Below are 288,358 nucleotides of genomic sequence, written 5' to 3'. Positions count from 1 at the left end.
CAATTTTAAATCAACCAGCGGTAAATAAACGAGCGTTCTAATACATACATACATGCATACGTATTTACACAGCATATATATATGTGCGTGTCGCCTTTGGCTTTGTTAGCGCTTATGTCACGGCTTTGATTCACTTCACAATTTCAATTGCATTTGCAGCGAATTCCGAGCGTATTTACAGCGTCACGGTGCTTAGCTGCTACTTCTACGCTGCATTAGAGCGCATTGAGCGTCGCATTCAGCTGGAGTGTTGTTCTTGTTGTTGTTGTTGTGCCGCTATTTATTTGTTTTTATCTGTTATTACCGTTAGTCAACACAGCTTTTGCAGGCAGCGCTAACATCAATTTATTGACTTTGCGTAAACATTTACATTTATCACTAATACGCCCCGGCGCGCCGAACACACCGTGCCGCATATACAAAGGCAGCAAGGCAGCGACTCAGCACGAGCATTCGTACGGCACGCCGGCACGTTGTCAACGGCGGGTTGTCTATTCGCGCAAAATAACTAGTCAATTGCTGTGCGACAGACAGACAGGCGCACAACCAATCAGTTTGACATGCGGACAGACGGACGGACAGACGGTGTGTCAATCTGTTGGGCGGTGTATATAAAATTATTGCATCAGTCATTCAGTTTGCCAGCGCATAAAAAATATTAAAAAATGGAGCAAAACTGGCAATGATAAAGAGGAAAATTCTATTGAGCGTACCGCTAGCGTGTGAAAATTAAATAAAAACATCGCATTTTTCCAATTTGCCGTTTTTCCGATTTATTTGATTTTCCAAATGATTTGTTAGTAGCCAACTTCTGTCACCCTCAGTCCCGCGCCAGGGCTGTTTGCTGTGAATTTGTTAGAGTTAGTGCACGCTTATTGCTGTTTGCTTTTATAATGTAAAGGCAGCACTCTCGTAATACGTTAACCTCTCGTAATACGTTAACCTCCACAACCAGTGCATTCGAGTGCCTTGATCTTAAATCAGTCTTTCGCTACCTTGCATAAGTCATAAGTTGTTATGTGAATATGGCAGCGTGAGAGAAGCAGAAAAAATGCAAATGCTGTAATTTAATTTTATTTATCTCCTTTATAGAAATCAATAACCATTTAGCTCTATTCAAAGCCAATTCAGATAAGTTTAACCGCGGTTTAACTTCGTTTCGTTTTGCGAAATGAAAGTTAACTAAATTGTTACCGAAATTGATTCACCAATTAAATTATTCGCTATAAAACTCGTTTGCAATGATTTGTTTTCCTGATTGACTGGCCATTTTGTTAAATTTGTTTGACCTTTATGACAAGTTGACCTAACAGCTTCGTGGAAGAGAACCAATTTTGCAAATTTACTACATAAGCTAAAAACACTTTGACCTAACAATAAAATAACATTTTGTTTTGATAAATCACCTGTATTTATTAAAATAATCTTCACCTAAATTATTATATATTTTGTATGGTTCTCCAACATTTCTACAATTTAATTTTCCAATCGTTACTGGTTGAAGAGTGTAAAGCTATTGGCTCTTTTGAGAGAAATATTTTTACAGCACGATACTTTGGGGTCTGGGATGGAGAAAATAGTCGACTGGGGCCAACAATTTAGTGTACATAATAGCTGAGTGACTACTTATTAGCGGAATTCTTTCAATTTATCGATTGTATCACGAGTTAAATAAACAGCAGCTTACTCCTGGTGGAACGCGACACCTGATTTTCTTTGTCTTTACTGCCTCTTGTGACGGTCCGAATTTAGTGCAGAGCTTAAATCAATCGGATAGTAAGAACTTGAGAACAATTTTATGAAATACGAGTATCATGAAACCTTGAACAGGGTATATTAAGTTTGTCACGAAGTTTTTAACACCCAGAAGGAAGCGTCGGAGACCCTATAAAGTATGTATATAAATGATCAGTATGTTGAGCTGAGTCGATTTAGCCATGTCCGTCTATCTGTATATATACGAACTAGTCCCTCAGTTTTTAAGATATCGTTTTCAAATTTTGCCAACGTTATTTTCTCTTCAAGAAGCTGCTCATTTGTCGGAACTGCCGATATCCGACCACTATAACATATAGCTGCCATACAAACTGAACGATCGGAATCAAGTTTTTGTGAGGAAAACTTTTGAATTTGACAAGATATATTCACGAAATTCGATACAGATTATTTTCTAAAGCAACGATGTAACCTCCGAAAAAATTGTTCAGATCGGTTAACTATAGCATATAGCTTCCATATAAACTGAACACATAGTTACTAAAAGAAATGCACTTCTGAAGGGTATATTAGCTTCGGTGCAGCCGAAGTTAACGTTTTTTCTTGTTTTTAGTTTAAAGAAACGGCCCAGTTCCTATGTTTTCATTGTCATTGTTTTTGCTCAGTCGCTGTTTGCTACATTTTGGGTGCTCTTTGTAGTATAAAAACTACCATCTTGCATACTGACTTTTATGATTATGCATTATTCTTGACATTTCTGCATGAAGCGTAAAATTTGGACGCCTAAAATATGCCATTCCATACGTTTGAGTTTAATGCAAGTACTACCTTTATGCACATTGGTCGTTACTAGTTGTAACTACTGTTTATAGAATTTCTTTAAATAAGCTTATTTACACACTTCAAAGTTGACACTCCACTTTTTATTTTCTTTCTTTGATATTAGTTAATTGATCTATTATTTCCACTTAAGAGTTGTGAGTTCTGAGAGTATATAAGGTATTGTATTTATTATTAAATTATTTAACAAATATAACTTCATAGAAATATTTGTTGGTGCCCCTGATTTATTTCTCATACTTTTTATTACATCGAAAAACTATTAGGTTTGAACCTCGTTCACCAAAAACATTTTTATGGAAAGGAACTCGCAACTTAAAGGCAAAATCTTCTAAAGATGTCAAGTTAGAGGTTGAAAGAGGTCAAACTACAAGTCAAGCGAATTTAAGCTAAGGATCAAAAAGGGTCAACATAAATTGAAATGTCTGATAATATATAATATAATATATATAATATGAAAATATCGGTTCACTATATGACAAAATGACTTGCGGTTCTGATTGACTTTATACTTGACTCTCCACTAAGTAATTTTGTTTTTGGTGCAATTTAAACACGTTTTTATTGTGAACAATATTTTACAAAATTATATATTTCTTCCATTTTTATCCAATACCTTTCGCCATCTTTTGAAGAAGAGATTGACTCCACGCTAATAAAATATTTGATTCTTCCAAACAATTAGTCCAAATAGTTTTTGAGGTCCTGATTTGAGGTGAAGGTAGTAATAGTAATAATTACAAGGTGCCAAATCTGGAGAATATTGTAGTTGTGGTAGAACATCCCATTCCAGCAGCGAGAGCTCTAATATATAGTAGCGAGTCATTAAACTTGTATGAGCTCTCGCATTATCCTGGTGGAACACAGCATCCTTGCTACTGATAAATTCTGGCCTCCTTTGTTTGAGTGCATCACTCAATTTGTCCATATACAAGTATATAACAGTAACAGTTAAGTGTGAAGTAGGCTGCGAAAAAATTTAGTAAGATCAGCTGCTGTAATCAAGCGAGAATATTTAGTGAACCACCCAACATTCTCCACACAGTGACCAACCAGTTTTTTGATTTAATCCAAAATCGAAGATTTTCAGTAAAATGCAACCTTTTTTTAAATACCGGTAAATTAGGTTTCATCTATGGCGAAGACTGCAACAGTTAACTGCCTTTTGTTTAAGCGCCAACAGAGTTCGCGTGTAAGACGAAAAGTACTAAATTTTACCTTAAAAAATTGTACAGCACTTGCTATTTTTACTACAAATTTTTTGAATACGAGTATTTGTTTAATTACTATATTTGAAAACGTGTGTACTTTTTTTAATTTATTAAAAATAAAGTTCACAAATTCTTTAACTTTTCCGAATTTTTTAAAATAATTACAAATTTCAATTTTAAAATTCTTATGGCTTCATGTGACGGAAAAATTTTTATAGAATATTCGTACCATATTTCAAGTAAATTGGTCGAATTGGACTTGGAATATTGTGGTTGTGAAAAAGTAGTTTCGTGAAAAATACGCTTAAAGTTAAAACTAAACCGACAAATTTCAACCTAGTGTCGTCCGACAGGGCTAAAATTTTGAAAATAATTTGATAACTTTAGAATTTTTTTTAAGGAAATATTTTTTAGTATTCGAAATATCAAATTATGAAAACGGTATTTAAATTTTTTAAATTAAAATTTCTAGACTAGAATACCTCTTTAATAAATATAAATTTCTGGGTTCATTTCAAATAAATAGAACGGAAGGATTTCTCATGATAATCAAAGAAGGACTCAATATAAGGTACATGTTATTCGCATATTTATGTATGTCTCAAGCATAAAAAAAAATACTTTTGAATAATTTAATATAAAGAAAGTATAATTTAATCTAAATTTGATTGAAATATTGTTGGTGGCTTAAGCAAATCGCACGTGATATCATGGTATTAAAATCTAATACACTTTCAATTAATTTTTAATTGAGATAATGTAATTAATGTAGATAAAGTAATCGCATAGTTGCTCGTATGTGGCAGTTATTGCAATATAATAAAATCCTGTAATTATCGCAAAAAACGTTAGCTATTTATAGCCATTTCTGATTTTGGGTGGATGCTTTGGCAAGCAGTGAAATGTACCTATATAAACATTGTGTGGTTTGAGAATCAAAATATTTACAGCACCACTTGTAATTTGTCTGTGTGCCACAAAAGCAATAACAAATTAATTGATCGCCAATTAAAATTAATACATTAAAGCATTACTGTTTTGTGCGTTTTAATTAGAAGTGATGTTGATTTTTATGTTGGTGTGATTTTAAACCATTTCCATCCTCCTAGCGTACCATATAATATATGTTAAGAAACCCCAATATATGGAAAGTGGGTAGTATTCTTATTATTTTCTATAGGCGGAGACACCGCCTAAGCAGTTGTAGCCGTGTTCGTAACAGCGTCAGTATACGCAGCTTTATTAGTCTTGTGGGAATACCAAATTCAGACATAGCGGCAGCTCCTTTTCGTGCGGTCAAAGCAGTTTTGAAATCAATGAAGTGGTGGTGCGTGGCAGTTCTCCTTCCACGGGTCTTTTCCAAGACTTGGCGCATGGTGAATATTTGGTCAGTTGTTGATTTGGCAGGTCTAAAGCCACACTGATAAGGTCCAATCAGTATTTTTGACGGTGGACTTTAATCTTCCACACTATAGATCGATAGAACCTTATATGCGATGTTTAGGAGGCTTATCCCACAGTAGTTGGCGCAGATTGTGAGGTCGCTCGTTTTGTGGATTGGACGGAGCTCACTTAAATTCTAATCGTCGGATATGCTTTCGTCCGACGAAATTCTACAAAAAAGCTGATGCATGCTTCTTATCAGTTCTGCGCTGCGTTATTTGAATAGCTCTGGCAGTAATCCATCGGCCCCTGCCGCTTTGTTGTTCTTCAGGCGGGTAATTGCTATTCGAACTTCTTCATGGTCGAGCAATGGAACGTCTTAGGGACTCTGAAAAATAGGTATACAAAGAGCTCTCTGAAGTGAACAGGACTTTTTGAATCTAGCGAATTTCATGATATGTTATCGATTGAAAGTGGAGTTATTCCGTTTTAAGTGTCAGTATGTTGCACTATGTGTAAGTGTATGTTGCAGTATGTGCACGATTGGTTTAAACATTTTCAAAAGACACTTTAGGACATAAATGACGATCAACATGTGGGCATATCAAAATCCGTGAATACCGGAAATTCCATCGAAACTGTGCGTGAATTCATCAAAAATCAGCCGAAATCATCAATGAAATTCATGGGAATGGAATCGAACATCTCCAAAACATCGATTTATCGCATTTTGACCGAACATTTGGGGTTACGAGAGGTGTGTGCACGGTTTATTCCGCACAAATTGACTGAAATTGCTCAGAATCTAATTTTCGAAGGACGATTATTTGACCAAAAATCACATTTTAACCATTAACCTTTTCCCGTATTCATCTGATATGGCACCGTGTGACTTCTTCCTTTTCGGAAAAATACATTTGCCCATGAAAAGAAAGCGTTATGCACCCAGAAGCCATTCAAAAGGCATGCACAGGCATTCTGGCGGCCATACCGGCCTACGAGCTAAAACATTCGTTCGACATGCTTTTGGACCGTGCAAAAACCCGTATTGAAGCAGAACGAGTCTATTTTGAATAAAATAAATTGATTTTGCCGAAAAAACCATTTGTTCTGTTTTTTTTAAGTTCTGTTTATTTTCGAACGCACCTTGTATACGGACGAATCGATTCAGTTCGTCGTGCTCTTGATTTATATTTATGTTTTTCAGTGTCTTCGACGTTTCATTCTACAAATGTCCAAAATGAAGTAAGGAACAGGCGGCTTCGAAAAGGTCGGAATGCAACTAATCTATATTACTTCGCTTGCATTTACCCTTCATAAAAGCGTATGAAATTCGCATATGCAACCAAAACGAGTTGTTATGCCTTCAGAACTAAACTTCAATAAATATCCTTCACATTTGGAAATACCATCAACCGGTGCAAATGTCACATAACTCAGCATTTAAAAATTAAAATTATCTACACCTCTTTGCCATAACAATTATTTTAATATTTTATGCGTGATCATGAAGTCAAAGCTGGCAGCATATTAAATGCTCATTACTTAAATAGCGTGTGAGCACTCACTCACCCCTTTCATGGTCAACTGCATGGCGATAAGGGTAGCAACACGCACACGAATGCGCCATTTGATATGCAAAGCACGTGCTGCCGCCACTAATCAAAAGCTCATTAGGCGTGTCGAAATAAATATTAACACAAAAAGCAAACCACTGCAAATAGTCAAAACGTGTTGTAGTGAAAAAAAACAAAGCTGAAAATAATAAGAATTAGCATGACGGAAAAAATGATCCCTTGAAAGTTAAACTGAAAGCACTTGTTGATCAGCAATAAGTGTAGAGCGCAGAGCATACACTTTGAAGCCATTTCTCTATAGCTTAAAACCCAAAAACCAGCAAAAGTAACTTCGAAACCAAATTGGAACCTCAAAATACGAAATATAACTTCGTAGATGTAGCAAAATGAACGTTTTTCTCTCCAACACTCATATTTACAAACACATTTATTTCCCTTTTACCTTCATTAAAAAATTATTTTTATGACATTGAAAAGTTTATAATAAACCTTTTATATTAAAACAAAGCCAAAATCGATTGCGTTGAAAGCAAAACGAGGTTACAGGTGAAAGCTAAGCTAAGCTTCTCTTTGCAGCTTACCAGCATATATGTGGGAGCATATGAAAAATTACTAAAATTTGAGTTTTGGAGTTCAAATGTCACTCAATATGTGAAAAATTTGTGAAAGAGATTTACAAAGATGAAAGTTTACTAGGTGAAGGTAAACACAAGTGAGTATAGAGCGCATAACATAAATATTATAGATGCTTTATAGAGTTGTTTCCTTTTAAATTTATTTTAAAACAAGTAAGGAAGAGCTAAATTCGGATATAACAGAATATTTTATACTTTGGTAACTTAAAACTATTAAAACCAGAGAAATATCTGCGGGTGTTCGCAAAACTTTACATTGAAAACTGTGAAGTATTTCCCTGATTTCATCGACTTTAGCCAAGAGGACACGCTATTATTAACAAAAAATTATTTTTTAATTTAATTAAGATTTCCTACATATTGACCGGTAGGTGCGGTATAAATTCACACGGACGAACGAACAGAGCATTATATATTTAATATATGATGTAAGTTTTACACCCTGAAGCACATTTAAAAAAATTTGAAATTTTGACTTGAGATTTTTTGATTGAAAATTAAAAATTTTTTTTCGATATTAGGCCAATATAAAGAAAAATAAAAAATATTTAAAATAAAAAATACAGTATCTTTGGAAATTAGAAGGGCAAGTTTCCAATTCTTAAAAGCAAAAAATTGTGTACAGAATAAAAATAAAAAACCAAAAAATTTGGTTATGTTAATTTCTCCCATAAATTTTGAGGTTTAGTGAAAAAGTCGGCACACAGAAGTTTTACATCTTTTTGTTACCTAAAACTTTCCCCCATAGCTTTTTTCATAGGACTCGTAGTTTCGCCAAAAATTGAGATAAACCATTTCTAATCCTTAGCAACGACCCTCCCAGTCTTACCAAACGGAAACATTTCATTCCCAAAATATTAGACAATACGAAGACGGCAAAGTATATTTTGATACTCCTGCATTAAAGTATTAAATTCGGAAAGTGTCACATTCCGAGCTCAACGCCACAGGACACAAGCGCAAAATGTATTCACAAATGCGTTGGGTTCGCTGGATGCATGGCCCTTTCAGAGTCTCAAACTGTGATACCCAGTTCGCAACTCAGCAGCGCAAGAGCGCTATTTCGCTGTAGCAATGCTAGCTGAGTGCTGATTGTTGTTGTTCGCGTTGCTTTTACTTTTCATTGGCTTATTTGCTGCACTCACGTCGCGCTCGTTATTCATATTTATTGCACCTTGTTGGCAGCACCGCGGCACTCACATGAAGACTATAAAAAGCGGAAAAAACGTCATGCTAACGCCCACACAATATTTGTTGCAAAATATAAGAAAGCAGAGGTGTAGTGAGTGTGTGTAAGTAACCTATGAATTAGGCATGTGGGTTTGTGGTTAAAGAAGTCACAGCTGGAATGTCTGAGTCAAAGCCTGTGACAAGCGGAATTTGGTTAAGAATTTATCGTACTCCAATAAATAATTTGTCTTTTAAATAAAATTTTACGTCCAATAATTTTAAACAGAGAAAGATACGGATTAATTGTTTAATTATGAGAGTCAGTACAGCCATTGATACAAATAATAGGAAAACGCTAGGACGGAGGTAAATTTCAGTAAATAGACTAAAAGAGAATCGACAGGTACCTCTTCGTCGATTTCAAAGCTGCGTGCGACTTTTTCATTCTACTCTTGGAGAAAATAATTCGAGCTGCAGAACTAAACAGAGAAAGTACCATCTTCTATGAGAGTGTACAGCTACTGGCATACGCCGGTGATACATATTGATATCATTGGCCTCAACAGCAGCCGGTAGTTCTGATTTTTCACACTAGATAAGGAAGCGAGGCAAATGGATCTGGTTTTGAACGAGGGCAAGACGAAATATCCCCTGTTTTCGAACATACAGTCGTTGCACCTGCGACTTGGCTCCCACGTCACTGTTGACTGTCATAACTTCGCAGTCATAGATAATTTCGTCCATCTTGGAACCAGTATTAACATCAACAACAATGTCAGCCTCGAAATTGAAAGATAAATATCTTTTGCCGACGGGTGCAACTTCGGACTGAGTAGGCTATTCAGAAGTAAAGTTCTCTCTCGACGAACAAAGGTCAAACTTTATAAGTCGCTCATCATCCCCGTTCTGCTATATGGTGCAGAGGCAAGGAGAAAAAGGTTCTGCGGAAGACTTATGGTCCTTTGCGCATTGGCCACAGCAAATATCGCATTCGTTAGAACGACGAGCTGCAAAAAGCAGAGAAAGACCTCCACTATGTTGGAGAAATCAGGTGGAGAAGAACCTGGCTGCACTTATTATCTAGAATCGGCGCCAAATTACGAAAAGGAGAAACGACTGTCTCGCTGTGTTGAACCATTTTTGAACGAAATATTTGTTATTTTTATTCTTTTATACATTTAATTTTCACTTTACTTTTCAACTATAAACACTGCATTCGCTGATATAGTGGCAACAATATTTTCCATCTGCGATAACGTAAATGTCTACTTCAGCGCATCAGTGGCACTTTGCGGCGTGTAATGTCTACCGCAAATATATGCTCATACACAGACACATATCTTTTGTAGAGATGCTCTACAGGAAAATGCAACAACTCGAAACGTAAGACAACAAAGACGTCATCCTCAGCAGTAGAAAACTGTTTCTTAAGAACGCGGCAAGGGAAGCCGCTAACTCTAAGGCACAGGCAAGATATCCAGGAGCATTTTAGGCATCACAAGCTGTTGAGAAATAGACGAAATTTGTCTGCTGTCGAACTAGTTGCACGACTGACTACCTCGGAATTTCCTTCCGGGGCACTATTTGCATTTGTTGTAGCAAAACAGCGTCGAGCCTTTCTGTGCGCTGAGGATGTGCAACGCACTGCGACGCGCCGACATGTCGCGGCTTTTAATGCATTTTTGTGTCATTTTCCGCAACGAAAAACAAACAAATGTAAAATGCCGCACAAATAAACAAACATGAAAGACGCGTTATCCAACAAAAAGTCAACTTTACACAGACGAAGGTAGACCCCACAGGCACACACACCCACACACGCGAATGTGAGTACCGCCACACGAAGGATTGAGTACACAACACGAGGTTGTTTGTTTCATTTCCGCGCGTGTCACATTTCATTTACGCCAACAACAAAAAGGCTGACTAAATAAAGCAAACAGTGCATCCAAAAGTTGTACACATACACACGGCACACACATACGCCCAGCATAAAATGCACTTACGTATGTGGTAGCTTAGAGTTCATTTACTTGTGCCACTTCTGCCTTTGCACGAATTAATATAATCCGTCCGTATGTACCGTCTCAGCCACTGCACGCCTAAAGATATGCAACAGTTTCTCCACTTCAAGTAATTGTCTTTAAAACCTTGAGTAGTTTGAGGCATTCTCCATTGTCATCACAACTGCTTGTTTATTTTGTTTAATGGATTTGGGTATATATTAGTCTTAATTGTACTGCAGGGATACAATTGCATTACAGTGATTATACATGTAATATAAATCAAGTATTGCAGGCAAAAGCTCAAATATGTAGAATGTCGAAAACTTTATTGGATTTTCAAGTACAAATTGCAGAGATTTGGACGAATGACTGACAATTAAAACGATTTTCATTTTTTTACAATGGAGTTTCGAACCAATTCATCCCGAAATTTCAGTGTTGATTCTCCCTCTTGATGGCAAATCAAAATTTGGTTGGTTGGTTTATTGAGAAGGCAGGAGCTAATAAGCCTTATTTAGCCGCCTAGCGGAAATGTTAAAATATTTGTTTCATCCGAGCTGTCCAATGTCTCTTTAGTTCGATCACATTGGGAGCCGTGGAAGATATACTGTCTCAACCGGCTGAAGGCTGGGCATTCCCAAAGGTAATGTTCCATAGTCTTATCAAGTTAGGTTAGGCCGTTGTGGTACCTAAAAATTCCTATAAACTGCAACTTAAGACCCTTATAAATCCATAAAGCGCTTTGAACTTATCACATTTAAAATTTGTTGATATGCCTGATGTCAGTTTTAGCTAAGTCTTCTGCTTCGCCGAAAGTAAGACTACTGAGGTGTCTCAGCTAGCAAAGGTTGGACAATGGAGCAGGAAGTGTATGGATGTTTCCACCGCATCCTCCGCCATACAACTTTGACAACATGCATCTGACAAGATTTTTAGCCTTAAAGCATGAATGCTTATTGAACAGTTCTTAGAGGACACACTCCTAAAATTGCAGCAAATTGACCTTTGCTCAGGGTAAATAGTTCCGTACACCTCCTGCATTCTACTCTAAGCCAAAGAAATCTCGCAGTCGTTGACCAGCGCCTGTTAAGCGTTCGTTGGTTCAGTACTAGAAGTCAATTGAGATTCAACTTGTTCATGTGACGTGAGGGGAGCAAGGGTGCCCCCTCTGGCTAGCTCATCGGACATTCAATCAGCAATCTAGCAATCTGACTCAGCAATCTAGCAAACACTCCTTGACTGTCTACTCACCTCCCTGAAGGCTGGAAGGCTGCACTTCGTAGGATACCTTTACCGCTATCTTAATAGTAAACATTTCTGCCTATAAAACACTACAGTTGGACGGTAGCCTAAAGTCAAGATTGAAGGAGAGCTCTTTGCTTTCTCTCCTATATGCTCCATTTTTCTCTCTCAGCCTCGAACTATCCTTGAAAAAGCTCACTGAACCTCTTCTCTAACGACTTCTCCCCAACCATATATTCGTTTCGTCGAATCCATGCACCTACAATGCTACTAACTTCCCACTTGCCAAAAAGTTGAATCTTGTTGGTCTGGTTCCAATACTGACTATTACCCAAAATTTACTAGGCTACATTCCCTTCCGCTGAATCCATGACCTTACAATGTTACTCAGTCCTCCTTGCCTAAAAGTTGAAGCTTATTCGAATTTTCAAAGTACTAACCCTGACACAAAACTGTTTAGGCTACATTACACATTGAACCGAATAAAGGCAACCCAGAATAACTCCAGCTACTCTACTCTTTGTTCCCTACAATATTTGTATACCCTGAACAGGGCGTATTAAGTTTGCCACCAAGTTTGTACACCCAGAAGAAAACTCGGGAGTATACAAATTATCAGCGTGACAAGCTGTATATACGCGAACTAGTGCCTCAGTGTTTGATCATATGGACAATATCTATCTCTGAACAAATTATTCAGATCAGATCACTGTATTATATAGCTACCAAAAAAAGTCAGCGAACCAAATCAAGGTAAAGATCTTTTTATCCACTTTTATGCTCCATGTGAAGAGTTTTACAGCTTCGGTCCAGCCGAAACTCTCATTTTCTCTTGTTTTAGTTTCAGCCACTCTTCCTTACAATTTACTCTCAGTAGCACTATTTTCTTGTTTAAAAAACGCTTCGAAACTTTCCCTTACCACATTCGATAGTTCAAAATTAAGAAAATATTAACTTTCCAATGGCAAAACACAGCTGTTGCAACATTTAGGTACTATAAGCTTTACGGCAGCAACAACGTCTAACTTTATCGTCCGGCGTTCCTTCGCTTTTTTATGTTTCAATTTACTTATCGTTTATAGTGATTATGCACAAAACGATGACCAAGATGGGAGAAAAGTTAAAATCACAACAGCCAAACTATAAGTAAATACACTTTAATTCACTTAACAGCTGTGAGCGAATGTCCTTGTTGCCTGACTACTTGACAGACAAGCTGATTGAATCGCTTGGGAAAGTGAAAGGCAGTGAATGGAAAAAAAATTAGACCCACATATACATACATATGTATATATATATAGCATATAGTTATACGCAGATGAGTCGGTACTCACAGTTAAAAGCAGGCGTATAAGTAAACGGCTCGGAACTATGTGAGCGATTGCAGGCACATTTGACTCGTAGACAGCGAACGATTGCCGAGTGTCTTTTAACTATGTGCGGCATCGCATTTTTCAACAATTTTCTCTCTTTTCTTTAGCAATTTCGTCAACGTTATTCCACAAACTGCACTTTATTGCGCTGATTTTTGGTTTGTAGATGCTGTCGCTTGCCTTTTGGGCACATTTTTCATTTGCACCGCTTTGAATAATGGCCTCACTCCGTTGAGATTTTGAGATATAGAAATGTGGGTAGTACAAGCAAAAGTTCTATATGCACCAGAAAGCTTAAACATACAAGTATATTTAAAATAGTTGGCATGCTTGTTGTTGTAGTGGGTCATTATTATCGCCATCCGCTCTAAGTTGCCGCCAAAAGTTGAATTAAATGATTTTCCCCAACATTGAGTAACGCTGACAGCGCCTGACAGCGTCCAAAGCCGGCAGCTTATTCAACAGGCCATGACCGTATTTACTTACCTCGGCGTAGTGACGGTGGCGTTGGCGCTGCTCGCCGTGTGTGCGGCTGAGTGTGAGTTGATCTGTCGGTTGGCTTTGGTAATCTAACTTCGCTATGCTGCGCTTTGGTGAATAAATGCAAATGAAGCAGTGGATGGCGTAAATGAAGGCATGACAGTTGTCGCTTTTAAATAGACCACGTCGATGTCTGAGAGCAGTCTCGTGCACACTTCTAGCATTCCGCTACACAGACTCCTGGGAATGTGCTGCTATACAACTAAATATGTACATCATTAGTCAGCATTGGCACGCCCGTCACTCGACTTGGCAGGCAACGAGCAAACGCTTTCATGTACATTGTACATGTGGTATGTAAGTGTTTAAAAATGTACATGCATAGCGGGAAAGCGTATCGAAATTGTTTCCTCTCATTTGACTTCCGTTCAGCTCTTCACTGAGCACTTTCACTTAGGTTGGCCACTTGTGTGCCTTGCTGACTTGCTGCCATGCAGATTAAATCGTTTTAGTTCAGTTAACACATTCCGAGGCGCTGTGTGGAGCAGTTCTCGTAACCTTTATTCGCTTATAAATTTTGCTGCTTCGACTTTTGCATTTTATTTTAGTAACCTCTATCCCTATTCAAATAATTGACGTGGGGTTCATCATCACAAGTCACTTCGTGGTGGCTAAATGCACACAAGGATAAACACAAAATAACAAATGAGTGTTAAAATCTAACGTTATTTGATTGTCGATTTCAGCAACGCAGTGGGGATCTATCTATTTTGGCGTGTATTTATTTACTCTTAAGGAAATATTGGGTCTATAACTATACTCGTGCGGCTCGCTAAGAGAAAGTTCAACTTGATTAAGATTTCACTGTTCCAATATTCCGAACTTGCGGGGGAAAACCACTGCCCTTGGAGTCTACTCATTATTTGTCATTCAAAGGGAGCGTAAGTTAGATTAGGTTAGGGCATACGGCTGAACCAAAATCTTTGTCTTCTTCTTTACAGGCATGAACACCGCTTACGCGGTTATAGCCGAGTTAACAACAACGCGCCAGTCGTTTCTACTTTTCGCAATATGGCGCCAATTGGAGATTTCAACTGAAGTCAGGTTTTTCTTCACCTGGTCTTTCCAACGGAGTGGAGGTCTTCCTCTTCCTCTGAAATGTTTTCGTCCATACGTATGACATGACCTAGCGACATGACCTAGCCAGCGCAGCCGCTGCCTCGCTGAACTATGTTAATGCCATCGTATATCTTATACAGCTCATCGTTCTATCGAATGCGATATTCGCCGTGGCCAACGCGCAAAGGACCATAAATATTTGGCAGAACCTTTCTCTCGAAAACTCGTAACATTGACTCATCATACATATTGCTCAAGCAGCTCGTGAGCTTAAACCAAATATCCTCTGAGTAGCCAAAGAACACCCCTCCACAGGGTTGTGAGTTGGGTTTGGGGCCCGCCACGTATAAAACGCCCCCTTCTCCCATACAGCTTTGACAAAGAGAAGCCTAAAAAAATATTTAGTTGAACGCGTCTGTACCTATTGGACCATGTACAGTCAGAACATTTACAATGGCGGCGAGATTGACTTTGCAGAGTGCAAGTAGTTGGGAGGACCAGAAGGATTTCGCAGTCGCAACACCTGTCATGTTCACTGGAGGTTAGTAGGTCCAGCACTAGAGCGCAAAATGAGTTTGAACAACTGACACGGTTCCAATTTAGTCCTCTGAAATTGAGGGTGCGCTTCATAGTAAGCTCAGCGGCTTTCCAGTAATTCCTGTTCGACTTTCTGAGAAGTCTAATATGGAAAAAACTAGAACCTGGTGCTAATTAGGTCGTGCACTCCTTGCCAAGTTTTAAGCGCACAGTCAGTGAGCTCCAAGCAGTATAACCGCTCGGCTATTGGAGTGAATGCACAAATGTATCTCTGCACTTTGGAGCAGTATATCTACGGCTACCTTGATGGCAGCCACCTCCGCTTAAAAGCCTGTACAGTGGTCTGATAACCTAAAACTAGAGAGTTGATGGAGAGCTCCCGATGGTAGACTCCAATGGCGAAATCTTCTTTGTTGGTTCTTCAAGTTTGAAGATGAGAAACCTAAGAAGAGCTCGCAGAATCTTTGGTAGTTATTCAAGCAGTCTTTTAAAAGCTACCAGTGACATTGAAACACGATTTTGAACGGATTGGGACTTGTGATGAAAAGACAACAAACCGAAAATCAAAAAAACATATATCAGCTAATGAGCCAATCAAACAAAAAATCATATATTAACTAATCAGCCAAATCAATGATAAAGGCGAATATCCATGATGCCAAGGTATTGCTCTGTATTTGTATTTTGTTCTGAAGATTAGAAGGGTAAGCGGCGTACCTATCCATTTCCCTCCTCAAATGTTTATCGTTTGTTGATAACGGACCCACAAACCAAACTTGATGGTTTCGCCTCTTTAACCTTTCTTAACTGATGCCCACTTAAAAACTTCCTGTTTGTTGTTCCTCTCCTTACATTTACCCCAACACTCAACCCTTGCTCACATTCCACACAATCCTTTTCTGCCTTTTGCTTGGCTAGCCATTGGAAATCGAGCTGTTTTCCCGGAGTAACCGATATTGTTTGCTTTGGTAAACAGCGAATGTGCTTCAATCCCGTTTTTGTTTACCTTTTCCGGCAGACATAAATATTTATCAGCGTCGATCTTGGTTGGCAAGTGTACATACTCCGCTCGAGAATATGCGATTGACTGGTTAAAGGAATAAGTATGGTACATATTACACCTATATAAAAAAGGATAGAAATGCACTGAAAGAAAATTTTTAGAGGCATTCCAAAGTGCTTTAGTTTTTCTTAGGCATGTAAAAATCGCTCCATAGTACTACGTCACATGCCCACAGGTATTTTTATATCCTGAATGGGGTATACTAACTTTGCCACTAAGTTTTGAACATCAAGAAAAAACCTCGGATACATTAGAAATCATAAGTAAAAATGACCAGCGTGACGAGTCGAGTCGTTCTGTATCAAATATCACACGATCCCCTAGTTGTTGATATGTTGGTCTGAACGGTCGGTCTTTACACACGCCCTTTTCTCCTCAAAAAGCTGCTGAATTGGCGAAACTGCCTATAGCAGACCACTATAGCATATAGCTGTCATACAAACTGAACGGTCGGAATGAAGTTCTTGTATGAAAAACTTTTTTTATTGTAAAGGTATCGACACGAAATTTGACATGAATTATTATTCGAGTCGAACGACAATAGCATATAGCTGCCATACAAACTGACCGAACAAAGTTAAGACAAAGTAATTTTTATAACCTTTTTTCTGCACAAAATGCACCTGTAAAAGGTATTATATATTCGGCGCAACCGAAGCTAAAGTTTTTACTTTTTTTAGGTTTAATTAAGTTCTAGGGTCTCATTGCTGGTTAATGTTTCTATTTAAATTTCAACTATTTTGTTTTTATAATCAAAATTTATTTAGTTCGAAGTTTTTAATCCGTTCAACTTTTATTTTATTTTCCATGTCCGCCGTTGGCTTTTTAACATTTCGATAAATAAGTTAAGCCCCTAACCGAAAGCCGCAAAAATGGCCACCAACAACCGGCTTAAATATTTCGCATATAAATTTTGCATCATTTGACTTTCAATTTATGGGCTCACAACTAAACACACAAACAGCATCCAGATATTTGAAATATACCGTTATGTACACACTAGGCTTTACATATGGCATCCACTCACTTGAAAATGTCTTGATTTAAGTTGTTTTATTTATACGAACGATTTAGCAAAGTCAATACACACACTGTCATATATAGGTACATATATAATTGCGTAGTCAAAGTAAATACCTAAACACACAAACAAATAACCACAGCCACTTGTACAGCCAACGGCCGACCAACTAACAACGCCTGTGGATGCTTGGCAATGCACAAATATACATATGCAGAGGCATCGAGGCACACACACACACATACATACACGGCTAAGCAGCAGTATCGCTTAGGCGTGCGGTTGTTTTGGAAATTCCAAACTGGTTTTTGAGGTCTTCAGTTCACCCACACGGACAATCCCTATCCCTGGCTCTGTTCTAAATTCCGCTTTCACCTCTTTCAATTTAAAATAAGCATTTCATCATAAATGCAATGAGGCGCACGATGCCGTACAACCGCACACAACCAGCCGCCCCGGCTTGGTTACGTATACGCCGTGTAGGCACCAGGCGCACACTAAACCGCATACACTTGTCTGCCAATGGCTCCACACCAACGTATATGAGTGCGCGTGTGTGTGTGTGTATGCATTGGCGTGTGGTCGTTTCATTGGTTTTGCCATTTGATATGGGTTCATTGAGTAAATATTATGTAGGGATTTTATTATTTTGCCCCGATCAGTTGAAATTTATGCCGAAGCATTTTAAACTCTTCAACTGCCGGCAGGCTATGTGTGTGTGTGTGTGCACAAGTATTGGTTTGGAGATGTCGACCATAGATAAGAATGCAATGCATGTTTATATGGTATTTAGATTTTCACATATTTCTTTTGTTGTTTGTACTGTCTTCCTCTTCAATATTATTGCCCGATTTTCGTTGCTTTTGTTGTGGTAGACAGTGGCGCAGTTTCGAACAGAACTGTTTTATTTATTATGCTCACTTAAGCATTTTAAGCAGAACATTAATCGGCTGTAATAATTTTGCAAGCAATATTTTCACTCCTTCCTCTGCTATGGACTGCTTGTGAGGTTAAACACACCAACCTTTCGAGAGTTTTGAGTAGGGTTACTACTTGTGAAGGTCATGCAGCCTCAACACAGATTATTATGGCTTAAAAGTGTATTTATTTTCTGTTTGCACATTTTCGGTGATTATCAATGATTGACATAATATCATGCAGGCCAGTTTTCTGACTATTAGATCAAAGAGGTCAATGAGTGTATGAAATGAAGTGAAACTGTGATAAAATTGTGCTCAAAATTTGGTAATTTTTACGTTTATACAATTAGCAACATAGTTCGAAGGAATAGCAAAAGGAAGCATGTACAAAGATGTTTTAAAGAGCGAAATTCCACGACATTCCTGTCTATGTAACCGGTACGGATCCAGATTTTCCTCCATCCAGAACTCTCAACCCGGTAGCATTCCTTTAAATAATCAGTGAAACCGAAGAAATTAAATGGAAATATAGCGCTTAGATCCACTCAGACTTAGCCATAAATCAAAAAATTTAAATATCATATAATTGAATAACATAAATGGCTTAAGGTAAGGTAAAAATTTAGAAATAATATCGATTGTATTTAGGTTAGGAGAGGGTCTGGGCTGATTGCGTTAAGATTTCGAAATACTAAAGATTATACGTGAAGATGTTTTAATGCAATTTTACGAAGATCATATACACTGACCGTCACATGTGGTCTTATATAGCCTCTTCGCACAAGAGTTAATTGATCAATTAAACAGCCTTTGCTCTATTAAAGGGCTACAAACGAAATAATACTCTTATTCTACTCCATTAATTCTTAATCGAATCGAAATCGCGTTGAAACTGGAATGCAACTCCGTGGGTTGTTGTCTACATGGCAAATTTGGCTGTGCTTAACTCTGCGGGTTGCTGTCCAGGCTGCCAATGTGGTTGTGTGCATTGATAAAATAGCAATAAACTGTTGAATTTTTATAATTAGAAAAAATAGGAAACGAAGAATGAATGGAAGTATAACAACTGGTCGCTAATCGAGTAGTCGGCTGTGAGAAAGGCAAAAACTGGATTTCCAATTATGATTTTAATGTACTAAATTAATTTGTCTGTGCGAAAAGGCTATAACGTCTGCTAGAATGTACATTATATCTAATATTTGGAAGCTGGAGTACTTTATGGACCCCTTTTACAGATTTTTTGCATTAAACTGAAGTATCCAAAATTATACTTCCACCTAGTATTTTTCCACCTATATTTTACATATTGACCGATATTTACGGTATACGGCAACCGGGACTTCGAAGTCTTATATTGGGTATATGGGGTATCGAGGAATTGTTAACCTAATTTCATTCATTTTTGACGCAAGTGCACATTATTATCTGAAAAAGATAATCTCGTATCAAATTAGCAGCAATCTCTTATGGCAAATGGAAAGACTCGACTCCTAATACTTATGTTTAAGTTACATGCGTAAGCGATCGAATCTTTTCTGCATTACAACAATACGCATACCTTCGATTTGTCAACATCTGCAACAACTCTATCCGTCCACTGCTCCAGCAACAGCTTAAGAGTAAAAGCTTCAGCGTTTTAAGTTATAAAGTTAAAATTTTACCGTCAAAGCTTGTTAAAATAGATAACCGCTACAAAATGCAACCCCGGTCTACTTAGCTGCGTAAGTGCACCGAAAGTGCAAAAATTGCAGTCGTTGATTGCACTTCGCTTATCAACCAGGTTACAGCGCCAGTAAAACCACTAGTATACGCACACTCATAGGTGTTACTTACAAGCCGCATATGAGTATGTGCTAAAAGCGACAGCACACACACACTTCAGTGCCAGCGCACATTATGTCCGCGGGTGTTACTCTTGGCTGTGCTGTTTGTTGCAACACTAGTTGGCCATATGTGGCTTAGAATGCACTCAAAAATTGTTGTAAAGACGCAAGTATCGGCTTTCGTTTCAAAATTGTAACCCCATTTCCTTCCCTGCTTCTTAAAGAGCTAGTAAAAAATAGAGTTTACGATAACACTGACAGAGAAAGCAAAAACTTACGGTATATTACTTTGTCGGGCACTTCTTTCAAAAATTATATTACAAAATTCATGTTTTAAATTCTTCATTCGGATTTAGAAGCAAATGCTCTCAATGTGTGAACATTAAAGATATTCTGCGGGTACAAATATGAGGAATCAATATTTTATATTTTAATTACTTCCTAAGGCTATATTAAGTTTTCCCCGAAATTTTCAACACTCAAAAAAACGTCGGAGAACCTATAAAATACATATGTATATAATTGATTAGCATGGTGAACTGAGTTGATTTAGCCATTTCAATCTATACGTCCCTCTGTATATGCGCGAACTAGTCCCTAAATTTTTGAGATATCGTTTAAAAAATTTGGCACAGGCTCTTTTCTCATAAAGGCGCTTCCAATTTGTCGGAACCGCTGATGTCGTACCACTATAGCATATAGCCACCATATAAACGGAACGCTCGGAATCATGGTCTTATATGGAAAGCTTTTTCGTGTGACCAGATATCTTCACAAAATTTTGCACGGGTTATTCTCCAAGACAATGGTGCAATCTCTGAAGAAATTGTTCAGATCGGACCACTATAGCATATAGCTGTCATATAAAACGAACGACCAATGTAAGTTCTTTTGTATTGGTGAAGGACATTTTAGGTTCGGCGCAACCGAAATTAATATTTTCTTTTTTTTTTTATTAATTTTCAGTATCAAGGAATAAAACTTTCTATAAAATAAAGTGGAACGAAAAAATATAATTTTTTTTTTTAGATACCACGAAAATTACATCCAAAATGACGAAAAAATATCTGGTAAAAATATGAACTATCTTAGGGTCTTCTTTTTTGAATGTCCTGAGAAAGCTTTTGTGTATATTTTTTATATGGTCAGAAAGTTTTTAAAATCTGATAACTTTTTTGATATTTTAACGTGCGAATTTTTTATTGAAAGGGGTTTTTCGATCTTAGAACAATAGAAGTAGAAGAGTCAAATATTTTAAATTAAAGAAATATAATGTGTTTTGGATATAAGGAGGTAAGTTTGCACCAAATTTCATGAAAATAATCAATATATTGGTTACTTGTAATTTATATGTACATACATTTTGGGTATAGGCGAAAAAAGTTTATTAACAAAATTTATAAAACTCTTCATTACACACAAAATTGTCATATAACTTTTTTCTTTAGTAATCGTAGTTTTGCCGGAAATGGAAATAAGCTGTTTTCAGTCCTTAAAAATTCAAACGCCCTCCCTTCTTTTTCCGACGTAAATTATTTTACCATGAATGTTTGCCGTTAGTATAACTTTGAATTGCTTTTTTATCATTTTCAAAGTCTACCGCATTAGTATAGTTAATATAATTTTTCGCTAAGTCGACACGTACAATAGTTATTCGAGATCAAAATGCAAATCTTAAATCGTTAAATATAACTTAAAATTTTTACACTTTTTTACAACGTAATACTCAAAGTCATAAATTTAAGTTTTTGTTCGGCACATTCCAGTATGCAACCTATACTGTCATATACATTTATATAATATATTTCATCATTTACATAATGCCATTTTTCACACAAGTACCTACCGATTCAAATTTAAATTAACGTTTAGTAAAAATGCTGAATTTCAAGTACAAAGGCGCGTCTCCGCTTCATAAGTTCATTACAATATTTAAGCTCACTTGAATGCCACGAAATTTATTAGGAAATTAAGCTCACACAAACAGCCTCGAAGCAACGTTAAATTCAGCATTGGAAATGAGAAGTGGGAAGTTTGAGTGTATCAACAGATTAAACCTAAATTTATGAATTCAGCAATATGTTAGTTAGGGCCAAAGTACTTGAAGTCAGTAAAAAGCTATTCTAGGAAGAGTATTTTAAATGATAATTTATTGGATGAGGACAAATAAAGTGAATGAAAGAAACGTTTGGAATTCGCGAAGCTCAAACTTGGAATTGCTAATTTCAATTAAGAATTATTTGCGCAACTTTTCTTGCATTTGTACATCGCCGTCAGTGCATGTCGCTCATAAATTTGGTTCGCTGCTTTCAGCTTTTACTGCGCGACTACATTTTGCTAATTCCCAATTTGTTTTTCGTTGCTTGGCAATATTAAAATTATCCTTTAACTCCGTTTTATTGCCGGCTGTGCCGCCGAAATTCGCCCGCTCGGTTGCTGGTGCGCCCGCATGTATGCCGCTGCTTGCTAGCCTGTCTCTGTTTATGATAACCTATTGGCAATTTCATTTACATAATACTCCCACAAAGCAAATAATATTTGCAAATTTCGCCTCATTGAATTGATTTCCTAAGTAACGATTTGATTTCCATGCCGTCTTGCTGAATCACTGGCGGATGAGCGTGTGTGTGTTTGTTTTCCATTTAATGTATCCAAGAGAGACTCTCATCTTGAGCTCACATATACCCACATGAATACATACACATACGTAGCATATAATGTGTAGCCGCTTAGAGTGGTTCAGCCACATAGCTGTTTTCAAGGGTGATTTTTTCCTTTCAAAATGCTGCGAACAAGTGTGTCGGTTTATATCTCCATCATAAGTGCAGGAGTCGTTGTGTCAACGCGAATGTCAATTTGGTGTTTCCCCCAGTGCCAACACAGGCAACAAAAACTTCGCCACCACCACCGTTAACGGTAATGTTCAACCATATACAGTCCAGAAAAATGATATGGAGGTATGGCATAGAGCTCGTATGTATTATCTGTAGGTCGTCTATATGTGCGGGAATATATTTTAAGATTGCTTTGTATGCATATATGTACATATATGTCTATGCACGGTAATATAGCTATAAGCTTAAGCTTCAATATATGAAAAAATTGCTTTAATTTTTACTTTCCGCTGAATGTTAGTATAGATACGTATGTTCATGTGTTTACTTTTAACCCACTTTCACTACTACTTCATACTTATTTATTGATTGCTTACTGGAAGCGAATAATTTGGTCACTATCGTTTGACTTTAAGAGTTTGGTTGTCTACGACTTGGCTAAAGATATCGAACATTTTGTTACCACTTCGCATATATTGTCAATATTGTAGAAGAAATCAACTTCTAAGGAAAATAGAAACAGAGAAAATGTGAGAGAAAAGTACCATTTTCAATTAAGCAGTGTGGATGTTGAGATCAAATGCTGTCATAAGTACTGAATCGAAGATGAAAAGTGCGAATTCGAAAAGTCCGTAGACCACACAGAGTTGATACTTGTCTATAACCAAGTGTCTTCGTAGGCTACTTTAGCGGTTCTAACCTCTAAATTTAATAAAAAATTTTGCCAATGTTTATTTTTAACTTCGAATCACCTTATCCTTGGTATTTTTATGGAAAGAATTGGCCGAATCGTTGCATGTGATACAGCAAGCACTATCAAAACGCCTCAAAGCCATGGGGATGGTTCAAAAACAAGGAAACTGGGTTCCTTACGACTTGAAACCAAATGATGTCGAACGCCGCTTCTGTGTGAACAGCTGCTTCAAGGCACAACCAAAAGGGATTTTTACATCGCATTGTAACTGGCGACAAAAAATGGGTACACTACGACAATCCTAAGCGAAGAAAATCATGGGGAAAGCCTGGACATGCCTCCACGTCGACGGCAAAACCGAACATTCACGGCGCCAAGGTCATGCTCTGCATTTGGTAGGACCAGCTGGGGTGATATATTATGAGTTGCTAAAGCCAAGTGAAACCATCACAGGAGATCGATACCGAACGCAATTGATGCGTTTGAGCCGAGCACTAAAAGAAAAACGGCCACAGTACGAGGAAAGACACGATAAAGTCATTCTCCAGCATGACAATGCTCGGCCTCATGTCGCAGAGGTGGTCAAAAATATTTGGAGACGCTGAAATGGGAGATCTTACCCCACCCGCCGTATTCTCCAGACGTTGCTCTATCTGTCTACCACTTGTTCCGATCGATGGCACACGATGAGGAGTTCTTTCGTCACGGAATACGCATGCTGCCAGAAAGATGGTCAAAATAGTAGCTAGCGGCGGCCAATATTTTGAATAACATTTTTGTAACCGTTTTTATACAATAAAGCCTTAAATTTAAAAAAAAAAACGGCGGAAGCAAAGTTGTAGACCAATAAATATAAATTCTTTATTCAATCTTTGAAATCAGTTTCATCCCCTTCAACGTGCTTCTCTTCCGATAAAATGCACTTTTATCAACATTATCTGGTATAACCTTACGGATCTTCCTCGTTTCGGGTTTAAGACGTTTTCGGCCCGCTTTGTTTTTTACGCCATAGTTTGAATATTAAAGGCCTTACGTAAAATGTTCAACGTTATAGTTACTAATAACGGGTTTTTCAATAAGAGCGTTACAAAAACTGTTGGGATATCAATGAAATTCTTTATTCCTGTGAAAGTACATACGATGCCATTATGGACGAAACTCGATTCCTTTTACATGGCCCAGTTTTCAACGGTTTTCAAGCATAAATCGGCTGATACTGCTGGAATTTCGCGTTCGATATTCGTACGAAGTTTATCAATGATCGGTGGCTTATCGGCATAGACCATAGACTTGACGCCGTTCAGCCGGAAATGCGCCTGATCGCTGAAGATGATTTTTCGATGAAAATCAGGATCATTTTCAAGTTGTTGCTCAGCGCAATTCACGAAATACGATTATTCAGGCTCAGTTCTTGCGTCAATTTGACCTTGTAAGAATATAGGACGAAATCTTTTCGCAAAATTCGCCACAACGACATTACAAATATGCCCAACGCTTGAGAACGAGAGGTGATACGAGGGTCTTTCTCAATTGATGCAGTAGCAGCAGCAATATTCTCGACACTACGCGCACTTCTTTCTCCCACTGGCATGGGATTATTTTGTACTGTGCCTGTGGATTCAAATTTTTCCACTGGACGCTCAGTTCTGTCAGGACAATTATGACGACTATAAATTGAACGTAACGCTTTTAAAATAGAGGCGCACTGACTCCGAATTTCGGTAGTAAATTTTTGTAATTTCGACTCGTTGGATGGCATGTCTTTCCACGATGAAATAACAAAATTTTACTGAAGAGAAATGTGAAAAGAGCAGGTCAATTTTTGTAGCGTTCTTATTGAAAAACTTGTTATAATATTCACAAAAAAAAAATCCTTTCCTGTATGCCAGAAATAAACTCATTCTCCAAGCTATAAATATGTTTGTTTACTGGTAGTAGAAAAGAATTCTTAAAATTTCCTAAAATACAGGACGTCATATGGGAGGATTCTCTATACCGTTAAAAATATTTTTACGTTTGAATACTTTAAGACAATTCTTTTTTTAAGAACTTTATAACACAATGAAAAACTATCGTTATGAATCCGAGAATTCATAGTTTTGTGAAAAATGGACTGCTCTACAGAAATGAACTCTTATAGCTTTTTGATTAAGCTAAGCGTTTACGAGATATTCATCGTCAAAAATCAATGGATATCATATACTATATATCGTCAAATAAAATGCAAAACAACGTATCATCAAAAAATCGAAATTGAGGTTTTTATTGCTAATGACTGACTATATCATACATATTACATATTTGTAGTATAAAATTTTCAGCTTCCGCTGTCAGATATAACCAATATATAACCAATATATAATAATTTTTCATTTTTATATTTTTCATAGTCATTTTTCTTTACCCACCCTAACGGGTACGTATGTTTGCATGGCAGCTCTCAGTTTTCCCGGTGCTGAACTTGTGCAAGTAATTTTATTGATTTTCAGTACATTTGATTTCCTTCGACTGCATTGCACTGCGGCTCCGACCACATGTCGACAGCATGTCAAATTGCTTCCAATGAATTTCTAGATTAATGTCAAACATTGCTGCACAGATTTCCACAAATACTACAAAACTATTTTCGTTTCACGGCATTAAATTACAACTCCCGCACATATATGTAAATATTCGTAATATGTGTGGGTGTATGTGTGTACGTTTTAGTTCAATGAATTATTTAAGTAGTGTGTGTTATCCTAAATTTTGGTTGCGTGGCTTGGTGTGTGGCGGGGGATGTGGGCTAACCCTCCCCCGCAGCCTTAAATGACTTTTCAGGCGCATAAATCAAGTGCATTGATGCCCTTGGCCAGGCACTATGGCCTATGGTTTGTTGTTGTTGCTGTTTAATCGTAAGCATAAAATCAAATAAAAATTCACGCATTTCAAAACAATTCGAGCTCAAAGGATAGTGTGTTCCTGCGATTACCCTCCAATCGAGGGTGCACATTAAACCAATGCAAGCACAAAATGTGTGTGCGTGTGTGTATTTGTATATGTATGTAAGTATGCGTCTGCATTGATTTTTCCTTTCAACGCACATTGCCTACTCCCTTATTCGGCTTTTGTTTACTGCATACCAACAGCAAATATTTTATCTTATTGTAATGGCAAAAACAACAATAAATAAGTACATGTGGAGCAGCATCGAGCCCTAAAAGAGCAAGGCGCATTGCTCGCAAACTTTTCCGCCTTTTTGGCGCCATGGAAAGTTTTTCGGTGTTGAAAAACAAATGATGAAAAAGCGTGGCTGCATTGGCAAAAAAAGCGTTGTGCTCGCACTCGGCCTAAGTGATAAATTTAGCCAGCTTTGCAGCGCGTCTCGTCAGTCATGCTGATTCTTTTATCGCTGACTAATGTGACATTAAATGGATTTTGCCACACTTCTGCACAGTTTTGGTGCGCAATTGGTTAGTGCAATTAAATGAAATGTATGCATCTATTAAAGTTTAAATTTTAAAGTAAAAATATGGTAAAATGTTTTGAGTGTGAAGCATGTTAATGCTAGACTCGTACCAAAAGACTTTAGTCTTTAGCAAACAGGACTTTGAATAGAGGTTGAAAACGACTCTAGTGAATGGCATTTTAAATTAAAATTCGCAGAAGGCACTGAATACATCTCAGCCAAGGTTCATAGTAAGTGTGTGGATTCATTAAATTAAGCATGCTTTTATTGGATTCTTATTGACAGGAGTCTATTTTAAAGTTGTTAAAAAGAGTTCCGAACTAAAGTAGGCGGAATTTTTTTTTCTTCAGTTTGAATTTGGTCTGATGATATACATGTAACAATATAAGAAGTGCTCTCTAACGTTTTATTTTGAAAAATCGCAATTAGTCATTTTATTTTGTTGATATTTTTTATGTTATGGTAACAAACAGTATTTTAATTTAATTATTTTCTGTATTTTATTTATGTATATTCTACGATACTGTCTGATCATCTTCATTGAATAAAAAAAACAACGTTGCCCGAAATTTCTAAGGAAACCATAAATCGGAAAAATACAAAGTTTTAAGGAGTTACATGGGTTTACAGGTATAAAAAATCGATTTTTTTGTTGTCTTATTAAATTGTACAACACCTCCAGAATATTGTCCTAAATTTTCAAGTTGATCCGAGTAAAAAATTCGGAGATACAGGTTTGGGAACTTGTGCCCTATATTCTACCTAGGCTAAGTACACCGTCTTTAAACGCGATTTTCTCAAACTATGTTTTTGAAGTCGGTTGGTAAGATTTTTGTTTTCTTTTTTACTTTAGTTAATCCTGTAAGGAGTTATCCTGCCAAAGCGGGCGCATCTTTCTTCCGGAAATAGCGTAGCACTGGCCGAGTTTAAAATATTTTTTTTCCCTGAACATAATTATACCCTGAACAGGGTATATTAAGTTTGTTACGATGTTTGTAACACCCAGAAAGAAGCGTTGGAGACGCTATAAAGTATATATGTATATATAAATGATCAGTATGTTGAGCTGAGTCGATTTAACCAGAGAACATAAAACATAGAGAAGGTGCAGGTTCGATGTCGAACAATTTATAAGATTGGAGTAAGGAATTCACCTCACAACTTCAGAATTCACGATGTGAAATGTTAACATTTTTAACAGTTCTCCACATACTCAAACAGAGAATATGAAGAGAAATAATATACGTACGGCTTATGATGCCATAGCATGTACATACATATGCGCAATCAGGGAATATCGAAGAAAAATAAGTTCTTTGATATTCCATTTTTAACAGCGAAAAATGTGTACAAACACAGCTCTCTCACATACTCAAGAATATGAAGAGACATAAATATGTATGCATGCTCCTTATGATACTCCCAACAACAGCGTTGTGATATTTCCATGCTTCAATTTTTGCTTTCGCAATGTATGCAAATATGTATGTATGCAAATAACAAATCAATTTGTTCAGCACTTGACTCTTTGACAAAACGCAAGTTTCCGCCGTTGGTTGACCATGAAAACGGAGATGCGAAAGAAGCGTGCGACACTTGTTATTATGAATGTATGTACATATGTATGTATGTGGCTCGCATTTGCTTTCGTAAACATACAGACAAATGTGCCAAAGAAATAATATAAAGGAATGAATGGAAGTGTTTATATGAGCACATTTAAGTTCATTTCATAATAGTCGAAATTAATATCATTTTTGAAATAATAATTTATAGAAAATTATTTTTTGTTAAATTTTATAACATAAAATTTTTAACATTTTTCGGAAAACAATGGTTCTTATAACACAAAATAATCACGCATACTTATGTGACAATGGTTCATATAATACAATCTTTGTGTGAGTTTGTATATTTTTCTTCAAAGCATTTTTCTTTACTCATTCTCGCAAGAATTCAGTCGTTTTACATATATTTCTGCCATTGAACGTGCTCATATCTGCTAAATAGCAGCGAGAATGGTGAATTCCTTACTTCAATCTTATAAGCTCTGTTAGCCGTCCAATCGAACATCATACAGAATTCAATTTGCACCTTCTCTATGTTTTATGTTCTCTGATTTAACCATGTCCGTCTGCCTGTCTGTCCGTCCGTCCGTCTGTATTTGTAGGAACTAGTCCCTCAGTGTTTAAAATATCCTTTTGAAATTTTGCAAACGTCATTTTCTCTTCACGAAGCTGTTCATTTGTCGGAACGGCCGACATCGGACTACTATAACATATAGCTGCCATTTAAACTGAACGATCGGAATCAAGTTCTTGAATGGAAAACTTTCACATTCGACAATGTATCTTCACCAAATTTGGTATAGATTACAACAATGTAATCTCCGAAAAAATTGTTCAGACCGGATTACTAAAGCACATAGCTTCCATACAAACTGAACAGATAGTTACTAAAAAAAATGCACCTGTGAAAGGTATATTAGCTTCGGTGCAGCCGAAGTTAACGTTTTTTCTGTTTTTTTTTTCATAATGTATGTATATTTGTAACAATATCTAGTAAAATATTTAATTTTTTAATATGGAAAACAATTTTTGAAAAATGCTGTTTTTTCCCAGAGGAAACCCATGTAAGCCCATGTAAGTTATATAAACCTTGGAGTGTAATATGCCTTTAAAAATACATATGAAGAACAGGACAAGAGGTTCCACTAATACACTAATATATGTTTATATGATAGTCATTTAAAATTGTCAAATTGACCGGTTCAGCTGTTTCCATGAAATTTACTCACCCACTCTGAAAACATAGTTTCGAGAAAAGCGCGTTTGTGAATGTATTGAATGTTACTAAGTATGATGAAAATTCTTAAAAATACGCTCATATATCCGAAAATAATTGCCGGATTAGCTTCAAGTTTTCGGAGAATATTCTCAATTATAACTACATTCGATATACATACATACATGCAAAACAAAAAATATACACATATATATTTTCTTTTTATTCTCAAGTGGAAATGGCTCCTTCAATATAGTTTGTTATGCAGAGTCTCTAATGTATTTAGCAACAACTTTATAAAAAGCCATAGAAGAGTTCACCTTTGAACTTAAATTTAGCTTTATTGAGCATCAAAATAATTCGCTCAAATGAAAAATAATTCACTCACATGAGAAATATTTTACAAATATTTTGGAATTGTCTAATTTGCATCTCTCCGTTCGTAAGCAAATTTGTGAATACACTTTAATAATGCTTAACCCGTAAATAGAAGCGTTTTTCTCTTTCATTATAATCTGTAGTATGTCGCTTATATGTATAAGAAAAACCCAAACTCAGTTGTTTGAAAAATATTAACTGGAAATAGTTGTTAATTCTCGACAATTCTAAAATAGCATTCTTATAATGAACCATTTCTTTGAAAATGAAAACCTTACGTCCGTATAGAAGTAGTATGTAGTTCCAGTTTATTTAGACAAATTAAACCGTAAAATTTATTTATCCCAGCCTATGGCCGACGATTGATATTGAACGTGACTCCCACACCATCACCCTTTTTGCCACTCCACTGAGTTTAACATTTCTTTCGAGTTTTTCTGTTAAATTTCTAAATGTTTCTCATCATTTATGTTTTACTTTGTGCTCTCTACACTCTACTTTTTCGTTTACTTTCATTTTCCATGGTATTATATTCACTTGAAATTTATTATCCTGCATTTACAATGCAACGCAAAATGCAACAAACAACAACAATTGCCACTTATTTGAATCACAGATACTCAAACGCACACAATGGCCCATAGAATTTCCGTTACAGAGATACATTTGCAGGCAGTATTTTATTGGATTTACTTGCATTGAGTCGTGCAACCCCCTCCGCTCACTTTCACTCGACACGCAATCACTGCACAATATTGACTGGCTGTCATTTCTACGGTGACTCGGCAGTGCGGGTTGTTTTGTTTCAAATTGTTGTCATTACACATGCAACGCTTGTTGTTGTTATTGTTGTTGTTATTTGTTAGTGATTTTATTAAGTTGTACTGGCTCAATTCGATATTTCGCAGAAATCCAATGACTTTGATCCAATTTCGTTGAACTGAAATGCTTTTAGCATTTCGCAAAACTAAATTGTGGCTTAAGGTCGAAGTTGTTATGCCCTTACTTGTCACTGTATTAGTGGGATTATTTACGTATAAGTAATTAAGTATTTTGCAATGAAGTGAAATTGCAAACTATGCAGTTAAATTCCAGATTCGATAGGTAGGAAATTCTTCAATTAAAAAAGCCGGAAAATAGCCTTTTAAATAAAGCAAAGATGGTGTTCAACTTTTAGGATGGAATGTGGATTATTTCCAAGGAATATTAACACAAGTAAGGGTTTTGCAATACGAGTGATATGGCTTATTTCCAAACAAAAAAAAAAAAGAAATTCAAACATTTTTTTGTTAATGTGAAGTATAACATCATTCAAATTGCCGTCACGACTTCTTTTTCAGGAACGCATTCGATGAAGTCGCGAAAATCGGATTCAATATTGACTTCTAAGACGTAAGAAGTTTGGTTTATTTCTCAAGACCAATGACTTTAAATATCCCCATAAGAAGTAGTCTAATGGTGTTAATTCACAACTTCTTGAAGGCCATTCAATGTCACAATTTCTTGAAATAATCGAATCTGCAAACTTTTTACGCAATAATTAGGTTGTTGTACGTGCTGTGTGACACGTAGCACCATCTTGTTGGAACCAGATGTTGTCAAGATTAACTTCTTCTGATTGCAGTCATAAAAAGTTGGTTATCATCGATATATACCGTTCATGGACATTAACTGTGTCACCAGCTTTATTTTCGAAAGAAGTACGGACCGATTCCACCTGACCAAAAACCACACTGTCAATTTAGGTGAATGTTAAAATTGTTCGTACACCACCGCACCATTCAGATGAAACTGAGCCTGAGGGAAGATGATGATAAAATCCTAGAATATAAACTTTTATTATTTTCCTAATTTTTAGTACAAACAATCTAATTTTTAGGTCAAAAACATATTTCCCCAAGGGTTTAGCACACAAGCTGCTCCCAAATAGATGCCTCTTGAATAAAGATTTCTTTTAAAAGATGAAAACTAAAGACTCTTTGATTAATTGTCAGAGTATTGGAGTAAATATATGTACATGCTGTCATACTAGATTGTATCGCACTCACTCTTCCGCAGCGATGCTTTCGAGAATTGCAATGTCTGGAAAACGCCTCTTCAGTAAGCAAATATTAAGTATTTTTTGCATGTACGACACTATGTCTGGCTTAATTACACCACAGCTAGAAAATTCTGCGAAACTTTTAATTAGTTAATTTAGAAGAAATCGACACATTGGTCATTAGAGGGAGGAACTGCACATGTGCAAACTAATATGTACGTGTGTGTCTATCGTTAAGTATGTGCCACGCAGAGTTCACCCGCTGAGAACTTGTCCCAACACACTTTCCTATCGTTAATTTACCTTGGTTAGGCATGTTTGCTAGGACAGTTGACGGTGGTTGAGTCTCAGCTTTTCAAATAGTTTTATTAAATTGCCAAAGTGCAAAATACTGTCATGGGTGCCAACGTCACTCGCAAGTTCAATGTATAACGACTTGAATGGATAGGTTTCGGAGGGTAGAAATAACAGAGTACAAGACGGAACATATACATGCCTTTGAATAGGTTGTTAAGGGCTGCCAAGTGTTCAAAGGTCATAAATTACATACATGTATGTACGTGTAGGAACAGCATAACAATTATAGTAAGAAGAAGTAATTGCAAATTGAAACGATATAAAAATGCAATACAATCGATAAAACAACGTTGACTAGTCAAAACCTATTCATTAAAATGCATTAAATCAATTTTAAATGTTTAAATAAAGGAAAAATATTTAATAAAATTATTTAAATTAAAGAAATTCCAACCATGGATTTCTGAGCATTGCTTAAGGGCTTATATACACTTACATATATGTATATTTAAAGAAATCGTTTTTCTTTTTTTAATATTTTGAAATATTTACACGACGGGTATTGAATGAGGAATGCAGTTTTTGAAAATAATATCGGTTGTTTAAGCCACTCTAATTGTAAAAGGTTTCCAAAATAAAGAAATGTTTGCATCTTCAATTTTGGTTCTCTGTCATTCGACAATCGTAACGAATTATGAAAATTTCGAATTTAGTTTTCCCCTTTTGCATTGGCGGCACCCTGCTTTGCGACAGCAACTGCCAAACACACGTTACATTCGTAATTTTTGTGCAACAAGTATAAAGAAGTCGCATCGTTTGCAAATGTAACTTTCAAATCATAACTTATTTCTTTTAATTGCTGCTAAAATATAAAACGGCGTGCATATGATCTATTTTGCATAAATTTACAGGAAAGTACCAAAAACAAAACAACAAAAGTACTTCTAATAATTTATGAAAAAAAAATTGTTTTCAAAATAAACGCAGCCGGGCCACCGCTGCGCGACATTGCGGAGTGAATGTCAATGTCGTCGACAGTTTCACGATTTCTGGAATTTAGGTGGTCCTTTGAGCGGCTTCTAATAGGGGTCTTAAGTTGTCCAAAATATATAAAAGTGCGTGTTTATTGAAAAGGAAATTTTGCATGAAGCTATGTAAAAACACAAAAAAATTACATGTAAAAGAAATTTTTAAAACCACAATTTTTTACTAATTGTTCTCTCAGTTCTTTCCTGAGAATAATAACGATCCCACAATGCCATAATCATTTAATCACAGTTTTAACGCAGAACAAAAAGCAAAGATGAAGAGCATTGTTAGTGATGTATAAGCTATACAGAGTATCAATTGCCTATCTATCCCATTGGACTTTCGAATCGCTTTGCATTTCGCATCGTTTTACAGAGTAAGCCCACTGGTATTTGACATAATTTTAAGCAGAAAAATCGTTCTCACCACCAGACTCCTTTTGTCGGAGGTCCTTCTGAAAACCGGATTCTCTTGATCCAAATATTCCAAAATGAATCCGCAAACAGAAAATCGTTTTTTTAACTGTAATGAAGATCGCACACGGGGTTACAGCTAAAAATCGCAAAAAATGGATTTTTTTACCAAAATTTTGGTCAAAAATCGTTTTTTTGTTTTGAGAAACCGCAATTTGTCAAAAAAAATTTATTTTGCTTATTTTTCCAATTAATTACTAGATTTGACATTATTTTAACGAAATTTATTTGTTTGTTTTTAATTTCAGAAGATTTCAGAAGATGAGTTCAGAGATATACATAGTGATGACCGCAAAACGTCTTTTTTGAGAGGACCTCCGGGAGATGTAGTTCCTTTGCAAATAAATATTTTTACTAATACTAAGTCTTAAATACAGTTAAAAGATAGCATCATATGTGCATAAATTTTTGGATGAATAAATTTAAAAGTTTTTTTTCGGCCTTCTAATTGTATATAACCCCTTAAAAGCGGATTCCCGGCGAAACTACGAGTCCTACAGAAAAAAGTTGTATGGCAAAATTGCAGGTAATGAAAGGATCAACAATTTTCGTTTTCACAACTTATTTACATAACCTCAAATACAAATGTACAATATCCTATTTTCAATGGAAAATACTCTCGTCAAAATATTAAAGTTTTTGAAAAGCTAATAGGCTTTATGTTTCTTGAAATCTTCATTTTCTTATGGAAAAAATATGTACATTAAATTTGCTAAGAAAATTAAAAAAAAGCTACCACGTCTCAAGGTCGCGATAGCTCACCATGAACCAGGACCCACAACAACTGCATGAGCCTAGACAGGATTTTGGAGCTGTTTAATCGCAAAATGTGTGTGAATGTGTGAATTTGGATAAAACTTTAATCCATAATTTTTCGCCGGTCTTCTTTTGACAGCCATCCGAACAGAGTTCGAGGAGTCTCTTAGTAAGAATAGAAAAATATATACAAGTATTTGAATTTAATTTTTTCTTCGAAAATGGAGAAATATCAATATAGCGTGTCATTAGCAGATTTGAAAAGGAAAATTGCTGAAAAATTATTTCACATTATGGAAAAGAATATATTGCTTCATCAAGCCAGTCCTAAAATTTAAGTCAAGTGATTGCATGAAGTCGGCTTGGAATTGCTTCTATATTCATAGCTTACTCCAAATATGGATTGTTCCTAAATGAAAATTTAAAAGAATACTTCTTAGATAAACATTTTGCTACAATACAGAGATAATGGCAAACTGAGGCATATTTTTCTGAACAAGACAAGTTTTGCTACCAAAATGCTATGAAAAAACTACAACATTGCTGTGTATATTAACGGGTATCAGCCGCGATGCTAACGATGTGGTTAAAAAAATTAAATTTTGCAAAAAAAAACTTTTTTCCTACACCACACGAAATCCTGAGTCTAGTATAGTTGATGATAGTTAACTTAATCACTTATCATGACTTTTTTAGCGAAACCGAAATAACTACACTATCAAAATTTAAATTTCTAGGTAACTTAGAAATTTTTACGTCAAAGCAGACATATGCGTTGTTATACAAAAACATATTTAAGAGTAAGTTCGTCTTAATCGTTACACGTGCTTTGGCATGCTACCTAGAATCTATAAAATTCGCAGAAGCGGCATATATATGTCTGGCATTCTGCACTGCAGCACATGAATGACATGACATAATATCTACGTGTGGGTATGTATGTGCATTTACAACAATACAAAAGCACAAAGGGTGTGGAAATAGTAGAAATGCACCTGCCGTGTTAAATCTCTGGCATTCCATTCATTCTTCGCTTTGGCTTATTACTTTTTTCTCTTCTACATACTTTCCCAGTTCCTCTGGCTCTCCTGCAGCAACGTCTGCGGCTTCTGCTTCATTGACCAGTGTGCTCATAGTCCAATACAATCGATGCCAGCGCTGTTCAACCTGTGTTCCAATGTTGTGAGCACCGAGTAAATGAGATTGCCAATCGATTGCACAGTTGGAATAAAATACTCAACGAATGCACAAATAATAAAAGCTCACCAAACACAAAAGGATTACAAGCCCTGTACAATGGCATAAAATTATATGAAAGCGCACGGAATTTTTTTGGTGTTGTTTCGCCTGTGCGCAGACATGCGGAGCAGCTTTTATGTGGGGGAATTCTCAAAATTAAATGAAATCATTATGTGCTGTGAGTGAATCAAAGGTAAGGAGCGGCGCTTTATTGCTGCTGACTGATTGGCCGGATGATTGTGCAAAGTGAATGGAGCTTGCATTCGGAAGCCTTTTATGAAATACTATTTACTTTATTTAATTTGTGTAAATTTCGTACAATAATGAACTGCTCAAGCAGCTTAGACTTAGCTGTCAAGCAATTTCATTTATTTCAATATGCTGATTTTAGCAAAGAAAAACAAACACTGAGCTTAAATTTCTAAATGATCTCAAATGCTGGCAGCAGACAGTTTGCATGCAAATATCGTTCGGAAGAAACAGCGAAGCAAAGCTGTTGGAGAATTATTTAATTTCCGTTCACCGCACACTAAACCTTTAATGCTGTTTAGGTTTTTATTAAATTTTTCGTTTTAAGAAATGATTGCTCATAATGTGTTTATCTTTTGCATAAAGTAAATTTGAATAACTGCTTTAATAAAATGCAAGATTACATGCTGGAATTGTATATGGTTTTGTTTTAATCCTAGGCTGACACTAAAGTAGTCACTGTTATTTTTGTAGTAATAATTTTACCTACTTAGTAGCGAATGCAGATTTAGAATATGTGCGAAAAAGATTTCTCAAGTATTAACCAGCATTAAATTAGCATAATTGAAGAAGAAAATATTTTCCCCTTATTATATTAGGTAGGTATGTATACATCGCTATACTTTAAAAGTATAGCCAATATTAAATATAATTAAAAAAATTTAAAAAAAAAAAACTTAGAAAAGGCTGAGTTCGGCTGGAAACATTTTAAGTTCTTGCAACTTGCGAGGATGACAGCCGTGGACTCACTTCAAAGCATTGGCCTAAGTTATATTAACACTAAGGGTAGTATTGATGCGAATTTATTACATACATATATAGAAAAGATATTTTTGAATATCTAAGCTATCAAACTATGAAAAAAATTTTAAATTTTTTCAAATTTCTGAACTAGTATACGCCCTCAGATAGATAGATAGATGGCTGCACTGCACTGCGACCTATGGTCTATTGTGCCCTCCCCTATATCACATATGGTAACAACGATTTAGCATCCTGAACAATTCCAGGAGCCTACTGGGCGCGACTGAGATGATGTGATCCCTGTCCACGTAGATTAAACCTAGGGCCTAGAGCCTGCTTCTGCAAATTGCTGGGCAATCCAGAGTCAGATGTTCTGGAGTTTCCTGTTCCATGTCGCAGAATCGGCCGTTTGGGCAATGGACTATACCCATGTTGGACAAGTACTTCCTAAGCCTGCAGTGCCCTGTATAGAGCAGGAAAAGGAGGCAAAATTTGACTCGGGGGAGGTTGATCATTTTCTTAAAAAACCCCTTTGAAAAATATTTTCCTATAAAAAGTTCACAATAGGATCTAGTAATTTAACTTTTAATGTTGGCAGTGCCATGACCATTGTCCAATTTTGATATCGGCTCCCATAAAACTTTTTTGTAGTATCTCGGCAGCAAAATTTAATGTCTCTGACGCTTCTATTTATTGAGTGAACGCACTTTTGGGAGTTTTCGTCATAACCGTTGTATGTGAAGAGTGCGTGTTATAACCTGATTTCAAGTAATTTCACAATTTCCAAAGGAATGCTGAAAAGATTTGTTCCTTTTTAACAAGGAACACTTATATAATGTTTCAGGCGATATCTCAAGTTTTACTTAAATTACGGCTTGTATAGGCAGACGTGCGGATGGACGTACAGACAGACCTCCGGAATTTAACTCAAAAATCAAGAAAATTATATAAAAGGAATGTGAAGACTACATACTTAAAATTTTTACAGAGCTGGAGCAAAAGTATGAAAAAAGCTACAAAGTCGATGCTTGCAAAATATACTTTGAAAAGAAGCTCACTGTATTCTCAGATGAGCAACTCTATACCACATTGATTACTTTCTCCACATCTCCTATTTATTAAAAAATAATCTATCACACAAAATAGTTTTATTTATTTTTTTTGTCAGAAGTAAAGATCCAAAGTACTCTCATACATCATGAGTTCCTCTTCATTATTATTCCGGGCGTATACGCTATATCTCATCTTGAGCAAACGGTTCACTTTCAAACATATATGCATGCAAATTTTCACTTATCTGCTATTGACCAAGCGTATCTTGATTATCTACACACACACACACAACATATTTGCACTTGGCTCACTACGTGCCAATAAATAATTCAATTCGCATTGCACAAAACCTAAGAAGTAAGGTGAGAAATTAATAAATTCGCTCACGCATAGCATATTCCTTGGCAAAGGAGAAAAGTCAACAATGCTTTTGTGCGAGCTATTTTGCATTTTCGTACACTCCAAGCAATTTAAATTCAAAGTTAATCAAAAAACACAATGCTGTCGAAAAAGACCAAACTAATAAAAACTACACCCTGTTGGGGAATACAACGGCTAATGTGAGCGCCAGCAAACAAAACCATAAGTACAAGCTCAGCTTTTCGTGTATGTGTGTGTGTGTTCATGTGAGTGTTTGCTTCATTGTGCTTGATTTTATTATTCATTGGTTGGCCAACAAATATTGGGAACCTCATCTGCCATGCAACTTTAAACCTCAATACATGTTTATATATACATATAAATATATATATATTAGTCTGTGTATGTTTGGCATGCAAATATTTATATTATGTTTGTGTAAATTTTCGCTTTTTGCAGCTTAGCGGTGGCAGGCACATCTGTTCAGCTAAAAAGGTTCTTTTCTTCTCATCTCCGAAGCGAGCTTCGAGTTTGTTTATTGAGTTTCTTTAGGTTGTTAAATCATTTCTTCAACTTTTTTACGACACGTGTGTATGTGTGTGTGATTGTGCATGTGTATTTACTTAGGTCCGCCATTGACGCGCTTTTGTTGAGCGCCATTGGAGCACGTTGGCTTACGCTTTTCAATGCTTGCGAAAGGAAGCAGTAGGAAGGGAATAAGCGAGCAGCACGGAGCATACAGCATACCAACTGGAGTGTGTATAATTTTACAATAAGGATTTTGGCTGTCGCTTTGTCCTTGCAAAATGGTCTCAACCACAAACAAAGCACCAAAGTCCTATTAACAAAAGAATTGCCAACATTTATTGTGCATGTCGTGGGTGCATTTCAATGTGTAGGTCTGAGCGCGTGATAGCTTGCGGTTCATTGCTAATAATGCCGATGACAATGGGTGTCGCTGTCGTCGTAGCTGTCGCTCGCTGCGTGTGCACGTCGGTCAATAGTTTAGTGGGTTGACTCAGGCGGGGTGCGCTTCATTGGCTGCTAATAAATGATGAGTAGCGAGAATGCTGGGCGCTTGTAGAAATTCATAATGACTTCGTTTTTACCCCGCTCCGATTATACATATTTCTATGGTATATTCTATCACAAAAAAACCTACTTTATCACTCTACGAACGCAATAATTGTCATTGGCAAGGCAGTGTTTTTAAATAGAATATATTTGAGGCACTAAATTGAGACAATTTCTTTAAAAAATTTAGGATTCTCACTCTAAAATAAATGGTATTTAATATAAATTAAGCAGGCTAGCAAGAGAAGACAAGGCAAGCTCCTTGGAACTAATTTTAGGCAGGAAGCTTGCATGAAAACCAAACTTGGAAGCTAGGGTGAGGAAAGCAGCTACAGCACTTTACAGTTGCAAAAACGTTTGTGACTTAAGGTACTCCCATGTTGGTATGGTGGCCAATAATGGAAAAGAAAAATACGGTAAGATGTATGGAAAGCATACAAAGAGAACTTAGTATCTGTATCAGTGGAGTTTTCAGAACAACGCCAAGCCAATCACGTAAATCTACACTTACCGCCAATAGGCTTGTTTTGTAAGTAACTGGCAACGAAGTCATCCCTTGGACTGAGTTAATCGTCCATATTAGTCGTCAGTAACAAAGAGCATTTTATGATATTAAGTAAGTGCTCGTTTCTTCCCAATATCACGGTTTTACGAAATCCTACAAAATGGAATTTGAATTCGGTCCACAATATTGTCTTTCCTTCATTAGTAAATTTGCATTATTAGATTGACTCTCTATCTACTTAACTAATATAAATGAATGGTCTTTAACTACTACAAGCCATTGTTGCCACTCAATTCTTGGAGAATTCATAGGTACTAGACATGCTGAAGAGTTCATAATATTTCTGTGAGATTGAGTGACCGCATCGAGGCTCAGATAAAAAATTTGCTGATACTGAAAATACAAAACTTGTAAACCGATATCTCGAATAGTTTTTAAGTTTGACACAGTCACCTAAAAGCTTTTTTTTTATCTGACCAATGATAAAAATAATGGGTGTAATCAACTCTTTTTTCGAGAACGCCAAATTTATTGTAAATATTTTAATTTTTGTTTAGACCGTAGGTCTTTGTACGGACAAAATCTTCTTGAAATATTTTTTTTTTGAGTTTCATCTACGGAGAAGGCGGAGCTCACTGCAGCTGTAGAAGACCTTTTTTAGAGGGGAAGTCCAGAAATATAAACCTTTTTTCTATAAAAATTGTTTTTTTTTTGATTTGTTCCTAAAATGTTTATAATTATACTCCTAAAATTAATTTTGTTTTTGTAAATTCCCAAAAATGGCTAATTTTTAAGCTGTCACACTAGGTGTGCCTCTTAAAGATGTCAACGAGACGCTGAAGTAGCATCTATTATTTGGCCTTTTAAAACTTTTCTTTATTTTCAAACCTCACAAATGCACGCTGTAATGAATTGTGCAGTAATAAAGTTCTTTATCGCGTTCGATGGCCACCTTAATACAATATTGAATTTTAATAACAACCAAATCGGTGTTTGCAAATGATAATGTAATGTAATATAATCCACTTCTCAAATCCAGTTTAAATATTGAATTGCATGTGAAAAGTAACTGTTTTCTATGCATATTGCAAGGATCAACTAAAATCCAATATTTAGTAGACTCGTGTTAGTTTGTGGGCTTTAATTTACTCTCCCTTTTTAGCATCGCTCCTCTGCATGTAAACATACCCATTTCCTGCAATCTTCAAATGACTTTGCTTACTTTCTGTTTCGCTTTAATAACTTTGGCTCGAAAATCTTAGCACGTCTTCGTCTTAAGCCGAAAAGTTTCACCTGCGTCGCCAATGAACATGAGTTTTTTCACCACCGACCACTGCCATATGACAGCGTTTGGGTCAACACTTCCTTCCAACGCGTCCATGTGCCCATTGAAATGTAATGATGGAAAAATTAGCAAAAAGGGAATTCCGAAGAAAACGAGCATCCCTCTGTTACGCATGTAATCTCTGTTGCGGTATTTATTTATCTAATGAACGCACACACGTACCAAAATATTGACAATATTGACTGGAAGCTTGCTAGAGAATGCGTGATATTGTGTAAGGATTACCCGCAAAGTCGAAGACTTCTATAAGCCAAGTTTATTAATGCCGCTTTATGCTAGATAATTCGTGCAACACAATAATGTTAGCTGGGTAAATATTTTCATAGAGTCACAAATGCAGCAGAAGGAACTATACAATGTCACTTATATTGTAATAGGTATTCTAACCTCAATTGTGAGTTTGGACTCTTACAAAAAATGATTTTAATAACTTTTGTGTGTGAAAGTCAGATAAAAAAACGTCTATGATTCTTGGAATACAAAAACAATAAGGCAGTATTCTAATCTAGAGGCAAAAGCAAATTAGGTAATTTTTGAAGTATCGTAAAGACAGTAATTAATATTGGGTAGTCGAAAAAGTATTTTCGTATCTTGTCGTATATCTCCAGTGCTACCCATCACATTGTGTCATACCATATAAATAGTGTCCGAAGGTGAGGTCATTTAAACAAAAAATAAATTAAGTTCTGGGAAGTTGAAATAAAGTTACAGCTGTTCAAAAATGAGTGAAAATAATGAAGAAATTCGCTTATTTTGGAATTTTTGTATAAAACAGGGAAGAACGCCACGCAAGCCACCAACGAAATTTGCAAAGTTTACGGAGATGATGCTGTATCAGTTCCTGTAGTACGACAATGGTTCGCTCGCTTCCGTTCTGGAATTTTCGATTTACACTGATGGAATAATGTCTCTAGCGGTAAAGTAGTCGACCAAAATGGTACACATTCGTTTATTTATTTATTAGTATAAATATAAAAAAAATTAATGGAGGTGTGATTAAAAATACGAAAAGACGTTTTCGACTACCCAATATTTTTAATAAAAATTGTTTGTTAGTTATTATTAACATTAGAAGAATACAAAAAAAAAAAACAAAATTATAAAAATAATTTCTGATGAATTGGGGTCTAAGAAACCAACGATTTCAATCCATCTAACAATCTGAAACCGATAAATAAAATATTAATCTAGAATAATGTCGCATTGTCTGGTACTTTGGAAACGTTTAATATCGACAGCCTGAAAAAACCCTTTTTGTATCACTTTTAGAATTTCTTTAAAAAAGTTTAAGCAAATCGATCCAGTAGAACCTTGAAAATGGTGGTTATCATTTGAAAAAGCAAGTCCGGGTTAGCAAAACCCCTGTATCTTCGAAAATAATTTGAATTTTGGAAAATGCTGTTAGAAATGTCTCCTTGAATAGTTAAAAATTAATAATAATTGTATTGACAAGTCTATAAAGAGGACTCTCTAAAAATTATTTAAGTGAATCGGTCTAGTAACACCCGAGAAATCATGGAAATCGTTTGGAAAAAGACAGCAATTCAAAGAAGAGAGACAGCAAACTCCGAAAATAATTTGAATTTTAAGACAGATGCTTGAATAATTAAAGTTTGACAAGTTAAAAAAAAATTAACTGAATCGGTCCAGCAGAACCAGAGAAATCGTGGATATCGTTTAGAAAAAGACAGTAATTTATTTAAAAGAATTAAAAAAAACCTCTTGTAGACATATGCTTGAATATTTAAATCTTTATAATATAAAAAAAGCAATTTTTTTAATTGCTGGACTATAATAACCCATTAATGGGTTACTCTTTCTGTTATAGGTATCCCAAAATAAGTAGAACTATTACCGTTACACTCCATTTATTGATTTGTCTGTCCTTGCAATACCTTTGCACAATTGAATATTTATAGTGGACAAATCTACAACTATATTCTCATATTAATAGAATGGTCACATCAGGTGAGCTTTGTTTCCTGCGGTAAGCCGCAGCTGGCAAATAAATAGGTAATTTCATTATTGAAGGCAGCGTACGGATTGTTTATGAAACAAATTGAAATCTGTACAGGGATATTTATAAATAAGTAATGACAATAAAGATAGAATCTTAGTAGATAGATAGATAGAAAAGAATTGAAGTTTTGCACTGTGACCTCCGCAATTATTTTGGTAGCGTAGGGAACTAATACTAAACACGAGCATTATGTGGCATGAATAACAGATATAACATGAATGCAGGGATAAAGACGTGTTGGAGATGTTCTTTCCGCTTTCGGCATATTGATAACGAATGCTTGCTCTGTGAGCAACAAATTTTTAACAAAGGCAGGTTATTAAAATTCTTCAAGTACTATGCTTATACTGCTTATACTGTTTTAAATAAACAGTTATTCTTGCCATCGGCTGGCTATTTTCGCTTCCTGCTGCGTTGCTGTCACACAATGTATGGGAAATACAAATGGGCTGATGCAATAGTGAAAAAAATCCACGGAAGTTTATTTAAGGACGGTAAGGGCATTTAAGCCAAGGCGTAATATCCGGACTTTATTTTATGTGTGTAACATTGGTAGGAAATGCTGGCAGGTAGTTGGGTCGGTAACAATGTACATAAGTGAAAGTGAGCAAAATGTGCCACACACGCATACACATATGGAAGTTTTATACCTCAGCAAATAGCTAAAGTGTTTGTACGCCGTTGATCAACGCAGCGCTGTTGGTGGGGGCGCTACATAATAAAAATTCGCATCAAGCGCCAAACTACCCTCATATATCCATACACATAAACATATAGGTATTTATGGCTGAATATATGCACATTTATGGATGCCTGCACACACTACATACACAAACACACAAATGCACATGCAAATGTGCGGCTGAACGGGCGCTTGCATTCAGGCTGACGGCAGAATTGTAAGCTTTTTATGCGCTTGTCGTACACGCGCTGTTGATGGAGTAAAAATTGCGTTGATTTAAGCGCTTACAATGCCTCTTACACACACGCACACACACACACAGCGAGCACCTGGCTATGGTTGCGCGGCGGAGAATGGGCGTTTTATGAAAAAGGCACGTTGTGTTGAGGCTAACAATGTCAAGCACAAATATATAAGCAACAGCATGCATAATAACAACGCGCTGGCACTACAACAGCTTCAAGTACATATATTTCATTTTCTGTTATAGCTATGTATGAATATATGTATGTACGATTATGTCTGCCCGCTTCCGCAGTCATCCGGTTGCTTATATGTTTGCACCTTATATGGTTGACACTTGCTCGCCATTGTTTGTTTATGCCATAACCTCAAACACTTTTGACGCATATATGCAACAACAACAACATTACGGCATGCGTTTGCACGAGCTTACGCTTCGACGTTCGTTCATTTCCTGAAGCGCGTTTTAATAAGTTTTTCTCTGGTATGATGCTCATTGACACCGGTGTACTTTTGCCAGCACTGGCAAAATACTTCAGCCACATATTAAATGGCATAAAGAATGGCTTGATTTATTCAGCACTTTTTAAAATATCTGTGTGTCCATGCTGGTTATTAGAGCCATGTCTGCATTTTAGATGCTTTACTTGGGGAGCATCATACACGCTGCTCGAAGTCGAATAGTCAAATTTATTACACATACACATATATAAATATTTGTACATGCATATCTGTGGTTCTAGGTCGGCAAACACCTTTCGGTAGGTACATATGTATAATTGTATATAGGTATTTGGCTCGCCTGCTCTGTTCGGGCGTGCTGCTGCTGTCTGTCCGACATTTATGTGACAGCAATTTCATATGTTGCTTTTGCTATTTTGCTTTGCTGCAAATTAAAGCAAAATGTTGACGATGATTTATTATGGTTCATGCTCTGCTCGTATTATTCATGTGCAGTTAAATTTTTCGGGAAATAACACATATTTACACCTACGAGTACTGTTATTTTTTCCATGTAGTTCGGTCTATGAAAACGGCTTCCCGAAAGTTATGAGGATGTATGACCAGAATTTATTTTAAAAAAATCTGACCTATTTTTTGGCATTCTTCATATCTCCATCGATCTTTCATTTTGGTAAAATCCACATTTCTTAACGCCGGTAGTTTGTCAATTTTTGATTTGACACTTTAAGCAAAATATGGTATGACTTTGTTCACAATTTTAAAATTCTTAATGTATTCCTCAAAATCTATATCGTCCCCTTCGAAGTAATTCCCCGTGGCCCCAAAACAATTGAAGCAGTTATTAAAGCCAATTTCTGTAACAGACTTCAAAGCGCGTAGTGATTCACGGTGGTTTGCGGCACGATATTGCTTGAAAAATTGTTGAAAAACTCACAAAGAATCAATGCATTATGCCACGGAGCATTATCGTGGTGCAAAAACCAAGAGTTATCGGCGCATAATTCCGGTCTATAACTACTCGCAAACGACGCATAACACTCAAGTAGAACTAATTGTTGACAGTTTGGACGATCGGAAGCAATTCAGAGTGCACCACACCTAGATAATCGAATAAAACTGCCAACTAAAACTTTATTCCCTGCTTTGACGTGTTTTTTTCGGCTCCGGCTCATCTTTTCCACGATATTTGGCTGATTGATCGTCTGTAATAACGCGTTTCATGTCATGCTGGTAGTCGAAAAACATTATTTCACAAAACCAATTATACTTCCACCAAATGATTGTTCAAAATGGTTCGCACTGATCCTTTCGATATTCCAACGTTGTCAGTGAGATAGATCTCTGACTGTTAATCGTCGATTCTTAAGAACCAATTTTATCGATGTGTTGATCATCAGTTGCAGTTGACGGCCGTCCTGTACGAATGTGGTTCGTCATCAGAGCGTTCTCGACCCTTTCTGAATAAAGTGTACCGAAAAAAAAATTTGCTCGCGACAAACAATTATCACCGAAAGCTTTTCCAACATTCTGTACGTCCAGAAACTTGATTCTGCGCGCAAACTTTAATGGGACTTCTTTGTTGAAAAATTTAAATAATCGTAAAAATCGACCAATGCACTTTATGTACTTCAGAAAAGTACCGCCAAATTTTTTAAGTTTCAAGAATATTCATCACATGCCGAATATGTGGAACACAATTCCACTAACGAACTGTTTATCGAAAATATCGGCAAATCTGTGAGATATACAAGTATGTATACGTACTTATAAAAAGAAATTAAAAATATGTTCCCGAGTATACCTGAGTAATGCCGAAAATTCGTGCCATCAGCCCACACCTTTTCTATCTCCAATATACCCCATAGAGTTATAAAATTAATAGCAGCAATGGAGGAACTTTTTTGGTGAGAAATTTTAACTTTTTTCTTCAAGAATCTGATTGTATATTAATAACTCTGGACGGGCATCGTAATTTGCTGCTGTTTGCAAAACACTATAATTGTCGGTCCATTTTAAAGTCCCAAAGTCGTCTGTTTTGGCTGTGCCACTAAGTATGCAGCTTAAGAAACGTATTGCAAGTAACAAAGTTTGGAAAGTAGCACAATCAACGACCTTAAATTATGCGTTTCCACAAAGCCTTTGCACCACTTTCGCTGCGCCAAAATTAACCAGCGATAAATAAAAATCACGCAATGCAGAGCAGCAAACGAAAAAGCGATGGTTGTGGTCAACGTTTTGTATTTCTCTTACGCGGTTTTTACTGTCATTGCTGTTTCTTAATACGCAAGAATGAAGTTCCATACTTTAAAGTGTTTCATGACTCCTTTTTTTCATTTCTATGTCAAATTTATTCGCAACCAAGGCGAGAAACACATGAATATGTAAATAGTTCGGCTAAGTTCACGAAAATCGAATTTTCCGTTATAGTCGAAAGATATATTTTAGTATGCATATATTTCATACAACAGCTCATTTAAGCGTTCAAAGCAATACTAATCAATTAATTTTTAGTTAATAACTATAAAATTTCAATATAGCCAACAACAATAACAATAAACAAAGAGGTCAATATTTTTCGACAATTGAAGGGACCATTGATGTGTTCGTAGTGCATGTTTTACTGACACTTCCAACACAGTGGCATTAATTCCCTCAAAAATAAAAGCGCAATTTACTTAAGTTTTCTTTTTTACTTGTTGTCACAAGCAGTTGCTATTTCTGAAACTGTAATTAAAACGAATGCTTAAAACAGCGAGCTAATGTGCTAGTAGCTTCATAAGTGTCGTTTCACACAGGAGGACTTTTGTTGACGACGAGAAAGTACAAAGTTAACGAAACGCACTTTGCCTTTTTGTCCGTAAGAGTTCGCTGCTACGCATTCGGCATTTATTTTCATTTTGAAATTTGTTCGGAAATTTTACTTGTAGTCCAGAGCCATGAATTTCGGGTAATTTAGAAGTGTTTTAAAAGACGCTGAAAATAATTTTACTATAAACTTTTTATTTTTAAATTATAAACATTACATGAAAAAAATTTTAATTTTCAAAACTTAGCAGCTGATGAAGTGGAAGGTTTTAAGAAGTTGGTACGTGACCATCCCCCCCGTTCAAACCTCTTATCAATCTGAGCGCAAAAAAAGTAAAGAAAGCTAAATTCGGGCATAACCGAACACCCTATATTCTTGCAACTTGTAAGGATTAAGGCCAGCGCAGTACCTTTAAGTACCTAAGGCTTGTTAGTTATATTGGGGTTAGGACCATTTTTATCGATTTTAGGCACAAAGATACAATGTTATAGGAAAAAGCGCTCTCTCAATTTAATTAAGGTAACCAACATATTGGCCGATATATTCGGTATAAAGTCTGGTGGAATTTTGAAAATCTTTATATTAGGTATATGGGGATTGAGAAGTATTACCCGATTCAACCCATTTGTAACACACAGACATACTATCAGGTAGGGATTTTCTATGAATTTCAATTAAATATCTCGCATATTGACCGATATTTGCGGTAAAAAATCAACTATAAGCACTGGGTTCACATATTGAGTACTTAGGGGCTTGAACACTGCTGCTTCGATTAATGCAATTTTTGGTCATAAAGTGGCACATCTTTATTGCAAGAGAGGATTTGAGAATGTGATATAAAATTGAATGAAAACAACTAATACACAGATTCGTGTGGCTCATGTGAAAGTAATTGGCAACGCCAAAAGAGAATTTCCCGATAATGCGAGACAAAGGCTTTGTGTGTAAACCCAATCTAAGGGTGATAGGAGGGCGTTGAAATACGTTTTCATTTTGGCAGCGAAATGACCCCTGTTTATGTTTAGAAACGTGTCATATTTTCCCACTTTTCCACATTTTAGAATTTCAAAGGTTCCTGTTGCTTCTTAAAGCAGGAATTTCAATCACAGCGAAAACGTAAAACACAAAACCATAACAAAGCCACAGGTGGTGTTTAATGCCAAAATAAACAGCACTTAGTCTGACCTTCGTCGCCAGCAATTAGAGTCTGCGTGCCTGCAGCGAAGCATTATTCGCTCGCCAGACCACTTCGCTTCGTAGCTTAATTATTTCGCTTCGTTCTTCTTGCGCGCTTTATGTTTGCTTTTAATTAAATTGTTAAATGAAAGAAACGTATCCGGAAAAAGTGTATTCTTAAATCAGACAAAGAATAAGTAAATTTTATATTGAAGTAAAAAACTTAAATATAAACAAGTGTCTTTGTTCTCTGTTCTTCCTTCTTTATTAATTTCGGTTTCTTTGTTATAGCGTCGTTTTGGCTTCACTTTCATTTCTGTTTTCTTTATCGCCTTTTACTTTAAAGCGCTGCATTTTTTATTACATTTTTCGTATGTCTTTTTGGAATATGTGTTAGACGCCTCATAAAAATAAATATCACAGGCGGTGGTTTGCCGCACAACGCTTTTAAGTTCGTAGCCAAAATTAAATGGCATAGCAGACAATTCTGCGACTATAAAAACAAACACGAGGATCTTTCCCACGATAAGTTTTGTTCTCTTTAATTTTTTGATGCAAAGCTTCATAAAGAAAAAATTCTTGATTTTTGACATAAATGAGATTTTTGACACATTTGAGATAAATGATTTCGATTTGTTGGATAAATGAAAAATGTACGGGTTAGAAAAGCTAAAATCAACAGTTTTATTACTTAACATAAGATATCACTCGTATGGTTTTAAAACTTTTTTAAAAAGAAAAAGGGTTTTTCGAAGCCAACTTTATTCACGAGGGTTGACTTCTATATTACGAAGACGATGCCGTATCAGTTCATGTAGCACAACAATGATCCGCTCGCTTCCGTTCTAGAAATTTCGATTTACATTGATGAAAGCTTTATACTGATGGAATACTGTCTCGGAAAAATAGCAAAAAGTGGTCCACCAGAATGGTACATATTTGTTTATTTATTTATTATTATAAATACAAAAAATAAGTTAAAATTTTAATAGCAATACGAAAAGACTTCTTTGACTACTTTATATGTGTGTATACGTACATAATATTTCAGTAATTTCTATTACTCTAGTGGGATCAAGTGTTTTTTTTTAAGGATGCTAAGCATCGAAAACCGGAGCGTAGCTCTTTAATCCGCTATAACTAACCTACTCCGAACTCAAAACTCTCCCACGGAACCAACGGTTAAGTATTGCTTGATGGTAGTGACAGACCTTCTTAGTTCTTTATTGTGTAGACTAATGCCAAATCTGTTGAAAAAGTCTCGGTTTTGTAATTTGAAAGCTCAACGTTGTCAAATCTGCTACCCCCGAGAATGTTCGGAGTCTTCTTTAAACTCTGTACACGTCGGACAGTTCGAACTAATATCATTGTTGAATCCAGGTCCCCATATCGCCTATATACCCACGATTAGGATAAACCACAATTGGATGTCCGATATCAGTCTCCGGAACCAGTTTGGTTTGGTTCCGGCGCTCTTGCTCCTCTACTCTGTCTCTGTCGATACTTTTTTAGGCGCTGATCGCTGATATAATCGCTCGAGTTCTTCTCCCTAATTCTCAATAGGTGACATACTGACTAATACTTCAGCAGCGTTGGTTGATATGGTTCGAAAAAAACTATTCAGCTTATTGCAGGAACACTATATGGTATGACAAAATGTGATTGGTAGCACTGGAGATATACGACTACAACGAAATATATGTATTTAGAAAATACGAAAATACTTTTTCGACTACCCAATATATCCACAAATAGTAACATCTAGTCAAATCGATTCACATTTTGTGAGTAGCGGGATGAAATTTGGCATATATAACTACATTTAATTTTGAAATGATGTATTTTTGTTCAACCAAAATGCCTAAGCGAGTGTAAAGTTTTGCGAAAAGTTTGGCAGTCGCTTAATCCCACAAACACTCACGGTACAAAAGCTTGCAGCTTCACACGAGTGTCAACTTAAAATTGTAGTTTCTTCAGAGGGCGGCGACACTGTAGCATGTTGGTGGTTACGCTGCCACACGCTCAAGTCACCAGTGTTAGCTGCTGAAATTGAAGAGTGCGAATGCAAATTTGTGCATCTAAACTGCCAACCATACACTCAACACTTTCGCTTTCTCGTGTTGGCGAAAAGTTTCGTTGCAAAATTGTGACACACTTGCAACACCTTACATGTTGCACAAACTTTATGCCAGTCGACAAGCTGCGCGCAGTTATAATTAATTTGAAACTACTTTTAATTGTTTAAATAATGAAAAGGTAATTTACTGCGCGATGACACGGCCACCGACACGTGCAACTGCCGAGCGGGTCAGCGGGTGCACACCTTTAGGGTGCAATGAAAAGCTCGTAAATTGAAATTTAATCTGAGCGAGTGAATAAATTTGTGTCCGCAGCGTTTCGCTTGGATTACGCGCTGAACAAAAAGCACCAGCGGAGCAAAGGCGCGCATGTAAATATGATTAATGTGGAAATTTTAAAATTTTGTTTCCGATATCGCGATGCATAAATATTGCCAGTCAAATTGAATATGTAAAATTGATGGTTACGCCTGCACAACCACACACACATACGCATAAGCGTGTTTGTGTGTTGATTTTACAGTTGCTCTGTTTATTTATTTCCATATACAATCAATACATATGTAAATCATATTTTTTGCATGTCTGCCATTGTTTACACAAAAGCATGTCGCTGTCGTCACAATAAACCGCAATTACTGTCGGTATGTATCGCCGCCGCCATAATCGCATTTGAGCCGAGGCATTGCGGTCACATTGCATCAGTCGAAATGCCACGACACTCTATCAACTCAGCCACTGCGCGCCCACACCCACGCCACCACCGCCCGGCCACCGCCGCCACTGATCAACAGCAACATTATGCTATTTTCAATTATTTTGGCGCGTGCGTTAATATGTTTGCAGTAAAAATTAATAGCAGCGACAAGCTATGAGCGCACAAATGTCATTCACATCGCTCTTCTGCTTCTTTTTGCCGCTTTCAAGGCAATGACAGTTTCATGCACTTCGACCCAATCATCGGCAGCGCAAGCTCATTACCACAAACGTACACGCTTGTTTATTTACCTGTAGGTGTGTGTGTCGGTATACAAAAACACAGTTAATTTCATATAATTAAATTCGCTCGAAAATAAAGTACTTAACCAGCAAATGCGACATACATACATACATACATACGAACATGGATGCTGGCGCGTAGTTGGAGGTGTGAGCGCCTACTCTTATAATTACACTTTTCCACAATGTTAATTAAATTTTTAAAGTTCGCATTCCATGAACTTCGACAGGGCCAAAAGACACAATTTGCATGCAACAGAGAGTAGGCGCTGTTCATTTTTATGTAATCATTATTTATGATATTGGAAATTCATTCCAATTAAAAAACGTGACCCACTTCATTTACTAACCGTAATTCATACATATAGTACATATACGAGTGCATACGAATGTGCACTCGTATTTTCTATCGGCTTTGCTTCGGTTGGTAGTGAATTTGCAGCTTTGGCGATTGCCAGGCTTTTGATTAAGAAAAAATATTTTTACAGACAGGAAACCCTTACTCAACTTAATTAGTAAAAATGTCAAGTGTGACCTCCAGGTGAGAATATCCTCCAGCTGTGAATGGAGAGGAGGTTTAGTAAAAGAGAAGAATTCTATCCCAATCTGTACTGACGAGTTCAACATCGAGTCCGGCGTAGGACGACGGTTGTCGCGATAACCTAGAGTGACTCTTGCGCAACTTCGTTCTGCATACAGTAGCAGGTTAAATTCCCAATTATTCAGAATCGATCTCGACATTCCAAATATATGTCCAGCATGCAATGAGTGCCCTTACGCGGTTAGAGAACAGTCATCTAATCTCTTCCGGGCTGTTTGTTCCTTTTCGCCTTCTCAATTCAGCTCGCCTTCAAAAGAATGTTCTTTGGCTACCCAGAGGATACTTGATCTAAAACCGGAAAAGGTGAGCTGCTTGAGCCATATGTAAAATAATCGTTTTTGGTCACTCCCAAGTAAATGCTAATCAGAGAACTTTCCGCACTTGCGTGAACTTCTACACATGACTCTATCCTCATCATCGGAACAATTCGTTTCCTGGACCTACCGTTAAATGACTTTGAAGACAACCAATCCGTACGTAAGCACCAAGCGAGGAATAGATCATCGCTACAACAACAACAACCATGAAATATACTCCAAATATCTTAATATCTCTCTTTCCATCCGTCTACTAAGCTCAGCTAGCATCTTCAGAGCGGAAGCACTAGGAATAGAGAAAGTCTGTGTAGTCCTAGTGAATAACTATGAGAGGATACATAGAGCTACCATATACACAGATAGCCAGATGGCATTGCTAGCCTTGTTAACGCCGAAAATTTACTCCAGAGTTTCTAACAATTTAGAGAGCTTTAAACTCACTACCATGTCAACTCCACTTGTCCATAATTTGGGTTCCAAGGTATAGAACCATTTTCAACAATGAAACAGCAGACCAGTTGACCAAATCAGAAGCAACTTTAGAGTCTGAGGGTAGACAATATCGCGTCCGTTAGGAACGATCAGTTCCATAACAGATGTAAATCGAAAACCAAATACAATTTATCAAAAAAGAAAAGGTCAAAATATGAGAAGAAAAAAACTAAGGTCGTACTAAAGACGTCCGGGAAAAGTTTATATGGTCTAACAGCCACCACTGCGAGCCACTGACCAATTTGGAGAATTAAAAATGTGAATGCCCCAAAACAATAATTGTCGCAGCTGGAGACACAAAGGAAGTAGGGAAGCGGTTGCACACTTCCTTTGCGAGTGCCCCGCTATATCAAACCCCAATTTGAACTCTTGGAATGAATGTCTATCTACAAAAAGCATAACAGAGGCGATAGCAATATTTAAAAACGTTACGAATGTGTATATGTATAACTAAATCTAAAAGCTTAACCAACCAACGATTTGAATGACATAAAACGTTTTTCTAGTTCTTTTGAGCCATGTTGCCTTTGAAAATAATCTATGCCATAGTTGTCTGATATCGGTGACAAATGAGCAGCTTCTTGGGGAGGAAAGGACGCACGCAAAATTTGGAATCGATGTCTTAAAAGCTTAGGGAGTAGTACACGGACATGTCTAAGTCGCCTCAGTTGTCACACTGATCATTTATGTATATACCTTATACAGGGTTTTCGACATTTCCTACCCGTTGTTCCAAAATTCTTTACAAACTTAACTTAATGTGTCAGTGAAAGGTATATACAAGGTGCGTTTCAAAATAAACAGGACTTAAAAAAAAACAGAACAAATGTTTTTTCGGCAAAATCAATTTTTTTCATTCAAAATAGTCTCCTTCTGCTTCAAAACCCGTATGGTCGCCAGAATGCCGGTGCATGCCTTTTGAATGGCCTCTACGTCTGCATAACGCTTTCCTTTCATGGACAATTGCATTTTTCCGAATAGGAAGAAGTCACACGTGCCATATCAGGTGAATACGGGAAGTGGTTAATGCTTAAAATGTGGTTTTGGTTAAATAATTTTAAAACAAAATTTAAAGTTGGCTCTTTGTACGAAGCTCATTCGTACCGTTAACACAAACATACTGACACTTAAAACGCAATAACTTCACTTCCAATCGATGAAATTTTCACAGGACAATCGATAAAGATAGCAGATTCTAACGCACCAGTTGACATATGCATGGCGCCGCCAGGGGGTACTTTAGAACGCACCTTGTAAATCTACTTTATAAATAATATATAAACTTTTCTAACATAGGCAGTAACCTCGTATCGCATATCGGCCAGAAGTGTCTTGGGAAGCAGGGCAGCAGTGGAAAGTGTTGCCAGAAGAAAGCAACTTCACTTTTAGTGGATGCCATAGACTACAAAATGAATCGAGGGCTATGAAATACTGGGCGAGAATGGTGTACGGCGAACATCCGAAAACGTGGTCAACATTGGAAAAGCCCATGCATTGTCTATGCGACGATCTCGACAGAAGCATGGTGAATGTAATGAAGACCTGATGGAACGAGCTACCAAGGTGCGAAACTGCAAAAGTCATGTGTCAACCGTTTTGACCGGAAGTACACAAAATAGATCGGAATACTAACTGGTCACTGACTGCAGAAAAAGCCTACAGCAGGGCACCAGGGAAACAATGTAGCATCTCTCCCGCATTGGCGAGACTATGCTGTAAGCATCGGGGGTCCCCACAGTATGATACACTAAGGAGGTATCGACAGTGAGGCCGCAGAGTACGTTAAAATTTGGGTCAAGCGCAGGCATTTTATACGATGACTACTCCTGTTGGACTTAGCAAGTGAGCTCCATCTGGTATCGCAAAGGACCAAACTGGTCTATGCGTGGGTTATTGCTCTACCAAATTAACCCAACCTAACCTAACTTATATTAGTAAATTGATAATTTAACCTATTAATGAGTCAATATCAAAATAGTTTAAAAGACGCTCATTTTTCAAAGAGAGCAAACTCATAGACACCCCACTTGTGCCACAAATTAACTTTTTCTTCCACAATACCATAAAATATTCGCTAATTTGATCCCTTTTATGCAATATTTGCAACAACATGTACGAAGATCGAAGTAAAGAAATTAAGAAAAAAGAATTAAGCAAATAATTTTTGAAAAACTTACCAATAAAATGCAGAATTATGAAATCACTTGACTTGCTCAGTTGCAGAGCTTTCTGCGTTCTCAGCGGGAAAATAAGCGACTCAAAGACAACACAACAACAAAGCAGCATGCAGAATGCAAATAGCAAAATGCACAGTAAAAATTTTAAAATGCAAATATGAAATCGCTCTGTGGCGAATGACACAAAAATGACAGGCGACAGCAGCAGTGTTGGTTGCAGTGTCAGTTGAGTTAAAAGTGTCAGAGCAACAGTTTGTTTTCCTTACACGCGCACACACACACATGCATACATACGTGTGCTGCGAACGGTCGCGTGCTGCATTCACAGCGGTGTTATTAAGTCACTGTTGCTGCAGCTCCGGCAACTGTTGTTGGCAATTGGGAATTTCGCAGCTTTGCGCGCCGAAAGTGTTCATGGCGCTCTTGGGTGCATGTGTGCTTGCCAGTGAGTATGTGGCACTGCTGGCATGCAAATGGCTTTTGACATAGCAACTGAATCAGATGTTTCAGATTGTTGCTGCACAGTTGTTATTGTTATTCCTGTGACTATCAATTGTTGTCGCCAAGGCGTTGCCACTTTTCTGTTTGCCCATTGCAACTGTATTTGCGAATTTGTATTTTTGACAATTTTTCTATTTCGCTCCCATTTCACTCAGTTCAATGACTCGCACCGATGGTGGTGGCAGTGCTGAAAGAAAGAGAAAAACTTATAAGAAAAAATTAAAATTTATTTTCGAAAAATTTTTTAAATAAAAAATTTATTTCATAATTTATATGTGACTTGTTGACTTTCTATATATTGTGTAGTCGAAAAAGTCTTTTCGTATTTCTAATCAAACTTCAACTTATTTTTTATATTTATAGAGAACTTAAATGCACCATTTTTTCCGCTAGAGACATTATTCCATCAGTGTAAAACTTTTCTGGTTTCTCGACGAAAAACTGCGAAAAGTAAGTAAAAGTTTCACAGGCTTCTCTTGATGCAACTTTACTCCATTAAGAGAATTCTGCAAACGAAGGAAATGGTACTCCGATGGTGCAAGGACAGGACTATTTGGTGGATGTATCAAAATTTCTCAGCCAAGCTCTCCCAGTTTTTGTCGAGTCATCAAAGATGTGTGTGGTCTGGAGTTGTCCTGATGGAAGACGAAACTCTTTCTGTTGATATGTTCTGGCCGTTTTTGTTCGATTGCTTGCTTCAATCTCATCAGTTGTTGACAGTAAAATGTAGAATCAATCGTTCGACCAGGCTGGAGCAGCTCATAGTGGATGCTAAATTTCCAATCCCACCAAACACTCAGCATATCCTTTTGAGGCGTCAATTCTGGATTTGCGACCATTTGTTGAGCTTTACCACGCTTGGACCATGATCTTTCGCACCTTGCTGTCGTATTTGATCCGCCTTTCGTCTCTTGTTATAATTCGTTTCATTGGAGAATTTAGCGAATTTCTTCATTATTTTTCACTCATTTTTAAACAGCTGTAAGTTTTTTTCAACTTTCCCGAATTTAATTTTGTTTTTTTTTTTTGGTTAAATGAAGGTTAAAATCTCACCTTTCCAACACTATATGGTATGATACAATGTGATTGGTAGAACCGGAGAAATACAACTGCAACATCTATTGACAAAATGCGAAAAGACTTTTTCGACTACCCAATATAATACTATATCAAATAGGTAAATAACACAAAAACCATTTTTAGAAGACACGTCGTTCAACAATTAATACATACATGTACATAAAAAGAGCATTTACCTTTTCAACAAATTCACAATTTTAAGAGCATAAATATTTAAGATGAATTATATAATGTATATTCCACCATTTATCTATTTTCAGTTGCCCTCAGGACAATGTGTGAATGCATTTTTCAACAAAAGAATAATTATCTGGTAACATGTAAGTGCTTAAACCGCCATTAACAAGTACTTAGCCTACCCATACTAATTCCCATACAAGCAAAACTAGCACTTAAGTGCATCTAACAGTCGTCTTTTATAATTTCTCAAGTCCTATAATACAAATATTTTGTGTAAATGTATATTCATTGTTCAATTTGGTTGACTTTAAGTGCGGAGTCCATTCAAAATTATTCAATTTTCTGCATACACATGTAATGTAGTAAACTCTTTACTGCCATTACCGTTATTATGCAAGCTTAAAAGCTTCACCTTCTAACGTTTCTAGTCTGAGACACAATGTGGCTTTTATGTACAAGTATATGGCTACTAGCAGGTGTCTTTAGCCGTAAAAAACTCATGCATGCAACGCTCTAACCTTTAACTTGTATTCGAAACAAAAACAATAGTTATTTAGTAATAGTTTAGTGAGGGGAAGGGCAATGCATACCTTTCAATCAGGTTTTGAGCTTAATACAGTCTTAGAAAATCCCTTAATATATATATATGTATATATATATATATATGTATATAAATGTGTAGGTTATATATAAATATATAAATCACAACGGAGATTCAACTTGTTCTCACTTCGTTGTAAATGAGACAAGGGTGCCTCTCTGGCTAGCTCATCGCCTTCTCAATAGCTTGACCAGCTTTGAACGCTCAGTTAGCAGTATTAGCATTTTCGCTCTTCTGTCGGTGATCTCACTATCAGCACACTTCTGCCTGAAAAAAACTACAACTACTCACTTTCAGCCCATTTCTGCCCGAAAAAATCTACAGTGGTCCCGTTGCCTAAAACTAAGATTGACATAGACCTCTTTACAGAAAACTCTCCTTCCATCCTGTCCTCCTAGCTTCGACTCATCTATCAAAAAGCTCACTGTGCCTCTTCTTCAACGATTCTTCCCTATACACATCTCCCTTGTCGGTGTGTGAGAAGAAAAAAATCCGTCACGTGTGGTCTCTGCGACACAACCGGCTATGACGACAGGTTTTCTCGGATCCCACGTCAGTCGGGTCAACGTAACCGGAACGGATCCGGATTTTTATCCGGCCAAGTATTGTCTACTCGGCAGAATTCTGCACCTACAACAACAACAACAAGAGGTGTTATGCTTACAGTGGCATTAAGTGCTATTGTTGGTGTAGTCCGTAGTACACCCGTAATGCCGATGAGAACCGCCTCTTGGTTAAGTTCTACATTTTTAGAGAGTGAATTTATCGAGCACCCGCCAGCAGACAAACGCTAGAACAATATTGGCTTAACTATGGTTTTTTTTAAGCCAAAGCACAGGTTTTGGAGAGAGCCCTCATCTTTTGCTTATATGAAGCTCCTTTAGAGCAATATAGGACAACCAGTGACTTCATTGCTCTTTTCTCAATGTTTTGTCTCCATGAAAGCTTTTTATCAAGGATAAGCCATTTTGTCATATAGAAAATGGAACATTTCTTTAAGGTAGAATGGAGTATTTATTCTGGCAGCATTTTGATCGAGAAAAGAACGCCTTAACCGAGTGTCTTGAAATTTGCATATAACCTTCTTAGATATATTTAGATAATGATGAAAGGAAAAAGATTATTGAAGTAATTTTTTCGATTTCTTAAGACTCTTGGATGTGTAGATTTTTTCACAACACAAAATGCTAACATTTTCCAAAAATCCAAATTTTGCGTAGTCTCTTGATCTTTACATATCGTCGCATAAATGTAAAACGACGTGTCAAATATAATAACCAATATATACTCATTTAAAGAACCAAAACTCATATTTTGTTTCAATATGTGTGGTTTCTATTATAACGTTTTTCCTTCTCCTTAGAAGAATAAATTTGGTTTTTGGATTTTAGAAAATTTTTAATAGAAATCTTGCTCACCACCAGAAACTTTTTTTCGTAGGTTCTCCTGAAGATCGGCTACGATATCAAGGGAAACTAATATTTCTCATAATTTTTATTAATTTATTAAATAGAATGAATTTGAGAAAAATAACAAAAATCCCTTCTCTCTGACTTCCAAGTCAATATAACCACTTAAACGAAGACGACACTACCTAAAATTAGAAATATAAAATATAAACTTTATTTTTTCCTACATAATGAAAAAAGGAAATTTTCTTTTCTAGAATTCTTCGCACTCTTAGCAACAATACTGCAATGAGTTTCAAGAGATGTCCATTTAGCGAACAAGACGCTGGTTTTAATTACCTATTGAATTTTATATATATAAATACAACACTTAATATTTTTGTTAACCGCAAACATTTTGCCCAACCCTCATTGAGGCTCACAGGCATCTGCTTCTGCCACCACCCCCTAACTGTGTAAGCAACGTAAAAATTAACGTTTTGTTTGTGCTCGTGGCCAGAAGTAGTTTGGCAAAGCACTTACGCTAGTTACCGCAATTCAAACGCACAAACATACTTGTGTGCTTGCTTAAATACATACGTACAAGCACGGCGGCAGCTCCATCTGCATACTCCCCCTCTCCTTCCCTACATATCACCTACTGCATGTGGTGGTGCGGCCAGCCAGCCAACCAACTTACAAAAACAGTTCGCATTGCCGCTTTTGTGCAAACATTTCTATACCCCAACAACGTTCCTCTTTGGTGCTTTGAGCGTGACGTACTTGAAATATAAAACAGTGAAGCAGTTGCACAAATACGTGCAACAGTGGGGCACATACACAGCAGCATGCATAACCAACTGTGTTTCACCAGAAGTGTGTGCCGTGATGCATTCCTGCCTAGTCCTAGTCTCACACATATAATCTTACTATTTGATAACCAACACACACACACTCACACATGCACATACATGTGTGTAGGATAAATGAAAGTGCATACTTAAAGTTATGCACTCTTCCCTCTGGCACTTCAACGCATTGAGCATTAGCAAAGCATACACTCCAGCGCACGATCTTATACACACACATACGCATGCACACAATGTGCTAAACGCATGCCTTTTCGCACAAACACTTCAACTAACAATTTTCTACAAGCAAAACTTCATTTAAAAGCCAGTTGTGAAGCACCATCGAGACTTTTTTGCTGCCAACCGCAATAATCATTATGATACTTACTAATTATCATTTCAATAAATGCAAAGTGCAAAGTTAAACTATCCTTCACCCACATAATGTGAATGAGTATGGTTTTATAATGATGCCAAGTGTACTTAGAATCTTCTAACCACTGATGCCAACATATTTATACCGTATTCGTACATTTTATTTATTGTAAATTTCGTATATATTTTATTAGTGGCTCGGCTGATTGGGCTTGTATGAAATTATTGACTGGGCATGACTATTCAGGAAGATTGTTATATTCGAGTATAAGGCGAAATCAAGGCCAAATATTGTCTATCAGATCTTAAAGATAAAAAATAAAATATACTGGCGTTATAATACATCTTATCACTTTGAATTCAAAAATGGTTTGGACGATGATTTGTCTTTAGAGAGCACTCCTAGGGTGACAGCCTAAAACTTTTGGGAATTAAAAAAAAATTACTTTATCAGTTAGTTTACAATATTAGGAATAGTTTCAACCTAAAGAAAGAATTAAACAAGAGGTCTTACCCTGCTGCGCTGATTCCGGCCTTCTCCGTGGATGAAAAGTAAAAGAACAAAATCTTTACTAGAAGACATTGTACAAGATCGGTTTTGGTCTGCCAAATTTAACATTTTATCAGATCAAAACACTTAAGAAATCATTCTGTGGAGAACTATAAATAGAGCTTGTAAAAGAATATGATAATGGTCGAATCATTTATTTCCTAGTAATCACTGTAACAATAACTCAAATTGTAAAAAGCTTACAAGAAGCTTGAACATGTCCCAACAAAAGCTCTGATAGGCGTCATATGCATAATACCATTTTTCACAAAGCTTCCGTTGACTTTGCCCTTTGGTGTATTGAAAGAGTCTGGACAAGCACACGCTGAAATTATCTCATTCTTCAACTGGCCACTAGTGACGGCTTTTTCTCTTCCTACCTACCGACGAGTAGTATGTGGATGCGGATGATTCGCTGGAGAAGAGGCCTCGTGATTTTTTGACGGATGAATAGAAGCTCGGAGGAGATATTTTCTGTGAGAAGCTCTCTGAGAATCTTAGCTTTCGGCTAGCGTACCACTGTATGTAGAGTAGTTCAAGCAGGAATGGCTGGGGTAAACGTACTACTACGAAGTGCAACCTCTTTCGTTGAGGTGAGCATTCACTCTGAGAGCAGAGCGGAAATCCTAGCGCTGTGTTCGCTAACTGTGCGCTCAAAGCTAGTCAAGGAGTATTTGTTTTCACTAGAAATAGCACCAATCTACTTCATAATTATACTGCTTTGGTAGCGAAATCTCTGGCAACTACAAGACCGACGAGCTAGCCAAAGGCATTGGAATGGTATCGAATTGGATCTCCATTGGCATTTTGCGAACCAGTGGCACTGGCTTGAGCATAGCAGACGCTGGTGGAGGACCAGCGTGCTTTAATAATAGGGGTTTTTAATGAACATTATACAATAGGCAATCATGCGCTAAGCCTAAAATTCTTGGTGGACACACACACAGTTGTATGGAGGAGGGTGAGCTGGCAGGAGGAGAATACCATTGTTCAACATTTGCAAGACTGGAAATTAGTCTTACGTCCGACGAATCAGCACTTAAAGCGCTTTGTCAATTGGTAAGGGTATTATGATATATTTTATATGAGTTTTAAGGAACAAAACGGATCGGCGTTCTAAGCTGTAGAAATATGATCTCTGTTACGATCGACTCCCTAACCTATCCTAACATAATCAATACAATATTTTCAAGGCATGCTGTTTCGAGAAAAACCCAAGTTTAAACACAAACTCATGGAACTGATTGCAATAAGCGGTTTAAAATGCTATGACTCAAAAATTCTTTGCGATATTCGTTTAAAATTTTAGTATTTTACTTCTAAAAGAATAACTTGTCGAAACATGAAATGTTATTTTTAAGGACTAATTTTAACCAACCAAGCAAAGCTTTTTCAATGAATGAAAGCTATGTATTAATCTGCGAAGAACTTTGCACAAAACACGGTTTTACATATCCAGTACATATTCTGATAGGATCCGCCGTAAGTTTTAACCAATTTTTCACGCTAAAAACAAAAAACCCTGTCGATAATATTAGGAACCCACAGTTATTAGTACCTATCAGAATTTTCGTAGAGTACACCAAACAAATCCAACAACAGCACAACAACAATCGGTTAATTTTTACAAAGTACGTGTTCCGCAAAACGCCACAGAAGCAAAATGTTTTCGCTAACAAAATTGCAAACTAAATCATGCCATAAGCAAATTTGCCAGCACAAGTGCACCAACACTGCCGTCAACTGTCATTTAGACAGACAGCGTTGTCAGTCGAACTTTAGCTGCCATCACCCACCCAACGACGCACCGAAATAGCTTTACTTAGCTGCAATCACCGCTTGACTTGTTGTCCATCACATCGATGTAGCCGACTCCCGTCGCTGTTTGCACCAAATAAAGCCACATATCAACACGGATGTGTAGATAGATAAGGTTCGCGGATTTGTGGCAGAACTATGCAAACAAGCGCACAACCGCTCGCACATAGGTGGACGACGGTGTTTGCTCAACTTTTGCATACACACACACACACACACACACAGCCACTTTCGCCCGCACAAAGTTAACGGCTGTGGACGAATTGTTGCAGCCAATGCCGGTGCGGTCCGGTCATGTCCTGGCGGATTCCGCTCATTCATTGCATGGCTCACCTTTGTTAGCTTGCCAAGCTTAGCTGTCTGCGCAGCGATGTTGCAACTTTAACACACGCGTTGCGCAGGACACCGTGAGTGGCTCCGCATTTCCGCAGCAGCCATGCCAAGCACAAATAGAGCAAACTATTTGTGCGCTTGGTTGGATTTATTTGCTGAGACCGCAGAAACGATTACAATAAAAATAACAACTATCAGTGATTAGAGGAAAAATAAAAACCACATTCAAGTCAGATTGCCAGGCAAGGTAATGGCGGACGGTGCTGCCGCGGCTGACAGCGTCGGTGAATATGACAATCAAATCTGCGGTGACGTTAGCAAACTATGACGCGAACATAACAAAATCCCTTCGACGTAATGACTCGTGCACAGGTGGTGATCGTATGTGCCATACATGCAGACACGAGCTTTGGTCACAGGGACACTGCGAATGCAATAAATGTGCCTTTAATAAAAATGGTAATGGAATGGTCACACGAGCTCGTGTGCATTCATTGTTGGCCGTTGTGGGACAGTCTCATTTGTTTATTCAACAATAAAACTGAGTGCTTGCAAAACATAATGAGGAAATTACGACTGCTGACTATAGACTTGGTACCTTGACATAAATCTATTGACTCTTCTCATGCAAAGCGGACAGCAAATATGATTGAATTCTTTCTAAAGGAATCTGAAGTGGTAATTGCGATATTTACTGACCCCTCTTATCTTTTTTATATATGCATATTAATGTGGTGTGTCAAAATGAAACTGAAGTCTTTCAAATGCTAATTGCACTCTGCAAAAAGTACTAGAAATGTCCACAGATGGGCTTAGAAGAATTTTTCGAAAATACATACATACATACGTATTTCGTATTTTACGCTTGTTTTGGGTGTCATCAAGATCATGTAAGGGGAGATCCGGGAAACTTGTTTTGACGGAGTAGGAACATAGGGAGGATAGAGTAGTTGGTTTCATGGCAATACGAATGGGTGGTTCGAGTCCTGTGAGGACTAGGTTAGGTTAGGTTATGAGGTCGATCCTAACATGGATTTCATTTGGATAGCCGTAGTGTTACTTAAAACTTATATATATATATACATATATATATATCTTAACATCCTTAAAAATCTACAAAGCGTTTTAAGCTTATCATAAATTCATTGAGACAGCTAAAGTCATGTCTTCTGTTTTATCTAAGTTCCACCTCACCCTTCCCTGTGCAATTATGACTACTGGTGTCCCTCAAAATATTAATATTTCGGAATAAGGCAGCACTTTGTGGTACTTAGTACATGTACCGCCAACTTAATGGAAGCCACTTCTGCTTGAGAAACACTATATAACATTTGTGGATTGTCAGGGACGATTATAAATAGGTAAGGTTTAACTTGCTATAGTATCCAAAACGAAGTTGCGAAAGGGTTACTTTAGATACGCTAGAAAACTCGAACTCTTCTTCTGCAATAGGTGGTTATTCGACTCCAAAGACTTCACTGGGAGGGAGTCAGTGAAGGTTTCATGGTCACTACGGTCAGCAAAGTCATACCGGAATTCCGCTTTTCTATGTTCTCAGCTACGTTGTCTCACAACTTCTCAGTTTACTTATATTGATACAGCTCGACTTGGTGTATATCCGCTTTTCTCCACTTTGCTTGCTGACTACATTTCATTATACCCCACACCCCTATTAGGTAGACACTTTGGAATATACATATATAAGTCTAGCGTAAATCTAATCCTGTATACTTACTATCATGTACCTTATTACGTGCTATGCATAAGCATAAGACAAAAGTGGCTTCGCGGTTTAAATGAGAGTCCAAAGCTAGGAGAAAATATTAAACGACCAGCCACGCAAACTACCAATGAAAATTTCAACCGTCTGCACACTTTCAGAAGCTGCATATTCCAAATTGTTTTTGGCCCACTTGACGGCTCAGCGTACGCGGCATACCTATTAACCGAAGCAGCTGGCTGATCCTTTGTATCTGCTAATCGGAAATTAAGTTAGTAACTGTTTTTTCTGTCGCTGATTGTTTGTGAATTATCTGCGAAACGTTTTACGACTCGTCGTCGCGTCCTGCTATCACAGCCTCCTACTCACCAGCGCACAGCAACAATGTGACTTTTGTCCACAAGTTTATACCTGCCAATGCGCCAAGAAATATGCTACTACGCCTCGCTGAGCAACGTTGCGCTCGGCTGCAGATTTAGTCTTTGCATTCCGTGTTTGTCGTCGCCACTAACCGTGAGCGTTGTTATCTCAGCTGCCAAATTTGCGGCGGACATTACTTGTTAGCTCAAATAATAGACATGCAGTGCTGCAGCTCCATACAAACCGACTTAGGTGCATATCCTCATACATACAGACATTCATACATATGTAGATATATGGTGGCGGTGTGTAAGTTGTCGCAAGCCGTGGAAAGCATTTAGCGGAACACTTTGTGGAAGCAACAATTTGTAAGGCAAACAACTTTTTTCAACAGTTTAGCGAATTTACGCTCTCTTCATTGTCCGTCGCCAGTTTGTCGTTGTAGGCGTGAGCACGTACGCTTGTTGGCTCGTTAGGCGGCGCTTGTCGTCAGCGAAAGTGTACGTTGTTTTAACAGCACAAGAGCCAGCAAGAAGCATCAAAACTTTGGTCGCCTCCTCCACGGCGTAGTTCCTGAAGTTTTAAACCGATTTCGCAAATATAATAAAAGCACAATATGCAGCGGCGGCAAGGAGTGCCTTACGGACATCCTTAAACATGCAAACACACATTTCTCCACGCGGAACCCGAACAAAGTTTGAATTAAATTTTTGAAGCCACTGAAAATCTTTATTAAATTTCATGTTTGGTTGGAATAACTCTTAGGACAAATATTATTAAGGTTTACGTGGCAAGCTGTGCTGAGAAAGCAAATTGACTGGACAGCACTGAAACGGCGTCTTATATCCATTGTTTCTCCTTTGCACATTGCTTAGTAAAACCTTTGCGGGAAAAAGTTATATTTATATAAACTGATGAGGATATATCATGTTTGCCATGGAGATTGGAACACCCAGAAGACGTCGTATACGGATTGAATTAAATATATAAAAAACAGCATGACAAGCTGGGTCGCTTTAGACATTTTCGTCTGTCTATAACATATGTATGCGGTCAAGGCTCCTAGTTTTTGAGATATGGAAATTACACTTGGCACACGTCGTTTCATCATGAAGAAACTACTCATTTGTCCGAGCCACCTACATTACAGAACTGTCATATCTGAGCGATCGAAATCAAGCGCTTGTATGGAAAACGTTTTCAGTTGACGAGATATCTTGAAAAAATTTGGGATAGGATATTGTCTAAAGCAATGGTATGATCTCTGAAGAAATTCTTTGGATCGGATAACTGCCATACAAACTGTTTGATTAAAATTTAGCCATTGTATTATATGGGAACTTGTTTGATTTGAAAATATATCTTCAAGAAAAATGGCACAGTACATATATTGCCTGATACAACGCTACAATCTGCGAAAAATTGTTTGAGATCGGACAACTATAACATATAGCTGCCATACAAAGTAAGCCACAAAAAGCAAGAAAAACTTATTTTATACACTATTTGGCTATCAGAAATGCACCTGTGGAGGGTATTATAGCTTCAATAACGACGAAGTTAACTGTTTTTTTTTTGTTTTAATTTTTCTGATTACCTACTCAGGCGAATATTGAATCACGGATGTATTTAAGGAGTAATTAGAATACCGAAATGTCATTGCAGGAAGTTTAATCTTCTATGTTGAATATTATTTGTGAAATAGAGAAAATAAAATAAATATTTATTAAACAATTATTATAAAATATTAAAAAATATATATCATAGATACTTTTTTCTTTCTTGCAGTTACTTTGTTGGAGATATGGTAGCGATTACTAGACTCTGGGTCCAGAGTTCGAGACGGGCTGACACATTCCTTTTTATATTAAGAGCCATATCTGAAGGAGTCCATTTTTGAAAATTCTAACTGTATACGTATAACCCCTTAAAATAAATTATTTGCACTAAATTAAGCAATACATATACTAACATACATATACACACTAATAGTCTAAAATAAAAGCTAATACTTGTATGCTAAATAAAACTTAAACTCTTGACCATTAAATGTTGTAATTGATAAACTTTTGTAGCAGAACTAGCAAAGAATTGTTTTCGAGCATGAGATACCATGCCGGAAACATGAACAAGCATTAGCTTTCCGCTGACAAATTTATTTCCAGCTCCGATATTCAACGCACTAATACAAACATATCTAACAGCTCACTCAACTCGCTGCGCCGCGGCACGCTTTGTAAGCTTCAGCAGCTGTTCATCCGGAGTTTTGGCCACTTCACCGCCGCAGTGGCAAGTGCTAACTGCTCGTTGCAAAGTCTACTTCATAAAGTTTTATTGCTTATTCTGGCCAACCGAAATTTTTGTGAGTCGTTTTCGCACTTTTACTTTTACTCTTACTTTTGCTTGTGATCTTTCCTCATTTTCGGGCTTAAGCCTGCTTCTGCTTTCAACTCTTCGTTTCATTTTGTTTCTTTTTCTTTTTTCGTTTTTTGGTTTCATCTTTGCGCATTGTTGGCAAAACTACTTTAAAATTTGTGCTTTCTGCCGCCGCAGCGAAAATGGATTTGAGTGCAGTTAATGGAAATGCTGAATGCAAATGGCAGTTGAAAAATCGTTGGCCAACTTTTCGCTTGCTCATTTTTGTACAATAAATTTGCGGGGGATTCCCGAAAGTGCTGCATGCACATTCTTTTGTTTTAAGCCTCTCTATCGCTGTGACGACGAAAACTGTGAAGACAAGGCAAATTTCAATTTATGTTTAGGCAATTTTGCAGCAAGGATAGTGCGCCGAAAGTTACGACTGCAAGTGTGCAGAAGCAATATGAGGCAACAACGTGCGCCAAACACAAGCAATATAATGGGAAACCTAATTAAATTTAAGCAGACAAAATAAAGGCTTCAACTATTAAGCGAAAAATTTTACAAGAAAACATAGAACGACGCTTATAAGCATAAAACCGAATTTTATTAGTCATCTCACTTGAGATTTTGCTTAAAGCCTTTTGCTATCATTTTCAATAATCTTTAAGGGGCTATACCAGTGTGACGCATAAAAAATTAGGCGATTTTCGTGAATTTTTTTAAAAGAAAGTACTGGAATGAATGTTTTGACGAAAAAAATGGTGGTTTTTTTAATTCCAAATTGACAATTTTCAACCAATCAAAAAGATCGTAGTCTATTGTATAGCAAATGTATTCAACTATATCCAGTTTTAATTTGATCGGTCTGAGCGGTCGCTATTTACAACGCTGCCATTCAAAAACTATTGAAGATACAACCTCGCCGATTTCACAGGATATTTTTGAATATATAAACTATCGAAAAAGCAAAAAATTAAATAAAATTGTTTTTGAAAGTGTCACACTGGTATAGCCCCTTAAGTCTTCATTAAGTTTCCATTTCCTTCTCACATTTTGGTATTTAATTTTTCCGATTCCGTCTGCCAGTACTCATTAAGTACAAGCATTTAAGCATTGCAATAAATCTTCGCAAGAGCATACGCAATGGGCAGCAAGCACCGTTACACGGCTATGTTTGAGAATAAAGGACAAGACTTAAGAAACTGTCTCCAACTACAAAGTCAATTTGAGTGATATCGTGTGGTATAAAATATTTACTTATCTCATACATATGTATTATATATGATATATGATATATTCATGAAATAAAATGAGCTGAAATAAGCTAAATACTGTGCATGAAAACATGCTGTATTCCCTGAAAGAAAATATAAAAAATTAAGTTAAGTAGGGACACATTGACTGAATAAAATTCTTCACAAACAATTAGCTGGCTTAGGCCATATAACGGATGATCCAAGTAGAGGTCCTTTTTCATAGCTTTTTTCTGACAGATCAAGCGTGAGTCGTGTGAAGCTATCTTTTTTTTTTGTTCATTATTGTTTGGTTTTTCATCATGGAACGAATTACGTTTGAACTACGTTTATTACGAAAATTCACGTTCTGTATAGAATGTTTTTCAGATAATCGGCCTACTGGGCGTAGTATTCGCAACACCCATCGTTTTGCGATTCTTTGTTTGAGCACACATCCAAGATGAAGACCATCAAAGATATTTCTTCTTCGAAAATTGCGAAAACGTAAGGCGACCGAAAATGTGAATAGTGTTTATGGTTCTGATACTGTAACAGCCAATCACGTGCAATTTTGTTTTTGCCGATTCTGTTTCGGTAATTTTGATATGAAAGATGCTCTGGAAAACCAATTGTTGAAAGTATCGATAGAATAATTGGAAATGCAAAAACAGATCGTACTGGAAGCACTGTCTCCGCTTCCCAAAAATTTATGTATAGCTGCCAAAGGCCTAACGCAAGAAAATATGGAAATTAATTCTCAAAACACTGCTGAATCACAAAACAACGATCGATTTCTGAAGCGAATGTTACAGGAGATGAAAAGTTGGACAGTGGAAAGTTATGATAACACTAAGCGAAATCGGTTGTGGCCGAAACATGGTGCCAGAATTGACATCAAAAAAGGTTTTTCTAAGTTTTTGGTAGTCCAGACCCTTGATTCGGTCCATACTGTTAACAATTGGATAGTTTGAAGGATGCAATCGTCAAGAAACGATCAGGTTTGGCTAATAGGAAAGAAATTATCTTAAGCTTACAACTTATAGTTCGGATTTTATATCGAGTTGATTCTATAGTTCAGATCTTATATCGAGTGGGTCTTATAGTTTGGATCTTGCATCAAGTGAATACTACTTGTTCGAGCCAACACGATTTGAATTAAGCCGTCGGACCACATGTTTTAGTTCCGATACCAAACAATGGCCTAATAAGCGTTATTCGGGTCCAAAGGTTCTTTGTTGCTGTTCCTGCCGAGCTGATTTCGTTAACTCACCGCGGATTCATGTCAAAGTCAAACCGGCGAAAATCGAAACCTTTGCTTTGTATATTAATAGTTATGTAGGGTCGATAAAGAAAGTATTGCCAGTGCAAACCAAAATCGAATACCGTTATGCATTTTGGTTATTTCAAATGCATGCACCAGCCCGCAGTTCGCCGCGTAGTAGCGCTGAATAGCAGTATTCTAGTTGTATGTATGTATGTAAGTATGTAAGTATGTGATTTGAGATTTTTTCTAATATTTTGCATTTGCTTGCTTGCGAGTGACCAAACACCATAAATAGTAGAAACTCGCGCGCGTTCCAAAAAGTTGTATTGTTGTTTCCACAAAAGTGGATTTCAATGTATTTTTCTTGTGCTTGTTGTTTTTCTATGTTTACTTTGTGCGTTCTGTTAAATATTTCATTTTATTAGTTTTGTTGATGTTTTATTAGGCATTCGTTAGTATTGCCTCACTTTGTGAAAAAGCTGTTGTTGCACTGCTGTATTGCCATTTTTTAGCGCGCCCGCTGTTGTGCTTGTTTTTGTGTTACGTTTTGGCCATTTTTACAATGCTTTACGCAGAGTCACAGTTGCGGTACTATTGGTTTTTGCTGTTGTTGCCCGGTTGTTGACGCTTGAATTTTGCCACGAATTGCATTCAAATTCGCATTCTATTTTGTGGCACGTCTGCTTTTTGACCTCCTATTTTTTGCCCGCTTTTAGCAACGACCTTGCTTGCAAATGTTCGGGCCATGAATATGTACATATATATGTATGTGTTATATGCATATATATGAATATATAAATGTTAATGTATGTATGTATGTGTGTTTAGGGCAAGCAAAAATGGCATCTTGCAGTTCCAAATGCATCAACGCATCCACAGCGGGTGCTGGGCATATTTCCCTCCATCCCTCCATCGGTTTAGCCACTCACACCGCTAATGAGTTTTTTAATATCGTTCTTTTTTCTATTTTCCCTTTTGCTTTTGTTATTTTTTTGGCGTCCGCACATTGCTGGCAGCTATGCACTGCAGTTCAATTGCATTTATTATACCGTGAATTCAACTCGTTGCAGGCAATTTGCTTTTTAGAATTCGTTTGTATTTTCGCCGACAAAAAAACGTTGCGAAAGGAATTGCAAATAATTTTTTATGCGAAATTTTGATTGTTGCGGAAGTGGAAATTTGTTATTCTAACAAATGGCTGCTCAAAGCTTTCACGCTTTTTTGTTTTCGTCCTTTGTTGCAGGCGCGCGAACCCGTTCGCTATGAGCATTCCGATCAACATACGTGTGTACATATATATATATATATATGCATATATTTATGTGTGTATGGCATATGTAATGTGAATATGTGCGTACCGGCATTTGCATTTGCAGTGCAAATGAAAAGAACTATAAATTCATTTTTAAGCGGATGTGTCGCATGGAGCGGAAGCGTATATTCTATAAAGTTTCAGTGAAGCGGCGACCAGCAGCGTATATACAGTAAGTTTGGGGATTTTCTGGTAACGGAAATGAATGCATTAACAATATCTATTAAAAAGATTTTACAATTTTTAATTTTTTTTTAAATAAAAATCGAAAATGGAATTACTGCAAAGCCGTGGGCGCAGAGGGTTGGAGTTTTATTGCCTTTGCAAAATACTTTGAACATACGAAAAACAAAAGAATTCAGTATTGCATGATAAACACAGGGTATCATTTGCTGCAATGTCTGCAAAATTGTATACCCAGACCAGAGTATATTAAGTTTGCCACAAAATTTGTAACATCCAAAAGGAAATGTGAGAGACCCTATAAAATGTATAGAGGGTTTGTCCGGAAAGTAATAAAACTGAGTCGGTTTAATAAAATTTATTGAACCAATCGTTACAATTCTTTGAAAACTGTCAAAATAGGTTCCTCCTGTGTCAATGCAGCGCTGCCAGCGGCATTTCCAAGCATTGAAGGCCACACAAAAAACATTCTCCGGAATAGCCTTGAGAGCCGAGGGGCATGCTGCTTGGATCCCCTCTGTCGGCTCAAAATGCTTGCCTTTCGTCAGCCTTTTCAGGTAAGGGAACAAAAAAGGTACGTGGGCCACATCTGGGCCGTAGGACGGCTGGGGAAGCGTTGGGATGCCGACCTTGTTTAGGTAGCTGTTCACAAGAAAGGCGGGGTGAGCTAAAGCGTTCGTTTGAGCCTATTGACGACTTCTACGTAAAACTTGGCGTTGGCGGTTTTTCCAGGAGGAACAAATTCATGGTGGGTGATGCCTTTGATGTCAAAAAAGACAATGGGCATCGTTTTCACTTAGGATTTGCTCATTCTTCCGATCAGCGACCTTTTCCGACGCTCCGAAGTACAGTCGCAGCAGAAAGTCCTATTATTTTCCGGACAAACCCTGTATATGTACATGATCAGTCTTAGATATAGCAATCTGAAGTTATGCACATGTCCTTTTCTTCTCAAGAAACTACTCGTTTGTCATAACCGCCAATATCGGAATACTTTAGCATATACATAGCTGCCATCCTCGTTGCGAGGTTTGGAGAGAAAGCTTTTGCAGGAAATTTATGGTACTTTGCGTATTGGCAACGGTGAATATCGCATTCGATCGAACGGTGAGCTGTACGAGATATACGACGACATTGACATAGTTCAGCGAATTAAGAGACTGCGGCTGTTTTGGCTAAGTCATGTCGTCCGAATGGACGAAAGCATTCCAGTTCTCAAAGTATTCGACGCAGTACCCGCCGAGGGAAGCAGAGAAAGTGGAGAATGAGCAGGCTTCGCTTGGAATCTGCAATTGACGCCACCTTTCGTAAAAAAAAGTAACGACTGGCGCGCCGTTGTTAACTCGGCTATAACCGTTTCTTGTTTTTTTATCAAAGGTTCCGCAAATAATGAATAACACTAAATCAATAGTTGTAAAGTGCCTGTCTGGCAAGTCATTGCTCAAAGTTTCTGTCTTAATCAAGTACAATACTTTCAGCATCGACCAAAATACGCCGGACATATATACATATGTATGTATAAGAGTATACACACATATTAACATATGGGCATGGTAGCTTAAAGCATCATCCAAGCTGTATCTGGTACAATTTCCGTCTGGACAAAAAGCGTGAATAGTTCTCAAACGCAATCATACATATGTACGTACACACTCATAAGATTTTTGCTACATAACTTCCGAAATCTTAATGCACTCACATGCTTAGGTATTTATACAGAGAATGTGTAAATGCCAACCACGGCGCCGTTATGTTCACTGTGTTGGCAACACCAAGCATAGCCATCAAATAAAGTCATAAAATTAATGTACTGTCTGTCCAACAACTTCCCAAAATGGAGCAAATGGCAGCAGATAAGGGAAGAAAAGTGGGTAATGTGCAGAGCAGCAACAACAAGCCGCAGATCAGAACAAAAACTTAAATAGTGCAGTCACTTTAACATTGGCCGCTTTGCAAGAGAACAATGCTGAGAAGAAGTGCAAATAAAATTGCCAACGTGCAGGTGAATTCTCCGATTAGATGCTTAACACTGAAATCGGCAAACAAACGATGCCATTGGCGTTGGCAATAAAAATAATTTGCTGGACATTTGGAAGGGAAATTAGTACACGAGGTTAATGTGCCCATTTGATTGTTTTATTTTATCCATTGGTATCTATGTATATAAATTGGCAGCGTATATTATATACATTCTGCTGGATATTTGCGTTTATTATAGTAGATAACAAGTTGGCTTCTGTCTACATAAAAGTCGATAAGTACATTCATATGTGTGAGAGAAAAGAGCGATTTCTAACTCGCAATAAAGCTTTAAAACTTCATATAATATGTACCCATATAGACTGATATATATATATTAATTTTATATCGGTTGGTTGGTTGATTATTCGAAAAGAAAGACCCATGAGCATTTTGTTCATTCTTCTCTAGTGGATAATGAAAATGTTGTGTTAAATTCCTCATTTATTTCCTTTTCTCGGTCGCAAGAACAACTTAGCTTGAGTTCATTAACCAGGTCGAGTATGATACCATGCCGATAGCCTGGGCGCAATCCTCACAAGCAGGTCCACTTTACCTGGCTTTCTTGAAGTTCTCAAAATCTGATCATATATACTTACTTATATACATTTTATAGGGTGTCGAGTACTAATAGTCTTTTTCTCCTCAAGAATGCCTTCACTTCTTCGATAGTGCCTTCCACTATATCATCACACCATATATGTATGTTAGTATGGGGCGGATGACACTTGTTTAGAGGTATGAGTAGTCGTAAACCCCCATTTGGGGTAATGACTTCTCTACAGAAGTTCCAGAAGCGTTGCTTTCAATGTGTACTCTCTAACTTAGTTTTTTATCTAGGATAATTCTGATACATTTAACAAAGCTCGAGACTGTAACAGTTCTTCCTTTAAGAGGAGAGATTGAATGGCGCAATTCTTTCTTTACTTTGTGAAAAGTCTTTCTGAATTTTTCGGATTAACAGTTAGGTCGTGACCCTCCGAAGACTCGACTTCTGTGAGGCGGGCTAAGTGATCCCTAAACAGAGGACAAGGTGACTCAAATCAATAGGGTTATTCCTTGCATAGTCGTACAAGTGATCTATTGAGAGATTTTTATACCTTCCTCTGGTGTATAGCCTACATATTGCTTAACATATGACTTAATTAGTTGTTCGTGGAAGAAGCACTTCGAAGCAAATGGTCGCCTGTTTCTTCGGCAAAACTGGTCATGTGGCGACTGTTCCGCTTGAGCAACGTAGGACGGTCAATTCTGAGTGGTACACCACCATTTGTTTGCCTGAAGTCTTCGGAGAAATTCGAAAAACGAACAAGAGAAGACGAATCATTGTGCACCATGACAGTGCGAGCTCTCACACATCGGCTCAAACCAGCGCCTTTTTGACCGGCCAAAACGTCGAATTGATGGGTCATCCGCCGTACAGCCCTGACTTGACACCCAATGACTTCTTTTTATTCCCAAACATCAAGAAAATAATGCGTGGTCAACGATTTTCGTCGCCAGAAGATGCTGTTGAAGCATTCAAAAACCATGTTTTGGAGGTGTCTCAATCGGAGTGGAAAAAGTGCTTCGAAAATTGGTTTGAGCGCATGCAAAAGTGTATAAATCTTAATGGAGAATATTTTGAAAAACAATAAAACCATTTTCGTTGATAAATATTCCGATTTTTATTATTAGGCCAGAAATATTTATAGCAACCCTCGTATGCAGGAATGCATATGTTGTATAGATATAGCCAAAGTAATCGACCCAAATATTTTTCTTTAATATACTATTCATTATCGTTAAAGTATCTGGTATTTGTGTAAATACAAGAGCACTTAATAATCTCATACTGTATAATTACTAAGCGAGCCAACTATGCCAATTTCCACTTCAATGTTATCAGTTTTTTAGATGAGCATGGTAAAAGCAGAAACAGACGTACTTTTTGTACTTGAATACTTAACATTACCTTAAAAAATGCAAAACGGTCAAAAAGCGAATGTTGTAATTCACAAGTGCATATGTATGCATGTGTCGAAATTCCAGCAGCACTTACCCTCCACAGTTTGGGTGTTTACCAACTACAACTACTGGTAGTAGAAATGAATAAAAAGGAAAGAAATCAATATTGGCAATCATGAATCTAAAGCATATAGGATTCTTGTGAAAAACATATCCGATGTGTGAAATGATTTGGCAATAAATATTATCTAAGTTTCTCAATATTATCTCTGCAATGTCGGCAAGCGATTTAAAGCTTAAATGGACTCTAATCTAAGTATCTTCTCAAAGTATCCTGTAACCAGCACAAGCCGCTCAATCTACATTCTTTACCGACTCTATCGATCTTTAAAAGTCATCGCTGAGTTCACAAATACGCCAATTTCTCGCATCAGCTATTGCTCATAACTCTGCTTACGAACTCATATTAGAAGTCCTAGCATCATTTAAATTATTTTCATCTCTTCTGAGTTTTCAACTGACAGCAGAATGAAAAAATAGAAACATTCAGCAGTGATAGTCGAGCAGTTTTCGATTTCCCATACATTATTTATAAACAAATTTCAATACTGGCAGGAGAATTCTAAAGTAGACTATTATTTTGACCGAGGACGCTCACTACAATGACAGATTGGCTGGAGATTCTCGGTGCCTCCGACTGGAACCTGGATTTTGTGCGTGCGTTGTTTGCTGAATTCCTCGGCACTTTCTTTTTCGTCTTACTCGGCATTTTGTGCACTCTCTTCAAGCCGAGCGAAACGGAGTGGCCATATGCCTCGCCTGTGCAAGTGGCGTTCACCTTGGGCTGCACTACATTTTCGGTGTCGCACTCGCTTGGTAATATAAGCGGTGCACATCTCAGTCCATCTGTGAGTCTTGCGATATTCTTAGTTTGTGGCATGAGTCTGCTTTGTTTTATTGGATATGTAATTGCGCAAATACTCGGCGGCTTGGCGGCAACTGCGATTATTTTATCGGTACTTGATAAGGAAATGTACCAGGATCAACGTCCTTTAAGGCCCTCGATGAGTACGGAGCTGTTCGAACTCTGCATCGTCGAAGCTCTGGCAGCATTTATTTGGGTAATCATGGCAATTGTAAATACCGAGCGGCGAAATGAAGATGCATTCGGTAATGGCTCATTTGCTATTGGCTTTGTTGTCCTGGGCTCCTATTTAATCGCGATTCTACTATCTGGTGGCGGCGTTAATCCAGTACGGTCCTTGAGTGCATCAATTATTGTTAATGAGTGGGATTTTCACTACTGCTATTGGATAGGGCCGATGGCGGGTGGTTGTCTGGCAGCACTGATTTATTATTGTTGTTCGGGAGTGCTCCGACACAGACATATTTACAGAATTTCTTAAACCGAATATGTGAGATATGCTTAGTTGGAAAATAAACTTAACTCAACATATTGGTCTTTAATCTCGTCTTAGTTTTAGGTTAGATGGCTGATCCCCCAACATGGCGAAGTGCACACACTTAGTTTAGACTGTTATATTCAGTCTTTCTTGAAGTTAGACTACAGAAAAACTCCTGTAGTTGGATATGTATTAGTTATCGGCTAAACATCCTGAACATTTCACAAATCTGATAAGATATTTTTTTCCCACCATATTTGCGGTATTTCAGGTGGATGTCCAAATACTCGTATATGACAACCTGTTTTAGCCTTGATGTGGCAAAAGCGGGGCATTCGAGGAGGAAATCTTGATATGATTGTATATCACTTCCAAATAGCTGATGTAACTGGCATCCGGTAAGATGACTTACCTTACTGCATGAATTCCAAAGGGACAGTTAGAACTCCTACAAACATTGAAAGGTGGACCTTGCCGAAAGTGAAGAGATCCCTAGAACTCTTACGATTTATGATGGGCCAGAAGGACATTGTATTTCGATGCAATCGAAGTTTGTGAGGATTTCACAGCGCCCATGGTCGCCATCATTTAAGTACCCAGAATCTCTGAGTCTGTGGGCAGCTTCCTCGACTATATATCTGGCGACTAAAAATCCTGATGAGCCGTTGAACACTCACCAGTTTTTTAGCGTCTTCTACCATAGAAAAATTCCGTAGAACAATATGTTTTTAACTATTTACTTTCATAGAACCAATGAACCACTTTTGGTGTGAGGACCCACCATTTTCCAGTAGCAGTACAGGCTACCGATATTTACTCTGTTAGCAGGCCGAAGACGCGTTTCTCCATTAGTGGTAAACTAAACCGTGTGGTCTTCCATGGAATAGAGATGAAATTTTCACCAACCCAGTGCCCGAAATTAAGGTACCCCAGTTAGCTCATACACGGTATTCAGATAATTTCCCTCAACCTTGACCCCTCTATCCCGCGGCATCCATCATAGTTCTACCGCAGAGAAATTGGAAGATTAAAAGCTTAAGATTGGATTCAACACTAAGCCAATTCAAAGCTCTAAAGACCGCTTCCGGCAATACATTGATCAATTGAATGACACCTTTTCTTTTTCATAGTCTTCTCGAGCGATGTATGCAAAGTATTATCCAAATCAAAAACAAAATGAAATCGATCAAACCTCGATTTATTAAAGATTAATAATGAATGCATGTCCAATCTACAAACGAGATTGATTTGATTTGCTTTCGGCTGATGGAGTACCGCGTAGCCATTCGAAAAGGCTCGAGGTACGCGGTTCTCGTTTATACGGCATGTATAAGGCCTCATAGGTCAGCGCTCCAAAAATGCCACCCATAGTTGATCCAATGGCCGGTGTAAAATTGCCAGCAAATATATTCGGTCCAGAAGCGAAATGCAGTAACGGGTTCAGGGCCACCTCCGATATAGAGGTGCCACTCAAAAGACATGCGGTGTAAGCGAACCCTATGGCCATAGAAGCGGAACTCCGTTGACTGCGGTGTTGTGCGTCTGCCATTGTACGAAACAGCATTACGAACATGGTTGTGAGTATGAGTTCCAGTAATATTATTTGCCAGTCTTCCAATGCACTGGGCTCTTGAATTGCATTCGAATTGGCGAAAGCATACAATGTGTACGTAAATACTGCCGAAATTGAGCCCAGAAATTGCATGATAATATAGAAGAATAGACGTAACGTGCTCATTTCACCGACTACGAAAAAAGCGATCGAAACCGCAGGGTTGATATGGCAGCCGCTTATGCGACCGAATAGTTTGGTCAAGGCAGCAACAGTCAGGCCGTGAGCGAATGAAATTTTCGTTACGGCCCATTGTGTATCCTCCACCGTACTAACCGTCTTCCGTACCAGCATCAGCACAAATGTGCCGAAGAATTCACAAAGAAGTTGACGCCGAAATAAATAGCTTTTCAATTCGTTCGTACCTAAAGCTGGAAACATGCTTACGTAGTTTGAGAATAGGCGGAACTGACACTATATTGTATTTTTTCTTTGTTTAGAAAATATTTCCGATACTTTGACATGATGTGAAATAATTTTCATAGGCAAATGGCCGTCTACCCACAAAGTATATTCAATAGATTCGTGGCAAATATTTATTGCTCAGTTCAAGTTTTGGATTTTCAGCACTGCTAATATCCTAGCCACTCATATCTAACTGTAGTTATGACACATCATCACCTGGAGGACACTTGGGGTTTTCAGGAAAACCATCAACTTCCCGTCTACCCCCACCAGGTTCGTGGCAATCGTCATGAGAGTAAAATGGCCGTTTTGCCGAAAAATAGGTATTCTGCAACCTTCTGGGACATCTAGCGGCCAAAGTATACATATAAGCAATCCTATACCTTCAGAGAAGTCATCGAAAGTACATATTTACAAAAACACTTAAAATCTGTATTTTAGTAAAGAATAAGAAGACTTTCCAAGTACAAAAGATAAGCAGTGGACTCTTCCAGCAAGAGAGAACACGGTTTAATTTGATTTTAACAAGTTGAAGTATAAAAAATGCTTGAATTTACAGCCCAATAACTGTATAAGTGCATGGTTATTTTCTTCAATTCAATCCAATAAGCGAATCAACTTTTCTCTCTAAGCAAAAATTATTCCGCGATTTCTTCCGCATCTTCATGTTCCTTATGCGGTGTAGTCTTAAATAAGAATTCATAAGTCAAAGCTCCCAGTACACCACCGGCAAATGGAGCCAACCAATAAATCCAATGATCTTTCCAATCCATGTACACCAGAGCTGGCCCAAAAGAGCGCGCTGGATTCATGCTGCCGCCGGTCAACCGATAAGCAGCTAAATAAGCCGCTATTATTGTGGCACCAACGGCTAGTGGTGCCGTATCTCGTAAGCCCATCATTTTGTGACTTTCTGCACTGCGTGCCAGAAAGACCCATATAAAGGTCAACAGCATTTCAATAACAATCGTGCCCAACACCGATACATGCGGATGCTTTGGTACACCTAGGTGTTTATTTGCCAATTTTTCCGGTAGTAGAACTTGCGCCATACAGACTCCAAGAGCAGAAGCTAGGCATTGCACAACCATGAACAATAAGCTCATAATTAAGCTCAGTTCGCCGACAACGCAGTATCCCAAAGTTACAGCGGGATTGAAGTGACAAACACTGCGACGGCCCAACGCCTGGGCCACAGCGGCAAACACCAAGCCTAATCCGAGAGAAATTTGTTCCATTGAAGCGCCACTGGAAGTGGTATCTACTGCTCGCTTGAGTTCTTCCTCGTCAACATATTGTTGTGCCATTGTAAGAATGCTGGTAAAGACGATAGCAAGCGTACCAAAGAATTCAGTTGCCAAGAGTATCACACTACCTCTATTGAAGTCTTTAGTACCAACAATCTTTTGCCACCCCATTTGAATTGTACCTTGGAATCCCTCCTAAGTGCTCTGTTTTAATGAAAATGTCGGCGACTAGTTATTTATATTATTTGTTTATAATTTTTTATTTTTTATCAAATTGAATTGTTTTTCAAGGCTGCGCTGCTTCTTTTCAAGAGCTAACAAGAGTATGTTATTGCTTTCGAAACTCAGCTTTTTTGTGCTGCTAACGGAAATTATGTTCTTGTGAAAACTCTAGGAAAACTTGAGGTAAACACGTTTGCAAAAAGTCCTCCGACAAGACTTTAAGCATTAATTAAACTCTAGAGAAGCATGATTCGTCTTCAAAAAGTTCGCTATATAATGTTGATCTGTTCATAAGTAAAAGATTTTGTACTCATGCCGGCAACCTAACCTATGACATAACTCGATCATCTCTTACGAGAATGACTTAATATTTTCCTTATGGTTTTAGTAAAAATTTTATGTGTAGAAGTTCTTGCAAGGGAGGAAAGTTCTCTGATTTCCAATCCATTGGGAGTGGCCAGAAATGATTAATTTACATATGGCTCATGCAGCTCACAACTTGCGGTCAAGTATCTTCTTGAAAGTCAATGAACATCCATTTGAAAGCGAACCATCCCTATCCAGGGTTGTGCGCTGGGCTTGGGAACCGCCACTTAAAAAACAACACCAATGAAAAAAAACAACAACCTCGGACGAGAGACTTCGGCTATTACCGCGTAAGCGGTGTCTACCCAATAATGAAGAAGATTCAACAAAAATTATATATCTGACTAGAAATATACAACTGTATTGCAAGTCGACATAAATTTATTGAATTTCGTAATTTTGAACGCTATTTTTAAATATTCAAAGAACTCTTTCGTCTGGCACTATTTCTTCTAGAGCGTCTCCGCTTAAGCGCTTCACGATCCTGCACACCAAAATGATAAGAAACTGAAGCCATGACACCACCCAAAATCGGTCCGACCCAATAGATCCAGTGATCGTTGAAGTTGAGATTTACAAGTGCCGGCCCGAAAGAACGTGCTGGATTCATGCTTGCCGATGAACACAAGTAGCCCACAAGATGCCCCGCTGTGATTGAAAGTCCCACAACTAATGGTCCAGATAAATGTAAATCATCACGCGTAGGATCAGCCATGGATTTGTACACCATAACCATAATAAATGTAATGAACATTTCAAGAAGCAACGCTTCCCAAACACCCATGTACAGTGGTCTGGTTACACCGTCCTGCCGTGCGAGCGAAGGTCCCGGACAAATACTTTCCACCAAAAATGCCGCTAAACACGAACCGACGCATTGCACTAGTATGTAGCATAAACATTTGAGAAATTTCATTTGTCCAACGACCAGGCGAGCTATGCTAACAGCAGGATTCAGGTGCGCACCGCTAGCCCTATTCACCACATGCGATATACTTGATAATGCCAATCCAAATGCGAAGGCAACCGGCACTACGGAGGTCATCAGATTATGCGATAATGAGACTGTGCTAATGACCCCAACGAACACGTAGAAAAATGTACCGAGGAACTCAGCAATTAACATGCGCCAAATCTCAATATCGAAATCCTTAAGACCAATAAATTCTTCAAAGTTGCTCATTTTCCCTATTTATATTTTTTTGTTATAAACTTCTTTATTTAATGAAAGTATTTTTCTGCCTAAATTGACAACGTTTTCTCCCAAATATTTAATGAAATGAAGAAAATTTGTTCGAAATAAAACAAATAAAAATTGACAAAGTGTTTTTGTTTCACCTCGACTTCGAATTGAACTCACTCAGCGTTACTTATTAGAATTTGGACAACCACCTGTTGGAAATCAGCCTGCAAATTCCAAATTCTCACTCCAAATACTTCAACAAAAGCAGGACAATAATAACTGAAGAGAAAACCGGCACAGAAGCACAAACGCGCTCAGCCGTGCTCTTTACTCAATGCCACTACGCACTCAAATATCGTCGAGTTGTTTAAAAGACGCGCTCGGTTACTCAGCTAATTTTCTGAGTTTGGTTTATGCTCCTGCTCACTTACTCACTCACTCACACACAATCGTCAGATGAGATACATCGCTCCTAACTCCTTAACAATCCTTAGCTTAGTGTTTCTACACCACCCTTTTTTAGCTCAAGCCTTCGCGCTCACGACCGAGGGTGGCTGGCTTAGCAATCGTGTGACATCGTTTCGCCATACTCACCACAGTCAAATGTTGCAGTGAGATATGCACTAATCGTGCAAAGCATACTCGGCATGTTGACATCCTGTCGTGCGTCCAATTCCTGTACTCGTATTTTCTTGCCGATTGGGTGCTTTTGCTTCGAGGATTCAGTTGTATTTTTGCTCTCTATGTAAGCGAACGTGTATGCCGTGCGTGGACGCGTAATAACGGTTTTGGGTTTTTGCTGGTCGTTCACTTTTTACGGCTAACTAATTAGTACTTGAATAAACGCACGGGATTTTTGCGAACCGATCGGAAATGTTTTCGAAATCATATAGTCTCTGTGAGTGCGACTTGAAGTAATTCATTTAAAGTATATGCCTTGCTATATATGTATGTACATATGTACATATATACTTTGTTAATAAGAAATTAAGGAAAATCCGTTTGAAGAATCCACTTGCGGCTTTGTGGCACCAGTGTGTTGCACAATTCGCTCGCTCGCAAGCAATGTTGTAGCGTGCGTGACTTGCAGCTGAAATTTAGTTGTGCAATGCCGTGTGCTGTTCGAAATTCAAAAGCTAGTTTGTCATAGAACGAAAAAAACGAACAGCATGTAGTGGCAGCGCCAAGGCAATCTAGCAGTGAAACCGAAAATCTGTAGCGGCGAAGTGAAGCAAAATGCGCACATTCAAGAAATTAACAAACTAAAAAATAAAAAAGTTTAAAAATAAAAGAAAAATTAAAAAAGAAAAATTTAAAATAAAAATATTATGAAAAAGCATGAGCCACAGCAGCAAATGCCAACAATAAGCCATACGTCATGAGGATTTTGCGCACACAATCACACACGCGAATTACTGACTGAGTGCCGATTGCATTCGTGCGCTGCGGTTGATTGCTGCCACCGCTGCTGCGCAACTTATCGCCAGTGTAATTGATGCATGGCTGCTTACGCTGATGTTACAGTGCCTCAAAGTTGTTGTTTTTTTTCATTTTGCGTGTTTAAAGCACAAGCAGCGCAGTGTTGCATTTTAACGCCACGTGAGCTTAAATTACATTGAATAACTACGGACAATTAACCGTTGCTAAGGAATTAATTTAACGACTTTTCATGCTTGAAATTAAGGCAGCCAAGTTGTTTGTTTGAATAACAGTAAAAATACGAAAAACGCGGAAATCACTCACTACAAAAACATGCTCGTTTTAAAGCAGCAGTGGCAGCAACATCATTGACACAGCATCGGGTCAACAGCCCGTTGGACAAATACGTAGCACAGCGCAAGGAGCAGTAGAGTTGTGTTGCAAGTGCAACAGTGCATGTGCTGCTGCAGTTGCATGCGCCCCGTCACTTCGTGGTGTCGTTAGTGACCGCTGCACTTGCTGCGAATCGCGCGGCTGTTGGTGGCTACGCGCTGCTCGCCTCGCAGGATGTGATTGTGTCAATTTGCATTTGAGCAAATTACTTGACTGCAAGTGCCGCATGTGCATTGCGCTTACGTGCGCATGTGTGTGTGTGTGTGTGTGGGCGCGTGCTTTCGGTTTGCTGTGCGTGTTTGAGCATTCATTAAAATACATTCAATTAAAACGGAATACAAAATTTTTAATTAAAAGCAGTCAACATATGCGAGAAATCGATTCCGCGGCACTATGAAAAGTACTTATTCGGTGCTTGTGGCATAGCGCGAGAATTACATGGTCATCAAAAAAAAAAATTTATTTAATAACTTTTTTTTTCAGTGTACTGAAACATGAGATTTTTAAGTGATTTGGGATTGTGAAATGGTTAAAAAACGGTTTAATTGTCGAAAATAAAAATATATATATCACAATATAGTTCTTCTGCATTTATGTAAGGACATATCAGCATATAGGCGTTCTAATTGTGGAATAATTTTAAGCGGTAAGTGTCTTGACATTTGAGTACCTGCCACTTGCAGTTCACTTTATCAAGGGCGTGATATAATTGGTTGATAAGATTAATTGAAAATTATAGCGCGCATTGAAACCCTGTGAGACCCAGCAGGAAATTAGTAATGTTTTCGTGATATAGTGCAACAGGTTCTACAAGTAGAGTCATTTTTTTGAGGAACTCTTTGAGACCACACATTTTTAATTATTTTAACTTAATTATTTTTAATTAATTTCTAAAGATTCTTATGCTACTCAAATATTATTTAGACACATTTTCTACAGTTAAGAGTTTTGCATTTTGTTTTAGTAGATTTGTAGATTTTGTCGCATATATTTTTTAGCAAAACATCTGCTGAAAGGATTACCAAGGTTGGCAGTAAATTTTCCTTTCGCAAAAAACAAGATATACACACACAGACCTGAGTTTCCCTGCAGAACTACTTAGGCTTACCCTCGCAGGGCAGTTTTATACATATGTACATATATATAAGAGTTCTTTAATATGTAAGTCCTACTGATGTCATACATTTATCTTGATACAGAACTTTCCGCTTTGGTGAGGCTATTAGGTGTCGCTTGAATGAAAGTCTGTGATCCAGAATTACTTCCCGATATTTGAGATGTGAGCTCGCTTTTATGGTATGCCCATCAATATGCTATAGATCTCTATTGTTTCCACTCTCCTTAAGACTACTCATTAATACCACTTCCGTTTTGTGAGCACCTAGTTAAAAGCCAGCAACAGGGCTTAGATTTACATGTTAGTATGAGGTTGCACGATTCTCTTACGTTAAAGATATCAGCTAATGAAATTGATGATTCTTAAATAGATCTATGTATAACAGCTGGGTCACGATAAAAGTCAATAAAAAAATGCATCGCTGAAATATGTCAATTTCTTAGAAGTCTTCTAGTTGGTCAGCTGTAATATTTCTAGCCAAAGGAAACTGACATATGGTGAAGAATTATCGAATTTTCGAAGGGTCAGGAATTTTATAGAAAAATAATGAGCAGATATTTTCTTTGTTAAGAGTAGATCTGAGATATTTTTCACCGAAAGAATTGTTCCAAAAGCCGTAAGCAGTATCCAAACTACTGGTTGGCTATTTTCACTATGGCTATTTGCCTAAACACTCGCAGGGATGATAGTACGATTTTTGAGAATTTTTTCTTTACTAGCCTTATACAATGAATTAAAGTACGTATTACTATCCATATCTTAACACTTCAAAGCATATTTCCGAAGGTTCCATTTTGAAAAAGTAATTTTCATAATAAGAATTTTGGAAATATATGGACTAAGAGGTAAAAACAACAGCGAGGTTACCTTTAGAAGAGAGTCCATACATTACCTATGTATCTAAAATTATTATTTTTTTTCAAAGCGACGGCACACAAGTTCGCACGCTCATAGATTTGATTATTTACGTATACTAATTCATTAAATTCCCCGGCTGTGAACTAAATAATAGAAGAAATGATGGAGAGCTTATTTCAAAAGTAAATCTAGAACTGCTCTAAATTAGATAAATTAAATGGTCGAATGTCTACGTAATCTAAACTTCAAGTAAGTTCATTGAAATGCTTTCTGAAACCTAACAGCAAAGCAAAAATTTTCAAGGTAGATCACAACTGACATGAAGTCGTGTAATAAAGTCCATCATTCATTTGGAGACATCTTAAAAATTGGAGGAATAATTAAGTCTAGATACTTATCTTCATCAAAGAACTATCTTCTTTAAAGATGTCTGCAAATAAATTAGAGTTAAGTAGTAACTTATATGTTAGTTACTTAGCTTTATCAATATTTTCGCTTAATTTACATAATTTCAATCTCATTTTTGAAATATCGATCTGAAAATTTTTTCACGTTCCATTCTCAGCAAGAAACTATTCATTTGTCTGAATCGCTGATATCAGATCATGCAATGACACAAACTAGTCGTTTAAAATTAAGTTCTTTTGCCGAAAGCTTTTATCTGACAAGATATCTCCAGAAAATTTCGTATAGATACATTATAGCCCAAAGAAGCGACTTTCGAAAAAAATGATCAGTTAGGATCACTATAGCATTTAGACTTAGCTTCCATACACAAACATAGTGAAAAAAAAATATATTCAGCTAATTTCTATCCCACTTTTCATACCCAGAACAGGGTAAACGAAATTTGTAATACCCAGAAGGAAACGCCGAAACCTCATAATATTTATATATAAATGATCAGCAGTCGATTTAGCTATGTCCCTCTGTCTCTCTGTACATAAGCGAACTAGAATCTGAGTTTTTTACATACCCATCTGAAATTTTGCTCACATTCAATTCTCCTTAAGAAGCTGCTCCTTTGTCGGACTCAAGGATATCGGATCCTTATGGGATTTAGCTGTCATACAGGTTGGTCGTTTAAAATCAAATACTTGTACTTTTTTATGTGTCATGATATCTTCGCGAAATTTTACTTGAACTATTACCCAAAGCAGTGCTACAACATCTGAAATTTTTTTTCAGATCGATATACTAGAGCATATATGTATATGGCAGTCGCAAAAGTCGTTTTGTATTTCTAACCAAACTTCAACTTATTTTTTTTTATATTTATATTTTTATATATTTGAGTGGTCGATCACTTTTTGCCATTTTCTGCTGGAGACATTATTCCATCAGTCGAAATTTCGAAATTTCCAGATCCGAAGTGAGTGAACTATTATTATTTTTCTACACGAACTCATACAGCATCGTCTCCGTCAACTTCACAAATTTCATTGGTAGCTTGCGTGGAATTCTCCCGTTTTTTATACAAACATTTCAAAATATAAAAATTCTTCATTATTTTCACTAATTTTTGAACAGCTGTAACTTTTTTTCAACTTCCCCGAATTTAACTTTTTTTAGTTAAATTAATAATTTTTAGATGAAAATAATCTCCGTGCTCAGAAATTTGCAGTTGCCCACGCGAGCTAAGAAAACGCTAATTATTTGACTAGATAGCATTTTAAGTGATTCAGACTGCATTTATACATTACGAAAGCTTAATTCCAAAGAAATTGCATTATGAGTCTCCCTATCCACCCACCAACAATAAGACAACATTGCTAGCAGCTCAAATAGTTGCATTTGTTTTGTCTGTCTTCCATTTGCATTAAATCTATGCGCAGAATAAAGAAGCAATCGCTTGGTTATCAAATGAATATATTTCTGAAAAGTTGCCTTAGCAACAGAACTCCGAGTTTTAACGAACTTCATGAATGTACTAAGCAGACTTTTCTGGGTATTAAGAGAAAACTGGACAGCATCTTTCTAAGTTGGTCAAAATGCACAGAAACCAAGTGCAAAATGCTGTATGCTGTTGTTTCTGGCGCAGTCACTCTGCTGCCGATTAAACTCTTAGCGGAACAACTTCCACGAAGCGCCTTCAATGGACGGACAGACATACACATGACACACACACAAACTCATATATGCATACAAATACGCAGCAATGAAATTTATAAACACATTCATAGTTCACAGCGGAGCCGCCATTGCTAGAGCAAAGTAGCCAGCAACTGGCACTTAGGCGCCTTGCCTCCCTTTGCCGTGCACAATGTGCGGCATTTATCCGTGTAACTACTTCAATTATCCTTCCGACTTACGTTCTATCTCGTGTAGTTATTCATTTTGTTGCTACAACTGTTGTTGTTGCACCTGCTGCTGCTGCTGGCGCCAAAGTTGCCCCAACTCGTAGCGTAGCACAGGAAATATGAGTTGAGCACACCGTTACATGGCGTCCTCTAGTTGCATTGCAATTCAACTCCTCGAAAACTTTAATCCTTCAATAATATTATTTTTAGCGCAAAGCTTCTCGGCGCAACTAACTACGGGCTTAGAATTCGAAGAGTCGATCTGTTGGCCGGGACGGCAAGCGAGGCAAAGCACATAAGTATTGCGGGATTGGACGACGATAACGTGGGCAAAAGCGCACTTGTACCTGGCTACCCCAGGGCACTGTCAGGCACTTCATTTACTTTTCTCATTTAAACTGTGTTATCGCTCTTGCCTTTTATCTACTTTATTTCACTGTTCACTTCATTCTTTACCTGCGAAACTAAATTTTAATTCCAAAGCTAAATTTATAATTACAAAATGAGGTTTAGGAGAAATAAAAAAAAGTATATGTGTGATATTTCATAGAAAAAGTCATTCAGAAGTTAGTGAGCACAAACATTCTAGGAATGAAGAGCAAATGCCAGCTCTGTGAAAACTTATTAGGTAGACCACTTCATTCTATCAGTACCCTAAGCTAGGACTTAGAAATGATGCCGAAGGCGGAAAGAAATTCGTTTTCATGTCCTACAATAGAAGTCGTTATCGATTTGGGTGAAAAGTATATTGTTGCAATAATTTTTCATTTAGTCTCGGCTAGAATTTAACCTTTATACCGAAAGTAATAGTGCGTTCTAAAATACTTTTCTGAATAAAGATAATCTATTTTAAGAGGTTGGAACTAGCTTATTAGTGGCGCAAACGGCAGCACTTAGGCCGTTATTAGGCCCATTGTACTGCCGGGTGTTAACCGGATTAAGCCTTATTCTGCAGCTCAGAAGATTTGGTAGAAAACCTGACTTTTTTTCCATTCCTTCTGCCCAATATGTCTTAAGTTGGAGCATTGGCATCGGTGGAATATATGCTTTTTCATCCGTCTGAAGGCTGAGCAATCGCAGCAAAGATAAAGTTCCAGCGTCTCATCATCCTCCGCGCAGGCTCTTCATTCCGCCGCAACCACTTTTTCATTTTTCTGAAGGCGAGATCTTGAGGTTGGTGCCCTATGATGTCCCCTACAATATTATAGGTCGTTTTTGTCTAGAAATATACATTTTTTGGTCTATTCACCATCAACACTACCACAAGGATATTTCTCACGTATCCCTTGCTTCAAACAACCTTTGAAGGACCTGAAAGGTGCGTGCTGGCCAACTCATCAGCCTTTTCGTTTCCTTCTATTCTTATCTGCCGGGGTACCCAGGTAATATTAACCGAGTTACCTACTGAGAGTCTATTTATTGCACGCTTGCATAACCTAACGCAGTGAGACTTAGTATTCGCGATCAACTACCCACTATAATTTTAAGGACTTGCTGGTTAAATCAAAAGCCAATATGGCATTTTCTGTTGTGGTAAAGATTTCGGCCTGAAAGCCTGAAGAGTAAACAATTAACTTGAAGCCACCTTTTGCGTATCAACAGATAATATATCACCAATAACATATCTTATATTAATTTGTTCACTTGTTACTTATAACATAGATGACTCATTCTCTCATCTAACTTAGTCACCGAAAGATCTTCTGCTGCTTTCTTAATGCCAGGTTACCAGTCTTTCTGTCCAGTTATTTCTGTCTTCCAAGTAGGTTCAAACTGGACACAGTGTGCTAAATTTTGCTAAAATCGGTCCATCGCGGACAAACAACGTGACACGTAATTTTTATATATAAAGATAATGTCGTCAAATGGCACTCAGTAGTTCATGACCCAGCCATGTCTACACACATGGAATTTCTTCATATCAAAAGTGTGAATATATCAACCAAAAATTCGAAGTAATGCTGAACTGTGAGATATTGACTAATTTTTGAAGCCACATGAGTAACTATAATTTAAGCATAAAGAAATAGTATATGTATGCATATTTTAAAAATTCTTATTTTATTCTTCAAAATCTAGGTCGCCCCTCTCAAAGTAATCCACATAACATTCAAATAGTACGGCTTGTTAACAGTTTGGCCGGTTGGAAGGAATTGGAGCAGCACCACAACACGATAATCAAAGAAAACTCTCAACACAACTTTGATTTTTGACCTTTCTTGCTGTTTTTTCGCCTTCGGCTCACCTATGCCATGACATTCGGCTGATTGATCTTCTGTTTCCGGGTCGTCGGTAGTAACAATAAGTTTCGTCACATCCTGGTAGTTGGAAAGCATTGTTCCACAGACGTTAATGTTAGAAATTAATTACCGATTTTGGCACCAATCATGCTTTTACCTTTCTTTGGTTCAAATGATCTTTCAGTACGGCTTTCACCGATCCTTTCGATATTACTACGATGCCAGTAAGATCTCTGACTGGTAAACATCGATTATCAAGCATAATTACTTTACTTTTATTGACGTGTTGATCATCACTTGATGTTGATGGAACATTCTGAACGTTTCGTCGCTAGAAATTTGATTCCGCATACAAAATTTAATGGACCTTCTTTGTTGAATAATTTCACTCATTGTGAAAATCGCCGAATGCTCTTTATATACTTCAGAATGCGTATACTAAACACTAATGATTATTTTGATATGATGACATTTGACACAGATATCACTGATAGTCTTACCAACCCAGGAAAAAAATTTCGCTCTTGGTCTCTAAAAATTCTTACAATTTTTTGTCCACAGTATGTATGATTTAATCAAAAGAAATCTATTATTTTTGCATTAAAGTGAAGGTTTTTTTACCGTCATTACAAAATTCCGATTTAATATACACCATTTTGTTCGATAGGTTCGATAGAAGACAGTAACAGTTGGTAGTCACTTGGTGCCAGGCACAAGCTAAAAGGTGAATACATAAGGACCATGTGTTAACTCGCGTGGTCCAATACATCAAGCTTAATTTGTATCCTGCTTTATTTAAATGGTTTCAAAAGGTTTTTTTGTGCAATGTTTAGGTCTTTGGCACTCGAAACTGTGTTTACGTGACGGTTGAACGAAACCAAAATTAGACAACTCATTCAGTTTTAGAATTTGAAAATTAGGCGTGTTTTCACTTTCTTGGTATCCAATTTCAACGCATGCTCAAACAATACCAAGCCAACCAATCACAACACTGTCTGAGAGGATTTTTGGGACAACAACTTGCCTTTCCGTATGATGTATAGGTATCGATAGTATTTGTACAATGTGAAATATAGAGGACTAAATGAATTTATTTGAAAAGCACTAGATTTCTTTCAATCAGACCTTATACGTATAAGAAAACACAGAAAGGTTGTTACATTTTCGAATTATAATATAGAAAAAGTACCATAAAAATCTGCGGAATTACAGATAAGATTTCATGAATTTTCTTGTCATTTCAAATAAGATTCGCAGCACTAAAAATTTAGACGCGACTGCGTTAAGCTTAAGTATGGTAGTTACCAATCAATGACAAATATTGGAAAGGAAATAATTGCAAAAATTGAATGACTTATTTTTGATTTACTCCATTCTAAAAAATTGTCTCTGCTCTATAGAGCAAGTGGGTACTTTCCTCCACTAAGCACCTGCTAAAAATCAAAATATTTTTGCTATGTTCTGAAATTTTAAGGTTTTGCATACCAAAAAAATTTAAATTTTTTTTTCATGCTTTTTTCACAATGACTACCGTCAACTGAAAAAACAACAGCAACTGCAAATGCCAAACTGGAACTATTCGCTCAACGCATACAATTTTATGATAATCACCTAACAAACGCTGCTGTCAACATTTGCGATTGTTCTAGAAGAGCGCCAACAAACATTCTGCAGCAACTATGTAGTTCGAGGCAACAGACACACAGACACACACGCACACCCACACACATGCAAATGCACGCCATCTGTATGTAAACTGCAATATAACGGTCGAAGTTAAACCAATGCCATGCAATATTAATTCCATTAGTATATTACATGGCCAAAATCACTGCCATCAATGCAATCAAAATCATAATCAACCACTAATCTAACCATTACCACTGGTTTTGCTATTGTCAACAATTCGTATTTGCACTTCATTGTTATTGTTACGCGATTCTCTTTCGCTTTCATTTTCAGTTTCATGTTCATTTACTGGCGATTGCAGTTAGAAAATAGAAAAGTGTTAGGAAAAATGCCAAGTCAATACAATTCAAAAAAAACTGCACACAACTCAATGTTGGCTTTTCTCTAAACAGTTGAGTGCTAATATGCGCTTTCTGATAGCTATTGACATTATACGTGGCGTATACGTAACATTATATTTGAGAAAAGATCTTCATTAATTGCATAGTATTTTGGAATATTTTGAATAAAATACAAGATTAGGCTAGGTTAAGTTAAACGTTTTTGATCGAAAAGCGTATCCCACTTAAGCAAGTAAGAACGCTGATCCATTGTGATGCCTAAAGACTCCTGAGTATAGACCAAAAATACTCTTAAATATAGACAAAGCCCGTCACAAATTGTTGAGGCGGCTGATATTAGCTAGTTCCAACTATTTGCGCGAAAGACATGACTCTTGCGATATTTCAATCTTTGCTTAGGTTAAGTCCCTCAGCAAAGCGGAGACCATGCTGAGACTGTTATGTATAGTCCTCTGTGACACAATTCGATAAACTCCTGTTGTTGGATTGCAGCTATTGCTGAGAAGGAAAAGTTCCCAAGACCTTTTACGATTGACCCTGAAAAGTTGCTGGTAGTTGACTTTCTAAGCTGGTCTGAGGCCCAACAGTCCAGTAGTGAGCCAACTGAGCTTCTACCCGCCCGCAGTTATTGAGACTGAAGTAACTGTCCTAGCAAGCTCAATCGTCTTACAATTTTTTGCAATACCACTGTCGCCAGACAGCCTCCTGCTTAAAGACATGTGGGCAGAGAATCGACAGCCAGACTGGGCCCGGGGACCTGTTAGTTCAAGTATTTTAGAACTAAATCAAAGTGTGCGAGGATTCCAGAGTGTAGAGGCTCAGTACCTAGATTTTCTGAGTCTGAGGCTGAGGCTCAGTGCCATAGTTGGAGTGGTACGTAGTGCAGCACAAGTTCTGATGAGAGCATTCCGTAGAACACTCGTCAGTTTTTTCGCGGACATTTCAAGCACCTTGTAGCAAAAAAAAATCCATAGAACATTATAGGCATTACTACGATTTCAAAGCCAAAGAACTACCTTTGATGAAGGACTCCACCTTTTTTCAATGGCTCTGTTGCAGGAACACATGGCAACCAATACCTTTCTGACTTCATTCCGAATTTGACTTTCCGTAAGAACTTCCCATCTGGAACGAGCCAGTGTTACTTAACTCTGTCAGCAGGTCGAAGGCGCGATCCTTCCATTGATAATATATTAAAGATGATCTACTAAAGAATAGAGCCAATTCGGTTTCAGTAGCCCAGTTCCCTACGATGCTAGGTACCCCTGAGCTAGCTCATATACTGTATTCAGACATTTTTCTTCAACGAGGGAGCTATGTACGTAGTCCAACCAATCATCCGGCAGCCGACTTCCTTAAGCTTTTCCAAAAGATCATTGACAGTCATGATCCAGAGTACTAGCGAGAGCTTCCCCTCAAGTGGGTCCCTACTCATATTACGTTGTGCACGATTTGAAAGTTTGCTTAAGATTCAATTCAACACCAAACCTATAATACCATATATAGTATAATAGCTCTAACAACCGCTTCCGGCAAGACGTTATTAAATTCCTCGATATCGAGCAAGGTCCCTACTGCAAACTCCTTGTTCTTTAAGGGCTATCACCCAACAATTTTGACCAATGACCGGTAAGAGCTTTTACCCAGGCGAATGAACATTACTGAGAGCAATTAGTTCAGTAGATCTTCTGCCTTCTGTACTTAGCCAGAAAGATTTCGCAGTCGAAGAGGAGCTAGTTGTTGATCAGAGCATGCGCTATATGGCAAGGAGTTAACGGAGACTACACTCGCTTTAAAAAGTTCAACTTCGAATTAATCAAAGAGACTTCAGTAATTGAATCTGTAATTGGGTAAAACTAAAAATTATTATTCAAGATACAGCTGCTGAATTCTAAGTGAGTTGTTCGTTCGTTTCACCACTTTTTGCATAAATTTCCAATTGCATTTTTCTACCAGCACGCTGTTTTTATTTACAATTCTTTTACCACCATTAATTCTCCGCACCCGTTTGCCTCCCAGCGAGTTGTAGGCAAACTGAAATGAAACTTTTAATTGCTTTTGCAACCATTTCTGCATTTACCGCTAAATCCAAGTCAACGCATTTTGTTGCATGTCATTTTTTCTCGGCGACAGTTACAACTACAAACACACGAATTCGTTGAAAAGTGTGCGTTGTTGCACATCCACACACACACACAGGCCAGTGCATGTGCATGTGTGCGCCGGCATTGTTTATTCGTTAAAGTTGTGTGCACATTAATCTAGCTGGAATTGTTCCCGGAATAGTAGACACAATATAGCCAATTAAGAAATAAATCTTGTTTATGGTTGCTGCAAAGTGTATATATAATATACTTGTATGTAGTATGTGCCCTTGCGTAGCATACAACTAATTTAAACAAAATTTTGAATTTACTTATTTAGTTAAGTCTATGAACATTTGAGAGTAATCTGATCTTGATGTTTGAAAAATGCATTTTTGTAATGTTCTGATAATTTCGAGGTACAAAAAAAGTAGTCGCTGGGTAATTTCTAATCAAACTTCAACTAATTTTTTCTTATATTTACTATATACTAATAAATAAATATGTACCTTTTTGTTCGATCACTTTTTGCCATTTTTTCGCTAGTGATATTATTCCATCAGTATAAATCGAAATATCGAAATTTTCAGAACGGAAGAGAGCGAACCATTGTTGTGCCACACGAGCTGATACAGCAACGTCTCCGTAAACTTCACAAATTTCATTGGTGGCTTGCGTGGCATTTTTCCCTTTTTTATACAAAAATTTCAAAATATAGCGAATTTCTTCATTATATCATCAACGAGATCTATTGACGAAATACGAAAAGACTTTTTCGACTACCCAATAGTTTTGTTCACCTAACATTTCTTCACATTTCTCCAAAATTCAAAATATTGCAATTTGGCACGAATATTCTTTAAATATCTCGCTATCGCATGAACCAAAAAAACTGTAAACATCTGTTTCATAAAATTTTTTAAAAATTCGAAAAAAAGCAATTTTTTATCAATTCCCAAAAAACGCAAATTAAGGACCTCTGGCAATAAGTTTAACTGCAGAGTATCTCCAATTTTTAACGATTTACTTCTCAGCGATTTTTTCTTCCACAGAGAATCTTTTATTTTCCACAATTTCACTTCTTCCATGTTCCGCTAGTTTTTAAGCCATATATGCCAGAACAATTTGCATTTCGCCCCGACTTTGCACAACTCGTGTTTTCCAACCTGATTTGGCTGCCAGTAAGCTGTAAATATTTATTAACGGATTATGTCAAGCATGTGTGCATTAACAATAAAAACCTCTCATGTACCGCTAGTGTCATATGCATTCATTTTCCGTACATTTGTTGGTGTCTTCTTGCTTCTAGTTGTTGTCTGGTGAGTAGCTGGTGAGGGTGTGAAAATTGCGAACGGATCTAGGGATTAACAATGCGGTTGTGGTGGTGGTGTGGCCATCAAAAGTTTATATGCAAATATTTCCTCAGATTAGCAAATTGCGCCATAAAGCCGGATAAGTGGCGAAGAATATGAAAAGAATGAATTGTCAGGGACGTGAACTTGTTCACATCTTGAGCATGTATAGGAATACCATTTACGCTAATTTATGTGCATAATTGTATACAAGGAAGGGCTATGAAATCGACATTCGTTATTCAATGAAATTTCGAAGCGATTCCACTTATCAGCTTCTCCTTCAGGGCACATATCCACGTAGTTACAGGCAATTAGTCAGCCCGATGAACAACAAGTAAGGAAGGACTAAGTTCGGGTGTCACCGAACATTTTATACTCTCGCATGATAAAGTGATAATCGAGATTTCATTATCCGTCATTTACATATTTGTCAAATACCTTATTATGTGTAAAATTTTATTCCGCTATCATCATTGGTTCCTAATGTATATATTATACAGAGAAGGCATCAGATGGAATTCAAAATAGCGTTATACTGGAAGAAGGCGTGGTTGTGAACCGATTTCACTGTTAAGAAAATATTACATACCGAATTTCATTAAAATCGGTTGAGTAGTTCCTGAGATATGGTTTTTGGTCCATAAGTGGGCGATGCCAAGCCCATTTTCAATTTTTAAAAAAAGCCTGGGTGCACTTTTAGTGATTTTGAACATAACCTTTGTATGGAAGGTGGGCGTGGTTATTATCCGATTTCTTCCATTTTTGAACTGTATATGGAAATGCCTGAAGGAAATGACTCTATAGAGTTTGGTTGACATAGCTATAGTAGTTTCCGAGAAATTTAGAAAAAACTTAGTAGGGGGCGGGGCCACGCCCACTTTTCCAAAAAAATTACGTCCAAATATGCCCCTCCCTAATGCGATCCTTTGTGCCAAATTTCACTTTAATATCTTCATTTATGGATTAGTTATGACACTTTATAGGTTTTCGGTTTTCGCCATTTTGTGGGCGTGGCAGTTGGCCGATTTTGCCCATCTTCGAACTTAACCTTCTTATGGAGCCAAGAAATACGTGTACCAAGTTTCATCATGATATCTCAATTTTTACTCAAGTTACAGCTTGCACGGACGGACAGACAGACATCCGGATTTCAACTCTACTCGTCACCCTGATCACTTTAGTATAAATAACCCTATATCTAACTCTTTTAGTTTTAGGACTTACAAACAACCGTTATGTGAACAAAACTATTATACTCTCCTTAGCAACTTTGTTGCGAGAGTATATAAATCAACCATTTGTTACATATGGATATGTTGGGGAAGGTATGTACTACAAATAACACTCATTGTGGGAACCTCACCAAATTATGCTACGCGAAATTTCTGAGCATTTTTATTGAGATACATTCCTAGTGGTGAACAATCTTTTGAAGGAACTTGATAAACGAGGCTCTCGGGTGATGACTTACAAGGACAATGTAGTTCTGTTGGAAAAATTAAAATTCTTAAGTACAATTTAAGATCTCATCATCATTAGGCATACATCCAAATAAGACTGAGTTAGTTTTATTTACTAGGAGATGCAAAGTCCCTGATGTTACCCTCCCCCACATTGGCAGGCTCTGTTCTTCACCCAGTGGACAGGTTGAAGTACTTGGAACTTTTCCTGGATAGGAATCTCTTATGGAAGCCAAATATTGAGGAGAGAGTGTGGCAGGTATCTGTCGACATATATGTACGTCTATTGTTGTAGAGGGGTGATTGATAAGAGGTGGGGTATCTCACCAATAGTAGTGTTCTTACTCTATAAAACCGTAGTTACCCTAATATTGTAAGCCCATGTCGTTGTCTGCTGGAAGATGCTCAGAAAAATTACACTACCTAACCAGCTGAAGCGTGATGAAAGAACGGCCATCTTCGTCATCTTTGCTGCACTAAAGACAACACCAGCAATGTTACCCAATGTCATTCTAAACGTTACACCTGTAGACATAGCTCCACTACTTGAAATCCATTCCTTACAATCTACTCATATACCGCTGTTTCGCAGAACCTTCACCTCGTGGTTCCTTCTCTGCTCGCACAATTGCGAGGAACTTGTGGGCGAGCCGAAGCCGTTGTTGAAGAAGTACAGTGATTTTCTTCACGAAAGGTTCGAAGTTAAGAAGGAAAGCAGGAGGTGGAGTCTTCTGACGGGAGCTCTCCATCAACTCCAACTTCAGACATTGACTGGACACTGTCCAATAGTTACACACGCGGGACTTCCAAATGTTTTGACGGACGGTCTTTGCCAAAGCTGTGTGGGAGAAGGTGAGGTGGAATCAGCTTGCCCCCTTCTCTTTTATTGCACGGCTTTTGGCAGACTGGGGTTAAAAAATTTCGGTATACACACCTTTGTAGAACCCAGCAAAATGACTGGTTCGATACTGAATCAGTTTGTGGTAAGCTTAAAACACTTCGTCGACCTGGGAGGTGATGCACTTAATGGGGTTTTTGGGTACCACAATTGACAAATGCTTGTCCAGGTGACATCCATCGAGTTTGGAACAACCCTACAATCTATCCTAACCCAACCTTGTTGAGATAACTCTTACGTTTTCCAATATATGTGCATATACAGTGAGTTGGGAATGAAAAAGGTGGAAATCAGTATATACATACATATGTAAGTATATATTAGAACTTTTTTTTAAAACAAATTACACACGGCTCAAGAAAAAATGTCTACAATGAAAATCGGAAGCATTTTCGACATGTATTCGAAGTCTGAAGATGCAATTTTAAAATTGTGACAAGTTTTGTTCGACATCTTTCATTGACGACTGACTTATCTATAGCAAAGTGAAAAAAATTGTGGAAATTCCAATGATTTTATATGAAAAATAGGCATAGCTGTGATCCAAGTTGAGGCATTTACATTCACAAACAAAAATTTAATTGCGTGTTGCTTTTAAAAGAGCATATTTAAAAAAAAAATTATTAAGACCTTTTTTGTGGAGCGAAAAATTTTAGAATATTTATTTTTAAAGTTGTAATGATAATTTTTTTTAGAAAAAAACCAAACACCTCAGAGAAAAATGAACGTAAATGACACTTCAATATATATATATACATATACATATTTCATATGTCTATATCTACTTTTCGACACGACAGTTTGTAGAAAAAACTATTACAGTCAGCACTTATGTTTGTAGAAAGAGATTATATTTTATTAACTTTTTTGAAAATAGAACAATATTTACTTAATAGCCCATAAATCATCAATTCTAATAATACAAAATTATATTTCTTGCAGAAATATTCAAACAGTCCACAACAACAAGCAGCAAGCTGTATCAACAAAGTCCAGCTGCCCTAAAAATATGCCATCAAATTCATTAAATCCACCGGCGTTATAGCAATCCACAGAAGCTGCCACAGTATTTGAAACATAAAGACTATTTGAGATAACCAAGCCGCGTTTGAGAAAATGCAGCTTAATCATTTACTAAATTGGGCAATAAGCTGCGCTTTTATTTGCCTGCTAACAGTGGGTAAGTAATGACAAAAATTAAAAAAAAAAATGTAAATAAAAAAAAAATATTATCAAAAAAAAATCAATGGGTCAAAAATTTATTTCCAAAAATTCTTCCAAATTACAAATTATAATACATAAAAGGACTTAATTACATGCAAATATTATATATAACAACTGTGTATTACATAATCTCACTGAGTTTTGTACACATCTTGTTATCCAATTTATTTTTTTTTTTTTGTTATTAACTGATTGTTATACATATGAACATGGATATACTTTTAACAAAGCTGCTTACATATTATTTTAACTATCCCTAAGGCCTGTTTTGAGTAAGCTTGCACAATAGAAGTAAGCTGTATTTACATAAAAATATGCTCAGATTCTATATTTCTACTTATGTACACCATATCTTTTAAAGCAACCAAAACTTGCATTTATTGATACATATCGTTACCCAAAATTCAAAACAACGTACCATAAAAAAAAATTGAAATTGAGTTTTTATTGATTACGATTCAATACATAATATTACTTATATGTATGTAGCATAAAATTTTCAGCTTCCGCTACCAGACATAACCAATATATAACCATTTTATAACCAAATCTCAAATTTTGTTTCAATTTGAGTAGGTTCCATTATATCGTCTTCCTTCATCTGAAAACTTATGAAAAGTGATGTTACGTTATTTTTATTTTAGATTTTATTGTGCATATATTCAGTTAATCATATATCCGAAAAGACAACGTTTATGTGGAAAAGCTGAGCAGAGAAACAGTTTGTGGAGAAAAACTTATAAACGAGGTTGCAGCTCCTTTTTTTATTACAACACAAAAAGTGTAGTAACAATTTTACAAATTTAAATGAACTTGACTGTAAGTCATCCTTAAAAACCTTTTTTGCGTAGTTAGTAAATTAGCATGTACAAACACACACATATACATCAAACATCAACTGAGATAAATTTCGAATCCCTGAGCTGTTGCAATGATATTGATGAATCAATTATGCCAGCCCTTAACAACAACAAACGCGCAGCTACCCTGCAGTGAATCATGCAACTACGTATTCTGAGAAAGCAACGGTTGGCAACTAGAGCTTTCTGATTTGAAACAACAACTCATTGGGAACTTTTTAGTTTAAAAAAAAATTAATTCAAAATTTAAAATAAAATGTTTGGCATATAAGAATTTAATTTTTAATAGCAAAATCAGAATTAAACAGTAAGGAAGCGCTAAGCTGTTAACGAATACTATATAGTCACGCAACTTGCAAATTCAAGCAATTTTATGTATACATATACTCTACACTGACCGACATATTTGGCATAAGGTTTGTTAGAAAAAAAGAGTTGGAATAGGATCGAACCGATTTTAACAATTTTTCCCAAAACCATGGACACAAATCGAAAAGTTTGTCTTTAAATCAGCGATAACGAAAAATTTTAATCAGTAGCGAATATTTGCTTGTGAATCATACTCATATTTGTATGATTGAAATGTTCGACAGTGAACATTTTACCATTTACGGGCGAAACCATGCCCACTTCTAAACATGTTTAGTCCAAAAGCCTATATTGCTACTGCGATACCAAAAGTGCAAGAACCGAAAATTTATAACGAAATTTCTCAAGATCATATCAACTGAACTATGCTAGTATGCGACTGGTATACTTCATGACAAAACCTGAAAAGCAGTATTTTTAATAGTAAATAATGATTTTCAGGTTATGTCTAGTACTATAATAGTCTCATACTAGTCATCTCGTAGGTTGGCAAACGTAAAAGTATCATTTATTTATATAGAAGAGGAATTTCGACTGATTATTTTGGTATGCAGATGTTGACTAGTTATAATATGTTAATTCTATTTGACATTATTGTGGGGTAAATTGTATGTGCATGTTTAAACACATCACTCCATAACACCTGCAGCAGCACAACTTGATTTGAACACACGCTTGCAATTATGCCGCGTACGTCAAACAATAATTTGCTTTTAACTAATCAACACTTAGTTATAATTTAATCACTGCTAATGAGTCCATAGAGGTGTGAACAATTGGCTAAGCGGAAAAATTGCAAATCACCAAAAAATAGAATATAAAAAAAAATAAAAAATGTAAATCAACAAAAATAATTTTAAAAAAATTAGAATATTAAAAAATATTAGAATATTAATTTTTTAAGTACTTTCTGTTATGTGTTAATTTATATAGTAGTAATTGCAACGCAGCAAAAAATTTCACAAAAGACCAACAATTTACGTAAGACCGTTAATTTATATTGGTTATCAGTCCTGTTACGGCTACTCTATATGTAAATTGCACAATAACTGTTCCAAAAAGTAGATATTCTTTGCTTTGTCATTCTAATGCTAAAGAGGGTCATATCGCTAACATCCTGCTTAGCTCTTAATTTTCATTCAATGTCAATTTATTAATTGTTATTTTCCACTAACGAAAACTCCAAAAATGAAAACATACTTATTTAATCAGAGCAATAAACTTTTAATTTTTAGCTAGTTTCTGCGTGCACAAAAATTAGCTTTTGAAAGCAATTTAAGCAAAAATTTCATCAATTTACGCTACGTTCGTATATAGCACGATGTGGCCTAGGGGCATTGCCAGCAGTAGCCCTAATTGGTGGGCGCACTTGAACTCTGAATTTGGGGCTGATAAATGAACTCAATTCAAAAGTGCGCGCCAATAAATTTGTGTTTCTGTTATTGATTCCGTTACGAGTATGCCCACTACTCACACACATACATTAGGGTGGCTAAAAAGTTCCTTGTTACTCTGAAAAATAGGTTCTTATACACTTCTACGAAAATCGAGCGGGATGGTAGTCTTCCGCCTTATAAAGGATAATCCATTTCGAGGTTCCTCACTTTTTAAAGAAAAAAATAATAACTTTCAAAATTAAAGTGGAAAGTTTATTACCATCTGAAAGAGCATTCTTTGGCATTTATTTTTTAAAGATTATCTCTTTCAAATGTTGGCAGCGTCTACTTCTCAGATGGTCTATCTGTAGAGTCCAATTTCCGACTTTAGACTTTACATATCCTTACAGGAAAAAGTCTAAGGGCATCAATTTTGAAGCCATAGGAACCGATGACTCCATCGGCCCACAAATCACACCAAACCTTTGTCTTTTCTGGATAAAATTGCAGCTCTGAATCTCTTCAGGTTGCCCTTTATCCCAAATAAGGCAATTCTGCTTGTTTACATATTCATTAATCCAGAAATAGACATCGTCTATTGACAAAATAGACTACCCAATATATTGGTTATTAATCCTATTACCGCTATACAGTTTAACGGCATCATTTTTGAAGATATACGAACCAATGATTCCACGATTTTTTTGGAAAACTAACATTTAATGAATATCAACGGTTGAAGTTCGATTACTTTAAGGCAAGTTTTATTTTTTATGAATTTAATTACTCAAAATCATTCATTAACTCGTTTTAAATTGCAAAGTTCTCAGTTTATTCATACAAAATTTTTATTTCAAAAAAAATTATTTTTTTTTACCCTCCCTAACATATAAATACATAAGAATATATAGCCAGTTGAGTGCGCATCCTTTGTAATGCTAATTGCACATCAGAGGAGGGCGAGGGCGATTGCAGCCAATGATTACTTTTAATTCCTGCATAGCAAAGGAGCAGCTTGATTTAATGATTAGATGATTGATTTGCTTTTTCATGCTTCATGCAGTTGTTGTGGTTTGTAGTTAAGTAATTGTAGGGACATGGGAATATATGCAATTGTATTGCTAATTGAAAAATAGGACTTTGGTTAGACAAGAACCAAACCGAAGATTATTCAGGGTTATTTTTGAGTTCATACAATTACACTTTACTATTTATAGTTCCACTTAAGAGCTAAGAATTTAGTTTCAAGTGCAATTAGCAAGTCACTTGAGCCAAATATAGAGAATAATATGGGTAAACTATAAATAAGCCATGAAAGAAGTCAATTTTAACATAGAGAGAGAAGTTATATGACAAGAAAAACCAAAGGCAGTTCATATACAAAACTGACATTTGTACATATTTGCTACAGTTTTGTAATTCTCCGCGTACCACTAAATTCCCAAAAAGCCTGTATCTGCAACCGTACACAGTTCCATTTTAAGACTCATTGCCGTTTTTCTACAGAACTGCAAGTGAGTTGCTCAGATTTGTTTTCCTCTTTCACTTCTGCTATTTTGGTATTAAATTGGGAAATTGTTTCAGCTTCGTTTCTACTAGAAACGGCTCACTACTATCCCCCGGGCGTACAGAGTTTAGCTAGCCACTTTGTGAAAGTGAGTGAAGTGCGAGTGCGGATTAGAATAAACAAGTGATGAAATGAGTGGATGGATGAATAAATAAATGATGAATCCTTCACTTATACATTCAAGCCGAATTTCGGACGATCCTTAGGGAGCGGGTGGGAGTATGCCACAAGCTTACCGCAAACAGGCAACAACAACAAACACTACAAACAATTCAATTATGCTCTTACTACGTGGATTTGCCTCAAACACTGCCCTGGTGCCCTCTCCACTAGTGTGCTTGGAGTTTTCCTCACTTGATGTGCTTATCATTTTTCTACAACGCTGCTCAGCTATTACCCCAGAGCCGTGCGCAGCAAGCGCTTTAATTCTAAACTGCCGTAGAATGACGTCGTTTTACATTTTACTCAAAGGTATTTTGTTAAGTGAAAGTTTATTTTTCATTTCGTACACCTTGCATGTGTTTTTTGTGTTGTGGCAGGGATGTGGGGTAAACTGAGCAGTGCTATGTTGAGGAGCTAAATTTACAAACGGATATTTCTGAGTTTTTAGCTGGAACTGAAATGGACACAACGGTTGTTTTGCGCGCGGTCATCAATTTCACTTCTGGGTATTGAGGAGGAATGACTATTTGTTTTGTGTATTTCAGCACCGTTTGAACGACAAATATTGTTGAAAGAGAGCAGTGGAAGATAAATGCAGCAGAGAGCTTTAATTTGGCATATACCAATTTTAAAATTCATTTACTGTTTTCAAAAAACCACACAAAAACCCCAGTGTGTCTCACAATGTATCATATTTCCCTCACTGGGATTTGGTTGTTTGTCCGCTTTTGAAGATGATATATACTGTGCCCAAAAAATAAAGTGACATTGTATTTATTTTGAAAATTCTTTATTTATTCTTCCAAATCAATTTCATTCCCATCAAAGTAATCCCCTCCCGATGCAATGCACTTATGCCAACGGATTTTCCAATCTTCGAAACACTGGTTGTAGTCACTTTCCGGGATGGCCTTTAGTTCCGTCTTCGCTGCGGCTTGAATCTCCTCTATCGTATAAAAACGGTATCCCCGGAGCGGTCTTTTGAGCGTGGTGAACAGCCAGAAGTCGCACGGCGCCAGATCAGGTAAATACAGTGGTTGCGGAACGATATGGGTTGAGTTTTTGGCGAAATGATCACGAATTACGAGGGCAGTATGGGATGGTGCATTATCGTGGTGTAAAAACCAAGAATTTTCTTTCCGCAATTCCGGCCTTTTTAGGCAGATAGCGTTACGCAAACGACGCATAACGTTCAAATAATATTCCTTGTTGACTGTTTGACCGGTTGGAAGGAATTCATAATGCACAACACCACGATAATCTAAGAAAACAGTCAGACAGGCGATTTTTTTGGTCTCGACTCTCTTTTGGCACGATATTCGCTCGATTGATCGGTTGTTTCGGGGTCGTAAGCATAGATCCAAGTCTCATCGCCAGTTATAATGCGTTTCATGACACCCTGGTAGGCGGAAAGCATCATTTCACACACTTCAACACGACGCCTTTTTTCCAAAAAATTCAATGTTTTCGGTACCAGTCGAGATTTGACGCCCAAAACATCCTTCAAAATGGTATTGACTGAGCCTTTCGATATGCCAACTTCATCTGGAATATAGCAGGCACAAAGGAAAACTTTTTTACTTTACCTGATGTCGTTACTAAATTTGTCAAATATTAATGTCAAAGGCAATGCTATAAGCTTGGAATAAATTGTTCAGATCGGATTACTATAGCATGTAGCTGTAATATAAACGGACCGATCCGAATGAAATTATTTTAGAGAAAAAAATTTTATTTGCAAGAAAACCCTTAATATTTGCTTGAAGATTGTTTAAATCAAACAACGAGAAAGAACAATAACAAGAAAACGTTACCGTTGGGTTCCAACCCATAGCCAGACAAGTATTTGTGAAAGGCAACCGAAATTAACGTTTTTCATTTTTTTACTTGTAAAAGAGAAAACAGTGAAGGTTCTTGTTGAATTACTTGAATACTAGTGCAATACAATCAACAAAATATTATGCAAGCACTAATATAATATTAGCTGCACATCAGAGTGCATCACTGCGTATACCCAACTTCCATTAAACAAATATCGTTTAATTCTCCGTTTTTGTTTTTTCTTTTTGTTTTTGGTTTTATGACTAAGGCAGCATAGTTTTTGATTAACTCTCCACCTTCTATTGCCAACTAGACTCCTCGACCAGTTTACATAAAACCTACACAAAGGCTGACTGAGCCGGCTGTCTAAAATGGTTCCAAAAAATATTAGCGTACGCGTCATTGGCAATGTTCGGTTTCGACAATACGCCATGCGCCATCCTGGCTGATGACATGACCACACTGGCATATCCTAACAAACAACCGCAAATTTCCGCCGCGAACGTGCTCTGTTGATCACGGCTACAGCATGTATTTTTGTTGTTGTTGTTGTTTTATATAAACAGACGTGCATTTCGAGTTGTGGGCGCATCCCATTGCAAACACAAAAACAAAGGCTAAAAAGTCGTATTTGCTGTCCGCTCGCCTGTAATTTCGTCGCAGAGTTTTTGAAACCAAAATTTTAGGTATCCAGTTTCATCAAACTTTCAAAGAACTATGCAACCACTTCAGTTCTTTTGTACGTTTAGCATGCACAGCTGGCATTTTATGTACATACATACATATATATCGTCACATAAAATGCAAAATAAAGTAACATCCCTTTTTATAAATTTAAAGGAGATGTCACCATATAAAATAGAAACAACTGCCATTGGAATAAAATTTTAGTTACGGTTATAACTTGGTTGGTAGAACCAAGCGGTAGAAGAGAAATTTGCAGTCGATCAAATTCGGAACGAGCGATTGCGCCATGTTTTCCAAGAAGCCTTTTAAGCTATTAAAAATCTCTCGTTTATTGAAACGTCCGTGAGATCGCAGGAGCTTGCCATTCAATTATTTCCATAAATCCTCAGTAGGGTTTAAGTAAGAGCTTTTGGCAGGTCGATTTGAATGTTTGGGATCATTTTCTTGCTGCTGTATAAAGTTATCTTGTAAAGGATGTAAATTAGTACTCAGCTTCCCTATATATGAGACTCTCCTTTTCAATTCCCACAACAACCGGTTCTACGCACCGGTACTTGACCCGGATTTTATCCGGCCAAGAGCAGTTATTTCGGAGATCTACAACCGTTTAGATCGGTAAGTCTTAGTATAACCTTGTTGTCACTGAAGCAACGCCTTGTAGCACGGTTGCTCCGTGTCCGCCGGACTCGTGCTAGCAGTGAGTCCAACCCGGGCACGGAAGAATTTTTCACCTGCGTTTGTGCCAAAAGGCTCCATCCAAACTTTACCTCGATCAGGTTTAATAAATGCAATGTATGGAGCCATCTTTAGACACAGAGGAACTGGACCACGAGTTACGTGGCCTCATGCTGCCAACGCACTGCTGCGACCTTAACCTCTACGGCTGTGCAATCTGCACCTGGTTCACGCACTCCGCCGACACTTCTCCAGAGAGACCAATAGAGAACATCCACGGTCCATAAGAGCTCATACAGGCAGCTAACTCGCATTCTAATCAGTCCCTCTCCCTAATTAGCGGCATTTGTTACTATTTTTTGGCAAATTCCAATCGTTAATTCAAATTTTTCTTGCTAATGAAAGGCTTTTTGGTCTCGTGGGGGCTAGAATAACCACAGTTTCTGACTCCATGCTGTATTCGCTCAGAAACATTGATCTCAAGGCTATCTCTGCCCACATCATTGAAGAGCCTTGTTGTTGTTGTTGTACTGTTCTACTCTGCACCTTGTTCCAGGTTTTTTGGACATGGTTCCCGTACCTTCATTCTATCAGCGATTCCTTTTCTGAAAACCTGTGCTTTATGGTATGTCCCCTTCGTCAACTGAGGTGCAGCAGCCTAACACTTGACAATCTTACCGAGTATAAAGACTGCTCTCTGGCAGCAGCTTTTTCTCACTTGATTCTAGGATTGCGTCCTTTTTTAAGCTAAACCCACATCGGATTAGGCAAACACGTCTTTGACTAATAAGACACAAAAACGTCTTGGGCTCTAACCCACACCAAGCTTTTGGCAGGCCGCACAATGCAACAATGATGCATTGAAATAAAACGAAAAAATAAGGAAACGAATATTTTCAATAATTGAGTTTTGTGAACGAAATGAAAGAAATAAAAGAGAATGGTGGGTGCACTTGTACATTGAGTTTTGTGAACGAAATGAAAGAAATAAAAGAGAATGGTGGGTGCACTTGTACAACCAGAAAACCGATTCAGAAAATATTATTACACATTTGACGAACCAAAGTCGGGTTTCTCAAATATTCAAATAATAGCGTTTTAAGAATTCAGCTGAAATTATGCACCCGTTATACTCGATATTAAACAACTGTTATTGCATACTTTTTGGCGAATCTCGGAAAAAATATTGTTATAAGAGAAAAATGTGCGAAAAGTATTTGTATTGCCGATTTTACATGTAAAACGCAAATATTTAGCGTTTATGTATATTTTCAAGCTACTCGCCGCTATAAAATATGCTGCCGCTTGACTGCGCCGGCAACACGATGCAATAATCCATCATGTAGACTAGCGCTTGCTCAAACATTCCTCAGCTACCTTACTTTTGCCGTTGCTCGCTTACTTTTATTCTTATTCTCTCTTCACTTGCTGAATTCCTGCACGCAAAGCAGGCGAGCTGCGACTGTGGATGCGCGTGCGGCGCGTTGTAACGACGACCACAAATCGCGACACAAAGCCGAACCACTCGAGCAAGCGACGGATACAATTACGCGCGCACATACACACAGCACACCACCTTGCCATATGTACGAATTTTATGCATGTAATGCAATAATAAAAATTGTGTGCATGATTATGGCTGCATTGTGTGGGCATAGCTTTGTTTGTGAGCACGAGTGCAGTGATGGAAATTATTGAATTTCAGCTAGAAAACGCGCTGCCAGCGGTACATACACACTACACATATGGGCACACAAGAAAGAGTGCACGTATCTGCATATAAATACATATGTACTATATATACCATATATATACTATATATATGGGTATGTGTTTAGATCCGTTGCTGGTGACGTAGCAAATTCAAAAGACATCGGCGTTGCTGATAAAACGCCGAAAAAGAACGATAATAATGGGGATGACAGCATACAGATTATGATGATAGCAGAATGATGACAAGAGCGTCTCGCACACTGTCAGCATGCAAATAAATGCGAGCTGCTGGTAGGGCTTGGGTCGTAATGTATACACTCATATGCATAACAAACAATTACAACAACAAATTTCAGTTGGAAACCCCAACTTGGAGCAGCGTCGATATTTGAAGTAGAAGTTTATCGATTTCAAAGATTTTTTGGTAGCTGTGAAGGGGGACGCTGAGCAGGAATACGTAAAAAAATACGTACCGGCAGACTATGCTCGATGTTTATATGTATGGTATATGGTAAGATATATAGTCAAGTTGTACAGTAGCTATTAACATCAACTATACTTCCATACTAAACTTGGCTGCATGCTTGATCACAGCAGAAACGTCGGAAACTGTAAAGCCCATGAGCTTGTGAGAAAACGTATCTATACCCAAATTCCAAAGGATGGAAACGAGCGCGGGTTCCTCAGTCTTCGAAAGTCCTTTCGATCTATAGAATTTTGGGACAAGGCCTAAAGCTAACGAGAAACCATCCTATTTACCTCACCTTTGAAATGAGACAGGCTATGTCCGGAAAGTAATAGAACAGAGTCGACTTAAAAAATTATTGAACCAGTCGTTACAAATCTTTAAAAAGTTTTGGTTAGGTAGCTGTCCACAAGAAAGGCGGTATAACCCGGGGCGTTGTCCTGCTGCAACTTCCAATAGGTTCCGATCCTTGTCGGACCCGATTGGCCCTTCGTTTGAGTCCCTTGAAGACTTTCACGTAAAACTTGGAGTGCCCGGTTCCTCTGTCTTTGTGCAGTCGTCGCCCGATCTCTGACCTTCGCACGAGCTCAGCAAGCACTAGTCAGTAACCAGTACTTGTGGTGTTCTGAGACTCCTCTGGTCCAGAGTGGAACGCAGAAGGTCCTAGAGAGGCATACAACCCATCAATGATAAGCGTCCTGATAGGATATCGTTCTATAGGCACTCACGCGGTGAGGCTTAAGAGTTTGGAGGTTGTCAAAGTTGCAATAAAGAGGATAAGGTGAAACATCTCCACTCTCGGGTTTTCGCCAGACAAAGATTGAAGCATCTCGATTGTCATGCTCTTAAAAAACTTGGTGAATAACCTGCAATTGATACTAGGGGTCTCAATAAACTTCAGGCGTGCTCTAGGCGTTTTGTCGATATGCGAAGGACCTTTTGAACTATAACTAGGAGTTTTGGCCACCACACGAGACAAGCGTCTATAACGGATTATTCGTGGACTCTGAGAAACCTGCAATTTACTTAACCTAACCTTATCTATGAAATTATATACCCATGACACAAAATATTAAGCAACTGAAGTTAAATCTAATTCCTCCACATTTTGTGGCAACACATACTAGAATAGCGAAAGTTTATTCCAAAGCAAATGTGTGCACTTATTTGTACTATTACACTCATAGCTCAGTACATACAAACTATTAAATTTGTGCATACAAGCTAAGAAATTGTATTTCATTAAATCCACCACCCATACACCAACAACACCAGCACCGCAGACGCCATCATTACAAAAGACATTGTAATGCGTCGCGTCTAACTTGTCGCATGCAACATGCCACGCGCTCGAAAGGAACCCATAAGAACTCGACTGCATCAAGGCTAACGCCGAAATCAACTCGCCCGTCAACACACCGCCACAGCAACGCAGCAACGGTTTCTCACAGGTATAATGCAATTTAGTGCTTACGGTAACGTTATCTGCCATCCCCTAACTACTTCCTCTGTCTCGGCGCTGCACATGTAGCACTATTTCCTGCGTCATGTGCCCTGCTCATCTGCCAATAAACCACTTTAAGCGCTTCGATGCCGCAGAGCTTTTTCCATATGCACCGTACGAAAAGCTTCGCTTTCAAGTAGACACATACACGTGCAGTGTATGGGTGTGTGTGTGTGCTGAGTGGATTTTGTTATTCTATATGTGGTATGCAAATGTGGCCGTGTGTGTGTGTGTCGGAAAGAGGATTTTCATATTAATTTGCCAGCTGCTGCTGCTCAACGCCGTCATTCGGTTGCGAAATTGCAAAATTTTTGTTCAATACAACAAAGGCAACAACAAGAAAATGTCGGAAAAAGTAAAGCAGCAAGCCGCTGCAACACCAAAAGGTGCAAAAGCGGCGACTGCCGCTGGCAGTTGTGCTGAGTAATTTCTTTCGCCCGCAGGCGAACGGCATTTAAGGCGCAAAAATGTTTACGAACCTCGCTGCGTTGCTGCCCGCTTGCAAGGCATTACTTTACGCATTTTTAAGTTCAATCAAAATTTTTGCTTCCAAAAAAAAAAAATTAAAATACGGCCAAATCTTCACTGTTTACTTTGCAGCATAAGAAATGTTTTAGGAAAGAATGCAGCTTTAGAGTCTTTAAATGCAACAAGGCTCGTCAGAGAGGGACGTGTCGAAGACTCTTCTAAGGCGAGATAGAAAGTAGCAGCGTGACACCCGGAGTTGATTTAGCCATATCCCTTACGGATAGGGAGCAGAAGGCTTCTAGATCATAGGTCAGGTGTATGTGCCAAGACCTTTGGGACAATAGTCCTATCGGTCGAGTGACTTATGAGTCCATTCGGAACGTTGGATTTGTTTAGGGTAACAGAGACTTCAGATTTTGTCTGAATCTAGGCTTTCTTCTCACGGGACATGGACCTCTGAATGCATTTTTGCATCAAAGGCACCTATCTGATAGATCGGGTTGCTTTTGTGGGGCCGGGGTAGAGGACTGGGTGCATGTAATTGCAGAATTCCCGATGTACTCCGACATTAGGGATCTGGTAAGGACTGATGGACGTTTAGATGTTAGCGATATGATCTCCACTAGTCGGAATGCCGAACAGTTCGGGTCGTTTGCGCGTGAATTGTTTAGGCGACGAAGTCGTTTCACTGAGAAATGAGGTTAGCTTTCCCTCGGAGAGTAACGTGGTGGTTGTGGTTAAAACTCGAATGCGGGAAGAACTAACACTTTGTCAGTTAAATGTAGAGCCGCATTGCAACCGGGTGCCGGACCCAAAGTACGTCAGAAGTTTCAGATGGGCCTCGAACCGTACCAAAATGATTAGTGTGTCTATTTCACTCTGCTTTGATTTGATCCGCCGCGCTTTCGAGCGCCATTTTCCTCTTTTTTCGAGAGCCTGTCGTCAGTAGGTACCCACGTTAGACACACATATGTCCATAGCTGCAATACAAACTGATCGATAAAAATCAAGTTCTTGTGTGGAAAACTTTTTTAATTGACCAGATATCTTCACCAAATTTGGTACGTGTTATTCTTCGAGACAACGGTACAATCTCCGAATAAATTGTCTAGATCGGACCACTATACCATATAACTACCATATAAACTTACCGATCAAAATTAAGTGCTTGTATGGAAAACTCTTTTATTTGACAAGTTACATATTTTTATGAAATTTGGAATGGATTATTTTTCAAAGCAACGCCGAAGATATTTTTCAGATCGACCTGCTATAGCTTATAGCTGTCATACAAAGTAATCGACCAAACTCAGTGTTAAGATGCTTTCATACCTTCTTCTTTCTTACAGCGTAAAGAAAGGCTCCTGTGAAAAGTATTATAGCTTCGGTGTTGCCGAAGTGAATATTTGTTTGATTTTTCTATGTGGCTTTTGCACTTCCTTAATAAGAGTAATTAAATTTTTTCGTCTGCAAAAAGAAGCGGATATCTGCAAACCAAAAATAAGCTCATCAGAAGCATAAATCAAGTAATAAGCAACGGCAAAACACACAAAAATATCACACACACACTTACGTATGAGAACAAATAAATAAATTACGCAACAGCTGTTAGAAAAAAGTCGCGATAAAAGAAACACGATTCAACAAAAACATGTGTCACTTGCAATTAATTAAAATGTTGACATTTTGTAAGACTTTCTGCAGTAATTATGTGCAGGACAGATGAGCACAAGCGGAATAGCTGGCAGCAGGCAAGGGGACGACATCACACACGGCACAATGCTCGTGCAAAGCCAATAGGTTCCACACCAGTTCAACCGTAAAACAAAACAAGAACACGAAAAACACACACACATGTCCCTTAATAAGCTCGGTGAAGCAAACAGCTGTCCTTCACTTGCCGCGGCGAGTGATTAGAGCGGAAATGTTGCCATTTACCACATGCTCTCAGCCACACACATCCCTGTACACACATATGTGTGTGTGTATGTGCCTGTGCAGCAACAAAAGCACTTGCTGCACAAAAGGAAAATGAAAACAAAAACAATTTCCAGCAAACAACCGACATGACACATTCCAGTGGACACTGCATTAATCCCGTAATTAATTAGCAAATTCACCTAACAACAAGACACAATAGAACAAAAGCACCAGCAATACACACACACACATTCACTCATCAGAAGAATACATATGTGTAGGCATGTGTGCTGGAGTGTGGCTTAGGTGGCATCTGTTACAGGAATTGTTAGTGCAAACAAAGGCAAGTGAATCTTCACTTTCTAACAGTTATCACACACCATTTGCTGGTATGTGTGCATACACACATACACATGCGTAAACATAATCTTGCACACATTTGCGAGCAAAGTCGAAACATCAGTTGGCTCGACGGACGACCACTTGCGACCAATTACATTCAATTAGTCGCAATGTTTGTGCGGATGCGTGGAAAAAATAAGATTTATCTCTTAGTAATGAAGAGATTAGCAGGTCTTATCGTAAAAATTTAGTGCGCAGTAGGCTCTTATGTTAAAATAAAAACATTTTTAGCTTAATTTCTCTCCAAGCATTTAAAGTTATCAAATCAGTTTAATTCAGGTGGTAATATGAAGTTCACAAACCTTTTTTGTTTTCGAAATCTTCCTTCGCAACATTATTGGAATTGAAATGCAACATCAATCCAAAAAAACTGGGTCTACTTATATAAGTGCGTTTCGCCAAGAGATCGCATAACTTCTTTATCATTCCAATATTCCGAACATATGTAGATACTTGTATGTTGGAAGAGCTCACAGAATCTTTGAAGAGACTTTCGAAGATAATTTTGCAACAACTCTAAACGCATAAAATCATATGGCTGAATGCAGCACATCGCAGAAGGAGAAGTTACAGCCCTGTCGGAATACCGTTTGCCGGACTATAACAGGATATCTACCATCGATCATTTACACAGTGAAGCCCGCATTTCTTTCTGAAAAGGAGCTCTTGCAAACCTCTTGAACCTGAACCTCTCTCTAAGCAGTTTTTGCTCGACTACTACCTGCTAGGAGCGGAGCAGCCTCCTAGTAACAGGAAATTTCTTCCACACATCGACGAACGCATAAAGTACAACGACCACAATTCGAACGCGACCAATGTTCGACAGGCACAGAACGCCATTCACAGTGTAGCTATTAGCACCTTCATTGACTCCCTTTTAGTGAATGGCGATCTAGTAGTTCAAACACCACCCACCGCAGAACAGGAACTCGAGGTGACGCGTGAAATAGTAGTGACCCTAGCGCAACTTCGTTCTGGGTATTGTAGCAGGTTAAACTACTATCTATCTATATGCTGCATCTAACGAGTCTCCGCATGACACTAATCACCTCTTTGCATGCCCAATGAAACCAACTCACTTAACACCCCTCTCCTTATGGACCAAAAATGTCGAAACAGCGCGTTTCCTGGGGCTACCGTAAAGTGAGTTCGATAATAGTTAACATATTACTCTCCCCCAAGTAGGGTCTAGATAATCGATGAAACAACATCAACATCAATATGGAACGCTGCATGCAACAACTAATCGAACTGAAGCGATCATTTGTCCAAAAATGTGTAGAATTTGTGTCTAGACACGGGGCAATAATTTTCTAGAAAGACAACGCTCGGTCCATTCTTCTTCTTAATTGGCGTAGACACCGCTTACGCGGTTATAGCCGAGTTTACAACAGCGCGATTTTTCTTTTAGATACCAAGTGCAGCCAGGTTCATTTCCACCTGATCTATCCAACGGAATCGAGGTCTTCCTCTGCTTCCCCCGGCGGATACTGCGTCGAATACTTTCAGAACTGGAGCGTTTTCATCCATTCGGACAACATGACCTCGCTCAGCCTCACGTCCACCTTATAGTCCAAATCTTACCCCTTCTGCTTACCATGTTTTTATCAATGGAATACCGTTCATATCACGACAGGGTATCCACAATTGGTTTGATTCATTTTTGGCTGTCAAGCTGGCGTCCTTCTTTTGGGATGGTGCCCACAAATTTGCCAGAAAGCTCGAATAATGTTACTGCTTTAGAAGGGCAATATTCTGTATTTATTGTATATATTGAATTATAGACACAAAATAACTTTTTACTGTATAAGACAATTCAAAAACAGAAGAAATTTGTTCCTGCTCTTACACAGTAAAAAGCTTTGGTAAGTCCATTACTAAACTTTTTTCGTACTGAGTATTATCCGGCACCAAAGACCTCTCCACTGAAAACCTTAGGCCAATATTGCAGTAACCTAATCAATTCTAGTATAATATTAAATAAACCACAATTGCTTTTTAAAGAAAATAAGCAACACTTCGCAAATGTTTGCTTTAAAATCCACATTTATAAACTTTTTGAAGCAATCCTAGCATTTCGAAATACTTTTGCTAAGTTGCCCACACAATTAGCTAATTAGCTATCAAAATAAAGCCTTTAAAGTCCATAAAGATAAATTGAAAACCAAATGAAATATTTCAAAAGTTTGCAGCGACCCACAAAGCAACTTTAATGAGTTCATTTCCGGACTTGCAAGTCACTTTATTTGCTTGCGGTCATGTGATCACTAGCATACAAGACTCATCGCTATGAATTATTGAGATTGGCCTTCACCTAACGCGGGTTTGGAATCAAAAGGCGTGCGAGTATTTGCAAAACTTCGTTGTTTGATGTCTTAAAATAGACTTCAGTCATGACCTTACCTAACTAGCAAGATGAGGAAATTGATGTCAGTCGGGCGGTTCAGCGGTGCAGCGGTGGCTCAACTGATTTATGCAAACCTGCTATTTAGCTCATTAACGAGAACGCAAGCAACCAAAGTGGTTTGTCATCTTCGCTAACATTTTAGCATTTTTGGTATTGAGAAACTTTGGAAATGTCAATCATTAGAAGAGAAAGTTTTCAAATATACTTCTGCAAACAAGCGCTCACAGACACACAAACAATATCCGTAAATTACAAATAAAGCGAAAACAATTTCAACAACTTTGTGCTGCTGCACAGCAGCGCTCTGAATACCTGTGGCATGGCGCACGAGGCGGTGTGGGTTGCTGCTGAAAGGTGAGTAATTTTCTTCTCAACTTGCTACAAATTTGCTGATTATTCACACCGCAACAAGCCTTTATATGTATGTTTAAGAATGTGCGCAGATTGTGGGGTATCAGCCGAAAATCGTTAAAGCGGTCAGGTGCAAGGCTGATTAGATGCAAAGCGCACGAAAAAAGGTAAACATGAAATAAACGACAACAGCAACAGCAACATTTTAAATCTGGCTTAGCTAAACTTAATCAAAAGTATGAATATCGGTTAGCCTTTTTGATGATGACGGGACCTTTTTCGCTCACATTTCGGCATTGTTAGGCCTTTTTATGCCTCAAATTTCTTCGTCTGGTATCAGATAACTTTTTAACTTTGATTACGGCGAAACAAGTGCGCATAATGGCCAATAACAGCAAAGATTTGGAGGAAACTAAAAACCACAACAACAATAACAGTTACAAAAGTATACAATTTCATTTTATATGCGTGCTTGAAACAGCAGTAAACAAAGAACTGCGGAGGAACCACATAGTCGTACTAAAAATATGGGTAAGGCATTGAAAATGTGGATATTGCGTCTAAGAGTAATTGTAACTACTTCTCTAGATCTAAAAAAGTTTTAAATTTTTCAGCTAACCAGTCTTGCATTATTTATATACCCCGTACAGAGTATATTAAGTTTGCCACGGAGTTTTTAACACCCAGAAGGAAGTGCTGGTATGGAGAACTTTTTCATTTAACGAGATATCTTAAGAAATTTGGCACGACTTATTTCCTAAGACAACGGCGCACTCTCTGAAGAAACGGTTCAGATTGGCTAATTATAGCATATAGCTGCCGTATAAACTGAACAATCGCAATCAATTCTTATAAGGAAAGCTTCTGTATTTGCCAAGATATCTTTATGAAATTTGGTATAGATTAGTCTCTAAAACAACGCTATAATTTCTGAAGAAATATCTCTGATTAGACCACTATATCATACAGCTGTCATACAAACTGAACGATAAAAATCAAGCGCTTGTAAGGAAACTTCGTTACTTGTGAAGGGTACTCCAGCCTCGATGCAACCGAAGTTGACGTTTTTTCTTATTTTTTTGACACTTCAATAAAAAAAAATTAAATTAAACGCGGAAATATTTGAACAAACGATGGGCAAATTTATTATTCCTTCAGCAGCAAAAACACTGCGCTGGCATATGAGCTATGCCACACTGCCCCAAAAAATGGCAAATCGTGCACCTGCGGGCAGTGTGCCACTTCGGTTGTGAGCAACGATTTATAAAAATGTAATACCACTCAAAAGTGACAGCGGCACGCTGCAACATGTCATGGACACGCAGCTTAATTTAATTCGCCGCTTTTTGCCGAGGCGCCACACTTACGGCGCTATCTGCGTCGAATAGAGCCATTAAAGTGTTAACACCTTTTCAATGCCGCAAACACGTACAATGCCACATTGTGGGCGGGCAATTGACTGCAGAAACACATACTACAACAACGATAGCAAATGAAAAAAATAGGAGAAAAAGGAGGAAAACGGAGGAAGCAGAAGCAAAATGTCAAGTGCGCGATGACATGAAATCAAAGTAAAATAAGGAGGTGATAAGCCATAAGACAAAAAGCGAAAGAGTGTAAGAATAACGCGGCAATTTAAAAGTGTTGCACACAAACAGTCGCTTGTGAGAAATGCTGACTACAAGTTTCACACGCGGCGTTGGCAGCGCCAACCTGCCTTCCTGGCTGACTGCCTGCCTGCTTGAATTGTCGTGTCATTTTTCAACTTAACATAAGACTTTGCAAAATGCCATGAATTGCTCTCTCACTGTGCGCTATGCTCTGTATTCGCCGCCATTGTGCTTCACTCTTGGCAACGGCTGTCTTACTTTTATAATACAAATTTTATGAGCTTAACTACCGGCATTTTCTTCGCTTTATCTGCACCGTTATGTCTTTGTTTTTGCGGTGAAGCGGCGCTAAAGTTTTACTCTTTTTTATTTTTTCATTTATTCTTTATAATACACAGTTATTATCTTACATTTTTACTCTCGTTAAAGTTGCCACTAACGAGTTGCTCACGCGTGTATTCGAGTCGCTTTAAGCAGGAATGAAATTACGTTCAATTAATTATATAAGGCGTACGGTAGTCCGTCAAATTTACACACACACACACATATTGTATGAGCATAAAATTGAATAAGTATGTGTTTAAATGGCGACAAACAGCCCTTATTCAGTCCGCAAAATTATGCTTTCGAAGAATTCGCATTCAATAAATTTAAAATTAATTACGAAAATATCCCACCGACCCATCAACACACATACATACATGTGGCTATTGGCCGGCGATTCACTGATAAAGCAGCAGGTAATAACCAAATGTAAAGCCAGTGAAGCGAATGAATGGTTGCGCGCACAGTAATTATTTCTAGTGGGGAAATCATGTGGTGTGCAAAACAGTAAAAGTGAAATGAACTCGCACAAATAAATCATCGGTTACACCACAATGCACTGGCTCCCCTTTTCTGCTGGGTACAAAGGTAGGCTCAGCCAAATATTTTAAAGCCGTGTGAGTAGTTGAAAATTAAAAAGTTCAAATAAAAGTAAGCAAGGAAATGAATTTTCGAAAATTAAATAGTGCCAAAATATATACTGGAACATCATAAAAATCAGTATTCTTTTTCTACCGCATGTATAAAAGACAGGCCGAAAAATTGAAAAAAAAAATAACCGCGCCTGCCTCGATCTCAGATCTCCCTTCCAGCGCTGAACGTAACTTAACCGAATCATCAATGTGCAAGCGCAGGTAAATGAATAGACTCCACCTCATAGCTAGCATAAAGGAGAGCACACGTGGTACACTCGCCAAAGCAAGCATGAGCCCATCCTCAAGGAAAACGTCAGTTGCTCGGCTGAGAAAAAGATGGCCGGCTTAATACTATAACTTCAGGGTTGATATCATAAATATGTATAAATATGCAATATGCGTGGATTCTTTTGACCGAGCGCATCCAGTTGAGCAGAATAATAATCAATTTTAATGACTATCTACGCCATGAACAACATGCTTCAAGGCAATTCAATGAAATTTATATTTAATTGAAAGTGCATAAATATCTGCTCGTTGATACATGGGCAGTGCATGGATATTTTAATATTTTCAATAGATCTACATATGTACATATAGTAAATTCAAGGAATTCAAGGAAGTGTGGATATATATATGTATATATGGAAGACTTTCTACCAGCTGAGCCTACTGCAGCTTCGGGGCATAACTCAAAGTACTTTTAATAAAGTGCCGCTTGCATAATTAATTTAAAGCGGAGGAACAGTTGAAATATACTATATACAAACTATATGTAGTTGACATAAGGAAAGGCAGGCTGAACCTCCCGAGAATCAACAAGCACCCTACTTAAGAGGTTGTTCCACACGTGAATTTCTAAAATCGATTTTTTCGCATGTGCTTATACATATATGTTCTTCGAAAATTTTAAGTTGATCCGGAGAATAGTTTGTAAATTTTTTTCATTCAGTGTAATCGGCTCTCAGAACTTAAAAGGCTGTATTCAGAGTCGGAAAGAAAAAAATTTTCTAAACGACTGGACCGATTGACTCTTCACACAACCTTTTTAAATATATTTCTCAGCTGATGAACGGAACATTAAGAACTACATTTCTAATAGTATGGGGTTGTTCACCAAGTAATTTCGTTTGATGACAATTAAACAAATTTCTTAAATTTTTTGGAATAGTTTTTGCTTGATTTTTAAGAGATTAAATTTGTCTATCGCGACCGTTCATAAGCAAATGAAACGTATAGAATCATTTTCGAAGCTTGACATGTGGGTTATTCATGTTCTTACATAACGAAATTTGCTCGTCGCATTAGTGATCGTGATTTGCTTATCAAGCGTCAAAGAAGTTACCCATTTCCTTAACATACTGTTACTGACGACGAAGAGAGAGCTGCTTACAGGAATGTAAAGCGCAAGAGATTGAATGTCGATAGTCACTCAAAAAAATTGTGTGGTCTGTTTAGGAGGAGGAAGGAGTCATGTGTAGGTCACGCAAGTGAGGAAAGTTCTCTGTTTGTCATTTATAAAGGATTACTATTTAAGGAATGTCCGGTCCCTTAATTGGGAGGGTGCCGCTGCCCAGCTGGTTGATGTCCTCGTGAAAATAAAGGCTAACATCACCGTCGTCCAAGAAATGCGATGGACTGAACAAAGACTGAATCGAGTAGATTATGGTGACTTTTACTACAGAGGTCATATAGAAGAGCGTAAATTCGTAGTGGGATTCGTGGGGGAAGAGAGACTCCACCGACGAGTCCTGGCATTCACCCTGATGGATAAACGTCTAGATACAATCCGTATCAAAGCGAAGTTCTTCAACATATCTCTGATTAGCGCCCACACCTATCGCTTAGAGCGCACCTATGAAAGTTGACCCGCCACGAAGTCAAAATCGTGCTTGGCGACTTTAACGCCAGGGTCAGCAAAGAAGTTATCTTTGGCACAACGGTCGCTAAATTTAGCCTTCATGACGAAAAATCCACAAAATGTGGTTATCTGTAGCACTAGATTCCAGCATAAGAAAATACATCAAGCTACCTGGCAGTGTATGGATCGAAAAGCCACCCACCAGATCGATCATGTTGTGATAGACGGAAGACATATTTCAAGTGTTTAGACGGTACGCTCCGAGGTGCTAACATCGACTCGGACCACTATGTATATTGTTGCAGCCAAGATACGTACCCCCCCTCTGTGCAGCAAAAACGCACGTCGGGAAGCCGCAATCACAACAGACAGCCGAATGATTTTCTACTCCATTTGCACTTCTGCTCTCTGAGAGCATTTGTTTGCAACCCGGCATAAGGGAACTGTGGGAAGGGATTTCAAGCTTCTGACTGCCTACCTCGCAACGTTACGATCGACCACAACACGTACAGGATTGGATAGATACCGAGAGTTGAGGCCGAAATGAGTGAGTATGAAGAGCTTGAAAAATTGGCCGGCAGGGGTAATTCTCGAAAATTCTACGAAAAAATGCGGTGGCTAACAGAAAGTTTCAAAACCGGAGCATACTCTTGTAGAACTCCAGAGATCTAGTGGCTGATGGCCAGAATCTAAAATTATGAAGGACACACTTCTCCAGTCTGCTGAGTGCTAGTGAGAGCATTACGCGAACCGGATTCCCCAATCGATTAGGCTGGAGCAGACGTTCCATAATATTGTTCTTTTCGATTTTGGTTTGAGATCATTTAAAACTGAAAAATCACCTACATCGCCAGACATCTTTTTTCAAACTTCGTATTGGAGATCGCCTAAGGATACAGGGTAATTGAAATTTTTTTAAAATTTGTCGAAAATAGATTATATTTTGTAAGAATACGTTATTTTTCTTTCAATCATTAAATAAAACGTCTCCCTTGAAACACTTTCATTAGTGTTTGAGTGCTATAACATCTTCTAAGCAACAGCATGTGTTTTAAAAATCGGTGCTACAGGCTTAAATTAATATTTTAAAACAACAAAAACAGCTTATACCTTCAATTTCAATTCAGTAAATTATTATTAAAATATAAGAACTTCGAATTCCACCCAGAGAACGAATTATTAAGCCACTTACGAAATTGCGCTTAAACAAATACCAACTTAAAGCATGTCTTTTTCGAGCACAGTTTTTCCGGCTACTCATGCTTAACGGCCGAGGCGCACAGTTAAATTTTAAGTAAGAACAAAGAAAGCATTTCTGAAATTCTAGAATGGCATAAATGTTCGCAACAGCAGCGCACCAAATCGCATGCCACATGCCATCAAAGTAAGAAGGTCCGGCCGCAATAAGACGAAAATCAGGGAAACAAATCGAAAAGCAAAAAACCGACAAAGCATCGCTGCTCGGTGGTGTCTATCCCATCGAGCCGTCCAAAGAGTAAGGGAAACAAGGATAAACGGCCTTACTAGCACACCAGCAGCGGCAGCTCAGCCACTCACACAAGCCAAAGGCATAAGAAGCGAGTGTGCAGCGTTGCCGAAACATGTAGGAAAGAACTATAAAACAAACATACGTACATGCACAACTGTATGTTTATATATTATAAGTGCGCACAGTAGACATCCGTAACTTAATTTTCGTGATAGCAGGAATTCGCCATGGCAGGCAGCAAACCTATAAAGTAGGTCGCAGTTTCTTCGTCATGTTTCATAGCCTGCGCCTTCCCTGTATATGTACGTATGTTGCGGCATACAGCACGGCGTAAACGCTTTCGCTCAATCATAACAATAAAGCGTGTAATTTTTAAGCGGTTTCCCTTGCTGCCTCTCGAAGGAATTTTAAAGAAAAGGAAAACCGTGGCAGCCACTTTCACTTGGCATAATTTGATTTACGGCAACTCGCATATCCTGCGAAAAGTACTAGAATCTTGAAGATTTTCCTTTTCTTGCTTAAATGACCAGACTCGTGCAATTGGTGTGATACTTCCGTTTGTTGGCTTCGTGGTTTGCGGTTTATTAGTTGAGTGGTTGGTATGTTGATGTCTTGTGGGTGGCGCCGTTATATTATTTTTGATTAAACATACCGTTTTCTTGCTTCGAAATGTTGTCAATTCATTATGATTAATATGATTCGGCGAAGTTTAATAGAATTTCATAAAGAAGAATTAAGTAAATATGGAATAGTAGTAAATCAGATTGACTGAATTATCTTTTCAATCACCAGAAAAGGTTTGCTCGGTGGTATCATATCTAAACTAAAATTCACTTTTTCAGAAAAGAAACAAGTAGCAAGTGTACTTCTAATAGGTGAGGATTTGCTCACCAAAGCTAACAGGTTACCACCAGTTAAAAAATGAAATTGTATAACTTAAACTACTATAATATAACTACTCAGTCCTGCCAAAAGTTCTGATACAACTTCTAAACCTTACAAAACTGAAACTATAATACAATTTTTTGTCAATTTAATTTTATTTAAAAATGCATATACTAAACGAACGATGCACTAAATCCTATTCAAAATTATAACCTTTTCTTTTGCGCAAGCCCTCAAACCGTTAGGCCATTGATCGATTGATATTGATTTCGTTACTCGAGGCAACGAGCGACCCTACAAATTCCTGTGGGGTGTTCGACAGGCCGTGTTCTCCAACTTTGAGCACAAATTGTATTCCAATGGATTTAAATCAGGATTTCCAGACAGCCAATGAGCTGTAGCTATCAAACCAGGAATATTGTTTTTATGCCGCTGCTCGGTGGATTTTGTCATGTGAGCTGGAGCATAATTTCGCTGAAAGATCCAATAATCTCCATTGAAGAGGGTAAGGCTTAACTTCTATGGTTAATGTCAGAGTGAAAGCGGCAAAGCGAGGGAACCGTTGCATGGCTTTTTTTGTTGTTTTGCTTATTAAGGGATTACATTGATTTACGGGTTTCAAAAAATTTATTTTTTATTGTCATATTAAGTTCTATAACACCTCTAGAATGTTGTCCTAAATTTTCAAGTTGATCCGAGTAATACTTTCGGAGACACATCATTGAGAACTTGTGCGCTCGAAGCTAGCTAGGCTAGCTGCGCAGTCCTTAAACGCGTTTTTCTCGAAACGGTGTTTTTGAAATCGGTTGGCAAGATTTCTCGAGAACCACTCAACTGATCTTCATGAAATTTTACACAGGTCCTTGAGATACAATTCTTATAGACTTGGACGAAGAAGTTTTTTCGATTACAATTTTCACCGAAGTTCTTGAGCACGAAAAGCGTATGTTCTTTTGAAAACATTGAAATACTCTCACGATTAAGAGAATGCATGTACTTCAGTTGTCCCAACCTAATTATATGTATCACTCTTTGAATAATATTGTCAGTACGATTATCGACCCTTCATCAAGTATTTTCAAATACGTAAAAGAAATTTGTTGTCATTTTTAGTTTAAAGAAGTTGTTGAGAGCTTATCTAAGTATAAATATAGCAATTAGTGTGATAGAGCTTAAAGACATAGTGACAAAACCTTATTTTTAAAGAATCAAATGTTTAACTGCAAAATATTTCGATACTTATCACTACACTCATTGAAATCAATGTCACACCCAAGTATATTTCACCGCTGGCACAAAAAGTTCAAGGCACAAATATTCTTTTCTTTTTGATCATTTCTGTTTTCCGCACGTTTCCTTTGTCCATCAATTTCTTACATTACTTCCTTCTTAACTTACTAAATGCTTTCAAGTTAATTAATTAGATGTGAGAAGGAATGATAAGAAAATAAAAATAGTAAACTAAAAATTAGTGCAGCAACAAAAGCATATAAGGAAGAGTGGCTTATGGCAAATGGAGAAAGAAGCCATAACGAATGAAAAAATTGAACAATGCGGAATGTGTCAAAATTGAAATGAAATGCCAATTGCAGGTGAATCACACGATTGCATGTACACACATGTTGGCCAGGTATGCTATATGAAAATAGGAAAAATTTCGTTCGTTATTTTTAAAACACACGCTTAGGTTGCTTAGGCCACCCAGCAAACAACCAGTCAAGAAAATGCTAAAGTAAAGTAAAGTGCGAAATTTGCGAAAGTCGAAAAAACTTTTTCAGCTCTATACTATTAAAGAGGCAATATCAGAAAAGTATTTGAGAGTTACCTTAGTCATACCAGGCACTTTATACTCCATTGTACAGCCTTTGAAGACTGAGGTTGAAACATCTCAGCAGACGTTCGTCGAACCAAGGGACATAGGCGAAACTGACATTAGCCGTCTCAAAAAATGTGTGATAGGCTCAAAGCGCGCTTGGTCGGACCGGCGTTCTAAGCTGCATAAGTGAGATCTTTGCTAGTATCGATCTCATAACCTAACCCAACCTAACCTTAGTAATCCGAAGAGTGTCAAAATATTATCGAATAATCGAAGCTTGTCACTTTCGTCGAGACGCAAAAACGTCACCCAGATCCTCTCGAAACTAGTTAGCTATCCATGAGCAATCACTATTCAGTGGCATGAACCGCTCTATATTTTTTCGCGTTCAACTAACGAACTCTCTATTTATATTTTTATGTCAAAAAAGTCGCCCGCAACTCGCAATTCTTGTGAAAACATTTGTCGCTCTTATGTTTGCATTTGGTCCTTCCGCACACATGTGGAAATACCTACAAATGTGCATTTATTTGTGTGCGACGATCCGTGCCAGCGACATTCAAAGCGTCAAAGCTTTGACATTTCAGCGCGAGCGAACGCACAAGTGTGCGCGCGAATGAACAGTTTTTTTTTTGCAGCAGGTTCTTGAAAAGATGAAATGCTAAAAGAAAATTGAAAAAAAAACTGGAAATTGAAAAATTGCGAAATTGCAAAACTGAAGCTGAAAATGGGGAAAACATGAAATGAATTTATAAATTTATAGAAAAAGAAAGCACCTTTCAATAGAGTGAGCGCATAAACCATTGAAATAAAAAACCAATCAACGAAATGTATTTTTTTTAGTAAATAATTTGACAAAGTTGCGAGATAAAAGTGCAGCGCGATTGTTTTGAAATTAAATTATATATTAGAAAGTGTTTTAATTAGCATTGGGCACTTAAGAATACCGTACCCAGGCCTTGAGCTCGCTGACAGTAAGCTCATGATATCACTCACACTAAACATGTCTGGGTGCGTGGACACCGCACAATTGTCGGAAATCATAAAGTTTGCAACAAAAGGCAGCCATACTCAGATACTATCAGGAAAGAAACGAGCAGGGGTTGCTCCGTGTTGGTGCACTTGGGCACTGGATCTATGGGCTTTGAGCGAGCTTAGCAAACACTTGTCGCGTTGCGAAAGACTTCTGGGCCAGAATAGAATGCAAAAGGGCCAATAAACTGCTAGCTCCGAGCAAGGCTCTCATCGTCGCAATGATAGGCGTCCTAATTAAACCCTGTCCCACTGGCACTCACGCGGTGAGGCTCAAGAATTTAAAGAACGCAGCTTTTTAAAAATGCAATAAGGAAGATGAGGTGAAATTTTCTCCTTCTAATTCCAGCTTTTACCAAATTAAGGTTGAAGCGTCTCGATTCTTTTTAGAAGCTCGGCGAAACCAAGACTGTGAGAACGTAACCGTCAATTGCGACCGTTATTGTGCCATAATAACCGTCTATTTGATACCAGAAATTGAAGCTTGTGATCTCGGTGGCTTTTGGTTTTAACAAGACGCAACAATCAATGGATTTATTGCGAGAACGGTTTGGTGAGCAGGTAATTTCACGTTCTGGACCGATCGACTGGCCACCAGGATTGCGTGATATCCCACTGTCAGGCTTAATTCTGTGGGGATATGTAAAATCAATCTATGCCGAAAAACCCGTTTCGATTCAGGGCTTGCAGCAAAATATCACGCGAGTTACCATACGAAATACTCGAATGAGTCATCGAAAATTAGACTGAACGGATGGACTATCTGAGACGTAGCCGCGGCCTACATTTGAAAGACATAATCTTCAAAAAATAAATGCCAAAGAACGTTCTTTCAGATAGAAATAAACATTCCCCATTAAATTTGAAGTTTCTGTATTTTTTTTTTGTTTAAACATATTTTTTTGTTAAGGGAACGTCGAAATGGATCACCCTTAATAATTCATGTAAATATAATTTGTTATGTGTTTGATCGTCAGAAATAAATGAGAAATTTGAGCGCGAAGGTGTACTACACCCATAATCAAATAATTACTGCTTTATGGCGACCTACACCATAAATCGTGTTGCAGGCGTCGCAAATAACAGCAATATAGCTACAGGCAATCAACAATGTAATTACTTATGTAATCATTACAACTGATAAGCAGTACTAGCTCATGCTTTAACACTGAATGAGCGTGGTTAAACACTTTAGTCCTGCAGATTAATCCGATACTTGCAACTAAGCTACTACAACAGTAGTTAGGAAAATATTTGAGCACAAAATAATATTGGTTTTCTGGAAATCTTATAAATTTTGAGTTTTGTTAAAGTTAAGCGTATGCTTAGTTGCTTTTAGTTGTCCAACTTACGCAAGTAATCAATTTAGTTTATAATAATATCCTGAACTGGTTTTGTGTTTGAGATTTTTCTGTGTTTAAAGCATTCAATCTAAAGAAAAACGGTCAAAATTGTAAATTTGCTGCCACTAACAAGTATTCAAAATGGCTTTAAACTTAATACAGCTGACTCTGTCTGACTTACATGGCTTACAGATAAGCGAAACATTGAACAACAGTTATGTACATGTTTACAAATGCAGCGCTGCATACAAATGTATTATCCATTCATCAAATATGCACGATTTATCTTAGCCGGTAAATCTGTGTACTTAATTGCATGTCAGGAGTTGTTGTACAACCACAACAAGCTTTTGTCTGTATGTAAATGCAATGAGAATACTGTGATTATAAACGACTTAATAATCAATATAAGCAATCATATATACATATATACATACATACATATAAGTACTCTAAATTATTCAGTTTGTACAGAAGTTCCGATTACCGCAATGGCAATCATTGCAACACCTGAAGCCGTTGCAAGTTCTGTAAGATTCCTAGCAATATTCTCTAATGAATAAGAAAATGAAATTGTTATGATGTGAGGTTAGAAAGAGCATGGTTTTAGTAGGCACTTAATGATCAAATAAGGTATAATATTGGGTAGTCAAAAAAAAAGTCTTTTCGTATTTCTAATCAAACTTTAACTTATTTTTTTTTTTTTATATTAATGAACTTTAATGAACCAGATATGTGCCATTTTGGTTGACCACTTTTTGCCATTTTTCCGCTAGAGACACTATACCATCAGTGAAAAACTTTTCTGGTTTCTCGGCGAAAAATTGCGACAAATAATTCTCATAGTCTTCTGGGTCAAATGGTAATCGGATGGTGCAAGATCAGGGCTATATGGTGGATCATATAAACTTCCCAGCCAAGCACTCCCAGTTTTTGCCGAGTCATCAAAGATGTTTGCGGAACAGGGTGGTTCTGATGGAAGACGAAGCCTTTTCTTTTGATCATTCTGGTAATTTTTTCGCGATTGGTTGCTTCAATCTCAACAGTTGTTGACGGTAAAATGTGGAATCAATCGATCAACCAGGCTGGAGCAGCTCATAGTGGATGATTCCTTTCCAATCTCTCCAAACATTTAGCATAACCTTTCGAGGCGTCAATCCTGGATTTGCGATCATTTGTTGAGCTTCACCACACTTAGACCATGATCTTTTTCGCACATTATTGCTGTATTTGATCCACCTTTAGTCTCCTGTTACCATTCGCTTCAGAAATGATTCGATTTCATTTCGTTTCAGCAAAGAATCGCAGTTGTTAATTCGGTCCATTAAATATTTCACACACAAATCATGTGGTATCCAAACATCGTGCTTCTTTTTGTAGCCAGCCTTTTTTAAATGGTTCAAACCCGTTTGATGATAAATGCTAAGTTCCTTAGCGATGTCATGGGTGCTTATGTGACGATCCTGGTCTATATACGATAGGTCGACCAGAGCGAGGTGCATCTTTGATTGGTAGCTTGCGTGACATTCTTCTCTTTTTTGTACAAAAATTTCAAATATTTCTTCATTATTCTCACTCCTTTTTGAACGGCTGTAACTTTATTTAGCTTTCCCGAATTTAATTTTTTTCTGGGTGAATGAAGCTTGAAATCTCACCTTTCCAACACTATATGGTATGACACAATGTGATGGGTAGCACTGGAGAAACGACTTCTATTGACAAAATACGAAAAGACTTTTTCGACTACTCAGTATTAGAATTTTTAGCTATATAGCCTGCCTGCGATTCAGTTTTACGCCTTATCTGAACAAATAAAAGATAATGAAATCTATCGATTTATGATCTAATTTAAGAATAATGTTTAAATTGGTTCGTGGTCTGAATTGCTCCAGCGCTCACCTTAAATACTCAAGTAATTATTGTACTAACCAATCAATTACTATTGTATATTGTAATTAAATGCGTTAATCAGTCGCATATAATTACATCTATGTTATTTTTGTTTGATTTTTTGTACATTGTTTGCGAAATTATTTGCACATCTAACACGTCTATTTACATATTCACATATACTTGCATATTTATTTATATATTTTTATCTAATTACGAAATTCGATATTTAAACGTAAGTGTGTTTTAGCAAGGAATGCATTTGATATGTTTCGGTTAGGCTTTCCATTTCTATTAACATTTGTCACTAATCAGCTCGTCAAATTATTTGCACTTATGTGCTTAATAAATGCGTACGTATGTATATACTTATGTATGACAGGTGAAATTAATAATGGAAATTTATTGTCGCACCTAAGTGCGCCCGAACAAACACACACACATGCATTATTTTACAAATTATTTGCATTACTGGAATATAACACCACTTAATGGCAAATGTGAAATTCTAATTCCGTGCTAAATTATAATAAATAAGATGAATGGTGTGAGATTACACACCCGCTTGTTATATGAAAAGCAACATAAATTCAAATTTAACACCATTGAAGATGAGCCTATCAGCTCAAAAGTGCGTTAGCTAATTTAAATAGATATAATTTAGTTACTTTAATCGCTAATCGGTTAACCATGAGTTTCTGTTAGACTGCTGAGTGTTATTGAACATAAAAATTAGCTTCCAGCACGCTAATTAGATTATAAGTGAATATTGTGTAGTTTGTCATGTACTATTTCGATTTTAAAGGAGGCACACAATGCACAAAAAAACCTTTTCATCCATTTAGTTGAGGCTGAGTACAAACTGAAGCTCGATACTCGAGTTAACGCAAGAATCCCGTAGGCCAAATTTCTAACTGCGAATCGCTGTTAATTCGCAAAAAATCGTTCGAACTCTAAAGCGGATGGTTATTGGATATGACGAATATCAAATTAAGATAGGTGAGGTCGAAACGGCGCAAACGCTAGTCAAGCCAATATTTAAGGTCAGAAGGGTATTGTTGTTTGTTGGGTACATTGGCAAGAATCAAATACTGTGAGCTGCTCTTCTAAGGTAAACTCTTAATTCGGAACTGACTGTACTGTCACCAATTGAACCATCTGTAGGAAAAAATCACCCATAAACGGTCAGCTGTGATGATTAGGAGAGGAATTGTGATCCATTAAAACAACGCCGAGGCACACACATCGCTCTTCAGAAGTTCGGGGAGCTTGGTTGGCAGGTACTTGTGCATCCACCTTGTAGCTAAAACCTGTCTGTAATAATTACTATCTGTTCCAGTATGTGGCCAATGATTTTTCCAATGCGAAATTCAACTCAGAGAAGCTTGTCGATTATCCCACTTTTTCCCAATAGGGACGGGACGAGGCTTCTATGTGGATAACACAACATTACAAATTTATCCTCAAAATGCCAACAAGTTCTTAAACAAAACGGCATATTTGACCTAAATGAGATTACTCTAACTGTGCTTAATAAAGCCTTCACTGCAAAAATAAATAAATTCATTTTTACCTGACCATATATATATAAATTTCCACAGTATTTTGGCAAGTACATTGAAATAAAATGTACTTACGTTAGTTGTTTCGTATATGCATGTGCAGGTGTGTAATAGAAAAATGTGGAATTGCTTAACTTATAAATGCATTTGTCAGCAGATTAAGCAATATTTTATAATTTCAGTTAGACTAAAATATGTGATTCAAATTAATCACAAGCATACACATTTTTTATATAAATATGCAGCATATACATACATACAGTATGTGCACTTGCATACATACATATGCACATTAGGGTGGATGTATATACAAAGTTCATATTTTTGTTGGAAATAGCCTGAAATATCACTTTATGTTCTAAACAACATTATTCAAGAAGTACTTTATTATACCCTGTTTGCTACGATGTTTGTAACACTTTCACATGGCATTTTTGATATTTTTTTATTAGGCAATCTTAGAACTTTGAAAAGATAGCATTCTAACACAAACTTAAGCGTTCTTCAAAAAAGGTCTTATTAGCTTTTATTCCATAACAAAAATACTTTAAAAGTTATGCGCAGTTATGTATGGAACATTCATACCAGTGCCTTATAAATTCTGTTGCTCATACGCCATGGCGTACTGAAGGCATGCTCAATGCAACTGATGCATAATTTTGAAGCATATGATTTTAAAATAAAAAAAATTATTGAGGCCTTTTTTGTAGAATAGAAAACTTTGCAGTAGAAACGCACACCCTAATAGTATGCATTTACATAAGCACAAATATGCCCAAACCAATGTCAATTGTGCTGCGGTTTTATGCAAGAAGTGCAAAGCGTTCAAACTGTCATTGCAAACGTATTTTCCATAATTGAATTTATTTTATTTATTTAAATAGAAGCAAATACCTGCCGTGCCCCCTAGAATGAATTCCGTCATGCGTGCATAAATACATATAAACGCTTTTTGAACACATACAGAATCATATACATAGAATATAGTTGTAGATATGTGCACACTTGCATTTATAGGTAGCACCGAACATGTGCAACAGTTATTAGGGAAATTTCTATTTATGCATAAATTACTAATGCAAATAATTAATATAAATATTTCATTATTATTTGCGCTTATCACTGATAATGAATAATTTGCGGTGGCATAGATAATTCATCGTTATTTCTAAATGAATGTTGACGGTGTCAGTAAAGGTTATGAGTAAAAAATATTACTGGCATGCAGTGCTGACTCATTATGTACAAAAACAATAGCGTTTTGGTATTATAGGCAATAATGCATTGAAATTTGTAAACATTACTTCTTTAGGCAAATTTGTAACGTGGTTTTTTTAGAAATTACTTATTTGACTGGCAAGCATATTTTTAATATTCTATATATCGTCGCCTAAAACGCAAAATAACGTAACATTGCTTTTCAAAAGTTTACAGGTGAAGGATAAACGATGAGTTTTGGTTATAAAATGGTTATATATTGGTTATCATACACTCATAAATATCAAAGTTTTGTTTATAAAATGGTTGTATATTGGTTATTATATCTGAAAACGATTTTAAATTTTTTTTGATGAAACGTTGTTTTGCACTTTAGGTGATGATATTTGTTATTTTCTGTATATTTTTTCTATTTTCATATACTGATTGACTTTTTTAACTCACTTGTGAATGCTTTTCTTTTATGAATTTTTCCAATAAAGTCAAAAAATGTCATTCGAACTTCAAAAACGTATTCTTAAATACTCAAAATTTACATTTTATTCACAAATGAAGTTCTTACTTGTTCATTAAGAATGATTTCAGCACTGCATCGAGCTGCGTTAGCAAGACAAAATTGCAAAAAAAATTTAAATAATTTATTATTGTTTGGTATTGCACTACATAGTATGTTCGCAAGTCTTCGGCTAAAACTTTCAAAAAAAAATTTCGAGTTACAATTAATTTTATTTACTATTATTTTTTGTTGTTTACATATGTTAAAACAAATGCACACACCAATAATTCACATACATACATATGTAAAAAGGCATGTACGACGCATGCCACAGACCTTTGTGGCACTCACAATGTCTCTATATAAAATATTTATTGTTTAAAACTATGAATTTTTTACATTTATACAAGCAAATAAATAAAATTGGATAAAAACCATATTTTCTAGATATTTTCGAAATTTACAGTTGCTAAATAATGGCCAGCTAAGCAAAAATTTATGATGCTGGTATGCACAAAGCAAAACAAAACAAAACAAAAATGTGAAAAACAATTCATTTTTGTAATTTTTGATTGCCGTTACTGTTCTGCTTTATTTAGTATGCAACTTTCTGGGCAGCAAATAGAGAAACAATTTTCACACGCAGCTGCAGGCAAAGCTCAGTATTTACAAATTAATTGAAAATAATAATAAATAAAAATCTATTAAAATTTTCTCTAATGGACCAAGTAGTTTCTTCCCTGTTCGCAAACAAGCACATAAGCATAATATTCAAATACTGAATGAATTTCTAAAATTTTCTCACACAAACACACGTCGATATTGTAATAGTATTTTATTTTATGTTAACGTCTTGAAAGTATTTCAATATATGTATATTGTACTGTTAATGAAAGCTGCAATTATTTACAGTTACGTATCAAAAGTTTGATATATTTGATGTTATACATACTTACAACGTTTCGCCATACGAGCCCTACTTGTGTGTGTACAGTAACTTAAAATATTCTTCTCGGCCCAAAAACGGCCCCCTTCAACATTCGAGTGGTATTTCTGATGTTTACAGTAACAGCTCTATTTGTGTTGTTTGCAGTACTCAGTAACTTAAAATATTCATCTCGGTCAAAAAATGGAACAAAAACGCAAATATTTTCGCGTGATTATTTTCTACAACTTTCGACGTAGATTAACTCTCTAACAGTACATCGGTGAACTTGACGGAGTTTTGCCGATTAAGTCCCATTATTGTTATGGTGCATTCAATCGGTGTCGTAGATCACTCCAAGAGGATTTTCATGAAGGTGGTATAAAACCAGTTCTTGTTCCCGAAACTATTGAAGCTATCTGCAATCTGATATTAAAGATCGTCATACGACCTTTCGTGAGATTGAGTCAACTCTAGATATTAGTAGAACCAGCATACATTACATATTGTATGAACATTTGACTGTAAAAATCCAAAATAGTTCAGTTTGGATGCCACACAATATGTCAATGGCTCACAAAAAAAGGTGTTGTTGATTGGTCGAGAGAAATGTTAAAACAGATGCTTCGAAACACGTCTACGACATCCTGACAAGTGATGAATCATAAATTTAGACACATAAACCCAGAAGTTCACAGCAGTCGACTGTATGTGTGTTTCCAGATAAGACGAATTCAACAAATTCTGTGCACGATTTGACGCCGTAAGACTTATTTTTATGCTTGAAAACCGCTGAGAATCGGGTTCAGTGTCTGGACCGCAAGCGCGCCCGGGTAGCCATGCAAAATGGCATCGAATTTATGAAAACAAGTGGTCTAAATGGAACAACTCAATATCATTTTTCATAACAGGGTATACAAATATTTTTATATTGAGCTTGATAGGTTAGCTTGTCTATGTATGTAGGTGATATAGTGGTCCGATCTGAACAATTTTTTCGTATGAAACTTCTATAATAATGCGATTGTAATAAATGTGCAACTTCTTGGAGAAAATCCGGCTATAAGCCTAATCATTTTTATGTATCCGTACAAATATCTCCGGTCTTTCCGTCTGGGTGTTACAAACTTCGTGCCGTATACTTTGTTCGGGGTATAAAAAGTGAAAGAAAGTAAAATATTATTTGACTTGAGCCAGCTTCTTGGCTTTGTAGATAGCTCATTTCACTAAGTTCCTAGTCCAAAGTCGATAATGTGTGGACACATATACATCTATAAATGTTTCACGATTGAACTTTGCTTATTTTCCTTAAACTGTCAATTTCAATTGCTAGCCAAACGATGCTCACGAAAAGCTTTCAAACTCAATAAAGTTTTCTCGGTGATTGCAGCCAAATCAGTCCTCAGGGCAATTATAATTCCCTCGTTCGAACTTTAACTTGATATCCACCCCAGCGTGTGAGCGTTAAGCAAGCATATGAACATTTTAAAAAATAATTTCGCACAATTTCATTACTAAAAAAGAGTCTTTATGGAATTAAGACATTCGGTAAAAAATCGCTCACCCCTCGAATGTAAGACGACAGCAGCACAAGTAAATTGCTGGCAGCAACACAAGAGCGACACAAAGTGCGGCCGATGTTTGTGACAGTTAAAAGCCAAAGTAATTGCTACAAAGCACGTTATAATAACAACACGCACACATAAAAATCACAAAGCTTGTAAAAAAACAAACACGAAATTGAAACAAAAAATTCCATAAACTACACAAAAACAACGAAAACTAAGTGCTACAGTAAACATACTGATAGACAGCACATGTGGCGAGGGGGGAAGGCAAAAAAAAATTGCAGCGCGCCATGTTGCAACATAAAAAGTTTTAATTTTTGAGTGGACGACGGGCGGCGCAGCGGACAAACAACTAAACGACGCAGCAACCAACTTTTTCCTCCAAAGTCCCGTTTAGTCGGAAAAAGTGAGCTGCCAAAAATGCGCTAGGCGTGGCTGGTGCGTGCCCTCCGCCCACAAAGTGCTTGGCGGCCAAATGCCAAAACAAAGCAAACAACTTTATTTTGATGGGTTAGTCAAACGGCTGTTTAGGGCGGCTGTGAGGAGGGGGCGGTGCCGTTGTGTTTTGTGTTGTGCTGCGAAACTTTAAAAAGCAATTGACAGCGAGAATAATGGCAGGCAGTGAGCTTGTTAGCCAGCGTACGCTACCACTGAAAGCGCAGCACTTTTTCCCAATGCTGCCTTTATTGAGCTTTCCACTTTTTATCAGCGACCACTTATACACACAGCGCTCGTACGAGGCATTGTACATAGAGAATTTTTTGAAAATTCGCTTTAATTTGGCATATTTGCGTGCTAATTTGTTTTTTATTTAAATGTTGGCATTTTACTTGGAAACTTTATTTCATTGCTTAACGGATTTTGCGGGATTTTTCCCAAGCGCTCTTCCGTTGCACAACAATTGTGGTGCTTCGCAGAATTTTCACAGTTTTCAGAGTCGTCAGAGTTAAGTGTTCGATTCAATAGAACTCGTTATTGTTAAAATGCAGTAGAGACTTAATAAGTGCGCTTAAGTTTCGCTAAAATATGCGATATGCTCACGAGAGCGGATAAATGCGCTGAGTAGCGTTAATTGTTCTTTCAAAAGAATTATTTTTTGCGCATCAAACCGTTAAGTTGGGTTAACCTAAATTTCCTTTTAGCGCAGGAGGGCTTCATACCGCTACTTGTGCACTCGCATACGCCGCTCTTTATAGCACTCAAGTCAAAACTACTTTCTTTCTCACTTTAGGAAATATCATCTTTGATGGTGATTTCATCCAGGTTCCGAATTTCTATCACGTCTTCGTGTGTAAGCGCTTTGATGGGAATGTCCAGGTCCCAAATTCGTGTGTAAGTGCTTAAATGTGGTCTCTTTGTACTTGTCTGGCTTTTAAGTCTACTCGTACTTTCCGTTTAGGTTTTTTTCAGTTTCACAGTATTTCAACTTTGTCCGTCTTCCTAATGCGCGATACGTTTGCTCAGGGCTTATGTAGGTTTTGTACTTTTCTGATTCTAGTTAGGACGCTCCAGAGCGTTTTATGACCATAACATCGGTCCGTGGTTGGGGCTTACCAGCAGTCATCGTTTGTGGCTTTCGCTTGACGCTAACCCAACTTGCATCCTTTTACAATCCCTCGCCGCATTTCTCCGAGCCATTTCCTGCTGTCTTTTCACTCACGTTCTCTGTGTCATTTTTCGGTGCCTGCACATGCGTCGTTTTATATCCTGAGCTGAGGACATCCTAATTGGTAAATAAGCGCTGCGGAGGATCTATTTCGGCACTTGGAGTCCTCATAGTCAGGAATACCTCTGGGTATACCCTCAGTGGAGAGGTCCTTACCATAGTTTCCTTCATTTTTCCAGTCGCGGAAAACATGAAAGGGGTCGGCGCTGAGTCTAGACTACTACTACTTCTTTGTCCATTGTCACATTTCCCGACCAAGGACCGAAGTGGCTGTTTTCTAATACACGCCGCAACTGGCGCCTTGGTAGAGCCAAGCTCACATCACTCTCTCCATGTTGGCGGCGAAAATTCAAGGCACTCCCGGTATGCTGTGTCGAGTCCCGGTCTGCAGTTTTAATCAGTTGCACTTATCTTGGTGAACAGACACTGACCAGGAGACCGCCCATTATGGTCCGTCTGAATTTTTATATTACACAACATGCCCTTGCATATTGCGGCGGACAATACTTTAGATGGGCGGTGCCGATTCCTCCGCTGTCGCAGGAGTTTCAACATTTATGCGCTGGCTTTTATACCGCAACTTTAAATCCCGTCGCTTATCGTCGTAGTCGAGGGTTGCTTGTTGTTGATGTCTTTGACCGGATAAAAAATCCGGGTATGTTCCAGTTACGCATACCCGACTGTCTTGGAAACGGACCCGTTCACTTAAAGTTCGGCAACGATGATTATTCCACCTCATTAATCACCTCGGGCCAAAAGCTGTTGAGGGTATAAACATAATCCAGCCAAGTTTCTAATAATTTTGAAGATTTGCCAAAATTCATATAATTCCGGATTCATCGCAATTCATTTGACTTTAGTCATTTCGAATTCAAAATAGTTAAACCAAATTTCACGAGATTGACAAATTTACATTTACTTGCGGTTTCATTCAATTTGATATTTGGAATTCAAGCAAATTTTCAGGTTACGCTGTCAAACGAATCAGATCGTAATATAAACGTAATTTGTGGCCGCACGTGGGGACACTTACTTCCGTGCAACAAGCAAATACCGTTAGGGTTGTGCTAGCAAGAGAAGGCGAACGCAAGTGATAATGGAAAAGAAGCGGCAAATATAAAAGGTAGAAGAAGAGAAATTTAAATTTTTATAAAAAACAATAAGCAGTAAAAGTGGTGAAAGCGCTGGGTTGCAAGGGATAATGAAATGTGACCATAACAGCCAACGTGCCGCGACTAAGCAAAATCGAAGTACACACAGGATACACACACTAGTGCACTCAAACTGTTCCGTAGTACACTGTGATCTAGTTTCGACGGCCTGTCAGGGCGAAGCGCTCGTAACTGTTGCTGGCGCTGAAGCTGCTTGCTGGTCACGTCGGTCGTATACTTGTCGCTCAGTAGTTGGCGTGCAACACCGCCATGACCTTCATACAATGGATTCACTCAAGTTCCGCCGAGATACAGCGCGTGTATGTGTAAGTGTATGTGTGTGTTTGCTTTACATTCTTGCGTGCGTCACGTGGGTAGGGCAATTACGTTGCTGTTCGGTGTATAATATGTTAGGGGCATTCCTATTGTGCTCACCTTGAATGTTACGAGAATCATTTGCATAAATTGTCATTTGGTGTGAATTTGCAAAAGTTTCATTTTCAATTCAGCGCGAAGGAAACAGTTACACAAAGTGAATTTGCTGCTGCAAGAAGTATGTTGCAATATAAATTTCAATAAAAATAAACCAATAATCTCTTTCACTTTCCACACTTTTTGATAAAATAAATATTATATATTCCTCACATCCACATAAACATTGAGGTGCTTAACTCAGTCCATATTCACTCTCTTGGTTTCGGTTTAACATTTTAATGCAAATTTATCTCATTTCATAAGCAAGTTTACACTCCATCATAATGTTATATACTCACACAAGCATACATATATGCTAATATAAAGCTTTATGATTCTTTTGATCGAAACACGCCGATGCAACTTCGTTTTATATTACCCTCCTTTGCATAAAAATAAAATCCTTCCAAAAATTTTGCAAAAATGTGAGTAGCACAGCAAACCAAAAGGCGAGTCCTCTGAAATCAAGTCTTCCAAGAAGTTTGTAACACCGAGAAGTCAAGTCCTTACATGGAACTCCATTTTATTTGACTAGGTGTCTAAACGAAATTTGGCATGGCTAAGCCTTTAAAGCATAGCTAGAATCTCCGAAGTAATTGTTTACATCGGACAACTATAACATATATGTATATGCCATACAAGCCGACCAAAAAAAAAAATATTTCCTCTATAAATATTTTCTATTTCATAAAGATATTATAGCTGCGTTGCTGCCAGAGCTAGAGTATTTTTCTTTTATTTGTCATTTTTAAAGTTTATTTGAAATTACAGACAGATTTTTGTTTAAGCTCTCACAAACTTTAATATTAACTTCAACAGCTTGCGCTTTAAGCTGCGCTATCACAACATAAACATATTCTGATAAATTTATTATTTTCTAGTTATTGCTGTTGTTCGGACCTCGTTGGGTTGGAGCCAGACACACAGGGGTTAAACGCAACAGCATGTTTCTGCTTCTGTTGCTATTAAAACTCCAACCACCAATTTAGCGCAAATCTTTATTGCAATTGACAGCTGTTGATGGATACTTTGTGCAACTGCTTTTAAAGCTGTTTATTGGCGCTTATGGCCAAACATCATTTACATGCATTATAGCCAGTCCCAACAGCAGAAGGACTCAATTCCAACCGAGCAGTGCCGGCAGGTCGCTCACTTTGTGATGCTTTAACTTATGTGCATACATTAAAATAAGCAATGAAAAATGGAATAAGCAGAGAACCCTTTTTTTCGTGACCTTAACGCGTTTTGCTTTTCAGTTACTGTAAATGCTGTATAAAACACACACACACCCATAAACATTCATTTGGGTAAATATCGGATTGTTTAGTGCTCATAAACGCTGGTCATACAACCCGCATGAAAGCCAACAATCAAAATATTACTCACACTTGCTTAAGTGCCTGCAACACACACACACACACATATAATAAAATGTATACTGTTGCGTGTGTGTGGGTGTGCCAGTGCGGAGTATGAAAAGTGAAACTGGCCAGCGCGCCTTTGTGCGCCTGTCAACCTGCGAAAAGGTTCGCTTGACCTGTTGGCCACAGTTGACCCACTGGCGCTTCATCAAGCGCCCCCCACAAGCGCACCGACTGCGCTGCTGCTCGCCCAGCTCTTCACCCATTTTGCTAAATTTCTATGCTCAAAGTGGCCTGCATATGACGGCAGTGTATTCCTGTGTGTGTATGTCGAGTATACGTGTTCATGCACTTGTTTGCCCAGGGTTCAAATGTCAAAAGCGACATTTATGCTTGTCCGGCATGCATGTTGTGGTTTAAAGGATTTATCGTCGGGCCGCCGGGGGCGCTATTATGTATGTAAATTTGCTCGTGTGTGCTTATGAGTTTATGCCATGCCTGTGTGTTGGTATTTTACTATCTAATAGCCTTTAAGCCCGATTGCTGAATCAAAAGCACATCAAAACATTTAAAGCTCAACCTCCATCAGCGCAGAGCTTTTTCCTTTCGCCACCAATGTCATACATCTGCTTGTTCATTTGTATGCGTGTCGCTTTTTCACCTTTAGAATTTTATATTTCGCTTTTGTGTCCATATTTAAAATCCTTTTACTGTACTGATCCGAACGTGCACTGAAAACTCATATTTTCATTATGAAATGGAAATTTTATTTTTTCTAATTTTTGTGTTCGATTTTTTATGTTTACGATATTTTTCCACAAATTAATTTTAATTTATGCATAATACAGATGACGGATTACGTAGGCATTTTTATGCGCTGAACCTTGGTGTATTACACTTGCCAGAAAGTTTGTAGCCTCAGAAGGAAACGTCGGAGACCCTGTAAAATATAAAGTATATAAATGACCAGCAAACCCTGAGTCGAATTAGCAATGCTCGATAGTCCGTTCGTCTTTTTGTCTGTATGTACGCACACCAGACCCTCAGTTTTCGAGACATATCGATCTGAAAGGTTGCACACGCCTTTTTTCACACGAAGCTGATAATTTTTTAGAACTGTCGATAGTTAACTACATGGCATATAGCCGCCATACAAACTGACCCATCAAAATCAAGATCTTGATAGAAAACCCTTTTTATGACAAGATATATTCACGAAATTTGGCTTGAATTGGATAGGAGATGAGAATACCCTCTGCGTTATCGTATGAATCATGCCCGTCAAAGGGATGGTACAGTACGGTTGGATTGAACGTCAACCCGTCGAAAACGACCATTGTCTCGTTAATCAATGGATGATCCTTGCCAACCTTTAGGGGCTTAAACCGTGGCGGCAGAGAGTTAGATATGACTAATGAAGTCAAATATCTGGGTGTTACCGTGGATCAGACTCTTCATTAGAAGCAGCATTTGGATCAGACCATGGTCAAAGCCACAAAGGCACTCATAGTTGCAAACGCCTGGCTGGTAAATTCCGGGCTACAAGCCAAGGATCATCAGGTGGATTTACACGATTATAGTGGGACCGATTTTTATATATGGGGAGGTGGGGGTCGGGTGCAATATGTACCGCAGCACCAGAGATCTTGCCGAATTCACACCGCTCCATTTAGTAATCGGTCAAACAGCTAAACATACAATACTTTGAATGACAGCACAAGGGTATGGCAGAGGGAAGGTAGTCTCGTTCCAGCAAATGAAGGTCTTATATGATGAACACGACTGGCTCTTCTCCCGAGGGGCAGCATTACCAAAACGGTAAACTCCATAAGGCAATTTAAAGTTATCTCCGCAATTCGGCTGAATGGAGTAAATCTACGCTTGATCAACTCCTAAGGGGTAGCTCTAGAGTAAGCAGTAAACTGACGGCTCGAAAAAGGCGGACAAATTTCCAAGCAGAAGTTTTTACTATAATTCACTTCAAAGAAGCAACTAACGCAATGAAAGTATCGCTATACAAAGAGATAGTCAAGCGACACTTAAGGCGATCTCAGCTTACAAGATCAAATCGCTATTGATGCAGGAGTGCAAAGGACGGCTGAATAGTTTATCAGTTCGCAAACGAGTGGACCTCAGCTGGGTGCCTTGTCATAAGAGTCTAGCCGGGAATGAACTGGCTGACAAGTATGCTGCCCGCACTAACGCTGCCTCCAGAATGATAGAATCGGAACCCTGCGTTGCAGTTGCTACCCATAACATAAAAGAGCTCCTCCATATTGAGGAAAGAGTGGACGGGAAAAAGTAGTAGTAGTCGAAACAACTCACAGGCATGCTCCATTCAAAGATGCTAATGAGTGATTACAAACTCACTAGGTTTATGAGCGTAATCCACCTCCGGGAGAACAAATTCCAGCTACTTGTGGCATGTAAGCTAAATAACCAACCATTTAACCTGTGTACAGTCGCTTGCGCAAACTGTTCTGCGACATGAAGCCGGAACCTGACTATTATTTACGACACTCCTGTCAAAAGGTCTATATTTCCAATCAATTCGCCAGCACAGAAAGGGTTTCATGTAAAGAAGGAGGCATAAATTTAACTGTTATATAAAATAAGATCTATGAACAGTTATATCGCTCAACAACAATACACAAGTTTATCATCCCACACTGTCCGCCATTTTTGGGCAAATGCTCATAAAAAGCCCACGAAAGCGCGATGGCTTCACAACAATCGCGAATATGAAGCAGGTGTTTTTATTAAGGCTTTTACTTGCTAAACAAGTTGTGAGGAAGGCAACGCCTTGGCCGTAAATTTGGGACACGCCGATAAAAGTCAGGAAATACATAAGTAGCAAGCAGAGCCACAACAACCCACCATCAACGAAGAATTGAGTGCTACAATAAAACTAGTTGTATACAGCGAAGCTTCTGTACATTTGATTAAAAGACATTTTCGCGGGAAGACATTTGTTTCGCGCACACCCAAAAGAGGGAGAGAGGGTGTGTCGTATAACCAGGATGTAGCGCATTTTTTTTAAAGACGAAGACAATGAAAAATTCGGCATATTTGGTGGCGCCCACGCTGCGGTGGCACATAGCCGGAACGCTCCGCTTAAAAAGAAGATGAAAAAATTCGCAACGCATATGAATTTCATATATTTGCGCATTTTCCGTTATATGGAATAAAGTAAATAAAGTAATAAAAACAATTGTCAGGAAAGTGCGGAAGCATTTCGAAATCAAGAAAATGAAAATAAATGCAATCAAAAGAATACGCGCTGAGAAACATCATAAATGGCATCCGAACGTGTAGACTACGAGGTAAGTGAGCCAAATGCATGCTCAGCGAGGCATCCGCATTTTCCATTTTCCACAGCCACCCGCCGTGATTTAAATGGAATGAAACATTTCAACGTCAAACATGGCAAGCCAAAGCTCTTACGGCGTTTGCATTTGCGTATTGAAATAAAGAGCTCTTGCTGCGCATTTCTTCCACTTTGAATAAAGGTAGACAGCACGAAGGTACGAGCAAAATCTTCCTGAGCTATGGATTCATATTTTTTTTATCACCTGATGGTGTAATATAACTGTCCTTAAATATGCTACTTAAAGTTTACACATAATTCTTGTTTATATGATTTTTACAATAAACTCTAGAGAAGAAATTATAATTCGTAATACGTAGTTATGTTTACTCCATCTATATCTGTAAGTCCGAATCCATTTTTAACAGCAGCAACAACAACGTCAGTCTCTAAATCCAACGCAGAATATATCTAGCCAACTGTAGAAACCACTCATCATCCGTCGTACTAACTGTCAAACAAACTGAAAGATCGGAATAATGTGTTTGTATTGACAGCTTTTCATTTCACGAGGTATCTTCAAGAGATTTGGCATGTATTATTGTCTAAAGCCACCACGATATTTCCGAGAAAATTGTTCAGATCGGGTCTCTATAGCATATAGCTGCCAAACAAACTGAACGTCTGAAATCAAGTAGTTGTATGGAATTTTTTTAGTTAACGATATATTTGTACCGAATTTGGCATGGAATTGACATTAATTTGTGTTTGTGATGAGTATTATAGCTTCGATGCGATCTCCCATTTTAAATGAGTCAGCTCGTTCTGTTAACACTTTGCCACAAATCGTATAACAGCACAATGCGATGATGTCATCGAATCAATTTGCTTTGATTATTTCCATTGTTGATTTGCCACAGCTGTCAGAATATTTGCCACCAACCCTGGAACTTGAATTACTTTTTAAGGAATCAACTTCATCTTTTCAACACCCCCTCACACATGCTGCATAATGGTAATGCGAAACATATTTATGGTATTTATGTCGTTGATTTATGGCTTTGTTATGCCTCGAGGCGAAATGTCCACTTCACAAAGCAATACTAGTTCACAAAGGAAAATAATGCGCAAAGACAAATACGTACTCTTCAAATAAAATTAGGAACAGAGAGATGAGACAGCGCTCACATCAAGTGATGAAGGTGATGTGCACATACATACATATAAGAATGTAATCATAAGTTGACCAACAGTTCTTTGTATGTACATATTTAAAAGTTTCTTAAAGGAGAGAAAGAGAGAGGGAGAGAGAGAATATTATTTGCATTTGGTTTTGATAGCTACACATTTCTACAAAATATTGAAAAAATAGCTCTTTGCTTTCCATATTTTTCTGATATGCTTCATTGCACACATTTTACCCGATGACAAGTGAAAAGTTACAGATGCAGAAAGAGAGGGCGAACAAAAAAAGTTTGAATGTAGAAATCAAAAATCAAATTTCTTTATAATTTTACTTTAAAGAGTTGTATTTACGACTTTCAATATTCTATTAAAATAACATTGCGGAACGGCCGGAAAATAAACAGCCTCCCATTTATGTTACCAAATTAGCATCCAAACAGCAATTGAGAGGCAACAATTAGTCATAGAGTACCTAAAATAAGTTCATTCAGCTTAATTGGGTAACTAAGTAAGTGAAAGTTACACGACAAACTTATGCAACAACATTATCCCATGTTCCGGTCTTGCCCTCGAACTGTTTGTCAAGCCACGCGACTGACCGTCTTCCTCTTAACAAATAACTGACACATGACCGCAATAAAATTAGCACAAAACTACAAACATACACATCCTGAAATGACATAAAAGCTCACTGCCAATGTTGACCAATGCACTTCGAAATCAATGAAATACAGTTCCAATCCTTGAAGCATGAAATGTCTGACGTCTAATGTACTGGAAGAAACGCACAAAGGCCACTTTTTCGCCGCCTACTACTTACATGACAGTGATTTGGTGGTGGCTAGCATGTAGCGGAGGACATAAAAATAAACAGACACAAACACTGAAGCATAACTACATCGACGGCAGTTAGCAAACGCATATTTAAGCAATCTATATGTGTACAACAACACAAAAACATTTCTATTTCAATCCCCGTTTCTACGCCCCACTCTCTCTTACATGATAGGCGGAATGCCTGAGTGCGTCATCTTATTGATCTCATTGAACTGGAGTGGGTAGTGGCAGTGAAAAGAATGTGCGAGAGTGCCTGTGTATACTGAAATAATCCGAGTAGAAAAAAGTGACTCTTGATTTGTCAATTTACTGATTTATGGTTTCCATGCTACGTCATCAGTTAATTTACAGCATCAGCTTGCAGAGGGTAACATCTTCACAAGCTTCTTCCATACAGAAAATGGCATGTAACACCAAGGCGAGGGTGTCTGACCTCAAACTGGTACAAAGCGGAAGGGTAGTGGTTTCGGTTATATAGCGTCAATAAATGCAGGTTAAGTAGAATGATTCGGATTAAGGCAAAAAGTCTGCTTATTTTCGCTTCATTTCAGAATTAAACAAGTAAGGAAGGGCTAAGTTCGGGTGTCACCGAACATTTTATACTCTCGCATGATAAAGTGATAATCGAGATTTCATTATACGTCATTTACATATTTTTCAAATACCGTATTTTTGTAAAGTTTTATGCCGCTATCATCATTGGTTCTTAATGTATATACTCGTATTATACAGAAAAGGCATCAGATGGAATTCAAAATAGCGTTATATTGGAAGAAGGCGTGGTTGTGAACCGATTTCACCCATATTTCGTTCATGTCATCAGGGTGTTAAGAAAATATTATATACCGAATTTCATTGAAATCGGTCCAGTAGTTCCTGAGATATGGTTTTTGGTCCATAAGTGGGCGAGGCCACGCCCATTTTCAATTTTTAAAAAAAGCCTGGGTGCAGCTTCCTTCTGCAATTTCTTCCGAAAAATTTAGTGTTTCTGAGATTTTTTTGTTAGTCGGTTAACGTACTTTTAGTGATTTTCAACATAACCTTAGTATGGGAGGTGGGCGTGGTTATTATCCGATTTCCTCCATTTTTGAACTGTTTCCACTTTTCCAAAAAAATTGCGTCGAAATATGCCGCTCCCTAATTCGATCCTTTGTGCCAAATTTCACTTTAATATCTTTATTTATGGCTTAGTTATGACACTTTATAGGTTTTCGGTTTTCGCCATTTTGTGGGCGTGGCAGTGGGCCGATTTTGCCCATCTTCGAACTTAACCTTCTTACGGGGCATGTCGACAGAATAAAATCTATGTCTTGCTAACCGTATTGCCGTGCCTATTGCCTGTGGAGACTCCACATTGCTTATAGCTTACAATATATCGCAAACTAATTCGTATGCCATATATCGTAAGCTATAAGCTGTCACTTCAGCAGTTTGACAAATTTCGAAGAGGCAACATATCCCATTTGCACATATGCCGACGGCATTTTCATTTCGGTAACATGAAAATTAGAAGAGCGAGTATTAAGACGGTTGTGTTATATTATAAAAACACAGTACATTTTCAAAATAACATTTTTGCAAAAAATTAATATTTAGTTTAATATTGTTAATTTACAGAAAAATTATGCAAATTGGATTGGGAATAAGCGAAATCTTAAATTTAATAAACTTATACTAGCAAAAATCAAAATATCATTGCTCATTTTAAATTTATTATTTTAATTGGTATATGAAATGTATGTCACAATTGATACATAGTAGTCCAGAAATATGAATTCTTATTTTTCCCAGAAATACATTTGTAAAAAAAGGATTTTTTTTTCTTATTATCTTATTTTTCCCAGAAATATACATTTGTGAACAAAATGATCTTTATCTTTTTTTATTTTCCACATAAAAGATTTAAACAGTTCAAGGGCTCAAAACATGCGCTACATCAGCTACCTACCCAAATGCTACATTCGCAAATGATAAAATAAATTTTTCAAGAGCTCAAAGCATGCGCTACATCAGCTCGAACCTACCTACCCTACGCTTTTGCGCAAATGATTATCTTATGATAACAAATGCCCGCATACAGATTTGGCAATGGCAATAGCAATTGATTTGACAGTTAGCAAGACATAGATTTTATCCTGTCGAGATGCCCCGTTATGGAGCCAAGGAATACGTGTACCAAGTTTCATCATGATATCTGAATTTTTACTCAAGTTACAGCTTGCACGGACGGACGGACAGACAGACATCCGGATTTCGACTCTACTCGTCACCCTGATCACTTTGATATATATAACCCTATATCTGACTCTTTTAGGTTGAGGACTTACAAACAACCGTTATGTGAACAAAACTATAATACTCTCCTTAGCAACATTGTTGCGAGAGTATAAAAATCCAAAATATTGTCATTAATCTTACTTTCCATTTACTCTATTCCATCTTCAAATTGGTAACTGAAATGTTCAGAAATTGGAATAAAGTTATAAAATTTACCATTGGGTCTAAAAATTTTTCATCTTTTTTACTACTTTTTCCTATTTATCACAGTATTGTGGTAGCTCCGAATGCATAATATCTCAATCCGCTTTGATATTTTCATTGAATTCGGGCATTGAAAATGGAGTCTGTGTAGGCATTGGTAGCTTTTTCCAGTTCGTGTTTTTAATTCCTTGACACCCTGATATACCATGCATTCGGAAAGGAAGGAAACATCAGAGATCTATTAAGCATACATACTTGATGTTGTAAGCGTATGTAGCCAGGCCCGTCTGTTTGTCTGTATACATATGTATATCGGGTAGTCGAAAAAGTCTTTTCGTATTTCTAATCCAATTCAAACTTATTTTTGTTTTACTTATAATGAATTTTAATGAACCAATCTTGTACCATTTTGGCCAACCACTTTTTGCCATTTGTTCGCTAGAGACATTTTTCTATCAGTTTAAAACTTTCTGTTTTCTCGGCGAAAAACTGCGACAAGTAATTTTCACAGGCTTCTCTTGCAGCCAACTTTACTGCCTTTAAGGGAGTTCTGCATTGATCGAAACAAACGGTAGTCCGATGGTGCAAGGCCAGGGCTATATGTATGCTATATACTTACTCTCCCGGAGTCATCAAAGATGTGTGTGGTCTAGCGTTGCCTTGATGGAAGACGAAGCGCTTTCTGTTGATCGGTTCTCGCCGTTTTTTTTCGCAGCTCATAGTAGATGATTTCTTTCTAATCCCACCAAACATTCAGCATAACCTTTCACCGTGCATGAACCATGATCTTTTTTGTACATTATTGTCGTATTTGATGCACTTTTCGTCTCCTGTTACCGTTTGCTTCAGAAATGGTTCGATTTTATTTAGATTAGGTTAGATGGCTGATCATAGATCGCACGTGGACTAGATGTAGTCCTTTGTGAAGCGATTGAAAAAAGAACTCCTGTGTTGGGACTTAAAGATCGGCGAAACGCTTCGTAGCCAATACAAATTTGCAAAGGCGCTTATTTCGTTTCAGCAAATTTTTCACAGACATTTCATGTGGTAACGAAACATCGAGGTCCTTTTTGTAGCCAGGCGTTTTTAATTTTGTAAATGGTTCAAAACCGTTTGCTTGTGTGACGGTTCTAATCAACATTTTCAATAATTGCATCGACTTTTTCAACGATAGGGCGACCAGAGTGAGAAGCATCTTTCACATCGAAATTTCCAGAACGGAAGCGAGAAATACGAAAAGACTTTTTCGACTACCCAATATTTATTTGACACTTTTTGGACTCTTACCATGACCAGTTTTCTCAGCAAGCCCCGTCATGCTATAAAATGTACGCCTTTAATACTCTATACTCAGTAGCAGTATATCTCTTGCTTGGCGTGCTGTTTCTTCAAAATCCCAATAGTACGCATGTTGTGTGTGTGTTTTTTTGTAAATCATCCAACATCTGCATACAGATTTACATATTTTCAAAGCAACATCATCAAAGTAACACCGAAGAAGTGAAATCTTACAACAGTGCTCGAATAATGTTGCAACATTTTTTACGGCACAGAAGAATTTCTATAATACCGTAATTGTTGCAGCCGAAGTTGAAGCTTTACTGCCAAGCACATTCTCTAGTATTTTCTTTGATTTGAATTTTATTTGCTGAATAGAAATATACACACTGCAATATATACATTTTAATATTATACAGGTATAAGTAAGTAACAGCATGCTTGTGCGTATTTTGTGCTCCAACAAAGTGTGGCACTACAAAAGTTTAGTTCAAGTGGACACTTGAGTCAGCATCTAAGTGAGCCATTTCGGGCCATAAGTTCAAATAAATACATACCAGCGCATGCTAGGGGAAGAAACAAAGGAAGCAAAAGCTAGAGGTGGCTGCTAAAGAAACAAAGCTGGCGCAGTGAGTTTAAGCTTTCACATAAATACAATATCTTAAGCGTTTGCTCTCTCACATCTTGTAGCTAAACTATAACTAAAGTGAAGCTGCTTATATCGATTTTCAACAATCACTTTACTCACCTGCTTGCAAATACTTTCACAAATGGTGCATGCAACCAGCTCTTGCAAGTTGATTTGCTTGGAATATGAAGATAGGTGTGTGTGTGTGTTTATTAAATTGTAAGTCCTTTGCGCGAAAATCAATTCGATGGGGGTTTCATCTCTCATGTTGCATACATATAGTAATACAAAAAGGCACAGGCGGAAGGTAGTTACAAAGGTAGTAATTTACATTTCTCATATCATTATTACCAGCAGCAGACTTAGCGGAAAGAGCCTTAGCGTTCTGCGTGACTTTGGCAATGAGCACTTTGTTACAAGGCACACCTTTAAGTAAAAGGTCAATTGGAAGGTCTCCGACCTGACACTTAGATGCCGCTGCTAGAATTAAATCCGTATGATTTTTAGTTAACCCTAGCTTTCAAAGGCCTGTATATAAATTTGACAGCTGACCGACATTAGTTTGCGAATTTTATCATTTTGAGTGAAGCAACTTTTATGACTCTAAAGTAAAGTTGTTAGAGATTGCAGGCACTCTAAAGATATCAACTGAACTTATACGTCATATCCTTCCCGAGTATTTGGATATGAGAAAGCTCTGTGCAAAGAGTGTGCCGCGCGAGCTCGCTTTAGACCCAAAACATAGGCGATTGAATGGTTCGAAGCAATGTTTGGAGATGTTGAAGCGTAATAAACCCGAATGAGCTTGGATTAATTTTATTAACTAACTTGAAAAGAAAAGGACCATTAAGATCAAGGGAAATCGCCGAAAAACGTCCGCATTTAAAGAAAAAAAAGGGCTGTTACTCAAAGACAAGTGGCTTGGGCTTCGAAAGCCAAACACACTCTGGTTCAAATGAACTCAGGCTACTTGTCGCCTTCTACAGTTGTAAGCTCAAGAAGCACTTATTTAACGAGGGTCTAACATCCTGTGCAAATTGTCGGTTCTGCGACTTAAAGTCTGAAACACCACAATACTGCTATTAGTCTATAGGCGCAGGATTAAGGTCATTGGATCCATGTTTCCAATTAGCACCTAGCAGTATATTGGACCTTATCAATTTGTTGGGGCTAGTTGAGAATAATTAATTAATATTATTTCCCGTTCTCAGATCTCAATAGAATGATTGCTGTAAAGAATTATTCTTCGTATGAAGTGATGCTCACCGAAACTGAGGGCTATTGTGAAGCAAAGGACAAGGCGAGCTACTAAAATGGTATCGAAAGGTTGGGAGATGCTTATAATCAGTGCACCACCCTTGAAGGAATATGTTGAATACTTTGATTGGCTGGGAAATTTTCAATTGACCTCTTATTTAGAAGCAATTCATTCGTATAAATTGCACACAAGCGCTCACTAAGCAGTCTTCATTTATGAAAATTATTTATTTTGATTTTAATGATTCGTAAATATTTTCCAGAACTACATTTATAGTTTCTCATTGAGTTCGTTAAATTTGCATAAAATCGTTAAGGATATTTTTTTTAATTGTTGTCAGCAAAAACTGTCAGTTATTTTACTCTATTCGAAACGGAAACAAATTCGAAATTGTTTGTGCATTTTTCCATGAAATTTGTTCCATTCAAGCCTGAATGAAACCGCCGCTGGTTCACTGGTTGGCACCGCACGCTGACTCAATTAAATTCGAATATTCGCTGTGATTGTGGCTATTGTTCGGTCGGTTTGTTTATTATTTCTTTAATATTCCTATTGGACATTATTTCCAGCACTTCATGCCGCTCACCACTTTAATTTTATTTTAATTTGAATATTAAATTACAATCAGAACATATTTGCAAATAAATAAAAAGGAATTTAGTACAAAGAACAAAAAAATTAGCTTAAACTTTAGAAAAAGAGATATTTTTTGCTGCTCATTGGCGGTCTACTACAATATATAGTATATCAATACATATTAACAGACTTGCAAACAGCAAAGTTACATTGCTTTGCCTATAATGATTCCGCAAATATACAAGCCAAATGTTAAGATTTTGCTGACTCCGTTACACACTTGCCTCACTGAGAAAGAATGGCTTCAGGAAGTATTCACTGGCACGCGACTTGACGAACTGCACTGCTGCGTGTGTGCACAAATTAATCAAAAACGGATTTAGTGGCATGCAATGAAACTTTGGTATCGCATTTTCAAAACAAACACGCATCATGTTGGTCGATCACAAGAGGCGACTGTGCTTTTAAATTTATTAAGAAAGAACATGACCGAAGTGTCGGAAAAATTAAAAAGTTGAGTGATAATTTTGGATTTAGAATTTGTTAGTAAAGTTCTTCAGTGTTTTGATGAAGGCAGAAAGTTGCTCCAAAGAAAATATTATGCACGTAAAAAACAGGGAAAGCCAAAACTGCGGAATAAAATGTACATTATTTCTACAATAATGTAAAAAAATAAATTTGTTCCTATATAATCGTATATATATATATACATATATGTATATGTAGATGTGGATTACAAATACCGAACAACTATGCTAGACAAGCTTTTACCAGAAACAAGTGGTATTTATCGTCGAGAAGGCAAGGTACTTTAAATCCAATGTCATACTATTGGCAAAAAAAGAAGAGAGTAAACTTTCGTACATTTATTATAGCATTAAAGGGTGTATAAAGATCTTTATCTAGATTTTGAACAGTTACTTTAAATATCAGCTATATTATACGGGCTGACACTTACAAAGATACTTTTGGCAACGTCTCCCACTTCAGTGTTAATCGGGGACTGGAAAGGAGGCAAGTAAATATGCCCATCAAAAGGTGCCCATCACTTGGAACTATGTACAAAGCGAGGCCGCTGGGGAGAGTCTTGTCACATTTGCTGTGAAGTTGTAGAAGAGCTTCTGGATCTGCTAACCTCAAATAGCACGCTCTGCCAAGGCTATGTTGACGTCATTGTCAAGAGGAAAGTTTGAGATCACTTTGGGTGAAAGCAGTCAAAGAGAAGTCACCCTAGCAAAAAGATGATGATTAAGATTGGGCTAACCAACTCATCAAAAACGTCCATCATTCCTTTCACAAGAAGGGAAACTCTTCCATTCCCTACCAAACGCTCAATGAGGGCCATTGGAGTGAGTCTACCGTTGGTGATCCTTCCTAAAAGCTGCATTACTAAAAGGCTTTACTTTAAAAATAGATTCAAAGTCTCACTAGGCAGCAAAAAAAAAGTGGTAGGACTCCAACAATGAGAAGTACTTTAAAGTGGCGCATTGCAATGGCTCGAATGCGGCAGTTGGAATTGGGGCAGGTATAGTAAGACCACTTAGCAAACTGTTGGTGCCTATTGGCAGGTTTCCAAGCATTTTTCAAGCGGAGGTCTCAGTCGTTAGCAAGTGCGTAGAGATTATTCTAGAGAAGAAGTATCAACGAATAGTCACTCACAGTGATAGTCAAGTGACACTTCAGGCAATTTCGCCTATTGAAATTAAATCAACAATGGTACTGGAGTGCATAAAAATGATTATAGAAGTTCCCACTGTTAACCATATTCTACTAGCATGGATCCTTAAGCACAAAAAAATGATTGGGAATGAGCTAACCGATCCCCTGGCAAAAGAAGGTGCGGTGACATGTCCGATACATACTGCTCAATTGCGCCTGGCAAGAAGAAGGAGTTAGGCAATCGGGCATTTAAATCCGATGAATAAACATATCACAGCTATTAGCCCTAAATCTTTACTCTCCTCGCCACAACTGGGATAAACGAAGTCATCAAATAACAGGAAAGGTCATAATAGACCACGGGTTACATTCCTCAAATTTCAATCTAATCTAATCAATATGCTATGGTGGTCCGATCTGAAGAATGGCAGGAAGATATCTTGTAAAATAAACAATATGTCCAAACAAGAATCTGATTTGGATCAACCGGTTTGTTCGCCAACTATATGCTATAGGAGTTGGATATATATCTTATGGACAAAAAGACAGAGTTTATTTGAAAACCAATTTCGTGTTAGCGAAGACTTGACTAATGATTAATAACTGCAATAAACATGAACTTTATTTAGACTTCTCTCTTCAACAGACTAAGAAGCTTTGCGTTTGCTAGAACTCACAACAAAAAAGTTTGCTATGCTTCCTTACAGGACACATATGGGCCTCCTGTTGTGTTTGCGTGAATATTACCCTTTAAAACAGTTACTTGCGCGTAAACGGCTATCCGACAAACATCGCCTATACTTATCTTAATGATTGCCTTTCCGTGGGGCAAGAAAATAAGTGCAGTGTAGCCGATTATTAATATTTTGTTGGTTTAGGGCCAAATAACAGTGATAATAAAAGCGTTACAGTCTAATTAGGGCTCAATGATGGAACTATTAACAAACAAATTTGCTACAAATTACCATAACTCGCTACATATTCGCTGTATGCGAAGCGTTACAAACGGTTAAGCCAAGTGTATGTGTATCGAATGCATACGTGTACACACACATACGTATACACACATACAAATACACTTGTCCTTCTACTGCCATCGTTCGATTGTACGTCGCATTCACTGCTTGTTAAGCCCACTGGCTCTCGGCGTTGCTCCACTGACCTTTCTCCAAAGCAAATTTGCACCAGCGTGTGCACCACACTACCAGCGGGCATACAGGGGAAAGCTTTGTCGTCGGCATGACAAGTTTGACTGCAGATGCCAAGTGTGTGGTCATTGTCACTATTGAAGATGGACACCGAATTGAATTGACAAATGTCACAATCACCAACACATATGCGCATGCAAATAAGTGCCTGGTGACGGGTGTACATGGCTTCACCTTTACGTACTTAATTGCGCAACAATCACGTTGGCAGGGCTGCGTACAAAACGTCCAAAAAACCTCCAGATTGCTCATTTCCTCTTTGCCTCTGACTTGGTTGCATTGATATGGTTTGCGGCATTTGATGCTATTAGCCCATCAGCTTGAGTAATTGTGAATCGTGTTGACAATGGAAAACGATGGCTGTTCGAACAGAGGCATGCAGCAAGTCGACCAAGTGTGAATGGTGAGCGCCAAGTCCGTGCGCATGTAGGGCTTCGGAGCGTTGACGCACGAGGCGCGTTCAAATGAAATGTTACTGCAATGCAGCAAAGCTGATTATGCGGCGCATATGTTCTCAGTCACACTCATATATCTATCTATGTATATAAAATAGATAGGTGGGCAGCGCAGCTTGTTGCTTAGCAACCGCAAATGGAATTACTAAAATTCGCCACAGCACCGCATCGGAGAGTCAAGACGGCACATGCTGCTCATTATTAGCGACACAGCGGTTGTCCCAGAAATACAATTTAGACATATTAGAAACCTTTAATGAAATTGAAAGCAGAGCAAATGTACAAACGCATTGTAAATATACCGAGGGGCTCAAGAAGGCAAGATTTACGAGTACAACCTTTCTTAGTCGCATAATATAGAACTAACAGTGAAATGGAACTGGTCGTCTTTACTGGGAAGTCAAAATTAATGAGACGCATATACCATCATTGGAAGGAAAGTGTCTCCGGCCTGCAGATAGAATTGAGAATCATCGACCCATCTTAACCAGGAAGCTCTCGTGGAGAAGAGCCCCCATGGACATAGCCATAATAGACTGAGTACATAGATACATATATGTGAGCTTAGGCACCATGAAATTCTCATAAGTTTTGGTTCCATTTCAAAAAACTTGGGCTAGCGGGTCACCGAACCTCACCCTGATAGTCTTTTCTTTGTTCTCTAGATACTGCCCCATCAGGATTTATGCATTCAAATGAGTATAAGATCGGATCAATCCTTTTTTCCTAAATATCCCGCCTTTGCCAAAATAAGGCTAAAATCGGATTTCACAAATCAGTTTAGACATTCCTGTGATATATGGAAAATATTAATAAAGTAACTAAGCAGACTTATGATATGTTCCAGATTCTTCGTCAAGAATTAATATCCAAACACTGAAGTTTTAATCGAGCTTCAAAAAAGACTGTCCTTAGCAGTCTGAGTGTGACCTCCCCGCCATCTTGGAAATTCAGCCACCTAATCAAAGCTGCCCAAATAATTAGAGAATAACCCAACATGATTATAGTGTCATTACAAGTTAAATACCCATAAAATGTCCCGTGAACTTAGATTAAAAGGTTGTTCATAAAAAGGATTTCACGTGAACAACTTAGAACGCCAGTCCATGAGGGTACTTAAAACTTCTTTATAACTGATCACAACGAACCCTTTATGCTTCCAAGTTCACCGAAGGTATGACAATAGAGCTCTTTCAAACTCAGTTTTGCAAAAGCTGGACAATGGAGGAGAATGTACCTGGATGTTTCCACCTCACTTTATTTTACAAAACTTTGACAAATTGCTTAAGAACTCCAATGATTGCGACAAGATGAACTTTGATAAGAGCAAGTAGTTCAGTAGATTTAGCATTCTAGTCTAGGCCAGATAGATTTCGCAGTCACAAAGAAGCCGATTGCCGACTATGGTCTGCTAAGCGCACGTGAGTTCCAAAGGTTCAGTGCTAAAGACATAAACTAAGAGCGATACTAAAAATATTGAACTCTTTAAGTACTCCTCAGTGAATCTCACAATAACTACCACAAAATCAAAGCATTTCCGCAAATATCCACAGGTGTTCCACATTAAAAAGACCTCAACTATTCTATACCAACTCCTAGAAACGCATCGCGTGAATGCATTTCGTGATTTGCGCGTTCCTCGGAATGCACGAACTGCTGTCACTGCTGCCGCAAGCTAAACCGCAGGCACACTGTTGCATGCTGCGTGCATTCAGTTGTGCTTTAAGTCTGAGTATACGTATGTATGTATGTGTATGGTTTGCATACTACAAGTATATGTATGCTGCACGCTTAACAAAACCACCGCTTAAACGAGCCACTTACCAACCGAGTGGTGAACTATGAGAACTTGCAACCTGCTGCATTGCTGAAGAAAGCCACAAGTAAAGAAGAAACGCAAACAAGCGGAAAATTATGGAACGATATCAATGGAATAGAAAAATGGAGAGACTTGACATCCTCCCTTCTAGGGCCTCACTGTATTTATAAACATCGTACCGTTATTATTGAATTGGAACACTTTAAGCCACTACTAACCAGAATATGAAGAGCCAATTTTGATATTTTAAGCTTGCTTGGGTCTAGAGGCAAGCTAAAAATAAAAATTAAACTTATTCTCACACAAATAATTTTAATAATAAAATATGAAATAAAAAAATAAAATAAAATAAAATTCCTTCCTTTCCATTGTGCGTGGATAAATGCATAGACAAATCTGGAACTGCTCTGTCGCCGCCAGCCCTCTTGTTAACTTAAGTTGGCAAAGCTTTCAGTGATTCTCTCTCTCATCTTTCATTAGCCTGAGGAATTTGCTCTAGTTCTCTTATTTTTATTTGTATAAATAATAAACATATTTATAACGACGGCACTGTTACTCTACGCCGTTACACTTGCTGTAAGGTGTTGCTAGAACGACTGCTTTGTTGACGGGCTGTCAGCATTTGTGACGTCTATGTCTGCCAACGCCGCGCAGACACATTTTCTCTCGCCATTTCATAAACTGGACGACTTGTTAGCATACCTCTCGTCCACCTGCTCATGGTGATTCACCTTTCGATGCTACTGCTATATACCAGAAAATTTGTTTGCTACGGATACGTTGAGGTCGTCCAGCAATTTTCTGTGCGTGCAACATTGTGGTCACATTGTTTTCAACACCTCTCTTATTTGCACACTTCATGGTGTTCTCACGTGTTTTATATTCATATAAGTTTATGGGGAAATGTTAAAAGTATTTACAGAGATAACGAAGAGTGGAGCTCAAGTAAACATAGAATATGAAAAACCAGCACATGCTACCAGAGAAGTAAACGACGGAGCAGGCAGTAAGTAGTTTTGGTAAGCGAAAAGCAATACTTGTAGAAAACTATAATCAACTAATATTTTCATGAAGATAAGAGCATTTCAGCTCTGAAAAATATGTCTCATTTTGAGAGCTTTTAGATCCGATCATCCCAAATATTTCGCTCAAAGTACATATTGCTAATTAGCGAGTGTTCTATTGGTGTCCCCCCGCGGGCAGGGGGAAGAATTTGCCTGCGGTAAAGGAGGCCACATATGGGCTGTAGGGCGGTCTTGGTAAAGTAGCTGTCCACAAGAAAGGCGGTGTCAGCCGGGGCGTTGTCGTGGTGCAACTTTCAATCGGCTGCGATGTCTTGTCGGATCCGATTGACCTTCGTTTGAGTCTCTTGAGGATTTCAACATTTGGGTAAGCCTGCTTGATCGTATCAAACCTCTCTGTCGCATATTTAACGAATTTCACACAGAATTTAATCTGGTATCTCTGCTCTAACGAACGCTGCATTTTCGGCTTTCACCACTCACAAAAACACGTCGGGCGAAAATGTTTGTCTTGACTCTCCAGGTGCTCAGAAACAACTGACCAGCCTCTCGTTCGTTAGCTAGGAACGCCCTCTACCGAATCCAGTTGATGCGCGCACGCTCTGAAGTACAGTCGAGGAAGAAAATCAGTCCTGTTACTTTCCGAACAAATCCTGTATGTCTTTCTTTTTGACTTGCCCAGAAATTTCAGCATAGTCTTTGTCAGAAATAGTCTTATAATACTCCGCCTGAAATGATATTATAGACTTTGAATGAGTTTTCTTCTAATTAAAAGACATTTGAAGTTCAAGCGACAAATGTCACCAGACATTGTGTTGTGCGGTGCTGAACTGGCAATAGCAAACGCTACAAGGTCTGGCCTGAGACTTAAGTCTGGTACGACGGGTAGCAGTTAGCCCTTGGGTCCTTTGAGGAAATTCGTGGTTTAAACTCAAAGGCAGGTAGGATTGCAAAATCAAACCAGTGTGGAGTCGTACTGCGGCCGGGTGCCGGACCCACTGCACGGCAGAGGTTTTAGATCGACATCGAACCCGACCAAAGTGGAACAATTGGAACCAAAAAAAAGTAAGGAGGGTCTAAGTTCAGATGCAACCGAACATTTCATACTCTTGCGTCTTACAAGAATCAAGACCACGGAAATACTTTAAGATGTCAATCATATAGAGAGAAGTCAGCCGGATGTTCGAATATCCTGATATTAGTTATAAAGGAGATAGGCCAAGTTTTCGCTCAAATGTATATATTTTAGGCAGAAAGATGCACTGTTACGCATAAAACACGCTTTCATATTTTCATTGGGATAACTCACATTTTGGCCGATATATGCGGGACAAAGTTTCTAACACCATATGGTATGACACAATGTGATTGGTAGCACTGGAGATATACGATTGCACGACATCTATTGACAAAAAACGAAAAGACTTTTTCGACTACCCAATAATAAGTCAAAGTTAGAAAAGTCAGGAAAATATCGAAAAAAAAGAATCCCAAAAAGCACGAAATATGAATATACCAAGCAATTTTAATACAAAACCTCCACCATTCATAATTAATTCCTTTAAAATTCCTCTCTTTTAAATTCATCGCCACTTTTATGCCACTGCCAGCGTTGACCAGCAATAAGCATGCATAACTGTGCTTTCGAAAATTTGTAAAGCATAAATCAAATTATTACCTGCACTTCCTTCCTCCAACACACAAACAACAGCAGCTGTTGCTGTTTTGTTTAAACAGGAAATTAACATATTTTCCGGCGCTTCCGCTGCGTAGCATTTCGCAGTTCCGCTGAGCAGCGCCTTTGCTAAAAACTGATGGAAGCTAATTTATATTTTGTTTCGGCACAAAACACAAACACCTTCGCCATTTAAAACACATAAATTGGTATTAATGACACAATTACTAGTGCCCCCCCGAACCGTGAACTCATCTCGTACGAATAAGACGCAGAAATTTAACAAATCATTCTGATATTATTGCATCACTTAAGTGTATAATCTTAAATGTAAATATTAGTAAAGTAGTAGCTGGCTTTCAATGTATCTACCAACTACAGTACTATTTCCCTCTCCCTCATAGTGACTAAATACATACATGTAGATAAGAAATATTTCCACCTACGCCAACACCAGCGCTACAAAATGCCTTCGGCTGATAATCGAAGCAGTGTTTTTGACCTAGAAATTATTTACGTACATGTTAATGCAAGTTCTCAGCAGCCGCCTGCTGCTCACGGCCGCTTCAACCTTCACCTTCATAGCCGCGCTTTCACTTGCCACGTTTTCACCTGTGTATTAACGGCACAAACCCTTGGCGGCTCTGCAGCTGCGTCACTCTTTCTTTGCTGCATTCCCGTCGGCAAACTTTTTAATATGTGCCGCGCATAAAAATCGCCGTGATTTTTCACCCAATTCTAATTTCAGCACCTTTCTTGAGTTTTTCCTTTGTCCGCTACAAATTTTATTTTCCATAAAAATGCCACCACAAAAGATAGCAAACAGCAGCAAGGATTATATTTTTCATTTTAAATGCGCAGAAAAAACATGAAATAATAAAAATTAAGTGGAGCGAAAAGCCTCCTGCTCCCGCCACCAATGCTTGCTTATGCGTTGTCTTCGGTCCACTTTGTCTAGTCGTGTATAGTATGCCTATATGTGCTCCGTCTACACCCTATACGTGTGGCATGTGCCGTCGCCATTCGTACTTTCTTCTCCTCCATTGCTGCCCTTTTGTTCACACATTTCGCAGCGGTGGGTGGCGTTTTATTTTTGCTCTCCTCATTTACATTTCCATTCGTACCGCCACGTACGGCATTTCCTGTCTATTTGTTTGCCTTTTGATTTTTCACTTTTTCCACACCATTTTTTTAATGCGTTTATTTATTACATTTTAATTTCCGCCGTACACAGCGCAATTAAAATGAAATCAAGCCGCTGATTTCCGTTACAAGCACGGCAACCCTAGCCGGCTGCAGTGCATTTATTTTCGCGCACACAAGGGAATCAGTGTCATATTGTTAATAAAATCAGTTTTTTTCTTTGCCAGTACATGGGTACTTGGAAAAAATATTGCGGGAATTGCATACTGGCTTTTGGTGCTTTACAAAATGTGGCTTGACTTAAAGTCGCGGAAAAAGTGCAAAGTCGATAATATAAGTCCACAGTTCATTAAGCGATAAGAATTTGTGAGTTTGCTCGAATCCGGAGTCATTGGAAGGGATTAATAGGACAAGTTACGTGTTTGAGGAATTTTAGGCAAAGGCGAGACACGGCTAGGTTAAACTGGATTTTCCGGGTTCAATATCTCCAAAAATCTAAATAAAACCTTAAAAATCTAGTCGGTTTCTATGAAGGTCCATAAAACTCTGTTTACTGGGTTCAATCAATGGTTTAGAGTACTTTTGGAACGAATAAAGTACATTCTAGAGTATGAAGGCCTTAGAAAAGGCGTAGAGATTGTTTATGTTTTATTCCGCACCAAAATACAGGTTACATGGTTTTCATCGAACAAAAACGGTCTATTTTCAATATTTTTTTATATAAAAATTATTTATTTTATTAAAACTTTTAATTATTCCGAAGGTACATACTTTAGAAAACTCCTCAAAACAAAAACTCGACCTTTACAATTCTATTTCTGCCAGATCCTCGGAAAAAAGGCCTACGCGCTGACAGCAGAATGGTATTGACATCGTTGGTCTTAACAATAGAGCCGTCAGCGCAGGCTTTTCCAGCCTAGCAAATGAATGGAGGCAAAATAAAGTACCTGAAGGCCACACACAAGAATTACTCGCATTTTGAGAACTATGTCACTGTTGGCAGCTATACATAAGGCCTTTGTATAACTCGGAACTAGCATAAATTCCATCACGATCTACCTAAAGATCAAGCGCAGAATAATTCTTGCTTACAGGTGCTACTTTGAAATCAGTTGGCAATTAAAGAACAGATCCCACTCTCTCTAGATGAATAAATAAATACATTTTATAAATTTTCCATTATTCCCATCCTATTAAACGGCGAAGAAACATAGACAACTTCAGATGACAAAGCACTTGGAATATTTGAGAGAACTGTTTTCGCAAGATTTTTGGAGCTATCCATGTGAGCGTTGAATATTGAAGATCTAACGAATGTGCTGGTTAGGCTATGTTGTTCGCATGGTCGATGAAGTTCAAGCAATATGCTCCCTAGACTTGAAAGCCATAAGTGGACAACAGAAGCAATGGCGCCAACGCGACCAATGGAAGGTCTGAACTTGGTTTATAAAACTGGCATACTCTTGCGAAGGAAAGATTCAACTGGCGAAGTTTCGTGTTATCGACCCTAACCAACGGTTGCACTGCCAAAGAAGAAGAAGTAATATTCTTCGTTCAAGACTTGTAAATCCCGAATCCCCAGACCGACGATTATATCACCAAAGAAGAATAGGAAACAATTAATCGAAAAAAAAATTCTTCGTTCAAATATTGTAAACTATGTCCCGACAACCTGTGTTAGATTCCATAAGATCAGTTGAGTAATTCACGAGAAATCTTCGCAACCAACTTAGAAACACACAATTTTGAGAAAAACGCGATCAAAGTTTTAGGTGACTACTTTTAAAGGTTGTATCACCAAAACTAATATTCGGATCAAATTGCAAATTTCGGACAATATGTTGGAGTTGTTATAGAATAAATTTTTTTTTTTTTTTTTCATTTTTTTTATCTTTTATTGAAGCCGTAAAACTTATGTAACTGCTTAAGGCATACACAAAATGAAGAAATCTGTTATGTTCCAGGACAGGACAACCATAACCAAATGATTACAAATAATTGTGTTTTCAAGTCAATATCGGTTTTTTATTGTGCTTTTCTCCGTTCCGAGAAGGTGAAGTCGTGCTATTATCCCGGATTGGCGCCACCTTTTCAACAATGTTCCCCTTTTGCTCTCGCTTATCGCTAATATACTTTCAGATATACAATTTTTGCTTGTGATTTGTGGCGGCTCTCACATTTATATTGATCAATTTATTGCTAATTGCCCTATATACAAATAGTTCTTTTTATATTTTTTTGAAAGTAATAATTATTTGTGTTCTCTCAGTGCACGCGCGCTTCGCATGAAACGGACCATATTTTTTCGTTCATTTTCATTTACCTCCACTTTTTTGCAACTATTTTCACACCGTGCGCCTGGCGTCTGTTTCCGCCGGAAATTTTGAAAAATTAGTAGCAATTTTTATAAATGAACTTAATCGCCGTTGCAGGCCAGCCACAGCAGTGCACGGGCTTTTAGCGGCCGGCCAGTGAAACAAATAGATACAACCGTTGGATATGTAGGTGGGGCAGGGGATGGAGTGGATTTGGGCAGCGCGCAAAGGCGCACACACCAAACGCCCAACAATTTGTTTCTATTAATGTTAGCCATATAAAAAGGCACACACACACACGCAGGGAAATATATAAGCACTGAGAAATCGGTGGCAGCTGGCTGACAAGCACACACGCATACACGCACACATAGCGGCATAAGAGCGCAGATAGAGTGAGACACATTTTATGGGCAAAATAAAAAATGAATAAGTTCGGTTGATAGTGCAATAGGCGTGTATGTGTGTGAATATTTGTGCATGTGTGTGAGTGTGCGTGCGGGCTTTAGTTGGGGCATTTGTTGTAATGTTGGATATTTGTTAGCATGTGATTGATACGTGTATTAGTAAGCGTGCAATTTACCTAAATTCCGTGGCCGTTTAATTTCAATTAATGAATAACGAACAAAGCAACCAAAACATAAACAAAAAACATTAGCAACTATACGCGAGCAAAAACGAGCGAAGAAAAAATGTGTATATGCGAGCGTAAATGCTTCCGCTAGCTCCCGCGCCGCGCTGGACGAAACAGCAGAAAAATTATATAAAACTGCAGAGTAAATAGAGAAAAATGTGTGAATGGAGCCAAGTGTCCGGAGATAATGTTGGCTGGGCGAAGGAAATACCGCAGAGCGCACAAGTTAATGCGGCCGAGTAATGCAGGTAATCAGCCGAGGGTTATGTAATGAATGAGCGCAAATAAATTAGATAAGGAAAAAGTGCCAAACAATAAACGCCTGCTGACGGCTTAAGATAGGAATTGTCGGAGCGCGCGCTCGGCGCTAAAACGAATTGATGTAAGTCAGCAAGACGGAAAAATAAACTAAGACCGCAAGCCAGCACTAAAGGTATTAACACCGATAAGCGCCCTAAAGTATACATGCAGCCAGCCCTTCATTTGCCACACGCACACCTGCATACCATGCCACATGACGTAGTGAGACACTCATCACTCAACATCAACACAATCAATGATGAAGCCACTGATAGGCCAACAAAAAACAAACGACAACAACAATGTGCTAGCAATGCGAGTTGTTAAAACAGAGATATCAAGCAATTTCCGCACTTCGCAGGAAGTGTTTGGCGCCCCATGGCAAGGAGACAAGCACACCTATGGTAGTATGTGGCACGCAGTAGAGTACAGTGTCGCCTTTTGATGAAAAATCAAACTTTTAACTAGCGCTTCGATCATTACTCTATTCATTTATTCCATTTCGTAAAGCCAAATTAAAATCGTACATTAGGATTACTTATAATCGAAAAAGCAGTTTTAGTCTGTCGCACAGCTGCTGAGTTAAAGATGGGCCCGATAAACGATCGGCTGTTATATTTGCTTGTGTTCACCATTTATTTTTTCTAATGATAAAACTTCATCACTTCATTGTTATTTTATCAATGCACACAACCAAACTTACAGCCTTGACAAGAACCCACAGAGCGCAGACAACAACCATCAGAGTTAAACACAGCTAAATTTCTAGTGTGGACAAAACCCGAGAAGTTTCATTCCAATTTCAACTCCATTTGAATTCCATTAAAATTTAATTCAGTAAAATATCGTTTTTATTTTGTGTGGTATATCACTCTAAATTAGCGCTTTATTCGACCAAAGATCTATTAATTAATTAACTCTGGTGCGTAAAGGTTATTACTTTTTCAGTTTTGGGTTTGAGATAATTTTAAGCGGAAAAATGTTCCATCGAAAGACAACTTCATTTGGAGGTGCTCATGAAGCTTAGCTAAGGGAACATGGGAATAAAAATGTTTCAAAATATGAAATATTGTATTACCTAGGTTTATAACGAATTTTTTAAAACTTCAAAATATATGGAAATTGTTACCACCTTTGAGTTTTTTAATGATTTTCGAATAAAGACCTATATGATTTCTTTCACTGTTTTGAGTGCAATCACTCAATAAATACACGGGCAGCCGACACTTTAAACGTGGACACTATGCCAAAACCATTGACTTGTGGCACATCAATTATGTGGCAACAAAACACCTCAAATGACTTTTTATTAATGGCGGTTTAGCTGTCAAGCAGACTAACAACAACAATTACAAGGGTATAATACATATGAAACAAAAAACATAAGGCACTACTTAGAAGAACAACGGATACAACAATCGACAGTGTGTGTGTGAGTATCAATACCACCGCATTGCATACCTGAAGGCGTCAACACACATTTGCTTGTGCTTGAGTTAAGTTTTTAGCGTGAATAAATGCTTCTGTTTGTTTTCTAAATTACATTTAGCGTCAAGTGCCGCCAACGAGAGACTTGGCCATTTGACTTGGTTCGGAGGCACGCAGCGTTTAACACCGCGCCTGTCCGCAGCTGTCCGTCGCTTAGTCAGTCAATTGTGCGAGTGGTTAGCGCAGCTGTCACTTGCCGTTAAGCCAATGCGAAGCGGTTTGGATGCCATGGCTACTGGAACGGACAAACACACACTCACGATGTATTCAGGCAGATATAGACGTTGCTTAGGTGTCGTACGCAATAGGAGACCGCCTGAGACAGCAAGCGACAGGCAAGTGACAGTGCGCAACCGAGTGATAAGTTGATTTATATCCTCGGCTGATTGATTGAATTGTCTAACAGTTTTTGTGCGTGAACACGCTTACATTTATAGTTTTGTAAATGACAAGCAACTTGCACAGGAAGACGAAGCAGAAGGGCATACACAGATTCGAAAATAAAAACCCATCAACTGTCAGCAGTAATGGTACCAAATGATTGGCCGATAATCAAATTATAAAAAAAAACTACTGAGGGGAGCTTCACTGACAAGTTCAAGTGAACATATAGACGTCTAGCAGACAAGTGGCATATCATTTAGCTGAGAAATAAAGGGTGATCTCTTTCGAGGTTCCCTAATTCGTTAAAGAAAAAATACAGAAATTACAAATTTTCTGGAAATGTTTATTAGCATTCGAAAGAACATTCTTTAGCATTTATTTTTTGGTTATTATGTCGCGATAACGGTAGCCATTGACGGTTACGTTCTCACCGGCATCATTTTTAAAGATAAATGGACCGATGATTCCACTTGCCCACAACCACACCAAACTCTGACTCTCTTCAGGTTGCTTTTCGTTCCAAATGCGTCAATTTTGCTTGTTGACATACTCATTGAGTCGGAAATGAGCCGCATCACTGAAAAAAATTTGGCTCGAAAACGTCGGAACTTCTCGATGTCGCTTCGGAACGATGAGCAGCTTCAGTTCCTGCACAAGCTGTATTTAGTACGCTTTCAATTCAAAGATCTCGAAGTAAAATGCGCCTAGTCGTTCCATACGTCAGTCCGAATTGTTGCCAACAGCACCGAGTGGACTCTCCACGGTGTTCGTGCACACTCTCAACTACGGCTGCTATATTTTCTTCACTGCGTTCTTTACAGAACGTGAACTCTCGTTGTAAATTTGAAAGATTTGTAGACGTTGTTCAGACGTAAGTCTTTCCGTGATGAAATGCCAAACAATACGATATAAAATTAACAGGACAGCTTGACACGACTCACGCATGATCTCTCAGGAAAAGAAAAAAGTATCTCTGCTTGGATCACCCATGAGGCAAAAGTAAAAAGAAAAACGTTAACTTCGGATGCAGCGAAGCTATAATATCCACAAAATACACCAATATTTATCTTTTTTTTGGCAGTTATATGTTATAATGGTTCTTCAGATCGAATCTTCGGATAATAATCTACCAAGTTTCCTGAGGTTAATTTCTCAAATAAAAAAATGTTCCATAAAATAATTTGATTTAGTTCGTTGTGGTTTTATCGAAGCTAAATACCTTAGTGGACGACATTGGCGGTTCAAAAGCTGCTTAGAGATAAAAAGTCGTGTGCGAAATTGCAGATGGATGTCTTAAAAACTGAATGACTAGTGCGCGTATTTACAGAGGGATAGACATGGCTAAATCGACATAGCTCCCTAATGGAGAATACATACTGAATAGGGTATCCGAAGTTTCCATCTAGGTATTATAAAATGCATAGCAAACTTAATATACCATGTTCGGGCCATAAATATAATATTAGCAAAATTAGTGTATTTAAGTTCATTAAGAATGATTTATTACACCTTTTCTAGTTTTCATTTAAGCATTGTAACAACTAACCACTCTAAGGCGTCCACTAAACTCTTTCTACTTTTGTGCATTTTTATTTGCATTTTTTGTCGCCTTGCTATTCTACCTAACCACAAACTTTTTACAGACTTTCCCGCACCCATTTCCTGCTTCCGCTCTTACAACCGGTGTTACTATTATTTACTTCTTCGTTTTTTTCGATTTAATGTGCATTTAACTGGCGCTCTTTCCCTCTTTGTTCTCTGAGTTATTTGGCACATTAAATTTAATTATGCTGCACCCCAACTTACAATTAAAACTTTTCTCACTATTTGATACAACTGTTTGTGCTTCACACCTCTGCGCCAGCTTTTCGCGAAGTTTCAGAGAATAAAAACTGGCGCGGAATATAAAAAAAAAACAAATAGTGCGAACACTAAAAGAGACTGAAACAATTTGCCAGATAATTAAGCAGACTGCGGCAAGGTTGGGTGCGGAAATTTAAATTGACAAAAAAAAATATAAGAAAACTTCTTTACGAAATTTTAGTCGAAACTCTTTTCCTCAGCGTCGAATGTCTTTTCCTCAAGTCCGCCTTACAATAACACACTTCATTATAACTGACAGGTCAATATAACTTCAAGTCTTAAGTTGAGTCTGGTTTCAAAAACTCAATCACAACGGTCATTATGAGTCCGAGTTTAAGATTGAGTCTGGTTCCACAAAACCAATCAGAACAGTTAATATAGCGCAGATTTTAATTGGAGTCTGTTTCAAGAAACCTAATCTCAATATGATAGATTCCAATCGAATTATGGTCGTGAGATCACAAAAATTCCAAACAGATAAATGAATAGAAGTGTGAGTTAAAGGATTACATGGGTTTCCTAGGGTAAAAAAATAAAATATTTTATTGTTACAAACATACTCTATTAACAAAGAAACTCTGAAATTTTTGGAAAAAAATATTTTAAACTCGGCGATTGCGACGTCGTTTCCGATGGCCCCGCGGAAAAAAATACGCCCGCGTTGGCAGGATAACTCCTTACAGGATCATTTAGAGTGAAAAAATACGTGTTTTCGTTAAAACCTTTACTTAGAACTTGGACGAAAAAAAAGCTGAAAATTTGATTTTTGGCAGACTTTTTGTAAAATTTCATGAAGATCGGTTAAGTAGTTCTCGAGAAAACTCTCCAACCGATTCCAAAAACACAGTTTCGAGAAAAACGCGTTTAAAGACGGCGCACTTAGCCTAGCTAGCCTCGAGAGCACAAATTCTCAAGGCTGTATCTCCGGAACTACTGCTCGAATCAATTTGAAAATTTAGGTTAATATTCTCGAGATGTTACAGAATTTAACAAAATAATAAAAAGACTCGATTTTTTGAAACCCGCAAACCCATGCTGCCCCTTAAGAGCTATCTGATAACAAACTATCCCGCACTATTTTGCTCGTAGTAGACTTCTCTGTAAAAACGCAAAAAAACATCAAGATTCTGTTGCAACTGTAAAAAGTGAAAAGCCCAAAAACCCTTTGTATGTTACCTAATAGCAAAAAAAAAAAATTGTTGAAAAAAAAAAACCTAAAGCAAAAAGGCAAAAGAAAAATTTAATTAAGGTTCGTATCCACCTTTATGGCGTTTTCATAAAATGTCCGTACGGCAGTGTACTTCAGGAATTCAAAGGTATATTTACACTTGTTTCTTACTCCACTTTATTATTGCCCTTTTTATGCGCAGTTTGCGCTTTGCAACACTGTACTTATAGACACCCTTTTCGGTAACCTTTGTTCTTCTACACTGATTTGCCACAATTCTCATACTTTTATTTGTGTGTTGCATAACTCTATCGCTGGTAGTAGCATTTACAAACCGATTTGTCTAACCGATTCAATTTTTCATTGCATATTCAACACTCATTCGCCGCTACGTAACGGCAAACCCACCCTGCCAATGACCAAAACCGGATGAATTCACTTCTTATACTTTTACACCTTTTTCTGAGCAATCACAGCGGCGACCTACAGAAATTGCTTCATATTTCTTTTGTTTTCACCTTACCTTACCTTGCGTTTGCTGCTTTGATTATAACTATAACTTTTTCTTATCTTTGCATGCATTCCTTACCTTCTCCGTTTAAATTATTTTTTTTGTAATTTTACTTTTTTCGTAATTTTTTTATTCAATCATGCAAATCACTGTTACATACCTCCTCCTACCGCCCGTTTGTTTTTGCACCCAACTTCGATCTATAACTAGTTCATTCTTATAGCTCTTTCTTAACCACAAAACCTGCCTCATGGCTCCTAGAGGTATGCATCGTTTTGCGCTTCGCCTGAACCATCCTCATGGCTCCTAGAGGTATGCATCGTTTTTCGTTCCGCCTCTACAACAAACTCCTCACCTTCATTTCTTCCGGTTGCAATACAGCACAAGCGTTGTTTTTCTATTTTTTCTAATGTAGTCAGCCTTTCGCTCCTTTATTTATACACTTCTCAGTTGCCATTGTTTTTGACTCATTCCCCGTCATGTCAGTTGGGTGTCGTTGAAATGAATGGCCATCATTGCTGTGCTGATGATGGCCCTTTAACATTGCTTATATATCTTCCGAACTACGAGTACGTACCGTTATTTTCACAATAGTTTTGTTATTGCGCTTGTCAGACAACGTGTAGTTGTTATTGCACGCCCTCGTGTTGTAGTTGCACGACCACAAAAAAGGCAAGCACTGGCTTGAAGAGTGCTGTCCTCATGCAAACGACCCTTTTTTTGGGTCTTTCGAGATGCGGCAGCGGTTTGTGTGTATGTGTGAGTGTGCTCAGAATCCCTCTATTACATAGTATTTACAATCGTTTGTCACATGTGTTGTCAAATCCAAGCAACATTTTAAAATAGATGGTCATATTAAGTTTATTTGAAGTGCATTGATTTCTGCCGTCCGCCCGAAATTCCTCGCTCTGCACAAGCACTTTCGCAATAACGCCCGTTTTCCTCAAGCATCTTGGCGTTGCTTTGTTTGTGTGTATTTTCGTGTTTGTATTATTTATCCTTTGCCAATATTTGCTCAAGTCGGAGAAAATAAATGATTTGTTATTTGCAACAAATGACTTTGTTCAATTGAAATTTAATGGCTACATCTATTGACTCAACGGATATTTCAACTCTTCACTTGGGCCCAGCAGACATGCACGCCACTCGAATGCTGCACACACACATACACACAGTTATTTGTAGTAGTTGTGTGTTGGGTGCTCTGTGTGAATTAGTCTGTGTGCTCCACTTGGGCGTGACATAGTTCTGCCTGAATGCTTTGCAAATAATTTCATGCCTGCTGATTTTGTGTTGCTGCAGGTCCTAAAGCTTTCACTTTTTTCGCAAACGTCGAGCAGCTGTACATATACATATCTATTATGGAGCTCACACACACACCTACACAGACACATGCATATTTATTACCTTCAACCCCTTTATTTTATATTTATTTATTTAATTCATTTGCGTAATGCCTTTGTCTTTTGTTTCGCTTCTATTGAGATTCTTAGATAAATGGTTGACAGTTATTCGCAGCAGGTGTCTCGACAAATGGCTGTATTTTATTGAAGGAATTGAAATACAAATATATGCACACATACACGCGCAATGATGTGTAGAAATGTATTCTCGTCTCTCTCGTTTCTCTCGTCCTTGGTAAATGTACTGTAGCGGCAAATGCAGGCGGAATTATTTCTTTTGGTTTGAAAGCAGTTTAATACGAAATTATTTAATATGCATTACTCAATTAATTTGGATTCAAAAGATAGTTTACAATGAACTATTTATTTAATAAATATTTATAGAAAGTTCTGTGATTTCGCTTTGCAGTGAAATAAATACAAATACGACATTTTTTTTTAAATTTATAACATAATTTCTATAAAATTTCGTAGAAACATACAAATGTTAAAAACGTCACAAAGTCAAAAATTGGACTCAACGGATGGGCCATCGAAATTGTAGCCGCGGCCAATATTTGGAAAAGATAATCATAAAAAAAGCTAAAGAATATTCCTTCGAATGATAATAAGTCCCCAATAAATTAGAAATTTCTATGTTTTGCTTTAAAAAAGTAACGTCATTCTGTTGGGTCTCTCTAGCAATTGCATAATTAGAAATGGACAGTTGACATAAATAATCTGTATACCAAAAAAATGTATGACAACAAAAAAAATGTTACCCAGTTTGACCAAATTTGAGTGTTTTATTTCAGTTTTCATTTCCAACTATTCGGTTATAGTTTATAGACAGAGCAACTATTCGAGGCGTAATAGAACGAGGACTATTCGAATGGAAGAACAACTATTCGAATAGTAACAATGTTCCGACTATTCGAACAGCATTAATTGGTTAATATTCACACGAACTGTTTCAGACCGGATATTCGAATAGTCTGTTTTCAAGTTATTCGAATAATTTTAAGAGCCCTACTTGATTCCAATAGTTTCTGAAAACACAATTGGACTTAGTTATTTTTGCCAATATCGGACAAGTTATGAAGCAAAGGTTTTGGAATGTTTCTAAGCAAGGTTTTAGTTCTACTCGTAAGCAGCGCAGGAGTTTCTTCGGTGCACTAGCATGCCTATAAGTTTCTTTGAATCGTTAGAAGATCGTCTTTAAATACTTACAATAAGTCTGGTGAACTCAAACATTCATGAAATCTTTGAAAATGATAAAAAGAAAAGAAAAAAATCGTAGTAAGATCCAAGCCATCGAAAACGAAAGATAAAATGACAAGCATTGAAGGAAAAATACTTTATAGGCGATCGGAGGTTAATTTGTAAGAGTTAAAACCGATTTAAAGCGACTTCCGGTCTAACGGACTACGAGTCTATATACATATATGTATATAGTCGTATAATACTATGTCGTGCTAAAAAAAAATGATGTGGTAATGTTAAAGGCAATTCAAAGATTTATAACATTATTTATACATTTATTATATAAAAAATTCAAAATCCACTTTTTGGGTCCTTTCTTTTTATCTCGTCGAAATCTTGTTTTTCACGAAAATTACATCATTATGTTCCCAAAAGTGCTGCATTATGTTTAATTTGAAATATTTCAAATTTTTTTAAAAAGTATAAGTTTTTTCTCTTAAATTTTTACTTTATAAAAAGTAGGTGTACCCTTTTAATGCCACCGTCATAGCTAAGCAACATTAAAAAAAATATAAAACGTACACCATTTTCTATGCAAATCTCTACTCTCTTCGACTTCCCACTCTCGTAATTGATGCTTTCGCAATGCCTCTACGGATTTCATATACAATAATACTTAACACTCAAATATTGCTTTATTTGTCTCCTTAATAAATGTACAAACACAAGTGAACCTTACGAATGTGCGTGTATGAGAACGCACCTATACATCCTCTACATAAATATTCATCCATATATGAGTAAATAAAAACAGTGTGTGAATTAAATAAACATTCTGTTATTCCCTAGCGATATTTCTTCAAACAAAACCCAGCATGCTGTTTCATAAAATATTAAAAGTCACTCGCTCGCGAAAAAAGAGGACGAGCTTGCCAACCGCACACTGAATTATTGGATTGCTCGCTAAGTTGCTGTCAAGCAGTGCGTTTGACTGTCGCTTTGGTTGCTGCATACATCAGTAAACTGGTTGGTTATACGGAATGGACGTACCGACCGGCTGGCAGCCAAATGGCGCAAAGTAAAGCAAAAAAAAAAATCAAAGTAAAATAAAGCGCAAACAAACTAAGTGAAATGAGAAAACGCAATCAAAGCAAATTTAACTGTACGTGGGCAAACATGTCAACAAACAGACAGTCCGCCACGTGCGTACACTGGAGTATGCCGCATATGTGTATGTATGTGTATGTATGTGTGAGTATATATATGTGATTGAGTGTGTTTATATGCAAAATGAGCAAATGAGTGCCTTTTATGTGTCTGTCTGTCTTTGGCATGTGTGCACATGTGATGAGCAAAAAATTTATTGCGGATAAAAATAAGTGCACGAATATCTCCTCCAAGCCCGCACACGCACACAAACGCAAATGTGTTAATGTTGATGGCTCGCATACAGTCACAACGAATGGGGTATATAAGCAATTGAATTGCAAAAAATGCCTGATAGATCGGCTTTAATTTTATGAAAAATTATAAAAGCTAGCAGAGGCTAACACAGAATAATGCCAGAAAAAAGAGAACTAAAACTCAAAGAATGAATTGAAGAAAATAGATAAAGAGAAGCGAAAAAGCAACTCTGATATGCGGATAAATCATGAATGTGTTCAAAGAAACTTTCAAACACTGCCTAATAAAGTTACGTATGGCTGGTAATAACCATGCAAATCTATTGTAAAGAAGACCTATCAGTACCTTTATGTAAGGACCTTCTATATTCTCTCCCATATTCCTTTAACCAAAATTGCACTTCATCAAAATCCTGTTTTTCATGGCCTGACGAGTATGGTAAAAAATGTTTTGCTGAGTCTATTATATAATAAAATATTTTCGATAACGTTTGATAATTTTCGATAAATTTCGATAACTTCCAATAATTTTCTCTTTTTCATTTTCTCACCCAAAAATACGCACTTCGTCCTTTTCTGCCCTTCTCAAAAATAGTAAAATTTCCTGCTGTGTCTTTAATATGTATGTGAATTTTGCGCATGAAGCTAATTTTTATTATTCGCCTGCTCGTCTTTCAGAGATTTAACAAAGCGCTTGCATTCGTGCTTACACATACACGATATCCTCCGCCGAATATTATATTCTCTTCACGCAACGTTGCTTAGTAGCCAAATTAAAAGTGACGGCAAAAGCATTTCAACGCAAGCAGCCGTAAACTTCCTGCCACAAATCTGAGCGAAGATTATTTTTAACCACGAAGTATCATCGCAATATTCTGATCTTATTTTTATACACCCACCCAGGCAGAACCTTCACGCGCTAAATCAAGTTTTTATTCAATATTGGAGATATGCATTGGAGAGCAGCGAATCGAATACACTATATCTGCTGTTCAAAGAAACGGGCAGAGTTTGCGATGTAAGCCTTGCAATTGCTTCATAATTCTAGTTTTAGTGGATAAATTTTTCATTATTTAGAATAATTTGCCACTAGAACCATTTAGAATGGTAAAAATGGCCTAAAGTATAGCGGTGATACCAATTTCGGGTAGTTTTCTTAAGTGCTTAACCAGAACTTTATCGGCAACAAGTTCAAAAATTATGTTCCCAACATCTGGTTAGCAACCATCTGTCAGTTAAGTTCTGGGAAATTTTACGGAACGGAGTCTTGGCTGGGTTCTAATCAAAACATTAAATGAAAGCTGTCAGCTGTGAAGTTTATAGGAAAAATAAGCTGTATAAAGGACGTTCAGACGGGGACTCTTTTGTCGCTTATTATCATTTTATAATATATATATTAGGGTGGTTTTTTTTCTTTGAACTATTAATTTTATTCAGTCCCGTCACGAAATTTCCTTGGAAATACCCCAAAAAAAATTCTCTGAAAATTCTAGCCCTTAATATTAACATTAAGAACTGGATCAAGGCCTGTAAAAATTTTCCTTAGAAAATACACTACAATCGTGAGTTTTTATCTTTAAATTCCTACAGATCAGAGGTATTTTATGGCATCGCTATGACTTTAGGCATATTTCTCAGAATTGTTCACTATACAAAAGTGCTAAGTGCATCAAAGTCGTAACTCACACCGGCGAGGTAGTACGGGGCTCTAAACCCGATTTTTCCCGGAATTTCGCATTTTTTTGTTATAAATCGCGTAAATGACAGGAGTTAAAAAAATATGCACGACAAATTTGTAGGAAATTTTATTTGCTATAAAAAAAATTCGAGGTTAAAATCGCTATCATTAATACTTCTCCTAAAAGATAATTACTTCTCTTGAACTTAGCAAGTGAACTCCATCTGGTAACTCAAAGGACCAAACTGGTCTATGCGTGGCTTATTGGTCTACCAGATTAACTTAAGGGGCTATACCAGTGTGACACTTTCAAAAAAATTTTTTTTTTTTGCTTTTTCGATAGTTTATACATATATTCAAAAATATTCTGTGAAATCGGCAAGGTCATATCTTGAATAGTTTTTGAATGGCAGCGTTCGCTCAGGATGCAAACATATATAAGTGAAACTTTAAACGCGTTTTTCTCGAAACGAAATTTTTCAAAATTGCTGACTCATAACTCAACTAGAAATTGACCGATCGAGTTCAAATTAAAACTGGGTATAGTTGAATACATTTGTTATATAATGGACTACGATCTTTTTGATTGGTTGAAAATTGACAATTTGGTATTAAAAAAACACCAAATTACGCCATTTTCTTAATTTTTGATATTTTTCAAAGATCGCAGTTCATTGTATAGAAAATATATTTAAGTTTAATAGACATTTTGAATTTTTTTGTTTTAGCTACTCATTCGACCGGAATCATGCCAGCAGTTGAGGCACTTTTTTTCGTCACTTCCGCAGACAGAACATAACTCCGTTATTTTTCAATATTTTTGTAAAAAAAAATTTTAATATAGCTAAAAATATACTTTATTACGTCCATAAAACGTCGAAACATTCAATCTAGTACTTTCTTTTAAAAAAATTCACGAAAAGCGCCTAAATTCACACTGGTATAGCCCCTTAATCTACAAAAAAATAGTGAATCGAAGTTAACTGTTTTTTTATATTTAGAAAAGTCTGGTGCAGTGCACAATGAAAACCTATTTTTTCACAAATTTTTCAAAGCACTACCTTACTATTTATGTGCAACTATTGATCTCCGACTACAAGCCACACTCCAGTTCACACAAATTGCCTACAAACCGTGCACTCGTTTGCTTTCGTTTTCGCTGTGATTTGTTATTGTTGGAATGTTGCACACTAGCGCTCGTTGGATAAACACTATATTTTTATTTCCACCTCAGCACCAGTAACCCAATTTGTTGAAGTGACTTAGTGGCGCTGCAACTCGAAACACCAGTAATTGACGAAATGTTACGAAACAAGCGTACAAATACAAGCAAAACAAACACGCAGGCGAAACATTTGTCATACATGTAAGTTCCGTGTTCGACTTCTTACGACACTTTGCATGTGGAGTACACAAGTTTAGTACAAATGTTCCGGCAACACCTCCACCTAAGCACTTGTGCGCATGTGTGGCTGAGCAAGTTGGCTTGGCACTTGCCTTTTTCGCACCCAGCAAAGCCGCGGCGCAACAGCAACAACAACAGCAGCTGCAGATTTTTCTGTAACTATGTCAGATATGCACTCGTATTTCGCTGGCAACTTTCATTGAAGTTGCCAACTTTTGTTGACACAAAGTCAAATGAAGTGGATGCGCTTGCTCTCAATGGAATTCAGCTTCGCGCGTAAGCATGTAAGCGCTTGAAAAGTTTCTAACGACACCGGGATGTACGATGACGAAACTTGCTTGACAGTGAGTGAAAGCATGAGCGTCAAGTCGTTAAAGTTTAGCAGTGAAATATTGATAAATTTATAAAGGTATTCAGGGAGGCATATTAACATTAAACACGGTGAACGAAGGTGAGATAAGGAACTTTTCACAAAACAGGTGTTTGACCTTCCAAGTATTTAATGAGTGTCAATTTCTTGTAAAACAGTTTTGCTACTCAAAAATATATCTTTGAAGGCGCACTTAAAGTTAACAGAAGAACCTTTACGAAACTTAAACCAAAATATTGAAGTGAGGTGGGTCGAGATTGTCTTATAAAACCAAGTGCGCGGAATATTTAAAATATTTGGAGCCATTCGTAACTTTCACAATAAATCAAATGTCATAATGGTTAAAAAGAGATAAATTAATCATACAATTGCATCCGAGGGTTGCTTTTTCTTTCGCGGAACTTAACAAATCTAGACACTTCAGCAATATTTGTCGTAAAGTTTGATTTTTTGATGCTATACCTACTAAAAACGTTTTAACATAAGATTGCTATTTGTGTTGCTTGCAGTAACTTAAAATATTCATCTCGCCTAAAAGTTGAATGAAGTCGCGAAAACTTACTCGCGATTATTTTTACAACACCAAAGATATTTATGAAGTTTACGGAGACGATGCTTCATCAGTTCGTGTAGCACAACAATGCTTCGCTCGCTTCCGCTCTGGAAATTTCGATAAATTTCGAAGATTCACCTTGCTCTGATCAACCTATCGTTGAAAAAGTCGATGAAATTATGGAAAAGATTGACCAAGACCGTCACATAAGCAGCCATGACATCGGAACTTAACATTCATCATCAAACGGTTTTAAACTGTTTAAAAAAGGCTGGATACAAAAAGAAGCTCGATGTTTGGGTACCACATGAATTGTCTGTAAAAAATTTAATGGACCGAATTAACATCTGCAATTCTTTGCTGAAACGAAATGAAATCGAACCATTTCTTAAGCGAATGATAACAGGAGAGGAAAAGTGGATCAAATACGGCAATAATGTGCGAAAAAGATCATGGTCCAAGCATGCTGAAGCTCAACAAATGGTCACAAAGCCAGAATTTACGCCTCGAATGGTTATGCTAACTGTTGGTGGGATTGGAAAGCAATCGAACGATTGATTCCACATTTTACTGTCAACAACTGTTGAGATTGAAGCAGGCAATCGAAAAAAACAGCCAGAACTGATCAACAGAAATGGCTTCGTCTTCCATTAGGACAACGCTAGACCACACACATTTTTGATGACTCGGCAAAAACTGGGAGAGCTTGGCTGGGAAGTTTAGATGAATCCGCCATATAGCCCTAACCTTGCACAACAAACTACCTAATGGAGTAAAGTTGGTTTCAAGAGAAGCCGGTGAAAATTACTAGTCGCAGCTTTTTACCGAGAAACCAGAAAACTCTGACACTGATGGAATAATGTTTCTAGCGGAAAAATGGCAAAAAGTGGTCGACGAAAGTGGTACATATTTGATTCATTAAAGTTCATTATAAATATAAAAAAGTTGAAGTTAGATAAGACAACCCTTGTTTTAGGAGCTCTAAAAAGGAATCAAATGAAAACGTTCGCATGGTTCGCGGGCCGACTTGTTTCTTAAGGTGTTTTTTTCGATATGTCTGCCACCTCTCCGTAATAGTATCGCAGAAAGTCTACACACAACTAATTTAGTAGAATAAGTTTTATCAACTGTTTTGCCAAATTATTGTAATAAGAGGCAACTTACAAGTCTTATTGAGTGCCATAAAGTAGCGACTACATTTAGCGGCATGTTTGCATTAGAGCCGCAGTCGTATATTATATTTACGGCATAATAAGCCAGGCAATAGCAAGCAATAAATTCGATATTTCCATAGCCTAAAAGCATGGAAGGCACTGCTTTTACTTTTACATAAATTAAAAGAACCCACAAGTGATTGCAGTAAATTGAAAATGAATTGTATTAACCGATAAAATGAAGTGCAGACAAGCACAAACATCCCGACAAACACATACGTGCAGACAAATCAACAAAAAACACACATACATATGTACGTGCTCAAACAAAGTAGTTGAGATAGCAGTGCCTTTTCGAAGGGAACGCTGATCAACCATAAAGCAATGCAACCAACCGAATCAAAAACAGTGGAGCATATCGAACATTGCATGTCTCGCCGTAATTACTGGCCAACGAAAAGGCAAAAAATATGAAGGCAGCAGCAAAAAACAAAACAAAATTGTAATAAACCAACTGAGAGCAGTAAACACGAAGCAGCGAAAAGGTATTCAGTCCAAGTAAAAAAAGCTGCAATGCCGATACGAAAAGGTTGAGGCCAAACAGAAATAAATTTCAAGCAGACATTGGCTGTCATAAAAACTGCGTAAACATACTTAGTGTAATGAGTACAACAGTAGTAGCGAAAATAATATGCGGCGACACTAATACGACGGCAAACTGTATTGGAATGCAGGGCGTGCGCCTAAATGTAGGCCATAAATATTGTATTACGCTGCGCCAGCCCGCTCATGCCCACCACCGCTGTGTATTGAGTATTGAAAGTTAATCAGCGCAGCGGCGCCGTGTTCGAAGGAATACACCACCGACAAGAATTTGCACTTTACTCCGCAAGCCGCATGACAATTTTCCATATCACAAGTTGAGCACGATTCACCATTAAAATAAATAATACAAATGTATATTAACCTTGACGTTCCGTTTGAGTTAAGCCAGCAAATGAACAAGGCTGCAAAGTAGCAGGTAATAGCTGAAAATAGAAAGCCTAGTCTGAAAGGTTGTCAATGGGCCAGGCGACCCCAGCGAACCAACCGCATCTGTCATTGCAACATCAACTAAATCAGACAAATAAATTATGTGCTTGCGGTTGCAAATATAGTTTGTGAGTTTTTCTTTAATTGATGGCTCAACAAGAATATGTTTACCATCTATCGGTGAATATTCTACGAGCTCTGCAAAAGACCAGGCATATATTATTGCCTAAACCTTTGTGTGATTTATCGATGCTGCTTATTTGTGATTATGCACCTTCGAGTGGGAATTAATTAGCCAAGGTTTGATGCGCCAAAATGTAGGCCACAATGCGCGTGCAAGCCGATTTTAATGTTATTCGAAATCAAAACAAGAGGACACTAATTAATTGCGCGCCATAGAACATATTCTTCACCGTTGTATACTTTTGAGCGCAGAATTCAATAGTTCATTCTATATTCAGTATTGTACTGAATTTGATAAGTGAGAGTCATTATTAGTATTATATATAACAAAGAGTTCGTTACTGAAGAAAACTCAAACTTCCAACAATAATAAAATGAAATTATAGTTGACTTAAACAAAAATATCTATACCGAAATAAATCTACATATATTACCATTTTCAAAACTTCAACTAATTTTTAAAAATATCTCCTTTCAGATTTCGTTACTTCACTGCGAGATGTGCGCGTCAAAATCCCACATGCCGCGCGACGCGGTGAAAAGGTGACACTGAAGTGTCTCTACGATCTGGAGGGCGACAGTCTGTACTCAGTGAAATGGTATAAAGGACGGCGCGAGTTCTACAGTTTCACGCCGAAAGAAACGCCAGCAATTAAAGTCTACCAGATAACAGGCGTGAGAGTGGAGGTAAGTGGCAATGTTGTGAAACTTAAATCATATTCGAATTTGCGATCTATGAAAAATTATTTGTATACAAATTCTAAAATTTATAAATACGAGGTGTGTTTAGAAAGTAACTGCAATTTTAGAATTTGAAGTTGCGAGAGTTTGGCGACTCCAATTTTCAAATATCTTTAGAACGTTGACATATGCACACCTAAAGTACAATTTACAGTTGTATCCAATGCTTGCTTTGTCTGTCTTAGCGATTTTCGTTTATTAAAATCTCAGACTTCAGTGCTTGTTCGTAATTCCTTGACCAAAAACAATGTTGATGTCCAAGCCTTCATATTTGCTCCGTGTGACTATTTCTAAAAATAAAAAGAACTTTAAAGAGTCGTCCTTTTAAAAGATAACTGAAAACCACTAAAAGAGCTAAAGGTTATTCAAAATATTAGACGAAGCGCTGGCATAAGTGCATAATATCAAATAGAGACTATTGGGTAGGCGATAACATTAATGTAGACAAATGAAGAAATATTTCTTAAAAAAAAATATCAAAATCCCTTTCATTTTTTATACACACCTCACATATGGCAGTCAAAAAAATATTTTCGTATTTCTAATCAAACTTCAAAACTATATCAATCAAACCAAACTAATTTTTTTATATGTATTTATAATGAACCAAACTTGTACCATTTTGGTCGACAACTTTTGCCATTTTCCCGCTAGAGGCAATATCCCATCAGGGTAAAACTTTTCTGGTTTCTCGGCGAAAAACTGCGACATGTAGTTTTCACATCTTATCTTGAAGCTAAATTGCTTGCTTCAATCTCATCAGTTGTTGACAGTAAAATATATAATTTCGACCAGGCTGGAGCGGCTCTAGTAGACGATTCCTTTCCAATCCCATCAAACACTCAGCATAACCTTTCGAGGCGTCAATCCTGGCATTGTGACCATTTGTTGAGTTTGATCCACTTTTCGTCTCCTGTTAGCACTCGCTTCAGAAATGGTTCGATTTCATTTCATTTCAGCAAAAATATTAATTCGGTTCATTAAATTTTTCACAAACAATTCATGTGCTACCCAAAGATCGAGCTTCTTTTTGTAGCCAGCTTCTTTTAAATAATTCAAAACCGTTTGATGATGAATGTTAAGTTCCTTAGCGATGTCATGGCTGCTTATGTGATGGTCTTGGTCAATCTTTTCCATAATTTCGTCGACTTTTTCAACGATAAACCGACCACTGCGAGGTGCATTTTTCATATCGAAATTTCCAGAACAGAAGCGTGCGACTCATTGTTGTGCTACACGAATTGATACAGCATCGTCTCCGTAAACTTTACAAATTTCATTGGTGGCTTGCCGGACATTCTTTCCTTTTTTATACAAAAATTCCAAAATAAGCGAATTTCTTCATTATTTTCACACATTTCTGAACAGATGTAACTTTTTTTCAACTTCTCCGAATTTAAATGAAGCTTAAAATCTCGCCTTTCCAACACTACCACTGCAACGACACCGATTGGCAAAATACGAAAATGCTTTTTCGACTACCCAATACTTTTTCAAAGAAACTAAAATCCGAGTTATCTTATGAAAACGCCTCATATATGTATATAATATATATACCCATAACACGCTTTAAACAAACAAATTCCGGCCAGACATTACCTAAACTTTGCAACAACGTTGCTTATTACCACTTGCTGCAGCCATTAACAAATATTCGCCAAGTGCTAAAGACGGCTTCAATGTACCATTTCAAAAGCTGAATTACTTGAATAGTTGAGCGCAGAAACCGTCCATGTCGACAAATAAACACGTGAACCTTGTAACCGCAATTTCGCGCACGTTGCTTATTTACATTGTATACATTCCTAGAGTGGTGGCCTCTATCCGACAGCAGCAAGCAGTAGAACGCAAAAATGTCGGCAAAATTCAAATTTCGAAATTATACAAGTTTCTGTGTGCGTGAAACTTTCGTGTTTATATTCAATGCTGACAACAACTTGGCGCACGGAGTGTGGTTTCATTACTGTCACTCTATTTGGCGGCGTCACCGCAGAGCGCGCTGCGTGTTTTCAAAGTGTTGCTGCTGGAAGACGCTCAAATGTAGAGCGAATGAAGTTAGATTGGCTGCTTGTTGAATTAAAACTTTGCGCTTTGACTTGAATATTCATTACTTTTTATTACCGTTACACTTTTTTCCACTGCCAATTGCTTTCGGTGCGCAGCAGTGAGGCTCAAAATTCAGCCATGGAATTTCAAAATTAATTGCTTTTGATTGTTGGAGTGCTGCGCTGGCGATAATTGCTTGTTTACACGCCTTTGATTCTAAAGCAGCAATATTTGCAATTGCTGATACTTTGGAAAAAGTTCGAATAGCTTTTTGAATTCTTCCAGTGGTGAAAGACAATTAAATTAATTTAATTGTGCATGCAAATGAATTTAAGTTGAACTTTATTTACAAATTTTAAACGCCAGCGAAAGCATTAGTCTGATAAAATGGCAAAAAACATATTTATTTGATTTGAACTACTTCTCTCTCAAGTCTCGTAAGTCGAAAAGTAGCGTCATAGGAGCACAGTAAATCGAGTAAGAGATTTTGGGCTATAGTATCAATAAGCTTATAATAGTAAGCTAATCTAGCGGAAATAACACTTCAACTGAAATTGCCTCTCAAAATAGCACCAAACGGCAACATTTTCCACCAACCAAACAAAAACTTTAATCTTTAAAACAACAACACACTCGGCGGACATCACATACGCAAAACTAAAATTAAAGATAAAAGCAAGTATTAACAGCACGAATATGCACGTTAGTGTTGCATACACATATGTATGTACTCGTGCATATCATAAGCTAAGTATATGCACAGAGCAATAACATGTCACTCATACGCCATGTACCACCAAACACGCAACTAAAGCGAGCGTATCAAAGTTAAGCACAAGTTTGTGCGCGTATATGTGTGACAATTCTTGAAGAAAAGTAGAAGGCGGATATCAAACGATATTAAAAAGTTTAAAATAAGTTAAAAGAGAAAACTCGACGGGTGCGTGCCCCTTTGTTGCCGAAAACAAAGCCAGTTGCACTTTCAACTTGAGCATACTTTACTGCTGGTGTTGTTAATGTTGGCGATTGTTCGCTTTTATTTGTTTTATCGTTTTATGTACGCTGACACACATCCCTGCTTGCAATTTCTGGCTGCGAACATATGCGTAAGCCAGGAAATTATTGGTGCTACTACGCGCTTGAAGTTGTTCATGCTTTAAGGCGCAACTTGTATTCAGACTTGTCTAAGATTAAACTAAGCTTAAAATTTAAGTCACATGAATAAAATTTTACTTTGAGTGCACCAAAGCTGGAATATGGAAATAAATAGAAAAAGTTTTCTATCCAAGGACTGGAGTTTGTTCGGATAGTTTGTATGGCAGCTATATGATATAGTTGTCTGATTGAAACAATTTCTTCGGAGATTACGCCACTGGCTTGGGTAATAACCCATACCAAATTCTGTGAAGAATTTTGAATCCGATCGTTCAGTTTGTATAACAGCTATATGACATAGTACTCCGATATGGGCGGTTCTGACAAATGAGCACCTTCTTGGTGAGAAAAGGACGGGTGCAAAATTTCAGCTCGATAGCTCTAAATCTTAGTAAGTATTTCGTGTATATACAGGCAGACAGCCGAACTTTGCCAAATTGACTCAGCTAAGTCACGCTGAGCATTTATGTATTCACGCTATAGGATTTCCAAAGAGTGCTTCTGGATATAACGAACCTCATGCATAGTTCAGGATATAATAAGCTTAAAATATAACCCAAAACCCTAAATTGCTCTGTTGACATAATCACTGAATATTGCATATATGTAAATACTTACAGCAGTCACTGCTCATTAACCTAGACCAATATCGTTATTCATAACATAATTCGAAGTTTTTAATTAAGTGAAAATTTTACCATTCACGGATTTTTCATAAAGCTAATTTGCCTTTAGTTAGCACATGTTTAAAGCCAGCTCACTTTACTTGCCACACACACATACACACGCTATGAATCTCAAAGGCTTTGTTTTCAATTTTTGCTGTCAGCTGTCGACTGTCGACTTAGTTTCGAAACTCTTTTCACAAAAACTTCACTTTCACGTGCTCACTCCCTGCGCCATTGTGTTTATTACACCTGTGCAACATGTTGCAACGTAAATATGAGCACACACATGTAAGTAAGTAGACAGGTTGTTTTTAATTTTCTGGCACCATGATTCAGCAGCAGCACCAAAACACATCACACACATACACACACAGGGTTGCTATACTGCTTGTTAATTTTGAAAGTGTCAAAGGCTTCGTTGGAGGCAGTTTGTTTTTATTTCGTCTCTTCGAGCGCCCAATTGTTTTTCGTTTTATTTGCCTTCACTTGCTGTGTGTGAAATTCTCACATTTTGCCACCTTCTATGACGGCAGCATATATGTGCTTGCCGCTGCTATGCCAAATCCACGAAGCAGGTGCCAATTATATTTTTTTCCTCGTTTGCTGGTACAATTTCTCCAGTTGGCATCTCGTTTTCGTCCTTCACTTCACTTGCGCATAGACTCTTCAACTATGTAACTGTTTTTTTAAAACACGGCTTACATTTTTCCGCATATCTTGCATGTGTATTCCATGGTTGTTGCATGTTGCATGTTGGACATGTGCAGGTGTGTACTTTTAAGCAGCTAGTCACATGACAGCCTTATGGTCACGAGTTACGAATGTGAACGCTCCTTGAAAAGGCGAATGTGCTTTCTTGCTCAAGCTGTGATATTGGCCTCACATTACGAACAGAGATTTTTTGTACCAAGAGCCATACAATTTCGTTTAAATTATGATTACTTGCTATCAGTAGAGAACCATTTCAAAAGTATTAATTCCCCGTATCACAGCGTATCGAAAAAATTCCACAAATCGGTAAATGCGCAAAGCTTTTAATTAAGGTTTCTGTTTTTTTGTATTGAAATCCTAGCTGATTGTAATTAAGTAATCGATAGCCATGCTCCTGCAATATTACTAAAATAACGGTATATGCATAAAAGTTGAGTTAATATAGACACATAATAAAGGTTAATGCATTGGCCACTTTGACAAGTGAATGACCACACAACATGGCACGAGGAAAAATATTGTTAAATCACAGTGGACACTGTTCCAGGGTCGCTGTTGGGTTGTTGTATATGAGCGCCACAGTACATGCGCGGCATAAGCCGGCATATGTTTACCCAGCCGGTGTGAATATGTATAAATTTGTGGAGCTCGATTTGTTTATTATGTAATTAGCAGGTATAAATGTGTACCCAACAATGACAGCCAAATAAAAGTAAGCAAATATAAACACGGAATAAAGCTCGACAACAAAATCATTGGTATTCATGACGCTCTACCATGTACTTACACATAAGCAGGTCTGCTTGGTAACAACTGTGTAATTTACCGCAGTATAAATATTTTCTCAAGAGCTTGAGAAAACCACCCTTGATATGGCATGACCTTTAAACATTTTGAATTGACAAGGAATGACCAGTGACAGACTAGTGCTTAGTGGGGAAAGTGTCGAAGTTACAGTTGAGTTGAAATTAATAATTCCACGCATTATTGGCATAACAACAATTAAATATGATAGAGTAGATAAGTAAAATGTGTGATTTCAGAGCGACAGCTTTTACTTTTGAAAAAGGATTATATATGTGGGGTGGCAACTCTATCCTGAGCGAGCTGTTGCATCATCTCACTGAATGGAGGACGACGAGTAGGAGACGAAACGGCGAGCGCGACTGATCGAGCATTAAAAAGAAGCCTTGTTACTTTTGAATTTTTCGTTCACTTTTAATTAAAATACATTTTCTTGTTCAAATAAACTTAATGCTACATTTAAATAAACTAAAATCTACATATATTCTTCTAAAAATATCTTTGATTTAATGTCATACTACAAAGAAAAATATGATGCTGACATTATTCACGGCATACCATAAGGTCAAACATTATATGATGTTCCATTAAGATCATATGACCAAATATCACATGATTATCTATTAAGATCATATGATCAAACATTACATGATGTTCCATTAGAATCATACTAAAAATATACTACTATAAATGGTATAAACCAAAATTCAAAATGGCATTAAAAAGTTTATATTACAGCAACAACAATGGAGACTGATTTGAAAAATTACCAGGAACGGACCGTTTTTTATAAGCAGTCAAGGATTAGCAAGGTCATCCAAAGTTAGTTGTAGTTTCGGAAACTATTGATGCCGTTGGAAAATTGATATCGCAAGATCATCATGTGACCTCCCGAAATTTGGCATTATTGGGGCCAGTGAAAATAATATAGAAATTCTCTATATTTTGAAATTTTTGTATAAAAAGGGAAGAATGAAAGGGAGGCCACTAATGAAATTCGTGAAGTTTACGGCGACAATGTTGTATCAGTTCGTATAGCCAACAATGATTCGCTCGCTTCCGTTCTGGAAATTTCGATGTGAAAGATGCGCCTCGCTCTGGTCGAGCTATCGTTGAAAAAGTCGATGAAATTATGGAAAAGATTGGCCAGGACCGTCACATAAGCACGACATCGCTGAGGAACTTTTTTTTAATATATTTTTATTTATTGTATCTGCTTTTTCTTAAAGCCTAACAATAAGTAATAAAATCTTAAATCTATTTAAAACACAAAAAGAAGCTCGATGTTTGGGTAGCACATGAATTGCTTGTAAAAAATTTAATGAACCGAATTAACATTTTTGCTGAAAACAAATGAAAGCGACCCATTTCTGAAGCGAATGGTAACAGGAGACGAAAAGTGGATCAAATACGACAATAATGTGCGAAAAAGATCATGGTCCAAGAGTGGTGAAGCTCAACAAATGGTCGCCAAGTCAGGATTGACGCCTCGAAAGGTTATGCTGAGTGTTTGGTGGGATTGGAAAGGAGTCATCCTCTGTTGGCTGCTCCACAGTTTACTGTCAACAGCTGAATAGACTGAAGCAATCGAAAAAAAACTGCCAGAACTGATCAACAGAAATGGCTTCGTCTTCCATCAGGACAACGCTAGACCACACACATCTTTGATGACTCGACAAAAACTGGGAGAGCTTGGCTGGGAAGTTTTATGCATCCACCATATAGCCCTGACCCATCGAACTACTATTTGTTTCGGTCAATGCAGAACTCCCTTAATAGAGTAAAGTTGGCTTCAAGAGAAGTCTGTGGAAATTACTTGTCGCAGTTTTTCGCCTGAAATTTATACACTGATGAAATAATGTCTCTAGAAGAAAAATGGCACAAAGTGGCCTTTCATTATAAATATAAAAAAATAAGCTGAAGTTTGATTAGAAATACGAAAAGATCTTTTCGACTACCCAATATTTAGGAGAGGGTGTACTACCCATCACTCATTTTTTATACCATTCAACGTGCAAATAAAACTATCCACACATGTTCACATATTAAATCAATTGAGTTCAGTATAATATACAAATGAAAACAAATATTTTCAATAATATAATAAATAGACGAAGGCGTAGGATTATCGGTGATTAGATACTTTATATATAGTATACTGTATAATATATTGGGTTCCCATGGCTAAGTCAATAGATGTGTTTGTGACGGTCATAGACTACTCGTATGACCTATTTATACAGCGCCTTTCTTAAATTAGCCACAAACAGGGTTGCTCGCTTATTAGCGACACAAGTTAATAGGAAATAATAAGTTTCATTAACCACTTTTGTGGGTTATCCAAAAACAACAAACACCGTTGCGCTTAAACAGCACGCATAAACGAATATCACGCTACTAAAATAGCTTGAGAAAATTAAATAAAGCTTTTTTATTGAACCAGTGCACATATACGTGCGTTTTATTTGCTTTAGTCGTTTGTTCACCACATAGTGTCTCACGCCACTTCCCAACATGATACACCGACTGCCGACTGTTGGAAGTGTTCATTTAAACTTCATCTTTTCGAACTTAGAAATGAAAGTTTTGGCCAAATCTTCATAACTGTTTGCATGCTCATTTGCTGGTCAACTTTAGCGCTGAGCTCTATGTTTGCCTGAGTATATTTGCTTAGCTAAATTCAAGCCAACACCACACCGCTCAACTGCCTTCGCCTCACCACAGCATGAACGCTGGCATACGAAAGTGTTGAAAGTACTAATTTGCTTTGCATTTAAGAGCGCAAATGCGAAACTTCAAATGTAACAACAGCAATAACACTGAACGGCCCGGCCCCTATAAGTCCTGCCTGGTGGTTCGCAACCAACGCTCCGGTTTAGTTGGTTGGTGAAAAAACTTCAACGAAATTATGCTGGCTTGAAGTTTCAGCGCTCGCAGTTAGAAAGGGCTGGCCGAGGGTGCAACAAAGATTCAGTTGCCTCCCGGAAACAAAAGACACCACTACTTGAATAGTTTATGGCGCGTCCATACATGTGTTGTAATGTGAGCGTGTGTGTGTGTGAGTAGTTTCCGAGCATGCTGTTGAATGGAAATCGTGCGGAAGTCCAAAGAGAAAGCTTGACTAAAAACTGTTGTTGAGCAAGTGGCAGATAAAATGTGAAAATTACCTCTTACCAACACTGCAACATTTTTGAAAATGTGTAGAAATTTCGTTAACCCAATTTGGAGCGAAATATGGACAACCGGGCAGCGTCTGAGGACCAGCTACTACACGCTCGAGCGACAAACGATATGCACACCACACATTTGTTGGGGGCAAGTGTTAAGTAAACAAGCACTTATTTTGTTGTCGTGTGGGTACAACAACTTTCTGGTGGCAACACATTTTGAACTTAGCTCGGTTCGGTTAGTCAGTTATAAAGTTTTCAAATGTAAATATTAACAAAATTAAAACGAAAACTTGCAAATATGCTTAATAATCATAACGGAAATGCGCTTAATTAAACTTGACAAAAAACAAAAACAACAATGTTCGACAAAAACCAAAAACAACAGTGTTCGACAAAAACAAAACCAACAATGTTCGCATGTGGTGGTCATTTCATTTATACGGAGATTCAAAGTGGCAGATTCAACAAATAATAGAGTCATTTTTGGCACTGGGGGCATCTAACTTGGATGTGACTTGTAGGAAAAGGGATCTATTTTCACTTTAATTGAATATTGTATATTTAAGACTTTATTTTCATTCAATTGCCCATGAAATATTCAAAAATATTAATTGATTTCAATTCAAAACTTTTCTCAACATTCAAATGGTAGCCAGTGTCATGGGAACTCTTTAGAACAATAGTGAATCTAACCTTAAAAAAGAAGTTAAGTACACTAGTTTACGTTTTGGGTAGCTATAACTGAAAATGATAGTAAAAATTTCCTAACATGTATGATTTTTTTTTTGTTGCAATCAAGAGGTATAAGTCAAACCACTACCATTTATTAAAATGACAAAAATAGCGGACTAATCAGTACAAACTAACTATGATATTACAGAATGAAAAAAATAAATAAAAAATTGAAAATTATCTTTTAGGGTGTAATGTTAGAGAAATCCACTACTCCTCTCAAATACCGAAACAGCACTCACGAACTAGATACAGAGATCGATAGAATCTTTCAATGAATACACACTTTTAAGTGTTTTGAGGAAGAGAAATCTCCCTCCTTTGTGTGACTGTGACCTAAAGGACATAAGAACGCTACCGCGGAAAGCCTTCAATGAAAGTTATATGACCGAAATTTGACAACCCTTTAAAAATATCATGAAGCAATATGAAAAAGTAGTCAAGAACGCTAAGTCAGACTCAGCCTTCTACACATCTCTAAAAAACTGCAAAGAATGTACCAGGTTGAGCCAAATACTGTTCAAACACACTATTGTTGAATATTTAAGGACGGAGGTAGGAGCATGGACCACCTATGCTGAGGAGTCGCTTAAGGTTCCTATGAACATGTATTTACCGGGAGGTTTGGCAATCTATGATACTACATGTACAAATAGAATAAGCCGCAAATACACAGAGCAATCCATGGACCTCCTGATGGGTCGCTTGAGTTCTTATCTCCCGGGAGGTCAGCAATCTCTGGTATAAAGTATTCAACCAATATAAGCCACAAGTACAACAAACCAATCTGGTCCCATACTAAGCAAAGAAAAATCACATATGCCATTAACAGCTTCTTACTATATACTTACATAAAGCGGGGAGCCTAGATGGGTGGTCCAGATTTCTTTACCGCTACAGAAGCTAAAGAAACCAATGGTTCCAAGATTCGAAATGATCTATAAGGCAAGTGTCCGATTATCGTATACCCCAAGAACCAAAATCAGACAGAATAACACAAAAAAATGTTAAAAATTTAGGCCGATATGCCTCACCTTAAGCAGTAGCCTACACAGACCATTTAGTGGGCCAATTGAGAAGTCCTCGGACATCAAGAATTTGTATGCTAAGTTTAGTCGTGGGGAAAAGCGACGAAAGCATCCAGAAAGTGTTCAAAATAAAAAATGAGAATAAAGTGAAGTTGTTCGAGATCGCAGGCACTTTAAGGAATAAGAATAAATAAGAGAAAGCTCTATGCAAAGTGGGTGCAGAGCGAGCTCACTTTGGACCAAAACAACGACGAGTTGATGATTTGGAGATGTTTTTAGAGATGTTCAAGCGTAATAAAGCCGACTTTTAGCGTTGATGTGAGACAGTGGTTGAAAAAGGGCTCCATGGATCTGAATGGACTGCACACGATAAACCACTCCATGGAAAAATGCAACGGTCGGCTTGCAAGTTTATGGTGTCTGTATTTTGGGATGCGCAGGAATAATTTGTATTGACTACCTTGAAAAAGAAAGAACCATTAACAGCGACTATTATATAGCGTTATTGGACTGCTTGAAAAAAGAAATCGCCGAAAAAGGCCACATATGAACAAAAATAAGTGCTGTATCACAAAGGCAGTGCACCTTGTTACAAGTCAGGGAAAGCGATGGCAAAAATCCATGTATTGGGCTTCGCCTCTACCGTACTGTAAGAATCTAGCTCCAGTGACTATTTCATTTTCTCAGATCTCCAAAGAGCGCTCACTGGAAAAAAAATTTCCATTCACAATCAGTAAAATTATGGATATAGCATTGCGAACTTGCATCTATGAGCCGCAAACAAAGGACTAGGGGTTAACCATAATTAGACGGAACTGATGCTATTCACTTATAAAACCAAAATACTTCAATTTCATTTTCCCTCCCTAGATAGTACTACAAAAGAATAGTTTTAGTAGGAGAGGAGAATGCTATAACAATCTATACCGAGGGATCAGATGGGACGGGGTTATGCCAACATCCGAGGATCTTGATATCTCTATATCCTTCCGTCTATCAAAGTCAGAAGTACAAGGCAAAGAGCAGCCCGTGGATTTCACCGAATAACTATTGCTAGCGCTGTCATCGCCAATGATAAACGCCAGTGTGGTTAAAAAAATATGTAAGGCTTTACGCGCTCAGGCAGGTCAACTCCACTTGTTCATAATTTAAGTTCCTCGCAATAGAACCATTTTCTGTAACGAAAAAGCAAACTAGTCGGCCAATCCAGGAGCATCTCTAACTCGCTAGGTACGATTAAGAGGACGTTAAATAACCAGTTTGAAGCAATAGCTCAGAACAGCTGAAATTATACAACCAAATGCAGAATAGCGAAACAGATATGTACAAAATATGACAAGACAAAAACTAAGGACTTACTAAATATGTTCAGGAAAAGTATATTTGGCAGTCGAAAAAGTCTTTTCGTATTTCTAATCAAACTTCAACTTATTTTTTTATATTTATACTAATACGTATAAATAAATAAACAAATATGAGTCATTTTGGTCGACCACTTTTCGTCATTTTTCCGCTAGAGACATTATTCCATCGGTGTAAGACTTTCATCAGTATAAATCGAAATTTCGAAATTTTCAGAACGGAAACGAGCGAACCATTGTTGTGCTGAACTGATACAGAATCTTCTCCGTAAATTTCACAAATTTCATTGGTGGCTTACGCAGCATTTTTTCCTTTTTTATACACAAGTTTCAAAATGTAGCGAATTTCTTCATTATTTTCACTCATTTTTGAACATATGTAACTTTTTTCAACGTCCTCTTTCCTCCTTAAATTTTTTTTTTTTTATTGAATGAAGCTTAAAATCTCACTTTTCCAACACACAATGTGATTGGTAGCATCTATTGACAAAATACGAAAATACTTTTTCGACTACCCAATATATGGTTCTTTCTTATTGACAAAAGCTGAATGTAATCGCTTCTGATTGAAATATCATTAAATAGCTGAATGTAGAAACAAAAATCTTTGCAAAAATAAGAAAGAGATTTTACCTAGCAAAACAAAAACAGCGCGCGATTAAGCATCGCAATTTTTGGCCTTGACCTTATACTAACTATGCTGAGCAAATTAGCTACCACATACACTCCACTCTCCCTCTCACTAACTTCATAAGCACAAAGTAAGCAGTGTCATTCATATGTGCAAGTAAACACTTATTTGTTGGCAAATCCCTTGTGGCTCAAAGCCAAACTTAATGCCTTTTATGGCCGTGTTTTATCAAACCAACGACTCAGCACTTCAACACCCACGCGGATACGTAGGCGGAGACATAAAACCACAAAGTCATCTCTAATCGCCGTTATTAACTGATTGCATTCCACAAACCCACACAAATGCAAATCCATGGCGAATAGAACAAAGTAGGCGACACAAGGAGGCTCCGTAATTGCTGAAAGCCATTTGCAAGCGAGCACTAAATCTACATGCACACCTATTTATGTAGGAAAAAGTGTCTGCAGCTGGCATTTATAGTGCAGTCGTATGTTATCTGCTCTTTAAGAGTCTTTGTCGGCTACGCTCGTGAGCTAAGAATGAACACATGTGTATGTGCATGTGTTTGTGTGCACAAAACCGCAAGCAAACAAATTTGCTCACCAGCAAACAGCGCACAAATCTACTCGTACTCAAATAGGTGCACAGTAGTGGAGCACATAACGTCACACCCTGTATGCACATGCACTGGCGCACATGTTAATAGCATTGTTAGCACACATGTAGCACTGCTCATACACACACACACACATTACACGGTGCACATGAAGGGCGGCCGAATGCGCAAGCATAACTCATTTTTGCAATCTTCGCAAATTTGCCAAAGCACCAGGACTTACATACTGAGACCTGCCCCTGCATATACATATGTAAGTGGATGCCAGTCAGGATATGTAAGTTATGTAGGCGGGGAAGCAAACGTGCTTGCATTGGCGTATATAAAGTAGAGTTGAGCGCATATATCAAAGCAGCTAGCGTTTAAAGGCGCCCACCCCCTGCAGCCAACCTTGCATTTCAGCCACTAGTAGTCCCCCCTTAACTAGCCGTTAATGGTTTAAGGCACATGCAATGCTATACTCTCGTAGCGTTGTGCATGCATTTATCTTTCTCTGCTTGCCGCCTTCATTCGCAAGTTTTATGGGTTGCCATTTCCGCTTAACAACACTAAAGAAACTTGCATGCTTTTAGGCGCTGACGCATGCGCCATTTATATTGACATTCTCGAATAGCTGCGACTTTATAGCGGACTTTCTATTCTCTTTTCTGGTCGGATCTTAGGACCTCTACGCCTTTATGAGCAGAATGTGGACTTTGGTTTAAGAGAGAAACTTGAACGCTTTCCAAACAAAAAAAATATTAAAAAATGTCGTTTCTAAATAAAACTTCAGAACTTTTCTTGTACATAATTTAAGTAGAGTACGATTGACATTATTTTTCTAAAATTTTGAATTAAGATTTATTTCTACAACCATCACTATCATATTCGTCATTATTAATGAGGATTTAAATGAAGTTTTGACGTTTCATGCCAAATCACATCATCATAACTGTTTTTTCGAAATATTACTTATGACTTTGGTTCATAGTGGGAAATTAAAATGTATTCGAAATTCATTGAACCTTTCATCACCTTAAGGGGTCAGTAGGGTAATCCGGAATGTTTTTTGACATTTTTTTTATAGAAATTTTTATTCTACAATAGAACTTGTTTCACATATCATGAGGTATATCGTGAAGTGTATAAACATTTTTTTCGGAATTTTTTGATGACAGCTGTCGGAGAAATGGCTGGGTGAATGAGATGCGTGTTTTCACGATTTCTCATATTCAGATCATTTGAAACACAAAAACCCAATTTATTCTTAAAAAGTACGTGAATGGTTATCGTCCCTACTAGAATCATGAAAAAATGTTGATAAATGAAAAAGTAATTAACGTTTTTTTTTTGTAATTTTTCCCCATATTTTTTTACATAAATTTTGTCATAACATTGTCAATAAATTATAAAAAAAATATGAATCTAGTAGGAACGATAGCCAGGCGTTTTGTGAACATTAAACAAAAAATTAAGCAAATCGGTTGAGTAGTTCGACCGGAATCATGTCCGCCAGTTTAAAAAAGTGTGTTTTGAGAAAAAAGCGTTTAAAGTTTGAGGTGTGCACTCCGAGCGCTCCGAACGTCGAGCGGTATTATTATTTTTGGGCCTTTTTCGAAATTTTTCAATGATAAAGTGGGTTAATTGTAAGGGTTAATTGTAAGGGTATAAGTGAACAGGAAATGCAAAAATAAAAATAAAATTTTGAAAAAAGATGACCCTACTGACACCTTAATGTTGCAATGAGTTTTCTCATAAAAAGTTATTTTCCATACCGTACACAAACTCTATATCGGAACCCTCAAGCCTCTGAGGCTTCGTTCTGGATACTGTAGCAAGTTGAACTCCTACTTATCTAGAATTGGCCCTGACATATCAAACATATGACCAGCGTGCAACGAGTCCCCGCATGACAATAGTCACCTCTTTGCATTCCCTGCTAACCCCACATATCTGACACCCCTCTCCCTATGGTCCGACTTCGTCGAAACAGCACGTTTCCTAGGACTACCGTTGGTGAACCTCGATTATATAATCCTTACCATATTAACGGGGATTAGGTACCCGTTACAACAACAGACCACCATATTTGTCAAACAAACTGAACGATCAAAACCAAGTTCTATGAAAAACTTTTTTATCTGACAAGATATTGTCACGATATCGGCTTCTGGGCGCAGTATAAAACAGAAAGGGCTATATATAAGTCGCAAATAAATAATGTCAAAGAGATCCTTCTGCGAAAGTGTAGAAGGGTGTCACGAAACCTCGATGTTGTGGCCCATTATTGCAAAAAACCCTACTTCTATGGGTTATCTTAGAAATGAGGATGGTGATTCGACTTCGGGCAGTGAGGAGTCACTATAACTACTCCCTAGCTTGCTAAGGAACTGATCCACTGAGGATGTGCCCCTCGGAGGGCTTCAGGAGGGCGGTACAGCCTTCTTAGATCTTCTGGACGAGCGCCACCTCACATGAGCGTTAAATTCATTTTAATATTTAAAGTTCACCCGACCTGATGGCATCATACCTGCACAACTTCAGCGCACGCTAAAGTTCAAGCAGCTGGTTGGTCCCCATCTAACCAAACTACGTTAGATTACGCCACATTCCCCAGACTTAGAAACCGGTAAGAGTGGCATTCAACCCAAAGGCCACAAAATACTTTAAGTTAATGCCAATTTCAGGACATTAGTCTCTCTTCTTTCTCGTTAAAAACGCTGGACGCGGACGCTGGATCTATGGAGCTCATGCAAGCGCAGTAAGCGTTGGTCACCAAACATCAGTTGTGTCCTTCTGGACACATAAAATGGAACATAGAATATAAATGTAACTACTAACTTTTAGCAAGGTTCACGAGCCCGTAATGAGAGGTGTCCTAAGTTGCACTGTTCCATTGGACCTCACACAGTGATGCTCAAATATTTGAGAACAACTTGTCAAAATTACAGGGAGGAAGATGAGGTAGAAACATTTAGCCACATCCTCCTCCATTATCCAGCTTTTCTCAGACTAAGTCAAAATTCAAAAAAATTTGCGAAAAAAAGTTTTCAATAAAGAATTTTTGCTTGTGTTCACAAATGCAAATTTTTGCAGCTTAAAGCTTCAACCACCGCAATTACTCAATTATAATTCGCGCATAAATATGTATGTCTCTTATTCACATTTAATTCCCCTGGAACTGCGCACTGCAATCATAATCACGCCGTTTGTTTGCACACACTTGCTTTACTTTGTTTTTATTGTGCAATATTGACGTCCATTAATTTTTCATTTTCTCTACTTATTTTTTAATCTTTTCTTTGGGTTTTTTGCTGCATTTTCTTTACATGAAGTTTTATAATTGGTGTACGCAATTTTCACTGACTTCACTTCCATTCATAAGATTAATTCACATTCTCATTTTTTCTTCAGTTCTTAAATATTATTGGATGGCCCAATCATTGCGCTCTTGTTTCACTTCTCATTTCACTTATTGATATTTCGCTTCTTCGCTTTCTTTTATTGCAGCGTTCAGCATCCAATGAGAGCCAATTAGTACTGGACTCGGTTACTGTCTCCACGACTGGCAAATATAGTTGTGAAGTGTCAGCAGATGCGCCATCTTTTCACACGGAGATCTCGGCCGGTGAACTGGAAGTGGTTGGTAAGTGTCGGCACATATACGAGCGTAATTAACACGAAGCGCGCGGTATAATTTTATTGCATGTCAAGACAAGGAACGAACGGCGTTAATGACCGTTGAAATATTACTCAGAAGATATAAGAAGACTTAATTAAAGGTGGCAAAATATGACTAAGGTAGTCAGGTGATGAAATAATATATGTTCGATTTTCGAGAGATTTAGACAGAATTCCAAAATAAACATCGCTACAAGAGGTAAACTTTATCACATTTGGAGGAAGAGGGTCAATCAGACTAATAATGCGAGGCATCTGTATGTCTTTACATAGCTCCTGAAAAATAAGTAATAATGAAAAAAAACACTAATGCAGTCTCCAGCAGCGTAATTTGGGGTATCAGAATATATGTATTAGGGCTGCTCCAAAAAAAAATATTATTTTTGCTTGGTTCTCTTAAAATTATGTTCTTAAAGCACTCAATCTCTTACAAAATCTATCAAAAGAGCTACTTTTTTCAAATAATTAGAATCAAGATTGCAATTTTTACTTGAAAATAAAAATATTCAATATACATACGTATAATATAAAATTGTAAGGCGGAGCACCTTCACGTTACAATTAAGAGCTCATACTTAGAGAGTCTCTTAGAAGTGCCTAAGAAACTGTAAAAAAAAATTATTTAAAAAAATGTACCCACCCTAACATACTATTTAACCGTGATCTCAGGAATAATTTGTACTTAGATACCTAATTATATCCATCAATCTATATTATTTTTGATATTAAAATATATGACTAAACGAAAAGTTTTTGTTTTACCCACCCTAATGTACCATAAAACGATGATCTCAGGAATAATTTTTACTACATAACCAATTCTATCAATCAATCTACATTATTTTGAATATTAAAATTTATGACTTATACAAATAGTACGCAGAAATTAAAGTAACTCACCTCAATTCACCGCATTTTTGACACTTCCTGCAAAATAAAACAAATGAACTCTTAAATTTTGAATAAATTGATATATATACACATGAAAGCATTCATTTATTTTGCAACAATTAATAATAGTATTCAACTTTAATTAAAATTGGCATAGTAAATATGTGGTCACGTACCTATGACACGTTATGACACATACATAAATACATACATAGACAGTGGTATCTTTCTTCTTCGAGTGCAAGTATGAATCACTTTATGAATAATCAGAAAGTCCAGCAGACTCCGTTTACCCCATCCAGCGCAGCACGCGCATATTTTGCTAAAGTATTTTTCGGCAACGTGCTGAGCATCTCGACACTTATTGCATACTGCAAGGGGCAGAAGGCAGCGCACAAGGAAAAAATTAGAAATAAACAAATTCAACGTCAACGCCCGCACTCACACACACACACACTGTCTCTGTGCGCATACAAATAACTGTGGACTCAAGAACGATCGACGCCAACTGTCGCTCCATCATTTTGTCATGGCAACATCCGTTTCAAATTGACCATTTGCGACGGTAAAAGCCAACAAAAAATCGACTAAAAGTGGAAAATGGTACAAAAATGTGAAAAATTTTCTAAGAAAAAATTGCAGAACACTATTGGGAAGCAACGGTTAGCGCCGAAAATAGATTGCATGAAAATAAACTCTAGACACTCGACAACATAGATTGACTTTTGAGAGGGTGCGAGGGGGCGCTGACGTTTGGACGGCGGTCAATGGCGTCAGACAAGCATTGATGCAAACTTGGGGCGCCACGTCTGCACATTCGTCTGGCCAACGTGCGGCATACATGCATACACATGACAATGTGTGCACTTTAACGAGTAACGGTAAATAAATGAACACGAAACAACATGTGAAACAAAAACTGACGAAAAAACTGCGAATCATAAGGCGAGTAAACAAACAGCTCGCAGATAAAGGTGAAGGTACGTTAAGCGAAAAATAGAAACTTTGACGGCGGAAAAAATACAGCGATATGGAAGCTTTATAAGAGTTGCCTGAAAAAGATGCATAAAAATCGCAGTTAAATTTTTTTGCAATTGTAGATGGAAACAACTGTTACTGAGCAGATCGTGGGTTCGCTAAACTAAAATTGAGTGAGCGCCAACGCAACGTTCAAACCGCCTAACAGTATGGAATATTAAATTAAACTTCTTTATATTATGTGAATAGTAGAATTTTGGACTGACACATAGTTCCTTCCCAAAAGCTTTAGCGAATTAATTTGTAGCTGCAAGCTTCCCTCCTAACTTGGCCCCATCCATGATAAAGCTCATTACATCTTTTCTCCAGCGACTTTTCGTCATACATACATATTCTCCATGTTGGCATGTGAGCACAGAAAAAAACCGCCGCTAGTGATCTCTTCGACGCCAGTTAAAAGGAATGCAGTTGAAGGAGGATGTAATTTATGTGTTTATTTTTTCGCTGGATATATGAGTTTCCTTGAGCCTTAGAGCACAATTCGCAGCAATGCACCTGCCCGTAAGACCCACAGATGCTATTTTTAAAATGATATTAAGAGCTATTGCTATTGAGCTCCATTCAATCTTCTTAGCAAGGGTAGCCTTTTCCAGCGACCTCCACCATAAAATATTACCACTATTGATGAGAGATTCCACCTTTTCTCTAAAGCTCATCTAAAGCAATTTGAGGCAACCGATGCCTTCCTCACACCCTCCTCAATATTTGGCCCCCATGAAAGCTATATGTCAAAGATAAACCTCAGATATTTCCCTTTATCAACAGGTTTAAGACGTGAACCTCCGAAAGAGGGAAGAGACACGTTTAGGATCTTATACCTTCTAACAAATAAAACCAGTTTTACTTGGGTTGATGCCTTCGCCCTGTGGGATATCGCATTCAGCTAACCGTCCGTTAGTTCTTAGACGGTATTTATACATGTTCCTTTTACCATAAAAACAACTATCTGCGTAGGCTATCATCCGGCTGCCTCGTTCCTTAAATACTTTAAGTACTATAGTTCACGATCAGGATCGAAATCAGTGGGAAGAGTACCGCACATTGCCCCTATTATCCTATCGTTTCGTCTTTGCACTATCCCACTCTGTTACGGCGGTTCTGTCGCAAAGCAGACTATATATGAGGCGCTTGGCTTCGATTCCACCTCATACCTTTCGAGGACTGTAAATGCCGCCAACGGCCTCAGATTATTGAAGGCCCCTCGATAATGACACAAAATTGTGCAAGCCAGTTTCGATGGACTTGTGTTTGATATAGTCATGCTGGTATTCTGCTCCTAATTTACAGTCTCTTCAACATATTCAATAGAAATGAGTATGGGCTAACGGGCCTGAAATCGTAGTATCGTCGTGAGAGCTCTTTACGTCCCTCGGTATAAACGCAACTTTAACCAGTCCCCTGGACACAGGAAGATGACTTTAGTTCGCGTAGCTGGATTATGTAGCTCCTTCAAAACTAGACTCTCAAATGAACTTAACACTATATAATATTAATTAGGCTAACTTATGTTCTGCAAGATCCGTGACTTTCTCATGAAATAGTTTTACTGATTTTATATTATCTGCTGTTTATTTCAATCCATTTATTTATATTTAAATATTTTTCACGAGTTTATTTGCGCTGTCATCGTCATGTTACGGTACTTGATGACGAGGGAAACTTTGTAAGCAATTTTCCTTCCGTTGCTATTACAAACCGTGATTTTCGCTATGAGCGTCGAAACGTAAATTTATGGCAAATAAAACTCATTAATTCAGAAATTCACGAAATTGTTCGGAATGAAATTTACCACAGAAACTCTGCCAAAAGCAATAAAAATATGCAGCGGGAATGGCAATAAACCAAATTGCGAAGAAAATCAATGAAACGAAAAAGCTCGCGAACTGTATATGGTTAAAAACAATATTATAAGCTGGAAAATTTAAGAGGGAGAGAGAGAGAGAGAGTGATACCCGTTTCAGATAGATATTTAAGCTATTATCAATACATTTGTTAGACTTTACCAAAATAAACGGATGAGAAAGCTCAAGGGTTCAAAAAAACCAACTGCTAAAAGTGCCGCTTCCGCTATAAAAAGAGATGATTCATAAACAAACTAGACTCATCATATTTGCACAGAACCAACAAACAGCTATCGTAAACCCCGTTCATATTCCAAATTCCACAGCAAATGGATGAGCACGTAACAAAAAATTCGAAAAGTATTAAATTCGCATTACTCATTTCAACTATTCAACTTTCAAAATGTGCTTCACTGGCGCCACCGAAATAAGTACCTGCCGAGAGTTTACGACTGCCGCTTTTATTCACAGCTTTTAATTGATTTTTAATGCAAGTTCTGGACTTTTGCGGCTCCAACGAAAATAAAAGCAGCAAATCATTAAGTGGGCAGATAACCAGTTGAAAGCAAAGAGGCAGGTTGTTACACTCAACCATTCAGGCAGTCATCACAGCGCAGAGAAAGAGTGAAATCAAGGCGAGACGAAGATACTTCACTTGCACAAAACATGAATTGTCGAAAAGTTTATTAAAACACTATAAGAAGGACATCTCATCTCTGGCGGAGAGCAAAGATATGCTATTGCACAACTTTATTTACATACGCAAGAAACGCAGCCGAGCACCTGCAGTGCGGCAGTCGCTGGTTTATTGTCAACTTCTGGCTATTCGCCCCATTTTTAACTTTGTTTGTTGTAAATTGTCGCCTCGTCGCCTTTTAAGTGCAAATTTTATTAATGATTTCGTTGCACATTTTGCAGAACAACTTTTTGTTATTCAAACTTTTATTAATTTAATGCACTTTGCCGCTCACCAGCCAGCTCTTTACCGCTCTCCAACGCCAGCTTCAGTTTTCGTCATGCCCCATCTCATATTCGCCTTTGTCGCGCATTACCGATTCAACACTCAGCAAACGCTGCTTACTTTTTTCTCGCTGCCATATTACAGCGCAGAAAGTTTTAAATAATACTCTGCATACATATTTTTAGGCGTTGAAAGTTTCACCTTTGACCTGATTTCGGCAACGGTAATGACTTCGTCGGCACAATTGAGCTTAATTACCCGATGACATAGAGATGTCTACAAAACTAAACTTTTATCTCCTAAACACACACAAACAATTAAATAATTTTACATACAATTAGGCGTACTGGCCCGGAAAACTGTTTTCAAAGTATTAGGTCAACTGGTGTTAGGTAAAGTTTTCGAAAAATGGTTAGGTGGAGTAAAAGTATACTGCAGTAAAAATATGTAGAAATATATGTAGTTCTAAATTTTGACCAGAAGATTTTGATTGAAGGTAATTCTATAAATATTTTGTCCAAAGTTGTATTTTTATACTTTCGCAACATGCTTGAACAGAGAGTACAATAGTTTCACCTTTGTTGTGGTTATCACCTAAAAGTAATCAAGTTAGATGTATGGTTATATACATATATATGTACAATGTAACAAAAGGGTCTCAGAAATTGTAAATAAAACACTAAATATTTAATTATTCATGAATATTTATTTTTTTAATCCCCACCATATGTTATACACTTATGCCAACGATCTTTTCAGTCCTCGGAACACTTTTAAAAAGCACTTTTTGGGATGGCTTTCAGCTGCTTCAGCGAATTTTGTTTTATCTCTTCGACTCTTCAATCGACTGAAATTAGGTTCCACGGAGCGGCAATTTCAGCTTGCGAAACAAGAAGCCAAATCTGATGAATACGATGGTTGATCGGCCGTATTCATTGTTTTTTTGGCTTTAAATTTCAGCCACTATTATTGCTCGATGCGATGGTCCATTATCACAGAGTAAAATCTATGAATTGTTCTTCCACAATTCTGGCCGCTTCCGACGGGTGTTCTTATACAAACGCCTCAGGGCAGCCGAATATCCAAAAAAAAAACAATCAAAAAAAAAAAACAATGATCATCATCTTGATTTTTGGCATGGATTTTTTTGTTTCTGCTCATTTTTTCTCTCCATTCCGATGATTGTTGACTTGTTTGCATGCCAAACTCATAAACTAATGTCTCATTGGCAGCGGTAATGCTCTCCTTGAATGTGGGATCGGAATTCACACATTCAAGCTTGTCCAAAGAGACATGAAAAAATTCAGCTTTATCACGGCGAGTCGCACAAAAATGCGTTTCATACCCAATAAATGCACCAAAATTATTCGAACGGCCTCGCGAGAGATTTCGAGCTCTCTTGCCATCTCTCTAACACTTGCCACACGATTTTCAAGCACGATATCCGTCACTTATTTAGTATTTTCATCAGTAATGGCCGAAAATTATTTTAATCGGCCCAAAACTATTCAAGCCCCCAAATACCGAATAAGTGGACCACAGTTTTTATTGCCAACTTTTTATCAAAAATATCGGTCAATGTGTGAGTTATATGTTTCAAATTAGGAAAGAATTATTTCCTTTTAAAAAGTGGATTAAATCAGATCAATAAATCTCTTAGCCCCCATATATCTAATAGAAAGATTTCCGAACCTCCGACTGACTTTATATCACAAATATCGACGAATACGTAAGTTTGAGTTGTGGTACTCCTTTAGTTTGAGAGGTGATACCCGAACTAAGCTCTTCCTTACTCAAATAGTTAGCTTTCCATTCAATAATTTCCTTGTAACATGTTATATGAATTTATTACAGAACCATCTCATAAATTCCAAAATTAATGCAATTTCTCTTGTTTCAGAAGTACCGGGAAAGGATCCAGCTATTTCCGGCATAAAATCACGTTATCGTGTTGGTGACATAGTTCGTGGCAATTGCACGTCGCGACATTCCAAGCCTGCAGCAAATCTAACCTGGACCATAAATGGACGAGAGGTGAGTGTATGTTTAGTCTCAAATTTAAAAAAATTTACACAAAAATCTTAAAATGACACATAATAAATACCCGTTATAATTAGCCACAAATAAAATGATACCTAGAAGACTACCTTAGCAATTTCCTACAAATATAATAACCGGTATAATTTGCCATAAATTATCGGTTATCCCACTGATATACCCAATAGTTAATAGGAAATAATATCGGTTACTATATTTGCTCTTACTTTGGTACCACATAACTCCACGACCTTCGATCTGTCTGTTCAATTTTCAGAGTATCTTAGCACTTAATCCAAAAACACAGTTTTACGGAGAGCATGGCTAGAAGCACTTCATATATCCTTTAAAAGGGCATCATTTCAGCATATTTCGGTGTTGAAAATAGTTTTCAGTACTTTCATCAAAATATTTAAACAAATTTCGGAAAGAGATATACTATTTCATATAAGCTTGAAATAGAAAATACTATTTCATAAATCTTTCTAATTTGGCAACAAATCTGTGCTCAATTAAATTTTGTTTACCTACCGCCTTTTGGGGGCTGTTTACTCATATTTAAATACTTGAACACACAAATTTTAATTACATGCATTTCGAAAGTCCCAAAATATGTTAACTTTACTAAAAATTAAATACAAAATGCGCATAATTAATGGCGTGTGCGATTGTCGGGGTGCAAAGTGGCAGGCAATCAACGTTTCGAACTTAATACGAACGCTTTGTTGAACAGTTATAAATAACTAAATATTCGAATTGGTTTGTAGTGGCACATTTACACACTCAAATTGCAGCAAACTATGTGGAAAATTCTGGAAAATTTAAATTAAATACTACACACGTGCACACACACACAGATGCTCATGCTCCTTAATGTACAAGGACGCTGCCGCATAATTGTTTAATGGTGATTTGTGGTAGTTAAAAGCAAAAGTTTCGGAGAATATTATGTACACCTAGTATGTAGTGATTTTTTTTGTTTGTGTTGCATGAAAATTTCGGTGCGCAAAAGTTTCCGCCGGTGCAAGTAGCAGCTGCATGTAGTGACTTCTTTCGGCTAATTTGCGAAATCTGGCTCCACTGCCTAAATGGAAATATATGCAAAATGCCGCAGCTCAGCAGAACACACGTAACCGACTCCGTGTGCAGCAGCGTAGAGGCATGGGCATGATGGTTACACCGCTGACACGCCTTAATGTTCCGGCCGGACATTAAGCATAATTACAGGCACATGATGTATGTAATAGTGGCGATGGCAGCAACAATAAAAACAACAATGTGCCAGCAACGCAAACTGCAGCCGACTGTAGCGAGCAGTTTAGACGCCACCACTGTTGCATACAACACGTAGTGCGACCGCAGCAAACATGTCACAACAATTTTAACATACGCCACATAAGCACACGCTCACTTGCGCGCAGCAGCAGCCATGTGTGTGGCGCAAAACTCTTCACATGTAAAACACATTACCGCAAGCCCGCATGGTGGCAGGCAACAGTTGCCGTGTGCCTGACAAAACTTTGGCTGCAACCAACTGCGCTGCCCATCACACGCACCCACACACACACACCCACACAATCACAAACGAATGCATCCCCTTGCATTAGCAGCATTATTTTCGTAGCGCAGCTGCACATAATTTTTCCCTCGGCCACTACTTGCGCCGCGCCGCACACTGCTTTCGCATCTGCCGGTCCATAAAGCACACCTTCGCTTCGTCGCAAGACCGCAAATTTTCACTGAAGCTCACATGACTGTCAGCTGCCGGCCTTTTGCTTGTGCGTGGGTGTTTCACGTATGGCGTGTCCTCGAGTGGGAAGGACTCAGTAGTAGCTGTCCCTGAAAACTCAGAGCTGTGCTTGCGCTAACTTGTCGTAATTGGAGCCTACAGAGAATTAAAAGGATTTGCAAAGCAAAGGTGGTCAGAGCGCAAGTTCAGCAGGCTTTATTGTTTTTCACATGTTGGCAGTTTCAGAACTCTAAAGTTGCGTTTTTCAAAACTGTTTCTGGTAATAATTGATTAATAAGGGAATATGCGTAGAGAGGAATCAATGTTTAGTCAAGGTATAAAATTTGAACAGGTCCATTGATACAATTTGTTCCCTATATTAACTTATTCGATAACTGAAGACAAGTGCTGAACCACGAAGGCCGCTTTAGGACTCACAAAATCTGGGTACGTACTTATATAAGAAAGAGTAGGCAGTTAGAAGAACTGGCATGCCAACTTCCTAATAGGGGGTATAATCTCCACAGGTTTAAATATGCAATCAACCGTCTTAGAGATAAACTCAGACTACTGGCACTTATACAACATGGGCCTTGACTTTATCGATATGCTGGGTCAAGGTGGGTCATTGTGATTTAGAAGAGGGCACAATAGACCTAAGGTCACGGTGCATTCCTCGTTTATCAATCAAAGAAGGAGTCCAAATAGGGTAACGCTGAATTTATTTTCTCCTGTAATTGCAGTCCGAAAACTGCGTTACAGAGTCTACTCCTGGCAGATGTTTCTTCGCCCACATACTTACGGAGGATACAAGGACTGGGAGAAGTCGTTGAGAAGTGACTCATTAAGCTTTTTAACGAATGGCTCGTAACCAGGATGGGAAAATTGGAGAGGGAATCTTCTGTAAAGAACTCTCCCTTAAGCTTAGCTTTAGGCTACCGTATTACTTAAGTGTTTAACTGGCATTAAGATATAAAGATAGCAGAAGATTTACTGCTCTGCAGTACGGAGCGCAGATATAAGCATTGAGCTCACGAACTGTGCGCTCAAAGTTAGTCAAGAAACTTCTGTTCTCACTAGAAATAGCATCATACTACTTCATCATTAGACTCGTTTGGGTTCCTGGTCATAGCGAAATCAATGGTAAATGCAAAGTTGATGACCTAGCAAAACGGGGTACCCTTACCCTGCTCACTTCGAAGAGGAAACGAGTTGGATATTCGTTGTTATAGCACGCTCTAGCACTGGATTTATGAACTAATGTGCAATGACCAGCTCCTGTACGAGCTACGAGGCCTTCTAAGCTAGAGCAGGACACAGGAGATCTACGGAACTGCTTGCCCTTAGCAAAGTTCTTCTTGTTGCTTTCGTAGGAGTTCTTACTGGACATTGACCAATGAGCATTTATGCTGCAAGTCTAAAAATTCATTCGGACGCACATTGTCTAAGTTGTATCGAAAAAGGTTACAGGCTCTTTCTCCTTTAGTATACAGCATTAGCAAGAATGAGACTGAAACATTTCGGCTGTCATACCTAAGGAGAAACGAGCCGAAACTGACATTAGCTGCCTCTACAAATTTGTGATCGGCTTAAAACGATTTATCGATTTATGAGGGACTTTATGACAAAGTTTTATTGGAGTTCTAGGAATCACAACAGACCGGTTTTGGAAGCTGCCCTTTGATTTGAGATCCCGTTTTTATAATAGGCCATTTAACCTAACCTAAACTAGTACAACCTTTTTTATTGTTCTTGTGAAATTTGACAAGTTTTGTAGAACGCGACAAGTTTTTCTGGCGGTTTTTACCATAAAAAACTGAAAATCTTTGCCGAAATTGACTCATCCGGCTCGTCCGTCCACCTCTGATCTCTCTGTTCTTCTCTGTTTTTAAAGATCGATTCAACCCATTTTAGTTAATATTGTGGGTAAGAAGACCGAAGCTTGAAACATGTGTTTGAAAAATCGGATTAAGTATTGGTAATCTTGTATTGGCTCAAGATTTGTAATGAAATACATGAAAATGTATTTTTGTTTTCTTTTTTGTAATTTCAGATCAAATTTGAATAGATTTACTACACAGATTTACATTATTATTTGCACATAAAGAAACCCGATATTTCAGTAACATATTTGATAAGCCTAATACACTCGAAATTCAGATGTGACCTGGCTTCCTGTGTGGCACAGTCAACTTCGGAAATAAACCCACTTTTTCACATTGTGTCTTGGTGGTTATTTCAACATACACCGTCTGGTAGACACACAATGAAATGTTTTTTTTTAGAAAAAAGAATCATACAGCTTGATTGAAAAAATCTGTTACAATCGATGACGATATGTAGCCAACAAAATTTTTAATACCAGCACTTGTATTTAGCAATAAATAGGAGAAAAGAACTTAACAATTCAGTTATAAACTCTCCGCCCTTTTTCCGCTTTTTACAAAACGCGCACGGAACAGCTTCCCACAGGAAAATAAATTTCCTCAACTAGTAGCCATATTTTATATTTGTTTGGCACTAAAAACTTCCGCTAAATCCCATTGGACACCCACAGTTGCACAGCCACGCACTCCACTTAAGTATATTTAAAAGGCCAAACTTTGCATCCATAGATGCGCTCGTGAGTACTGTTTACCTTCGCTCGCAAACTTCTATCCACGACACAAGCGACACACACATCCACATGTGCACGAATCGCATAAAGCCAAACTTGGAAGTGCATTGAATTTGGTCACCACATTTCGCCTTGCCACACCGCAAGTGCGGGCATTGTAAGCACGCCCTGAGCGCGCGGCCCACACCTGCACGCTTATCTTGCTTGCTAATAATTTAGTTTTACTGTCGCCCCGGTGTGGTCTGTTTATTTAAAGTTTTTCGGTGATTGTTATTCTTGGTGAATGTCTCGAAAAAACCGCAAACGTAATAAGCCATTGCCGAAAATGTTGGTCGTTGATATGTTTATTCTTTTAAATATTCGAAAATAGTGCAGGACCAACTTTCAGGCGCTATTTCATTTTGCTTCGGCGTTACTTGTAGCCGAAGCCGCATTGTTTCTCGTTGCACGTGCGTTCTCTATTTTACTATTCCCTACGTAAGTATGTATGTGGCATATAGTAGATTCATTACATACAAATACATTACATAACGACTATTGCATGCGCCTTTGCCATTACCGTTATAGTACAAATTGTCATAAATCTGCAGTTATGTGCTTGAATTTTCATTTCATTCTGCCGAAGCAAAATTGTAAAAGTTCTGCAAATTATGGAGACGATTTTCGGCAATAACAGTTACTTTTTTGTACTGTTAACATACAAACGAACTAGCAAACTGACAATTTAATGACAGTTGAAAAGTAATTTACGAGAATTATTTAATTTTCCTTGAGTCATGCCAGAATTGGCACGATAAGGGAAGAGCGGAAATATTTTTAATTTCTGCTGGAATTTGAGGTTATGGCACAATTAATAGCAACAAACTCCTGCTTTATGATCTCAACCTCAAATGACTTTCCGGTAAATTCTTGAAGAAGCATAAACAAGTATGCAAAGTGCTGACAAGCCTTGAACTCGGCATGCGATTTTTTATGGATTGAAGAAAAGCTTTTTGTTTTTTCTACACTTGAACATTTACAAAGATTCTAAAAACAGACAAAAAATTAATTTCTATTTATTGAAGCTCTTCACAAATAAAAAGATTTTCGTACAAAAACTTGTTTTTGATCGAACTGTTTGTATGACAGCTATAAGCTATAGTGGACAGATTTAAATAATTCGTTCGGAGATTGCTGTCAATAGATCCACTTTGAATGGCGTTTAGTATCTGATGGAAATGGTTGCGTCCGAAATGTGGTCGGTATATTGTTCAAGTTCAAGTTCGACGTCTTGGAGAAAGGTTTAACTGATGTTCCTAGGAGGCGGCTCCGCTTCAAACAGTTGACAGTAGATATAGTATCTGTGAAAACACCCAAGCAGAAATTTCTTGGAGAAGAATGTTATGCCCTTTTACGGTAACTATGTTACATGATATTCTGTTATAGTGCACAACATGGCATTCTGGCAGGTCTTTTGTAGGAGGAAGCAGCGAAAGCCGGAGTGCGGAACTTTAATCCGCTAAACCTAACCTACCCCCAACTCAAGTCTGTCCCACGGAACCACCAGATAAGGTATTACTTCATGGGAGTGACAATACATTTTACGTCTCCTCTATAGCACGGAGGGTCTGACGCCTGTTCTGCTGTAACTGTCTTCATTTAGTTTTGATGGGAGTTTCCGCTTAGCGAACAGCTTTCCACTTGTCAGAGGACTGACACATAAATGCTGTCATATGCAAGTCTGTAACTTCTCATCTGCGTTCTGTTGCATCTAGGCGATATAATTGATGACAGGCCGTCCGATTGCCCTGTATGTTGCCAACAATGTCTTTTTGTCTTTGCCCCATGTTGTGGTCGAGTCTGTACTCCTTCATCCAGTTCGTAAACAAGATGGCCGTAAATTTGGCGGAGGAGAGTGTTAGGCTCCTTGCAGTGAAGAAAAAGTTTTAGAAGATATGTCTCCTTAGTTTAGATTGTTAACGTCAAAATAGTACAGATAATTGACGACCGCTCAGATTGTTCATGGTCCACCACTTTAGACCTGGAGGGAGAGTAGTTTGTTCGGTGACCTCACATAGAGTTTTGTGGTGAGCTTTCGATAAGTCCAACGCTACGGGGATGGTCCTCTCTCAGGGCTGTTTCTGTTTAAGGCTACAAGCTATCTGGGTGCTAAAAGCTGTGGTGGTGTTCGGCTAGGCCCAGATGAGGTGAGAAGGTCGAGAGTAGCAAGGTCTCAACAGTTTTCACTACTGGGAAAATGGGAGTTTTCATTGATAAGTCTTCCTTAGCTGGTCAGTAATTAATTGGGAACCTTACCCCCATCGAGTAAAAGTGTTTCAGCATTAGCATATTTATTTCGTCTGAGCCGATGGATTTTGATGACAAGTACACGGATATGGCTAAATCGACTTACCTCGTTACACTGATCATTTATATATTTACTCTATAAGGTCCATGAAAGTTTTCTTTCAGTGTTACAAACTTCGTGGCAAACTTAATATACTCTGTTCAAGATAAAATCGTGCTTTCAATGACGTGCCTAACCAAACCCTGAATTCTTTCATTTTCAGTTCTGTTATGAGCCGTAAATACAGAAAAATGTAGAAGGCTTCGCTAAGTGAACTTAAAAGTATGCACATACTTGTTGAACTAAGAAACACAGCACGAAGCATAGTTTGCATTTATATAAATCAATATTTTTTTTTTACTTTCAGACCAACCCCTCTCATATACGCCATCACAAACCCATGCGAGAGGCGCGCGAACTGGAAACAGCCGTTTCGGGCATACACTTCGTGATCACACCGCAGCATTTTAGCGCAGGAAAATTGAAGGTAAGGAGAGAAATGATGAAACATCTCAAAAACGTCAAAGCACCCAACCAAAGTGGAATTTCCCGTTCGCTGTCTCGGGCGAGTGCGCACACATACATACAAGTATTTTATAGCAATAATGTCGGCAAATGACTCACAAGTCATTCAAGTCACAGCAGCCACGAACTCGTGGAATGTCCGTTAGCCGAGAACAAGCGCCGCTAATTAAGCTATTAAGCGATAAACAAAAACTTCAAACGGCAGTTGAGCAACAGCAGCACGGCGTATAATTGAAATGCCCACAAACAGATAGTGGCAGCTGAAATTGCGTTGCGCCTGCAACAAAAAAAGCCTCGACGAACTAATCTAAACGTAGGAAGACGAGCAGCGCGTTGCAAGAAAAACAGTCCGACGCGTAGTCACGGTCAATTTTTATGAGGTCACGTTGCTGTTTAACCGCCCAACAACAATAATAGCATACTTTAAGTGGCAACAAAGTACCGTTGGCCTTATTGCGGAGGCGTTGAAAGGGTGTGCACGAGCGCGAAACAAACGACCATAAAAGCATATAAACAATTTAATGTTCCTTCTACTTAATTGGCCGCAATGAATATGCGTCCGTTATGTTGCAGAAGCACATATTTTGCTCGGACGACTGCTACATAGTTGTTGCGAGGCGCCACGCGCACACACGAGCCATTTAAGCCACTTGATGCGATTTAATTGTTTCTTTTCCGCAGTTGCGTGTTCTGTCGCTTTCCAAAAAAAAAAAAAATGCAGCGAGCAAAGAGCGGTTGTGCGTGTGTCTGTTGTCATGCTCCGCTTTGGATTGCCTTCGCCGCATGGCAAGTCACCCGCTGTTCATAATGCTCGAATGGTTTATTGCTTGCGTGCGCCATTCGTATTCGCCCGGCCAACCAAGGAGTCAAAAACGCAGCAAACTGTGTGCTTAGGCTTTGAAAAAAGCGAACAAATAGCGTTGCAACAGCTGCGTGGCAAGTGCAGCGCTGGCCGAGCGTTAAGCTCCTTTGTAGTCGTATAATAAAGCACACATTCGGCACAAATGTGTAATTGCTTTTTATGGCACAACGGAGTCAAACAAAGTACTTGTGGTGGAAAGAAAGTAGAAGAGAGAGAAAAAATAGCACTGTTTTCACTTTAAACCAACGCTGGATGAAGTCATGTGTAGAAGTTCACGCAAGTGAGAATTCTTTTACATACTAAAGCAACTCACGACTTCCGGTTTTAGACGTATCACCCAGTTTCCTCTGGTAGCCGTTTGAAGGCGAGCTAAAGTGAGAAGGCGAAACATCCCTCTCCAGAATTACGCGCTCTGTAAAAAACATACCCAATGAAAGGATCACAACAACCTCAGATGGCGGCCCGTGCAAACGTGTTAAGGATTACGATTTAGGAGCATGCACCTTGAATGTCCGGGCTTCTGGTTGATGTCCTAGTAAGGATCTATCGTTCCTGAATATTTTCATATGAAAAGCTCTGTCGTGATCGAAAGAACTCACAATCAACATTGTCACAAGCCTTTGAAAATGATCATAAAAATCATTCATTGAGGTATAAATAACTTTAGTATCTATACACTCTCGGATCTTGTTCTGTCCACATACCAGAAAACAATAAAATGTTAATCGCTGACATTCAGTCGGGTTTCGAATCAACTAAATTTAATAAATTCGAACAAAGGCTCTCAGCGCATGTTAGAAAGTAGGAGGTTAGAAACAACATGGAGCATTACCTGTCCATACGTATAGGTGTTACACAGCGGTAGTCCAGTCAATCTTCCCTAGCGCCGCCAATCTTCAGACATGGGTCGGCAGGCAAAGGGACAGTGGATAAAATAGATCACCTACACTCACGCTTTATCTGAAATAAAAGGTAACAAGTCACGCTAAAAGACTGTGGATGGCGTAGGGGCAAGCGACTCACTAGCAGAACTCTTAACATACAAAGGTGCCACCCGCTTCACTACCGAAGCAGTTCATAAAATACGCAAATTTTTAAAAACGATACCAAAATTTCCGAAAGTGCTATCACACGGTTCAGGGTGAGATGGAATGCCTTAGTAGCAAGCACGATCGTCACGATCATGTGCAAGGAGCTGAAGGAAAACCAGCAGTCTTTCTACTCACACGGTCTCAAAAAGACTGCAAGACGGATGTTGGCGTAGTCACAGGTCAGAACTTACAGGCAACACATGTGAACCCTATGGTCATTATCAACAATGATATATGTATGTAGAAAGTGCAGTGAAGTAGGCATGAGATCGACGCTACAACACTTCCTCAGCTTATGTGTGGCCTATCCAGAACTCGGCTTAGATATCTAGGAGCTTAGCAGTTCAAGGCATGAGATGAAGCATCAGAATTAGATATGAAGTCTCTATTAAACTTCGCAAAAAGCGTTGACGACCTGCAAGACGTTTACTTCAGCTCGTACTAATGAACCTCCAGCTTTTATTACAAAGAAACTGGAGGTTTATGTGTAGCCTAACAGACAGCCAGCCTCTTATATCAAAAAGTCCATGCTTAGATTTTATATTTTTATTACCATCCGTTTTATCTAATTAATTAAAAAAAAACTCTACACTTTCCAGATACGCTGCACTGCACACATACACGATGTCTACTGGAAATCGACAGAGAAATCGATTGAAGAGGAACGCCACAAACACAACATCAACTCGGTTAATACATTTTCAGATGATTACTTTGATTCGGAGGACGAGCAACTGATCGATCGATCAGACACATATACGACGCATATAAAAGGTAAGTGCGAACGGAAGGCAAGAGATGTTGCGAGACACGATTACAGGCTGTCAATAAGAGATCATTCCCACACTATAAAATAACAGTTATAAAAGCTGTATGCTAAGATTTGAGCAGAAACAAACAATATTTGTATAATAATAGTCAAGCTAAAAAGCCAAGCCACTGGCCAGCTGCATATAGTCACTTTATTTGATAATAGTTATGTCAGTTTAAAATGTTAGAAAAGGACGGCAATATTCATATACACACACATTTACTGCTCAACATTTAAGTAAAATTATGTCCACATGTGGATAAAAATGGCATTAACTTTAAGCGCAAACCAAGATTTCCTAGAAAATGAACAGCAAGCTAAGAAGCAAAACTTCAAGGGGGGTACCACATATTAAAATCAGGTATATACATATTAAATTATATGTATATGCAAGAGAAGTGCAATTTCGGCGCTTTCCTCCAATACAATGTTGGCCAAAAAAGAACAACAAAATGGAAGTAGGTTGACTCACTCATACAGGTATAGAAGTGTAGTACATAGGTAAGCAATGTGTGTACACTTGCTCATAAAGGAGATGAAATTTGTTAGGAATAAGTATGAATAAGTAGGGAAAAATATTACCGAACTCAAAAAGCCAGCAGTGACATGTGCAACAAGGTAAGTAAAGCTGAAACACAAAAAAGGGGAGAGAAAGTCCAAAAAGCGAGTTGCGAAATGTAGAACAAGTGCAATGGAAACTGTTGCAAGTTTGCAGCCCTCCTTGCAACTCACCTGCTGCTTATGAATTTACACAAATACACATGTATGTATGTATATTTCATACCAATTGATTCACTAAAAGTTTTTCATATGCACACACAAGCGTGCATTTATCAAATTGTTAAGTATGTCATGAAATATTTTATGTCAACTAACTGGCGCTGTTTAGAATTATGATGATTTGAATATGGCTTGCAATGGCAAAAAGAAATGATGGAGCATATATAGCACACAAACTCATCATACATAAAGCACATTTTTGGATGTGTCTAACGGGAAAGTGTCAACTAAGCGCATTCACAAACAGATGGCCACATACGACAGCTTGGAATTTATAAATACTTACGGAAGAGTAGAGTTTTGGTCCTACTTTAATGGCTTCGGAAGAATTAGATGGGCAGGTTTCACTCAATTTGAAAAGTTAAAGAACTGCAGTAGATTTAATAATTCTCAATGGAATTACATATTTTTTGGGAAATCAAATGCAAAATGTTTTTCAATTTTAGGGCGTTATACATTCAAAGCAAGAACTTTATTTTCGCAAACGCAAATTACTCTCGCCTCGTTGCGTATTCTCGTTCAAAATGAATAGCTTGTAACGTAAGCCTACAACAAAGCGATGAAACTAGTTGTTGAGGAAAATAATATTCTTATTTTATATAGCAGATGAATGTCACACTATACAACAGCAATTTTTAGCTCAAACTCAGGCTTGTTCAGGCTATACAACGAGTTTTATTCCATGTAATGCAGCCGTAACTTTGTTTCTGTTTGAATAGAACAAGACTATAACCTAGGTAAGGTTAGGTTAGATGCCTGAACGAATATCACACATGTACTATTACTTGTAGCCCTTTGTGAGGCCAAAGAAAAGGAGAACTTTTGAGTTCGAACTTATAAATTAGCAAAACCCTTAGTAGCTTAGGTCCCGCCAGCTCGGTGGGATGCCAGACGGTATGCGTTACCAAGTATTTAAATCATGACCTCTCAAACTCGGGGCAGTCAAGAAGAGTTGAGTTGTTTCCACCTCATCGTCTTCCACACAGCTTTTGCAGATGGCATATGGTAGGATTCCCAGCCTTACTGCGTGGACGCCAACAGGATAATAGCCTGTTAAAAGACCCAAAACTGGGGACGGGCTAGCCTTACTGAGGGCAAAGAAATCACTGGATCTATTGTGATCAATCTTGGTCCAAAAGGCTTTCGCAACAACGAGCGATGGTGGCCCAGCACTGGCCAAGCTTTCGCAAAGCCCAGCTATATAGTATAGAACACAATACGGGATACGGGAGCACCCATAGTAATTCCTTTTTTTGCTAGCTCATCAGCTTTACAGTTTCTCGCGATTCCGCTGAGACCTGGCCCCCATACCAGTCTTATCACAAAGATACTTGATGGTATTGATAGCGAGGTTAAGCACTCTTTGACCAGCCTTGAACACACTGTTAATTAGTTCAATGCTAGTATCGCCGCTCTGCTATCAGAGGGAAAGGTCACTTTGTTGAAGGAGACTGCACTCCGGAGCACTAAATCTACTGCTACCTTAATGGCTGCAACCTCGGCCTGGAAGACATTGCAATAGTCCGGAATGAATTCTACCTGCTTTTATAACTTTTGTGCAGGCCAAACTAAACATGTTAGATCAAATTTAGACCAAGTGCCATCTGATCAATTTTGACCCGGACCGACAAAAAAAACATTTCCACTTACTTTAAGAAAAACTTAATAATCAGCTTAAAATAAGCACCTGAGAAATACAAGAATATCAGCTTTTAATCCAATTATCGGTACACTTGTCATAAGCCTCGACTGGGATGGCCTCCAGTACGCGACAGCGAATTTTGGTTTTTAAGTTTCGGCGCCAAATTTTTGTCACCAGTAATGACGTGTGATATATGTACATATATAGGATCCTCATCTACGAGTACCTTGTCAAGCATCTCTTTTGCTACCTCTACTCTGTTAGCTCGATTTCGCAAAAGATTCTGATTAGTTCGCGTCCAGTACTAAAACATTTCATACCCAAAACATTAACCAAAACTTGTCGATTCTAAACATATGTTGAGATCCTCTGCAATCTCTCCGATGGCTTCACGAAAATTGTTAAGCACTGTTTCTTTAACTTTTTCGATGTCATCGTCGTTAACAGAGGCGGATGGAGGCTAGCATGCGGTAAGTTTTCGGCGACTTAAAGACCTTCACTAAATGCTTTGGAAACAAAAAATTTTAAACAAACTTATTGTTCAATCGCCAAACAAACTTTTCGGGTCGTAAAAAAAACAGATGTCAAACATACACTAACTGACATATAGAGATCAAACTTCACACGAGTATAAAAAAAGAGCAAATTTGTTAAGCTGGTAAGAAAGATTGTATCAATCTAGAACCCAGTATGGGTCAAATTTGCCTGTAAAATGTGTGTTAAAAAGTCTTCCCTCAGCGAGAGAAGAAAATTCTTTCTAAGCTTTAAATTCCCCACCCAAGGTTTGAGATTCTCACAAGCTCACGGTAAAAAAGTTGTGGTCACGTTACAAAGACCGTCGGTATAGTATAGTATGTAGGTAGTAGTTCATCAGGTTTTGTGTACTTTGTGATTAAATTCGAAAGCAGCATATTTTCTTTTGTCTCTTCAGTTGCAAGTACATACTTCGGATCTTGTTGCATCCTTCACTGGAATACCAATTAAATTGCACTCTTCATTGTTTGCAGCAAGCAAACACTTCAAGAGCACTCACACCCACACACACACTGACACTTTACAATTTTACTTATCTGCAATTGGTTATATACTCTTTTGCAGGTGCCGTCTCATCCTTGAATGCCAATGGCGCAACACAACAACATTGTCATTGCCTGTCATTGCTGGTGCGCTGGACGACAGTGGCGCTGGCGGCCTGGCATGCTACGCGATATTTTCACCAATTATGCCGGCAATTGTTTGTTTGGCGTGAAACAATGGCGTCAAAAGGAACAACAATGCAAGCAATCAGAACAACAACAACAGCAGCTACAACAACCATAGCGCATAATAGGACCCAAGCGCGAGCCAAAGGGCAACTATTAAGTGGGACAAGTGCTGACGAGGCAACTTCGAAAGCTGCCGTAATGACAACACAAGCGCGAAAAGCAACAACAACAAGAACAGCAACAGCAGCAGCAGTTGTAGCAATGACAGCTTGCCGCAGCAACTGGGCAGCCGCCGTCGCGCAAACAAAATATCGAACGCGAAATGAAACGACGAGTTCACAATTAATAGAGAGCATAAACGCGCAGCAACAGTTACAGCGCCGGCCACAACAACACTGGCAGCAGCAACATATAGTTGGCTTTGAAAAAGGGCCAACAACACAAAAGCTGGCACAACAACTACAAAAGCACTCGAGGAAAGGGGCGGCAACACTGCCAACAATGCGAATAGCAATTAAAGCGAAAACAGCAAAAACAACAGTGAAAACAGCAACAACAAATGATGCTGTTGCAGCAAAACTGTTGCTTGCGCATGCAACGCCAACGGCAACATGATTCCATCGTCTTTAGAATACGAGTATATATAGTAGATAAAAACAAAACAAAAAAAAAATCAAGAAAAAGTGGTGTAGAGTGGACGAGCGAAGCACGACGAACTTCTTTGACACACAAAATTATTCTCTTCGGCATTAGTGATGAGTTCTGCTCGCATTCTCCTAGACTTACTTAAACTACTCTTAAAACCCAACTGAATTTGTGTCGGATGTGTAGTTTAGACATTCATTTACCGAAAATTCCGAAAAACTGACGCCTAAAGCGATTTAAAATTTGAGTTTTTCAGACGAAAACTAAAAAGGCCATAAGCCATTTGATGTTAGCCGCCAGCAGTTTGTGAGCAAGCAATTAATGCACAGGCAACTACCAGCTATAGAACACTAATAACACTAGGCGTGTGCCACACAAAGTTACAAAAGCACACATATATATACAAAAGTTGTAATGAAAAACTATTACACAGGTATATTTACTTAAACACTCATATTACACATGTAAACAGTTACCAACGTACATATGTTGTACTTCCAATTATGTAGGCGATCAAACTGCTAATTTTCCCATGCAATAAACCAATAATTTGATTTTGTTTTCAAAATTCAATACAAATATCAATTATAAACGCTTAATTTGCCGACTGGAGTACTTAGGCGTTTACATTTTTTTTGCCCACCACTTAATAGGCCACTAAATAGGCGTTGTTATTGCATGTTTATTGATTACTAAAATTATTTTGTTATGATTTTCAATAATGAATATTAAGGTAAGTACTTAAACTCGTGCAAATATGTACATAAAGAATCAAAAAAAAATAATAATAATAAAAGAAAAGAAAAAACAGAAAAGTGTATTATCAGCAAACAAAGCCACTCAAAACTCCATAAAACAGCTATAAATTACTTTACCGTTATTTATACAAATATACGCCCAATAATATAAAATTAATTTATGTACTTGTAACCAGTGTGTAGATGTGTGCAGATGTAAGTACTTTGAACAGAAAATAAGGAAGAAGGTCTTTTACTTCTATATTTTCTTTAATTTTCTTTTATATATTTGTTACATTTTCTTTACGAACTAAATAATTTATATCGTCATCTATAATACAAAATAACGTAACATCACTTTTCATATGTTATGAGGCGAGGAAAACCGATGTAAAGGAAACCACTCATATTCAAAGAAAAATTTAGTTTTGGTTATAAAATGGTAATATATTGGTTAAATGTTGGTTATATATTGGTTATTTATTGGTTATATCTGACAGCAAAAGCTGTAAATTTTTGGCTACATATATATATACATATAGTATAACATCATGTAATGAATCGTAAGCAGTAGAAAACTTAATTTCGGTTTTACTGATGATGCTTTGTTTCGCATTTTAGGTGACGATATAAATATTCATTTATTAAAGCCTAACTTTACAACGTTTTGTGTATGCAGTGTGACAAAAAATTACACGGAAATTGTAAATAAAACACAAAATATTGAATTATTTATCATTTTTATTTTGCCGCCTTCAAAGTAATCCCCAACGGATGTAATACACTTATGCCAACGATTTTTCCAGTTCTCGAAACACTTTTCATAAGCACTTTTTGGGATGGCCTTCAGCTCCTTCAGAGATTTTTGTTTTACCTCTTCGATCGACTCAAAACGGGTTTCACGGAGCAATTTCAGTTTGAGGAACAACAAAAATCACACGAAAAATCAGGTGGTTGATCGCTGGTACTCATTGCGTTTATAGCTTTAAATTCCATCACAGTCGTGGCTCAATGCGATAGTGCATTATCATAGTGTAAAATCCATGAATTGTTCTACCACAATTTTGACCGTTTTCGACGGACGTTCTCACACAAACACCTCAAAACGCCCAAAGAGATCTCGTTATTGGCAGTATGTTGCTCCGGAAGAAATTCATGATGCACCAAACCACGAATATCGAAAAAAAACACTAGCCATTAGTTTTTATGCGGCTTAATTTTTGAGCGGCTTTGGCGTGTTTGTTTTTTGGTTTCGGGTCGGTTTTTCCCCCCATTCCGATGACTGTTGTCTTGCTTGCATGCTAAACTCATGAACCATATCTCATCGGTAGTTAATGCTCTCCTTGAATGTGGGATCGGAATTCGCACGATCAAGCATGTCCAAAGAGACTTTTTTACGGAGCCGTCCGCGCCGGATGATATGTCAAGGTGAACTGGAGAATTCGCGGAAGTCTTATGATTTGTTCTGGACAACTAGTCTTTTTTTCATGTGTGGAAAATAATGGGCTTACGATGTGATCCATTTTGGCTGTGGTTAAATCAAGAGCCTTTGTTCCACCTCCGAGTTTTTTCATCACTATTGTATATCCGAATCCCTAGGGTTTTGCTCTGAGCGTTAGCAGGCTTAAGCTTTTTTTCGCCGCTTAATACTGTTCGGCTTTCTGAAATGCGGCTTCTCTGCGCCTGGATCTCTTAAGCGATTTGCGAAGGCTAAGACATGTGCGGATAAGTTGGGTCATATTTTCTGTCCACAAGGAAGCTACTGCTTCATGTTTGCTTTGGGAAGTTTTACTGCTGCAAATTTTTAATAGCTGACAGGAACACACTTTGTAGAGTTCTACAAAACAAATTAAAATGTCTATCGCGGTTCTTCATATATTGTATTGATATATCTTAAAACCTTTTTTAACAATTCCTTGAAAGTTATCCAAAACGCATTTCGCATTATTTCTTTTCGAAGCCTTGTTTATTTATTTTACTTCACCTAAAAATAATCCAAAGTCCTAATAACTTTCCTTAAACGATTTCGTGGCAAAACCAAGAGAATGAAAATTAAAAAATTAAAAATAAAAACAAAAACAAAAAATATTAAAAATATAAATAAAAAATTAATATTTGTATATGTATAGGCAAGTAAAGATATGTACTTTGTTAAACAACCCTAAGCAGGTTTCCCTTATAAAAAGACGAATAGAGTTCTAGACAACCGAAACAAAAAGAAATTAACGCATAAGCCAAAGAGGAAATCAAAATAAAAACTGAAACAAAAAACATAAACTTAACTAAATAGCAAATATTTTTTTGTAAGTACTGAAGGCTGCAGTTCAATGTAAAAAGCATTATTAAAAATATTTATTATAAAATATTACTATAATTAAATATAATAATTACTTAAAACAGTAGCGCTAATTGTAGATCATTTCGAGATACAAATGTTGTGAAAATAACTTATGCATTTAAAGGCATGATTGTGCGGATGTTAAAGCAAAATCTCGCATTATGATGAATTATAGTATAACTTAGAATATTGGGTAATCGAAAAAGTCTTTTCGTATTTTTTCAATAAATGTCGTTGCAGGCGGATATCTCCAGTGCTACCAATCATATTGTGTCATACTATACAGTGTTGGAAAGATATGATTTAAGCTTCATTTAACAAACAAATAAATAAATTCGGGGAAATTAAAAAAAACTTACAGCTGTTCAAAAATGAGTGAAAATAATGAAGAAATTCGTTATATTAGTTAAGTTTACGGAGCTATATCAGTTCGTGTAGCACAATAATGGTTCGCTCCCTTTAGTTCTGGAAATTTTGAAATTTCGATTTACACTAATAAAAGTTTTACGCTGTTGGAATAATGTCTCCAGCGAAACAATGGCAAAAAGCGGTCGACCAAAATGGTACATGTATTTATTTATTTATTAGTATATATTTAAAAGAGATAAGTTGAAGTTTGATTAGAAATACGAAAAGACTTTTTCGACTACCCATTTGTATAAATTAATATGTAGACACTGTAAACAAATTATACAAAATATATTAAAAATCCGAAAAAAAAACAAAAATAAACAAATAGATATAATATATAAAATATTAACAAAAGTAAGCTCATCTCGAAAAATATTATAAGGTCGTGCATAGGAAGCAGAAAGCTACTTGCAACCAAACTTTAAATTTAAGCTTTTTGCCTTTCCAATGATAACACGGTTATTTTCACGATTTATTTTTTTAGAGGCTAAAAATTTATTTTTGAGAGGTTAAAAATGTACTTTAGCTAAAACAAATCGCTGTAAATTAACAAAGCAAACTCGCACATTTCTAGATTTTAAGACGCGCACTCAACTTTCAGTTATTTACCAGGTAGTTAGTAGTAAAAAATTAGAGTTTCCTTTATAGAGCGCACTTAGTTATGCCGAACAGAAAAAGACTCAACTATAAAGTATATAGGAAAAAAAAAAATATATAAACTTGTAAAGTAAAGTAATATTTAAATAAATATTTGAGATTAAATAAATAACACTTTATTTTGTAAAAAGCCGAAAAAGTTTGAAAAGCGCATACAGTCATCAAAAAAGTATGGGCTGACAAGCACAAGAGCATTGTGTATAAAACAAGCTTAAATAATGAACTGTATTTAAAAGAAGACCTATATATATATACATACATACATATATTATATAACTGTATAAATATAGCATTAGCATTAATGTATTACTACAAATAAACTGCAAATATGTATTTATGGGAATAATATTTATGTATGGTATATGAAAGCAAATGTTAATCCATTAGCCTCCCGCAGCAAAACACTTAATAAAATTATGAAAAGCGTTAAACCAAAGAGTAAACTGTGTGTTTTCCATTAAAACATTTTTTCGCGCATTTGTGCAACACAAATGTATAATGATATTTTCCTCGAATAAATGCATACAAATGCTGCCGCAACAACATAAACACAAAAAAAAAAAAACAAAAAATTCAACTACATACATACATAAACTTTTTGTGAAAACATGTCTATATTATTATGCCAAACATAATTACAATGTATTATATACCCACACACACACATACAAACATATACGATTACTATACAAATACACACACACGCAAACACACAGTTATTGTGAAAACACTAAAGCAACTGCCAGCGTATGCAGAAAAGTACCGTTAAAAACGCATAATTATTTGCTGCGTATGTGTGCGTTTCACGCGCCGTACACGAGTGAATACGTTATTTTATTAAATGCAAATATTTCAGTTATAATTAAATTAAGTGCTCAAAAAACTGACAAATATTTACAAAAAGCTCCCCGGACGCAAAAATTTACACCGCATAATTATGATTTATCCATAAATAATTAACCCGTTTTCGCCGACATACGTACCCCCCCCCAGAAAAAAGCATTTAACAATTTGCGTTGAAGTTGAAAAAGTAAAAAAAGTATATATAATAAGAATGAAAAAATTTAAATGAGATTTTAGTAGCAGCGTTTTCGCGCTAAATATTTAGTTTTAAACAATATTAGTTGCTAAGTTGTATAAACAAGAATGTCTATGGAATACAGCCAAAATGAAAGCAAATAAATGCATGAATAAAGAACTTATAAAAACACTAACAAAACTAAAACGAAATTTTAATGACCATATTTTATTTTAATTGGAATAGACGAAGAAATATTGCGAGCGCATCTGAATAAATAAATGTGGAGTCTAAGCTCGCAGAACTTATTTAGAAAAAACGATTAAAAAGCGTTCATACGAAGACATCGTTGCGTTATTAAAAACACCAGAAAATATTACTGTAGCCAAAAAATAGTAAGACATTTTTCAATTTAAATTTTGCGCTAAAACCCATTCGTCGCAATATTTTTTTTCTGGTATGTCAGTGACGTCTGTGCCAAATGTCACATCATAGTTATCATTAGTGCTTAATATAAAAAAAGTCGAAAAAGCACGATTGGCTCCAAATCATCCAATTTTTTTCAAAAACAGCGTCGCATGAACGTCTGAGAAAAAATGCTTTTCAACTACTACTATGTCATGAAACGTATTATTAGTAGGGCTGAGTCGTGGATATATACTTACGACCCGGGAACAAACGATCGATCGGCCGAATATAGTGGCAAAGGTGAGTCGTAGCCAAAAAACCCACGTCAAAACAGGCCAAAAATCTAGGTTATGTTGACAGTTTTCTTCGATGATCGAGATGTGGTGCACTCCGAATTCCAAACTGTCAATCAGAAAAACTAGTTGAGTGTTAATTGTCTTTTACGCGAAGCTATTCGTAAAGTGAGGCTGGAATTACAAGGCGGCAACTCTTAGTGTTCGTGCCGAAAACCAGTATTCGCCAGATTTATTTCCGTGTTACTTCTGGCTAATCTACAAACTCAAACGACCGCTGCGGAGAAACCGTTTTGAGTCAATTCACGACATTCACGACAAACCTGAATCGCTACTTGCCTTGACAGTTATTTCGTAAATTGACTTAAAAACTGTTCCTAAAATTCCAAAGAACGTTGACATACGTGTATTGGGACCAAATGGAGTTCCTTTGAAAGAGCCGATAAAGTTTTTGAAAAATAATTTAAGAACTTTAAGATTATGAACAAAACCTTACTATTTGTTGCTCATAATAGTACTTTAACTTCGGCTGCATTGAAGCTATAAAAGCTTCACAGAAGTAAGTTCGCTTGATAACAAAAGCTGATCTTTTTTGACGCAGTCAATTTCACAAATAACCGCTTTACCGTTTTTATGTGTTGACTGAACGCCAATGCAACGATTGCTTTGCAAAATTTTGGTCCGGCAATTTCGATCCTGAAGATGCACCACGTCTTGGAAGGCCTCTTGAAGGTAATGTGGATCAACGAAACGATATCTCAAAAAGGAGGACTAGTTTGCGTATATATGTATAGAATAATAGCCATACAGACGGACATACAGACGGACATGACTAAGCCGATATCTCGGGATTTGTCAAGCACAGTGTTGCAATCTGGCAACTCACAACTTTATCGCAAATTTTGTTATTTTTGATGGTATGCATACTCAGAACGTTTTGACATTCGAGCGCTTTTCGCAATGTTTACAGTAACTTAAAATATTCATCTCGTCCAAAAAATTGAACTTAATCGGAAACAGTTTTGAGCTATTATTTTTTACAACTTTCTAGCAGGCAACTGTAAAGATGTTTCAAGACGATCCGAATCCCACAAAAGTTTTTCGCGCACGAAGCATCTTGTATTTAATATGATGAAATAATCATTCTCGAAATGGCGTCGGGTAAATAGGATCTAGCTTGAGTAGTGCATTTTTTGAGCTCTTGAACCGTTTAAAAATTTTATAAGGAATTGATGTTTTCTGCCTATCCAAAGGTACTTGGTGTAAGACCGGAAGTCGTGAGCTGCTTAAGCCATAAGTTAAAAGATCGTTTCTGGCCACTCCCACTCACTTGCGTGAACTTCTACGCAAGACTGCATTGTCCATCGAAATCCAACGCAGAATAACTCTTGCTAACAGATGCTACTTCGGACTGAGTGGGCAATTAAGAAGTAAAGTCCTCTCTCGACGAGCAAAGACCAAACTCTACAAGTCACTCATCATCCCCGTCCTGCTATATAATGCACAGGCATGGAAGATGTCAAAATCTGAGTCAGCACCACGAGTTTTCGCGAGAAATGTTATGCGGAGGAATTATAGTCCTTTACGCATTGGCCACGGCAAATACCACAGTCGATGAATCGATGAGCTCCACGAGATATGCGACGACATAAACATAGTTCAACGAATTAAAAGACAGCGCCTGCGCTGGCGAGGACATGTCGTCCGAATGAATGAAAACACGCCAGCTCTGAGAGTACTCAACGCAATACCCGACGGTGGAAGCAAAGGAAGAGGAAGACCCTCGTTAATAGATGTGTCCTCTTCCCCCAGTGGGATGGCAAATGGAGTGTGCTGCTGGTCACTCATAAAGAAAAAGAAGCGACGCCATTTCTTACCACTGCTGCCAAATGTTTTCACTTCCTAAAACTGCTCTAACAATTACTCTCACATTCTTTCAATAATATAATATTCCAATCCTTATATAATATTTTTGTCTTTACAGCCTAAAGCATATGCTTTTCATACCACATAAGCTCCCCCAAACCTCTTAGGCATAATATACTAAACAGCGTCAAATTTTTCTATGCCAATACAAATCCAAAGAGTAAACATTTAATGCTTGCAACATGAAAATTTCAGATTAAAATCTGAAGAAAAAGGTTTCCACCAGTTAAAACAACCAGCAGCATTTGCATAAATTGCAAATAATTTTCGTCATATCATGCCTTACATATGTCGAAACCAATGTACGCTTGTGCAACATAATTGTCAGAACCCCGTGCCGCATACAAACACTCATTAAAACTCGTTTAGGCATGCCTTCTATGCCTTCTGTTTTACTAGTTCTCGCGCAACCGACTCGCGCCGTGATTGCTTGTAATTACGCAGAAGTAAGTTGACATTAGAGACGTCAGTGGTGGCGGCCTCATGGCAGGCAGGATACATCAAGTCAAGCGTGTGTGCCGGCTTTTTTCGCACAAAACATTTAAATATTCGCAAATTAAATGCAGTTGCATTTTGACGGCTTCATTATTTGCCGCGCACACATGAACACTGTGTTGGGGTAACATGTGGCACAGCGCTCGCGCGCTTTTTGTTTGTCGCTTATCCCGCCATGTAGCGAAATTGAAAATTATGCAGCAACAACAAAATGCAGCAAATCAGTGGCGCTACCCATATAACAGCCACAAAATTAATAACTCCCATGCGAACACACACATCTACATATGTGACGCGCATGTGCCGGTGTTGGAACGCGCGCGCTATACTGCCACAGACGGTGACATTTGCAACAGCACTCGCAACATCGACAGCAGCAACACTTCGGCACATAGTTTCACTCATTTCGGTCATTATGCAAATGCAATCAGTTAGCGGCATTAAAATTGGCTTGAATGTGGCTTTAGGCATCGCAGTTGCGCTTAGCTGGGCGCCACCAGAGATGCAGTTGCTGCACGTTACTGCCGCTGATAACGGAGGGTGCCAAATGGATAAAAATAGAAAATACAGCCACGTAATGTGTGCTAATGTGTGCGCGCGCTTTATTTTAAACTCGCAAAACTCGCTGGAAAATGTTAATTTCAAGCTGCGATCATGTGCCACACAACTTTGCAGCAAAGGAAGTAATTATTTACTGCATAAACATTTTACATCAATTCTACGAGAAAATGCGGCGACTAATGGAAGGTTTCAAGACTGGAGCACAATCTTGTAGAGCCCCAAGAGGTGACTGATGCCCAGAGCATATAACGCTAGAAGGAGGCGAACCAGATTCCCCAATCGAGTCGATTATTCCCGTCCTGCAGTACAGGGCAACCGATGCCTTCCTTGTGCTTTCCTTGACGAGCTTTCTGTCTAGGTCAGTCCTAGATACTTAACTCTGTGAGTGGGCCGAAGACTTTACTTTCATTGATAGAAGATGCACCTCTGATATTTTGTACTTCCTGGTGAATAAAAACAGTTCGATCTTGCTAGAATTTATTTAGAGACCGTTTTCAGCGGCCCAGTTGCTGACTATACTAGGGTAACCGTGAGTAAGCTCTTACACGATATTCAGAAATTTGTCCTGAACTATGAAAGCTACATCGTTCGCGTTGGCAAAGACCCGGCAGGCGACTTCCTCCAGATTTTCCAAACGGAGTGCTCTGCTTGCATTCTGTTGTGTCCGCGCACTTACCCCTTCCACTACGATCCTTCTATCGCAGAGAAGTTTAAAGATTAGATGCCACCTTCTACCGAAGCGAAGCTTGAAGAAAAGATACTTATGGTTCGATTCAACCTCAAATCTACTAAAAGATCTAATGACCGCTTTCGACAGGACTTTGTTGCATACTCCCTCGATATCGAGGAATGTCCGTACTGCAAACTCGTTGTTTCTTATGGTCTTCTCGTTCCAGGAGATAAGAGCATCCAAGGCGGTGTCTACTGACTTACTTCTTCAATAGGTATGCTGTGTCCTGCAGATCAATCAATATCTCAGCCCACATCAGTGTTGATAGTCATAACTTCGAAGTCGTAAATAATTTCGTCTATCATGCGACAAGTGTTAACACCAGCAATAAAGTCGAAATCTAACGCAGAATAACTTGCCAACAGGTGCTACTTCAGGCTTTCAGCAGACCGAGACACTGCATTGATAGAGGATGCACCTCCGGTATTTTGTAATTCCTGATGAATAAAACCAGTTTGGACTCACTAGAATTTAAGGAGTTACCATCTTCAGCGGCCCAGTAGCTGACTATACTAAGGTACCCATGAATTAGCACGTTCACGGTATTCAGAAATTTGTCCTCCACTATTATAGCTACTTCGTCCGCATTGGCAATCACCTGCCAACTACCTCCAGGTTCCCAAAGGAGTGCGCTACTTACATTTCCTTGTGACCACGCACTGCTCCCTCGATATCGAGAAACTCCGTTCTGCAAACTCCTTGGTCCTTATGATTCTGTCAGACCAGGAGCTAAGAGTGTGCAAGGCAGTGTTCTCTTACTTAACTGTGCAATGCGTATGCTGTCCCCTGGAAAGTCGATTTTTTGGGATACTAACCCTCAAGTGCAGATCAATCAATAACTCTAACGTTTTCTATAAAGTAGAGGAGAGACAAATGGGTCTGAAATTCTTGGACAACACATGTGTCCGGCATTCGAGACGAACGCAACCCTAACCTTTCTCAAAGACCATATCACAATCAAGTGAATCACATGCATCCCATCGCAACTAGTTATGGGAAAGCATAGCAGCTCACTGGAGCTTTATGATGCTTTTCGACCCAGAGGCGAGCAATAAATGGAATTTCCATTAAGCAAATAAACGAACTTATACGCAAATAAGCTTGAAATCAGTTAACATTTGTTCTCCTGCATAAAACCGAATTCCAAGCTAAAATAGTCCTTATGACAAACAGAACAGATTCAGAAGCAACTCACACATGCTCGTGGAGCAAATATCAAAAAATTGCCCCTAGATTAACACAAATCGGTGTCATACAGTGCAAAGCACACATGCTGCCACACCTAAATCACATGCTACCTTACGCCGCTTAATGTGTAGCCATTTGGTTTCAAACACTTTGCGATATCGAAGCAGCAACCAACAACAAACACTAACGGTTTCGCATACAAGCATGCAAAGCATAGTGAATCTAACTAATCACTTTTGCCTCAGTCCCCGTCTTCTTAACTACTTGCCTCATGCAACTTTCACTGGACTGTTGCAAAATAGTGATTATGATTTGGGCGCACAAATTGCGAGAGCCTTTGAATATTGCCTTGGCAAGTTCAATGAGTGTTTCCCGGTTGCTGTTATTGCAGTTTCCTAAGCTTTTCACATTACCGTTATTTGCTACTGCCACTGATAATCCACTGTCATCGCTCAAGCTAACTGCTGTGCCACAGCAAGTTGTAAAGTTCGGCATAAGCAACGAACAGTTCAACAGGCGAGCAGATAAATAAAGAGAAGCTTCGCATGGTAAGTTCTCTCTTTTTTTGCTTGAAGCTAACCAACTCGTTCGGAATAAATGAACTCAAACTTGAAATACGCTTTTCTTTACGGCAACTTCCCGTCCATTGTATTTGTATTGCTTTTGTTACGTTTTCTGGTGTGGCAATCGTCTTTATTGATGTTGTTTTTGCATGGAATATATGCGCCCATTTAAAATCACTCACAAGCCGGCAAGCAGACACTTAAGCCTATCAGCGGCAGTCCCAAGCATCCTTTCCCCTCTCCACCTCACCACACCGCCGTCACCAACAAGCCAAAAGACAGACAGAAAGACAGGCAGGCAGGCAGGGGCCAGCAAAGCCTCAATGAATGCCAAGCAGCCTGAGTAGGCAGCTATGTTTACTTGCATATGATGGCTGCATTTCATGCACAACGCAATCACATCAAATCCAAACACACATGCGCGGGCACACAGCGACGAACACATCAATGTTACTTATACGCAGAGCCGCGCTAATCATCCACATCCATACGAGGAGTGCTGGCACAAAATCCATTAATACACTTCAGTCTGCCAAGCAGACTGACTCAACTCATCCAAACGACACCAAACAACATACATGTACAACTACAGTTAAAACAACAACCATCCGCCGCTATGATAGCACAAGCTTAGCATTCACAGCGCCGGCATCAGCTCTCCCACGCCCACACACAGGCGCCTGCCGAAGGTATTGTTGGAAGAAATAGAGCTGAAGAATTGTGGCAACATCATGTAGCATTGTGTTCGTCTGATTGCTGCGGTTTAAAATTGGGTGGCTGTGGCTTAAACTAGGTTGAATTGCATATGTAGAGTTTGTTGTTGTCAATATATTTGATTGCCACTTGCGCAATTGTTGTTGCAGCAATGAAAACAACAACGAAACTGCAAACCGGAGTCAATGACGCGTTGAGGAAAATTAAATATATGCGGTTAATTAAGCGGAAATATGCACAGTCGGTGTGAGTAGCAAGCGCGAGAGATTTGGAACGAATATGTCGAAAAAGTCGGTTACTAACGTTAATTTGTGATATGTAATACATGTGCGCGAAAGTGAGCTCAGTCACATTTAAATTTCTGTGAAATAGTATGTAACGGCAGCTAGAAAGCAGAAGTCAGACCTCGCTTGGTAACCAAGATTTTGGAGATTTCACGGTGGCAAGCAGGCCAAGCAGACATATCCCATTGATTAGAAGCCACGAATTGGTGCGTCATCATTGTTTAGTGAAAAGGCAGCAGACGAGACGGAGCCATCTCCCATGAGGAATGGAAGCGAATAACGACTGCTATTTCCGCCGATTATATGAAGGTTGTGAGGTAAAATCCCGGGCCAATGCCTAAGTTTCACACACATCTTGCCCAAAATAATAAGCTTTGCCAAAGAACAAGTGGCTTCCCTAACGAAGCAATAGCCCGAATGAGGAAAGTATGGAAGGGAGCAAAGCTCGAGGCTGCGGTCAAACCGGATCTCTCGATACGGCCTTATGCGAGTATTTGACTTCCAGCCGAACTGTCCAGCCCTGTAGAAATCGAGGAGATGTTGCGTTATTGCAATCCTTCCCTACCCACCGAAGATTGGTGGGTGATTAGGCTGGAGAGCGCTAAAGAGCAATATCGGATAGCGCAAATATTTCCAAACATTGAGTCCTCACCCCTTTCAGTGTCGCAAAGAGGGCCATTAACTATGTCTTCGAGAGTACGGTACTAAGTTTACTTCCGACAGAAGCCAGGTCAGAAGACCCGCTGCCTTCAGTGGGGTCGAAAGAGAAGGAAGAGGCAACAAAAATGGAAAGCTCTATTTTCTTGAGAACGGTGAGCACGGGACCCGGATCGTCAATTGATGAATCTGTCTTTAAACTCGAGCGCTTGTTCGTGGCGGATGGCATCGGTAAAGACATTGAAAAGAATTCGCACTTTTGAAGAATAGTTTGGATGATGAAAATCTTTCAAATTAATCTCTTGGACGAAAAGGCGACCACCGCCAATATCTTGCTTCGTCTATGAAGGGACGAAGCCAACGTTTACCTCATCCAAGTGACTTAAAAGGACGAAACCATGTGTTACTTATCCAAGTGCTGTGGCTAGGCAGCAACGGCATAGCTGAAAAACAAAGAGCCACAAGCTCTTAGCGGACAGTCATACAGGGAGGACCAGAGCTCGCTCATTGGCAAGAAAAAAACCCAATGTTTTTATTTTACTCAATTTCAGTAGCCAGGATGTCGTCACCGCTAGGCCAGAACACAAAGCTGATGAACTCTGCCTTGTCTCGACCTCCATATGTATATGCCGCATGGTTAAATGGTTGCAAACGGGTTTTTGTGCAATATTTAGCTCAAAAGTCGAAACAATGGTTATGTGACGGTCGGACTCGATGATTTCCTTCACTTTGTCAAAACGTTAGGCATTTTTCCAGTAGTGTATATTTGACATCAAAATGACCGTCAAAACTTCGCACTATTGGCTGTTGTAGTATCAGGACTGTAAGTATTATCCATATTTTCAATTAATTTTTTTTTTATGATAGCGATCAACTGCGTATAAGAAATACTGAATATTGCATATCTAAAGAGCTTAGTTTCGGAAAAAATAGTCATGAAACTAGAATTCCATTGCAAAAAGTATATTTGTATATAAAGGAGAATAGTCTCTCTTTCCATTCTACAGATAAGAAAGCTCGGCAGCAGATTTTAAAGAAAGAAAGTTGAAAGAATCCTTGCCCTCAGCATACTGAAAAACATTGAAGTGTTACACTCAATACAAAATGTAATTTCCAATCTAAAAAGGAGCATTTACACTATGCAACAACTAAAATATAATAGTTCCAAGATCAACACACACATATGCGTAACCAACAACAGTATTCATAACTGTCAAACGACCACAATTTTGTAAATCAGAAGTATTGTTGTAGCTGTTGCCATATAGCAACAGAAAAAAATATCTAAATGAACGCAGTTAAAAACAATGCCAGGACTTTTATATGGTATCTTCGCATAAGCGCACACAAGCATGAATGCGGGCGATGATTATGAGGGCTATGCCACAATAGGAAGGCAAAAAGGTTGGGAAACAATATAAATAGCACGACAATATGGCATTAAAGCTGCTGGTTTGGTCTGAAGACCACGTATGTGTGAACACAATAAATAACCAAAAGCCATTGTTTGTTTAGAAAAAGGTGAAAGTGAGAAGTGGAGGTGTAAGTGCAAATTATGCACTTCAGCTCACTTGCGACAACAATTCCAGTGCAGGGTGCAGAGTGAGCACAGTGGCTGCGATTGAATGGATTGTATGAAAAGTCGGTGCTGTCAAGGAAAGTTCATTTGATGCACGGTATTAGACGAGTTTTAAATAATTATCGACTCATCTCCCGATTTTTGACTGTTGAGTTGCTTCAACTATTTCAATCTATCTTGCTCAAGAACCGGGATAAAAACCTCGCCGTAAACTCTCATAGCGCATTTTTTCTCAATCTTTCCGATATAAGATTCGTTAGATAGATAATTCCTTGGCTATCAAAGAGAAGCTGAAAAAGCAAGAACAAAGACATTCTTGTTCTCTTATTCTTTTTCTTCTTCTTTGATGGCGTAGACACCGCTTGCACGGTTATAGACGAGTTAACAACAGCGCGCTAGTGAATTCTTCGCGCTATTTGGCGGCAATTCGAGACACCAAGTGCAGCCAGGTCCTTCCCCAGCTGATTTCTTCAACGGAGTGTAGGTCTTCCTCTTACATTGCTTCCACTGATAGTTACTGAATCGAAAACCCTTAAGACTGGAGTGTTCTCCACCAATCGCCGACTCATCAAATTTTGTCGCTGTCCATGCCTCCGCACCATAAAACAGGACGGAAATGATGAGGGACTTGTAGAAACAGGTTTTTGTTCGTTGAGAGAGGACTTTACTTCTTAATTGCACTCAGTCCGATTTAGCAGCTGTTGGCAAGAGTGATTCTGCGTTAATTTTAAAAGCTGATATTGTTGTTAGTGTTGAAATTGGTCCTAAAATACACGAAATTTTTTACGACTTCAAAGTTATGACTAAGAACAGTGACGTGTGAGCCAAGTCGCATATGCGATGACTGTTTGTGTAATGACAGGAGATATTTCTTCTTATTCTCGTTCACAACCAGACCCATACACTTCGCTTCCTTATCCCGTCTGGAGTAGGCACACCCACCGGCGCAGATTGTACCTTCTTTGTTTAGCTCTTCAGATCGTATTATTTTCTCCAGCAATAGGTTGAAGAAGTCACACGTTAGAGAGTCTTCATGTCTGAAACCTCGCTTGATATCAAACGGCTTGGAGAGGTCCTTTCCAATCCGGGTCCTCCTTCTTATTATCGAAATAAGTTATAAATACTTTGAAAAGTTCTCTTTCGAAAAGTCCTATCTGCACGCCATTGTCTGTCGGCCATTAATTGCATATATGCATAACGCCTGCTGCCACCTGTCTATCATACCATGTGCACAAATCTCAAATGCCTGTCTCTGATTGCATTTCTGCTAGTCAAACTCGCACACATCATCCTTCCCGATAACTTTACCGGCCCCGCCAGCTCTCATTCATATGAACGCACCTGCATGTCCTTCACTAATAAAATAAGGAGAATAAAAAAAATCTCAAAACAAAATCACATTGATGTTCATTTGTGTGCAAAATGCGCCGCTGTTGGACTGCATTGAAAGCGAAATGAAAAAGGTGCCAACACGGAAACAAAAGAAAACGCACTCATTGAAAATGGAAAATGGCAAAATGGCAAAATGGAAAGCAAAAAATATAATAAAAATGAGCAATCCAAACAATGAGTGTAGGCGAATTGATAAAGTAGACGCCAAGCGACACCGGGGAGGCTGCAGCGCTGATGCAACAGGGTGTACACTGAATGCCGCAGTCGACGCCGGCACCACCTCGCCCATTTTATTTGGCACTCAATGGTTTTATGTGTGTTACTCTTATTATGAGCACTCCACGCTCTCTGTCCACACACATTCCACATTCTTCGTGGGTTTCTATGTGCTGTGGCGCGCAACGGTCGCACGTAATGTCAAGTGCAGCATTTTAGGCGCGCGGCGTGCGCCCTCACGCCACAGGCCAAAGCCCATCAACGAGGCAGCCAAGCAAAGTAGGCTGGTTGGTTGACATTAGGCAGCGCCACCAGCCACCAGCCAGTCAACCAACCATCCAACCATACATTCCGCTCATTCATTCAAACACTCAACGCAGCTACCTGCTTATTATGTGAGAATGTCGCTAGTAGCTATGTCGGCTTGTGACAATGTGAGTGGAGGTGTGTGTATGTGTGCGTTCTTTCATATTTGGTTGCTGTTGCAGCAAAAGCTCAAGCAATGAATGTTCCGTGCATTCGAAGTGATTGCTCAGCCGTGCGTGTGCACAAAACAATCAAGAAATGATGTGACTTTGCCGCTTCCGCGCCGATTGAGGAAGCCTTGCACAAGCATACATATGTATATGTATAAATATTTGTGGGTGCTATTCACATGAATGCAAGATTTTTATGAGTTAATGTTGAATCCCTGTGGGAAAACAGGAACTGATCACAACCAATAGCAGCCGTACGTGCTGATCCACAAAAATTGGAAAAATACCTCTTATTATAAGAAATGCGCTTGTGAAGGCTTAAGATTGTTTCTTATTCTTCTTTGGCACTACAACCGAGGGCCGATCTGAGCTGAGAACTCGAAACTTCGCCAGTTGCCTCTATCCTTTACGAGGTCACGCCAGTTGGACATCTCAAGTGCAGACAGGTCGCTATGCACTTGGTCCTTTCATGGGATGCGTTGACGCCCTTGCTTCCGCTGTCCACCCATAGATCTCGAGTCGAAGGAGTTTTTCGCTTTTCAAATTTTTATGTGCTTAACTACATCCATGCCGCCATATAGCTCATACGTTTCGTGGTTCCAGCACCAAAGATCTTGCGAAGAATAATTATCTTGATTGCTTCAAGTGTTTTCTCATCTCGGGTTCTCAACGTCCATGTTTCTTCGCCATATAATTGAACGGGAATAATGAGAGACTTATCTCTATAATTAATAGCAAGAGTTATTCTGCGGTTTATCTTCAGGCTTAGATAATTGGTGGATGAGGTATGTGCCCAAGAACTCGTTCACCACAAGACCAACTTTCGCTTCTTTTCCTAGGCTTGAGAAAGCTGCGCTGACGGCTCTGTTGTTAAGGCATATGATGTCAATATCATCTCCGTACCCCAGCAGTATTGTATTTTTAAAGTAGGGAGTACGAGTTTCCAACATAATATTAATAAAAACGCACGAGAGAGAATCAGTTTGCCTAAAACCCCGTTTTATATCGAACGAGTTTCGCAGGAAAATCAAGTTTCGACATGACGTCGAATAGGCAGCACCTCTCAGTCCTGTGGAAAGCGTATTTCTTATCGAGAAAAAGGTGATGGGTGTCGATCTATTTGTCAAGACTCTTTCCAAGGATTTGACGTATTGTGAAAATCTGGTACATGGTAGATTTACCAGCTCTAAGGCCGCACTAATAAGGTCCAATCAATATAATAATAATACTGATTCCACGATAGTTAGCGCAGAGAGATCTCTTTTATTGTGGATAATGCAGACTACACCCTTATTGCAATCATTGAGCATGTATTAATCCGACCAAATATATGTAATACTATTATTTTTTCCTACAGCGCACATTCGTGTGTATATGTTTACGCATGTTTGAACAAATGCATAAGTGAAGGCGCCGATGTAAATTTAGCTGTTCACATTGACGCGTCGCGCACAGAAAATTTGATAAATTGTTGTTGAATATAAGAGAAATCCTAGAAATTTGAAGACTTAAACCATATACTTTGTAAGCCATATGAAGGAAAATTGTAATGAACTTAACACAATTTAATTCTTGCTTATAGTAAATATTTTAAATTTTTATCAAAGAATTTTAATAGCAAAAGAAATGAATGACTTTTACCTGCAATTCTACAATTATTTATATAATTTAAATAATTTACCAGAATCAACACATAAAATAAACACACACATCGTAAATGAGCAACTATCTACTCCCTGCGCGTATCGAACACACCACATGTTCCAGCAGCCTGTTACACGTTGCTCATACGCCGAGGTGCCTTCACTTTGATTGACGGCAATTTCGAATGGCTTTAAAGGAAATAGTTGAGCAAATACTGCAATTGATACTCGGTATTGATTCTTACTACTCAAAAGCACCACGTCTCACATGCCTTTTCATTTTGGCATTTCAATTAAGGTAATTGCTTTTCGCTTGCAACATATTGGAATATTTACTTTCGCAGGCAAATATACTATACATGCATTTAGTTATGAAATGTCACTCATTCTGTGACCACTCACTACAATTATTTTTGTTTAAATACAATAAATTTCGATAAAGCCAAATGTGGCAAGAATATTTGACACTCAAAAATATTTAAAATTATACTTAAAAGAAAATATTTTTGAATATTTTTCTTTCAAACGCAGTCTTTAATATTTCTATACTTGAATAGCCGCTTTCAGCGACACGGCATTATCATTATAATCGCTTATCAAAAGCAACGAACTAACTCAATTTCGTATTAATTGCATCAATTTTCCACGCTGTCAATTGAATTTCGGGCGAACAGCAAACCGCCGTCAAAGTGTCGTGCTAATTCGTCACCGCCTCTTCATAGACGCCCATCTACTCAAATGTCTCCACACGGTTATTGTGCTGAGTGTAGTTGGCTGGTACATTAGCGACAGCTTCTCTAGTGACTGCCGTCTATTGAAGCGCTTTCGTTGCAGTACGCTTACTGCCGCAACTTTGAGTAGCTAAATTTTCTTATGTTTAATTTATATCCTTTAATTGCCTTAGTTTGGTCGTCCTTCCTCAGGAGACGTAAAGCCAACTAAGCCACCCACTTAATATTTCAGTAAGCAGTCAATTCACAAACAATACGCTTACGCTAGCAGCGCCAAATTTGTATGCTAAAGTATAAACTTTGACTTTACTTTTGGCTATACTTTTGTAGTTTCTTAAATATAAGAGTATGATTTGAACTTGAGTTTAAAGAAATACCTATTCAGATCATTAATTTTCTTTATATTTATTTCACTTAACCCACCACTTTTTGAGTATGTTTTTGGAGAAAGTGAATCATTAACGAAAGGAAATTGCTTCATTAATTCGTCCGGCAGCTATATGCTATAGTGACTCGATTTGATCAATTTCTTTAGAGATTGCATTATTGCCTTAGACAGTAAGCCATGACAAATATTGTGAAGATATCTCGTCACTTGATATTGTTGTCGGATATCGACGGTCCGAGAGATGAGCAACCAGGAGGATAAGTCATGTATAGAAGTTCACCCAAGTGAGGAAAGTTCTCTGATTCGCATTCACTTGGGAGTGGCCAGAAACGATTCTTTTACATTTGGTTCAAGCAGCTCACGACTTCCGGTCCTAGACCAAGTATCCTCTAGGTAGCCAAAGAATATCCGTTTGAAGGGGAGGTAAAATGAGAAGGCGAAACATCCCTCCCCAGGATTGTGCGCTGGGTTTGGGACCCGCCACGTAAAAACGCTCTCAATGAAAATGAAACAACAGCACTCCTACTTGCCTAAGTAACATTCCCTTTTCAGGGTATAACTACTAATTTCAACCAGCTCAAATTGTCTCAGAGTTCAAATCTCAACTTCATTAATGCCCGCTTTTTTTATATCTCCATTCCAAGGTCAAAGTTTTAAAGAACTAGAGTGGAGATGTTACACAAAGAAACTGTCAAATTATAATTTATAATAATTATTATGTAATTTTGTGTAACTGCTAATGCTGGGATTTACGTCTGTATATAATCTCAATAAATAATATACTACAATATGTAACCGTTTCGTGCACAACTCGTATGTGCTCATTTCTGGTTGAGTAATGCTTGTACAAAGAGACGCTTCTGTTAACACAAAAGCTCAACGCAAAGCAATTTACAAAAGTAAACTCGTCAGATTTTGACGGTCTACTGAGCCGCCAAACTGCACACCCAGTCCGCAGGTGCCGCACTTGATTAAGTCACCTTTGTCGACGGCATTCCATCATTCGGAATCAATCGGTTGATTGCTGATTTTTGTGGCTACATGTACGTACGTTTCGGAGAACACACCGTCTAACCCAAGTCCACTCGTGGCTGCGTTCTTTTGTCAAGCAAACGATTTATGCCGCTGCTGCTCGTGTGTATCGTCGCACACTGACCTCTGCCATCGCTGATGTCTGATGAAAAGGAATTGCGCTGAAGCGTGTGCAATTTTCACCCACGTGCCTGGCATTTTAATTCGTTGCAAACTGTTGTTGCTTTAAGCACACCAAACTCGTTTAAATTTTTAATTTTCTTAAACTATTTTACTTCAAGCTTTATTTAAGCGAGAATATCGATATCAAGAAATATCAGCGACTCACATTTCTCAATAACTTTTAACTTTTTAAACAAATTAGCAGCTTTCTTAAATTCATGACCCTTCGAAGCAGCATCCACAACTGCAATTTTAAAGAGAAAATAATATTTTGCACACATTTGTCTCAGTACTTTTCCACCGTCAACACTTCATTACAATGTTATTTATTTTATTTGTATTTCTTGCCTCTTATCGGGAAAATTACCTTGCCGCCACTTTATTTTTCATGCTTTTCGATTTCTCATTTCACTCATTTCGGCTTTTCAGTTGTGTCGCGCAAATTAATTGTTTTTCGAATGCGGGTTCCTCTGCCGTTCGATTCATAATTAAAATTGCAAAAGCTGCTCCTTGCCCGCGGTCCTTACTGCAGAGCAGCGCTGTCCTTTCGATCTGTCTTCCTTGCGTCAGTTTTGTCTGTATGCGCACTTATCTTTCCGGCTGCCAGCTATCATCGAAATTGGTTTCGTTTTCCTTTACACCTGCCTGTTTGCTTGTGAAATAATTTTCCGCTTTTTCTATTTCGCATCTAAAATTTAAATGCTCAGCGCCGAAATTCTCCTTGCAATTTTCGACAAAATTTCCGCATATTTTTATTTTCCTTTTCGTTTCATGCTTTCCCATTTTTATGACGGCCACACTTCCCGCTATTTGGAGTTTTAATTCGCACAGCTTTCATTTTCCGCGCTCTTCTACACCTTCTTTATCTCTGCCGATCAAACTGCCCTTCAACCGTATTCATTAAATTCACAAATTATTATTGTTTTTTGCTTCTTAATGCATTCCAATTATAACCTCGTCAGGTTTCAGAATATTGATATCGAAAGCCAATTGTCGGTCAGTCATTCAGCGAATTCATTAATGACGCTTACAAAACGAAGTTCAACGAACGCCAGAAAACTGCAAGCGCCTATAGGATTTAATTTGTATGCTTTGCCTTAATCTCGTCAAGAGTTTTCGTTTAGTGGAATTTTAATTGTAGCATATGTGTACATATATACATATGTTTGTAAAATGGATAGTGAAAAAAGAAAACTGGCAAAATGAAATTCCACTCTTTCTGCTAAATTAGGGATGTGAATTAATTGTGTACCTGCTTAACGATTTATGGAATTATGGAGTTTTGGAAAGCATGTTCCACATAATAAAGTTGCAAGTGCATGAATAGAAATCAGATGTAATCCAAATGCTAAATTACCGCATTTGCATTTTGTATTGAATGGTCTTTTCACCTATATTGTTAACATAAACGAGAATATGCCTGCTAATGTAAAGCTTTCGCTTTGAAATGCTATGAAATGAAACCAAATCCGCATTTCATAGCTCACTGTACCGTATTAATTCACAAATAGTAATAGAACACTACACGCCTTCTTATATCATTGAACCGAGTATAGATATTTGGCATGTAACGGTGTTTTGAAACTCTCCAAACAATGCATACATGTTTTGTGTAATTTTAAGTATTCCGCCTGCGAGGTTTTAATAATGCAGAACTTATTTCAAAAGCTCACAAAATGCGGTAAGCAACATTCTTCAAACTCATTGGTTATGCCTACTCGATCCGTTGGGTAAATGTTTATGGAGGCATGCAGGCTTTTCATACGCGTACACGTATTTCATGCCAGCAGGTTTACCTTTAGTTGAGCAATATAACTGTTTACAGCTAGAAATTCTAGGCAGAAATGCAACAGCGCAAACATTACTCTTATACCAATTACACTACTCAACAAATCGGAAAGAAAAAATTGGGACAACTGTGCAACAACAATACGTGTTTTACCGTTATTAATAGCAGTTTATACAGTTAAGTTTTTGAACGAAATCTTGTAGAACTATTTTGTTTAGTCAGTCGTTCCGAAAGGAACTACTTAACTTTTTTGAACTGGCCTAAACCGGCAAGGACTATCAGTCTCTTTGTACTGCACTCTGCAATAATAATTTGCTATTTTTTAATTGGTATAAACTGTTAAGCAATTATCTCATGCGGTCAATAGTTTCAAGCACGTAACTTTGACCAGTTTTTCTAACTGGTCTAAACTAGTAAGGCTTTTGGAAACAACCTTGTCATCTTGCAGAATTATTTCTATGACCAGTGGCTATGTACTTTGTTCCAAAAGGAACTCTTACCATTTTTTGAACTGGTCTAAACCGAAAAGGCATCTGAACAAAAACTTATCAAACCACATGAATTATTTCATGTGGTTAGTAGTTATGTGCTATACATATTTCAAAAGAAACTTCTTATCATTTTTTGAACTGGTCTAAACGGGTAAGGCCAAAAACTTATCATGAATTATTTTATGTGGTCAGCGATTTCGCGCTACATTTCAACAATTCTTACCACTTTTTAGGACTGGTATAAACTGGTAAGTTTTCCGAACGAAAGCGTATCATCTTAAATAAATATTTCTGAATAAAAACTTGCTTATGCTAAATTATTTCTTTTTTGAACTGGTCGAAACGGATAAAGCCAAAAGTTATCACAATCAAATCAGAACAGAAACTTATCATCTCCCTTGAATTATTTCATGTGGTCAGCAATTCCGCGCTAATTTTCAACAATTCTTACCACTTATTAAAATTGGTATAAAGTGGAATTTTTCGAAACGAATTCTACTAATCTCCAATGATTACGCCAAAACTACTAGTTTTCTATATAAAAAAGACGACTTAGTTGTCATAAGTCACTAAACTAGTTGTAAAGTACTAATAACTAGTTGATTTCACTACAGGGTTGTTACATAAGATTTGTCTAACTTTACTTTCAAAAGTACTCTTTATTCATCGACGATATGGTTATAGTCACCATTGTGAGCACACGTTGATAACGAGATGTTTAATAGAATATTGAATACTGTTTAAGGGCAGTAATATAGGGCAATCACTCTACTAACAGGGACTTAAATGAATGTTAATAAAGTGTAGTCAACCTTTGAAATTCTATAGAAAATTGTTGCCCAACACAAACTCTAGTTCGGCGCTTTCCATTCAATGTTATTCAGAAACTATTTTTCGTAAAATGTTCCTTTGTTCGGCTAACGTAATTACATCCGCCAACCCAAACATCATTAAACGCTGCATATTTTGGGCTGTTGAAAACTTCCGGTAAACATGATATCGACAACATGTATTCACTCACCTTTTTTATAATACACATGAGACCATTTAGGGCAGAAACTTTTAGATGTTCAGCACCACCTGTTTGGAACTCGCCAATTCTCTTCACACAAACACTAGAACATAATTCATATTTATGATAGCAAGGCAGTCTTTGAATTGTTGTTGATAAACACAACAAAAACGACATATACATACATACTTGTAATTTTTTTTCAAGCCAATGATTTGAAACAAAAGTGATTAGGGTATGCAAGGCTATAATATGGGCAGTTTAGGGGGAAAACAAACAAAAACGTGGAATAGGAAGAATATTTTTCCCCCGTTTGTGTAAAGACTTCTATTTTTTGTTGCTTTAGACTATTCATGTAACCATAAATTCAGCTTCAGAGTCTCTTAGAATAAATACTATTTTGTACACAGACATAGAGTTTAAACCAAACAAGAGTATAAAGGTTTGCTCTATTTTAGTCAACTTTTTGAAGGGATGACGGTCCTACAAAGGAGACTCTCTCAACCGAGGCTGTTTTCTTCTTTTCATTGGTAGGGTGCGTTTTGAGTTATTATAGAGGTCATGTCCATAAACAAAAAATAATATCAATTCTCCCACTTGCACACTTTCCCGCATAATATCACAAATAAAATTATGTACAGTTATACTCACGCACACTGCCCAAAGTGTGCAATCTCAATATCTGGAATATTGAATCACAACGAACAAACCAAACAAAAAACACTTGGCACACAACAAAATACGAGAAATAAATCCGCATCGCACAAAATATAGTCCCAAAATGCTCTGTAAGCATGGTAATCTACCGTTAGTCAACGCCTTGCCACTTCCGAAAGCAGCTAAGAGCGTGCGAATACATAAAACAGTCATCGTTAAGTCGCCAGCACCACCACTAACGGCACTCCATGAGTGCCAATAATAAGTCAATCCACAATGAAGCGCCCACTTAGAATTAGGCCAACATAATGCCAACTCAATAACATTATTGGCGGCACGCATACGCCACTGATGCTGTGAATGGATTTGCCGGGTACGGCCGGTGGATTGATAATGCCGACTACAAGGTGAAGATTGTGATTTAGGCGAAATAAAAGAATTGTAGTAAGAACAAAAACTTATGCGTAGGCGTAAAAGGCGGCAGCTGGCCAATGTCGGCACCCGGCAATCCCGGCTCACACAACCGACTCTATAAGCACATACAACACACACCCAAACGCCAAATTGAATATGCGGGTATTTGGGGTCTTTGCGGGGCTATGCACCGAACATATTAAGTAATAAAGTCATGTCAGGCGCCAAATAGCCGCTTAGGTGTGAGAAATTAAGTACAACATACTACATAAAATGAGAAAATGCTCGAAAACAAAGCAGCATAAAGGCCTATTGTGTAAGCGGATAAGTTCACCGAAATGAATTTATTCACGGAAAAGGAGGGTTGCCAGGCGGAACTTGTTGGAAAACATATGCTATGCGAAACAAGAACATAAATACATATGCTCGCTAACGTTGGGCTCTGTTCGACCTGATGTTGCTGCTTAATGCTCAAACAAGTTTAGGGATTTCGCCCTCTTCGCAGTCTGTGCCTTAATATTTCATCACATTTTTCGATATTACAGGCAACAATTCGAATTATTTGTAAACGTGCAAACTGGATGTTAGAAATAGCAGTAATGGCTTTGTGTAAGCTTGGACCACGCTTTTAATATAAATATTTTTCGCTAAGTCCAGGCAATTGGTAAACGATAAATGCTGAAGTCGGTGTCGGAGGCTATGAGAACTAAGTCAGTTTATTACATCATCATTACATCATAAAAGGAAACGTCAGGGACCCTATGAAGTATATATAAATGATCAGCGTGACGAGCTAAGTCAAATAAGCAATGCCCCTGTATCTGTATGTATATACGCAAACTAGTCCCTGAGTCTTAGTGATACCGATCTCAAATTTTTCACGCGTCTGTTTCTCTCACTTTAGGAACAAATTGTACGATCGGAATCAAGTGCTTGTATTTCACCTAACGAAATATCTTCCTCAAAGTCAGAGCCAGCGACAAATTAATATCCTGGCTAATATCTACTCCAACAATATCGCCGGGTTCGTCGAATGTATGGAAATCAAGATGCTTCATACTTAGTCTGGCGAAATCTGGACAGTCAAAGAAAAAGTGTCTAGAAGTCTAAAAGTGTCCACCTTATCTTCCTCCCTGCAACTTTGACAAGTTGCGTCATCTAAAATCTTTAGCCTCACATGTGGGTGCCAATTGGACAATGTCCAGTTAGGACACCCGTCATTTCTTTCTTTCGCATCTCCACAAATGCAGATTGCTGACCAATCTTTACTGAGTTCGCGCGAGATCCGTGGATTCAGCAGCCAAGTCCACGACGATTACTTGCTCGTTCCCAACCGACGGGATTTGGATAAGGGTGCCCTTTCTAGCAAGCTCATCGGCTTTACAGTTTCCAACGATTGCGCTGTGACCAGACATCCAGACAAATTTTATTTGCTAGTGAGGTCATGAACTTCTTGACTAGCTTTAGAGCTCACCGTCAGCGTGCTCGAGGTCTGTATAGTAGCTCTTCTATCGGAGTGAATGTATACAAGGTGCGTTCCAAGGCATATAGAATTTTTGAATCTACCGCCCTCTGGTGGCGCCATCTATATGTCGACTGGTGCGTTAGCATCTTCTATCTTTACCGATTGTCTAGTGATGATTTCATGACATTTCATTGATTGGAAGTGAATTTATTGCGTTTTAAGTGTCAGTATGTTTGTGTTATCGGTGCGAAAATGAGCTTCGAGCCAACATTAAATTTTGTTTTACAATTGGCAAAACTTTTACCGAAACGTTTCAATTGATGAAACAAGTTAATGGTGATAATTGCCTATCCTGTAGCAGAGTGCAGGAGTTGTTTAAACTTTTTCAAAGCGGTCGTGAGGACATAAATGCCGATCAACATGTGGGCCAAGCAAAATCTGTGATCACCGGAAATTCCATCGAAACTGTTCTGAACTGTTTCGCACAAATTGACTGACGACCAAAAATTGCTCAGAATCCAACATTCGAAGGACTTCATTAAAGAGGTCAAAAGGGACAAAAACTTCCTTTACAATATTGTGACTGGTGACGAAATGTGGTGATATGGCACCGTGCGACTTCGTCTTTTTCGGAAAAATGCATTGAATGCATCCATGCAGCGTTATGTGGACGTAGAGGTCATTCAAAAGGCTTGCACCGGCATACTGGCGGCCATACCGGTCAACGAGCTAAAACATTCGTTCGATATGGTTTTGGACCGTGCAAAAAGCTGTATTGAAGTAGAAGGAGACTATTTTGAATAAAATAAATTGATTTTGCCGAAAAAACCATTTGTTCTGTTTTTTTTTAAGTCCTGTTTGCTTAGTTGCACTCTTTGTGTCTCCCTAAAAGACGCCGCACTTCTGCTGCTACCTTACTAACTAACTAACTTGAAAGACACCTTAATGATCTGGTAGTCTGAAACAAGAGTTGAGAGCTCCCGACAGAAGAATCCTTTCCCACCTTTCCCTTAAACTATGATCCATACGTTGAAGAGCTCACTGCACCTCTTCTCCAAGGACTCCACCCCACCCATATCTAAGTTGGCAAGATTTATTGTCCAAAGCAACAGCGCAATCTGCTAGTATGCAAACTGACCGATCGAATTTCTTGTTAGGAATTTTTTGTATTTATAAAGGGTATTGTAGCTTCCATACAACCGAAGTTAAGGTTTTTCTCGTTTTTATTTTAGTTTGCTTAAACAATTTCATAAACTTATGTACGTACAGTCACTACATATATAATATTTACGTAACTGTTTTTCTAGGAAACGTTAAGTATATCAACACGTTACCCAACTCTGTGAATTTTTGATACCTTATACTTTAGCATTTTAAGAGCTCATGTACGTCCACAAAGCCCCTTTCCTCCTACGGAAGCAGCACTCAGCCGTTTTTCAGACTCTCAAGAATTGATGAATGTAAAAGACACAGTGTATTCACTTAATTTGCACCTTTTCGCGCAGGCTGAATAACTTTAGCTATACATATCTTTGCTTAACATCGTCCGCCCACACAAAATACAAACATACCCGCACTTATTAACACATATACCTTGTGTATGAATGTGTGCTTCTTTCATTTCCTTTCATTTTGGTTAATGATTGCACGGCCTTCTTCGTGTTCAGGCCTCCTGCAGGATAAAGGACGCGTCTGGCAAATTGAATGCGTTTCCTTGCGAGGCAGCTGTTCGACTGCCCGTTATCCGCCGGGTCGTAGGTCAACATGGCAAAGACATAAAATTTCATTACAACCACAATACACGTTTTGTACCACAATGAAGACGAAAATGTTTGCGCCCAAATTTTATATACTATATTTTATTTTGGGGCATTATTTTTTACGAATGAATATTTTTACTTCACGTTTCTTGCTTCATGTTCATTTTATTGCCTGCTTTTGTTTTGCTTTTACTTTGCTATTTATTTGTTATTTTCTTTTGAGGTTCGCGTAATTGTTTCTGTTTGGGCGCCTGGTGTGATAAAATTGCTTAATGGCTTCGCCATTTCTTAGGTAATTTAATTCAATTCAATCTTATTGAATTGCCCTAAGAGATAACTGTGCAGATTGTAAATTCAACAGTAGAGCTTTGGAAATGAACACAGCTGGAATTTGGTGGGAGAATTATTAAAAGGTTCATTCCTCAACCGAAATCCGTAAAATAAATTGCCACATTTTATTAATATTCCGAGACAATTATCTCTATAATAGAGAGATTTATGAAATTTTGATATCGCAGTAAATTTAGCTCAAAATATTATATAAAAGTAGCTCATAAATCGAAGAACGCATTTTTCTACAGAAATCTTCCTCCCATTTTGAAAGTTATTTATATTTGAAAATATTTTTCGAAAGCTTGATAAACCGAGCAGTTTCTAAGATATAAGGATATTTATAAGATATTTTTAACTTAAAATAATCGGCTCTCAATCGCCTGTCACACTTTGATTTCCAAAATATTTGGATTACCAGGACGCCAAAAGTTGCCCTAGTTGTCGTTTTTCTGCTAACATACCTTCCGGTTAGGCATGGGAGGGAAATACTCACTGAATGAGAGGGGGAGGATGAAATATCAAAATAACAAGTAAGGAAGGGCTAAGTTCGGGTGTCACCGAACATTTTATACTCTCGCATGGTAAAGTGATAATCGAGATTTCATTATCCGTCATTTACATATTTTTCAAATACCGTATTTGTGTAAAGTTTTATTCCGCTATCATCATTGGTTCCTAATGTTTATACTCGTATTATACAAAGAAGGCGTGGTTATTATCCGATTTCTTCCATTTTTGAACTGTATATGGAAATACCTGAAGAAAACGACTCTGTAGAGTTTGGTTGACATAGCTATAATAGTTTCCGAGATATGTACAAAAAACCTAGTAGGGGGCGGGGCCACGCCCACTTTTCCAAAAAAAATGCTTCCAAATATGTCCCTCCCTAATGCGATCCTTTGTGCCAAATTTCACAAACAACCGTTATGTGAACAAAACTATAATACTCTCGTTAGCAACATTGTTGCGAGAGTATAAAAATAAAATATCTTAGCAGATTTGTTTTGCGTAAATGGGTAAACCGGTACCCTAGGTGTGATCCCTTCCCCAGGCCAAGTAACCGGCATCTAAACTAACCTTACTAACACCCATAACTTTAAACACCGTTTTGTAAGTCGTGAGATTTTAAGCTTCGTTTAACCAAATTCAGAGAAGTTGAAAAAAAGTTACAGCTGTTTAAAAATTTGTCGAAATAATGAAGAAATTCGCTATATTTTTTAAGTTTTGTATAAAAACGGGAAGAATGACACTAATCACCACTGAAATTTGTGAAGTTTGCGGAGACGATGCTGTATCAGTTCGTATAGCACAACAATGGTTCGCTCGCTTCCGTTCTGGAAATTTCGATGTGAAAAATGCACCCAGTTCTGGTCGATTTATCGTTGAAAAAGTCGATGACATTATGGAAAAGATTGATGAAGACCGTCGCAAAAGCAGCCATGACATCGCTAAGGAACTTAGTATTCATCGTAAAACTATTTTAAACCAATTCAAAAAGGCCGGCTACAAAAATAAGCTCGATGATTGGGTATCACATGAATTCTATTTCTGAAGCGTTTTTTCAGACTTGCAAGTAGGTACAACACCTTAAGATGGCTAAGTGCTATATTTTAAGAATATTGGCTTCTGCCTTACAGAAGTCTGCTTTTATTTCTAATAATAATAAAATATATATAATATTTAAAGCTATAAGAGGTTATTCTAATGAATCCTTAAATAGGTGAAGACAATATCTGTCAATTCGCTTCCACTGAAATTAATAAAGATATTGTCTTCTACTTCAATGGCCACTCAAACAGTTACACTTTCATATATTAATTAGTGCTTTAATTGAAAATATTAATTAAAAATATGATCTTATGAGAATGTTATATTGGACCACATATATGTACATTAAGAGCAAATATCTCAACACAATATATATATGTACATATATAATATATGCATGAATGGGGGTATGAATATGTACTCATTTCGACATACTTATGTATGTATATATGTGTGTCTTGCATTAAGTACTCTTTATCCCTGACCAATAGATTTCCATTACATTAGAATTAATTACAGGTACCATGACTGGGTAGCGTAGCACCGGAGAAGAGCTTCGTCAAGCGACGTTTATTATTAGTGTCATTTGGACATGCGACAAGGGCACTCAAACCAGTTGCGATGGCGCTGCCGCCGACGCAAGCCACAAACCATTCGTCGCACTAATTGTCAGCTGTGACATTTGCACAAAATACATTAACGCAAGCACAATGGCAGCCAGAGCCCTGCCACATGTGACTTCTATTGTCTATGCTTGAGTAATTGTAGACACAAGAGCGTTGCGCATGCATGCTTGGCGAAGATTCATTATTACATTTTATATATGGAAAGAACATTTAAGAGGAAAATTATTATTATCCTTGATTTATTCCGAGAATGCATGCGCAACGTGCAGATCACGTGAACACATGTACTCTTACATGTACACATCTACATTTCCATCTGCTGCTGTCTAAGGGTATTTGTATAAAATAATGTTAACAAACAGGCCGTCATGTAGTCAGACAAACCAGCTACTTAGGCAATACTCAACTGGAAGGCATTTAATCATAAACATATAAATTGTGAAGAGATCAGACAGACACGAGATGACATGCATTTCGAAGTAGACAGCATATTGTCACATGCACAGATAATTAAGTTGATGCGGACGGCCAGCCGGAGCACATAATGCCTAATATGCGTCTAATGGAAGAGGTACATACGTGCTACTTATAAGCTTGATATTCGGAACTTCAGCAAAGGCAACACTCACGTACAGAACATATGCTGTTGTCCGCAGAGCGTATACTCATATTGGATCCGTCTACCGGAGTAATTAGCAGCTCATAAATGGAAGATTACTTATTTATAAGCTTGAGTTTGTAGTGGTAATGGCTAATATGCATTCACTCTGCTTTCATTCAAGCAGTTATTGCAAAACGGAGCGCATTACTTCAACTTTTGGCAAACAACTTAAAACCAATACCATACTTCATTTGAAATTTGAATACTTATAGGAAGTCCACAGAAACTGTGGAGTAACTCGACGGAAGCAGGAATTAGAATCGTTAAAAGGAAATGTAGTTGACTAGAATACAGTGGATCTGAAGTTGACGTCGTCAAAAAGTCAAGGCTTTTGACGACTTTTAGAGACTTGTAATCTGATACTTCATCCAGTCCCTTGAAATGCGATGCTTCTACATAACTAAGCAGAGTTCCAGATAAAGTTCGACGTAAGCAGAAAAGGTATTCCAGAGTCTCTCATGCTTACTTGCCTGAACTTCCTACATGTGTCATCGTTAATAATGCCAATAGCGCTCACATATGAGGCGAGTAAGTTGTGACCTGTGACTAGGCCAATAATCGTAGTGCATATTTTTGTATATTGTGTGGGAAGAAATCCTGCGTGTTTTTCTGCCGCTCCCTTGTACATGACCTTGGCGATCCTGCATGGTCCTAAGTCATTGCATCTTATTTTAATACATCTGTCAGCGCTTTCGGAAATTTCGTAATGTATCGTTTTTAACGATTTGCGTATTTCTTGAACTGGTTCGATGGTCTGGCGGATGACACCTTCGGCAATATCATGAGTAATTTCATTTCCCGGAACGATCTTGTGGGCTGTAACTTAGTAAAATGCAGCCGCAGTATTCCGGCAGCTTGAAAAGTCGGCTGAAATCTAGCTCCGCGCAGCCACTTTATCAGCCATTTTTGATCCGTCCATGTTATATGTTAAGAGTTCCGCTGGTGCATCGCGGCCTCTGCGCTATCCACCCTATTTTAACGTAAATTGAAACCGTCTCTTTCAAATAAACCGTGAGTGTACGTGGTATATTTTGTCCACCGAACCTCTTCTTATTGATCTATATCCGAAAGTGGTTGTTTCCTAGCGCCGCAACTTTTGCAACTTATTTCGCTGCTGAGGTTCAACACGGTTAATTGGTGTCAGGACGAGTAATCTTTCAAGAGCACCCTTCGGAGTGGTTCTTAGTGCTTCCGTTATGCAGAGAGCAGTGAGCCGTGGAGGATGGAGTCGTATGTAGAAGTTCAAGCAAGTGAGGAAAGTTCTCTGATCGCCATTCACTTGGGAGTGGCCAGAAACGGTTCTTTTACATATGGCTCAAGCAGTTCACGACTTTCGGTCTTTGACCAAGTTTCCTCTGGGTAGCCTAAGAACATCCGTTTGAAGGCGAGCTATAGTGAGAAGGTGAAACATCCCCTACACAGGGTTGTGCGCTGAGTTTGGGACCCGCCACGTAAAAAGACACCCCCAATGAAAACTTCATTCATTATTCCCGTTCTGCTATATGATGCAGAGGCTTGGACGATGACAACAACTGATTAGTCGAATTTGCGAGTTTTCGAGAGAAAGGTTCTGCGAAAGATTTATGGTCCTTTACGCATTGGCAACGGCGAATATCGCATTCGATCGAACGGTAGTTGTACGAGATATACGACAACATTGACTTAATTTAGCGAATTAAAACGAGACGGCTACGCCGTCTAGGTCGTGTTGTCCGAATAGACGAAAACACTCCAGCTCTGAAAGTATTCGACGCAGTACCCGCTGGGAGAAGCAGAGGAAGAGGAAGACCTCCACTCAGTTGGAAGGCCAAATGGAGAAGGGCCTGGCTTCGCTTGGAATATCTAATTGGCGCCACGTAGCGGAAAGAAGAAACGACTGGCGCGCGGTTGTTAACTCAGCTATAATCGCGTAAGCGATGTCTACGCCAATAAAGAAGAAGAAGTGAGCCGTTGTATTCATTCGTATTCTACCTCGTCGAGCCTCCAGGATTTCCATGACAAGATCTTATACCGGCACTTGCCTCTTGATTGACTGATAATGCTAATACAAGTATATAGGACCTAGCTGTCATACAAAATGACCAATCAAAATCAAGATAAAGATCTTTTTATACCCTTTTATGCCGTAAGAATGCACATATGAAGGGTATTACAGCTTTTGTTAACTTCTTCATTGTACAATCAAAAGTAATTTTATTTGGAATTTACTGAATTGAAACGAATTAAAGCATTGCATTTGCGTCTCATCGTTCATTTATCTTCTTCTTTATTTCTCCTTCTTTTTGGTTTGTTGCACTAACCACATTCCATTTACGCTGCTATTTATTAATAATGCCACCGTTAATGTCATATGTAATTCCGGAGAACTCTCACTCACAACTTTCTACATTGCTCCGATCCTAAATTCTCCAACCAAATCCGCAAACCAACAACAAAGTAGGAATTTCCATCACAAAAGTCACCGACTCGCTTCAATAAACTTCTACATGTCCATTAACTGTATTGTATTTGTGTGTGTACCGTTGCTATTCTCTCACCATAAACTACATTTCATTGTGCGGTGTAGACATTTAACAGATCCATGTCCACTCTGAAACAATAAAACGCTCTTAAGTAATCCAATTACATCATTTGGCAGCGCAGACATACGGGCAGAAGAGTGTGGGTTTGGGCACTATACCTAGAGAAATATATATACTATATACACACATATGCACGTGTGTTCGTAAGTATGTACTATGTATGTGCGATGTTTCTTGCGTTGCGCACCTGCAAAGCATGGAGAGCCATCTGCCGGCCGCCTAGGGCTCTCGTCGCATTAGTTGCCATTGAACTGCGCGCGGCAGTGGCATACTTACATTTTCGTGCTTGTGAATGAGCAGAAGCAACCATATTAACTGGCACTTGCATTAAGTGCTCCGCCCCGAAATGACGCCCAGCAAGACAAAGCTGCAATACTCGAAGCTTGTAATGGTTGAGCTGTTAAGCAGCTGCACGTCATGGCGTGCTGTACAAAGTGATTTTAATTAGACTTAGAGAGCAACCGAGCAAATGAGAAGAAGGTCGAAAGCGCAGTGGGCCAACGGGCCGTACCGCCTACGTAGTTCCAGAAAAGTTGACGGCTGCTGGCAAAAAATATGTGGTCAAAGAAGACATGACCGAGGAACGATGTTTCGGTTGAAGACAAAGTTTAATCGTTAAGTTGACTTTAAGGCACTCTCTCGGGTAATTTTAAAATTAGAATATCATAGACTTTATACGTTTATATGTAAGTGGAGTTTGACTGGCTAAGATGTTGTCAAATTAATGGAGTATAGGACAGTTAAGACCCTTTTAAGTATCGAAAGACGGGTTAACCAAGTAGGATAGAGTCAAAGTTTCGGTCTTTTGTAATAAAATAAAAAAATAAAACCTACTGCTGGAAAGGCAGTCACCATTTGTGGGTTCCCAACGCATACAAAGCAGAAATTAGCGGGCTTTTAACAAGTTTCAGAGCTCTGTGGTTTAAATTTGAAACAGACTACATTTTATACAAATCTCGCCGATAAACTCGGTTATGCCAAAGGACGGTGAACACAATGTTTTCGTTCGTAAAATAGAGAGAGTGCAAGAAATTGTAATAACGGTGCTCACAGAGAACACCCAGCCTCAGGTGACACTTGCTAACCCCAACGGTCTTTCAATATTTTTGGTTTCGCCTTCATTTGGCACCACCTTCACTAATATTATTGGGAGCATTTGACAGTTATGATAAAGAACTTGAAAGATCAGACTTTCGTTCGGGGTTAAATCCTTTAGTAACATTAGAGATCTAAGTATGACTCTTAGTACCAGTAGAGCAAAGAATGATAATAATTGCACCCTGCTTTAAGCGACCCTTGCTTACCTCAACACTTCTCTATAATTTCGATGGCGGTCCAGGTTTCATATACTGCTTCAAGGAAAATTTTGGCAAAATCTTTTGCTACCGTGAAAAGTAAGAACTGAAAATATAAATAAAAATTTGCGACCAACAACACAAGCTGAAAATGTGAAAGTATAACAGAGGCAAAATATTAACGGAGCATGCACTATTGGTTGGCGAATACACGTACGTAAACACGAACATTTGGTATGCAGCCTAGTTATGGCCCCCACAGGAGTACGGAAAGTATTGCTATCAAACTTTGTTGCATGCAACATGCCAGTAGCAAAAACTTTGTATTTCTTGCAGCTTGCATAGGTGAATTTGTGTATTTTTGGTAAACTCGTCGTGAACTTGCAAATGCATGTAGCTAGCGCTGTGTGTTGGCTGAGCTGAGCTAGTCTGAATGCATATGATGAGAACTCAGAAACTTTGAGTCTTGAAGGTCTTTGGCGTCACGCATGAGTGGAAAATATCCAAACTGATGGCTAACAGTTCACAGCACAGGTAATTCCCAACATGTGGCCATCAATTGCACGGCCCTAGAAGCATATACAAATATCCTGTATGCATGGGCGTGCGTATGTATGTACGAGCTGGGGTGTACACTGGCAAGTGCATGGTTGCTTCATTGAGCATACTAAACCAAACAACAACGGCGCAACTACTTGTACTATATTGGCTGCTGCTGGCAAAACTATAAACGCAACGCTGCAGTTGACGTTGGGGCTGGCCACAGCGTTGAGTACAACTGTGCTGCGCCGGGTCCAGACACTTTGCATGCTGATTTATGTGCAAAAACATTGCCTCCTCCATCCATACACACCCGCCAGCTTTTGCTACAGCAATGGGCTCTAGCCATGTAAGCCTGTGCAGAGACGATAGATGCGTGCGTAGGCCAGTGCGTGCACACAAGTGCGTCCGTGCAAACATTATCCCACTCACTTAACCGTAACGAGACAGGCAAGTGACAAACGAATGACATTGCGGCATGATTGCCGGCCTCTAGTGGCCTCAGCGCCTGTGCTCTGTCTTTGTCGGTCGGTGCTCCCCAACAGGATGAACATCATGTGCGGATATGCTGAGCTGTTCGATGCAGCGCCGCATCCGGCGCTTTATTCGATCACTCTCTGCGCTTCTAATGCTCCGCTCGCCTCCGCCACAAAACATCTAGCTATAGCCCAGAGGTTCAACTGCAAGGTTAACTGTATAAGGTGCGTAAGCAATAGGCAGTGGTTTCGTATAAGCAAATGCTAACCTAAAAAGTATTGATAGGGGCATAAGAACTAGTATTTAGATGATTAAAATGATTATTTTAAGTTTATATGCAAAACTGCTGCGTTCCCTTGGACAATAATCTAGGCCAAACTTGAACACCTTGATTTGGATCAACCGGTTTGTATGGCAACTATAAGCTATAGTGGTCCGATCCAAACAATTTCTTAGGAGATTGCACCATGGTATTTAGCAATAATTCATGCCAAATTTCAAGAAGATATTTTGTCAAATGAAAAAGTTTCCACTTGATTCCAATCATTTAGTTTGTATGGCAGCTTTATGCTATAATGGTTCGATCTTAACAATTTCTTCGGAGATTGTAGCGATGCTTCAAATAATAATCTATGCTAAATTTCGTACAGATATCTAGTAAAACAGAAAGGTTTCCATACAAAGACTACATTTTCATTGACAGCTTAATCTTATAGTGATCTAATATCGGCGGTTCCGACAAATGATCAGGTGCTTGGAGAGATAAGTTACAAAACGATATTCCAAAAACCTAGAGAGTAGTTCGCGTATATACAGACGGAGGGTCAGTTCAGACTGTTACAAATACAGATATAACCCGCTATCTACAATATCTGCAAATATCTACAAATCGAACTAAACTAATTTTTAGCCACCACGCACCACTGTGTCGTCGTTTTTGTGCAGTTAATGCCTACCACTTCCACTTTTAATTTGCGTGCCACAGATAACAAAAGGGCTAAGACCATTCTATGGTTAACACCTCGCCCAATGCTGCTACATAGAACAACCAACTCACCTGCAATCGATTGCCACAGTTTCCACCCGTTCTGCCGACAAAACACAACGAATGGGCGCAATAGGAGAGAGCAGCGAACCCCTCAATGCGCCTTGGGTACATACGTCCATACTTAAACTAATGATGAGGTACTAAAGTGATTAAATAGCGGACAGTTAGAATTACTCTTTCCGATATCGCACTTCTCCGTGCGCAATTGCCAGCGGCTTTGCTGCTTTTAAGTTAATTAGTTGTTAATAAGTAAGCGTGTGCGGTTAGCCATTAGCAACTAGCACTTAGGAAATTAGTGGTGTCCAAGAATTATAAAAAGACCATTGGCAGTGTGTTACTGGACAAATACTATAAATTAAGATGATGAATAAGAATGGTAGGAAGAAACAGAAGAAGATGTTGCGAAGAGGAAACGAAAACTTAAAGCCACACACTGGATTGATTATAAGTATGAGTCGTGGTTGGTTGAAAACACCCGCAGGCGGCAGCACTTAGGCCCATTACGCTCCCAACTTAAGCCATATACCAATATCTCTTAAGTTGAAGGATTGGGAGCCGTGGATTATGTCCTGTTTATCCGCCTGAAAACTGGGCGCGCGCACAGGCATTGTTTCTGCACCTCACACTCCTCCGTGCATGCTCTGCATTCCTCCGAATCCACTTTTCCACCTTTTCCAAAGGTGGAGTTTTAATAATAGGTTACTAAAATTCCCCTTTGGACAAAATAAGAGGTCTTTTGTTTGTCCACCATCGACACTATCCCAGCGTAACTTTGCGATATGCCCTGTGTACCTTGTGTGCCAAGACCTGAGTCCTGGCTTCCTTGCTTCAAACAACCATTGAAGGAGCTGAATGACCTGAGGCAGCTTAGAGCAATTTTAGGGTTACCATATCGGTCTCAGTCAAAATCAGTACCGTTGCATATGTTCACGCACTCGCTCAAAAAAATAATAATTAAAAAACATCGCCGATTCAGGAGGAAACTAGGGAATCAGTGCCAAAGGTCAAAATCAGAGAATTCCCTGACAAATCACCGGGCACAAAGATGTTATTAACCGAGTTACTTACCCAAAATCTAATTTTTTCCAGCTTGCAAAACGTAACTAAATGGGTCCTATTTTTGGCGCTACGGATAGCCTTAATTACTGCTTTGCTATAATATTTAAGGACTTGCTGATCAGACACTTGGCCCTTCTGTTATGCTCAGAAATTTTACCTGCAGGACTGAATTGTAATCATTTAGTTTAAAGCTACCTTTTGCATATGGATTACTACAGAAGAATCCCGCTCCAATTTCTGTTTCACCCTTTGATCCGAAGTTGGAACGGTCGATCACAGATCCACTGGTTCCAACTTCTCTACTGGGGTATGATAACTATGTATTTAGTACATCGCGGGGTTCCTTTTCTCGGTCGGATAGACAGCTTAACCCGAGTTCAGTAACAAGGTCGAGTAAGATACCAAGCCCTTAGTGACGCCGAGTCTGACTCTACTGGCCTAGAGCCATGAATCGGCTTCTCGTAAACAGTGTCTCACAATTTATTTGTATGTATATTAGCCGGATATCGAGCATAACTTTCAGTTACTTACTTACGACAGTAATCTCGCCTATTGCCTATTACACGTGCTCCAGCGGTTTAATACGACACTTTTTCGGTAAAGCCATCCACCATATCACTGCACCATACGTTAGTATGGATCGGCGAACATTTTTGTGAGCCAATAGACGATGTGGAGTCGTAAACCCCACTATGGGGCAATAGATCTACTGCAGGAGTTCCGAAGCGGATTCGAAGGGCTTTGGAAGCCCCGCTCTCAATTATTATCCACTAGCTTCCCACATATGGCGATCATAGCGGTCATAAAGTACAACAAAGCCAACAAAATATAACTGTTCTAGATCCGGAACACAGCCTGGGCACCACTAAGAGAAACGGCTTACAAAAATTCATATTAAATTACATAACAGCGACATATTGAATGGAGTCCTTCCTCTTTTGTGTTGTTGCTTATGAAAAGTGTTAGCAACTTGAGTCTGAAGTGGCTCGCAGCCAGCAACACTTGTACTTATTCGGACTCGTGCTGTTAGTTATAACTTGTACCGAAACGTAACACCGTCAACAAAGAGCACAAAGTAGCCTAAGTGTGAAAGAGCAAAAGTGGACTTGTCGCGTTACCGGCGGCGCGAAATATATGGGGCTACGAAAAACCGGGCGGGGGCAGCGGACGGGAAATTACTTAAAAGCAGGTAAGTATGAATAACTATATAACGGTGAGTACTGTCGAGTGGGCACTGCTGTTGCTTACGACATACAGCATTCGAAAGCAGTGCTTGTTGGACATTTTTGTTGCATGAAAAATTTATACGTTGCAATGTGTGCGTACGTGTGTGCATTCGCTTGTGTGACTTGTGCTATTTCTAATATTACCGTGTGGTTGTTGTTGCTGCTGCTGTTTTTGCAGAAAAATGCTTCCTTCAAACATTTTTCTTCTTCAACACTTACTTATGTAAAATGCATGCGCAACATTACTGCGGGCACTGGTGCAACGTGCATGTGATTGCTCCGGCCGTCGTTGGCATTCGCCGCACACCCGCATACAGCATGACGCCCAGCATGGCATGGCTGTGTGTGCTAGCAGCTCGCTTTTGCTGCTGGCGTTGCACAAGTAGCTTTTGTGCAACACTTTGAGAGTTTCGTAAAAAGTTTTGCTTGCAACACAAACGCTATTTCAACGTGCTACAGGGTGCAGCTTGCATGCACTGGCACAACGCTGCACGAACGCCATGTAAGTCACCAACACCAACACCAGCGTGCGCACAAAAACAACCGTATGAGCTTCAACCAATGTGGCAGCTAGCGTCCGAGCTTTCCCGCTGCCTTTTCAACTTCTTTTGTTTTTCTTTTATTCCACTACTTTTTTGTTGTTGTTGTTGTTGGCAAATAGCTACACTTATTATATTAGTTGTGCAACCATGTTGCATGCACCATCCCAATAGCAAATATATGCACCAGCTGTTCCAGCTGCACCAACTATACGCGTTTGTTGTTGCTGGTGTTGTTGTAAGTGAAGTAGTGTCGCTCTTATTTTTACTTTGCCAGCACTTACAGAGTTGCCCCGTAAGTAGTTGTTTTTGTTATTGCAGCAGCAGTTAATTTATATTTATGATTATGTTATGTTGGTGCTCGCGTTGCGGCTGGAAATCGCAGCGCAGCGCAACGCGTCTCATCGCGTCGTCGTCATGATGTCGCCAGACTTTTGCGAAAGGTGTTGTGGCATATGTCGGCTCTTGTCGCATTAGTGTGACGGTGTGTAAATTGTGGAAAATGCATCCGCCACTCACACAGGTACGCATATACTTGCAACTACATATGTTTTCACTCTTGTGGCACACAGCTAAACGGCACTAAAATGCATGAAATATCGCAGCTTGGAGATAATGAATATGACGGTGTAGTTAAAACTTGTCTGTCTCGCATTAAATTAATTTATTTCATATTTACATGTTTATTACGAAAATTGCAGGAAAACATTAGCCCCACAGTTCAGTACTTCTGTTTACGAAATGCACAATATCAGTGGTAACTTCATACCCAAAACTTTAACTAAAATGTGTGGAGTCAGTTCATACGAGATCCTCGGCTATCTCTCTGATGTCGAAACACTACTTTTATACCCTAATCAGGGTATATTAAGATTGAAAAAAAGTTACAGCTGTTCAAAAGTGAGTGAAAATAATGAACAAATTCGTCATATAGCAGCCATGACATCGCTAAGGAACTTAACATTCATCATCAAACGGTTTTGAACCTTCTAAAAACTGTTGGCTACAAAAAGAAGCTTGATGTTTGGGTACCACATGAATTGTCTGTGAAAAATTTAATGGACCGCATTAACATCTGCGATTCCTTGCCGAAACGAAATGAAATCGATCAATTTCTGTAGCGAATGTTAAAAGGAGGCGAAAAGTGGATCAAATACGACAATAATATGCGAAAAGGATCATGGTCTTAGCGTGGTGAAGCTTTATAAATCGCAATATCGCAAAGGCAGGACTGACGCCTGGACAAGTTATGCTGAGTGGTTGGTGGGATCGGAAAGCAATCATCAACTATGAGCTACTCCAGCCTGGTCAAACGATTGACATTTACTGTCAACAACTGATGAGATTGAAGCAAACAATTAAAGTAAACGGCCAGAACTGATCAACGGAAAGGGCTTCGTCTTTCATCAGGACAACGCTAGACTACACACATCTGTAATGACTCGGCAAAAATTGGAAAAGCTTGGCTGAGAAGTTTTGATTCATCCACCATATAGCCCTGACCTTGCACCATGCGTTTTGCACGTGTTATTTGGCTCCAATTGGTCTAGATATAAGGAACACTATTTCCACCTTGGTCGGGTTCGAGTCCGATCTAAAACCTCTGCCGTGCTGTGGGTGCGGCACCACTCCAAGGGCTAACTGCTCCCGTGGTACCATATTTAAGTTTCCGGTCAGACCTTGTAGCTTTTGCCTGTCGCTTGAACTTCAAATGTATTTTCATTAGAAGGAATATCATTCAAAGTCTATAATATCATTTGAAGCTAAGTATTATAGCACTATTTCTGACAAAGACTATACGGAAATTTCTAGGCAAGCCAAAACTATTGACATAGTGCATATGGATTTTAGTTGTCTCTACGACAGGCATATCTTACCGCAGAGGTTAGCAACGACGCGTTCTCATTCTGCTAAGAGTCTAACTAGAGTGACTTTCCGTGTAAGCACATCAGCTTTACAGTTGCCTGCGACTCCGTTGTGGCTTAGCACCCATCCTAATCTTATCATAAAGTGACTCGGTTCCATGCGCATATTAAACGAGAACGTTAAGGGTTCATACCTTTGGTCAAAAATTCATACGTTAAAAAAAAAAAAAACAAATAATAAAGTGGTCCGATATCGGTGGTTCCAACAAATGATCAGCTTATTGTGTAGAAAATGACCAGCGCACAATTTCAGATCGATACAGCCGACTCAGCTCGCCATGCTGATCATTTACGTATGTACATATATATTTTATAGGCTCTCCGACGTTTCCTTTTATAGAGATAGACATATAAGAAACGTTCATAAACCTACTATTAAAGGCACGCCCAGATTTTTATTTTTACCAAGAAGTCTTTCATTGACCAAACTTCACAGAGTGGCAAAGCGAACAGACAACCCGTATAAATGAAATATACTGGCATAATTACATACATGCATATACATATATAACAGCTAACAGTTAACATTTAATGCAAAACAATCATCTTCCATTCGGTAGCCGTTAAAGAGTAGCGAATCGAAAACATTATACAAGCCGTTCCAAAAGAAGTATTACATGTATTGTAGCATGCTTTCTTGTACATATTTGACATTGATAACTTTGATGTTCCTTTCAAAAATAAATTTATTCGAAAATGGGAAGGCAAAGGGGAAGTAAAGATGAGTTTAACATTTTCTTAAATCTTGCCAGAATACGACTTTTCTCACTTTCCATTTTCCTGGACAAATATTTATTTTTATACCGTAAAACAAAAAAATAATATCTGAATTTGTATTCTACATATTGCACAATTGTGGTAACCACAAAAATATTGAAAACTGTACATATGTATCTTACAAAAGAAAGCAAAATCCAATCAGAGAAAACAAAAATCCCCACAACTTTGCAATAGCTTTGGAATGCAAAGATAGAAAAACAATAATTCGCTGGAATTGCAGGTAGAAATTGAAACTGGACACGATTGCATACACACACACGCGTATAAAGAGGAAGTTACAAAAGCATCAAAATAAAAATAACGGTAAAGCAACGACGAAATTGATATGAAAATATACAAAGGTAAATATTACACACATTGAACCGAAGCTCAGGCTGACTCCTAAGCATATGCAAAGTGTATTTATTCAGAAAATAAATAAATAAAAAGCAGCAGTTGTAATCAAAACATTGTGGCTGCATTGGTTAGTTAAAATTTAAAACTAAAATCTTCTGCATATGTAGCTTACTCACACACACACACACAAATGCAACGATGTGAGTGTAATATGTTGTGAAAAGCAATATTTCTGGTTAAAATATGGCAAAATATTCACAAGTGGTGAATCAGAATCACAGAAGCCACCAGCAGACACTCATTAGACGATTCCCATATAGACGGCAATGAAGACAAGCACTGTGGGGTGCGCACAAGCAGAAGGAAGGGCACAATATGAGCATCAAATGGCAATAAAGTGTAAATACACAAATGTAAATGATATATGAAAGGGTGAAGTGGATAGTAGAAAGTATTGACTATGATGGAACCGAAAGCAAAACAGAGACAAGAGCCGGCCAGCCAACTAAATGAAAAATTTCTGAAAGTAGCAGAAACAAACCAACCAAAAAACACACACACAAACGCCTCAGATGAGCTCTGCAAAGGAATATGATTTCGGTATATTCACATGCACGCGTTTAAACATTTCCATTTGTTTGTGGGTTTATCGATAAATGTTTTATGCATTCGATTGTGGGGTATAATATGAGGAGCTCGACACACAGGGTGTTACAAGACGTGAGATAAATAAGAAAAGTCGGCTTGAACTGCAAATAAAGTTGTCATTGATTTGGTGTTATTATGCTGACTATATTTCGGTGCTGCTCTGTTGTAAAACAATTCGATGTAGAAGCAATAAGAAAGCTAACCAGTTGAATTCCATAAAGCAGAGCATTAAAATGATATAAGTATAACTTCTTTCTTCAATGCTACCAAGTTTAGTTTTACAGATTTCATACAAGTTTTACCACTGTCACTGTTTAACAAAATTTTATTTTTTTTTGTCACATGAAAACTCATATCAAATTTTAAATGTACGAAGATCACTAAACAATAATATGTACAAGGTGCGTGCCAAAGTAAACAGGACTTAAAAAAAACAGAATAAATGGTTTTCTTTGGCAAAATCAATTTATTTTATTGAAAATAGTCTCCTTCTGCTTCAATACAGCTTTTTGCACGGTCCAAAAGCATGTTGAACGAATGTTTTAGGTCGTTGGCCGGTATGGCCGCCAGTATGTCAGAGCAAGCCTTTTGAATGGCCTCTTCGTCTGCATAACGCTTTCCTTTCATGGGGAAATGCATTTTTTCGAAAAGGAAGAAGTCGCACGGTGTCATATCAGGTGAATTAATGGTTAAAATGTGATATTTGGTCAAATAATCGATCACAAGCGTCATTCGATGAGACGGATTCTGAGCAATTTTGTCGTCAGTCAATTTGTGTGGAACAAACCGTACACACCCCTTTGGTAGATAAATGTTAGGTCAAAATGCTATAAATCGATGTTTTGAAGATGTTCCATTCCATTTCCATGAATTTCAATTATGATTTCGGCGGATTTTTCATGAATTCACGCACAGTTTCGATGGAATGTCCGGTGTTCACGTATTTTGATTGGCCCACATGTTAATCGTCATTTATGTCGTCACGACCCCTTTGAAAACGTTGAAACCACTCGTACACTCTTCTACGGGATAGGCAATTTGGTAAAAGTTTTACCGATTTTAAAACAAAATTTAATGTTGGCTCTTTGCTCGAAGCTCATTTTCGCACCGATTACACAAACATACTGACGATTAAAACGCAATAACTTCATTTCCCATAGATGAAATGTCTTGAAATTCTCACTCGACAATCGACAAAGATAGCAGATTCAAACGCATCAGTCGACATGTAGAAGGCTCCACGGGGGGGTGCTAGATTCAAAAAGTCCTGTTTACTTTGGAACACACCTAGTATATGAATAAAAAAATTGACACGTCAGATTTTCGTGTCACATCAAAACAAATATTTTCTTGAAAAGTACGAACGCCGAATCTTTGTGTGATTTTGGTGATGCAATAGCACCAAAAATGTTTCGTTTGGTGCGGGTTGGGGTATGGCGGTATCATTGGGTCTTATTTTTTTCGAAATGAGGAAGGAAATGCCGTTGCGATCAATAGCGAGCATTATAACACGCTTTCGACCGACTACCTTTTCACGAATTTGATGAAATCGATGCAAACGATTTTTATTTCCAACAAGACGGTGCGCCGCTTCATGTTTTAAGTATAAACATGGACATATTGCGACCCTTTAATTTTAAGAAATTCCAGTCAATTGGCTACTTTTCTCTAGGGTATGTTAAATTAAAGGCATATCATTAAACCACCAATGGTCGAGGAGCTCGAAGACAACATTCAGCGCATTATAGCTGATATTCCAGCCGAAATGCTGCTGGTGTTAGCTAAACGGAGTCGTGGTACATCCTCTTGTGAATTCTATATAAACTTAAAGTTTATTCAGTCAATAGTTTCGGAGATACGAGCGTTGTAAGAAATTTGTAAGAGGTTAGGTGGGTTTCAGAGGTATAAAAAAAGGTATTTTTACGATTTTTTTATTTCACAAATATGATATGGCCTATCAAAGGTAAGTCTTTGGACAATGAAATCCTGAGAATTAGATCTAAGAATGTTGCAAATTCAGCCGTTGAGACCTCATCTCCCTGAGTGTTTCACAAAAAAGTGCTCCCGCCGTGGACAGCATAACTTATTATTGGTTCATCTAAAATTAAAAAATCAAAAATAATCCATTAGTACATATGTATATATAAATCTTGTGTCTGAACGAAGGAAAACAAAAAAATTAAAATTTTAATATTTTCTCAGACTTTGAACAAGAAACCGAATATTTTAGTAAATTTGTCGCCATTTATTAGCTTAAAAAAATAAGTTGTAATAAAAAAAAACAAAAATCCTTCGTTTAATAACTAGATAATTTTATTCTTAAGATGTATACTCAATATATAATTCTGTAAAAGCACTTTTTATTTTTATACAAAATAAATTGATTCTCCAAAAAAAAAAAAAAATATTTAATAAAGTAATATTAATTATATAGTCTGTGGGAACCGTTGGATTTTTCGAAACTCAAAAAAAACTGAAAAGATCGTCGAATTACAGGCGGGTGAAGTGGAGTGATGGCTCGAACAAAAACGGTGCTTTTTGGTGTTTCCTATTAATGATCTAAAACAAACAAATTAAAAAATTCTTCAGTAGTAAAGATTTTGAAGGATTGACTTTCACCAAAAAAAAACTCACAAAATGATGACGACTTGGAATACAATTTTCCTACCTTTTTTTGAGCTTTCCGAATTTATAAAAAAATATTTGTTTATAAAATTTTACAAAATCCGAGGAAGGTGGAAGTATAACAAAGATTTTTATCCTATCAACCACCTTAAGATGAAGTTTTGAGAAGAAGGCGTTTAAAGAATTGCGTTAAAGTTTAACGGTTTATTTGCCATGACGCTAAAACGGCTATAACTGCGGAAATGGTTTGAATATCATTTTAGAGAGAGATATTTGTGAATATATACGAAATACGGAAAGACCTTCTCGACTACCCAATATTTAAACTATAGAAATATGAATGGAAAAAAGAACAATTTACGAGTTTTCAAATTTCTAGGCTATTTGTTCGATTCACTACTCTCCAATCAACTTCAAGGTTAAGTAAAAATGCAGTTCTTCTCATTTGAACGTAATGAGTTCATACGAGCCACTAAATATTCAACAATAACAATTCAAGAAATTTTCGTACCAGTTTTATTAAGTACATCGCTTTCGTCTCACCCATCCGGCAAGCAAACCAACATGCGACACCCTATAAATATACATACAAATATATGAATGTGCATATTTTTCATTGCCTGCCACAATTTGGTTGTGAATCCAGTTGAACGAGCGCAAGTATTTGCAAATACTCAGATGCTCGATTCGTTTCTTGTTTATTTTTTAAGTGAACTGCATAACTTTGCCTGACTGCGCCCTTATGCCCCCGCACACACACACGCACACACGTAAACAGCGCCCGTCCGTGTTCATGGCAATACAATTTGTAGCAACGTTTGGTCATCTATTTGCTTGCGCCCCGGCAGCCTTTCCTGCCGCCTACTAGAGCTGCAAAAGCACACCACACAGATTGGTAGCAAACAATGGACCACAAATGGCAGTGAAAATGTTAGTGAAACTCGAAAATATTTTTTATTGTGTTTTCCTTCTTGCCTTTTTTCGTTTTTCTGCTCAAAGAAGGCACAAATCGATTTTTGCAAACTCACATGAATACAACTACTTTCGTGCACACATATAAGCACATATACATATACATATGTATGTAAACACCCACACTCATGCATACATACATACATAAGCTGAATAGACAAATCAGTGATGCAGCCATTGGTGCAAATAAGAGCCTTCCATTTCTCAAACTTGCTAATTCATACAAACACTCACACATACAGACATATGTAAGTAGTTGCTTGCATATTGTTGCATGCTGCATGTGAGTACGTGCTCGTGTGTAGCGCTGCTGCAGCAAGTGCCCGTGTCAAGGATATGCCAACATGTGTTTGTCCACAGACAGAATCTGCCGTTAGTGCAGGCGCAAAAATTAAGCTTGCACATAGATTTGCTAGCATATTCATATACAAACACATATACTATATCTAGATCTTCTGTGGTGTGGCTTATATGTAGTTGCCACATATAGCTTTCTCTCTTTCGAATATTGGCCAGAATATGGTTGGGTGATAAATTTCATTTTGCTGCGAAATTTGCAATTCCCGTCCAATGTATGTGTACCTGCGGATACCGGGAGCGTGTGTGTGTGTGTATGTGTGTTTGTCGTTGCATATTTGCTTTGATTTATGCATATCGTGCGAAATTGTGTTTCCTCGATCGTTTGCAAATACAAGAAATGAAGTTTTATTGGGTCTTTGTGGGCGGCAGGTGAGTAATTGATGTCACACATTGGCACACACCTTAATCCTACGGCACACAGACACTCACATAAATCTAAGGAGGTGCGTCATCTTGTGGCCTGCAGTTGTACAAATTGCAATGAGCAGGTTCAAATTATGAAAGTTTTGCGTTCGAAGTTCATCAATGCATTATTTAGACTGGCACTTGGGTCAAGGGTCGATTTGCTGAGTTTACTTTAAGAGTTTAGTTAGAAGTTCAGCAAAAATTTTAATTTAAAATAGCAAAATGATAAGACTAGCTCAGGAAATTAAAGCAATATTTAACAAATATAAAAGTTAGTTGGTTTTATTTTAATTTTTCGGACTTGTTTGGAAAAGAAATAAAAAATACAAAATTAGTTCGTACTTTTCCTCTAACCTTAATACTGAAGTATTGGATTTTTCCTAATTAGGGCGTTATATCCAATTGCAAGTAAAAAAACGGGTTTTTTTCTAAACTTTTTTTTTTAATTTTTTTCTTTTTTTTTGTTAAATTTTTTTTTGGAAAATCAACAACAAAAAAAATTTTCTATAATAATTAAAAATTATTTGCAAATACGGAATTATTTTGAAAAAATATGGCTTCTTTTGATACCGTAGCCGATCTCTAGTGGAGCTTCCCAAAAAAGTGCACATTGGTGAATAAATTTTTTCTGCTTAAATTTAACTCAAATCCACAGATAACTACAGGTAATGAGCCTGGGGAACAGCATACAAAATCTTTAGGTCAAAATTCAAAAATAAAGCACAACAACCCAAAAGCGCATCTTTTATGAGGAATGCCGCTGAAGCTTTGTTTCCAAAACACCACCTTATTTCTTATGCTAAGCCTCGTACCTCGGCCTCTGTGCATGTTGTCTTGCATGTCTATTGGCAAAGTGTACAAAAGCATAGTAAGAAACCGCTTAGAGTTGGCAATCCAGAAAGCTGACGGATTATCAGAAAGACAATACGGCTTTAGCAAAAAAAGGCGAAATGCGAAGTAAGTGGCAAGCGATGGAAAGGCGGAACAAAAAATATTGTGCGCTGATCACCCTGGATGTGAAGAATGCCTTCAACTCAGCAAAGTGCAAAACATAATCAAGACTCTGTATGACATACGCGCTCCTCCATATCTTATAGAAACTATTAGCAGTTATGTAGTCGCCTGTTTTCAGACTATTACTCGATACAGATGAAGACATCGAGAGCTACTCTATTTCGTGTGGAGTCCGCCAGGCTCGGTTACCACCTACCGGTCCCCTTCTATGAAATCTTATGTATGATGGGCTGCTAAGGAGACACCGATCCAAAGCCGTTAAATTAATTGCATACGCAAAAACCTTATTGTGGTAGCAGTGGCTAGATGACCTCCGGATCAAATGCAATGCGTGCATAAATGGTCTGCGCCAATGGTTTTCCTAAATGAGTTTAGAACTGACTGAGCAAAAGACAGAAGTCTTGCTCATAAGTACCAGAAAAATGGAGGAAAGTATATCTCTTGCCATAGGGGAGTGCAAGATTCATTCACAGCCACAACTAAGATATCTGTAAGTAATAGTAGACTCAAGGCTCAACAATGTAGATAAAGCGAGTAAAATGTTGTCAAATAAAGGCTGTGTGCGTTGCAGCCGGAGTTTTTCCTCGTAAAGATAATGAGATCAGTTCTGTTCTCCAATATGGATTCAGGAGCTAGGCATCAAAGCGTACGCCAAACAAATAAGCACCGTGCACATGCTGTCGGCACTAAGAGTTATCAGTGCTTTCCGAACAATATCAAGTATAGGAGCCAATAGAAAAGAGAGAGTCAAAATTTTAACAATATGGCAGCAGCGGTGATAAACCTCACTGAAAGGACCTACAGACTAATAACGGACATCCATTCCTGGATCGGCAGACGATATGGGGACCTGGATTTCGACATAACACAAATAGTAAGTGAACATGGATGATTTAGAAGCTACCTGTATAGATTTCAACACGACATTAGTCCGAATTGTCCGATATGTTCAGAGTGCTTAGAAGACTCTGAACATGTATTCTTTTATTGAATCTATTATTGCCACATTTTATCGCTTTTTAAGTAGTACAAGGGAAAAACTAAAAACTCCACTAGTTTTACGGTGAAAAATTTGACGACACTCATGCGTCATACTGGTAGTTCATATGTCAGTCCACTGAGAACTGGAAAGCTGTCAGCCAAACGGCAGACTCAATCATGACAAAACTGAGACATATGGAGCAGAGTAGGCGTCCGTCAGTTCGTACCACAGAGGAGAATGTCTTATCACTCTCACGAAGTAATACCTAATCAGTTGGTTCCCTGGGAGAGTCTTGAGTTGGGAGTAGGTTAGGTACTCCGGCTTTTGATGCTTTCCCCTACATAAAAAAAAAAACAAAAAATAAGTATTCAGTTTTCAGTTTTGATTTAGACTGTAAGTTGCCTTAAAACCTAATAATTATTTTCAGTTATCATATTAGGTACATTTGTCTTTTGAAATTTTTTTTGCGTAAGGAAAGCCACCATCACAAAAATATTCGAATTTCAGGACCACAGTAATTGACCGATATGTTCTATACAAAATACATAAGTCATATGCACTGAGGTCCATACTTTGTAATGGTCCTTGCTATAGCCATTCACTTGGGAGTGGCTAGAATCGATCCTTTTACATATGGCTCAAGCAGCTCACGACATCCAATCTTAGACCGAGGATGCAGTCGGTAAGCAAAAACCATCAGGTTGAATGCGAGCTAAAGGGAGGTGGGGAATCGCGCCTCCCCAGGCTGCGTTTGGAATCCGCTTCGTAAAAAAAACACCCCAATAGAAAGAAGAAAACAGTTTCAGATCGGCTATAATCGCGTTAGCGATGTCTACGTCTATAAAGAAGAATGTGCGTCGTTGGACAACCACTCTTCTTTATTGCGTCCTCTGTAGTCATTCAATAACAAAACATCAGGGGAACATAATTATTTACATATATGTATGTATGTCAAAAAGAAGCTTAACAGTAAATGCCAACCTCATTCAAGAAACTTTTACTTGCTCGACTTTAGAGCGGTTCAAGTAGAGTAGACGACTAACAAAAGACTATCAATAGACCCCTTCTCATGACAGTCGGGTCTACGTAGCTGGAATGGACGGGTTTTTATCCAGCTAGAGATTTTAAACTCGGCAGTATTCCTACAAATTACTTCAGGGATATTTTCTGCCGCTATAAGAACAATATTATCGAAAGACGACCCACAGAAACGAAAATTAAAGTGTGATGAGTAAAACCATGCATTATTGTATAAATATTTACATATAACTTAGCGAAACAAATATATTTATTTATGTAGGTATATAGCCGAGCGCAAATATATGCGTGAATAACCACAAAGGTATTTCGCTTGAGCTTACACCAGAAGAGCAATTATGCTGTGGGTTCGTGTCACATTTCAGTTAATTATTCTCTACTTAATCCACTCTTATGCTTCATACACGTTCTTTCCGCCACTGACGCAGCTACACACATACATACTTATTATGTGTATGTATGTATGTGCGATGTTGCATGCTTCCACTTCATTTCGCAAAGCATGAATAAAATACTCACAGTTGAATTAAATTAAGTAGCTGGGGCGCCTAAGCGTATGCTAAGCTGTGTAAAGCTCAACGAAGCAGTGCATAATTTTCGCCGACAAAGCCTTATGATGAATGGATAAATGTAGCGAAATGAGAAAACGTATAGCATGGAAACAAAAGCGACCGAGTCAAATTAATGGGCAGTTAGTTAGCTGTTTGCTGTTTGAAAAGAAAAATGCAAATAAGTTTGCTGAAAGTCAGGAGTAAAGGCAGACTGACAAGCAGACGATCTTCAACATCACATCACCGACTTGTGTATGGTGCAGAGAAAATGAAGAGAGATGCGGAGAGTTGATTTAAATTAACTCCGATATATGTCAGCGCACTTCAGCTGCAGCCCCGCCCGGATCAAACGAACACCGTTGCTGGAATATATATGACTTCAGCTTCTACATCAAGACAACAACACAGCACTGTTTACCGTCTGCCTTTCATGGAAACATGAAGATATGTGGTTTTACAGCTTTTAAGATGTGCGTTTATTTATAGCGCCGGGGAGAGAGCTTTTAACTAGCTTTTATGCTTCTAATATGTTCCTATTGAAGACAGAAGTTGTACTCAAATCAATCCGGTTAGGTTTTATAACCTCAAATATCACTCAAGGAAACTCATACGAGATTTTTGCTCTTCAAAGATTTATTAAAATGTAACAATTAAAAGCTGCCATGAAGCAAGCTTCCCACAAGGCATGCTCTTTAGTGCTTGTGAGCGCATTCATTGGCTGATATTCGTCTGTTGTTTGCATATTAATTAAGTTGTTAGCTTTGACTTTTGGTTGACGAGCGAAGCCGGAGTTATGGTGGAACTAAAATGGAAGCAATGCAGACCCTAAGAATGAATATACGAGTATAGCCAACAGGGCTAACAAATGCTAAAGAAGGATGTTACAAAATGCTGGAAAAACAATGGTTCACGTAGAAAATTGGAAAGTGTGGCGCATGCAGCGTGGCGTATAAAGTGTCATGAGCAGGCAGCACAGCAACAAGCAACGGGTTGACAGTGTGTTTGTGCACTATGTTGTTTTTATTGTTGGCAGTTTACATTTCTTTTATGCAATTGACACAATTTGCATACGCAAGCAACCACACCAGCAACACAAACACACACACACCCGGCATATCTCAATTCGAGTTGATGCAAAACTCTAAGATTCACTTATATACATATGTACATGCTAGCTTATATATTATCTCGTACGTATGTACGCAGTAAAGGGTCAGGTTTACTGGGCATTTGTTTGTAAAAGCTCTCTGTGGTCGCATATGTTTGCAATGAAAATATTTGCATATGCTAAGGCGTCTATGCTCGACCGCAAATCTGGCTATGCAAATACGTTTCAAGTCGTTTGTAGATGTCGATGCGGTTACATTTGTCGCTTCGATTTCCCTTTCTTTCATTTTCATATTATACACACACACATACGTATATATTACATAAGTATGCCGAAGAAACGGAATATTCAAAAATGATTACGAGAAAAATATGAGTTGGTCAGAACAGGAAAATATGCTCGAATTCCGGCAATCGGTTACATCTTGATTTTAAATCTCAATATAGACACTGATCTGAAATATGTTGTTTAGCAAGGGAACCTTTTAGAAAGGCAACCACAATACAGAGATGGACTCTAATGAACCAAATATGATTGTCTTAGTAAAAATTGGTACCAAAATCGTTTTATTTGGAAACTCGAGTGCTAAAGATATAATTAAGAAAATGCGTCAGTTATGCCTCCACAGTGTTTCAACAAATTATTTTTGTACGGCTAAATCGCACGGTACCAACCTCCTCAGACCCTTCCATTTTAGTCGGCCGCGATGTCTGTTTCCTCTAGTTTGTAATACAATTTGAGTTATATCCACATGACGGAAGGCATTCTCCGGAATAGCCTGGAGTGCCGAGATGAATGCTGTTTAGATCCCCTCTGTCGTCTCAAAATGCTTGCCTTTCATAGGTCTTTACAGGAAAGGAAACTAAAAAAAGTCCGGGGGGCCACATCTGGGCTGTAGGGCGGCTGCGGAAGCGTTGGGATGCCGACCTTGGTTAGGTAACTGTTCATAACTTTCAATCGGCTGCGATGTCTTGTCGGACCCGATTTACCCTTAGTTTGAGTGCCTTGAAGACTTTCACCTGTATGCCTATATATACTACAATTAAGAATATTCTCCGAAAATTTTAAGTTGGTAAATGGTTTCGGTGATGGATTAGGTTAAGTTAATAGGTCGATACTAACGGGGATCTCACTTGTACAGTTTAGAATACTACTATATAAAGAAGTAAGGAAGGGCTAAGTTCGGGTGTCACCGGACATTTTATACTCTCGCATGATAAAGTGATAATCGAGATTTCATTATCCGTCATTTACATATTTTTTTTATTTTGCTGTAAAATTAATTAGATTAGTAGTTCCTGAGATATGGTTTTTGGTCCATAAGTGGGCGACGCCACGCTTATTTCAATTTTTAAAAAAAGCCTGGGTGCAGCTTCTTCTAGCATTTCTTCCGTAAAATTTAGTGTTTCTGACGTTTTTGGTTAGTCAGTTAACGCACTTTTAGTGATTTTCAACATAACCTTTGTATGGGAGGTGGGCGTGGTTATTATCCGATTTCTTCCATTTTTTTAACTATATATGGAAGGAAACGACTCTATATAGTTCGGTTGACGTAGCTCTAGTAGTTTCCGAGATATGTACAAAAAACTTAGTAGGGCGCGGGGCCACGCCTAGTATTCCAAAAAAATTACGTCCAAATATGCCCCTCTCTAATGCAATCCTCTATGCCAAATTTCAATTTAATATCTTTATTTATGACTTAGTTATGACACTTTATAGGTTTCGGTTTACGCAATTTTGTGGGCGTGGCAGTTGACCGATTTTACCCATCTTCGAACTTAACCTTCTTATGGAGCCAAGAAATACGTGTACCAAGTTTCATCATGATATCTCAATTTTTACTCAAGTTACAGCTTGCACGGATGGACGGACAGACAGACATCCGGATTTCAACTCTACTCGTCACCCTGATCACTTTGGTATATATAACCCTATATCTGACTCCTTTAGTTTTAGGACTTACAAACAACCGTTATGTGAACAAAACTATAATACTCTCCTTAGCAACTTTGATGCGAGAGTATAAAAATCATAAAAGCGCCTTGATCCTATCACAAATTTGTTGAGACGACTAATGTCAGTTTCGGCTATGTCTGCTGGTTCGCAGAAGATCAGACTACCGAGGTATTTCAATCTCAGTCTCGCAAAGGATTAAGAATGGAGAAAAAAATTTCTGAATGTCTTCGCCTCACCTTCTTCCATACACCTTTGACAACTTGCGTCCGTCAAGATCTTTTGCCTTACTTCATGAACATGATTCAAGATCTCCTGGAATCTACTCTAAGCCAAAAGAACAGGGGTAAGTCGTCGACCATCATCTTCTAAGCACGCGAAGTCCTTTGGTCCAGGGCTAGAGCGCAATACGTCCACTCTAGCAAACACACAGCTTGATGCTACTTCTAGTAAAGACAGCCACTCGTTGAGTAGCTTTCAACGCACATTTAGCAAGCTCAGCGCTAGTGTTGCCTCTCTGCTGCCAGAGTGAATCCTCACCACTCTGAAAGCAGCTGCACTTCGTAGCACTAAGTCTATCGACACCTTCTGACTGAGCTTACATATTTACAGGAATTTTTTAACTCAGTGTAATCGGTTCCACAAACTTTAAACAGCTTTTTCACGAAACGCTGTTATTAGAATCGGTGAAGAAAATTTCGCTGAAATTAATAGATTGATCGACCTGAAATTTTCACACGATCCCTTAAATGTACGTTTTAGGTAATGTTCGAAGTTATAAGATTTTTGATAATAATTTTTTTGGGGTAGTCGAAAAAGTCTCTTCGTATTTCTGATAAAAAACTTTATTTTTATTTTATATTTAATAAATAAATATAAATCATTTTGGTCTACGACTTTTTGCCATTTTTCGCTAGAGACATTATTCCATCAGTGTAAAACTTTCATCAGTATAAATCGTAATTTCGAAATTTCCAGAACGCAAGAAGCGAACCCTTATTGTGCTACACGAATGGATACAGCATCGTCTCCGTTAACTTCCATTTTTTATACAAAAATTTCAAAATATAGCGAATTTCTTCATTATTTTCACTCATTTTTGAAAAGCGACTTTTTCGACTACTCAATATATTGCAATTTTTACGAAAAAAGATTCTATTTTGGTGCTTGTTTTTTGGTTCTTGCTGAACATGCTATCATAAATTAAACAATAAACCAAAATATTAATTGTGTTGCAATAAAATGGATTCAATCACTCAATTAATGAAATCTAATTGAGGAATTCCTCTTGAATAAACAAAGGCCATTCCGGCAGACAAAATGTTATACAAAAATATATTCTAATTAATATTACACATAACGTATTCATTAAATTAGTAATTGCCAAAGTACATAGCAATTATGCAAATATTTATTAACACTAGTGTTAATGCCTGTGTGTGTGTGTGTAAGGGTGTATAAAAAAGTTGTTAATTTCCAAATCAAATAGTTTTGTTCAAACACACATTGTATGTGGCATGTGGCATAAACACAGCGTCTGCGGCGTGAATAGAATTTACCACACAAATATCTATGAATTTAAATTAAATTTTCCATTAAATTACGCATAAATTAGTAATCGCATGAAATGAGGCATAAAGCAAAAATTTACAGATTACAAAGCACTTAACTAATTCAACGAAATTATATGCATTTTGGTGATTAACGCCGACAGCAATGACATTTTAACACACCTGCAACTGCACTAGGGATGTCCGTCGTGATATAAGTTTCACTTTCCATGGTACATGAAGAGCAATTACAAACTTAAGAAGCATAACCTTAAAGCACATTTAAACGAAATGTGCAGTAAATTTCAAAGGCGTCCACATTCACCATTAACATATCAATAAAGTGCAAATTATTGACTTGAGGCAGCATAAAGTCCAAGCACTAACACTAACACAACATACATATGCAAAGACCAGGCAACGCCGAACCGAGAAAACAACCCAGCCGAAGCAGCCCACAAATGGGAGCCAGCGACTAGCCGTGCAGCCAGTTAGCCTCGCTCACAATCGATCACCCGACTAAATCATTGAGTTGCACCATGAGCGAAGAAAGTAGAGTGTAACAACAATAATAAAAGATGCATGCAGCCATTATCGCTGACATAGCAAGACAAATTTAGATTTATTGTTACTTCAATGGAGGGAGGGGAAAGGAAATGGTAGTTGGACTAACATGCAGCAGCCCAGCATTGTGCGTCTGAGACATTAGAAGTTCCATAGATAGTGAAACGAATATGAAGCATCTGCCAAGTCGTTTGAAGTTGAAATTAAAGCATTAAAATTGCAAATTCTTATAAGCACAGGGGTTGCTCGAAGGATAGTGAGTAGAAAGTGCAACCTATAATTTGCTGTAGCGTGTTAAATTACAACAGTGACAATGGGGGTACGTTGTGGGTAGGCAAGCTACTGATGAGCTGCAGAAAAACCTCACATATCCGGGGGTGGATAATGTGTTTCGGAGTCATGGTGACCGTTAAAGAACTGAGAGCATGCAAAGATAAAGATATTTACCAATAATGCGTATACGCATACTGTTCTATACACATATAGATATGTGGTGTAATGACAACAAGGGCGTGGGTGGTAACGGTCACACCCAATCAAGCACAAATACGCTCGAGTTTTATGATTATGATTCAAGTTCTTTTTAAATTTGAAATAATCCGCTTCACAGTAAAAGCCAAAAATTAAGGCTCTCACAGATGGAACAGAGGCTGGATCAGGTTTTTTGTTTCTTTATTGTAAAAGTATTAAATAACCTTAAAACACACAAAAAACAAACGTTAACTTCGGCTGCTCCAAACTAAAATACCCTTCCAAAAGTATTATCCATCTGAAGCTATAATATCTCCCCTCCATCCTGCAATTTGCGTGTTCTATCGCAACAAAAAATGTCATCTTGTCGACCAAGAATGAATCAAGCTAATTCGTGATAACCCGTTCTGATATGAACCGGCGTTCTGCATCGACCAGAGCAAATGATAGTCGGAAGGCACACTATCTGGGATCTAAGACGGTTGAGGCACAACTTCTCAGCTGCTGTTTTTCAAATAGTTCTTAGTCGGTCTTGCAACATGAGGCCTAGCGTTGTTAGGGTGGAAAATTATTGTCTCGTGTCTATTCGTAAATTCCGGACGTTTTCAGCTTATTTCAATTTGATGAGATGTTGTTCGTAGCATTCCCCATTAACGATTTCAAAAGCTTATAAGATAGTACTCCCTTCTGATCCAACTAAATGCTAGGCGTAATGGATATTGAGCTTTACCCGTGACTTGTTAACCAAGTTTCACATATTAATTTTTTCATTTAAGGATCCATTTTTCATCCATAGATACAGTCCGATGCAAAAACGACACCTTTCCGAATAGCATTTCTAACATGAAAAATCGACACACACTCGGCGACAATTTTCATTGAGTAATGCTCCCAGTTCCTCACCTCTAAACTTTTCTGACTGTCCAGAACGGTTTTCGTCCACCAAGCCCAAATCACCACTTTTAAATCCTGCAAACCACTTATGGCATGTTCGATCTGCTTGGGTATGTTCGACATAATCTTTCACCAATACCCGATGATGTTTCGCTGAGGTTTCCTTCATGCTAATGTTATGAAGAACCCCCGCAAAAACACTTATTCAGACACAAACTTGCTCTTTACACTTTAACCACGTTGCACCTGTAGACATAGCTGACACATGCTTAGTTGCAAAAGCCGCTATTACACTTAGGAAAGCTGTGTACATGAGGGGCTAGGACCCACTGAAGCTCTCCACTGCTTCGATTGCATTCCTTACAATCTAGATCACGGCATCGCAGAACCTTCTCCTGGCGGTTGCTTTTCAGCCCATACACCTTAAGGGATTTGTGGGCGGGGCAAAGCCGTTGAAAGAGGGCTGCGTTAGCTTTCATGGATGGATCGAAGTTAAGTAATAGAGTCTTCTATAGGTAGCTTGAATATTACCTATCCAAGTGGGATCCTTCGATTTTGGATCAACCCTACGATCTAACCTAACCTTCTAATGAATAACATATAGTGAAAAGGACGCTCGAGAGCAGTAGCTTTCCGACGCTTGTTTGGAAAATTAGACAAATCTCACGAATATAGTTGTGGACCCAAAACACTTATATAATCTATGAGAAAATTTATTTAATGTTTATTTGGACCATCTTTGGCCACAACATCAATCCAGTCTTCGCCGTTATAGAAAACGGCAAAAATCTGACTCCATCTCTCTTTTCTGTGTTTCTTTTTTTGGCATTTTGGACAGTGTAGCGCAGCAGAAGTGGTTCGAGGCTTGCCAGCAAACATTTTGCTTTTCAAAAATAAATCAGTGAGAGCAAAATCCGGGACAATAAAGTGGCGCATAAATGTCGCTAATTTAATGTAAGTCATTGAAGCTACTCTTTGACCATTTTCAAGCGATGCGGACAGAAGAGTCGATAATATTCTATTTAAAGCTGTATGTTGATGAGCTCTCACTGCTCTGTGCTCAATTAAATGTGACACTAAATGACGAATAGTGCTAACAGCAAAGCTACTATTTGGAGTGTAAAGTGTATGTATTATATTTAAACCGGATTTTTTTTTTTTCACATGAAATGATCAACAACGGAATTGAGGATTTTAAAATATTTATAAACAACTCAGTCGATTAGTTTTGCCAAAATTATTCATACAATACTCAACGACATGAAAAAAGTGCACCCCGTATAAATAAAAATAATAATAAATACGCAATACTCGTTTAATATTTTCGAATTTTCGTTCGAAATTTGTTTAAACAGGCACAAGAGGTCTTCAGAAAGGAAGCAATCATTGCAATATTAAACTATACAACGCTTCAATGTGATATTCAATCCAACATGTTCACTAGGAAATAATTAAAAAATATTCATTCACAGTGTATGTATGCACATACATATATACGAAAAGTTTATTCACTCTTTGTATAAGTAGTGGATGCGAAATATTGCATAACATTTCCATGGCAATATTAAAATATCCAAATAAATAATACGTCTGAAGGCACACACAAATAATCCCTCGAATGAAAGGAATGGAATACAAATGCAAAATGCGGATATTAAGTATGGCTGAATAAAGCATTATGCACTCTCTAATGCATAAATTACACATTTGTTTGAACGGGCCAACGTCCAAAGTGCAAACACATTTTACATTCGCGTTAAAAACCACAGTGGTGGATCAATTTTCGGGGTAAATGTTTATCAAAAATGCAAATTATTAAGCGTGATGCATAGTTTGCTTACATACTGTTTGTGTATGTACAACTATAAAAAATATATTCTAAATCAACCCATTATGCGTTTACGCTCGATTTGGCATCGCTCTCCCTTAAACCCTTTAATTCTTTCAGTTTGCTTTTCTTCAAATTATAGCTTTCTTTTTTCTCATAAATGAACTTCATCGGTTATGAGCCGAAACGGATTTTGCAGTTACGAAAATACAAAAAAGGTATAGCGAACCAATTTTGAAGAATATGGCGGCTGAGCGAAGGCTCTGGTTTCGTATTCGGGCAAAAAAGGCAGTGTTTAAATGAGCTAAGCCTCCTACCACACAATATTATTCAGAAAAACTGACTCACCCTGACACAACTCACACCTGAGAATAACACCACACTCAACGTCTGAGAACAACATCCATGAAAACACCACACATACGGACATCAGCAACTAATAAAAGAACTGAATCATCGCGCTCTACATCACTCTCGCTCATTCACTTCGATCGGAACAATCCTGCGCGCTATGTCAAACTATATTGAATTATATTCATTCTTTTGTCTTGCCCCCGCTCAAATAGTCAGTTACAATCATGCGAGTATGTCACGGCCAATATCGTGGTGGAAAATCCATAACATGAATTTTCTATCCACAAATCCGTTTATTTACCACGAACCGCCTCATGTTGACGCTTCAAAACAAGGCAAGAAGTATTCCTCCTTTACCTTCTAATGTGGAACGAAATCATGATGAACCACACCACGGTAACCAAAGAAAACGTTTAGCTTCAACTAGATTTTCAATCAACTTTCACGCTAGATCGCTAAATTTTCGACGTCATATTCATAAATCATAAATTTTTATGAATGTATGATACTCACTTATGTCGTCAAGCATCTCCTTTGCGACCTCTATCCGAAGACGGTTTTGCAACAGATTCAGGTCTTTTGGATTGAGTCCAGCATTGATACGCTTTATACCCAAAACGTTAACTACAATGTGTTGAGTATATCTATATGTGATGCTGACATGTTCTGCTATCTCTCTGTTGCAACCAAGATTTTCAAGCACTGTTTGACTTTTCGATGTCACCGACATTAACAGAGATGGTTGGACGACTCGTGTGACACTAGTTTTCGACGACATCACAACCTTCAATGAATGCTTTTTGCCACTCTACTACTTGTGTTCGAGATAAAGTAGACTATTTTTTTCAGCTAGAGCAAAAAACCTAAACAAAACGTTTCAAAAATTTGCAGCTGATGAAGAGGGGGTTCGCAATAAATTCGCACGGGACCATACCCACGTGATCAGCTCTCCTTACAATGGGAAGCAAAAGTTCGAATAAGCTAGCATAATGTCGAAATCTAGAGTTTTACGGAAAAATTGGACATTTTTTTACGAAATGGCAACTGCCTGAAAAAACAGCCCAAAGGAAAAGAGGAAAACAACCACGACGGCAAATGCATTAAGCATAACGATTCTAAGGTATGCACCTGGAATGTCGGGTCCCTTAATTGGGAAGGAGCCGCTGCTAAGCTGGTTGTTGTCCTCGCAAGAGTAAAGGCACCCCCGTCCAAGAAGTGCGATGGACGGAACAAGGACTGAGACGAGTAAGTCAAAGTGGCATTTACCACAGTGGCCATATAAAGAAGCGCAAATTCATTATGGGATTCGTGGTGGGAGAGAGACTCCGTCACCGAGTCCTGATAGTCACGCCGTTGAATGAACGTCTAGCCACAATGCGCATCAAAGCGAAGTTCTTCAGCATAACGCTGATTTGCGCCCACACCCCGACAAAAGAGAAGTACGATGTGACCAATGATAGTTGCCCCCGACACGATGTCGAAATCGTACTTGGCGACTCTAACACCAGGGTAAGCAAAGAAGGTATCTTTGGCACAAGGGTCACAAGGGGCGATCGACTTCGCCGGGGCCAGAAATTAGGTTACCTGTGGTACTAAAATATAGCAAACCATATTTTTTGTCTGTTTAAAATTTTTTAAAAGTGGTACAAATTTAAAATTTTAGGGAGCTATATCATACGTAGACAAGTCTATAAAGACGACTTTCAGGTAAATCAATCCAATAGAATCTAAGAATTCGTGCGGATCACACTGAAAGAGACATTTGCAAAATAATTCTTTGAATTTTCGCGAAATGACCGACCCACTTTGGACCCGAGCCAGCGAAATACCAATATACCCCCGAAAACAATTCGAATTTTAAAAAATCCTCTTGAAGACATATAAAATAAAGGATTTCTATAACAGAATACCGCCTTGGGTGGTTTCGATGCTTAAATCAAAGTAAGCGCACTAATAACTGACACACCACTGTATTGCCAAGCGAGATCTTACTTTGTGGTTGCTGTTGCTTTTGGCTCATTACGCCAAATGCTTTATGTAGCTGCGGAAAAACATTTACCAAACTGTAAATTACCCATTCGCCGTCTAGAAAAAAAACCTAAAGCCAAACATAGGAACTAAAAAAAGAATTGCGAAAAGAACAAAGATAAACATAAACAACAAATACAAAGAATACATATAAAATTAATGTGGCGTTGTGGTGGATGAAGTGTCAGCAACACAGAGTGGCTACAACGCACGCAGGGCTGGTATTTGCAACACACACTCACGCGTTAATCCCGCGTTACCGCCAACATGTTGACATGTGTGTGTGTATGCTTAGTGGTAGAACAACAGCCGCAGCAGGACTTGCCACCAAAGCCGACTGCTGGTTGCCGGTGTGTCTCGCTGTTGCTGTGGCAGCATCCGACGTTGTTGCTGTTGTACATGGCGTTAACTTGGCAACCGCCAACGAGGCAGCAACAACAAATGCCAAGCGACCACTACTGTGAACCCATCGCAAAAACCAACCGACATGGCAACCACCAAAGGGACAAACAACTCATGAACCCGACGATGATTCACCATTGCGACGAGACCGAAAACAGCACTTCTGGTGAAGAGCGTTGCAAGCAGACGGACAAGCCGTGGAACCAAGCGACTCGCCAACAAACAGACAGACGAACAAAGCGTTGCAAGATCGCGGGAAAAAAGGAAGCAGCTCAGACGAGACATTAACATAAATAATAGTCAAATTGTATGCTCATTCAAACAACAATAACAACAACTAAAACGGGAAAACTTACAATTGCATGCATGCGAATATGGAATTGTTTGCCGCGCCAAAAAGTATGCATTACACGGATGCCCTGCGCCAACTAAAAGCTGCTGCCACATACAAGCCGACACATATGTACATACACATATATGTACATGTGAATTAAATATGTATAGATGCAAATAAAGTGAGCTGTGAACACACATACACAAGTGTACAAGAGTCACTGGAAAAGCGCAAGCAAAAGTCGGGAGGAGAATATCAATATATAAAAACTTGCAGAACAATAAACAACAACAAGCGGCAACAATAACTAAATGAAAGCAAGCGCAACAAAAACCGTTGTACTTCACAACTCAGCTGACAGTGAAAAATATACGTGAGCCACAGCAGCCATTCGCTCAAGAGAGCGGCACACGCCTTGGCAGCCAAACAGTATGCACTGCCAAATGTAAATGCAGTGAGAGGCGAGGCAAGACGACGAGGCAGCGCAGCAAAACAAAGGCAAATGAAGAAGTATTCAAAAACAGTAAACAGTATTTGAAAAGCGTGTAAAACCTCGCTGGCATGTCGCAAATCTGCGCGGAAAACGCAGCGGCGACGGTGACGCTGACGCTGGCGGTGGCGGCAAACCCGGCGACAAAAGTGTACAGGCGTGTAGTTGAGCGGAAAGTTACACATTACCGAAAATAACACTGCAATGGCGGAAGGCTACCCGCCGCTGCGCCAGCCTCAGCAGCAAACGATAGTGAGTTGAATTGAAATATAGTAGCGTTGTGCTCGTAAATAAATACCGTTAGCTGCATTTCAAGTGTTGTTGCAGACATTTTTTCAGTTGCTTGGCTTTGCGTTGCTGTGACTGTTTATTTGCTTTTACTACAATTCACGAGCGAAGTTAAGCAGCGAAAATGCTGCAGGGAAATGAGGCTGCTTATGGCATTACAATACCATGTTGTTGTTGGTGGTATTGTGGCAATTGATGCCATGCTGATATTAGAATAAAGGTATTTGTAAAAAAATTAAAAAAAAAAGTTTTCCATACAAGCTCTTTATTCCGATCGCTCAGTTTGTATGGCAGCTATATGCTATAGTGGTCCGATATCTAACATACCTACAAATGAGCAGCTTCTTAGAGATAAAAGAACGTGTGTATGGATATCTCAAAAACTGAAAGACTAGTTCGCGTATACACAGACAGACAGACGGACGGGCGAAGGACGCACCGACGAACATGGCTAAATCGACTCAGCTCGTTGTTGCTGTTGTTTTAGCGGGTACCTAGTCCCCGTTAGGATGGTGTAAGGATTAGCTAAGTTGCCGTCGACGTCATCCTACAGGAGGCCCAAAAAACGTGATGTTTCTACGGGGTCGGTCCAAAGGGAGAGTAGTGTCAGAAGGGTGGGATTGGTGGGACATGCAAAGAGGTGGCCAGTGTCATACGGATCTCATTGCACGCAGGACTTAATGTGCTGCCGGCTAGCGAATTGAGGATTTTATTGCGGTTCTGTACTTTGGTGATAATCGCAGTAGTATGAAGAGTGAAGAAGCACAGGCTGTCAAAAGTCGCAACTAAAATTTTTGGATTATTGACAGTCGGAATCTTGACGCCATCGACTGCAATATTAAGGTCAAGTTTGTATTACTTCGTCCAGTTTGTAAATATGGTCGCTATGAATTTAGTGGGGAGAGTGTTAAGTTCTGGGCAGAGAGAAAGCGAGGGAGGTCGGATAGCCGTTTACCTTTGACTATATGCCATCGATTCCATTGTCCGACATCAATATCGTGCAATCATCAACGTACGTACCAACTCCTTCTGGTGGCAGTGAGAGTTTCGAAATGTAGAAGTTAAACAATAGCGGCCAGAAGGCACCAACTTGCGGAACCTCTTGTTTAATTATTCTTAATTTTGAGTTTTTTCCTGGAAATAGTAAGGATGATTGACGACCGCTCAGGTAGTTCATGGTTCATCATTTTCAGTCTTGAAGGAAGCGTAGTTTTTTCGATGTCATCCAGTAGCGTTATGTGATTGACATACCTTAACCTTAACTTAAAAACCCTGCGCACGGAATAATTATTTAACACTTTATATACAAAGAAAAATTGTCTAGTAAACCGAAGAGTTACATCAATAAAATTGTAAATTGTAGAGAAAACCAAAAATAGTTGCTTAAGTTAGAAAAAATATTTGAATACAAAATATCCCACAAAAAGATTTTATGACGTCCAAGGAAGAACAAGTTATACGCGTGCTGATATCCGGCGCTGCCGGCCAAGTTGCATACTCACTCGCCGGGCTCGTTGCGCACGGCATGGCATTCGGTTTAAAGCAACCCATGATTTTACATCTCTTCGATTTGCCGCTAGAGACGGGAAAAATGGAAGGTCTGCGTATGGAACTAATTGACTCAGCACTACCTTTGCTGCGAGACGTGATCGTCACCAGTGATCCGGTTGTGGCTTTTCAAGATATATCAGTGGCCTTCCTGATGGGCGGCAAGCGCCGACAGCCTGGCATGAAGCGCTACGAGCTCATTGCGAACAACTGCAGAATATTGAAAGATCAAGGCCTCTGCTTGGATGCTTTCGCACGCAAAGACTGCAAGGTGGTCGTACTCGCCGAGCCCTGCAATACCATGTGCTACATTTGTGCCGAGCATGCACCATCCATACCACGTGAGAATTTCACCACAAATGCCCGTTTGGATTACAATCGTGCCGTCGGCTATATAGCAAGCAATTTGAAGATTTCCGCAGCTAACGTAAAGAATATGATTATCTGGGGCAATCACTCGGATTCGATGCATCCGGATTGCTCGATTGCCAGCGTGGTTGTCAATAATAAGAGTCACCGCCTCTCCGAATATTTGGGTGACGAAATGGCTGTCTTTAAATCACAACTGTCGGAAGCAGTAATCAAGCGTGGCGCCGAAATAATTGGTGCGCGTGGCATGTCGTCGGGTTGGTCGGCAGCCAAAGCGTTGTGTGATCAGATGAGGGATTGGATAGCGGGCACACCGCAGGGTGTTATGGTGCCGATGACAGTCGCATCCGATGGCAGCTATGGCACACCAAAAGAGATTTTCTTCACATTTCCCGTGGAGGTACAGCGCGGCAAATGGAATATAGTCAGGGGCATTAAGATTGATGAAATGTCTAGGAGCAAGATAGACTTCAGCGGCAAGGAATTGCTGCAAGAAAAGATGGCTGCCGTTGCGGAGATGGGAGAGGGATACACCTGAGTTGATTGTAAATTTATTTCCTGGGGGTTATTGTTAAATTTTTACCTTAAAGGTTTAACTTAATAAAATTTTTGCTTCATACATAGTACTTATGACTTACAGTCTATCTATCTAGCAAAATTTAAGCAAGTTAGTGTTTAATATTTATTTGCTTAACGACAGTTAATTATTTAAACTTCCTTATATATCACGAATATTTCCAGCCAGTTTCCGAGCGATATGAACTTTTCTTTAACTTCACCTGTCAGGAGATGTCTGGTGACATACAGCAACCGCGTTTGAAATCGTCTGCACTTTTCGTTTTGTCACGACAACCAAACATACTTCGGGATTTATGTAGATAGTCTTCCCCTTATTTAGCCACAATTCCACGCCCACACGTGACAAATTCGAAAATATTCATGGCAGTTTTACATTCTTTGTATGTTTGTGTGTGTGTAACTCGTGTTGTTGTTGTCATGGCTGTTTATTAAGGGAGCAGAGCGACGATCCGTTACACATAGCCTCCACATGTATGTATAGGTGTATTTGTGTTCAAAAGCGACAGCTTGGTTGTAAAAAGTCTTCTCGAACGAATCAATTCTTGTATTTATAAGCGGCAGTGTGTACGTGTGCGTGTGTGTCGGTGTGTGTGTGTGTGTCACAGGAAAAACAGCGGCGGCAACAGCAACCACCAGAATGATGACGCCACAAACAACAACAGCAAAAACTAACAGGAATAAATGCAAACACCAACACGGGACAACGGCAGAGGCAACGGCACGCCAACAACCGAGATGACATCCGCCAAATTGGCGCCAATCTCCACTGAATTTCGCCGCACACACTTCACACACACGCATTCACACTCTCACACTAAATAAAAATGCGGGTTTTAAACTCAGTCGAATTGCTTATTTGCCTAGGCAACTGTCTGCCTGCCTGTCTATTCCGTATAGCTGGCTGGCTGACTCGCTGTGTGTGTGTGGGTAAATTTACATATGTGTGCAAGTGTTTTTTCCTCTCCAGCACTTCTCTCTTCTTTTTCTGCTATATTCATTGAATTTTAGTTCGAGTTGAGGCGACAATGTTGAATTGGGCACGATGACTCTGCTCTTGTTTGTTTACGACTGCAACGACCGATGTGAATGCGAATCGGACGACGGCAATGCGTTTTCGCCCGCATAAACTTATGCAACCAAACAGGGTGATTCGAAGCGAAAAAAATTAATTTTTTTTTATTGTATTTGGCAATTTGGCAATATTTGATTCTTCTCACTTCGAAAAGAATTTAGTAATTTATATGACTTTACTTTATTTTAGTGTGTTATTATTTAGGAGCCTTTAAACATAATTTGAAAAAAAATAAATTTTTTCGATCCAAATACAGAAGGGATATTGATCCAAAACTGAATTAGTTTGTTCGTGTTGTGGAACTTATACATTTCTGACTGAATTTGATATCTAACATAGTTGTTATGAGAACTACCCCCGCCACGATGTCAAACCGTGCTTGGCGACTTTAACGCTAGGGTGGACAAAGAAGGTATTTTTGGGGCAACAGTCGGCAAATTCAGCCTCCACGAGGAAACATCCCCAAAAGTGTTGAGGCTGATAGACTGAACAATTTTCTACTCGACTTGCACTCCTCTCTAAGAGTACTCATCAGCAACTCGGTATAAGGGAACTGTGGGACGGCATTTCAAGCGCCTTACGTACAGCTGCAAACGAAACCATTGGATTTCGGAAAAAGCAAAACAACAGCTGATACGATGAGGAGGGCCGCGTCGCAGTGGAGAGAAAACAGACGGCCAATCGACCACAACACATGCGAGAGTTGAAGAACGAAGCGAGACGCAATTGGAGACAAAACAGAGAGAGGCCGAAATGCGTGAGTACGAAGAGCTTGACAAGCTGACCGACACGGGTAATGCTCAAAAATTCTACGAAAATATGCGGCGACTAACAGAAGGTTTCAAGACCGCAGACCTGAAGAGCAACAAAGCGGCGGGGGCTGATGGATTGCGGCCAAGCTTGCCAAGTTGGCAAATATCTCCTATCATCAAACAAACAGTCTTCGCACTCGTGACAAGGCTTCCACGTCACTGTTGACAGTCATAGCTTTGAAGTCTTAGATAATTTCGTCTATCTTCGAACCAGTATCATCAGCAACAATAATGTCAGCCTCGAAATCCAACGCAGAATAATATGTGTATGGTTCGGACTAAGTAGGCAACTGAGAAGTAAAGTCCTCTCTAGACGAACAAAAACAATACTCTATAAGTCACTCATTATTGGAAATTGCCAACGGCGAATACCACATTCGATGGAATGATGGCTATATTAGAAATCGACGACTTTGACATAGTTCAGCGAATTAAAAAACAGCGGCTACGCTGGCTAGGTTATGTCGTCCGAATGAGCGAAAACACTCCACGCAGTATTTGCTGGGGGAAGCATAGGAAGAAAAAGATCTCCACTCCGTTAGAAAAACCAGGTGGAGAAGGACCTGGCTTCGCTTGAGATCTCCAATTGGCGCCACATAGCAAAAAGAAGGTTATAATCGCGTAGGCGGTGTTTACGCCAGTAAAAAAATTGGTAAATACGGTATTATGTTGTAAGGAAGGGAGGAAAACTTAAGGGATTATATACAGTTGGAAATCAGGAAAGAATGCAATGCTTTCTAACGGCATTTGCGCCTTTAAAGAATTTAAAGTACTTTAACAATCAGGAATTGATTTCAAAAAATTTTGGCTTCAAAAATATATCTACTGCTTCCTTCACTGAAAATACATATTACACAATATACATATAAACAATTTTCAGTTTTTTAAATTGCGGCATATGTCCTAAAGTATACATTATTTTCACTAACGAGATGAAGAAACTTTCATTTCAGATAAATTTGTTGGAATACATCTTTAAAGAGAGTCAATTATTCCAATGAGCTTTGAGATCAACAAAATATTAAAGTAATTGTTTTTCCTTCAATTGTTATTCAAATCCTTAAATTTATTCTAACCTTAATGCGTTGCTCAATAAAACAAAAATATCTATATCTAATCCTTTCCAAATATTTAAGTGCTCTAAAACTTTTATATGCTTCCTGTTACTGCTCGCTTTTACTTTCCCCTCACACATAAATATTTTATATCAGCTTTTGTTTCCTTTTGTACGCGACGCGCTGCGCCTTGCCCAGGACCCACATAATAATATTTCATAAGCGATTAGTTAGATCAAGAACCATATTCGCCTTTTGTACTTACAAATTTCAATGAATTGACCGTTTCCTATTAGAATTACAAATGAACAAAGTCAGAAAGAAGGACGGTCACAAAGTGCTGGGTAAACTGAGCGTCAAGCGAATTGAGATAAAAATGTGAAAGCAAACACAACTACCCACTTATGAGCACATACAAGCATACTTGTAGGACGGACTACTTATGGCGTCTGTCGAGGCAGACAAAAGCAGGCTTTAGCCACAACAATAACAACACAAACCGGAACCACAATGTTAAAAATGTGAAAAGTATTATTCCATTTCTTTGGCAGAACTCGCCAGTTTGATGATAAATACATTTATGTGTGGCGGACAAGAGCACACTGGTCAATGGTTGAACACAGCGGTGGTTTAACGGTTTAACGGAAGAATTGGTTAAAGCGACGCTTCGCTAAGAGGGATAAGGAAGACAATGACATTGAGGAGTATAATGATTGTGTACATTTTAATTATAAATTAACTATGTTTAATTTCACTATGTCATTATTTACTAATATCGATAAGGTCTTTCAAATTTATTACATTTAAATTCAATGCCAAGCTCTGCAAGCCGAGTCATCAAAGATGTGTGTGGGCTACCGTTGTCCTGATGGAAGACAAAGCCTTTCTGTTGATCATTTCTAGCCGTTTTTTCGATTGCCTTCTTCAATCTCATCAGTTGTTGACAGTAAAATGTAGAATCAATCAATCGACCAGCCTGGAGCAGCTCATGGTGGATGCTTCCTTTCCACTCCCACCAAACACTCAGCATAACCTTTCGAGGCGTAAATTCTGGCTTTGCGACTATTTCTTGAGCTTCACCACGCTTGGACCATGATCTTTTTCGCATATTATTGTCGTTTTGATCCACTTTTCGTCTCCTGTTACCATTCGCTTCAGAAATGGTTCGATTTCATTTCGTTTCAGCAAAGAATCGCAGATGTTAATTCGGTCCATTAAATTTTCCACAGGCAATTCATGTGATACCCAAACACCGAGCTTCTTTTTCATTAGCGATGTCATGGCTGCTTATGTAACGGTCCTGGTCAATCTTTTCCATAATTTCATCGACTGTTTTAAAGATATGTCGACCGGAGAGAGGTGCATTTTTCACATTGATATTTTCAGAACAGAAGCGAGTGAACCATTGTTGTGCTACACGAACTGATACAGCATCGTCTCCATAAACTTCACAAATTTCATTGGTGGCTTGTCGTGCATTCTTTCCTTTTAACACAAAAATTTCAAATTATAGTGAATTTCTTCATTATTTTCTAACTAATTTTTGAACAGGTGTAACTTTTTTTCAACTTCCCCGAATTTATTTATTTATT

General features: G+C 38.1%; 4 protein-coding genes and 1 long non-coding RNA gene across 9 annotated transcripts in view; 4 read left to right on the top strand and 1 right to left on the bottom strand.

The window, feature by feature from the left end:
* The window catches only part of LOC120768965, an 88,070-nt gene extending 20,837 nt beyond the window's left edge, over positions 1-67,233 (top strand). The window contains exons 2-3 of one of the 2 annotated variants that reach the window (XR_005704809.1): positions 57,320-57,379; positions 67,024-67,233. This is a non-coding gene — a long non-coding RNA (uncharacterized LOC120768965). Of the gene's footprint in view, positions 1-34,342; positions 34,449-57,319; positions 57,380-67,023 lie in introns of those variants that run through there. The other variant, XR_005704808.1, reaches the window with a different exon arrangement.
* Positions 67,234-76,160: 8,927 nt separating this feature from the next.
* LOC120769619 (aquaporin-like) lies at positions 76,161-76,962 on the top strand. The gene has a single exon (XM_040096722.1). It carries the CDS (start codon positions 76,219-76,221, stop codon positions 76,960-76,962), a length of 744 nt encoding a protein of 247 aa, XP_039952656.1. The 5' UTR covers positions 76,161-76,218.
* A 1,228-nt stretch (positions 76,963-78,190) lies between these two features.
* Positions 78,191-82,036, bottom strand: LOC120768888. The gene is made up of 3 exons (XM_040095641.1): positions 81,241-82,036; positions 79,699-80,363; positions 78,191-78,985 (listed from the first exon to the last, which is right to left on the bottom strand). The coding sequence occupies exons 1-3, from the start codon at positions 81,992-81,994 to the stop codon at positions 78,191-78,193; spliced, it is 2,214 nt and encodes a 737-aa protein (XP_039951575.1). The 5' UTR covers positions 81,995-82,036.
* Positions 82,037-82,770: 734 nt separating this feature from the next.
* LOC120769666 lies at positions 82,771-218,809 on the top strand. 4 transcript variants are annotated; one of them, XM_040096783.1, is made up of 9 exons: positions 82,771-82,892; positions 84,290-84,452; positions 99,091-99,328; positions 179,462-179,670; positions 196,139-196,274; positions 202,944-203,074; positions 210,117-210,236; positions 212,827-213,001; positions 216,559-218,809. In XM_040096783.1, exons 3-9 carry the CDS (start codon positions 99,265-99,267, stop codon positions 217,278-217,280), a joined length of 1,557 nt encoding a protein of 518 aa, XP_039952717.1. In that variant the 5' UTR covers positions 82,771-82,892; positions 84,290-84,452; positions 99,091-99,264; the 3' UTR covers positions 217,281-218,809. The 4 variants fall into 4 exon arrangements, with proteins under 4 accessions (XP_039952717.1, XP_039952714.1, XP_039952715.1 ...); XM_040096780.1 differs by having other exon boundaries at positions 202,941-203,074; XM_040096781.1 differs by having other exon boundaries at positions 82,771-82,908; positions 202,941-203,074.
* Positions 218,810-282,763: 63,954 nt separating this feature from the next.
* Positions 282,764-283,786, top strand: LOC120768886 (malate dehydrogenase, cytoplasmic-like). Its single transcript, XM_040095640.1, has one exon. It carries the CDS (start codon positions 282,764-282,766, stop codon positions 283,784-283,786), a length of 1,023 nt encoding a protein of 340 aa, XP_039951574.1.
* Positions 283,787-288,358: the final 4,572 nt, after the last annotated feature.

The sequence above is a fragment of the Bactrocera tryoni genome, chromosome 2 (genome assembly GCF_016617805.1).
Source record: "Bactrocera tryoni isolate S06 chromosome 2, CSIRO_BtryS06_freeze2, whole genome shotgun sequence".
Lineage (NCBI taxonomy): Eukaryota > Metazoa > Arthropoda > Insecta > Diptera > Tephritidae > Bactrocera > Bactrocera tryoni.
The sequence above is the reverse complement of the archived record's forward strand: the minus strand, read 5'-3'. Positions and strand labels throughout refer to the sequence as shown.

What these genes read in the sequence shown, in the direction of transcription:
- LOC120768886 (XM_040095640.1), top strand. Translation starts at nt 282,764, where the DNA reads ATGACGTCCAAGGAAGAACAAGTTATACGCGTGCTGATATCCGGCGCT.
- LOC120769619 (XM_040096722.1), top strand. Translation starts at nt 76,219, where the DNA reads ATGACAGATTGGCTGGAGATTCTCGGTGCCTCCGACTGGAACCTGGAT.
- LOC120769666 (XM_040096780.1), top strand. Translation starts at nt 99,265, where the DNA reads ATGCAGCTTAATCATTTACTAAATTGGGCAATAAGCTGCGCTTTTATT. An exon ending in TAACAGGCGTGAGAGTGGAG is followed by an intron (nt 179,671 to 196,138) that starts GTAAGTGGCAAT and finishes CTTTTATTGCAG; the next exon opens with CGTTCAGCATCCAATGAGAG. An exon ending in CGGTGAACTGGAAGTGGTTG is followed by an intron (nt 196,275 to 202,940) that starts GTAAGTGTCGGC and finishes CTCTTGTTTCAG; the next exon opens with AAGTACCGGGAAAGGATCCA.
- LOC120768888 (XM_040095641.1), bottom strand. Translation starts at nt 81,994, where the DNA reads ATGAGCAACTTTGAAGAATTTATTGGTCTTAAGGATTTCGATATTGAG. An exon ending in AAATAGTGCCAGACGAAAGA is followed by an intron (nt 80,364 to 81,240) that starts GTTCTTTGAATA and finishes TTGGTACTAAAG; the next exon opens with ACTTCAATAGAGGTAGTGTG. An exon ending in TGGCTCCATTTGCCGGTGGT is followed by an intron (nt 78,986 to 79,698) that starts GTACTGGGAGCT and finishes AATACAATATAG; the next exon opens with TGTCAGTTCCGCCTATTCTC.